The sequence below is a fragment of the Geotrypetes seraphini genome, chromosome 1 (genome assembly GCF_902459505.1).
Source record: "Geotrypetes seraphini chromosome 1, aGeoSer1.1, whole genome shotgun sequence".
NCBI classification, from domain to species: domain Eukaryota; kingdom Metazoa; phylum Chordata; class Amphibia; order Gymnophiona; family Dermophiidae; genus Geotrypetes; species Geotrypetes seraphini.
Window position 1 is genome coordinate 517,292,963 of NC_047084.1, and position 287,579 is coordinate 517,580,541.

The following is a 287,579-nucleotide window of genomic DNA, read 5'->3' on the forward strand; positions in this document are numbered from 1 at the left end:
GCAATCCTATTTTAGCAAATAAGCATAAATACAGCTTTTGGTGGCTATACTGTAGACTGAAAGGCTCATTTAGCCAGCCCAAAAGCAGAGATTAAATGCAGTGAACAACTTCTCAGAAGCCAGTTCCCTTGTTCAGGAGACATGAACCACTGCCACCTGATGGAACAGCAATAGTCTTAGCCTCAAAAACCACTTACAGAAGATGAAAACATAAGCTTAGTTTATTTAGAAATTAAAAAACATTCGACATTACTTAATGACAAACTACTGAAATAGTTGAATATGATTAGAAAGCACTAGAATTCCTTAATTTAGCATATGCCTGGTTAAAAGAATACTTTAAAAATGGGGTGGGGGTGGGAGTTGGAATGCATGTGTGTCAAAATAATGGAGACATTAAATACACATTTAATACAAGACATTTTCCAATTATTTGCAGCGTTTCTCAGTGTTTTAGTAAAATCGTATCTGATACAAAGTCTGTAAGAAGAACTGAAAACAGATGTTTTCAGACTCATCCAGGAAATGGCCAGAAGAAAAGAAAACCTTAAGATTTGATTATTTTTCTTTACATTGTTGAAGGAAAAAAGGCATCTAAAAATATCAGTGTAACAACAATGTTTAATTTGAACAAATCTGAAAAAAAAAGTACAAGTCTAATGTAATGCATACACTATAGTCTGGACATTCCAAAACTCATCATTCTGCTGAACAGCTCTCATCTTTGGAGTTAGATCCAGGATTGTTTCTGGTAAGCAGCTGGACACACTGTTTGATGAGCACACTGACCTGAGCATCAGTTCCCTCTGAGCAGAAGCCTAGTCAGCTAATGCAAGAAAAGAGATCAGTGTGCTAATATTAGAAAGTAACATGTCCAAAGCAGAGCTAGCTTAGAATGATCTGTGCAGCCTGCTTGATGGTTTTTGCAGCTGTGTTGAGTTCTTCATCTGTCTGTTCCACTGTTACCACTACCCTAATACTGTGGAATACAAAAGAACAATAGGACGTTATGTTAGGAGTTTTTCAAAGAATGTATAGGTAAAACAGCCACATACAAGAGTAACATAAGAAAAACAGAGGCCCTGATTCTAAAAACAATGCCTAACTCATAGGCACGGTTGTCAATCATCTGCCAGGCACCGTTTATAGAAACGCTCCTAGCTTCGCCTAGTGGTCTTAGGCTCCTGTAGGCATTTAAATCTTAGGTGCACTGCCATTTAGGCCAGGATTTTCTGGGCGTAAATGAGTGCACCTAAGTTAAAAAATGTCCGAAATCTGCCCCTAACCATGCCTACTTTCTGGTAGGTGCCTACCTCCAAGCAGAAGACACCCACCAGATAATTATTTTTTTTAAATCATTTTTAATGGCACTTTCAATTATCAGCACCGATTAATAATAATAATAATACTTTATTTCTTATATACCGCTATACCATGAAGTTCAAAGCGATTTACAATAAAAATACATTTGACAGTACATGGGATAGAAATGGTTTACAATAAAGATACATTTAGTCAGTAAATGGGATGCAAGTGGTTTACATTAAAGATTCATTTTGTCAGTACATGGGATACAAGTGGGTTACAGTAAAGATACGTTTTGTCAGTACATGGGGTGCAGGTGGGTTATAATAAAGATACATTATGTCAGTACATGAGATTCAAGGTGGAAAGTATAATTAGTTTCGGGCCTTGGAATTAGGGGGCGAGGTGGAAGGGTCATGGCGAGGAAGAGTTGGGTATGGGAATTTAGAATTTGTTAAATAGTAGAGTTTTCAGGGATTTTCTAAAGTCCGTGTATGTAGTGGCCTCAAGTATGGGCTTTCCAAGCCATGTGTTCAGCCTAGCTGCCTGGAATGATAACATTCTATCTAGAAACTTTTTGTATTGGTAAGATTTCAAGGAGGGGTAATTAAATAGGTTTGTTCTGCAAGTGCTCTTGTTGGACTCGTTGGGGGGAGAACTGGGAGATTAGGTAAGCTGGAAGAATCCCAAAGACAGCTTTGTAGCAAAAACAAGCCAACTTGAAGAGGACTCTGGATTCTGCAGGTAACCAGTGGAGTTTCTGATAATAAGGGGAAATGTGTTCCCATTTTTTTAAACTGTGGATTAGTCGGATCACGGTGTTCTGAATTGATCTCAGCTTGTTGAGGTTCTTTTTATAAACTCCTAGGTATATGATGTTACAATAATCTAGGGTGCTTAAGATGGATGATTGTGCTAGTAAATGGAAGGACTTTTCATCAAAAAAATTTTTAATAGTGCGAAGTTTCCAGAGGACTGAAATACATTTTTTAAACAGTAGGTTTGTGTGGTTTTCCAGGGTTAGGTGTTTGTCAAGTGTTACCCCCAGAATCTTTATGGTTTGGTCAATTTTGTATTCTCGGCTCTGTAGATGAATTGAATTTTCTTTTATCTTTTCGTTGGGTGATGCCAATTATTCAATTAAGCCTAATTGAATAATTAAGTTAGGTGCTTAGATCAGCTAGGTGCCTAACGGCATCTTTTATAGAATCAGGGCCAGAGTGCCATGTCTTCAGCCCAGAAGACTCACTTATTTTCAGCTGTAAGATAATCACTGCATGGATTTTTTTAAAAAAATGTGTGATTTCATGTTTTGTTACTGTTGTGATATTATTGATTATTTGGTGTGACTTGTTTTAAGAAGTGGTTTATAAAATATGAAATTACTACTATTTTTAAATTTAGTTTGAGGGTTTTCTCAAACCTTCTCCTTATTCCATGCCATTGATCTTCAATTATTTAACAGCATAGCCACAAAAAAATCAAAATATTTTTAATATGGTTCCAATGATTTGTGCATGATTGTGCCATTGGTTCGGTTCTGTATACTGTTTTGGCCAGTCCGTGGAAGCAGTTAACAAATTTACTAAGGGGCTCTTTTAAGATTTACAGTTAACGTGGTTTAACTTGGGATTTTACAGTGCGTTAGCTGCAAGTCTAAATATAGCAATTGGGCATTTCTACAATTTTTTTAATAATTTTTTATTTTAATGTTTCCATGCCCATTCCCCCCATGCCATGCACCTGAGAAATTAACACATAGTTTACTGCATGATAATAGGCAAACTACAGCAAAATTCCTTAATGCGAATGCTCATTAGTCTGCTTTCATGCATTAACTGTGCATTAAATGCCTAGCACACTTTGGTAAAGGGGTCCCCAGGCTGTATTGAGCAGTTAGTGTTTTACTGTGCATTGACTGTCAGTGAGTTCATACTAATGACTAATGCATATTAAAACAGCCAGCATGGTAGAAAGTCCAACTGATTAATGCTGGTTGGGGCAGAAAGTAAACACAGGAGGGGTCCCTCATTATGTGGTCACCAGGTGTGAGCTCTTAACTCGAGAGCACATCTGGATATCGAAGGGCAGAGAGTAGATGTGATAGCTAATGTGTGAGCCATGATTCCATGCACAAATGCCAGCTCTGGTGGGTGCTAAATCACCCTCGATATTCTTTCCAGTACTGCTCAGACAGCAGAGCTAAAATCTTCCTGATGTAGAGATGCAGAGGAAAGTTGGAAGAGAGGCGGTATCTCTGTAGCTACTGCTCCTGTCTCCTCCTGCAGCCCACTGGTCAGACATTACTTAGCTAGCCAATAAGCTGCAAAGGAAACAGGATCAGTAGATTAAGAGACACCATTGTTCAGACATTCTATACCCAGCCAATAGGAAGCAGGGAAACAGAAGACTGATATCTCCTAAGTTATTGATGCCTCCTCTGTAGCTTATTGGCTGGCTAAGGAATATCTAAACAATGGGCTAATAGCAGGGAACACAGAAGAGCTGCAGTGCAGGTTAGAGATGCTTCCTGTTTTTGGTCTATCATAGAGAGGGGGAGAAATGCTGAGGGAGACACTGGGAAAGGAATGAGGAAGGAACAGACACAGGCAGTATGAGCTGGATAACATGAGTTTTGAGAGTAAGAGAGGCTCAGGGAAGAGATATTTTTATTTATTTATTTCTTCAATTTGTGCGTCGCACATACCTATACAAGCTCTTGGTGACATTACAGAGGAAGGGGTTAGAAGAGGGTAGGGAGGAGAAGAGGATACAAGTAATTAGGTGCCAAATAGATGAGTTTTCAGTTTCTTCCAGAATTTGGTGTGGTTATGTTCCGTCCTGGTCATTTCAGTAAGGTCATTCCAAGTTTTTACGCCTAGAAAGGTGCACATGGAGTGGAAAACACATTTGTATTGCAGATTTTTTGTGGAAGGGAGATTTGGAAATATTCTGTTTAGGGTTCTGCGGGAAGTAGACCATGCCTTGGAGAAGAGCTGCATGAGAGGAGCCGTGGAGTTTCCATACAAAATACGGTGAATGATGCATGAAGTTTTGAAGGTTATACGTGACGGGATGGGTAGCAAGTCATATTTTCTCAGGTTGAAGATTAGTCTGACAGCGGTGTTTTGGATGAGTTGCATTTTGTGAATCAGAGTGGTGTTGATTGTAGTTGCAGTAGTCAAGTTGTGGAAGTATCAGCTGTACGACTACGGCAAAGTGGTGTCGGTGAAAGTATGGTCTGATTAGTCTTAGTTGTCTCAAGGTATAGAGGGATTTCTTTCGGAGACTGGAGATTTGTGGTTCCATGGTAAGTGTGGAGTCGAGGATGCAACCTAGGATTTTGGAGGATTCTTCTATAGGGAGGGTCTTGCCCGACTGAAGAGAAATGCTTGTTGGTGCCATCTGTTGGGGTGTGTGAAGTATAGAACCTTGCTTTTAGTTGTGTTTAATTTTAGTTTGTTGGAAGTCGCCCAGATTTGGATTCTTTCAATATTATGTGAGACTTTGTTGGTGATGTCCAAATGATTGTTGGTTATAGGAATAAGGAGAAAGATGTCATCTGCATAGGATAATATGCTCTCGTCTTCAAACTTGATGTTACCGAGAGAGCTCATGAAGAGATTAAATAGGATGGGGGAGAGTGGGGAGCCCTGTGGCACGCCATAGAAGGCTTTCCAGGGGTTGGAGCTCTGTTCAGTTTGATAATGTATTCCCTGTTTTTCAGGAAATCTGAGAACCATCTTAGCACTGTGCCTATTATGCCAATTTCTGACAGTTTTGTTATTAGTAGGTGGTGGTCTACTGAATCAAAGGCTGCTGAGATGTCAAATTGGAGGAGTATTGCTTGACTTCCTGTACTGAGTAGTTGTTTGGTTTTTGTGATCAAGATGAGGAGGAGAAGTTCTGTGCTGTGCTGTTGCCGGAATCCGAATTGGGATGGGTGGAGGCATGTGTGTTGTTCAATGTAGGTTGTAAGCTGTTTGCACACGTGGGTCTCGATGATTTTTGTCAGGATGGGTATGCCTGCGATGGGTCTATAGTTTGAGGCTGAGGAGAGATCTGCCTTTGGTGATTTCGGTATAGGAGTGAGTGCTATTTTACCCATTATTTCTGGCAAGTGGTCTTGATTTAGGGTGTTATTTAGGAGGTTGGTAATCCAGCTGGCGATCTGTTCAGTAACAGTAGTGAGGAGATAAGAGGGACAGTTGTCTAAGGGGCTGCAGTGCACAGACAATTTAGATAGTAGTCTGTTTGTGTCTGGGATGGACAGGTTGGAGAATGAAGTCCAGATTTGATCTGCTTTGGTAGGCTCAGTGAGGAGTTGAGATGATTCGAGAGTGTGTGTCCCGGTGGTGACAGCTTTGGTTACCTCAGACTGAACATTTTTTTATCTTGTTGAGAAAGAAGTCTGCTAGTTCCTTAGCTGTGATGTGGGTGAGGTACCCAGTGGATTCTTGTTTTGGTGGGGTTGTGAGTTGTCACATCAGGTGAAATAGCTTTTTACTGTCCAACGTTTTGGTACCTAATTTGCTGGCATAGCAGTTTTTCTTGGTCTCTGCTATGTTGGATTTGTATTTGTTTATTGCCTTATGCCATCGTGTTCCGAGTTCTTGTGTGCCACTTTTCCGCCATTTCCTTTCCAGTCGCCTGCATGGCTGTTTGTCGGATCTCAGTGATTCGGTGAACCAGGGGGAATTATTATTTTGTTTTGTTTTGTGGGGATGGAGGGGGTGAGAGTATTTAAAGTGTTGGTGATGGTTTGGTTCCAGCTTGTTAGCATAGTCATAGTGCAATCTGAAGGAGGGACTAAGGTATTATCAACTATGTTCCAGAAGAGATCTGGTCTTGTTTTTCCTCTAACTAGTTTTACTTCCTTGGTGGATTTGTTGTTCAAGTTTGTTGATGTGAAGTTTAGGCAAAAGTTTAGTAGGTAATAGTCTGTCCATAGTACCGGAGTCCATTTGACGTTGGTAGTAAGATTGGAGAGGGCAGAAGCAAGTATGTAAAGGGTGTGTCCTTTCTTGTGTGTGGGGCCCGAAGATACGACTGTGATTTTGCAATCTTCAAGCAATGTTTTGAGTTTGGAGACATCTTTGTTCTCGGTGGATTCGAGAGAGAGGTTGATATCTCCGAGGATGAGCAGTTTGGTGTAATGGCATGCCTGGTTCCTTATTATTTCAGTTAATTTGAAGACAGCGCTTGAAGGAGAGTTGGGAGGTCTGTATATTAGTAGGATTACAATGTTGCTTTGTGTGGAGCTGGGCAAGTCTTCGAGTTTGCAAGCAAGGTATTCTAGTTCTGGGTAGGTTGCAGAGTCTAATTCCGTGATGATATAAGAGCTTTTGTATATTATTGCTAGGCCACCTCCTCTCTTGTGCTTCCTTGGGAATTGAAGTATGTTGTATCCTTGAGGGCAGAGGTGGGGGATTTCTGGGCTGTCTAGGTCTTTTAGCCATGTTTCCACTATAAATAAGAGGTCAAGATTGTTGGTTGTGATTAGATCATTTAGGAGGAGTAATTTGTTTACTACTGATCTTGCGTTGATATACATGCAGTGAATGGAGATGGGGGGATTTCCTATTATTTGATGCTGTTGATGGAGTTGCAGATTGATGAGGGGTTGTTTTCTCTGTTTTTTATTAACTCTCAGCAACCATTCTGATGATGGCTCTGCACGAGGCAGGAGCATAAGATCACTCCTGCTCCGCTTCACCGCTAGACCACCAGGTAAGGTTCCAGGGAGGCTTGGACAGCTTAAAAATAGCCAAAAAATGAAAATAGGGTTTTTAAAAAAAAAAAAGTCACGAATAACCAAATCCGCGGATACTGAAACTCCAAACTTCTCACTCCAAACTCCGCAGATTTGGAGTGAGAAGTGGAGTCATAAATTGAAGATGAGTTAAACCTAGCAAGGAAAGGAAGTCTCACTTGTAGAGGAGAATTAGAAGTGGGAAGCAGTGAATGGTTGGCGAGCTAAACCTACATCAAAACAGCAACTGGTTAGGGAAAAGTGCATTGGAACTTGCTAGGGAGAATAGGGAAACAGAAGTCTGGGTCAAAGGGAAATGAGAAGCAGAACAGGCTAAAAAAGATTTAGGGAGTGGAGCGGGAAGAGAACTAGTAAGCTCCCTGCCCCCAAATGTAAAATATCAAATTATGCCTGTGAAACAGGAGAACAAGTTAAAAAGTGCAATGGGAGTAAGGAGGGGGGAAGAGTGAGGAAGAACATGAAATTAGGGGAAAGTGAGAAAAACTAAAAGTGTGGCATAGAAAGAAACAGAGAAACATGATGGCAGATAAAGGCCAAATGTCCCATCCAGTCTGCCCATCCACAGTAACACGATCTCTTTCTCTAAGAGATCCCACACCTTCTTGAATTCAGATACAGTCTCTGTCTCCACCACTTCTTCCGGGAGACTGTTCCACGCATCTACCACTTTTTCAGTAAAAAAGTATTTCCTTAGATTACTCCTGAGCCTATCACCTCTTAACTTCATCCTATGCCCTCTCATTCCAGAGCTTCCTTTCAACTGAAAGAGGCTCAATTCATGCACATTTACGCCTTTCTGAGCCGTGTGTGGACGGAGCAGAAGAGAATGCGATTGCCCTGACGCAGCCGTTGTACGGTGAAACAAGAACCTTATTGGTGACATCCAGTTCCTTGTCTTTTGTCAGCGTGAGAAGTGCTATAATTGGAAGATCTGCTGTTTGTGCCATCGTCAGAAGATAAATGAACTGTTTTGTTGTTTTTCTGGCTCCCTGGTCCCATTTTGAAAAATTACATTTTGAAACGTGTGGAGTTTTTTGCCTATGATACAGAGCAGGACTGGCTTAAAAACTCATTGGGTTGCCGTCCGTATATTGTTGATAAGTTGAGGCTTTTTCTCCACCTATTATAAATGTATTTTCATGGGGTATCCTCACCACTAGGCTAAAAACAATTTTTTGCTGATTGTATTTAAACGTCTCTATCATAGCTCCCCTCTCCCGCCTTTCCTCCAAAGTATACAGATTGAGATCTTTAAGTCTGTCCCCATATGCCATATGATGAAGACCACGCACCGTTTTATTAGCCTTCCTCTGGACTGACTCCATACTTTTTATATGTTTTTGAAGGTGCGGTTCCCAGAATTGTACACAATATTCTAAAATACCTCCTTTTTCCTACTGGCCATACCTCTTTCTGGAAAGAGAGAGTGAGAGAGAGAATGAGAGTGCTAGAGTGAGAGAGAGAGATGTCCGATAGTGTTGCTGCTTTGGACCACTCCTTTCAGCACCCTCTTCCATTCTCCACCCAAACTGGTGGCCACTAACCCCTTCAAGCTGGTGGCCACTGACTCCAAGCGGTAATATAGGCCCCTGGGCTACCTGGCATTGCATGTAGTGCAGTGCCTGTATGGTAAGAGACTGCTCTGTGCAGTAAACGCAGTGCATGCCCTCCTGTATTTACCACATAGCCATTCCACTTCCTACACCTTAACGTTTAGAGTTAAAGGCATAGTAAAGTGCAAAAGCTTATCACACTTTAGTAAATATGCCCCTAAATTAACAAATTAGAATATTTACAATCTCAGTAGCTAAGCTTTTCAAAGAAGGGTTGCATGATCTAATACAAAAAAAAATCTATTACCTCTGCACTGTCTCCACACAGTAAGAAGAGTTCACTGCCTTTAAATACTGCTCTGGACCCACTTCTATTCCACATACCAACATTTTAATATTTCCCATTTTAAAACAAAAACAAAACCTCTAGTATCTTTTTATTTAATAATAGAAAGCAAAATATTTACAAAGCAGAAGAATGCAAGAGGAAACATGGGAGACTGGTATTACCCTAACTAGGTTGCCTGTCCAATTCAACCTGTGACCTCTGGGGCACAGTAATGGACCCAGTTTTGGGCTTAAAGTTTATTTGTACAAGATGAAAAGGGGGATATCATGGAACTTAATATCTGTTGCCCTTTTGTACTTTCAGTGTTGATGCTATTGACAAAAAACTTAATTAGCACAAGAAAAGTTCATCATTTAGAGAAAGTGATCTAATGTTGAATTTAATTGGTATTAATAAATTTGATCAGTAGAAGAAGCAGTTCCAGAGAACAAAAGCCCAAAACATCATTGCCATAAAACCTAATTTGCTTAAGTGCTGAACAAAATTATATACAGTATTTGCTATTGTATATCACCTGAAATCTGATGAATATGCAAGGGTCATTTCATAAATAATGCACACTATTTTTTTTTAATTTACATGTTTTATTTTTTTTTTTTCCAAGTATTTCTTTACAATCCTTCAATATAGTCTCCCTGCTTGGCAATGACCGAGTTCCATCATCCGGGAAGCTTCATTATTCCATCCAAGACACCATTTTTGTTCAGTAGTTGAATGGCACTGGTAATGGCGGAAGAAAGCTCTTCCAGAGTTGCAAAACGATGTCCACGCACAGGTTGTTTCAACTTTGGAAAAAGTTGTCTGGTGGTCTCGTTTCTGGACTGTAGGGAGCATGAGGTAACACCTCCCAGCTATATTCATGTAGTTTTTCAATGACATTCCCTAAGTGCGGGCGAGCAACTGAGGTCGGGTTTTGTGCATCTTTCTGCACATTTTTTTTGCAAAAAAATTATGATAATACACTGCTGTGACACTTCTTCCACATGGAACTTTGTCTGTGATGAGGATGCCTTCATGATCATAAGCAAAAATCATCATTTGTTTGACTTTTGATTGAACTCATCAAAATTTTTTTGGTTGTGGGGAAGATGGAGCTCTCCACTCTTCATTGAAAAACTACGCAAATATGGCTGGGAGATGTTACTTCATGCTCCCTACAGTCCAGACATGAGTCCACTAGACTTCAACCTTTTTCCAAAGTTGAAACAACCTATGCACGGACATCGTTTTGCATCTCTGGAGGCAACTTAACTAAAATGATATCTTGGATGGAATAATGAAACTTCCCGGATCTTGGGACTCGGTCATTGCAAAGCAGGGAGACTATATTGAAGGACTATAAAGAAATACTTGAAAAAAAAAAATAAATAAAACATGTAAATTTAAAAAAAAAAAAAAGGGTGCATTATATATGAAATGACCCTTGTAGAAAGAAAAAAGACTAGGATTAGAAACAAAGGCTTTTAAAAGAAACAGTGCATGAATAAATTGTGATGTCTATGTTGCCTCTGAACAGGAAAACGTAACAGGCATTGAACTAATTAAGTTCCTTTAGTGAGAACCACAGACTAGAGCAGGGGTGTCCATCCTTTTGGCTTCCCTGGGCCACATTGGCCGAAAAAAATGTTTCTGGGGCCACACAAACATTCAAACGCTGCAGCAAGACAGAGGAGGAAGCCAGCAAGATGGTAAACACCTGGGGGCAGCAGAGGAAAACACTGCATTGCCCTCAACCGGGGCCACACAAAATACTTCACGGGGCCGCTGGTTGGACAGCCCTGGACTAGAGGGACCTTTTACTAAGCTGGGCTAACAGATTTAGTAGTATGCATTAAGTGCCTTGCAGTCCATCGGTATATAATGGGCCAAGTGGCATGTAGCATACACTTAGGGCTAGATCAGACATGGGAAATTCCAGTCCTCAAGGGCCGGAATCCAATTGGGTTTTCAGGATTTCCACAATGAACATGCATTGAAAGCAGTGAATGCAAATAGATCTCATGCATATTCATTGGGGAAATCCTGAAAACCCGATTGGATTCCAGCCCTCAAGGACCGGAGTTGCCCATGTCTGGGCTAGATGCACTAAAGTCAGTTGGTAATACCAATTGGATCGCTGTTGGCTGATTCTCTGGCCAATTGTGGAACAGTGATCGATGCGTCTCCAAGTTTGCAAGCAAATGATTTGCACATGCGTAGAGTCCTAACAACAGTGACAGGGGAAACAGCCTCCTGTCACTGCTGTTAGGGCTTCTTCTTCTTTTTTTTTAAAAATGGCACAGATATTTGTAAATATGCCCTTGGAAGGGGCCTTAGGGCTCTTCCCTTTGTATCCCATGTGATGCACAGGGAGGGGCCTAAGGTCTGATGTCTGAGCAAATCAGGGTCTTATGCACGGGGAAGAGCCTAACGTAGTGCACTGGGGAGGGGAAAGCCCGTCATTTTCCATGGGTGGGGCTTGAAGCTGGACGGCCATGCTTCCCTCTGGCTTCCAACATCTAGCAAAGGTATGGGGTGGGGGTGGGGTTCAGGAAGTGGGGGGTTCGGGTGGGCATCCCTCCTGCCTTTTTTTGGGTTGATTGGTGGAAAGTCCATTGTCCTGTCCCACTGTTTTTTCTTTCCTGTGCTGGATTGTTAAACAGTTTTATTACCTAACCCCTTCAAATTGTCTCTTCACATTTTTTTTTTCAGTTCAGCTTATCTTATTCCAAGCACTATTAATGTTTTTGATCTTTTTCTTGTTGAAGTAAACATCTACTTTCTCATATTTCCTGTTGCATTTTTATTTTGTCATCCTCCTTTCATCTTTTAATTTGTCAAGTACCCTGCTATTGTAAAAGTACACAAAATTATAAGCCTTAATATCTTGTTGATAAACCTTACTTTAAAAATTCTTACATGCCATGCAAACACTCTTTTCTCTTATTATTGCTTGTAATTATTAGAGGTTTTTGTTTTTTTTAAAAAAATTGAAGTAGAGTAGAATGTCACAATGTAATGTTATGCCACATAATAGTGCATCAAATAGTGGGGCTGTGCATTAATTTCAAAACACACAAAATGTCAACATTTTCCTTGTCATTTTATGATATTTTTAACCTGAGATGCAGAAGAAAGCCTCAAAATTTCAAGTTGCTTTTTTTCCCTATGTTGTTATTAGTGCACACTATTGACAATATTGCAACATGAAAAAACTCAAAATGAAAACTCCTGTGACAGGAAACAGAGCAGTCCTTCTATTAAACTGCGGTAACTGCTAGTATGCACTTCCACAGGTTAAAAACATAAGAACATAAGAATTGCTGCTAATGGGTCAGACCAGTGGTCCATTGTGCCCAGCAGTCCGCTCACATGGTGGCCCTTAGGTCAAAGACCAGTGCTCTAACTGAGATTAGCCTTACCTGCGTACGTTCTGGTTCAGCAGGAACTTATCTAACTTTGTCTTGAATCCCTAAAGGGTGTTTTCCCCTATAACAGCCTCTGGAAGAGCGTTCCAGTTTTCTACTATTCTCTGGGTGAAGAAGAACTTCCTTATGTTTGTACGAAATCTTTAGAGAGTGCCCTCTCGTTCTCTCTACCTTGGAGAAGGTAAACAACCTGTACATAAGAACATAAGCAGTGCCTCCGCCGGGTCAGACCATAGGTCCATCCTGCCCGGCAGTCCGCTCCCGCGGTGGCCCAAACAGGTCACGACCTGTCTGAATCACCAGAAGGGGCTCCCTTGCCACCTTGGTTTCTCATTGAAGTCCTATCTTCCCATCGAAGTCCTAACCCTCTGGTCTTGCACATGCACGACCTGGTTGGGTTTCTATACTTATTACCTGGTTAGATTTCTATACTTGTGTTACATCCCAGCTCCTCCCTCAGTATCCCACGATCCCTTTATCCCTCAGGAATCCGTCCAATCCCTGTTTGAATCCCTGTACCGTACTCTGCCTGATCACATCCTCCGGTAGTGCATTCCAAGTGTCCATGACCCTTTGGGTGAAAAAAAACTTCCTTGCATTTGTTTTGAACCTATTTCCCTTCAGTTTCTCCGAATGCCCCCTTCAGTCTGAAGAATCTGTCCCTATCCACCCTCTCTATGCCCCTCATGATCTTGAAGGTCTCTATCATATCTCCCCTGAGCCTCCTTTTTTCCAGAGAGAAGAGCCCCAGCCTATCCAACCTCTCGGCGTATGGGCAGTGTTCCAGCCCTTTTACCAGTTTCGTTGCTCTCCTTTGGACTCTCTCAAGTACCGCCAAGTACCTCTCAAGTACTGTCTTTATCTACTAAGTCTATTCCCTTCATTATCTTGAATATTTCAATCATGTCTCCTCTTTTCAAGGGAGAAGAGACCCAGTTTCTCTAATCTCTCACTGTACTGCAACTCCTCCAGCCCCATAACCATTTTAGTCTTCTCTGGACCCTTTCGAGTAGTACTATGTCCTTCTTCATGTACAGCGACCAGTGCTGGACAAAGTATTCCAGGTGAGGGTGTACCATGGCCCAGTACAGCGGCATGATAACCTTCTCCGATCTATTCGTGATCCCCTTCTTAATCATTCCTAGCATTCTGTTCACCCTTTTCACCGCCGCCACACATTGAGTGGACGGCTTCATTGACTTGTCGACCAGTACTTCCAAGTCTCTTTCCTGGAGGGTCTCTCTAAATACTGCACTGGACATCCTGTATAAGATTTTTGTTACTTACACTTATCCACGTTAAACCTCATTTGCCCTGTCGTGGCCCATTTCATGAGTGTGTTTATGTCATGTTGCAGGTCTTCGCAATCCTTCTGCGTCTTCACTACTCTGAATAACTTCGTATTGTCTGAAAATTTAATCACCTCATTCATTGTACCAATTTCCAGGTCGTTTTTAAATATGTTGAAGAGCACGGGTCCAAGCACCGAACCCTGCGGCAGTCCACTTGTGATGCTTTTCCAGTCCGAGTATTGTCCATTTACCTTCACTCTCTGTTTCCTAACCAACAGCCAGTTTTTAATCCACGTATTTCACTCTTGGTTCCATGGCTCGCAATTTTTCAAAGTAGTCGTTCATGCGGAACCTTGTCGAACGCTCTGACATATTGTGGTAAATGTGCACTTTGTGAGTGCCAAAATTTACTTTTTATTTTTCTGAAAGGGGGTATATCTGAGGGCGCCAATAAAAAGCAATTAGCACTTTATAACTGACTTAAATTAAAATTAATTGGGTGGCAGGCATCTACTTTCAGGCAACTTTCAGGTAGGCATCTAGTCCAAGGCTCCTACCAGAAAGTAGGCACCTAAAATGGACTTAGGCACCAGTATTTAGGCCAAGAAAATTTTGACATAATTAGGGTGTACCTAAGTCCACTTTAGGCACCACTAGGTATGATTTTATAAATAGTGCCTAACTTGAGATCGACAGGCACTATGCACCATGTTCCTCTGCAGGTATGTTTTAGGCATCGTCTATAGAATTGGCGCCAAAGTGGGCATGACAGTGTGAATCAGTTAGCATGTGGGGCATTGCTGCAGGCTAACTGATCAGCATGGGGGCTCTTACTGCCCACAAAATAAGAGGAGGTAGAGGGCTCATACGATGATTTTTTTTTTAATGGCCGTGTGTTAATGGCAAAATTAGCACGTGGCCATTAATTCAGAAAATGGAAAAGCTGACCATTTTGTGGCTGCAGAAAAAATGGCCTTCACGTGCATGAAAGTTCCACATAAGAGCATGTTAAGGCTTCATTTTACCACAGCTTAGTAAAAGAACCCCAAAATGAAAAAAAATTGGCCTGCATATCTGTAGTAAATGACATGTTCTTAATACAATCTGTTTCATGAACAAACCTTTAACTGTTAACTATATTTTACTGTAATCTAAACAGTTTTCCAATTAAAAAAAACAGCAGTTCACAAAATGTTCTACCAACCTAGGAGGAGGAAGATTTTTCTCTTCTTTTTCCAAATAGCGAGCCTGAGTTAGTGCAATTTTTCTGTCCATGCACTGGAAGAACAGATAAAGTAATTTTACATTACATTAAAGTTACTTCTGTAGTCATAAACACAATATCAATATATATTTTAATTTAATTTTAATGTGGTGTCTTATATACCGCTAAATCTCCCAAACGATTCAAAGCAGTTTATAAAACAATTAAATTGACTTAAGTAATGACCAAAAATCTAATCTAATCAGGTACTTTGAATTTCCCTTTCTGTCCCAACGGGCTCACAATCTAACTATAATACCTATGAAGGAAATAATTACTTATATTTACCTTTATAAAGAGAAGGAAGAGGGAAAAGATAATACAATAAGTTCAATCTATAGGTGCTTAAAAGGCACAACTGGAGGGAAAACTTAAATATCAAAGCACCCCAAAGAAAAATCCTAAAAGAAAAAGCAGGAAAAAAAAATTGCAAAATTAAAGTTTCAGACCAGTCAGTATTAACTGCAAAGGAAAACATGGCAAAACACATCCATATAGCTATGTCTCATAGCCAAAAAAGAACCAGAAAAAGTGTCAATGAAAGAGATGAAAGGAAAAGGGAGATGGGGCGTGGAAAACGGTAATAGAGAAACAGGAAGAAGAGGAAAACAGAGAAAGGGCTGAGAAAATAAAAAGATGCTAATTTCTTTCTTTATTTTATATAAAATTATTTATAACCCGCTTATTCACAAATCTAAGGGGGGAACAAAAATCACATACAAAAAATCACACTACTAACCCCCTATTTTACAAAGGTGCGCTATGCTATTTAGCACGCACTAAACACACGCTAAACGCTAACACGTGCATGTTGACCTATGGACGCGTTTGTAAAAGAGGGCCTAAATAATACAGAGAAGTACAAAACGGCAAAGAAGAAACAGTAAAAAAAAGAACTACCCTAACTCAAACTGTCACCTGGCTCACATCAAAAAAGCGCTCAAACAGTTTTCACCCCCTTTCTAAAATACCAGAGTATGTTAGATTGGCAGTGCATGCAAATCCATCTCATATATATTCATTGGGGATATCCTGAATACCAGACCTGCCTGTGGCTCTCGCGGACCGGAAAGCACAGTTACTTACCGTAACAGGTGTTATCCAAGGACAGCAGGCAGATATTCTCAACATGTGAGTGACTTCACCGATGGAGCCCCCTAGTGGACGTTTTCGCAAACAGACTTGCTTGAAGACCTTCAAGCTTGTGATTGGCCCGCGCATGCGGGAACGAGGGCATCAAGTCTCGAGGAACCAAGCCGTTAAGTGCAGAGACTGTAGGTTGGGATGAAGTAGAGAACCCCGACCCTGCGTAAGCAGTGAAGGAAAAACATGCAGAAGAAGAGGCTCCCAGGAACTGAGTTGTAACAGGAGGGAGAACCACAGCTGTCGGGGCCACCGAGGAGCTTCAGAATCATGATGGCACTCGTGGACTAGAGCCTGACGAGAGTCTTCAGAATCAGAAGAAATGGAGGGAACGCATACAGAAACAGGTCCTTCCAATCCAGCAGGAAAGCATCCGCCTCGAGTCTGAGTGGGATATAGATCCTGGAACAGAAGCGGGGCAACTTGTGATTGTCCGGAGTCCCCCAAAGAGCAAATACCTGACACAGAGTCAAGGAATGGATGGACCATTCGTGAGGCTGCAGAAGACGACTCAACTTGTCCGCCAGACAATTGTGCTGGCCCTGAATGTAGACTGCTCGAAGGAATATGTTGCGGCAGATGGCCCAATCCCAGAGCCGCATCACCTCCTGGCACCCTGTTCCCCCCTGTTTGTTGATATACATGGTGACCTGGTTGTCCGTGCGGACCAGCACCACGCGGTCGCAAAGCAGGTGACAAAAAGCTTTCAGAGCGAGGAAGATCGCTCGAAGCTCCAGCAGATTGATGTGACAAAGTCGGTCGGCACCGGAACAAAGACCCTGAGTGCGAAGACTGTCCAGATGAGCCCCCCCAAACGTAGGTCGACGAGTCCGTCGTCAGGACCTTCTGTGGAGGAGGAGCATGAAACAGAAAATCTCTGGAAAGAGAGCATCCACCAATGAGGAGACTGCCTCAACAAAGGAGTCGAGAGATAGGGTCCCGATCCTGGTTCCATTGGGACGCTAGAGTCCACTGAGGAATACGGAGGTAAAGTCTGGCAAAAGGAGTCACGTGAACCATGAAGGCCATGTGACCTAGGAGGACCATTATGAGCCAAGCCGGGGCCGAGGACAGATGGGCAACCCTCCAGTATAAGCGAACAAGGGCCTCCTGTTGAGGCCGAGGCAAGAAGGAGCGGAGATGTGCCATGTCTAGGACCGCTCCGATAAATTCCAGAGACTGGGATGGGCAGACCTGAGACTTGGGAAAGTTCACCTCGAAGCTGAGGCTCTGAAGGAGCAAGATGGTTTGATTTGTCGCTCGCAGAACTTCGTGGCGAGAAGACGCCTTGATAAACCAGTCATCGAGGTAGGGAAACACCTGCAGGCCGTGGAGAAGCAGGGCCGTACAACCACAACTAGACATTTTGTGAAGACCCTTGGAGAGGCCGCAAGGCTGAAGGGAAGAACACGATACTGGAGATGGAGATCACCCACCCGGAATCTCAGATACCGGTGTGAGGCCGGGAGTATCGGAATGTGCGTGTACGTCTCTTTGAGGTCCCCTCGTCCAAGAAGGGGTACAACATAGGAAGGGTGAGCATTCTGAACCGTTCCCTGACCAGAAACTTGTTCAAAGCACGGAGGTCCAGGATCGGACACAGATCCCCCATCTTCTTGGATACCAGAAAGTACCGGGAATAAAATCTGGTGTTCCACTGGTCCGGGGGAATCTCCTCGACCGCCCGAAGGTGAAGAAGGGACTGAGCTTCCTGCAGAAGGAGAGGCAGCTGAGACCGAGCAGAAGGAAACTCTCTTGGAGGCAGGTCCGGGGGTACATGACTTAAGTGAAGGGAGTACCCTTCCCGGATGATAGAAAGCACCCAACTGTCGGTGGTAAGACTTTCCCACTGGGCGTAGAAAAGATGGAGACAACCCCCAATGGGGATGAGGGAAGGCTCCAGGAGGAAGAGGGCCTGAAGGCTCGGACTGGAATTGTCAAAAAGATGGCCCAGTCTTTGCCGGAGCCAGCGGCTGGGCCTTAGTTTGACGTTGCTGCTGTTGCTGTGGCCGCTTCGAAGGAGGCGAGAGAAGGCAGGAGTAGATTTCTGTGGGTACCTCCGGAGAGGAATTTTGTATTGCCGAGCTGGAGGGGCCTTCGGTTTAAGTTTCACCAGAGAGGTGAAGGTGGTCCGAGAGGCGCTTGATGGCCGCTTCGATGGAATTATCGAAGAGCTCATGACCCACACACGGGAGATTGGCAAGACGATCCTGTAGATTCGGATCCATATCCACAATCCGGAGCCAAGCAAGGCAATGCATGGCGATCACAAAGGCCGTGACTCTTGATGACAACTCGAAGACGTCGTAGGTTGCCTGAAACATATAAAGGTTGAGCTGGGAGAGGGTCTCCTCAAGGAGACGAAACTCCTGACGCCTAGAATCTGGCACAGCTTCCCGGAACGAGCGGAGGGCATCCACACAGAACCGGAGGTAGAACATGAAGATAAAATTATAGTTGAGGACACAATTCGCCATCATTGAGTTTTGATAAAGACGGCGACCAAATTTGTCCATCGTACGGCCCTCCCTGCCCGGAGGGAAGGCAGCGTAAACCTTCGAAGGATTAGACTTATTCAAGGAAGACTCAACCACCAAGGATTGGTGAGAAAGCTGAGAACTTTCAAACCCCTTAACCGGGATCCTCTGGTAATGGGACTCCAACTTGGAGGGAATGGCTGTGACCGCATATGGGGTCTCCAGGTTCCGGAGAAAAGTCTGCCGGAGAACCTGGTGCAATGGTAATCGTAGCGCCTCACGGGGCGGATGATCAACACCCATTTCCGCCAGGTATTCCTGGGTATAACGGGACTCAGACTGGAGGTCCATGTTCAAGGCCCTACCCATGTCAGAGATGAAACGAGTAAAGGAGGAGTTTCAAGAAGAAGACATCCTCCTGAGAAGACCCCGAGCGAGATCTGGGGGCAGCCGAGAAAGAGGGAGAAGAAGTAAGCTGGGGCCTTGGAGTCCCGCGAATGGGAGATCGAAGAGGTTCGCTAAAGTGTCTAGGGGGCGTCGAGGAACGACCTCGTGCAAGGTGGACCGGAGAAGACCCCGGGGTCCAAGGAAATAGCTGGCGAAGCCTCGGAGAAGACGGGGCAAAGGAAAATTCTTCCACCGGTTTCGAAGAAGACCCCTTAGAGGCTGGCAGCCGCCTCGATGGAGAATACAAACTAGAGTCCAACTCGAGGACAAGCGTGTGCCTGGAAGGTTTCACGGTCAGAGACCTGCCCTGAAGGGGCAGAGAAGACCGGGGCTTTTTAGGAGGGGCAAGCCTCGACATAGTAGTGGGGGAAAAACGGGCCCCTGGCCTGGACCCACGAAAAGTCACAGGTGACTCGGGGGAACCTGGCGAGTCTTGCAGGCATGGCCTCAAGATACGAGGGGATGCTCAGGCTGGTCAGACCGAGAATGGGTCAAGACCAAGGTCAGAGGCGTCGAAGTAGGGACCAGTTGGCTCACCACTGAGGAAAGCTGCATGGTAAGTATAGCCTTAAGCATGTCCTCAAAAATAGGCACCGAGAGCAAAGGTGGTTGGATTGTAAGTGCAGCAGTGTGCTCCTTCAGGGGCGACCTCGAGGAAGAGTATTCCCTACGTGAGGAGGCACGCTTAGAGTGATGTCTCGAAGACACCTACGAGGTGGCACTGACATGAGACTCCGAGGTAGGCTTCTTTGCCGGCACACCTGAGGAGGAAAGAGGGGACATACCCGAGGCCAGAGTAGCAGGAGGAGCCAAGGCCGGGGACTTCGAGGCCGAGGCCGAGCTTGAGGCCTGTCCCGCAGGATCCATGGGGCCAAAGAGTTGGAGAATCTTGGCCACCCTCCTACGAAGAGCCCGCGGTTGCAAAGTCGCATAACGGGGACACGACTCAGCGCGGTGCTCTGCACCTAGGCACTCCACACACCAACGATGAGGGTCGGTGATGTAGATAACCCAGTTGCAGTTAGTACAGTGTTTAAAACCGGAACGAGGCCGGGACATAAGAAAAAAATACAGCTGCGGCCCCGCGAGGCCAGGCGGCCAGAGTAAGACCGGGTAACCCGGTCAAAAATACATGAACTGAATAAACGAAAAAGAAAGGACAATAAAGACGCGGGCACAGCGACTCAACTGAAACTAACCAAACAAGCCATGGTGCAAGAGGGACAACGATATCGCACGAAGCAAGGGAGCAGTGCTTCTGGCTCAGCGGAAAACAGAGAACTGAGGACACGCTGAGGAGACGCATGCCCTAGACCGGGCGGGAGGGGCACACGCACCTGCGTGGGCCAATCACAAGCTTGAAGGTCTTCAAACAAGTCTGCTTGCGAAAATGTCTGCTAGAGGGCTCCGTCGGTGACGTCACCCATATGTTGAGAATATGCTGCCTGCTTGTCCTGGGATAATTGCCTACCCCTGGTCTAGAATGTCTCACCTATTGCACTGGAAATGAGTGTTTCAACACAGCTTTCATTTACCTTGCATAAGTTAAAAAAAAAGTGCTATTCTGATAAAATTAAATTCAGTAAAACAATCTGTCAAATATTCTCTTCTTTAAAATAAAACTAATGCTGAATTTATCAAAAGAGAACAATAATTATATCTTTGTTTTTTTGATCCTCAGAGGGCTATTGAGTGCCTCTAGGGCAGGGGTGTCAAAGTCCCTCCTCGAGGGCCGCAATCCAGTCGGGTTTTCAGAATTTCCCCAATGAATATGCATGAGATCTATTAGCATACAATGAAAGCAGTACATGCAAATAGATCTCATGCATATTCATTGAGGAAATCCTGAAATCCCGACTGGATTGCGGCCCTCGAGGAGGGACTTTGTCACCCCTGCTCTAGGGGGGAGTGCAAAAATTTTGCAGCAACCCGGTCATCACTGGATAGTCTCTTTCTAATTTTTTGTAAATTTTTTTTAAAAAATATTTTTTCATCATTCTTAATTTGTAATCAATAAATAATTAAATATTATTTTGTACTTATCTCATTGTTTATAAAGGGAGCGCCTCTACCAACATGTCCATGTTTCAAAATTTTTTTTATCAGGGTTGAGGCTCCCGCTATCAACATTATCATGCTTTGAAAGTAGTTGCTCCTGTAAAGTCTTTTGAATGAAATCATATCGAGAGGAGCAGCTACTTTCAAAGCATGATATAAAACCAAACCAAAACTTCGAAACGCATTAGTTTCTAGCTAGTTTGTTCTAAAAGAGAAAATATGCATTTCATTTGTCCAAACATAATATTTACAACTTACATAATCTACAATTCCCTGCAGTAACTTCATATCTTTCTCTCGGGATCCGCTGCTCTTTTCCAGCTGTAGGTGAAATGCTGGAGAAAATGATTCACCCGCTACACGCAGACCAGAAATGCTGAAACAACCAAACGTTTGATGTTTATACACACATACAAACATATCCAAGAGTATTTGATATTCCTTTTGAACCGTTTATGAACCATGCATTTGTATAATTACACAAGGCCTGAGAGGCAAAAAAAGAAAACACAAGCCAGCTTTCAAATCAAATAAAACTGACAAACAATCCATAAATGCTGGCAGTTATTCTTTTTCAGATGGGCTACAGATTGTATTTGCAGAATGTAGTACAACTTTACATATCAATGTCTGTATACCAATAACTGCAATACAAATCCATAGTAGTATGTGAAGGCCACAAAATATACACAGACTTAAATCAGGTGAATTAAAACATTTCACTTTTTCCCAGGGCCAGCTCAAGAGATTGTGGTGCCTTGAGCCACTTCCTCTAGTGCCCCCACCCCACCCCTCCACTGGCAGTACTCCCCTCATTGGTTCTCTGTGAGATTTGGCATCTCTCTCTCTCTCTTAGTTCCCTTCATGGGTTTGGCATATCTTCCAAATCCCAACCCTCCTCCCAGCCTGGTCTCTCTCACACCCCTCTGTACCACCTCCCAAGGGTCTGGCATCTCTCCCTCCTTTCCACAGTCCTGTAAACTTTACATAAGTTTCTGGTAGCACTAGTCTGAAGATAGGCTACCTTCAGCCACACCCTGTGTTTTCTCTCTGCCATATCCTGTCCACAGGAAGTTGCATCAGAGGTGACAGGGCAGAGAGAAAACTAAGGGGCTAGCCAAATACAGCCTGTCTTCATGCAGCTGCAACCAGCAACCTATGTAAAGTTTGCAGACCTTGGGGGTTAGGGGGTCATACATGCATAACACAGATAAACCCTATGCAAATATAGGACCACAAACTAAAAGTCCTAATATACACAAACAAAACCCTAAGATGCCAGACTCTGCATGCAGTACAACAACAGAGAAACAGAAATAGATTTCTTCCTGAACGGTGCAAAATATAGACAGCAGATGTAAATTCTGAAAATGGACACATTTCAATCACTAAATTGAAAATAAAATCATGTTTCCTACCTTTGTTGTCTGGTGATTTTATTTTTCTACTCATCTTTTCCCAGTCTCTGGCTGAACTTCCTTCTGTCTGTGCTCTTAACTCTTTGTTTCCAAGGCCTTCTTATTATTTTGCTGTTTTCTCTCCTTCATTTTCTGCCCTACATCAGTCTTTGGCATTAACTTTTAATATTCAACTTTTTTCCATTTTTCTGCTTCCTCCTCGGATCTATCTACTTTTGCATGTCTTTCCTTCCCATCTATTCATGTGCACTATCTCCTCCCTCTCTCTGCTCTTCCCCACCATCCATGTGTACCATCTCCTCTCTCTTTCTTCTCCCCTAATCCAATATATCCATAAATAGCATTTCTCCCATCTCCCTTCTCTTCCCCATTCCTCCCATCCCTGAGCACCATGTCTTCCTTCTCTCTCCTCTTCCCCTCTATCACTGTGTACCATCTCCTCCTCTTTCCCTCTCCTATGTTCTGAAATCTGTCTTTCCCCTTTCCCCCTCCTATGGTTTAGAATCTTTATTCTCTCCTTCCTGCAGTCTGGCATATTTCTCTCCTCTTTCCTTCCTCCCTTTGTGGTCTGACATCTCTGTCTTTCCCTTCCCCTCCCCCTTAGTATGGAATCCTTCCCTTCTATCTTTCTCTGGCCCGACATCTCTCATTTCTTCCCCCTCCCCCATTCAGTGGTCTGACATCTCTCTCCTTCCCTTACCCCAGTGATCTGGCATCTGTATTTTTCCTTTCCATTCCCTCCCCTGGAGATCTGGCATCTTCCCTTCCCTTTTCTCCCCATTCCTACAGTCCAGCATATCTCTCTTACCCTCTCCATGCTATAACCCAGGATCTGGTGCTTGCTCACCAGACGCTGTTGTAAGTCTTCGGGCCATTGGGAGCGTGACTGAAGTAAATACGCTGCCTTTGGCAACCCGGAAGCTTTCTTTCTGCTACTGCTTTCTGCCTATGCGGGGACAGGAAGCAGTAGAAGAAGAAGAGCTTCCAGATAGCCAAAGACAGTGTGTTTATTCCAGTCATGCTCCCAATGGCCCGAAGATTTACAAGCACCGGATCTCGTGAGAGGGAGGGGGAAGGGAGGACTCTGAATTGGTGTGTGTTTATTGTGTATGTGTGTGGGGGGGGGGGAGTAGGACTACTCCGGATAGGTGCATGAGCTGCTTAAGGGGTACTAGATGTCTGGTTTCGCCAGACAAAAGTTATAAAATTAAAAAGCCCCCCGGACTCCTGCCACATTCCTCAAAAAGAGGACATGTCCAGGGAAACCTGGACATCTAGTAACCCTACTCCTTTCCCCTTTTGCTCTCTAATATTCATAGGGCCTCTACTATTAAACCACGCTAGCAGTTTCTAGCACGGGGAGCTGCGCTGAATGGCCCAAGCTGCTCCCGACCCTAACAGAGTTCCTATGAAACAGGATAATTGCAAGTATATAGTATACTGTAACACCTAAATATTAGCTATTAGCATAGCCTAGAATATAACTATCAATATTAGGGAACTTCAAGTTACATACTCCTACTTCATTGGCAACTTAATTAACAAATCACCAATACTAAGATGCAGACAGCAGTCTGGCAGCAAGATGGGGGGAGGGCTATCCAGTCTTTTGCACAAGTGTCGCAGGTTTGATTACTCAAATATAAGAAGAGATGCTGGGACCAAAAAAAATGGTCCAAAAATGGGGGGTCTCGGCTTATATTTGGGTCAGCGCCCACCTACCCCTCTCCCGGACTTGTTGCAGGCCTCCACTGGGCCTGCTGTATGACCTGGTGGTACATTGATGGGTTGGGACAGGAAGGATCCCTCCTGTCTCCTGTCCCGGCCACCTCTGACAATTTTTTTTAACCTTCCTCCCGCCTCACCTCCATACCTTTTTGAATCCTTGGTGGTCCAGTGGTATACCGGGCAGGAGTGAGCTTTCCACACTCCTGCCCCACGCTGAGCCCCTCTGAATGGCTGCTGTAAGTTATTGCGGTCCAACGGTGAATCGGGCAGGAATGAGTTTCTGCGCTCGTGCCTGGCACTGAGCCGCTTGCTGGCTCAGTGCCAGGACTCGCAGGACTCATAAAAACTCGTGGCAGCCATTCAGGGAGCAGTTCAAGGCTGGGCAGGAATGTGGAAAGCTTACTCAGGCTCGGTACACCACTGGGCTGTTACTGCAATATGAGTATATTCTAATTCTCCTCTCCTATGTTTTTTATTCCTGTTAACAACTTACTCAGCAGATGACGATGATAATTTGCAATCTTTCAAGTCTGTCTGTTTATTTCAAAAAAGGCACCTGGTCTCCTATGGACTCTATTGCAACCTCACTAAGATGGCCTATATTCCTCCTTGCTTCGCTAGGTCCTTCCTCATGTTATTCACACCATCAGGGATGTCTACTCTATTGCAACTTTTGGTATCATCTGCAGAGAGGCAAATCTTACCTGACAGCCCTTCAGCAATATCGCTTACAAAAATGTTAAAAAGAACAAGCCCAAGAACCTAACCTTGAGGCACACCACTGGTAACATCCCTTTCCTCAGAGCGCTCTCTATTGACCGCTACCCTCTGTTGCCTTTCACTCAACCAGTTCCTGACCCAGCCTGTAACTTTGGGCCCATCCCGAGGGCACTCGCTTTATTTATTAGACAGCTTTGCTAAAATCTAAATACACCACATCTAGCGTTCTTCCTCTATCCAATTCTCTGGTCACCCAAAGAAATTGATCAAACTTATCTGACAAGACCTACCTTCTAGTGAATCTATGTTGCCTCTGGCCCTGTAATCCACCGGATTCCAGACGCTTCACCATTCTCTGTTTTAAAAGTGTTCCCATTAATTTACTTACCACAGAAGCCAGACTTACCGGCTTATACTTCCCTACTTCTTCCTTACTTGCACTTTTGTGGAGAGGGACCACATCCACCTTTCTCCAGTCCTTTGGTACCACTCCCAACTCTAGAGACTCATTGAAAAGGTCTGTCAGTGGAGCCACCAGAACTTCCCTAATTTCCTTCAGCACCCTCAGATGTACACCATCCAGCCCCATTGCTTTGCCTACTTTTAATTTAGTGAGCTCCTCAAACACAATCCTCTGAAAATTGATCAGGGTCTACCACTACTCTATCCCTATTCGCATTTGTCTTCTGCGGTCCCGCTCCCAGCACTTCTGCTGTGAACCCAGAACAGAAATATTTGTTAAGCAATTCAGCCTTTTCTTTATCAGCTTCTACATATTTCTCCCCTTCACCTTTAAGTTTCACAATGTCACTTTTGCACTTCTTCTTATCACTGATATATCTAAAAAAGTCTTGTCTCCCCACTTTACCGTGCCAGCTATTTTTTCTTCCATTTGCATCTTTGCTTTCCTGACTATTTGACCAACCTCTCTTAACTTCTCCAGATATTTTTGCCTGTCTTTCTTTTTCTGTGATCTTTTGTAGTTTAAGAAAGCTAACCTCTTATTCCTTACCTTCTCAGCTACTACTTTTAAGAACCAAAGTGGCCTTTTTTTCCCTCTTACTTACTTTCCCCGTTAAAGGTTTGTCACTCTTACAATAACTCCATTCAGTTTTGCCCACTACATTTCTACTCCTTCCAGACGTTCCCATCCAGACAATTCCTTGACATAATCCCCCATCCAAACAAAGTTAGTTTTTGGTTTTTTAAATCTAGAACCTTTACTTTTGAATGAGCCCTCTCTAAACCCATCTTAATATTAAACCATACAGTAATATCACTGGATGCCAGATGATCACCCACTGTAACATCAGAAACACTTTTCCTGTTTGTAAGCACTAAGTCCAGTATGACCCCCATCCTGTGTGGGTTCTATTACCAACTGCTGGAACAGTTCTCCTTGTAGAGAATCCAGGATCTCCCTACTTCTAGAAGACTTCACATTAGGGATTCCCCAATCACCATCCGGCATGTTAAAATCACCAATTAGTAAAAACTCCCCCCTTTTTAGATATATTCTGAATGTCTACTATCAAATCTCTGCCCACTTCTTCTGTCTGTGAAGGTGGCCTCTGTATCACACCAATGTAAATATATTTACCATTCCCTCTTTCCAAATTGATCCATAGTGCCTCTTCCTTGCCATGCAGATCCTGCAATTCTGTGGCTTTAATGTGATCTTTAACATATAATGCTACTCCCCCTCCTTTTCTTCCTACCCCGTCTTTCCTGAACAGATTATAGCCCGGTATAACTACATCTCCGTCATGGTTCTCTGTGAACCACGTCTCCATAATCTCCACTATATCCAATTCATCTTCTTCCATCAGTTTCTAGATCCAGAATCTTGTTTCCCATACTTCAAGCATTAGTATATACTGCTTTCCAGACATTGCCCTCTTTTCTCATCCATATAGAGATATTCAGTGATTTATTTAACTGAGGGCATATACTCATCCACAGGCGTTGATCACCCTGCCCCTATCACTTCTAGTTTAAAGCCCTCTTCAGTAAATTAGCCAGCCTGCTGCCAAAGACATTTCTTCCCTTCCTTGATAGATGCATACCATCCCTGCTCAACAGCCCTTGGAAAATCATCCCATGGCCCAGGAAGCCAAAATGCTCTTGACAACACCATCCACAAAGCCATGCTTTCATCTCCAGTATGCGAGCTTCTCTGCCCTGGCCTTTACCCTTGACAGGGAGAATGGACAAGAATACCATCAGCACACCTGACTGCTTCACCTTCTGTCTCAGAGACATGAAGCCTGATATGTTTACAAGGATCCTTGGCAGTATCATTAGTGCCAACATGGATAAGCAGAATTGGATAATAGTCATCCTCCTTCTCCCCTGCCCCCCCCCATGCTGATTGCTGATCATGCAGAAAAAAGCAGCAGTAACAACACTCAGGCTGGGTTATCCTCTTGTTCTGTTACCTGGGGCTCAACTATCTGTCTTCGGTTGGGAGAGGAGAGGTACTGAAGGAAATTGGCATCATTGATGCCTTCTCCTCATTCTTTTGTTGAATGATTAGCATGGGGGTGGGGAGGAGGGTCAGGAAGAATAGAAAGAGTAATATCGAGACAGATAAGGCTGAAGTGAGAGTGGGGAGTTATGCGAAACAAAAAATAGAGACTGGAAAAGGCTGGAGGTTTCATGGGAAAGAACAGATGACATATGTGATAAATGTGACGGGGTGTTTTCTGTGACCGACAAATTTGGGGGCTGTGTATATGGGAATCAGGGATAGGTAAAAAAGATAAGGATTAAAAGAGGGAAAAAGAGGATGGAGGTAGAAAGGTGAATGGAGGGGTTAAATTCTAGGAAAAGTGAAATGCTTGAAAGAGAGAAGGCTTGTATGCCCCCTCTCCATGACCCTAGAACCACTTCTCTCACCTACCCCCTTCCCTTGGAATCTTATCCAACCTCTGAATCAGTCCCAGAACCTCCCTCCCCTCCCATCTTTCTTTCCTCCTCTACTCCATCCTTTTTAAAATAAATTTTTTACAAAAAAACCCCCAAACAAACCAAAAAACACTCCCTCCCCTCTTTATATCAATTCCTGAACTTCCCTACTTGTTAACTCAGCCATAAAGAATGCAAAATATGATATTCTCTCTCCTTCTCTGCTACCTATCAGTTCCTCCTAGACTGCTCATGTCATTATTCTTTTTCTTCCCTATCTTCCCTTTCCTTTCTCCTTCCAGTGCTGCATCCTTTTGAGCCCCTTTTGATGACTTTCCTAGCTTCACTTCTGCTCTCCCTTTATATCTGCCTACTTTTTCCAGAATCCATCCTTATTCTTGCCTCCAATCCCTTTTGATTCACCCCAGTTGCCCTGTGATTCATCTCCCTAGTGTCTTTCCCATCTCTTTTTTCTTTCTTTGTCCTTTTTCCCTAAATTTCTTCAAGACTACACAAATGAACTGGAGAAGCAGGAAAGCCTTTCCTCCTCCTCCTTGCATTATCTCCCTGTTCTGTTAAATTTCACCTTGATCTCTTAAAGTGGGATTACTTCTAAAATGTAACATCAACATTAATGAGTCCTATGGCCAGAGAAGGGTGTGTGTCAGTTTACAGGAACAATACAATATATTAATTCATTCTACTGGATGTAAAAGGTTTACATTAATTTATGATGTGCGCTTCAGCTTCACTGCAAACTGTCAATTTGTTTCTATACTAAGAAAACATCTGACTGATACAAAACACATTGCACTGGCCACAGATGGTCTGTTGCACAACTGAATTCCATCTTTTGAGTAGTGGCTAAAGTACTAAGGGCAAATAAATGCATAAAATATTTCCTGGAATTTTAAAAATCATTATTTAATAGTTAGCAGATAAACCCTATATTTTAGTGTTCTTTACCTAGATCTACAGATGCTACTGATTCTGAATCATCATCCCTGAGCAGTTTATAAGGGCCTGTAATCCTGGTGTGCATAGGCATGCTTTGTCTTGAATCATCATTAGCAGGGCTTCCTAAATCTGTACTTCTAAAGCACAATCAGTTGGGTTTCAGGATATCGACATTAATATGCATACGGTCAATCTATATACAGTATACTCAGCCTCTACTGTACCTCATTTATTTTAGGATATCTTTTACTGTACCCTCTGGATGCCCCTAGACATTGAGACAACCATTTGAGTCCTATGACTAATGGTGAGGTGAGGGGTGTAGAGGACACCCCTTTAAAACATCAACTGGCTTGGAGGGGTTGGTCTTCTTCTGGAAAAATACATTATAGTGGACTCTTTGATGGTATGTTAGCTGGCCAAACTTTGGAGACAGGGTGGACCTCTGGAGACAATGCCTATTGGGAAGTCTGCTCCTGGATATCCTGAAAACCACTGGTCAGAGTAATTCTAGGATGGCCTAATTTACAGAAAAACCTCAATGAACTCTTAATTTGGATGATGGACATAACTGATCCTACACCTTATTGACCCTGAATATTTTCATCTAAATGTGGCCTTGACCAGTAAATGGTTCAAATAGGAAAGTACAGTACCCCCCAAAAAAAAAATTCACGGGGGTTCCGTTCCAACAGCACCCGCAAATTTTGAAAAACTGCAAATACGGTTTAGGAGCGGATCAGAAGCGGGAGAGGGCTGCAGGGGCGGCGGTGGGTGCTGAAAAAAAAAAAAAAAGACTGATGTCTTGCGGGATCATTCTTAGTATTTTCTGACTGCCTCTTCTGGGAACTAAAGTCAGGTTACACCAATCAGGAGCTGCTTTGATATGCTATCTGGCACGTCAAAGCAGCTCCTGATTGGTGTAGCCTGACTTTAGTTCCTGGAAGAGGCAGTCAGAAAATACCGCGAATGACTGAGTTTGCGATTCATGAATTTGTGGGGGTTTACTGTATATGCATTCCTAATCTGTGTTAAAAACTACAACTACTACCCAGAACAGTGGTGGGCAAACCTTTTTACTCAGAGCCACATTTGTGGCTCTCTCGTCCATCTAGGGCTGGGAGGGCTTTCAGTGTGGAAGCAAGAATTCTTCTCAGTTGAGCTGGTTGCCTCAAGGGGAAAAATGCAAGTCTTTGTATTGATTGTAAACTACATTGATTGTTGTATGATGGTAATGTGGTGCACAAAACAAAGATTCCCTAGATTATGGATTTGAGAAGCATGCGTATATTATCCTATAGCTACAGTCATGTGAAAAAACTAGGACACCCCATGAAATATTCATTTCTTTCTTAAGAAATGTTCACATATCGATGTCAAAATCTTTTTTTTTATTTATCTCAGGAAAAGAAAATGTTGTAATTGCAGGTAAACAACAAAACTTTTCCTTGATTTACTCATGAAACAAAAGATATCCACAAAAATGTGTATTCTAACTGAGGAATAAATTAGCACACCCTTACACCATAATAGGTAGTGTTACCCCCTTTTGGCTGAAATAACTGCAGTGAGACGCTTCTTGTAGCCATCTGCCAGTCTCTGACATCGGTCTGAGGAAAGTTTGGCCCACTCCTCAATGCAGAATTCTTTCAGCTGTGAGATGTTTGAGGGGTTTCTTGCATGTACAGCCCGTTTCAAATCACCCCACAGCATCTCAATGGGATTAAGATAAAGGCTTTGACTCGGCCACTCCAGGATTCTCCATTTCTTAGTTTTCAGCCAGTGGATTTACTGGTATGTTTTGGGTTGTCGTGTTGCAGGGTCCAGTTCCGCTTCAGCTTTAATTTTCTTACAGATGGTCTCACATGTTTCTTAAGCACACTCTGATACATGGTAGAATTCATGGTGGATTCTACGATGGTGAGCTGGCCAGATCCTGCTGCAGCAAAGCATCCCCAAACCATGACACTTCCACCTCCATGCTTCACACTTGGTGCGAGATTCTTTTCCTAGAATACTGTATTTGGTGTATGCTAAACATGTTCTCTTTTCTGGTGTCCAAATAATTCAATTTTAGACTCATCTGTCCATAGAACACTATTCCAGAAGTCCTGGAGTTTGTCTACGTTCTCTCTTGCAAACTTCAGTCTGGCCTTGATGTTTCTCTTGGAGAGCAAATGTTTCCTCCTTGCACACCTCCCATGCAAGTTAAATTTGTGCAGTCTCTTTCTGATTGTAGAGGCATGCACTTTTACATCAACAGTAGCAAGAGCCTGCTTTAGGCCCCGTGATGACATTTTAGGGTTTTTGGAGACTTCTTTTATCATCTTGCTGTCTGCTCTGGGGGTCAACTTGCTTGAACGGCCAGACCTGGGCATGTTGGCAATTGTTTGGATAGTCCTCCACTTGAACACTATTTTCCGAACCTTGAATAGCTAATGTCAAATTCTTTTGGGAACTTTTTAAATCACTTACCAGACTTATAAACTACTACAATCTTTTTTCTACTACTACTATTAATTATTTCTATAGCAGTACCAGACGCACGCCGTGCTGTACAGAAGGCCTCAGACAGCTCTTTTGATCTCACCATGGTGTTCACTTTCACCACAGCAGTCATGAGCACACCAAACTAAATGCTGAGGTTTAAGTAGGGCAAACCTCCTTCAAAATGCTGAGTAACGATGTTCTAATCATGTGCACCTGATGTGATATGCCTGTGTATGATTTGAGCTACTTTACATGGGAGGATATGTGGGGGTGTCCTAATTTATTCCTCAGTTAGAATACATATTTTTGTGGATATCTTGTTTCATGAGTAAATCAAGGAAAATTTTTGTTGTTTACCTGTAATTACATTACTTTCTTTTCTAGAGATAAATAAAAAAAATATTTGACATCGATATGTGAACATTTCTTAAGAAAGAACTGAATAAATGTAAGTGTGTAGAGCTCTTAAGTAAATGAAGGATTTGGATCATCAAAACCTAACTTGTGTTTATTTTTTACATATATTTGGCTATTTTGAGCCTCAAGGGCTGGTGTTTTAGATCTTTAGTCTAGTCTGTAATGCATATAAAAAGTGGCAAAAATGAACTTTTTTCCTTTGCCAAAATTTCTCTCTCACAGTATCACCTTTACAACTTCAAAACATTAACTTTAGTTTTGCTTATGGTCCAGATCACTGAAGACAACTGTAACTAGTTATACAAATAAATATGAATATTCAAATTAGAAATCCAGAAAACAGCTGTTGATAGAACCCAGGGGTTAGAGTTCAACATCTTTGATCTAGACTAAATTTTATTTCCTTTAAGTATAATATTTTGCTTTTTTTAAGAAGTGTACTGGGAAAAAAAAAATAAAATAAATGAACTAATGAAAACTTATAACAATGGTTTTCTATGTACTTACTTTTTAACTTAATCTAAAATCATTCTGTACATATGAATCCTGTGCTGATTTATTTCTTATACATTACAATAGACTCTCAGTTAACCGGCACCCATGGGGATTGATAGATGTCAGATAAATGTAGTTTCTGGTTGATTGAGAGTTACTATTATAAATAGACCTAACTACCGTGTTTCCCCGAAAATAAGACCTACCCCCAAAATAAGCCCTAGGAGTATTTTCGGGGTAGGTCTTAATATAAACCCTAGTCCTGGGATTCGCAGGCAGTTCCCCTTCCCTCCCTCCCATCCCTTGTGCAGCAGAACCCCCATCCTTCCCTCCCTTCCATCTGAACCCCGCCGACCGCGAGCGAGCCCTAATACATACCTCCATAAGCAGCGTCGGGCTGGCAGCATTCTAAACAGGCCTGTGAATTCACTCTGCCGCTAGAGCTTGTTGGTAATTGACATATCAAGAACAGGCTTAGAGCTGTTTTTAAAAAAGATTTTTTCCCCATATTTCCCTTCTGAAAAATCTCTTTTGATAATAGGTCTCATCTCTGTCATTCACACAGAATCAATAACTTCAAAGTTTTCAAGTTCACAGAAGCATGACCTCCTTTACTTGAAACCATTATGTCTTTTCTCAGTGACTGTACAGAAAAATCTGAAGGGGTCCAAATATATAACCCCCAGCTCTAGGAGGAAGAAAATATTTTGGAGCTCTAAAGCTTCATCCAGTGCTCCAGGATGCTTTTTTCTAAGCTTTTGAACAATGAGAAGCAGATGATTTTTTTTTTTTTCTTTCTTCTTTTGGTAACATGGTATTTTTGCTACAAAGATGTGAGGCCTCTTGTCAAAGGTCTCTCAGAACACAGAACTTTTTCGGCGAGATCCTGACCGCCCAGTGGTATGTTTATTTGATCTAGGAGTAGAAGAATGGAAAGCTCACACTGAAAAACAGATGATTTTTCCATGTTAAGGGATGCAAAGGAAAAGAGAATTAATAACACTGAGCAATATTATTTTTGTTGCCACAATGAGATTGGGTGTTTCTTATAGATTTTTGGACGCTGATCACAGAAATAACATCAGATTTTTTCTACACGAGTATTATTTTCCAGAAATTTATTATGATGTGTGTCAACATGACATCACTAGTAAACGAATATCGCTCAGTTTAAATATATTATGACATCATTTAGCCCTATTTTTATGTATTGCTTCTAAGACAAGTTGATGAATAGCTAGTTATTGTATGTCCTAAGGGACTGATTTATTAATGATTTGTAAATACTATTTTATGATTGTTTTAAATGCATAGGAATTGGGGGGAGGGGGAATTATTCATATGTATTTTACTGATAGAAGTAAGTTTTTTCAAATTACTTGTATGATTTCTTGTATGTGCTGTTTTTAGTTTGAAAATGAATAAAGAATTTATAAGCATGTCCTAAGGATTAATTCAAATGAAAATGTTGCAGAAATATATTAATCATCAGAACACTTTCTGCTACATTTAGGTTCAAAGAAGATTCCACTGGTGGAGGCAGTCTGTGAACTGTATTTTGGATTTGATGATCAAGACAAAAGTTGGGCTTTTCATATTTGTAGTGTTTCACATCCAGTCAATCTGAGTATTTAGATTAAAAGACTCATAGCCAAGTATACCATTTGTTGTAACAATGATATGGAGAGAGCAGAAAGATTATATTACAGATTTAATTTTGTTTGACATGCATGTTATGGGCTTTTCTTCCAAAAACATGAACCTGCCCGATCGGGCCCAATCTGATGAATTCTCAAAACCCCAATATACAGATGGGGGCGATCGGAGGAACGCCCCCACCTGCCTGCCTGGATCACTCGATAGCGATCCTAGTGCAAGCGCAGACCATCTTGGGAGGAGCCTGAGGCGCCTGAGCCAATCAGGGATTTCCTAAGGGCTGAGCCTCAGGCCCCTCCCAAGGGGGGAGGAACCCGAGGCGCCTCAACCAATCAAGGCCTTAAATCCCTCCCTGTGCATCAGATGATGCGCTGGGAAGTAGCCTAAGGCCACTATTGCGCAATGGCTGGCGGGGGTGCAGAAGCAGGAGGACTTTGCGCTTCCTCCTGCTCTCAAAGATTGAGGCCTAGGAGCAGGAGGGAACGGGCACCCCTCCAGCTCCCAATAATTTTAACGGTATGCAGAGAGGGTGGGCTGGTCGTGGGTGAGGCGGTAGAGCCGGTCAGGATTGATTCGGGGGGGGGGGGGGTGTCGGGCTTGCACTGCGGGGAATGGTGGCAGAGAGCAGGAGAGTCCGGTGAGCAGGCAAGAGCGATCAGGGCAGGCAGGAGAGATCAGGACTAGAGAGTTGCGCGGGGACAGATATCCCACCCATCCCCGCCAAAATCTCACCCGTCCCCACCAGTCCCTGTGAGGAATTCCTCCGTCCCTGCCCATCCCTATAAACTTCAGAAATAGTTAATTAAAGGCTCTGGTGGAGACCCATTTACAAATAAGCAAAGATACTTTATTAATTTGGAAATATTAATTGGGAAGAATACATACTTTGTAAATGGGTTTCTACCAGAGCCTCTAATGTAAATATAAAATAGAAATACTCAGCTGATGAGAACCCCCAAGCTGTCAGCTGAGGACTTCCTTTGCAGTTGGCCAGGGGTCCCTTTTGCCAAGCTTGGCAGGCAGCAGTAGCGTCCCTGAGTCACAGATACTGGCACTTCAGTGGCTCATGGATGCTGCCAGTGACTGCTGCGCTTGGTGGAGGGGAGTTCTGGCCATCTCTATAGTAGAGGTCTGCACGGGAATGGGGATCGCGGGAATCCCCCCTAACCCACGGGACTCCCACGGGGACCCCCTTCTGGCCCACGGGACTCCCACGGGGACGCCCCTCTAGCCAACGGGACTCCCACGGGGATGGAAGACTTAGGAAGCAGGGTTCGTACATATAATATAATGGACAAGTCAGCCTTAGTAAAAGAGGGGGTTTATAAGTTAATTACCTGAACAGAAAACAAAAAAAGGGTTCCACCAAAGAGATTCCACAAGGAAAACAGCAGCGCAAAAACAAAAGAAACTGTTGAATTGATGATCCTGTCAGAAGTAATTGCTGCTTTTTATGGGGATGGGCAGGGATGGAGGTAATTCCTTGCGGGGATGGGCGGAGATGGAGAGGATCCTGATGGGGACGGGTGGGGACGGAGAGGATCCTGTCGGGGATGGGTGGGATTTCTGTCCCCGCGCAACTCTCTACTCTAGAGGAGGTCCTCTGCTGGCGGTGTTTGGGGATCCCAATCAGCCACAGCAAGGGTCAGCAAGTAATTCAACATTGTAGAAATAAAACCAGAAATGCATTTCCTTTTCTTTTGAACACAATACAAAGACATCTTCTATATACATTTCCCAAAGCTAACATATTTTAGTCAATAAATTCCGTTTTTTACCTTTGTTGTATTTTTCCATCAAGTTGGTCCCAGTTTCTTTTTTCCACTTTCCCATCTTCTGTAAATTCTTCTGTTGCTGTCCATTGGTTCCTCCTACCATAGTCCAGAATTTATCCCTCTGTCATCCCCCGGACCATGTGCAGCATCTTTTGCCCCTGCCCACCAACCCAATGCCCAACATTTCTCCAGCACCATGCCACATCTCTCCCTCCATTCCCTTCACCACTATGTCCAACATTCCTCCCTCTTGCATCCCTTTCAATCTGTCATACTGTACCCTTTCCACCACAACATTTCTCCCTCTCATCTTTTTCTTCCCTATCATCTGTACCTCACTCCCTCCCTATGACCAAAAATTCTCCTCTTTCTTCCATTCCCCATGTACACCATCTCTCCCTCTCATTGACACATTCATGCCCAATTCTCCTTTTTACACTGTATTTTGTTTACCTTCTATCTATTACTTCAGACCCATCAGTTGACTCATTTTCATTTTGCCCTTGTATAGTCCTGCACTTTGATACACATACTAACAAAAAGAATTCTTAAATGCTGATTTCCCCTTAAAAAATTAGATAACAGTACACTATGATATGCATATGGTCAGAAGTCAATAAAACACACACAGAAAATACGGAATGGGCCGTCTAAAGGAAACTAACCCTCTCCCCCCTCCCCCCCAATGCTGGAAAGCAAAAATCCAGAGAAAGTGCAATAAACTTTGAAAGGACAAAGCCTAAAGGAAAACCCCCATTTAAATGATCACTTACCAGATATGGGTTCTGAATGCTCAATACAAAACAGCCCTGTTTCTCCCGACTGACTGAGCTGCACTTCTTCGCAGGGCAGCTGGCCCTGCCTTTTCTGCCCCCCTCCTAAATCCTGAGTGCTGCACGTCTTCGCAAGGCAGCGGGCCCTGCCTTTTCTGTCCACCTCCGAGACTCCCGCAAGACTTTACCGCTCCCGAATGCTGCAATTCTTCACAGGGCAGCGGGCCCTGCTCGCTCCACATGGCTAACCAGAAGCCTTACCTACGACGTCAGCTCTGACGTCGGGGGGAAAACTCTGGGTTGGAAACGTGTGGTGTGCTGGGAGCAGAAGGGCAGGAAAAGAAGACGCAAAAGGGCAGGAAAAGAAGACGAGCCATTTGGCTCGAGCTGCCTCCCAACCCCAGGGGATCCCCGAGACCATGAGGGGCGTCCCCATGGGATCCCCGTGATCCTAGGGGCGTCACCACGGGATCCCCATGACCCGAAGGGGGAACCCGCAGGATCCTTGCGGATTCCGCGGGATTCCCGTCGTCCCCGTGCAGCTCTCTAATCAGGACACAGCCCTGACAGCAATGACAGGAGGCTGCTTCTCCTGTCACTACTGTCAGGGTCTGTGCATGGGCGGGGATCGCACATTTGTGATCGCCCCCATTTGAATATGACTGATTGGTGAATCAGTCGGACCTGCCCAAATCGGAAACGGATTGTTCCGAATTGGGCAGGTGAGTGAATCTAGCCCTTGATATGAATTAAACGACTTGTAGTGACATACACATTTCAGCCAAACCTTGCATGACAGAAATATTGAAAGTTATATATTCTGATTCAGTGTTGTAAATTCTATTACATTACCCCAATTTGTTGAAGAAAAATATTTTCCTGAAACTTGCTCTCCAGTGAAATAAATAGCTGGGGCAATGCACAGCACATTGAAGACAGTCATATTAGTAGTCTAAGCCCACAGAGCCAAGACAGACAATATTGACTATTTATCTCCATCTTTTCAAAACTTGCCAAAATGTATAACAAGCATTAAATTAATCAAAATTAAAAATTTTGACATCCATCCCTATATATCTGTATTTTGAGCACAAGAACAATCTCTTGCACAGAAAACAGGGTGATAGTTTGCTGTAAATTACAAACAGAAACAGAACACAATTTAAATAAATGAAACAAGTCAAATAATCCCTACTCTAGATATTCATTCTAGATAATCCCTACTCTAGATATTCACTCTAGATATTCACACAGAGTTACTGATCAAAAAAGGCTTCTCACCACTATGGAAACTAAGAACCATTAGAAAGTACTTTGATGCAGCATCATTCCGCTTACTGGTGCAATCCTCCATTTTAAGCCTGCTCAACTATTGCAACATCATTTATCTGGGGTCTCTCAAAAAAAAAAAAACAACATTCAAAGACTCCGAATCATACAAAATTTGGCAGTGCAACTGATCTTTGGTATAAAAAAAATGGGATCACATAACCCCCTACTACCAAAAACTTCATTGGCTGCCCCTAGAAGCAAGTGTTCAAATTTGCCTGCCTATGTTTCAAATCTATTCTTGGTTTGGCCCCCCTATACCCGGTCTCCCATTTTAAATTGGATTGTTCCACCAGGCCTACACGCAGAATACATATGTTTAGCCACCCTACAATAAAAACCTGCTGATACAAAAGATTCTTTGACAGAACTCTTGCTTTCCAAGCAAGTCAACAGAACGGCTGGCTAGGCAACATCATCAAGCACTCCTCATTCTATCTTAACTTCAGAAAACTAGTTAAACTAAACTAAACTAAACTAAACCTTAGGTTTGTATACCGCACCATCTCCGCGTGTGCAGAGCTCGGCACGGTTTACAGAGGTTGAGAGGAAAGGAACTACAAGGAAAGGATATGGGAGAGGGACTGAGGAGATAGAGGGGGACAGGATACTAGAGCACGGGAGGTGATTAGGTTTTTGAAAAGAGCCAAGTTTTCAAGTGTTTGCGGAAGGATTGGAAGGAGCTAGAATTTCTGAGCGGGAATGAAAGGTTGTTCCAGAGTTCTGTGGTTCTAAAGGGGAGGGATGTTCCAAGTTTTCCTGCGCGGGATATACCTTTTATAGAAGGGAAAGATAGTTTCAGTTTTTGGGAGGATCTAGTCGAGAGCGGGTTTGATGAGTTCCAGAAGAGTGGGATAACAGGAGGAAGGACGCCATGTAGAATCTTGAAGGCTATGCAGGCACATTTATAGAGGACTCTGGAGTAAACTGGGAGCCAGTGAAGCTTGGGGAGGAGTGGGGAAACGTGGTCGAACTTGCCTTTTGCGAAGATAAGCTTGGCCGCGGCGTTTTGAATTAGCTGAAGTCTATGGAGGTTTTTCTTTGTCAGGCTTATATAGATGGAGTTGCAGTAGTCCAGTCTAGAAAGGATGGTGGATTGAACGAGGATGGCGAAATGAGAGTGATGAAAGCAGGATCTTACTTTCCTCAACATATGGAGGCTAAAGAAGCATTTTTTTACTAGGGAGTTGAGGTGATCGTTGAAGGAGAGAGAGGAATCTAAGATGATGCCAAGGACTTTGCTTGAGAACTCAAGCTGAAGAGTGGGGCCGGAAGATAGAGGGATGGAGGTGGGTAAATGGTCTAAGGTTGGGCCGAGCCAAAGTAGTTTGGTTTTGGACTCATTCAGTTTCATTTGTACAGATTGGGCCCAGGATTGGAGGTTCGTAATACATGTGGAAATGTTCTCAGCGAGGTTCAAGAGGTTCGAGTCGGTTTCGAGGAGGATGAGGATGTCATCGGCGTAGGAGTAGAGAGTTTCTAGTGGGGATAAATGAAGGAGTTTCAGAGAGGACATGTAGATGTTGAAAAGGATAGGGGAGAGGGGTGAGCCTTGAGGGACTCCACATTTTGGCTTCCAGGCGGGGGATGAGGAACCGTTAGTGTTAACGGTGTAGGAGCGGAAGCGTAGGAATTTCGAGAACCAATCCAGAACTGTGGAGCTTATGCCTATTTCGGAGAGTTGGAAGAGTAGGATGTCGTGGTGAACGACATCGAAGGCTGCGGAGAGGTCGAATTGAAGAAGAACAGCAAATTTGTTGCGAGAATGGAGTTGTTGCACCTTAGAGATTAGTGAGGCCAAGAGGGATTCGGTGCTAAAGTTGGGTCTGAAGCCGAATTGGTGGGGTAGGAGGATAGAGAATCGTTCTAGGTAGGATGAGAGTTGGGTGGATATGATGGATTCTAATAGCTTGGTTAGGAGAGGGATGTTTGCTATAGGCCGGTAATTTGATGGAATGGAGGGATCGAGGTCGGCCTTTTTCAGTAGAGGGGACAGTGAAATGTGTCCCATGTCGGGGGAGAAAAGGCCTGACGTTAGGGCAGAGTTTATAAGTTCGGTGAGGGAAGCAATGGCCTGTGTAGGGATATTCTCGAATAGGTAGGAGGGGAAAGGGTCCAAAATGCACTTGCAAGTTTTTAGTTTGAGGCAGAGTTTGGAGACTTGCGGTTCAGAGACAAGCTCGAAGGTGGTCCAGGATCTGTCGGCAGGAATGGATACCGGTAAGGTATAGTTGGGAACAGTAGAGGTCAGGGAATTGTAGGAGACTGAGGGGGGGAAGGAGCATCTTAGGGTGGTAATCTTTTCATTAAAGAAATTTGCAAGGGCCTCGGCTGATAGAGATGGCGGAAGCAAAGATGGGTCCTTTTTTATAGTTAGGGAGCGCCAGATGTTGAACAGCGCACTGATCTGGTTGTTGGATCTGGAGATCTTGTCTCCAAAGAAGTTTTTCCTGGCTTTTTTTAATGTTGAATTGTAAAATTTAATATTAGCCCTCCAGGTCTGTCTATCAGAGGGGGATTTGGATTTTTTCCATTTGCGCTCCAAAGCGCGACACTTCTGTTTCAATTCTCTGTGAAGGGGTAGGTACCAGGGGGCCTTTCGGGGATAGGAGATGGTTTTGGTGGTTAATGGGGCAAGGGAGTGGTAGGTGGACTCGGAGAGGATGGTCCAGTTGTGCCAATGTGATTCGGGGTCTATAGGTCTAGGGTTGGAGGAGAGTTTGTTGAGAAATTTGGACCAGAATAGGTTGCTCGAGGTTTTTTTGCGGTAGGTTATGGAATGAGAGGAGTGTGGTGGGGAGTCAAGATGTGACATGAAGACGGGGAGACAGGTAGTCCCTAAGAAGTGGTCTGACCAAGGGACTTGTTCCCAGCGAGTGTCGTCGGTTGAGGTTTTGAAGGTGGTAAGATCAATGAAGGTGGTGAAGTCTAGAGTATGCCCTTTTTCGTGGGTTTGGGATGGGGTGGGTGAGGGAAAGCCAAGAGAGGTAAGGAAGTTGTTGAATTCGGATGTGTCATTGTTATTTGTGTCGTCGAGGTGGAGATTGATATCACCAACAATCAGAAGTCTTTGGAATTTAAGGAAGGCATTTGTTATGGTCTCATAGACGAGATTTGAAGATTTTGCCCAAGGGGTGGGTGGCCGGTATAGTAATAGGATGCCCAATGGGTGGGTGCGGAGTTCGTCATTGACTGAAGCAAGCAAATATTCTAGAGGAGGATGGGTGCCCGTCTCAAGGAGCTGGACGTCGAAGAAAGATTTGTAGAGGAGTGCCAGGCCACCTCCTTTTCGATTGGGTCTGGGAGAAAAGAGGCCTTGGTAACCGTGGGGGAGGAGTTCGTTTTGTGTGAATAGGTCGTCTTTGGCGATCCATGTTTCTGTGATGCACAGAAATCCAGGGTCGAGCTCGTCTAGAAGGTCTTTCAAGATTTGGGTCTTGTTGCACGCGGATCTGGCGTTGCAATAAAGTGTCGGGACTGGGGTGAGAGAGTCCGGGATAGTGTTGAGAGGATTGGCAGGGGGTAGGGGCTTTAGGGAATCTTGGTTGACTTTTCGGGGGTTTTTCTTGGGAGGGGAATTTCTGGTGCGTATCAGTGTGGGGATTCTGAGTCCGGGGCAGATGGTATTGGTGTTTGCGGGGTCGAGTAGGTTGGGGGAGGGAGGTTTCAGACAGAGGGAAGGATAGAGGGGTGAGCAGAGTAGGAGGAGAAGGATCCAGAAGGATGGATTCATGGTGGGGTGGTTGGTGTGTGAGAGTCTGCAGCAAGGGGGAGTAGAGTTTGGGTTGAGGAAGGAGCAGGGGAACTTGAATTGAGCTTACTAAATACGGGGCCGGGAGAGGGGAGGAGAGCCTTTTTTTTATTTTTTTTATTTTTTTTTTTTTTCTTCTTTTATATAAATATATATATATATATATATATATATATATATATATATATATATATATATATATATATTTTTTTTTTTTTTTTTTTTTTATTTTTTTTTTTTTTTTTGGGGACTAAAGGGGCTAGTGAGGACAATTGGCGGCTAAGCGCTTTCCGTGTGGTGCCTAGAGCGGAGAGACTTGGGGCAATAAATAAGTAATGGGGGATTGCACAGTTAAGGTATATAAGTAGCCCAGGATGTGCTAGGGGAATGGGGCAACTGAAGTGAGAGACTGGTAAAAGAGCCTTTGGCAGAGGGTACAGTATGGTGCAGAAACTGAGCAAAAAAAACTGGTAAAAGTTTGGCGTCAAAACAGGAGCAAATACAATAGTAAAATATGGTACAGAAAATAGGGGTATAAACAATGGTAAGCTTTGACAACGGGCAGAATCCGGGTTGGGTAAGGGGAGCTGGGAGTTTGGAGGTCTTCAGTGGACCTTGATAGGTGGGGTGAGGCAGAGAGGAGCCAGAGCTTGCTAGTACAGTCTTGCAGGGGCTTCGGCAGCCCTTGGGTGGGCTGTGGGGCAAAGTTCCTAGTGAAAAGCAGGTCCGCACGCTCCTGCAGGAGTGGCGTCGGGTGGAGGAAGGAGGAACAAGATGGAGGAAGCTTCCTCCTTCCTCTGCCTTGGAGGCGCTGGAGCGAGGAAAAAAAGAGAAACTTTCGTCGGCCCGCTGTGGGCTGGAGAGAGGCCGGGTCACGCTGGCCTTTAGCAGCCCTCGGATGGGCTGGAGAGAAGCAGGCTCGCAAAGTCTGCAGGGCAGGGCAAATCCTTCCTGCTCGAGTGGCGTCGGGTGGAGGAAGGAGGAACAAGATGGAGGAAGCTTCCTCCTTCCTCTGCCTTGGAGGCGCTGGAGCGAAAAAAAAACCAACCTGTTTAACCAATTTGTAACCAAGAACTCTTAAAGCCTTATCCCTGTATACTACTTACATGTACTCGATGTCCCTACATTGTGACTTTTACTTTGTCTTTCTCCCTCCCTACAAATATTCATGTATTCAAAGACTTCATTGTTATTTTTTTTTGCTGACTGTCTAGGTCTTATTGTAAACCACCTCGAACTATTATGGCTTTAGCGGTATATAAAAATAAAATTATTATTATTATTACTAAGCCCATTATACAACCAGGGGGAGATTCCAATATGAAATGCAGCAGTCAGATTGATTTTCAACTTAAAGAAGTATGATCATGTCACTGATTTTTATCGTCGACTGCACTGGCTTCTAGTTGAGGCAAGGGTTAAATTTAAGCTTGGCTGTATTTGTTTTAAGGCACTAACAGGCTTAATTCCTGAGTATCTTATAGAATATTTTATCATTACAAACTCTAAACATTCTAGAAAATCTCACTCATTTTCATTGCCTTCTGTAAAGGGATGTAAATATAAGAAATTTCAGGAATGGTTGTTATCTTTTCAGGTAGCCTTATGGATTAGAGATTTAACTCATATATTCATATTCCCAAATTCCCAAATATCAACAATTTCGATGTGCCTTAAAAACGTAACTTTTTAGGGAATCTTTCAGAAGTTAGATATTGGATGTTTATTCATTTGTATTACTAGTCTTTGTGAACCACATAGAACTTAATGGCATTTGCGGTATACAAGTGAGTTTTATGTTATGTTATGATAATAAAAGAAAAAAGAGGAGACTGCAGATAATGTCAGGAGAATGTGTTTCTGGTGAAGTTAGGACCACCCTGTTTCGGATTAAGATCCTGGGCAGAATTAAGTTTTTCTGACTCTGTCTTATGTTGTCACATATTAGTGAGGACTTTATATTCTACTTGTTCTCACACTCAAAGGAACAGTTGTGAGAAAGGAAAGATTAATCTAATGATAAGTTGGTAGAAGAAAGAGTAAATGGGTTGACCAGATGGCCTTTATTTATAATTGCTGTTTCTGTGTATCTTTCACTCTGAATAGATCTGTCTGACCACACAGGAATACTGCGTCCCAAATCCATCCTCAAGGAGGATATCCAAACATTAGAACAGGTACAATGGAAGGCAGCTAAGATAATAATAATAAGAACATGGAGTTTTACATGGACCGGCAGACTGTTCAAACTGCAGTGAAACTCAAGACAGTTAAGAAAATTATACTATATCCTATAGAGCAGTGTTTTTCAACCGCTGTTCCGCGGCACACTAGTGTACCGCGAGATGTTGCCTGGTGTGCCGTACGGTGCAGACACTGATTAGGCCTCAGGCAGGGTCCCGCACGCGCTCCCATGAGACTCCCCCGGTCCCCGCTGCTGTTCAGTTTCGATCTTCTGCTCTGACGCAACCGGAAACAGGAAGTTGCAGCAGAGCAGAAGATTGAACACTGAGCAGCCGCGCGTGCGCGGCTCTTTGGGAAAGCGTGCATGTCGCCGAAAAACAAAACCTACAAACTAAGGTGAGGCGAAGGGAGAGAGCTGGCTAAACAGTAGGATCGATTGGGCAGGCGAGTGGTGGCTGCGGGGACCGTGCGATCGCTCGTGTTCCCGGCTCAAATTGGAAGGAGGGAGTGAAAGGGAAAAGGATTCTGGGCCAAGGGGATGAAGACGGAAAGAAAAACCCACAGCAGGAAAGAAAGGGAAGGACAGGCAGGTGAGCCAGATGCTAGAAGCAAGGGGGGGAAGAAAGAGGGAAAAAAGCTAGATGGGGTTGAAAAGAAGAGACACACTGGTATGGAAGAGGAAGATAGGGGAAATCTGGACACAGGAAGGTAACAGAAAGAGGGGAAATTATGTGCATGGGGCATAGGGACAGAGACATAAAGGGGACATGCCATGGGGATGGTATATGGACACAGGGGGGGCAATGACAGATACATAGGGGAGATATTAGAAATGGAGAAAATAGGAGCACAGAAGCGAGATGGTTTGTGGGGATGGGACAGGGACCGAGCTCGCAGGCTCCAGTGGCTTGCACAAATTACATTGTAACGTGCCATGAAAATAAGAGGGAGGAAGGTAGATAGATAAGCCACGTGAGAGGAGCTGAAGGGTAGTAGAAAGGAACAGATGGTAAAGGAGGGAGGGAAGGGTGGTGGTGGAAATGAATAGGACAGACATTGAAGGAGGGTGGAGAGGAACAGACCCCGAAGGGAAATGTGGAAGACAGAGTGGGAAGAAGACACATGACAGACTATGGGGGAGCGGAGGGAAGAAGATGGGTGCTAGACCAATTGGGGGGGGGTGAAGGGAGAGGCACAGTAACAGCAAATGGAAGACGTAGAGAGAAGACACACAGTGGATGGAAGGAATTGAATGAGAAGATGTGGAAAGCAGAAACCAGTCAACAAAGATAGAAAAAAAAAATTATATTTATTTATTTTTTGCTTTAGGATAAAATAGTATATTAGTTGTGTTGATAAAAATTTATAAACAAAGCCCTGCCAGCTGAACATCTCTTTCTCTAGTTCAGCAGCAGGAACTTTGATTTATAAGAAAGGAATAAGCTAAATATTACAGTACTAAGGCTTATATGGATGCAGCGGGGACGGTGACGGGGCGGTGAATGGGATGGCAGTGGCGGTGACGGGGCGGTGAAAGGGATGGCGGTGACGGTGACAGGGCAGTGAAGGGAACGGCTGTTGACGAAGAGCTACGTGTGTGTCTTTCTTCGATTCCAGCCAGAATATCAGCTTTGTGTTCAGCCAAACAGGCCCAGGTTTCACACTGAATAAAGTATTTTATAATTTTTCACTATTCTGTTTACTTAATATTTCATAATAAAGTAATTATAAAATACTTTCTTTGTGTTTATTTGATTCCTATTCAAGAGAATTACTTTATATATAGTCAATATAGGCACAGAGTTAAATTTTTTAACATTTTCTAATGGTGGTGTGCCTCGTGATTTTTTTCATGAAACAAGTGTGCCTTTGCCCAAAAAAGGTTGAAAAACACTGCTATAGAGAATTTTGAAGGCAGTTTCTTTTTATTATCATAGAACCAATTAAAAGAAAGGGTTATTTTCTAAGATTAAATGGTAGTAAAATTATTGAACATGTTGGTCACAATATGATCTACAAGCGAAGACAGAAGAAGAAAAAGGAGTTGACTTCTATGCTCACTGGATGAAAACTAGCACGTCCATCTTAGATAAAAATTGCCCCATACGAAAGAGCAAAAGCTGCTCAAACAAATACAACAAATGGTTTGACGTCGATCTCCTAACAATGAAACAATCAGTAAGACGATTAGAAAGAATCTGGAAAAAATGGGGAGAATTGTCAGACCGAAACATCTGGAGATCCAACATAAAACTCTACAAACAACAGATAAAAAGAAAAACGTAAAACTTTTTACTCATCCAAAATTAACTCATCTAATATTAGCTTAAAAGGAGCCAACATAAAAGAACTGTTCAACATAGTTACAAATTTATTCGACACCACACGCCACACTCAACCCCTGCACAATACCAAACTACCCTCAGCAAATGATCAAGCACAACATTTCGACTCAAAAATCAAAAACCTAAGAAATAACTACTCGACAATTGTTGCATATGAACATCAATCAATTGATATACCAAGAAATGAAATACCAGCGGACATGATCTGGAGTTCCTTCCACAATTTAGATTGGAATAACTACATCAAATTATATAACAAATACTCTAAATCATACTGTGTCCTGGATTCATGTCCCCCAGATATTATGAAAGCAGCTCCACTAGACTTTAAATTATCCCTATTGAACTATCTAACCAATAACCTAAACAATGGAAAATTCCTCACCAATAATGGTCATATTATAATAACCCCAATCCCAAAAAATTGTAAAGAATCAGCAACATCAATAACCAACTATAGACCAGTAGCATCTATTCCATTTATGGTAAAAATCATGGAAGGATTGGTACACACCCAACTAATGGAATATCTCAACCAATTCTCTCTTCTGCACGAAACTCAATCTGGTTTTAGGCCTCTGTTTAGCACTGAGACAGTAATTGTGGCCATTCTGGACAATTTGCGTTACTTGTTCAGTAAGGGCCTCAACGCCCTAATCATGCAATTTGACATGAGTTCTGCCTTTGACATGGTGGACCATAGAAAACTGTTACAATGCCTAGACGCAATCGGAATCAGAGAGGTACTGAACTGGTTTCGAGGTTTCCTTATATCACTCACCTACCAAGTCCGTTTTAATCACGATCTCTCTGACACATGGAGCAATCCATCTGGCGTGCCACAAGGATCACCACTATCCCCTTTGCTCTTCAATGTTTACATGTCCTCATTGGGTGCACAACTTTCCCAGCTGGGGATAAAAGTATTTAACTACGCTGACGACTTCACGATAATTATCCCATTCACCAACTCTGTCTCAGAAGTCACCCTCAAAGCCACAGAAGTACTAAATCAGATGGAGCAATGGATGACTGAATTCAAACTAAAACTAAACTCAGAGAAAACAAACTTTTTCATAGCATCGCCATACCTACTTGACACTATAGCACCAATGTGCATCAATAACCTTAGTTATCCCATTCAACCCACTATGAAGATATTGGGAGTAACACTGGACAAGAACCTGACCATGAAAGACCAGGTAGACTCCTTGATCAGAAAAATCTTTCTCACCCTCTGGAAGTTTTGGTCCATCAGAGCTTACTTCGACGTCTCATCATTTCGAATTCTGGTACAATCCCTTATACTGAGTCAATTCAATTATTGTAATATCACCTACTTGGCACTCCCCCAGTAGAATATGCGGCGATCGCAACTAGTTCAAAATGCAGCGGTTAGACTACTTTGTGGACTGAAGAAGTTTGATCACGTAACACCTTCCTATCAACTTCTACACTGGCTGCCGATGGAGGCACGTGTGAAATTCAAGTTTGGTTGTTTTTGCTTCAAGGTACTTTATGGCTTAGCCCCTAAATATATAACAGACCTTTTCTCTTTCACAACCAACAGACACAAGCGAAGCTCACACCTGAACTTTGTTTCTCCACCGGTTAGAGGTTGTAAATTTAAAAGTCATCACCAACATCTTTTCACACATCAAGCAGTATCATGGGGTAAAGACCTTGAACAATTGCTCTTGCCTACTACCTATGGCGAATTCAGGAAACGCCTAAAAACACATCTGTTCCTGAAATACTTAGGAAACCAACCTGTACTATCTTAGTCCTCAACAAACGATCCCTAGAACTATCAATCACTAAGTCTGTACTTTGTTTATTCCATTCAATCTGTAACATTTCTAATCATTGTAAACCGCATAGAACTTCATGGACCTGCGGTATATAAATTGTTATTATTATTATTATTATTAAACGGAAGGCTGAGAGGGACAGAACCATAAGTAGATTAGAGATAGAAGAAGAATGGAGAGAACATGCTGAGGCATAGGGAATAAAGGAGAGAGTTCACATATGCTGGAGTAGAAGACGACGCGATTTGAAGAACTGACAAAGGGTTTTGAATTTAATGTAGGCTTATATCAGATGTAAGTAATCTGAATGAAGGAGTGAATAACATGGTCAAAGCAGTGAGTAGAGTGAAGGAGTTTAATGACATTGGACTGGATGAGTTAAAGGTATTTGAGTGAATTGATGTGAGAAAAAACAAGGGAAGGGAGAAGGGTGAGAATATGCGATGGATCAAATAAAGAACACAGGGGCCGAATATGGTATATAGCAAAGAAAGAGGAGCAGCAACATATTGATCTAGGCTTTGAAAGTTATCTTAAGAGTCGAAAATGATACCCATGATTTTGATGGTGTCATAGAAAAGGAGTGGATGGTTATCAAAAGAAGGGCAGGGAGGGCTGGTCAGAAATGACAACAATTCTTCTTACCAGTACTTGGCAAGGGAGAGAGTCAGTGAATCAGCAGGTTCCAGGGCAGGTTCAAGGAATAGAGTGTGGATTTTTAAGAAAGAAGATTAGCAGAGGTAAGAACCTAATCTGTACAATCCCACTCTATTCCTGGACAAGCAGGATGTAACAGAGCAGTCCCAAAAACTGGGTGGGGCTGATGAGCCAGCCACCAAAATGGAGGAACCAAAAGCAGAATCCTGCTTGGCCACCACATCAATCTGGTAAAACTTGGTTAAGGTATGCAAAGAGGATGAGATAGACATCATATAGATCTCCTTCAAATAGATCACCAGCAACTCCGCCCAAGAGGAGGAAATGCATCTGGTTGAATGAACCCTCACCGAGAGAGGAGACTTCTTCCCCGCAGCAACTTAGGCAGACAAAATGGTCATGCAAATCCATCTGGGAATGGATGCCTTGGAGACTGGCTGGCTCTGGCGGGCAGGACCCACCAGGACAAACAGATGGTTGGAGACCCGGAACTCATTTGTGACCTCCAGGAACAGAGTCCTGTGCACATCCAGTGACTGAAGAACCTGGTCCTGCTCTCTCGAACCAGAGGACACAAAAGTTGGAAGTCTAACCTCTTGGTTAACGTGAAATGCTGAAACTGTCTTAGGCAGGAAGGTTGGAACCGTGCGCATGGAGACACCAAACTCCATAATCTGCAGGAACAGATCCCAGCAAGACAAAGCCTGAATCTCAGAAATCCTGCAGGCCAAAGTAATGGCCACCAGGAAAACCATCTTGATGGTTAGATCCTAAGAGAAGTGTGTTCTATTGGCTCATAAGGCGGACGAGCCAGTGATCAGAGAACCAGATTAAGATTCCATGTTTGACAAGGCATCTGAAACGGAGGCCGTAGCCGGAGTGTGCCTCTCAGAAAACAGACAACATCTGGATGAGAAGTCAAGGAGCCCCCTAGGGGCTTCAGTCCGAGACAGGAGAGACCGGCCAGCTGAACCCTAAAGGAAGCCACTGCCAGCTTTTTCCCCAACCTGTCCTGAAAAAAACTCCAGATTTCTTGGAATTGACGGAACCAAAGGATCTGTGGTAATATTATACTTCACAGAAATGTCTCAACCTTATTTTATTAACCCCTTCATTTCCCCTTCCTTCAAATTTTCACCATCATCTTTGATATACTTGCTCCCATCTCACACACCTGCATTGGCCCCTGGGAGTGGAACAACCTTCCATGATGCATTCGCCAGCAACAAAATGTACAGAACTTTAGGAAACTGCTGAAAAGACATCTGTTCTGTAAAATGAAATATACATAGAAACATAGAAACATAGTGGCAGAAAAGGGCTATAGCCCACCAAGTCTGCCCATTCCAAAGTATTCGCTCCCGAATTTACTCCCTTAAAGATCCCATGTGAGCATCCCATTTACTCTTAAAATCCTTCACGCTGCTGGCTTCAACAACCTCCAGTGGGAGTCTGTTCCACTGATCCACCACTCTTTCGGTGAAGAAGTACTTTCTGGAGTCTCCTTGAAACTTCCCTCCTCTAATTTTCAGCGGATGCCCTCTGGTGGTCGAGGGACCCATGAGACAGAAGATATCATCTTCAGACTCAATGCGACCCATGATGTACTTAAACGTTTCAATCATGTCTCCCCTCTCTCTTCGTTCCTCAAGTGAGTACAGCCGCAACTTCTTTAGTCTTTCTTCATACGTTAGATCCTTTAGCCCCGAGACCATCCTGGTGGCCATTCGCTGAACTGACTCGATCCTCAGCACGTCCTTACGGTAGTGTGGTCTCCAGAATTGAACACAGTACTCCAAGTGAGGCCTCACCATGGATCTGTACAATGGCATAATGACTTCAGGTCTCCTGTTGACAAAACCTCTGCAGATACAACCCATCATTTGTCTTGCCCTGGAGGAAGCCTTCTCCACTTGATTGGCAGCCTTCATGTCTTCACTAATAATCACTCCTAGATCACGTTCTGCCATGGTCCTAACCAAGGTCTCTCCATTTAGTGCATAAGTTCTGCGTGGGTTTCTCTTACCCAGGTGCATTACCTTGCATTTCTTAGCATTGAAGCCTAGCTGTCAAGTCGTTGACCATCGTTCCAGCAGTAGTAAGTCCTGTATCATATTGTCAGGTAATAAGCTGTTGCCTATTATGTTGCAAATTTTGGCGTCATCGGCGAACAGTGATAGCTTTCCCCTAAGCCCTTGCGTCATATCTCTTATGAATAAGTTGAATAAAATCGGGCCCAAGACTGAGCCCTGCGGCACTCCACTGAGCACGTCCGACGTTTCTGACGGGGTACCGTTCACCACCACCCTTTGTAGTCTACCGCTCAGCCAGTCCCCAACCCATTTAGTTAGAGTGTCTCCCAAGCCCATCGATTTCAGCTTGTTCAATAACCTTCGGTGTGGGACGCTATCAAATGCTTTACTGAAGTCCAAATATACCACGTCCAGTGCCTCCCCGGCATCCAGTTGTCTAGTAACCCAGTCAAAAAAGCAAATAAGATTGGATTGGCAGGATCTACCCTGGGTGAACCCGTGTTGGTGGGGATCACATAGGTTTTCCTCATCTAGGATTGTGTCAAGATTCCGTTTGATCAGTGTTTCCATGACTTTACACACTATAGACGTGAGACTCACTGGCCTGTAGTTTGCTGTCTCTGTCTTGCTGCCCTTTTTGTGGAGTGGGATTACGTTGGCGGTTTTCCAGTCCAAGGGGACTCTTCCTGTGCGTAGGGAAAGATTGAAAAGCACAGATAAAGGTTCCGCCAGGACTTCACATAACTCCCTGAGCACCCTGGGGTGTAGGTTGTCTGGCCCCATGGCTTTGTTCACCTTGAGTCTTGATAGTTCGCTGTAGATGCTACCTGGCGTAAATTCGAAATCCTGAAACGGGTCTTTCTGGCTATCTCCCGTCTGAAGCTGTGGACCGTCTCCCGGTGCTTCACATGTGAAGACTGAACAGAAATATTTGTTTAGTAGTTCTGCCTTGGCAGAATCTGATTCTGCAAAGTTACCGTCCGATTGCTTCAGGCGTACAATCCCATCTTTGTTTCTTTTCCTGTCTCTAATATAGCTATCTTTATCTTTATCTCCTTTCTTAATGTTCCGTGCTAGATCTTCCTCCATTCGGATTTTGGCCTCTCGGACTACTTTTTTGACAGCTCTGGATCTAGTCCTCTTTCGCCTCCTGTTTTCCTAAATGTTTGTAGGCGATAAATGCTTCTTTTTTCTTTTTAACTAGGTCTGAAATATCTTTGCTGTCTGAGTTTGGTTGGTGGAGAAGGAGTGATGAGTCTTGAGTGCTGGTCACAGAGGTGTTCGATGGTCTGCTTTGTTTTACTTGGTTTAATGATGTCTGTTATTGAAGCATCTTGTATGGCTTATGGAATTTTATATTTTGATGTATGTGTGGGGTTGGCCAGTTTTGGCCTTAACTGATATTCGTCGTTGATGCAACGTGTATGTTACATATAGTTTGATTTGATATGTAAGTATTTAATTTGTTATAGTGTGTCCTTGTAGTGTTTTGTGCGACAAATGTAGAGGTTTTATTTTGTATGTTAATATGTATCTTGTCCTGGATAAGGACGGGTGAGAAATAAACAAACAAACAAACACAAGCTCTTCATCATACATAAAAAATGGCCCACACAAATGCAATTAACCAAAGTTTTGTCGTCAATGGAACTGCTGAATGATACAGTGATAGGACAAGACTCATTTGGCAGTGTTAGCAACTATTTGGAAAGACAAAAGTATACAGTAACAGACCATTCTGATAATAATTGATGTTCATTCAACCACCACATTGAGTTTTATGGGCAGTGAATTACATGGTGCATTTCTTAATTTTCTGTGTGTGGCCTGCTAGGGATTGTACCAACATTAATGTGGCTAGCCCTTTCTGTAAAAAGGTTGCTCATCCTTGGTCTAAAGTGATGTCAATTTCCCTTCAAATGATTTCCCTGCAAACACATAATAACCACCAACCTAGCCCTTTTCAGTCACTTTTACTAGAATACTCACCCCTGTAAATTTCTGTGTATCCTATTGCACTTTTCCTTCAAAACTTGAAAAATCTCTGTCAGAAAACAAAAAGATCTTACTTAACAAACATAAAAAAAATTAAATGTCCAGAAATACACAATATGTGAAATATTCTTTAAAAAAATACACAGAATATCAACAAGAAACCCCACTAGATGTGACAAATATATTAGAAACCTCTGACACTGTTGTTGCTACTCCAGCAACACTACTTTTAACGGTAGCATTGTTGTCGGACAAAGAATGGATTTTGAGAATGTTTTTTCAAAATAGATCTAAAGAATTTTTAGGATACAAAATCCAGATGTTCCTGGATGTTTCAAGGGAAACACAAAAAAGGAGGCGGCAGTTTCTAATTTTGAGACCTGCAGTAACTGAGATAGGAGGTGTATTTCATCTTAGATTTCCTTGTAAGTGTACAATAAGATATCAGTCTGTAAAATATGTTTTTCAAGAACCTTCTCACTTATCCAGTTTTGTGTCTCTTAAATGTCTTGGGAGAGAAAAAAGTTTAACAGCCTCAAAAGAATAAATATCTCTCACCCCCTTGTAACTACTGATTTTCTTAAGTTAAGGATTTCCTCTTTTGTTTTTTTCACTCAAGTTAATCTTGGATCTTATGTTCTGTTGTTTGAGGACTTGATGAAAACAAAAACTGTGGATACAGATGTTCTGGAGATCATTTTTTATACACTGACATATAAAAACATGAAAATTCAATTAAAAAGTACAATGATAAAAAATACAGTGATAAAAATCCAACCGGACCCTACACGGTCTGTGTTTCGGCGAACACGCCTTCCTCAGGGGTCCAATGGTTTGCAAACTCACATATAAAGAATTGGACTGAAAACAGTCTATTGTCTTTAAACATGTGAGCAAAGAACACCGCAGACAAGCTGAAGTAGCAAAAAAAACGCTTGAGGACTTGAGATAGATTAAGAATTGATTAATTTTTTTGTTTAAGCTTTATTCCTGTACTTTGAATTGTTTGATTTCCTGTATAAGCTATGTTGTAGATTATTTGGAATTATAACTGCCTTAATTTAACTTGATGAAAAATAAATAAATAAAATACACAGAAAATGATGACATTATACAGAGATTTATTGGGAAATCTCATAACTTCTTGGCCATAATATTGTTTGAGAGTGTTGTTACTGTACTTCTAGGATTTTTTACAACCAGTACTGGCAATACTTAGCTGCTCCTGTTTTATGTAATCTATGAATGTGACGATGGAAGTCACACATCTAAACAAGTTCTTACACAAGCTACTTAGCACTCCTTTTACTAAGGTGCGCTAGCGTTTTTAGCGCACGCAGGAAATTACCACGCGCTACGCTTCTAGAACTAACGCTCCAAAGTGTGAAAAACAAAATTTACATTAGGCTATTCCAAAGTTCAGAAACATTTTAAATTAAAAAAAAAACCCCCTGCTCAATGTGGGGTACATTGAGGAACCAGTTTACATAGACTGAAAACGATGACCAGTTGACCAGTTTTCTATATATAAAATGTATACAACCATAAACTAATCCTGCTTTCTAATCTAAACTTAATCTTCTCAGTCGTAGGGCCAACCTGATTCCTAGCACACATTACCCTGTTCTTTTAATTCTCCTATACTGATGAAGCACATGTACTGTACTTTGTTCTTCTCCAGCCCAACTCACTAATGCTATAGACTGCCAAGACCTAGTAATTAAAGGAATAAAGTCTGCCCTGTTGTGGAATAAACTCCCTAACTCTATTCATGTGGAATCTAGTCTGAAGAAGTTTAAGAGACTTCTCAAAACTTATTTCTTTTGTGAAGCTTTAGGAATGCAGACTTAAAGGGAGTACGAAGGTTATGTAGCATGTGCACGTTTTTATCACTTGGCAATGATTGTTAGATAATTATCTGCCGTGTTATGGAGTTTATTTTATTGTTGGGTTTTAACTATGTAAGGCATCACAATCTATACAAGCCATAAGGGATATCAAATTTTAACAAACATACTGCTCAAGCTGGCTGAGCTAGAAGTGGTGAACAGTGTCATGACCAGTATTCTTCATTCGTATTCACTAAATGGTCCTTTTATTAAGGGCAGGGATCTCAAAGTCCCTCCTCGAGGGCCGCAATCCAGTCGGGTTTTCAGGATTTCCCCAATGAATATGCATTGAAAGCAGTGCATGCACATCGATCTCATGCATATTCATTGGGGAAATCCTGAAAACCCGACTGGATTGCGGCCCTCGAGGAGGGACTTTGAGACCCCCTGGATTAAGGGCTCCTTTTACGAAGGTGCGCTAGCAGTTTTATTGCACGCACTGGATTAGCACGTGCTAGCCGAAAATCTACCGCCTGCTCAAAAGGAGGCGGGAGCGGCTAGCGCGGGCTATTCCGCGCGTTAAGGCCCTAGCGCACCTTCGTAAAAGGAGCCCTAAGGTGTGCTAACAGATTTAGTGCACACTAATAAATTAGGGTCCGTTAAGTGCCATGCAGCCCAGAGGTCTATAATGGGAAGTGTGGCATTTAGCACACACTAATTGTTGGTATTCCTTGGTAAAAAGATCCCTCAGTTTGTCATATTTGTGAAAAACCTATGTTAGAAAGTGGGAATCAACATCTCCAGATTTTCTGCTAATTCAGATTTCCTGCAGTATCCCCGAGAACACTATTACACTGCTTTTGAAGCTAGGCTACCTTCCATATTGAAAATTGGCTACTGCAAAATACCTGTATTTTCTTCCATGATGTTGAGGGCTTCAATAGCAGCTGAGGCTAGCAAGGGAGGCAATGAAGCTGAGAAGCAGTAACCTTGACCTGAGAGCCGCTGGATGAAAATGGAAAATATTTAGAAAAGTTTAAATAGATCAACAGTACCACAGAAGAGCTTTGATGTAGAGATAGTAATTATTTAGGAACAACAAACCACCTAATGCTCCACTCCATTATTGCACCACTGGGAGGAAAATATAGTATATATTAGAAGAAAATGAGTAAATACGTATGATACAACCCTATATAGTTTAGAAAGGTCCTTTTGCAAAAGAAGCTATTAACTAAGGCATGTCATTATTAAAGGTCACTAAATGTAGACACCAAACAGCATTTAATACCAACACTGTATTATTTCAATCAGACTTATCCAAGTTCAGTCCTCAAAAGTTACAAATCAGCCAGATTTTCAGGATTCTCCAAATGAATATGAAAGATTAGCATATGATGGAGGTAGTGCGCAGGTCTATCTCTCTTGCGCGTATTCATCAGGGAAATTGTAAATATCTGTCCAATTTGCAGCCCTCAAAAACTGAACTTGGATAAGCCTGATTTAAAGGAACATCACATCACACCCTCAACACAACTGTATTTTTGCACCACCATATCTATTTCAAAGGAGTTTTTTAAATAAGAGAAAAGCGGACCCCCAACAGTAACCGCAGGACAGTAAGACAAAATAAATGTGCCTATTACATGATAGGAAATTTTTGAACCAGATTAAAATGGGTCCAAGTGAGTTTAGTTCAGAATATTACAAGATGATCTGTCCTTAGGGCTTCCCTTGAACGAAATAACTGCTGACACTTTGAAAGCAGGCAGGTTGCCTAGAGATGCCAAGATCACCCTCACAACAGTCATTTCTAACTTAGAGAAGGATCTCATAGAGCTAGCATATTCCCATCCTGTTTCTTTGATGAACTATGAATTGAAATTGCTTTCCATACTTGCCTCATGAGTACAGGAAGTCTTTCTGTTCCTTATTTTGGAGGAGGAGCTGACATTTGTGCTCAAGGGTGACAGGATAATCGCACGCCAGACACCAGCGCGCCAACAATCCAGTGCTGACAATTCGGCGCAGGAAAGAAGCGCGCCGCTGAAAAACTTATTTTTAAAGAGCTCCAATGGGGGGCGTGGGGGGGGAATGCATAGTGTTCGCGCTGCCGTTGGGGTATGCAACCCCCCACATTATAGAGAAAACGGAACTTTTCCTGAGAAAAATTGGAAAAAGTTCTGTTTTTTCTATAATGGAGGGTTCCAACCCCCCAAACCTCCCCCCCAACAGCAGCACGAACACTATGCATTACAGTGGGGGCCACACCCTCTGTCGATGCTCTTTAAAAATAAGTTTTTCGGCAGCGTGCTTCTTTCTTGCGCCGAATTGTCAGTGCGCTGGTGTCTTGCGTGCCACTGGCTATGAACCGTGCTCAAGTGGGTAGCAACCCACAATGTGTGTAAATATTTCTGTTTATGGAAGACTCTTGGCACACACGTCAGCCGTTGATGTTGCCTAGTCCTAATGCTAAGAAGACTTCATATAGTGGCCTTGCCTCATTTATTTGCTGTCCAAACAAGAAAGTCCCCCTCAAATTACCGCTGTAGATACTTAGAAAGAGACTCCAAAAAGTAGTTGAAGTCAATTGGTTCTTAAAGGGGGACAAAACTGCTTACTAGAGCACCTGAGCAGAAAATGTAATAAATTAAATAAAATACACTTCTCCCTCGTTATTCGCGGGGGATACGGGCAGAGCTGGACCGCGAATGGTGAAAAACCGCGATTATCCGGCTCTGACCCACTCCCACCTCCCCATGTGAGTTCCCGTAGTCTCTCGAGACTATGACGGGAACTCCCTACAGCCATTTCCTCATGGCGATCTGCACGGGGCAGGAGTGTAGGAAGATCGCTCCTGCCCCGAAAGCCCGCTAGACCACCAGTTAAGGCTGGGAAGGTGGCAGGGAGGTAAAAAATATGTTTTTTTAAATTTTCCCCCTCCCCAGAAAAAAATTGCGATTATGTGAAACCGCAAGTGCAGAAACCGCAAATGGGGAGGGGGAAGGGTATGTGAAACGGGGTGTCCTCAGTGTGTAAGGTCAGCGAAGGGAGAAGAATCTCCAGCGCTTAACATGTAAGACACAGATTAACTGACCCATGCCCACACACCATCACTGGACACCTCTCATGTGCTCAAAACAACTAATTATGTAAATAACTTAAGTAGTGATATAAATATTTATTTGCTATGCTTTCTAAATTTAGGTTTCAGACGATAGTGATCAAGTGGATATGAAAATTATAAGCTTCTTCATATGTAGAGGTATGTTTAAATGGTTAGTTTTTCAAGAGGCTTGAATTAAGATATGGTAAACTAAATTAAACCTTAGGTTTGTATACCGCATCATCTCCACATTCGTAGAGCTCTGCACGGTTTACAGGAGATGGGATAGAAAGGAACTAACAATGAAAGGTTAGAGGTCCAAGTATGAAGGGTTTTTAGAGGGCTTAGAGTGTCAGAGATGGAATAGATATCAGATTTTTGAGAATAGCCAGGTACTAGTCAAGGGAGTCCTAGATTCCCCTACACTTTAAGCAGGCAGTCATTTTTCGGTTTTTGGTTTTTGAACCCCTTCATCTACATTAGCTGAAGGAATGTCAGCTAGTAGCAGGCTATGCTGGGAACCAGGTTGCTAAAAACTCTTGGGGAGCCTGTCCTACTGGGAATTGCAATTTGGTGAAATGACATCAACCGATGATGGCCTTTTAAGGCTGGCCTAGTAAGGGAGAATACACATACTTATCTTAAAATGTAAGCAGCAATGCTCACAGTCCAAAACTTTTGGAAGAAACAAATGTATATCTTAACCACATGGACAGGGTTCCAGATACTTCCCTCGCCTCTTATTTATTTATAAAATTAATATTTTGTGCTTTCTACGATCCTAAACAGATTACAAAGAAGCAAGCATAAAATCAAACAAAAATCTAAAACTTGCACCAACAGTTTCTAACTTTTACATAGGGCTTCTTTTACTAAGGTGCGCTAGCATTTTTAGCCCATGCACAATATGAGTGCGCGCTAGCCGAAAAATGACTGCCTGCTTAAAACGAGGCGGTAGCGGCTAGCGTGCGCTAAAACCGTTAGTGCGCCTTTGTAAAAGGAGCCCATAGTATTCATTAAATTAGCTTTCTGCTTCTAGCAATGTTTCATAGTTGTCCCTGAAAGTAAAAAAAAATTCACATCATGCTCTATATTTTAGGATTGCCTATGAAAATGTTGAGATCCTTACACATTGCATAAAATGCCGTAGCACATGTCCTTTCTGGATTTTTGTGGTTTGATCATATCTCCAGTGTCTTTAATTTGTTTGCACTGGTTGCCAATTAAATTTTGAATTTGTTATATAAAATTTTAAATTAGTTTTTAAAGTACTGACTAATAGATAATCTGCAGTCCAGTGGCGTACCAAGGGGGGGGGGCGGTGCGGGGGCAGGCCGGATGCCAAAGAGAACGTGGCTGCCCTGCACCGCTGGAGATTTGCCATACGCCGTCCAGGGGGCTCCGAAAATGGTACCGGGGTGGGGGGAGATGATGTAAAGTCCGTTCATAGGCCGCACCATATCATAGGCCGCGCCCCATACACGGTTTGTAAAACCCATGGATAGGCTACGGCCTATATATGGGGAAATACAGTAGTTTACATATACAGTGGAACCTTGGTTTACGAGCATAATTCGTTCCAGAAGCATGCTCGTAAACCAAAATACTCGTATATCAAAGCGAGTTTCCCCATAGGCAATAATGGAAACTCGCTTGATACGTTCCCACTCCCCCCAGGTCAGTGGCGCTGCTCCCCCCCTGCTCGCAAAGGCCCCCCCCTTGTGCAAACTGGCACCCCCCTGCCCGAACAACTTGAAACTTACCCCCCCGGTCTGGCACCGGCACACAGCCCACAGGACGTGCCGGTGCCGCTTGAAGAACTTCCTGCCTCTGCCGGGCCTTGAGCATGCATCTGCGCATGCTCAAGGCCTTCTAATTCTTCCTCTTGCTCAAGGCCCGGCAGAGGCAGGAAGTTCTTCAAGCGGCACTGGCATGTCCTGTGGGCTGCGTGCCGGTACCAGACGGGGGGGGGGGGGGGGGGGGAGTAAGTTTCAAGTTGTGCGTGCCGGTTTAAGCAGGGGGGCCTTTGCGAGCGGGGGGGGGGGGGGGTGCTCGCAAATTGAGTCAACACTCGCTCAATTTGCTAGACAAGTTTTGCGAGAATGTTTTGCTCGTCTTGCAAAACACTCGCAAACCGGGTTACTCGCAAACCGATTTTTGACTGTATATGCAGGTACTTATTTTGTTCCTGGGGCAATGGATTATTAAATGACTTTCCTAGGATCACAAGAAGCAGCGCTGGGATTCAATCCAACAATCTCAGGGTGCTGAGGCAGCAGCTCTACCACTAGGTCATTCCTCATCTCAAGGCAGTTGAAAACTGAGTTGATGTCACATTTTAGGATAAGAACTAAGTAAGAATGTCAAAGACTAGAAGCAATGCTGAAGTATGGCTGCTAGGGAAAGGCACTGATGAACTGTCCAGTTCACATTTTCCAACCATATGTCAAACATTTTGCATTTCCTGTGGAATGATGACATTAGTTACCAGTCATCACTGAACATAAAACAATGCACAATAAATCATTACGCCAACAACCTATTTTCAGCTGTAAGTTAACACAGTATGTATTTTAACTACTTTCAATGTGCATTTGCTCACAATTCAGGTTTAGATGGAAAATTAATAAAAATTCTGTACTTGCATTTTATGTATTAAATTTATAAATTGTTGAGCAACCTCTTAGGGCTCCTTTTACAAAGGCGTGCTAAGCGCTCGCGAAAATGCCGCACGTGATAGCCACTACCGCCTCCTCTTGAGCAGGCGGTAGTTTTTCAGGTATCGCGCGCTATAGCGCTTGCTAATCCGATGCGTGCGCTAAAAACGCTAGCGCACCTTTGTAAAAGGAGACCTAAATGTTCACCAATAAACTTAAAATTTGGCACAATTAACAGAGGCCAAACAGAGAACAAAAATAGAATTGTGGAGGTCATGTTCCATAAACCGGATTTTTTTTTTTTTTTTTTTTTTACCACGCTACTATGTATGTGCTGTCTTCCAACATACAAGTAGTCTAACATTTTCTTTCGACTGAACACGTTGGGTCACAAATTATTTAAATCTTTGGAACAATAACCACAGCTGACCCCTGAAGTAGGCATTTCGATGAAACACAGCCCATGTCGTGTCTTTGAATAAAGGTTGTTTCTTCACACCAATTCTTGAGGCCTATGGGCTTTTCTCTCGCTATTTCAAACATCAGCCAGACTATCACCAAAAAAGCCTGTTGAGCTAAAATTCCTAGCTCCCTCATTGATCTCACATGAGATGGCAAAATATTCCAGAGTTTTGGACCCGCAATATAAAAGATAAGAGTTCTATAGCTTTCCAGTCGGATTAAATGGTTAGATGGCACATCTAATCAATTTGCTGTAGCTGAACATAGAGATTGAGATGATTGGGACAAGTGCAAGCTAAAGGAGATGTTCTATTAATCAATACTTTAAAAACTAATAACATTTTATATAATAAATTCTAAATTCAATTAGTAACTAGTGCAAATAATTGAAAGACATTGGAGATATGATCAAACCTCAAGAATTCAAAAAATACACAAGCTACAGCATTTTATGTAATTTGTAACAATCTTAACATTTTCTTAGAATCCTAAAAGTAAACTGTCGAATTAAAGTAAGGAATCACAACTGAATTAGTCCTAAAGGTGTCTTTTAAATGCCTAATAAATTTTAATTTACAGAGGGTGGAGAGTACTAGGGTCCTACCAGCTACTTTACTTAAAGCTTCTGTGGTAGCCAAGAAAACCATTTTGTTTGACTGGATGCAGGATTAAGCATAAATTAATGCTTAATCAGCCTTTATAGATGAGGATCCAGATCCAGATTTCTCCACACCAAAACTGCTACAGTTTGAGCCAAGGTGCTCAGAAGAAATTGATGTCACACACTGGAAAAGAAGATTTCCGTACCTGATGGTCAATTACAAAAGATCTTCCACAACAGAACCCTCCAATGGATGCCAGAGCATTCTCCATGTTTGCACTGATCAGGTCAATATCATCAATCTGCAATTCAATAAAAGAAAATCCAGGATCATGGAGGTAATGCAAGGTGATGTTTCTCCACTGTGTAAAGAAATAAAGAGCTACATAATCTTAATAATAGAGCAGCAAATCTTTACGGCACCAGAAATGTTTGGTAAAAAAGGGTCTTTAGTTTTCTTCTAAAATTAGCTTCTAAGAAATTCTAAATTCTACAGGGTATCTACATTTAAGAAATTTGTTTACATAAGAACATAAGAATTGCCGCTGCTGGGTCAGACCAGTGGTCCATTGTGCCCAGCAGTCCACTCACGCAGTGGCCCCCAGGTCAAAGACCAGGGCTCTAAATGAGTTCAGCCTCACCTGCGTACGTTCCAGTTTAGCAGGAACTTGTCCAACTTTGTCTTGAATCCCTGGAGGGGATAACAGACTCCGGAAGGAACAGACTTCCAGTTTTCTACCTCTCTCTGGGTGAAGAAGAACTTCCTTACGTTTGTACGGAATCTATCCCCTTTCAAGTTGAGAGAGTGCCCTCTCATTCTCTCTACCTTGGAGAGGGTGAACAATTTGTCTTCATCTGCTAAGTCTATTCCCTTCAGTATTTTCAATGTTTCGATCATGTCCCCTCTGTCTCCTCTTTTCAAGGGAGAAGAGGCCCAGTTTCTCCAATCTCTCACTGTGCGGCAACTCCTCCAGCACCTTAACCATTTTAGTCGCTCTTCTCTGGACCCTTTTGTGGACATGAGTGATTTTGATAGCCTTACAAATAAGAACATAAGAATTGCCATACTGGGACAGACCAAAGGTTCATCAAGCCTAGTATCCTGTTTCCAACAGTGGCCAACCCAGGTCACACAATACCTCGCTAGATCCCAAGTAGTAAAACAGATTTTATACTGCTTATCGTAGGAATAAGCAGTAGATTTCCCCAAGCCATCTCAATAATGGCCTATGGACTTCTTTTTTAGGAATTTATCCAAACTTTTTTTTAAACCCCGCTAAGCTAACTGAATTCAACACATTTTCCAGCAACAAATTCCAGAGTTTAATTACACGTTGTGTGAAGAAATTTTTTTCTCCAGTTTGGTTTAAATCTACTACTTAGGTCCCAATTCACTAGTCAGCAATTATCGGTAAACCTGTTTTCACAAGTTTAGCGACAATCGCTGCTAACCGACCTGATTCACAAAACGGCCCGCCACGTGTTTCCCCCCTCAATTGCCCATTTACCGATCCAGCCTTGCAAATTAGTAAAACCCCACGAAAAATAGCCAAGCGATTGATTCACTTACATAAATTGAGTGCCCTTACATAGTGATTCACTTACATAAACTGAGTTCCCTCGGGATGGGTCCCAAAATAATGAGCTGGGTCAAGAACTGGTTGAGTGGAAAGCGACAGAGGGTAGTGATCAATGGAGATTGCTCTGAGGAAAGGGACGTTACCAGTGGTGTGCCTCAAAGTTCTGTTCTTGGGCCTGTTCTTTTTAACATTTTTTAAACGATATTGATAAAGGGTTGTCGGACAAGATTTACCTCTTTGTGGATGATACCAAAATCTGCAATAGAGTAGACATGCCGGAGAGTGTGAATAACATGAAGAAAGACCTGGTGAAGCTGAAGGATGGTCTGAAATTTGGCTGCTAAAATTTAATGCTAAGAAATGCAAGGTCTTGTATTTGGGCTGCAAAAACACAAGGGAACAGTACAATTTAGAGGGTGAAGAACTTATATGCACAACAGAAGAGCGGGACTTGAGTGTGATTGTATGTGATGATCTTAAGGTGCCCAAAAACAGGTCGAAAAGGTGACAGCGAAAGCTAGAAGGATGCTAAGTTGCATAGGAAAAAGGAGGTATTGATGCCCCTGTATAAGACTTTGGTGAGACCTCATTTAGAATATTGTTTACAATTCTAGAGGCCGCACCTTCAAAAAGATATAAAAAGGATGGAGTCGGTCCAGAGGAAGGCTACTAAAATGGTCTGTGGTTTTCATCATAAGGCGCATGGGGACAGACTTAAAGATCTCAATCTGTATACTTTGGAGGAAAGGCGGGAGAGGGGAGATATGATAAGAGACGTTTAAATACCTACTTAATGTAAATGCGCATGAGTCGAGTCTCTTTCATTTGAAAGGAAATGCTGTAATGAGAGGGCATAGGATGAAGTTAAGAGGTGATAGGCTCCATAGTAACCTAAGGAAATACTTTTTTACAGAAAGGGTGGTAGATGCGTGGAACACTCTCCCAGGAGAAGTGGTGGAGGCAGACTGTCTGAATTCAAAAGGGCCTGGGATTAGGCATGTGGGATCTCTCGGAGAGAGAAAGAGATAATGGTTACTGCGGATGGTCAGACTAGATGGGCCATTTGGCCTTTATCTGCCATCATGTTTCTATTGCTTGGCTATTTTCTATTGGGTTTTACGATCCTAAAAACCCAACTGCTGTAGACCTGTCGGTAACTGTGTTACCATGGGGTTTTTTTTGGATAACTTATAGATACCTATTTTTAATAATTTTACTTTTGCACATAAGGTGCTTTAAATAATTAAAGATTTAATATTTTGATTCATTTATTTTAAACATATAAACCATCACCTGATTAAAAAATAGAACTGATTGATAATGAGGTTGAAGTATCATAAATATGCATAATTCTCAGTAAAGAGACCTCTTATAACTTAGATGTCATTTCAAGTCTTCATTCTGAATGCATGTGATGTAATCATCTACTTCAAAACCTTCTTCCTACCCTATTGTTAATTTATTAATTTATTGTTCAAAATGAAAAATATAACTAACTAAATCAATGGGGAGTACAATTTTTCTTTCAATTGTGTATCATTCAAAATATGTGCTTAATACAAGAGCAACAACACTTATCTTAATGGCTTCTCAGCCAGAGCCAATGTTGGGGGACCATGAACTGCCCTACGCTTTCATTAGATTTAAAACATTTCATCTAATAAAGCCTTCCTCAGGGGACAATGTTGCTGTTGTGCCACTGCTGAGCCTACTGGAGAGGGAGGGCTTCGAAGCTAGGTGGTCACGCGCAACCCCGGAGCATGCCGGAGAAGGCCTTGAGCATGTGCAGATGCATGCTCAAGGCCCGGCAGAGTCAGGAAGTTCTTCAAGCGGCACCAGCTCGTCCTGTGGGCTGCGTGCCGGTGCCAGACGGGGGGGAGGGGGGGTAAGTTTCAAGTTGTTCGGGTGGGGGGTGCCGGTTCGCGTGGGGGGACCTTTGCGAGCCGGGGGGGGGAGCAGCACCGCTGCCCTCGGGGGGGGGAACGTATCAAGCGAGTTTCCATTATTTCCTATAAGGAAACTCGCTTTGATATACGAGTATTTTGGTTTATGAGCATGCTTCTGGAACAAATTATGCTCGTAAAACCAAGGTTCCACTGTATTTAACATCTATGTTTGCTCTGTCAACTGCCCGACATGGATAGATGAAGACTTTTTTTCTGATAACTTTTAATATATAACTTACGTTTTCTCCCTTTATTTTTTTTTTTACTATATTGTGACATCCTAGGATATACTATGCAGCATCAGGCATCACCATTTTTCAAGATGGCATCACTCCCGTTTTCCAGTTTAAAGGTGTGTGGAGAGAAAGGTGAGGGTCAAAGAGGGGGGAACACTTGGCGCACTAGGGATATTTCTTGGGTCAGAGGGGGTTCCATCGGTCCACTTGGGAAATCAGAGATATTTTAGGAAGCAGGGATTGGAGGGGTCTTTTTGGGTTACCAGGGACATGAGTAGCAGGAGTGGCAGGGTGAGTGGTAAGGGAGTAAGTTGGGAAGTTATTGCTGCACAAGACCTCTTGTTTAAATTAGTGCAGATATGTGTGTGACTTTTATCCGGTGCACTCTGCTCTGTTAGCACAAATATTTTGGCATCAGAATTATTTGCATAGTATTCAATTACTGCATTGGGGAGCTAAATTTTTCCATTAAGCCTGTGTCCAGGAAAACAAACTTACTGCATCGACCCAAATGTTACTATAGTGGGGCTCACATCCTCTGAAATTCATAGCCATTGTACAATGGGGATTTCTAGTGGCTAGATTTAGGGCCCATGATCATATGCTTCCAGAAAGAGCCTACTTTGTGGCGCCTGACCAAGAACTGGTGCTACAATCAGGGAGGCAGGAAGGAGGGAGAGAGGGGGTGTAAAGTTTGGACAGGCTAGGCCCGTGTGGCCTACTCCATTCTGATGCTTATGGTTTTAATAACTAGCCAATAATGGCAAGCTATGAAATCAATAAAATGGCCAGATTGGCTTTTTCAAGAGCATAAATTCTACTTAAAATGGTGAAAATGGAGAATAAAAATCTTTCACTTACTTTTATTCCAAAGTACTCCGTGATCCCTCTCCCGTGTTCTCCCAGTACACCAAAAGAAAGGCTTTCCTCCAAGAAAATCCTTACTTTGTATTTATACTTTAATTTTACCTGCGGAAGGAGATATGTTTAGCAACAAAGGTGGCAAAGCATTGAATATATGAAAGAAATTATGTGAATGTGCATGTTCAATTTTAGAAACTATGATCTTTAAATTACAGGAAAGATACAAGATCTACTTAAGAGGACTGTAATATGCACTCTTAATTCCACCCTTATTTTCAGTCTTTTATGATGGGCTTAAAAAGGTATCATACCGTTAGAAAAATATGTGCAGGAAGTCTTTTTTTTTTTTTTTAAATCTTTATTAAATTTCCTAACTACCATTGTGCAAACAAACAATTTCAATATACATAATATTACACGAAATGCACATTAAACTTATAGACATTAATGCACAACTATTTCCCCCCCTCAAATAATCAGAAAAAGTACATTCCTACACGAAACCTTCCGTATATTCCCTGAATGAAATTCCAATGCAAAACCCTCCCCCTCCCCCACCCCATTTTGTTCGGTACGTTAATGAGAGCTAAAAGTCAAATATCAGCTCGAAATAATAAAATTTTCTATATAATGACAGGAGTTGCCATTCAACTCATTTTGAAGAATTGGAAGAATTGGGATAGGTTAAATTACACTTTCTGGTGGGAATCTCTTTGTTTTACTTTTAAAATGGAACGTTCGATGGCTGTACAACAGGGACGATATAAGAAATTTATGGATGTTTGGGAACCATTGACTAAGTTCTATAAGGAATGAGAACTGATTTTATTTTATTGACCTTTAAGCATGCAGGAAGTCTTATATTTCCATTAGTAATACATGGCACCTATCTTGGATTTCCTCTTTCATAAGGCAGGCTATTGGATGCTTTTTCACAATATTGTGCTAGACTTATTTGTGGACTCCCCTCAGTTCCCAGGAAAGAGAAGAAAGTGATATTGATCTAGAAAGCAAAATGTTCTCCTTTAAATGTGCAAAAATATCCAGCTGCAGTACTTAACCTAAATCCCTAAGCCTGGTCACCTCAGCACTCACTTAGTACTTAAGCGGTAAAACTCAACAGGGCAAGCACGTGCCAAGAAAACGGTGACATACGAGTATACCAAAGATAAACACGGAACTCAGCTCATTATCTAGCGCCATGTACCTCCATCACATAGGAATTCAATTTCATATGATTCTTTTTTTTTTTTTTTTATAAATCTTTATTCATTTTTAAATCAAATCAACAAGTGCACAAAAATATATCATAAAGTAATTCCAATATAGCACTGTAATATCTAACAAATAAAAACTAAATAGTGTAAGATCCCCATCCACCCACCCTTCATCACATTCTCAACAAAATAAAATATACTATTTTATACAACATATTATAACATATCTTATTGAATTACACAACAAATCCACCCTCCCCCTTGAGTGTGTTAAATAGAACTAAGAAAGAAAAGAATTGATGCCTATTCATCACAATATTTTTCCAATGGCTCCCATATCTTTGCAAAGTTATTACCGTATTTTCACGCATAACGCGTGCGTTATACACGATTTTTACAAACCGAGTATAACCATGCGCGTTATATTCGTGAGCGCGTTATCCCCTTTTTTTTTTACATAGTTCCCCCCCCCCGACGTCTGATTCACTCCGCAGGACCGTTCGCACCCCCACCCCGAAGGTCCAATCGCGCTTGAACACGCACCCGCACCCCCACCCCGAAGGACCGCTCGCACCCCCACAGCCTCCCCACCCCCCACCATCATGTAGAAGCTGCCTACCGTCGTCCTGCTGCTTCCTCTGCCGGAGGTCCTGCCCCTTCTCTTAGCCCTGAGTCTACGCTGCTTCCTCTTCCGGCGGTCCCACCCTTTCTCTATACTGCTTCTCCAGTGGAAGTCTTGCCCAGTGCAGTTTAAAATAACTTGGACACCTCACAGGACGAAGAAAGCTAAACTTAATACATCTGATCTTTGCTGGCATTGTTCCCTCTCCCCGGGAACACTCTCTCATATGCTTTTTTTTCCTGCCCTCAGATTCGCCCTTTCTGGACTAAACTATTGATAACTATTAAGTTTATTACTAATTGCTCAAATGATATTACCTATGCTATTATTATCATGCGCTCCTTGCACCCCTGTTTTGAAGCTAGCTCGTGTGATCCCAAATTGATAGACATCATGATCTCGGTGGGGATTCAACAAATCTTAGAAAACTGGAAACCTGCTTCACTACTGGACTACACCTATTCATGGAATTTATTATGTTTATTCAAGAAATATGAACAATACATTTGTGATAAACTCACCCCCCTTTCCTCTACCTCCATACGTCGTAAATGGTCCCCTATAGCAACTTTTTAGGGATTACTCGAACTCTGTTTTTATTACAAGTCTGAAACAATTCTTGTTCATGTTTATACATGTTTTTGTTTATGCAAAAAACTCAAAAACAATATTAAACAAATATAATAATAATAATAATAATGTACCATAATAATAATAATTAAAAAAAATTTAGACATCAGTAAACTCCTTTCCCGGGCTACTATTTTAGCAGCTTCCCTTTAAGAATATAACTTAAAAGTTGCCATCGTGAGACAGACCAAAGCTCCAGCAGATCCGGTATCCTGTTTCCAACTCGGGTCACAAGTACCTGGCATGATCCCAACGAGTAAAACATATTTTATGCTGCTTATCCTAGGAATAAGCAGTAGAGTTTGACCAACCACCATCATATCCTTCCAGAACTTCTTCCATTCACCTCCCCAAGCAGCCTTCCCTTTCCACCTAACCTACTCTATGTCTAATTTATTAAAATATACCACAAAATAATCCTTACTCCTTAATTTGAGGGGCATACTATTCTTGACCCCTTAACAAAATTGCCCTAGCTTGAAATTTCTTCCTTGCCACTTCTTTTGAGGAATTGCCAATACACTTCCCCCTCCGTATTCGCGGGGGTTCAGGGCAGAGCCGGCCCGCAAATATAAAAAAAAACGCGAATAATATTTGGGCCGGTTCTGCCCCTAATCCCTGCTTCCCCTGGCTATTTTAAGCTTTGAAAGCCCCCCTTAAGTCTTACCTGGTGGTCTAGCGAGTTTTCAGGGCAGGAGCGATACCTCCTACGCTCCTGCCCCATGCAGATCGCTCACAGGAAATGGTTGCCTTGAGCTCCCATAGTCTCTCGAGCCATTTCCTGTGAGCGATCTGCATGGGGCAGAAGCGTGGGAAGATTGCTCCTGCCCCAAAAACCCGCTAGACCACCAGGTAAGACTTAAGGGGGTAAGACTTAAGGGGGGGGGGGGCTTACAGGGCTTAAAATAGCCTGAAAAATGAAAATATATTTTTTGATCCAAAACTGCGAACAAGCGAATCCATAGATAAGGAATTTGCGAATACGGAGGGGGAAGTGTAAATCACTGAAGAGTCTTACTTCTGAGTTGTGTTGCATTCCTCCTATTTGTTTTACAATGCAAGATACTCAGAAGACACCGACGAGCTTAAGTGGACTAGAATTACTGGCAACTTTGGTATCATTCAATGTTCATTTGGGGGGGGGAAGGGTATTGATATTATATTGAAGGCTTTCACTTGTTTGATCTGATACAGGTGTTTGTGCCAAAACATGACCCTTGTCAGAGAAGCTAACAAAAGTTAATTTTATTGTTCCATTCTATGAGGATCTTGGTGCTTTTCTTCTTCTGCTGTACAATTTTATTCTTAGAGAACCAAAGAATCGGCTAATAATTTGGGGAGAGAGAGACACCTCTCACCATAACTCTGGAGAGGAGGAGGTGATGAGATAAAAAGTGATTTTGTGACTATATTTCACCTGACATCAAAATGTATGGAAGAGACCTCAGTATCATGGAACTGTGATTAATAAATCAAATCTGTGACAGTATCCCCCGGGCTGACAACTCTAATGAGGACTATTGTAAAAGCTCAAGTGAGTTCACCCGATACATCATAATGTCTCCACCTTTCAATAATAATGTAAAGTGAAACAAACTCAAACTCAAAACAAAACCAGTGAAAAAAAGAAAAAGAAATATATGTAAACATATATCATTCATTCACTTCCTTCTCTCACGGGAGAGTTTTTAATTTTCAGTAACCTGTCACAGATTTGATTTATTCATCACAGTTCCCTGATAATGAGGTCTCTCCCATACATATTGATGTCAGGCGAAATATAGTCACAAAATCATTTTATCACATCACCTCCTCCTCTCTGGAATTATGGTGAGAAGTGTCTCTCTCTCCCCATATTATCAGCCGACTCTTTGGTTCTCTATTTTAGATTTTCAGCAATTTTAGGTTTTTTTTGCCAGTTCTATTCTTAACATCTATGATGTTCTTTTCCAGTTCCCGAATTTCATTATAATTGAAAACCGCTTTAATTTGTGTCCCAAGCAAAACGGTAACATAAGCAATGCCTCTGCTGGGTCAGACTTGAGATCCATCGTGCCCAGCAGTCCGCTCACTCGGCGGCCCAACAGGTCCAGGACCTGTGCAATAATCCTCTATCTATACCCCTCTATCCCCTTTTCCAGCAGGAAATTATCCAATCCTTTCTTGAACCCCAGTACTGTACTCTGCCTATTACGCCCTCTGGAAGCGCATTCCAGGTGTCCACAAACGTTGGGTAAAGAAGAACTTCCTAGCATTCGTTTTGAATCTGTCCCCTTTCAACTTTTCCGAATGCCCTCTTGTTCTTTTATTTTTCGAAAGTTTGATGAATCTGTCCCTCTCCACTCTCTCTATGCCCTTCATGATCTTGTAAGTCTCTATCATATCCCCGCTAAGTCTCCTCTTCTCCAGGGAAAAGATTCTCAGTTTTCCCAATCTCTCAGCGTATGAAAGGTTTTCCAAACCTTTTATCAGACTTGTCGCTCTCCTCTGAACCCTCTCGAGTATCGCCATATCCTTCTTAAGGTATGGCGACCAATATTGGATGTAGTACTCCAGATGTGGATGCACCATCGCCCGATACAACGGCAGGATAACTTCTTTCATTTTGGTAGCAATACCCTTCTTGATTATACCTAGCATTCTATTCGCTCTCTTAGCGGCTGCTGCGCACTGTGCCGTTGGCTTCATTGTCATGTCCACCATTACCCCCAAGTCCCTTTCTTGGGTATATCATTTAAATAAATGACAAGAGAACAAGCTGACTCTCCTTTCTCTGTGTGTTGCAGTTCATCTACCATTGAAACCAGCATTTCTCTTCCTCACCTTGCTACCCAAATTGCAGCGGGTACTTATGCAACAAACTAGCATCATCCCTATCATAACACTTATCTCTGGATTCCATAAAATGTACTCTAATTTGTGCACCCAAATTTCTGCATGCAGGTATAAATTAATTGAATAATGAGCTCTGAATCATCATTAATTGTTTTTTTTTACTCTCTGGAAGCTTCGGAAATACTTTGATGCTTCATCATTCAGAATTCTGATACAATCCCTTATACCAGGGGTAGGGAACTCCGGTCCTCGGGAGCCGTATTCCAGTCGGGTTTTCAGGATTTCCCCAATGAATATGCATGAGATCTATTTGCTTGCACTGCTTCCAATGCATATTCATTGGGGAAATCCTGAAAACCAGACTGGAATACGGCTCTCGAGGACCGGAGTTCCCTACCCCTGCCTTATACTAAGCCATCTGGATTACTGTAATATCGCCTATCGCCCATCTGGCAATCTCCCAGAAGAACATGCAGAGACTACAACTGGTGCAGAATGCGGCGGTCAGGTTGATTTTTGAGTTGAAGAAGTCCTTCCTACCGACTCCTGCACTGGTTGCCGATGGAGGCACGTGCGAAGTTTAAGCTGGGATGTTTTTACTTTTAGGTACTATATGGTTTAACCCCTAAATATATAACTGACCTCTTCTCCATCTCAACCAATAGACATAAGAGAAGCTCACACCTGAAGTTCGTCTCCCCACCGGTTAGAGGACGCAAATTTAAAAGACACCATCAACATCTTTTCTCTTATCAAGCAGCATTATGGGGCAAAGACCTGGAAAAATTACTTATGCATGCAAATAACTATGGGGAATTTAGGAAACACACTAAAAACATATCTGTTCTTGAAGTACCTAAGCAGCTGATCTGCACAATCTCTCTCACAACTGATCTCATAAACTGTTAGTCAATAATCTCCAACTATGTAAGTTCTACTCAATTTGTAGGTTTGTTTTTTTTTTTAATCATTGTAAACCGCATAGAACTTCACGGTCCTGCAGTATATAAACTGTTATTATTATTATTAATTGGCATCTCTCAAAAAGGGCGTGGTCAGAGGAGGTGCACAAGTGCATCAGGGGTGTTCCAAAAAAGATATGCACAGTTATGGAATACTGGCTCAGTGTGCCCATCTTGGCCTCAAAATTTACACCAGGTTTCAGCAAACATAAGTCTGCTGCCCAAAAAGCAGATGCCCTTTCTAGAATATAAATATATATCAATAATAATAAAATGCTAGAGGCGCATGCGCTCTTGAAAATTCGTGAGCGGTGGCGCCGTGAGGTGTGCTTTTGTGCCAGTCCTCACGGCGCCTGCTCGTGACTGTGCAGAAGACACCAGTGACTCCTCCCTCCCGCTCCTCTTCAAAGCGGCCTGCTGAGGTTCGCCAGCCGCTGTAGCGAACCTCGCAAGCTGCTCTCCACCTCCGTGCAGAAGGAGTCGCCGTGTCAGCTCCAGCCCTCACTCGCCGCTGCCGCCGCTGATCCTCCTCTTCAGAGCAGCCTGCGATCGTGTCGTGACGCACGGGATTGCGTCAGAGGGAACGTGCTACCAAGTTGGAGAGCAGCCTGCAAGATTTGCTAAAGCCGGCCACCATGATCGCAGGCTGCTTTGGTGAAGAGGAGCAGGCCAGAAGACGCCTGGATGTTGGGAGGGTAAGAAGGGAATCAATACCGGGAGCCAGGGGGAAAGGGAAAGGGGGCTGCTTTGGGGGGAGGGGTGTGCTGGGGGGAGACAGAAGGGGCCATGGATAGGGAAAGGGGGCTGCTTTGGGGGGAGGGGTGTGCTGGGGACAGACAGCTTTGCTCGGGGGGGAGACAGAAGAGGGCCATGGAGAGATAGTTAGGGAGAGGGAAAGGGGCCTGCTTTGGGGGGGAGGTGTGTCCTGGGAGCAGACAGCTTTGCTCACGGGGGGGGGGGGGAAAGGAAGACAGAAGGATACAGACAGAGGCCAAGGAGAGAGAGAGATAAAGAAACACAGACAGACAGACACATCTATTCTAGCACCCGTTAATGTAACGGGCTTAAAGACTAGTATAAAATAAAATATAAATAAAGCTCTTAAATAAGTTTAAAAGAGAACATTTCAATATAGATCCAAAGAGGATTAGACACATAAAGCTTGGGACAATGAGTCATACTGAGGAGTGGTGTCGCTTAGGATCGTACAAGGGCTGTTACAATAGCTGAAAAATTTTTTAGCCACTTTGGTGGAAGTTCTTTCTAGAATAGCAGCACTAAATTTTTTCCAGTGCTCAATTTCTGAGCACCACTGAGGGAATCTAGCCCTTACGGTCACATGCAAACCTTGAATTCAAACGTCAAAAAAAAGAAAAATAAATAAATTATCAGAATACCTACCAATTCTGGGAGAGGACAGATCGCTCCAGTATTCATGTATAATCCTTCTACCAGGATAAATCTTCGTGTTACACGTGCCTTACGAGGGTTCTTTAAGTGGGGGGAGAAAACAGCATGTGTTGTGCAATTTTCACATTAATACATTTTTAATTAGAAAATTTAGATACACAAATCATTTTAATTGCCCTGGTCAGATGTCTCAATTAAGGGGGTCATCATGTGATGCTGAGAAAACCAGAATCTGACAAACTTAATCTCTCAATTCGTTTCACAGGATTTTGATCCTTTTTTCTGGATTGGAAATGTAAACCAACTGCAGAAGTGCACTTCGTTATTTAAAGTAGTATGATAATTTGGTGTCAAAGAAACATATTTGCATCCCAATAAAATAAATGCAGAATTATTATAATATTTTTAATCCATCACAAGCATTAGCCAAGCTACTCTTTTTAAACAATTCCATTAATTGAAATGTGCAAAGGTTTTCCACGCTAACTGCCTCTTTTACAAAGCCGCGTGGCAACAGCCCCGAAGCCCTTTAAATCTCTATGGGCTTCAGGGCCATTAGCGCAGGGCAGCCGCTAGCGTGGCTTTGTAAAAGAGGCCCTAAGTTTCCAACTTGTCGTGCTCTTGAAGTAACACATACGCTGATTACAACTGTACTATCTTTAAATCATTGCTCTGCTGAGTAACAAAGAGGGTAATTTTCAAAAGGATGAGGACTGACTGAAAAGCAATGAGACTGCCTCTGTTTTTCTTTCTAAAAAGTAGATCTGGTAGTGCTGTGCTGGTTCTTGTGAACGTAGAGAATGACACGGTGACAAAATTTATCACCGTCCCCGTCCCCGCGGATAACCGCGGGAAATAATCCCATGTCATTTTCTAGTGTCTATTTCAGCCTCAGTCCTTCTACACCAGCATTCTTCAAAGCAAAGCTTGAGGGTCAGTGGTTGTGCCCAATTATACTCTGATTCTTCCCTCTCTCCTTAAAGAATGACATGAAGATGGTTTCCCGCGGTTATCCGCAGGGAGGGGAACGGTGATGAATTTTGTCACCGTGTCATTCTCTATTGTGAAGCTCATAAATCGATGTCTCTGAACCTGCAGTTGGACTGCCGTAGTCTTCATTGTCGGGTCACAGTGAGAGGAAGAACTTCATGTGTTTCATCATGGCAGATGAGGACGACGTGTCTGTGAGAGAACGCCAGAGCTGTGTGATTGAATTTTGTATTATGCTTGCTATAACATTTCAAAAGTTTCATTACCGCTCTTTCCAAGTTTAACACAAAATTCACTGGTCTTTGACCTAAGGGCCGCCGTGGGACCGGACTGCTGGGCACGATGGACCACTGGTCTGACCCAGCAGCAGCAATTCTTGTGTAATTTTTCAGATGCCTTAAGTCTACACTGGGGCTACATTTAATCTAATCTGTAGCTATTATATACCACAGTTCCAACAAAACTGCCCCTCCTGACTCTATGGACACATTCCATGTCTGTGGTTGATAAGCTGCTTTGAAATACAAGGCACTCATTAGAAAACATGGATCATAAGTGTGCATTAGCTTCAGGAATCAAAAGTGTTCACCAGCATAATAAACACTTATTTGAAGATGTTCACCTCTCTTAAAATAATGAATACTGAGCTGCACCAACAAAGCAATGTAAGTGACTAATAAAAAGGTACTTTTTTGAGGAGGGGAGGCATTTAATGCTACAAAGTACAGGCAGACTGGCAGCTCAAAGAGAAACAATGCCATAGTGTGTATGTGGTAACATATGACAGCTCCCCCCACCACTCCCAATCGGTAAGACTTTTACTCAGATGTCTTGAATATAGTATAAAATATGCATACTTGCTTCTGATCTGTCTTGCCATATAGGAGACATAGACCATAGAAGCATTGGCCACATTGCCCTAGTGCTGGAGCTGCTTGCCATTTATGGGACAAACACCATAGAAGTCCGTCTGGCATCAGCTTCACTTCCCCACTACTGGGGCTGCCATTTAAGCATCACTCCTGCGCATCATAAACAAAGTGATAGTTGCCGACACTATCCTCTTTCTATTTAGGGATCCTTTGTGTCTAATAGAGAATGACAAGGGGAAAAAAATCTGTCCCCATTACTGCCCCGTCCCCGAACCCGCCATCCCCTTCTCCGCCCCGTGCTCATCCCCGCAGCATCTCCCTCCCTCCCCCTTACCTTCGTGGCATAAAGAAACTTAAGGGAGGGAAGGTGCTGATCGCGCGCGCGGCCCCTTCCCTCCCTCCCTCCGGCCAATTCTATCTCCCTCCCTTCCCCTTATCTTCGCGGCGCTTTAGAAAAGAAACTGAAGCCGGCAAAGCCTGCCTGTGCCGCCCTGCAGTCGCATGTGTGTGGGCGGAAGCTTCTCTTTTGACGCAACCGGAAGCTGCGTCAGAGGAGAAGCTTCTGCCCACACACAGCGACTGCAGGGCGGCACAGGCAGACTTCGCTGGCTTCAGTTTATTTTCTAAAACGCCACGAAGGTAAGGGGGAGGGAGATAGATTTGGCCAGAGGTAGGGAAGGAGCTGCGTGCGATCTGTGACTGCGCGCCTTCCCTCCCTTAACTGAGGGGACAAGGCTATTCACCGCTCCATGGAGTGGCGGATGGCCTTGCCCCATGCCTGCAGTGAGCACTTTTTCCCCAACAGTTTCAGCGGGCTAGCCGTGGGTAACTACCATCGTGCCATTCTCTAGTGTCTAACCCATGCAATTTTGAACTCGGTCACTGTTTTTGTCTCTACCACTTCTACAGGGAGGGCTTATTAATGTTTCAATGTTTATTAAAATTTGATAAGATCGCCTAGTCCTAGGTAAGTTACAAAGAAATAAAAGTTAAACAATATTTAAAATACAGAGACCCACACACCCAGGAACTAACATGTTCTGCCATAAGCTAAAATCAGATTGAAGGTTTGTACCTATGATTATTGTGGACACCTGTTCATATCATAGAAGCTCATATTATACCAACTTGATGTCAATTATTTAATCTAATGCATTTCAAAAAAAGAAACAAAACCACGCAGGAGTTACCATTAGTGTTTTACAGTGGAAAGCATGAGTTGGGATCTCCCGATTTGGGCAGAATCTGACCTGGCTAAAAATACCCATTTTTATTATAAGTTTGGCAGCACTCCAGACAATGAATGTGAATTGCAATACTTTTGATGTTTAATGTATTTGCAGTGACAGGAGTATTTCACAGATTCAGCAACATGCACCAAAAGCCCATCCTTAATCCTGACAAATGAGGCTGATGGGTTTAGAAGCATTCCAGGAGAAAGAAAAACATACATTATGCCAAAAACATCTTACCTTCTGATCCTCAACTTCTTGCTCTTTCAATAACCGCTCAAGGTCATCCATATCATTATGTTTAAAGTATTTAATGTTACTGCGAGATGCCTGTAATCCTTTCTGAATAGCGAAACAGGCTGCTTCATCCCTATTACATACAGAAAAAACCCCCCAAACATTCAATAAATCTAGAAATGTGCTTTTATCTAAACATGTACATAATTTCCCAGTTTCCAAATTTCAAACATCGAGAGATCTATTTAATTCCTTCTTAAAATCAGTACTAAAATTTCCTGAAAATAATATGCCACCGCTGCAAAAGCTAAATTATTGAATATTCCTAAAGAGGATAAAAGCAAAGGAATCGTACCAGGAGAATTGGATCTTACTGGCATGTTGGAAACATCTTTGCAAGAAGTAATATCCACTAAAGCAACATTACTGCTAACCTTCATCTTTCTCCAGGATAAGGAGGCAGTTCTTCGTCTATTCTATAAGACTGATAATGTGGAATTTCATGGTTTCAAAGTTTCACTATTTCCCGATGTTTCAAAATGGACGCAAGCCAGACGGAAGAAATTTCTGGCTTATCGTCAATTAACTTCGAGTATGGGAGCAACTTTTCAGTTACGTTTTCCCTGTAAATGCTGCGTTACCTATCAGAATGCTAGATATATATTTTATGATCCTGATCAATTGAATTTTTTTCTTGAGGGTAAGGCAGCTCGAAGATCTTCAGATCCTCCCATGGAGTCCCTCGAAAACCAGGCAGATAGTTAAGTAATCCAATTGCACTCTGTAATGTGGTTTAGTTATTAGTTATTTTTAGAACCAATTGCCCTTGTTGGTGATGGATTCTCTCTCTTTAGTTTGTGGACTTTGAATTAGTCATAAATGTGAAATTATTTTATAATTTATATTTTGTTCCTTATTCAGTTGTTAATTTCTACTAAAATTGTTATTTAACAATTTGTAAAATAATATAAATTAACCCCCCCCCATGTACATGCCTCCTCCGAACACCTTTAAAAGTCTGCAAATCAGACATTAGTTCAGCTTTCTTAGAATTAATATTTAACTTCTATTTTTTATCTTAAGGCACATTCTAGTCATCCAACTGAGGGAGAAGGAAGACCAGGGAAGGGAAGGGAATGGAAAAGAGAGAGATGCCAAACCATGGATAAGAAAGGGAGAGTGGAAAGAAGGAGAGGAGATGCCAGAGCATGGAGGGAAAAGGAGAGATGGAAGAGGGGAGAGATGCCAGAGCATGGGGGAGGAGGGAAGGAGACAGATGCCACAGCATGGGGAGGGGGTGGAGACAGAAAGAGAAAAATGGAAAGTGAGTGAATCATGTACAAAGGAGAGAAGGGACACAGGATAGAAAGATTAGGTTTTTATCTCAATAATCTTCTTTTTTTATGGCCCTGAACCATAGGGTCTTGTATATGAACCAGCAAGTTGCTTGCAGAAAACTGTCAATTATGTTTTCAATTCTACCTCCTTCCCAGGGAGCTGCTCCTGCCCCCTCAGTTTGTACAAAAGCAATCAAGCTAATTATAATGACAGACATAACTGGAAAAGAAAAATGGGGAGGAATCCCCAACAATAACAATAACATTCTGTTCTAAAACAAACATACAAAAACAGATACAAAAATGTGTGTAAGCAGCAATAAACTTACATCAGGGGTGTCCAATGTCGGTCTTCGAGGGCCGCAGTCCAGTCGGATTTTCAGGATTTCCCCAATGAATATACATGAGGTCTATTTGCATGCACTGCTTTCATTGTATGCTAATAGATCTCATGCATATTCATTGGGGAAATCCTGAAAACCCGACTGGATTGCGGCCCTCGAGGACTGACATTGGACACCCCTGACTTACATAGAGCTCATAGTTATTTGCATTTCCCACTATCTAGCAGAGACTTGAAGCAGATTATACAATGTCTGGAGCGATCTCTTTTTTTTTTCCAGCTCTCCTGAAAGGCAGAGATTTCTCCAGCACTGGACTGATTCCAAGGCAGAAGACAGGTGATGCCCACATACAGGGCAAGGTTTCAGGACCACTAGACATCTACAAGAAAGAAAATAATTGAGGTAAGAACCTAATCTTTCTTTCTAGTGTATGTGTCTAGTGGTCCTGAACCATAGAGACATACCAAAGCAGTCCCCAGAATCTAGAACGGGCCCACAGAGCCTGCCTTCAAGATGGAAGACCCAAAAGTGGCATCCTTTCTGGCTGTTACATCCACCCTGTTGAACCTGGTGAAGGTATGGAGGGTAGACCATGTAGCTGCTCTACAGAGCTCCTCAGGTGAGACAGCCCTAGTCTCTACCCAAGAGGTAGCAGCTCCTCTGGTGGAGTCAGCCTTCAATGCAATCGGTGGCTACTTACTGCAGCCCACATATGCAGAAGAAATGGCCATCTTGATCCATCTGGAGAGCGAGGCTTTAGACGCCGGCTTCCCTTTCTTTGCAAGACTGGTCAGGACAAAGGGATGATCTGATACACAAAACTCATTGGTAACTACAAAATACAGAGCAGAGCACACTTGACATCCAGCAAATGCAATGCCCTTTCCTTATCCTTTGACCCCCTTAGGAAAGAAAGCAGGCAAACGGACTTCCAGACTAACATGGAAAGCCAACACAACCTTAGGTAAGAAGGTTGAAACCTTGTGTAAGGATATCCCCACTTCCATAACCTAGAGGAAAGAGCTTGCAACTCAGAGACTCATTACCAAGAATACCATCTTGATGGTAAGATCCATAAGGGAAGCACTGAGATCTGCTGAGACCCTGCAATACGGTATTAAGATTCTAGGAAGGAAAAGGGGGGGTGAACCGGAGGGCATAACCAAAGAGCCCCTTTAATGAATTGGGTGACATCTGGGTGAGAGGCTAGGAAGTTTCTGTCTCCCCTCCTCCCCCCCATGTTTGGAAACAGGAAAGGCCTGCGATCTGCACTTTCAATGAACTGACCGATAAGCCCTTCTGAAAACCCTCTTGCAAAAAGTCAAAGCCTACTGAAACTGGAGCTCAGAAGGGCTCTATCTCCTGCATAGCACAGCAGCGCTGAAAAGATTTCTCTTTTCAAGTCATTGCTATAAATAAAGAGATTATGTCCTTACCTTGATAATATATTTTCCAGTAGATAGGCGAGTCATTCTAGAAAAGCGGGTTCTCTCCCAATGGCCACGAGCCATCTGCAAAAGGAATCCACTCTGGATATTCTTCTCTGACTCTCCTCTACTTCACAGGGAGCTCTGCTGCCACCTGCAGTTAGTACCCAAGCATAAAGAGCTCCATCGACTACAGGTGAAGTAGGAACACTCATGGGAATATTCCCAAGTAACAAAAGTTCTGCTCAAACAAAATAACATAGGAACTCAAACCCTGAAAAATTCAAATAAAGAATCAAAGGAGCCCAAATAGTACCACTGTATGAACTTGAACTTATGATGCAGAAATCTGCAAAGCCCAAAGGGCTGACCGGCATCCAAAAATGAACTTGGAGAGGCATAAACTGAAAAAGACAGTAGGTCTGGTCCTCAATCTCTGCCTCAAACTGAAATCCTGTAATTGCTCCTTGGACCCATTCCCCTCCTACCTATACGAGAACATTCCCGCTCAGGCTATTTCTTCTATCACCATTCTCATAAACTCCGCCCTTCAGTCGGGCCATTTCTCCCCAGAAATGGGTCATATCGCCTTGACCCCACTACTGAAAAAATCTGACCTTGACCCTTCCATACCATCCAGCTATCGCCCAATTGCAAATATCCCTCTCCTAACCAAGATGCTAGAGCCCATCATTTCTTCCCAACTCTCATCATACTTAGAGAGATTCTCTATTCTTTTACCCTATCAATATGGCTTTCGTCCTAACTTCAGCACCTAATCCCTACTGTCTTCCTTGATTTCAAGGGTTCAACAACTTCACTCTCGAAACAAGTTAGTCGTCGTCCTACAATTTGACCTTTCTGCTGCTTTCGACGTTGTTCACCATGATATTCTTGTTTACCAACTCTCTGAGATAGGTATCAACTCCACAGTCCTAGGTTGGTTCTCTAAATTCCTCCGCTCTCATTCTTACATTGTTAACATGAATGGCACCTCATCCTCCCCCTGGAAACCGAATTATGGAGTTCCGCAAGGCTCTCCACTATCCCCTATCCTTTTCAACATCTATATGTCCTCCCTAAAACTCCTCCACCTATCCCCTCCACATCCTCGTCCTCCTCGAGACCGATTCGAACCTCACCTGTCTAAGAACATATCCTCTTGTATAATGAACCTACAATCCTGAGCCCACACTGTGAAAATGAAATTGAATGAGTCCAAAACAAGACTTCTTTGGCTCGGTCCAAAACTAGATCACCTACCCACCTCCATCCCACTACCCTCTGGCTCCTCTCTGCAGCTTGAGTTCTCGAGCAAGGTCTTGGGCATCATCATTGATTCCACATTGTCCTTCAATGACCACCTCCAATCCTTGGTAAAAAAATGCTTTTTCAGCCTTCACATGCTGAGGAAAGTTAGATCCTGCTTCCATCAAAAACATTTTACCCTCCTTGTCCAATCCATCATCCTCTCCAGATTGGACTATTGCAACTCTATCTACTTAAGCCTAACTAAGAAAAATCTCCACAGACTCCAACGGATTCAGAATGCCGCGGCCAAGCTCATCTTCGCTAAAAGTAAATTTGACCATGTCTCCCCACTCCTGGCCAAGCTCCACTGGCTTCCAATAATCGCCAGGGTCCACTATAAATGCGCATGTTTAATTTTCAAAATCCTATATGGTATCCTCCCTCCCTTTATCCCTCTTTCTTGGAATTCCTCAAACCCTACTACCACCAGATCCTCCCACAAATTAAAACTATCCTTCCCCTCGCTAAAAGGCATTTCCCACACAGGAAAGCTAGGGACCTCCCTCCAGTTCAAAATCACTGAGCTCTGGAACAACCTTACCTCCCCTCTTCGAAACTTGAGCTCTCTCCAAGTTTTCCGCAAACATCTGAAAACCTGGCTTTTCTCAAAAAATGTAAGTCTCCCTCCAATTTAGGAATCAAGGAAACTCTTATATCTTGGCAACCCAAGTCCTCTAAATTTTCTTCACACTTCTACCTCTAACCCTCTGTTGTAATTCCTTCCTATTTCTCCTACTGTAAACCGCGTCGAGCTCTATGAACGTGGAGATGATGCGGTATACAAACCTAAGGATTAGATTAGATTAGATTAGGTAGGTGCAGGAAAGACAGGGCAGAAGTCTAGAATGACTCGCCTATCTACTGGAAAATATATTATCAAGGTAAGGACATAATCTATTTCTATTGCAATAAGTGAGTCATTCTAGACAAGTGGGACATACCAAACCAGTCCCAGAAAGCTAGGGCAGGCTGACTATGCAAGCCCTCTGAACCTATCATGCCGCCACATTCACTCTGTAAAACTTAGAATAAGTATGGAGACTGGAGGACCAGGTAGCCACTCTGCAAATCTCCTCTGGAGAGACTGCCCTAGCTTCGACCCAAGAAGAAGCCACGCTCCTGGAAGAATGCGACTTGACAGAAACAGGAACCTGTTTCCTAGAATGTTTGCTGATGAAATGGCTTTACAGATCCATCTGAAAATCGTGGCTTTGGAAGTCTAAACTCGCTGGTGACCTCCAAATAGCAAAGAAGCACTCTGCGCACATCCAGCTTCTTCAAAACACGATCTTGTGACTTAGACCCAGTGGGTTGAAAGACAGACAAGCATACTTCCCGATTAACATGAAAAGTCAAAACCACCTTCAGCAGAAAAAAAAGAACAGTGAGCAGGGAGATCCCAGATTCAGATCTTCAGAAAGGGTTCTCTACAAGATAGAGCCTGAAGTTCCGAGACTCGTCTCGCTGAAGTGAAGAGTTGCACCTTTGATAGGCTCAAACGGAGCTTTAGAGAGGCCTGATGGAACCATGTTAAGGTCTCACAAAGGGAAAGGTGGCTTGATTAGTGGTTGAAACCGAAGAGCTCCCTTCAGAAATCTAACAATGTCTTGGTGTGAAGCTAGTGATGCCGTATGATCTCGGGCTCTGAACCAAGAGAGCCCAGAGACCTGAACTTACGGTGAGGTCCTTGTCCAGATCCTCCTGGAGGAAGGCTAGGACACCGAAGCTGAATACGGTTCTACACTTTTATGGTCACACCAATGTTGGTAAAGTCTTCCATGTCTTAGCATAAGTTGACACTGAGTCAACTTCTTGGACATGAGAAGAGTAGCAATTACCACATCTGAAAAGCCTTTTCACTCTAGTGCAGGGGTCTTAAAGTCCCTCCTTGAGGGCCACAATCCAGTCGAGTTTTCAGGATTTCCCCAATGAATATGCATGAGATCTATGTGCATGCACTGCTTTCAATGCATATTCATTGGGGAAATTCTGAAAACTCAACTGGATTGCGGCCCTCAAGGAGGGACTTTGAGATCCCTGTGCTTCATGCTCAATAGCCATGCCTTAAGAGCAAAGTGATCTGGCTCTTCTAGATAGCATGGATCCCGAGACAGAAGGTCTGGACAGATCCAAAACCAGAAGCTGCACCCTCTGTGAAGCTGCATCAGATCTGCATGCCATGACCTGGGAGGTCAATCTGGTGCCACCAGAATGATGCTGCCCTGATAGGCTGAGTCATTTGGCGGATTGCAGCCCATCATGAGCCAGGAAGAAAAAACGTAGAACAGAACTCCCAGAGGCCACAGCTCGACTAGAGGTTGAGATCTTCACTCCTGGGTTCCACTCTTCAACTGAAGAACCTGTCGGCTTTCTTGTTCTTGGCTGTTGCCATGAGGTCGAAGTGAGGACAACTTTAGCGCTGTACTATGGCCTAAAATGCTTCCAAGGATAGCATCCACTCACCCGGATACAAAGTCTGCTGAGGAAGTCTACTTGAACATTGTCGACTCCCGCTACATGTGCTGCTAAGAGCGCCTGAAGATGACGTTCCATCTAGTGGAAGAGCATGTGGGCTTCCAGACCAGAGACATACTTTTGGTACCTCCCTGGTGATTGACATATGCCACTGCTGTCACATTGTTGAAGACTGACTGCCTGGTCTTCCAGCATTTGCTGTAGATTCACCAGAGCCAAACTGAATGGCGCACAGTTCCAGCCTGTTGATTGACCACTTCTTCTGGCATGGCGTCCAACACCCCTGAATCGGGCGCCCCACCTCGGAGACTGGCATCGGTTGCGACTACCACCCAGGAAGTGATCCACAGAGGTATGCCCAGGGAAAGGGTCTGAGGCCGTAGCCACCAACTCATGCTGGCGATAAAAAGTGGCCTTAGCATGTGCTTACGCAGGCCATTTCCAAGCACTATAGCCAATTTTACTGCATGGGCAAAAAGGCTGTTTTTTTCTGTTTTTTTAAATTAATTTTCCCATTGGCACATGTAGGTGATAAGAACTCGCATGTTTAATCAGTTCATGTATAGTGATGTAGCTGCATTAGCCAATTAGTACATAACATTAAGAACATATGTGTAGCCTTACTGGGTCAGACCAATGGTCCATCAAGCCCAGTAGCCCGTTCTCATGGTGGCCAATCCAAGGAGTAACAATATTCCTTGCTACAAATTCAGGTAGCAGTGGCTTCCCCCATGTCTTTCCCAATAACAGACTATGGACTTTTTCTAGTCTTTGCTCCCAAGCTAAAAAAAAACAAAACAATCTGTGCACTGATGCCAAAATGGTAAGGCATTTTAAGCTGCAGTAAGTACTGTTAGTGCTTATCATTGCTTAGTAAAAGGAACGTAATATGCTCTACTATGTCCTGTTAGATATTCATCGCTGGTGCCTGGATAGCTGTGGTGCCCAGATAGCTTCCAGCTCTACCCCTAACTAAACAGATAGTGCCACTGTGATCAGAGCAAATAATATTCCTCTCTTCCTCAAAATCATGGAAGGTCTTGTCAATCATAACCTCATGTCTTACCTAGAGAAATTTAACATCCTTCACGACTCCCAGTCTGGATTCCGCACTAACTACAGTACGGAAACCGTTCTAGCCTCATTAACCGATCACCTCCTCCAACTATTCTCACTGGGAAACAGCGCACTGCTACTCCAGTTTGACCTCAGCAGTGCTTTCGACCTAGTAGACCATGACATACTGATTAGTTGCCTCGACTCCATTGGCATTTCTGGACAGGTACTAACCTGGCTCACAGGCTTCCTAAAAAACCGAACCTACCAAGTCCATAATGACGGAACCTTCTCCCATACCTGGTACAACCCCTGGGGAGTTCCCCAAGGCTCCCCCCTATCTCCGTCACTATTTAATATCTACATGGCATTGCTGGGACACATGTTATCGAACCATAACCTGAAATCCTATATTTACGCAGATGACATTACAATCATCATCCCTATTACCTCACTGTCACATGAGACAGAACAATACATCTCAACTGTCCTCACCATGGTTGAAAACTGGACCACACGCTTCAAACTGAAACTAAATCCAGAAAAAACAAGTTATTCCTTGCAAGTCCCAACCACAAACTAACAACCACCACCCTGCAACTTAATGGGTTAACGTATCCAATCAATTCCACTATTAAAATTCTCGGAGTCATCTTGGACTGCTGCCTCACTTTGGAAGACCATACCAATGCCCAGGTCAAAAAATGCTTTTCCACCCTTTGGAAACTCAGTTCTATCAAACACTACTTTGATTTCCCCACCTTCAGTTTGCTGGTCCAATCCCTAATCTTAAGCACCCTGGATTACTGTAACATCATATACTTGGGTTCCTACAAGAAAACCATTAAACGACTAAGATTCATCCAGTACACCGCCGTCCGCCTCATCTATGGTCTCAAAAAGTCAGACCATGTTAGCCCTTTCTATAAAAAACTTCATTGGTTACCGTTTGAAGCAAGGGTCATCTTCAAATTCGCCTGCCTCTGCTTCAAAACCCTAACTGGCTTAGCCCCAATATACCTGTCACGCCACTTCGTTTTCCCAAGCTCTAACCGTACACGCAATGCCCACCTGTTTGCCTACCCCTCTCCAAAGGGATGTATCTACAAAAGATTCTTCGACAAAACCCTCTCTTTCCAAGCTGGCAAATGGAATGACTGCTTGACCACCCTCATCTCTCTTGCCCCAACTTACCTATCCTTCAGGAAATCTCTCAAATCATACCTCTTTGATAAATTGCTCTAACTCCCGCCCTCCCAACCAAACTACTAATCTCGACCTCGCCTCCCTTCCTGCCCTTCCTCTCCCTTCTCACCTTTTTACCTCTTCTCCCCGGTTTCTCCTCTCCCCTTTCTGCATCCCCTTGTAACTGTTATTGGATCATTTTGTAATTGCCACTGGTTTATACCATACACTTGATAACTAATTCTCTGTATCTTCATTGCATATGTACTATTCTCTTCTCCTGTAAACTGCTCTGAACTGTTTTGTGGTATTCTGTAACTTCTCCTGTAAACTGCTCTTAACTGTTTTGTGGTATTCTGAACTGTTTTGTGGTATTCTGTAACTTCGCTGTATATGTACAGTCTCTTCTCCTGTAAACTGCTCTGAACTGTTTTGTGGTATTGCGGTATACAAAAATAAAGTTATTATTATTAATCAGTAGCACTATGCAGTTAAGCGCTGCTGAACAGATCAGCTGTAGGGCTGGCCAGTACAATTTAACCAAGCAGGAGCTTTTCCTGCCTAATTAGGCAATGTTAAATATTGACCCCAAATTTTTCAAGTTTGTGCCCTCAATTTTTAGTTCATCATTGTACACTGTGGCTTCAAATAACTAGGTTTCATATTTCCTTGTACAGTTTCCATCAACTTAGAATGGGCGACACCATTTTCTTGTGAAAACCTTTTGTATAGGGTCTTTAGAGTAATCCTTGGTCCTTTATTAAGTTGCAATTAAGTATTTCTAGTGTTGGCAAAGTGACGGTTTAAATACATATGGTTTGTCATCTTTAGTCTCACTGCGCTCTGTCATCTTATACTGATGATAGGACATCTTTGTAGAGTGCCATCTGCATCCCCTTCAGATTATCCAAAACGTACTTGCCAGTCTGATCACAGGTTTGCTTACTGAGGGATATACTGTAAACACTATAAAGCCTTTTGTTAGCTACATTAAATCCTTGTTGAAAAATCGCAGGATATAAGCAAGACCAGTGTAGGATAGGATAGTCTATTTCCCCAGGGGTGCATAAGCTTCGTTTGCTATCAGCTAATTTAAGGGCAAAATTTAAGATCTCCTGTTTAGCTTATAAAGCATTGAACAGATCATGCTCCAGTTATTTACCGTAACAGATTATCCTTGCACGTCCCAAAGCTTCAGCCAAACTCAAGTATCGAGGGTTTAACTTTTGCTTTCTTCAGTGGAATGCACTAGGCTCGCTAGAACAAACGTTATATCACCTGTACATGGGTGATTAGGTTGGAAAGCCGTTATTTAAAATTTCACAAACCTTTTGAAGTATTTAGGGGGGGGGGGGTGGCTTTGGCTAAACTTGGCTGATATGCTTCCCTAACTGTTATTAAGATTGACTGGGGGAAAAAAAAGATCTAAAAACATAAAAGTATCTTTGGGACTGGGCAGGTAAGGTGATCCATCAAGTGTAAACCAGAATAAATAAAATATGGTAAGAGTTTTAGGGTTTGTACAAATGCTTTAAAGTCAACATCAACTCAAACTACTACTATCACTATTAATTATTTCTATAGCACTACCAGACGTACACAGCGCTGTACAGAGTCACAAAGAAGACAGTCCCTGCTCAAAGGAGCTTACAATCTAAACAGACAAGTTTTGGTTATATCAAATTTATAGATAATACAAAATACTGGTAATACAACAGGCTCATGTAAAATCTGCATTCCAATATAACATATGAGTTGGAACAGTAGTCTGTTCTGTACTTCACACACTGAACTGACTTTTTAAAAATTTATTTTAACCCAATGCCATATTGATATAGAAGACATCAGACTCCTAGTAGAGTAAAAGTCTTCGCTTAATAAAGGGCTAAAATACAAGTGTTTTTTAATTAACCAGACAACTAAAAAGAGGCTAATCTGTAGCATGGCCACCTTTGTCCCAAAAAAAACACATTTGAACAATAAATCCCTATTTTGCTAACTCTAAGGGTCCCATGCATTCAGGATTATTTCTTAAAAACAATCTAAAAAGGGTGCAATCAAAATATTGGGACAGGAATCTCTTGTTCTCATTGGAATACTGCCCAAAGCTTTAATAACTGGTAAATTTGCATTACTAACCAATTGAAATTTGATGCCAGGAGAAGGACAGGAATTAAAAAGCTGTATTATAGCTTTTATCCTCTTCCTATTGGTAGTTTACAATAGCAACACTGACCTTCAAGGTCAAGAATTTCCTGTTCATTAATGTCTGCCTAAGTTAAGGGCAAGGGGGCTTCAACTTCCCACAAAGGGTATTAATGGAAAGGAAATGCCCTTTGCAACCAGCCATCACTACTTCAAAAAACACAATATCCTCTATAGTATTTCAAAAGTACACATGTCAAGTAGAAAGAGTCACATTTTGAACTAATGCAGGTTGGTTAATAAGTTTTGTTGTTGGTTTTTTTTTACATTCTTTCAGGAATTCTCCTTCAGGTTTTGAAAAAGTCACGTTAGCAAGAGCCACAAATACCTGTATCTCACAGGAATTGGTTAGAATTTCACAAAGGAAATCATGCAACTAATACAAACTCATTCAGACCCTATGCCAAATCAGAATCTATGAAAATAACCAGGATATAAATATATGTCTCTTATTTTTAATAAAGAGGCATCTACCAAGGAATAAACTGCCAATATAAATGATGCCTCTTTATTGAAAGACTTTCAATAGAAATTTGTGTACTTTGGTGATTTACTGCTACATTTTTCTATTTGGTAGTCATGAGGTTTGAGGTAAAATAACCCTTCATTGTCTACTTCCAGACATTTAGGGGGACTGTAAAGACCAGAATTTTCAAAGTTATTCCTTAAAAGCCAGTATTTAAAGGCCTGACATCTGGATTTACCCATACATGTCCTCTTTTTACAGGCGTCTGGACAGCGTTTCAAAACCTACCACTTTGGGTTTTGAAAAGCATTGAGATCGGGGCCGTGTCTGGAGGGCATCTACGCAAGCGAAGAGATGAGGTTTGTCTAGGGTTGGGGTTGGGGGGGTGTAACAAAGTGGGGGACGGGGGCAGAAACGGGTCGGGGCAGGGCCACGCGTCCTCTTTTTCTTGACCAAAAATCTGGTAACCCTATTTCAAATTAACTAGAATAAGGAAAATGTAAAGTGCAGTAAGCACCGCTGGCTAGGATTCTTGGGGAATAGACAGTGGTTGGGTATGGGAGCCTGGGCAAAATTGCGAAGGGATTCAATAGAGTTGTGTTGTACCTCATTTTGAATGTTTTATGGCAAGGCATATCGTCAAATGAAATTAAACTAAAGATAACTGGGAAGAAGGCTTTTAAAAGAATTCTAAGACCCATGTTTTCCCTAAATGTTTGCTTCTGAATTAGTCAGTCTACTTTTGTTTCCAGAGGTGTATGGTGTGTGTGTTAGTGTTATACACTCTAACTCAGGGGTCCCCAAAGTCCCTCCTTGAGGGCCGAATCCAGTCAGGTTTTCAGGATTTCTCCAATGAATATGTATGAGATCTATGTGCATGCACTGCTTTCAATGCATATTCATTGGGGGAAATCCTGAAAATCCGACTGGATTCAGCCCTCAAGGAGGGACTTTGGGGACCTCTGCTCTAACTTAATAGTCCAATTCTGTTCTGCTCTGTAACAAGTATAACAAATGAAGTTAGAAAATAGAAGTTAGAAAATCAAAATAGAAATGGCGTGCAATCAGCAATAACATTCTTGGAGCTCGTAGCTACTCACATAACCATTTGTCAGACAAAAATGCCAGGTTTTTAAAATTCTCCAGTTTCAACACACATTCTGACTCAGCAAAGTAGGCTCAAAATAATGACAGGTGGGGGCTTCAGGACTACTAGACACATGTACAAGAAAGAAGATCGAGGTAAGAACCTAATTTTTTATTCTAGTGCAAAGTGTCTAGTAGTCCTGAACATTAGGGATGTACCAAAGCCTTGCTTATGTAATCTTTAGGAATGGCTCACTGCACAAGAGCACCTGCAATTCCGAGACTCTTCTTGAAGACGTAATAGCTACCAGAAACACTGTCTTGACTGTGAGGTCCAGAAGAGAAGCCTCCTGCAAAATTTCAAAGAGAGCCCTTTTAAGAACTAAATTGAGATTCAAGGATGGGAAGGGCAATCTTACCAGAGGATGCAACTGAAGAACCCCTTTAAGAATCTTGCTATGTCTTGATGCGAGGCCAGCGAGACCTTATCCTCATGCGCTCTGAAGCAGGAGAGAGCTGCAACCTGGACTTTCAACAAAGCAACCGCCAGGCCCTTCTCAAGGCCTGCCTGTAAGAATGCAAGAATCTTTCAAATCTAAGCTTTCAAAGGCTCCACATTGTCTTTGGCCCATCAGTGCTGAAACAATTTCCAGGCCTTAGCAGTGACCGCAACGGTTGACGGCTTTTTAGCTCTAAGGGGAGTGGCTATAATTACCTCCGAGTAACCTTTCTTCACTAGGGCTGCCCGCTCAAGACCCATGCTATAAGCCCATAATGTTCTGGATTTCTATGGGCTCAAGAACCATCAGGATCAGGTGACCTGCAATCTTATGAATGACCCATCCTATCATGGGCCACGGGGGAAGCATGTACAAGAGCCCTATCTCAGCCAAGGATGAACTAATGCATCCAACCATATGCCCCCAAGCTCAAATCTTTGGATATAGAAGCGATCCACCTTGTTTTTCGCTGTTGAGGCCATGAAGTCCATCTGTGGGCGACCCCACCAACAAACAATGCACTGGGTCCAGCGTCTGCTGGCTGAGGAAGTCAGCTTGATCGTTCTCCACTCCCACTAAATGGGCTGCGGAGACTGCCTGAGGGGCTTTCGCCCATCATATCAGGAAATGAGCCTCTAGCCGTAATAGAGCACTCTTGATGTCCACTTGACATAAGCCACCGCTGTGGCAGAAGTTGCCATCGTCTGCAATACCAGCTAAATGGCTCACAGTTTCAGGTGATTGATGAACCATTTTCTCTGAGAGACCAATGGCCCTGCACCAGATGCCCATTGCAATGACTGCCCCGGCTGTAAAGGCTGGCATCTGTCATTAGGATGACCCAGGAGTCTATGTGGAATGGCATGCCCTTTGAGAGAAGCCACTGCTGCAAGCTACTCCTCACCTCTGCCTGCACGGAAACAACAGATGGAGTACAACTGGGGAGACCAGTGGGACAGAAGGGAGTCCTGCAGGGACGCATATAAGCTTTCGCCCATGGTACCACATCTATGGTCACCGCCATTAGTTCTGTTATTTCCTGCTGGAGCTTCTGTTTGCATGGCTCTGGCAGAAAAACATGGCCCACTGCCGAACCAAACTCCCAGGTATTCCAGTTGTTGGGTTGGAACCAAATGACTCTTCTTGAAATGGACTATTCAGCCCAGGTCCGCCAAAAGATGGCCCATTCCACGTTACTGTCTGTTCTTCCTCTCTGGATGGGGCTTGAATCAGCCAGTTGTCTAAGTATGGGTGCACCTGGATCCCTACCTTGCGGAGATGAGTGGCCACCATTACCATCACCTTGGTAAAGGTGCGAGGTGCCGTGGCTAGTCCAAACAGCAGGGCGGAAAACTGGAAATGATGTTCCAAGACATGAAATCTTGAGTACGTATTTTCTGTGGGCCAGAAAGGTAGGCTAAGAATTTCCCTGGTGCCACCGCCACAATAACTGACCGAATGGACGCTGCATTGACGGATTTGAGATCAAGTATTGGTCTTCAATCGTCTTGAACATTTCTTGGGCTTTCACTCTGCTTTTAAACAAAGTAAGGGAAGGGGCGTGGGCATACAGGGCAGCTAGATGAAAGAAACAAAGTCTGGAATTGGCAGTGGCAGTTTTAACCTTCACATAAGTGGTTCACATATTTATGCTTGGCATCAAACTGATGGATCCTTCCAGAGCTTTTGTAAAAGGCCTAAAGACCTCATGCACGGCAGGTCCTGCACTGCAAGAGCCTTGTAATTCCTCTCAGTTCTATGAAATATTTTTGACAGGTGAAAATTCCTCCAAATGGGAAGTAGAAGAGCACAGCTTCTTCAGGAAAACAATTATGTACTCTTAAGGCAAGCTGGTTCATTAAGTCATATTAGTGAAAATTTCTAGGAAGGAAACATTTTCAACAAGAAGAAAAATTACCAGGTCCATTTCGGGTCTTTTCCACAATAAACCCGAATCCGTTCCTGGTTTTGCCCCAGTGAGCAGGAATGTGCACAAGCCACCTAGGTGCAGGAGAGCAGATCAGGTGACTGATCAATTAATGAATCAAGCTGACTCTAGCTCTGACTTGGAAATGGAAATAGCGGAAACAGGGCAGGATAAATGTGAAAGTTTCACTCTATGCAAACCCCATCCTGACACTGTTAAATATCTCAGGAAATTTGAACAGCCAGTTAAAACCAGGGCTAGGAAGTATCCCGTTGGTGAAAGCAGGAGACAAGTCAGTGGGTGGAAAACCCTTCCCCCACAGTCTCAGAAGGGGAGTGGTTTTCCACCGGATATAATGAGCCTGCTGAGAAGAGAGGGGGAAGCAGCCAAGGGAAGCCAGACTCACGAGGCACCCGGGAGAGGAACACCCAGGAGGGTATGAAGCTGGAGAGAGCCAGTCCCTCTCAGACTGGCCCATGCTAGAGGCAGAGGATTCAGCTCATATCAGGGAGCCTTGGGAGCAGCCAGAGGAGGAAGCAATGGACACCCAGGCAAGCCAGGCATGCACTGAAACCCAGCCATTGCCTATGGAATTACAGTGAGTTTAAACCTGGATGTTTTCTCATGCTGCTTAATCCTCTGTGCTGCTAGGGAATCTGAAAGTTTAGAAACTTCAGTTTTGAAACTCTCCCTGAAAGCTTAATACAGAAGTTTTCTTTAAAGCCCTGAGCTATAAAACGTGGTATGTGTGTTTGTACTTCCTGGCTGATTGCCAAGCTGAGCCAGCACGTTGTTTTCTCTCAGCTGTGGCTAATCCCAAGTGCACCAGTGCAGAGAAGGGAAACGTACATGTGCTATTGAAGACTTGTGATATATCCATGATTTGTGAACATAACAATGAACTGCTTGGCTAAAAGAATATTGATTTAAAAACACTGTTGCTCTGGTGAAGAGAACTGAGACCCATAAGCTTGCAATCCCAGAAGCAGGGACTGTTTGCAATACAGTGTTATGCAAGTTTTGTTTTTTGAATATTTCATGATGGACCTTTATGAGTTAGATGTCATGTGCTGTGACTATATATCGCACTGACTACATACCGCACTGCAAGGCTGAAGCCTGAATGGTTTTGAATTTTGTTACCATTACTGAAATAAAGCTATTTTTGGTTTTGCACATTCTGACTGAAACCTGTATTCCTTGCATGCATGCCTAAAGTAAGACCTGGAGGATCCCTTAGTAGCAAGGGACACGTAGGACTGGAGTTTTGGTCACTTTTCTGGGACTTGCAACATCGGCAAGAACCCGGGGTGTGACAGGCTGAAAAGCCACTGAAACAACTGACAGACCAACCTTAGTAACCCATGAGATTTCTGGATTTTAGATTTATTTACCTTTACAAAACTCAGCTCAAGGTAAGTTATTTCAGGGAACAGTACTTACATCTTTGCCCCAGAGGGTTTAAAATCTAAGGTAAATCTAGATTTACTAACTCATGCTAAACATATGTGTGACAATTGCTAGTTAAATGTATGTTATTTAATACAGGTCCTCTTATTTGCAATGAGATCTATTTATTAATATGCACAAAGCAGTATTAACCTAGGTTAATAAAATATAATCCTAAGCTAGTAATTAAGGTAATGGAGGGTTAAGTGATTTGCCAAAGTCATAAGCTGCATCTGTGTAAGAAGCTGGATTTGAATCATGACTTACTCTGGTTCTCATCCCACTGCTTTAAGTACTGGTACTAGGCTACTCCTTCAACATTTGTCATGCCCAGACTTAGGAAGAACAAATAGAAAATGGATCTTCATACACATTTATTTCCTGTATGACTAATGTGACCATACATCCCATTTTGAACGGGACCGTCCCGTGTTTAGATCCCCTGTCCCGTTGTCCCCACGCACAGCTTCCGGATGCCGAAATATCCCGTTTTCAGAGAGAGTGTCCCGAAGCTATGCGTGGGGACAATGGGACAGGCGATCGTAGAGCCTGGGCTCTCTCCTTGCTTCCCCGCCACTGACGCAGCAACAGGGCCAGGCGAGTGCAGCGACTGCACAAGGGCCGGTCCAGAAGCCTTCTCCCCGACTCAATTCTGACGTCTGAGAGGAAGTTCCGGGCCAGCCTGGCAACGATTGGCTGGCCCGGAACTTCCTCTCCGACGTCAGAACTGACTTTGGGGGAAGGCTTCTGGGCTGGCCGCTGTGCAGTCGCTGCACTCGCCTGGCCTAGCCCTGTTGCTGCATTGGCGGCGGGGAAGCAAGGAGAAATTGTTGTTCTCAGTGGCGTGGGGGGAGGCAGTGAGAGAGAAAGAAAAAGTTAGGGGAGTGTGGTGGCGGTGGCTTGTGGGGGCAGGGAGACGGCGGTGGCATTGGGGGGGCAGGGAGAGAGAAAGACAGAAAGAAAGAAAGGATGCACAGTTAGAAAGAAATGCAACCACAGACTCACCAGACAACAAAGGTAGGAAAAATGATTTTATTTTTAATTTAGTGATCAATATGTGTCAGTTTTGAGAATTTATATTTGCAGTCTATATTTTGCACTATATTTGTCTCTTTTTCTATAGTTGTTACTGAGTTGATATTGCATATTTTAAAGTCATCTGTCTTGACCTCTTTGAAAAACCCAAATATAAATGATAATTAACATTTTTTTCTGCATATAGTGTTTGCTGAGTGTTTTTAAAAAATTTTATGGCTCCCATTAATAAGCTATTGTGTGTACATAAAAAATAAATGGAAGAAATTGGGGCAGGGCTGGGGCGGGGCTAGGGTGGGACTGAAAATCAGTAGATGTCCCGTTTTGATGAAAAAAAATAAATGGTCACGTTATGTATGACGGAGATCATTAGCTCACCTGGTTCAGTTACTTTTTCAGTAAAGTTGTTCATGTTTTAAGATACAGACTAGAAATATTCACCAGCAACTGTTTATATTTCAATTATACTTCAGTCACAAGGATAGCAAGACAAAATCCTGTATGGAAAACTAAAAGCTTGAAGCAATCAGACTTTCAGCACATGACTCCAATTTAAAAGCAGCACTGAAACACCTCATACTTATTAGATACTAAGATACAAACATAAATAAACAAATCCCTCTTCAAGTAAGCAGCTGATTATTACAAATCTATCCTAACACCCAGCATTTGGTTACAGATATTGCTGTTTAATCAGGATAAAAGCCAACTCTAACATCAAGAGAATCTTGATGAGGATTGCTAAATGGTTCACATTTTGCTTTTGTTTTTTAAAGCAAGGAAAATCTTAGTGCAGGATCTGGGAAGGGCGAGCAGCACTTACACAAACACAATATCACCTCTCTTTGAGTAAGCTGGAATTGCACTGGCAATGGTGGCAAAACCATAAGAGTAGATAATGGCCTCCTCTGTCCTCATGAACATGGCTAGTCGATCTTCCAACTCCAAATGCACATCTGTGAGGAGAAAGTAAAGTTCCAAAAAACATTTTAAAAATAGCTTAGTTGTTTGCCATTCCTTTCTGGCAGGATGATAAACAGAGAAAATTGGTGGCATGGCAGTTAGCATTCTTATTTTAAAAGATAGAAAGCTGTCAGCTCAATTACAGAGTATGATAGAATTAAATTCTACAAGTATGCTAGCTACTCTATTAAACGGGAAATTATCTACACAGAACAGAGAAAAAGCACTATTAGAAATGGAGCACAATAAAAACAAAGAACGTCTCATAAATTGTATACCTATAAATCTTACCCTGCCTTTTATTTGTTACCCCTGAATATTATGTTGTCTCTCATCTTAAATTATGTATGTTGAACTGTAATCTGACTAGAAACATACTGGCAGTGCAGAATAGAAATCATTTAAATAAATAAATAAGTTGAAAAAGATATCTTTGAAGAATAGGACAAAAGATCGCAAAAGGCGGAAGACAGGCAAAAATATCTGGAAAAGTTAAAAGAGGCTGGTTGAGTAGTCAGGAAAACAAAGATGCAAATGGAAGAAAAAAATAGCTGACACGGTAAAACAGGGGGGACGGACGGACAAGAAGCATTCCTCTAATTTAGGACTTGCTGCCAGCTTTTCATCAGGTCTACCAATCTCTGGAGGTCCATCTGGAGTTTCTCCTGCTCTGCCATCCTCTCCCACATTCTACTTCCATAATGTGATGGGCTGGCCCCTAATTTCCTCCCCCCAAGTTGCCCAGGAATCCCTTGAGACAAGACTTTTTTGGGTGAAAGGAGGGGTCATCTCCTCTATAAGCTTATTTATGTCCTGCTTAATTGCTAGAGTCAGGTCCATGGGGAACAGTCTCAACAATAATCCCCCCACCCCACTGCTCATTCTGTGCTGAGGCCACATTTATCTTACCCTTTCCCATTTGTTTTACTGAAACATAGAAACATGATGGCAGATAATGGCCAAATGACCCATCCCAGTCTGCTTATCCACAGCATCCACTATCTCCTACTCTCCGTAATAGATCCCACATACCTGTCTCACGCTTTCTTGAATTCAGACACCATCTCTAGCAGGAGACTATTCTATGCATCTATCATCCTTTCTGTAAAAAAGTATTTCCTTAGATTATCCTGAGCCTAATCACCTCTTAACTTCATCCTACACTGTAGTCATGTGAGTTGTGCTGCTTGTTTATAGCCTCTTAACTACTTGGATTTTTTTGTGACTTTTATGTTTTTACATTTAAGACAATCAAGGACCCGAAAAGACCCCTGAGTGAAGGCATTTTTATTTTGCCAAAACACAGTCTGTGTTGAGTCCTTTTTTTATTGTATACATTATTCGAGTCACTTGTGACTGTATGCATCCTTTGTAGATTGTTTTTAAGATTATTGTTTTAAAGTTACCTTATACACTTCTCCCTCCGTATTCAAGGTTTCAGCAATTGCGATTTCGATTATTCAGTTTTTCAGTTGTTGGCTCCCCCCCATTACATCACAGAAATCACTGATTCCCACTGTTTATAGATATAATCTCTGATTCCAAGCAACGCAGAGAAAATTGCCGATTCCCAGTTGCACAGAGAAAATCGCTGATTCCCAGCGTTTGTACAGTACAGATAAAATTGCTGATTCCCAGTATGCACAGCTGATTTTCAGCAATGCACAGAGAAATCTCGCTGATTCCCACCATAGCTACAAAGCGCAAGACTTCTGGTGCTACCAAAAGTGCTCCCAAGAGGAAAAAATGAATAAAAACCTTACAAGAAAAGGTTGAATTATTGGATATGCATCAGAGAGTAAAGTCATCCTCCGCTGTTGCTTGGCATTATGGCCTTAATGAGTCTACCGTTAGGTACATAAAGAATGAAAAAGCAATCCGTGAAATTGTTGCAGCAGCTACTCCTGCAGGTGCGAAGACATTACATGTTGTGCAAGATGTCAATTAGAGAATGACACGGGGAATAAAATCTGTCCCGTCACTACCCTGGCCCCGGCCCACCGTCCCCTTCACCGCCCCGTCACCGCCATTCCCTTCACCACCCCGTCACCGTCACTGTCACTGTCATCCCATTCACCGCCCCGTCACCGTCCCTGCAGCATCCATATAAGCCTTAGTACTGCAATATTTAGCTTATTCCTTTCTTTAAATCAAAGTTCTGGCAGTGAACTAGAGAAAGAGATGTTCAGCTGGCAGGGCTTTGTTTATAAATTTTTATCAACACAACTAATATACTACTTTATCCTAAAGCAAAAAATAAATAAATAGAATTTTTTTTTTCTACCTTTGTTGTCTGGTTTCTGCTTTCCACATCTTCTCATTAAATTCCTTCCATACACTGTGTGTCTTCTCTCTGCGTCTTCCATTTGCTGTTACTGTGCCTCTCCCTTCACCCCCCCCAATTGGTCTGCCACCCATCTTCTTCCCTCCGCTCCCCCATAGTCTGGCATCTGTCTTCTTCCCTACCAGCGTTTTCTCCCCACTCTTTCTTCCACATTTCCCTTCAGGGTCTGTTCCTCTCTACCCTCTTTCAATGTCTGTTCTATTCCTTTCTACCACCACCCTTCCCTCCCTCCTTCACCATCTGTTCCTTTCTACCACCCTTCAGCTCCTCTCGCGTGGCTTATCTATCTACCTCCCTCTCTCTTATTTTCGTGGCACGTTACAATGTAATTTGTGCAAGCTGCTGGAGCCTGCGAGCTCGGTCCCTGTCCCATCCCCACAAACCATCTCGCTTCTGTGTTCCTATTTTCCCCATTTCTAATATCTCCCCTATGTATCTGCCATTGCCCCCCCCCCTGTGTCCATATACCATCCCCATGGCATGTCCCCTTTATGTCTCTGTCCCTATGCCCCATGCACATAATTTCCCCTCTTTCTGTTACCTTCCTGTGTCCAGATTTCCCCTATCTTCCTCTTCTATACCAGTGTGTCTCTTCTTTTCAACCCCATCTAGCTTATCTCACTCTTTATTCCACCACCCCCTGCTTCCAGCATCTGGCTCACCTGCCTGTCCTCCCCTTTCTTTCCTGCTGTGGGTTTCTTTCTTTCTCTCTTCATCCCCTTGGCCCAGAATCTTTTTCCCTTTCACTCCCTCCTTCCTAGTGTGAGCCGGGAACACGCACGATCGCATGGTCCAGCAGCCCCCACCCACCCGATCACAGCGTTTAGCCAGCTCCCTCCCTCCACCTCACCTTATATGTCGAGTTTGCCGGCTTTCTTTTTCCCGAGCCGCACGCGTTCAAAAAGACGCGGCTGCGCGAGTTGATCAATCTTCTCCTCTCCTGCAACTTCCTGTTTCCGGTTGCGTCAGAGGAGAAGATTGATCAACTCGCTGGACCGCGCGATCCTTGATGCCTCACTGCGAAGACAAGACCATTCACCGCTCCACGGTGTCATTCTCTAATGTCAATCTCTCTCATATGGAAGCTGCAAAATTTCTGTGGGTGCAGGATTGTTACAAGAAGAGAATTCCGGTAGACTCTGTGATGATAAGAGGAAAGGCAAAGTCTTTGTATGATAACTTGAAGAGCAGGGAATGCGGAGTGTCACAATCCATTGACTTTCTGGTCAGTAAAGGGTGATTTGATAAATTCCATCACAGGTATGGCCTGCGTAATGTGAGAGTGGCAGGAGAAGCAGCATCTGCCAACCAAGAGGCAGCTAGAGAGTTCCCTGCTACCTTTAAGGAAATTATTGAAGAGAAGGGATATGAACCTGAGCAGGCATTCAATGCCGATGAAACTGCTCTATTTTGGAAGAAAATGCCACAGAGGACTTTCATTAGCAAAGAGGATAAGCGAGCACCAGGTTTCAAGGCTGCAAGGGATAGAGTAACCATGCTGCTTTGTGCAAATGCAGTAGGCCATATGATAAAGCCAACACTGATTTATAAAGCAGCGAACTTCCAAACTTGAAGGGAAAAGATAAGTTCCAGCTGTTGGATGAGCAACAAGAAGGCTTGGACAACCAGATCACTGTTCCTACACTGGTTTCATCAGTGTTTTGTGCCTGAAGTAAGAAAATACCTGGCCAATAAAGGAATGGAATTCAAGGTTCTGTTGATATTGGACAATGGCTCTGGACACCAAGACCCACATATGAGTTCCACATTAAGGGTGTTGAGATTGTTTACATTCCCCCCAACACAACATCTCTCATCCAGCCTCTTGACCAGGGGGTAAGGACATTTAAGGCATACTACACAAGGTATTCATTGGAGAGGATTGTGCATGTGATGGACGAAGGCCCAAACGTGGATAACATCATGAAAAAGTGGAAGGACTTCACTATTGCCGATGCTATCAATATTATTGAAAGAGCAGTGAAAGCTATCAAGCCAAAGTCAGTGAACTTGTGATGGAAGAATCTTTGGCCTGAATGTGTAAAAAGGGAGAACACTGTCAATATCACAGATTTTGTCCAAGAAATTATGGAAGACATCATGGACTTGGCAAGGCAGGTGGGTGGGAAAGGCTTTGAAGATATGCATATGTAGGATATTCAAGACTTAATAGACATCAGAGCAAAAGAACTAATGGAAGATGACCTAATTGACCTGACTACTCCTGAAAGAGAGGCAATACCAGATGAAGAGGAAGAAGGAGTAGAAGTGCTAGAAGATAAGCTTACAATGGATAATATTGCAGAGGGCATACGCAGGTTCAATAGTGCGGTTGACTTTTTCTATGACTACCCATCCATGGTACAAGCGTTAAAGATGAAGGAGTTAGCAGAAGCAGCAATTTCTACATACAAAAATATATATAAAGAAATGATGAAGTAGAAGAGCCAGACATAAATCACAATGTATTTCCAAAAGATACCTAAAGTCACTGCCTCTCCATCCACCTCTTCCACCCATGAGGAGGCATCCCCCTCGTCTCTTCATCTTCCTCCTACACATGTACTGCATACTGAAGATCCACATCCACTGCCTGAGGAGGGATCTGGTGCTCACTTATCCTCTTTTTCTCCTCCTCCTGCACTGCATGCAGTACATGTACTGGACGATGAGGAGGAAGACACCGACTGAGCAAGAGATAATTACTGTACAGTACTCTATACAGTACTGGTTCACCCATGTTTAATGTACAGCACTGTGTTATTCAAAAGCTGCAATAAATGTTTTCAACTTAAATCATGAACCTCGTCTTTTTTGTTATTCATGGTTTCTCAATATTCACTATGGGGTTAATAATCAAAAAAAGCGTCTAAGTCCCCTTTTGGCCTAAGTCCTTAAACATTCAATGCAGAAGCAGAGAAAATGTCCATAACCAAATCAAACATCCTTGTTTTGATTATGGCCTGCCTCTACTAAACGCCAAGATCACCACTACGTCTAAAAGTACACCCCCACGACGTCTACACTTTTTGGCCATAATGAATCAAAAAAATGCCTAAGCCCCAAACGTCCAACAGAAGGGCTTTTAGGCGAAGGAGGAGCCAGTCCTTCGCCTAAAAGCTGGATTCTGTACCGGTGTCTGTCAAAAACAACACCGGTTACAGAATCCCCCCCCCAACAACGATCCAGGCAGGAGGGTGCCCAAGCCCTCCTGCCATGTCGAACCGCGAACCCCCCCCCCCTGACAACATCGGGGCAAGAGGGAGCCAAAGCCCTCTTGCCCCGTTGAACCGTGGCACCCCCGACGATATCGGGGCAAGAGGGAGCCAAAGCCCTCTTGCCCCGGCGATCGTGCCCCCCCGACTCGATATGGCCAGGAGGGAGCCCAAGCCCTCCTGGCCCCGGCAACCCCCCCCTCCGATTGAACGGGCCAGGAGAGAGCTCAAGCTCTCCTGGCCCCGGCGACCCCACCCCCCTCCAATTGAACGGGCCAGGAGAGAGCCCAAGCTCTCCTGGCCCCGGTGACCCCCCCCCCCATACGATTGAAAGGGCCAGAAGAGAGCCCAAGCTCTCCTGACCCCAGCAACCACCCCCCCGCGACTGGATCGGGCCAGGAGGGAGCCCAAGCCCTCCTGGCCCCGGCGACCACCCCCCACGACTGGATTGGGGCAGAAGGGAGCCCAAGACCTCCTGGCCCCGGTGACCCCCTACCCCCCACTACATTACGGGCAGGAGGGATCCCAGGCTCTCCTGCCCTCGACGCAACCCCCTCCCCCCCCTGAATCCCCGATCGCCCCCCCTGCCGACCCGAGACCCCCCGCCGACCCCACTACCCCCCCCTTCCCCGTACCTTTTAAAGTTGGCCGGACAGACGGATGCCAAACCCTCCTGTCTGGCAGGCAGCCGACGCCAGAATGGGGCCGGATTGGCCCAGCCGTTCCAAAGCCCCACCCACAGGTGGGGCCTAAGGCACCTGGGCCAATCAGAATAGGCCTGGGAGCCTTAGGCCCCTCCTGTGGGCGGGGCCTTAGGCACATGGGCCCAACCCGGGGTCGGCCGGGGGGGGTTGTGGGTCGGCGGGGGGGCGATCGGGGGTTCTGGGGGGGCAGTCGTTGGGGGGAGGGGGGTTGTGTCGAGGGCAGGAGGGCCTGGGAGGAGTGGCAAAACCAGTTGGGAAAACACTGACTTTAAATGCCAATTTATATTTTGACATCCGATTTACATAGAAACATAGAAATAGACGGCAGATAAGGGCCCACGGCCCATCCAGTCTGCCCACCTTAATGTCCCTCCCCTACCTTTGCCCTGTGAATAGATCCCATGTGCCGATCCCATTTTGCCTTAAAATCAGGCACGCTGCTGGCCTCAATCACCTGTAGTGGAAGACTATTCCAGCGATCAACCACTCTTTCAGTGAAAAAGAATTTCCTGGTGTCACCTCGTAGTTTCCCGCCCCTGATTTTCAACGGATGCCCTCTTGTTGTCGTGGGACCCTTGAAAAAGAAGATATCTTCCTCCGCCTCGATGCGGCCCGTAAGATACTTGAACGTCTCGATCATGTCTCCCTTCTCTCTGCGCTCCTCGAGCGAGTATAGCTGTAATTTGTCAAGCCGTTTTTCATATGGTAGATCCTTGAGTCCCGAGACCATCCGGGTGGCCATTCTTTGCACCGACTCCAGTCTCAGCACATCCTTGCGATAATGCGGCCTCCAGAATTGCACACAGTATTCCAGGTGGGGCCTCACCATGGATCTATACAATGGCATAATGACTTCCGCCTTACGACTGACGAAACCCCTTCGTATGCAGCCCATGATTTGTCTTGCCTTGGACGAAGCATGCTCCACTTGATTGGCAGACTTCATGTCCTCACTGACGATTACCCCCAAGTCTCGTTCTGCTACCGTTTTTGCTAGGATCTCGCCATTAAGGGTATAGACTTGCATGGATTCTGGCTGCCCAGGTGCATAACTTTGCATTTTTTGGCATTGAAGTTGAGTTGCCATGTCCTAGACCATCGCTCCAGTAGGAATAGGTCGTGCATCATGTTGTCGGGCACTGAATCTTCGTCTGTTGTGCATTTGCCCACTACATTACTCAGTTTGGCGTCATCGGCGAATAATGTTATTTTACCTCGAAGCCCTTCTGCCAAGTCTCTTATAAAGATGTTGAATAGGATTGGGCCCAAGACTGAGCCCTGTGGTACTCCACTAATCACCTCCGTCATTTCGGAGGGGGTGCCGTTCACCACCACCCTTTGGAGCCTACCTCCAAGCCAGCTCCCAACCCATTTCGTCAATGTGTTACCTAATCCTATAGAACTCATCTTGCTCAGTAACCTGCGGTGTGGTACGCTATCGAATGCTTTGCTAAAGTCCAGGTACACGATGTCCAGGGACTCCCCAATATCCAGCTTCCCCGTCACCCAGTCAAAGAAGCTGATCAGGTTGGATTGGCAGGATCTCCCCTTAGTAAATCCATGTTGTCGGGGATCCCGTAGATTCTCCTCATCCAGGATCTTATCTAATTGGTGTTTGATTAGAGTTTCCATTAGTTTGCTCACTATCGATGTTAGACTCACTGGTCTGTAGTTTGCTGTCTCCATCTTTGAGCCTTTCTTGTTCATGAAAATTTTTTTGTACATCTTTATAAACCGATTTTTATCCCTAAAATTCATTTAATAGTCCAGAATGAACATGAGTTTTATACAGTATAATGTTTTTATTCTAGTCTTTCTGCCCATTGTAAATGGGTTGGCTCTTGTAAACAAACTGAACACTAGACATGTTCTACATCCTAAATTTGTTTGGAAAGCTACTCCTCAAATCTAAAATAATTTGCATGTGGTGTAATTTGGCGTGAATTATGTTTACCATTAGGAATGTATCTTCTGATGTGGAATGTGGTATGATTAGGCATGGTGTCTTCAGAAAACCCATCAAAGAAAGAACAGTAAATGTAAAACAGTTACTTTAATATTTATTCTAAAAATACATTTTAAGTTTCCAAAACACAAATCCTTCATTAATACACAAAGGCCAGCTAGATATATCAGTTTGTAACTGGTCTATGAAACAAATATTGAGCATAACAAATTTCAAAGTCAAATTTATTTGATGCATTTCCTATTAAAAAATATCTACGCAGTGTTAAATACCAAAGTAACAACGAATAGTGAACATACAGTATATGAATTTATGGAAGACAAAGAAAAGGATGTAGAGGAGACCTCAATTATGTGGCATTAATGGAAGATTAGGTTTATACCTTTGATAATTTCTTTGACATAACCTGGGCAGAAGGGAGCACGATCCCTCCTGCCCATATTTTAGTGGGGGTTGTTCGGGCAGGAGGGCTTGTGCTCCCTTCTGCCCAGGTTATGTCTGGGAGGGTGGGGGTTGTTCGGTCAGGAGGGCTTGGGCTCATGATCTAGTTTTCTCTTCCTATTTTACTAGAGATTTCATGGTATCATGCCAGACGAGTTGAAGGCACATCGATTAGTTCAGGGTTTTCCATTTCGCTGGGCCAAGCAAGATATCATGTATTAGGGGTCAGGTTACCTCGTGATTTATCTCGTCTTTATGACTTGAATTATTCTAGATGAATGAGCCAAATTGCAGCTGATTTGCGACAGTGGAATGGATTGTGGCCAACATGGTGGAGGAGAATAACAACAGAGCTGAGGGACTGAGCAGCCGGCGGATCATGGGGTCATCCAATGGGATGAGGGCCACCTCTGTATCTTAAGCACTCACACCTGACTGTGACCATGCATCTCTTGACACGTACTGTGTGGCACATCATGCAAGGGTACTCTTTAGGCACCCATCCAGTGCAAACCTGGCATGAATTAAGGGTAAAGGAGCCTGAGGATGCCGTCCCTGCCAGTTTTGAGGCAAAACGAGATGATTTGAAGGTTCTGGAGAACTTAAAAACAACAACAACAACAACAACAAAAAAAATCCCAGGAAATCCAAGATGGCCACCGCGACAGCATTTTGGTGCCAAAAACGGCTCCAAAACGCTTTAACTAATATAAAAAAACCTGCAATAAAGGGATTTTAAGATGTGGGGGAAACCTAAACGAAGGGGCAGAAACCTCAAAAAAAAAGTTTCAAAGAACCCCCCTCCCCCTCCCCTGATTTTCCTCTTAGGCTATAACAACCTTACTCACTATGACCTTTGCTAGAGATGTGCTGCAGCCATCCTCAACTCCTAAAGTAGCTGGATCTAGGAGAAGAAATTGCCGTCTCAAATGGACCGCTCTTCCAATGCTAAATTTTTGGGCTGCCAGTCAGATTGGAGTCTGACTGAGACTCGAACTGAAAGGGAGGAGGCTAAATGCAGATAGCACCCTGAAGAGACCCGCTGAGCCCTAAGGATGCCCAACCTAGTAGGCGAGCAGTGCTACAAGGGGTATGGACACCTGGATCTAAAAAAGTTTCTGCAGACTGGCCAACAGGTGCCACAGAGGGAATGGACTGTCAGCTGCAGTCCTCAGTCTGCTTCTCCTCCACGCAGGGAGAGCTTTACCCTTGACGAGAGGCGCTCTAAGCACTGAAAGCCATCAGAAAACTGAAAAAAAAATACAAAAAATTTAAAGAAATATACAGAGCAGATTAGTGAGACTCCTTCTGGCTTATTTACAGAAGGAAAAACTGAATGGGGCAGCAGAGTCCTCTGGTGAAGGAGAAGGGATTCAAAAGCTGGAGTGGATTCCTTCTGTATGGCTCACAAGCACCAGGATATTACCTGTCCATCCAGAATAACACACCCATTGCACCAGACATATAAATAGTTGAATTGGGAATAAAATGTATATTTTGTTGTCCATTTCAATAAATTGGGTTTTCTGAAATCCACCATCACTGTTTTAACATGCTATTTTTATGCAGACTGGGTTGTAAAGTGACAAGGACTAGTGGTAAGAGTTTGGTTTGACTGCTTCAGAAATACATCTGTATTAAAAATGTGGTGCCAGCCAAACACTAGAGACAGAGCAAAGCCTGCCAGCAACCACAAACAATTTCCGATTTCTAGAACAGAACACAGCATCTTGCAAAAATTTGCAAACATATCCTGCCTCTTCTTAGCTTGGGACAAGCCAAACACACCAAAGTGGCAAAAGGTTCAGGCTGCTGGAACACAGAAGAGGCTGAAGGCTTCATGCTTCAGTTTCTTATTACTAAACCACATGTGTCTGCTAAAGATTTAGGATATCACCAGAATCCCTAAATAAAACTACAGTACACCCCCGCAAATTCAAGGTCTTCGATTCGCAGACTCAGTCAATCGCTGTATTTTCTGACTGCCTCTTCCGGTCAGAAAATAACGCGAATGACTGACCAATGGAAAAGCTCTCTGTTTTCTCTGGCCACGCGCCTCCCTTGCACCCTCCCACAACGCAGAGAGAGGAGAAAGCAGAACTACAAATTCCCTCCTCCCACCACCAACATGGCAATCACATCACTCCCAACGTCAGCCTCTTCTCGCGGAAACCTGGAGTGCACTTCCCATGCGGGGTTGTGCAGGAGGAGGAGGTTGAGTGCACAGAAACCGGCATCGGGGAAGCTGAGACGCCATAGACTAAGGTGACCAGGTAAGTGGCACAGCTCGGGCTGAAGCAAGAGAGGAGGAGGGGGAGTGCCGATTACAGTACTCTTCCGATATTCGCGGCTTTTCAACATTTGCGGCCACTCCGCAAATGTAACCCCTGCGAATTTCGGGGCAGTACTGTACATCTTTGATGTGCACTGTGCAGTATTGATTATCCCAGGAAAAGAGAAACACTGCAGGATTCTTAAACCATTGACTGCCCTCTTATGGTTAGTTTAAATATTAAAAATACTGTGATTTCTAAATTGTACCATGATTGCTGATAAGGGGGAAGGGATGATGAACTGGATATACAGCCTTTTTGTAGTACAATCAAAGCTGTTTACATACTATACAACGTATGCAGGTGTTTTCAAATCATATCATGAACATTTTTGGGGGTGACAAACTTTTTAAAAATCAATACTTTGTGAGCATTGAGATTAAGCATCAGATTACTGTGTCTCAATGGCCATGTATTTGGTCTTGGAGGATGAGATGTACGATGTCAGTATCTATGAGACAAACTTGGTTTTTCTTATTACACAGAGCTATCTGGACCCCTGTTCGTTTACATAAGTTAGATGGTTCCAAATCAAATAGATGTTGGCATTGTCATCTTGATGCTTGAACTTTAGATTATTTACTTTACTATTGTCCTTTGATTCTGCAGTTTTGGAGGTCTATTTGGGATCAAGTAAATAACATGTTAGAGAATCCAGTGGCTTTATCTTATGATACCATTTTATTAGGTACGCTTATGAGAGCCAAAAGTCAACTATCAACGAATAATAACAAGCTTCTATTAGTGATGACAGGGGTTGCCATGCAGCTTATCTTAAGAAATTGGAAAAACTGGTGGGAATCCCTATGTTATACATATAAAATGGAGCGTGGTATGGCTATACAACAGGGAAGATTGAAAAATTTTATGGAGGTGTGGGAGCCATTGACTAAATATTGTAAAGATGAATAATTTAATTAATTTTATTATATAAACAAGGAATGTACACATCCTGGGGGAGGTGGGGTAAGGGAAGGGAATGGAATAGAATTTTATGATTTTTATGAATGGTTTCATGAAGGTTTGATTTATTGATTGTATATTTGATGGGAGAGGGGGAAGTTATTTTGTTGCAGTAATATTTGAAAGTTTGCTGCGCTTATTTTACAATTGTACATATATGTGATTTATTTATGGCGCCTTAGTAGTTTGAAAATCAATAAAGAATTAAAAAAAAAAAAATCAATACTTAATAGTTGACTAGTCCTTGAAGTACATTTTTATTTTTATGTTTATTACACCTTAACTGCAGCAGTTGAGGTATGGTAAGTGCAAAGCCTGGGTGGTAAATGCAGGAAGCGTACCTTGCATCTGCCCAACCTTTATTGAACAAAGTAGTCAAACTGCACAGTAGTACTGCCCGATTCAGGAAAAAAAAAATTTGATTCGATTCAGCCTATTGAATTGGTTTTTCGATTCGATTCGATTTTCTGCCCAAGTGGGTGTTTTTTTTCCCAAACATCCTGGTGGGTTTATTTTATAGCCTCTTCACCCCCTTTGCCTTCTAACCACACTGGCGCTGTGGTGTAATCAAAATAAACAAACAAAAAAGACTTTTCCTCTCTCTGTTAAATCCTAGCTCACGTTTGCGGTCTAACACCAGCTCTGGCAGGATACACATTTCAAATCTGACATTTTGTAATCACAAAACAGAAAATATAATTAGTTTTTCTACCTTTTTGTTGTCTGGTCATTATTCAAATTTTGTTGGTCTCAGGCTCTGGTTGTCTTCTTATAACTTGCTTGCCAGGGTCTCCTTCTTTCTTCTTTCTCCCTGCTAACCATCCATCTTCCATCTCTGTCCTCCCCTTCCATTTCTCTTCCCTCCCCAGGAGGTCTGGCATCTTTCCTTTTTTGTCTCCCTCCACAGATTCACCTTTTCTTAACTACCCTTTCATCCAGCATCTCTCCATCCTTCCCCACCACCCCAGGGTCCACCATCTCTCCCTTTCTTTTCCCAACTACCCTCCTATCCAGTATCTCTATCCCCCCCACACCATCCCTTGCATCCAACTTCTCTCCCTTTCTGTTCCTTCCTTCACTAAATCCTATTGTCCATCATCTCTCTCCCTCTCCTCTATTTTCAGACCCATTTCTTCCTCCCCAAAGTCCGGCATATGCACATCTCTTTGAACCCCCCCCTTCCCTCCCTCTGTGTACTTCTATACCAAGGTCCCCCACCCCTGAAGGTCTGACTCCCCTTGAAGGTCTGTCCCTCCCCTGAAGGCCTGCACCCCACCCCTAAAGGCCTGTGTCACCATCCCTGAAGGCCTGTTCCCCCTTGAAGGCTTGTTCCCCCCTTAAAGGTCTGCATCCCACCCCTGAAGGCCTGCCTGATCCCCCTAAAGGCCTGACCCCCTTGAAGACCTGTCCCCCCTCTTTGAAGGCCTGCCTCCCCCCCTTGAAGGCTTGTCCCCCCTCCTGAAGGCCTATCCCACCCCTGAAGGCCTGCCTGTACCCCCTAAATGCCTGCCTGTCCGCCCTTGAAGACCTGTCCCCCTTTGAAGGCCTGCCTCCCCCCTTGAAGGCTTGTCCCCCCCCTTGAATGCCTATCCCACCCCTGAAGGCCTACCTGTCCCCATAAAGGCCTGTCCCCTCCTTGAAGACCTGTCTGCCCCCTTTGAAGACCAGCCTGCCTGTCCACCCTGAAGGACTGCTCACTCCCCCCCCCCCGGAAGGCCTGCGTGTTCCCCCTTGCCTCTCACTGGGGTTTAGCTTCCCCCCTGGCCTCCCCACACTGTTTACCTTCCAGGAAAAGCCTGCAAACAAGATCATGGTGCTAGCGATCTTAGTACCGCTTCGGAATTGTTTCCTCCGTCGCGGTCCCGCCCCTTCTCTGACGTCAGATGATCAGGCGGGACCGCGACGGAGGAAACAGCTCCGAAGCGGTACTAAGATCGCTAGCACCATGATCTTGTTTGCAGGCTGTTCCTGGAAGGTAAACAGTGTGGGGAGGCCGGGGGGGAAGCAAAAGGCCAGGGGGGTGGAAGCCGGATGCTGGTGGGGGGGGGGGAAGCTGACAGCAGCACTTTCCGACTGACCCTCCCCCCTTGCCCTCTAAAGCAGGTGCGGCAGCTGCCGCTCCTGCTTTAGGGGGCGAGGGGGGAGGGTCAGGCAAATCGGGAAGCCGATTTTTTTTTGTTTTGAACCGATTCGTATCGATTCACCCGAAGTGAAGTAAAACATGGTCCAAGTCACAAAAAACCATCTGAAGTCACCAGATAAGCACTGCAAACACATAAAACAGACCCCCACACACTACCCCAATGATTACCGACCCCCCCCACCCCCATAAAAATATTAATCACACCTTTAAAATTCAGCCTCCAGACCATCATCACCTGGCCGCCTGGCATAGGAAAGCCTAGTTGTCCAGCACAGAGGCGGCTTAAGTCGTCTTGGTGGTAGGTTAGGGACCTATAGAGAGGAGGACCCATGCCCATAAGCCCCTGTAATCATTTCATTGATACTTAAACATGTGCACTCCCCTATACACCCCCAAAACCCTTTTGTATTGGCATGTAAGTGGCTCCTGCAGCCATAAGGGCTATTGGGGTGGTAAAGAAGTGGGTCTAGGGGCTTCTGGAGGTGGTTTTGGGGGCTCACCCTGACCTATAAGGGAGCTATAGTGAGGAGAAGACATGGCACCCTTTTTGTGAAGTTCACAGCAGTGCCCTGTAAGGTACCCCACTATTTAGGTGGCATGTCTGGGTGTTCAGTCCATCACTTTGCAGACCCCTCCCACATCCAACAGGGCTTGTTCTAGGCATTTTTAACTACAGTGTTCTCCCCAGAAATTTTTTCCAGCCGGGTGGCATGAAAAAATAGGGTGGGGCGGGACAGGGAATTTGGTGGTGGGGAAAATTAAGGGCTCCTTTTACTAAGCTGCAATAGCGTTTTTAGCGCGTGCAGAATTGCTGCGCTACACGGCTAGAACTAACGCCAGCTCAATGCTGGCCTTAGTGTCTAGCACGTGCGGCAATTCTGCGCGAGCTAAGCGCGTGGTAAAACCGCTAGCATAGCTTAGTAAAAGGAGCCCTAAATGTGTACTATTTGTATTAGTTAATGCCGCTGCTGAACATTAAAAAAACCTCCAAAAAAACCGGCTTGTAGATTTCAGCCCATAGCGAACTCCGGGCTCTAACGTGTGTGTGCCGGCTTCTCTTCTCTTCCCTCCGAAACCGGAAGTTATGTCCGGGGGGGGGGGGAGAAGGGAAGCCGGCATGCACATGTTGAGAGCCCTGAAGCAAGTGTTCGCTACGGGCTAATGCGGGAGACAGGTTAGTGAAGTATTTGCTCTTCTTCCTGCCGGGTCCTGTCTACTTTCTGTTTCCGCGAAGGCAGGACCCGGCAGCATTTTCCCCAATAGGTTGATCACAATCTTGGCCTGATCAGCCTTCCTCTTCCCGACAGCAGAATTGACGTCGGGGAGAGGAATGCCGGTTGGCCGAAGCAGGGAGAGCTTGGGGCCTATTATTGGTGGCGTTTAGGTCCTGGTCCCCGATGGCAATGGCAGTGACAGTGGCTTGGGGGAGGGCAGGGAGAAAGAAAAAGGGCAGGCAGGGAGACAGACGGAAAGAAGAGAAACAGAAAAAAAAGAAAGGGAGGCAGAGAGAAAGAAAGGGCAGGGAAGAGGAAGGAAAAGTTGGGGGAAGGAATGAGGTCTGGAGGAGAGGAAGCATACAGGCTAAAAGAAGGGAAGAAAGATTGTATGCATAGTCAGAAGAAGAAAGTGCAACCAGAGACTCATGAAATCACCAAACAAGGTAGGAAAAATGATTTTATTTTAAATTTAGTGATCAAAATGTGTCTGAATTTATATCTGCTGTCTATATTTTACACTAAGGTCCCCTTTTACTAAACCGCAATAGAGGTTTTTAACGCAGGGAGCCTATGAGTGTCGAGAGCAGCGCTGGGCATTCAGCGCAGCTCCCTGCGCTAAAAACTGCTATCGTGGTTTAGTAAAAAGGGAGGGGAGTATATTTGTCTATTTTTGTATGGCTGTTACTGAGGTGATAGTACATAGAGTCATCTGCTTTGACCTCTTTGAAAAACCCTGGAATAGGAATGATAATTAACATTTTCTATGCGTACAGTGTGCTTTGTGTTTTTTTAAAATTTTATTGTTGGTAGATCATTTTGACTTGGTCATTTAAAAAGTAGCTCGCAAGCCCAAAAAGTGTGGGCACCCCTGATCTAAATTATTGTTCAAATGAGCTTCTATTAAAACCAAAGAATAAAACCACAGCACTCGGGAAAGTAAAAAAGGGAGAGTAAAATGGACTTAACGAAAAGGTTTCTGCACTGATGAGATAAACTCATACGCAGAATAAATGTGAACACACGACAGTGGGGCTATGATATTTGATCTGTTGAAAGAGGCGCCAAAAAAGTGTCGGAAGTGGATTGAATGCACACTGATAGGGGAGGGGCATTGGGCTGTTAAAAAAGGCTGCTTTAATAAATAAATGAAAATACTGGTGAAAAACTAAATAAAAAACCAAAACCATGATAAAATGCCGAACCTGACTGCAAGTGGTAGTGAAAATAGCATAAGGCACCCGTAGTACTGTTTAGAATAAAGCCAGAGCTGCTTAGAATAAAGAACCGTGCTGTACATGAGGAGAAAAAAGAAAGAATGAGGAGATAAGATGTAAAGTGCTGGCCCCTCACTGCACCACTTGATAAAACTAAGGAGCGATGTTCTAGAGCAGGGGTGCCCACACTTTTTGGGCTTGCGAGCTACTTTTAAAATGACCAAGTCAAAATGATCTACCAACAATAAAATTAAAAAAAAAAACACAAAGCACACTGTACGCATAGAAAATGTTAATTATCATTCCTATTCCAGGGTTTTTTCAAAGAGATCAAAGCAGATGACTCTAAGCACTGTCACCTCAGTAACAACTATACAAAAATAGACAAATATGCCCCCTCCCTTTTTACTAAACCTCGATAGTGGTTTTTAGTGCAGGGAGCTGCGCTGAATGCCCCATGCTGCTCTCGACGCTTATAGGCTCCCTGCGCTAAAAACCGCTATTGCAGTTTAGTAAAATGAGGCCATAGTGCAAAATATAGACAGCATATATAAATTCTCAAAACGGACACATTTTGATCACTAAATTGAAAATAAAATCATTTTTCCTATCTTGTCTGGTGATTTCATGAGTCTCTGGTTGCACTTTCTTCTTCTGACTGTGCATCCAATCTTTCTTCCCTTCTTTTAGCATGTATGCTTCCTCTCCTCCAGACCTCATTCCCTCCCCAACTTTTCCTTCCTCTCTCCCTGCCCTTTCTTTCTCTCTGCCTCCCTTTCTTTTTTTTCTGTTTCTCTTCTTTCCTTCTGTCTCCCTGCCTGCCCTTTTTCTTTCTTTCTCCCTGTCCTCCTCCAAGCCACTGCCATCGGGGACCAGGACCCAAACCACCACCAGTAACAGGCCCGAAAGCCGACGACGCCCCAAGCTCTCCCTGCTTCGGCCGACCAGCATTCATTCCTCTCCCCGACATCAATTCTGCCGTCGGGGAGAGGAAGGCTGATCGGCCCAAGATCATGATCGACCTATTGGGGGAAATACTGCCGGGTCCTGCCTTTGTGGAAACAGAAAGTAGGCAGGACCCGGCAGCAAGAAGAGCAAATGCTTCACTAACCTGTCTCCCGCCTTAGCCCGTAGCGAACGCTTGCTTCGGGGCTCTCAACATGTGCGTGCCGGCTTCCCTTCTCTTTCCCCCCCCACACCCCCGGACATAACTTCCGGTTTCGGAGGGAAGAGAAGGGAAGCCAGCATGCACACGTTAGAGCCCCGGAGCATAAGTTCGCTATGGGCTGAAATCTCCAAGCCGGGTTTTTTGGGGTTTTTTTTTAATGTTTAGCAGCGGCGGCAGCAGCAAATGATAGCCGGGCGCTCGTCTAAATTAGCTGGGCGGACCGCCCAGCTAAAAAGCCCTAGGGAGAACACTGGACTAGGATGAAAACTTGGACGAAAATGTGGTTTAAAGATTAGCGACTTGGACGATTAGATCGGCAGGACGTATAGTTAGACGATTTTCGAAAGAAAAAAAATTTTTGGACGTATTTTTCGAAAATGTGTCCTAGGCTGTTTTTTTACTTTGGACGACTTGTGACTTGGACGAAAACGGAGTTAGACGTCCCTTTCGATTATGCCTCTCCACGTAACATGCAGTGCAAGATAGCATGCATCTGCGCTATCAGGCCCTGCATAAAATGCTGCGTCAGAAAGTTGATATGCCCTGGCCACAGCAATGCTTCTAGCCATTGCCCATCCCCTTCCACCTAACATGACCATCTCTCCCAATCCCCCTTCCCCTGATACAATAAATCCTCTCAATTCCCCCTACCACACATACACAGACTCCCCTCCTCTGATAAAGATTAAAACCATCTATCCAATCCCACTCTAAAAATCAACAACCTTCCATCCAATACGCCCCCCCCCCCCCTCAAATCCCAGGGGTAAGCAGCTGCCATTTTGAAATCTGCAACAGACCAAGCAGGAGCAGAGGAGCACCACTCCTTCTCGGCCCCACCAGCCCATGTTTAAAGTGTTGTAAAACCAGCACTAGCTACTTAGTAAACATAGCTCATTGTATCTTTAAATGTGAAACAAACAAACAAAAAAAAATTGTTGAATTATTACGTAATTATATGCAAGCCTAAAAATTATAAGCTATTTTTGGTATGTATTGGAAAAATAGAAAAATGAATGAACAGCTCAACCAACCCAAGTATCAGCTTAATGTCAATATTACGTTGCTTCATTTTATATTATCACCATCACTAAAATCCTGATTTGTACTATCTTTGAAGTTAGGTTATACCTAAGATAAGTACACATTTGTCTTAGGGATCCTTTTACAAAGCCACGATAGAGATTTCTACCATGGGCTAGCGAGGTAAATGCTCCGATGCTCATAGAACTTCTGTGAGTGTTGGCGCATTTACCTTGCCGGCCTGGGTACCTCAGCTTTGTAAACGCCAGCGTTAGTAATAGGGCTCCTTTTACAAAGGTGTGCTAGGGGTTTTAGCGCGCGCTAAAATGCAGCACGTGTAGCAGGCGGTAATTTTTCAGCTAGCGTGCGCTATAGAACACGCTAATCTTGTGCGTGCGCTAAAAACGCTAGCACACTTTAGTAAAAAGGGGCTCATAGTTTCACCTTGAATCTCCGATCACTATACTAATTTTACTTCATTAAAAGTTCATTTTTAATCCTTCACTCCTTACAGCTCTGCAAAGGTATTTAAATAGGGTAATAGTTATATTTGAAAATATTATGCCACATTTCTCCATCCTAGATGATTTTACCTACTTGGGGCTTCTTCAGGGTGTATTAGAAATCTACAGCACGTCTTAACCCAGAGATTTTAGCAGACTCAAACAAAAATGCTTTAAGTATGCACTTCTTTTTGGTGATTTGAACAATTTTATTCACAAGTTTAAAAGTAGTACAAATCAGAATTAGAATTATAAAATACCACCATTAAGCTTATGTTTGGGTTAAGCGGTTGAGCCTTTTATTTCTTTTTCTTCCTTTTTTTGGCAATACAGGTTGATAAATAATTGTTTATAATTTTTGGGATTGAGTATAAATATGTGCTAATTCCACAAAATGTTTTTTTTTTTTTCAGGTTTATGACTTGTAGGGCTCCTTTTACTAAGCTGCGATAGCGTTTTGAACGCACGCAGAATTTTAGCGCACGCTAAACCCGCATTCCGCGGCTAGAACTAATGCCAGCTCAATGCTGGCGTTAGCATCTAGTGCACGCGGCAATTCTGCGCACGCTAAAACCGCTATCGCAGCGTAGTAAAAGGAGCCCATAGTGTTTTGTTAAAAGTTTAAATTTCCAGCTAGTACAACTTGTTTGAATGTGAAACTTCATTTGTCATATATGATGAATCCAATACTTACCAAACGTGCCATAAAATCCTCTAGGTCCACAAGTACCAACACCGTATTTTTTCAAAGATGCCAGAGCTGCACTCTGCATTTAAAAAAATGTGGGTTTTTTTGGGAAAGTTCTATTTTTATTGATTTTGAAAAACATACATACAGGAAGTGCAATCAAATACAGTGGTACCTCGGTTTGCAAGTGTTTTGCAAGACGAGCAAAACATTTGCAAAATCGGTGCCTCGGAAACCGAGCAAGGCTCGATTTATGAGCACCACCCCACAATCCGGCACCCTCCCCCCCGCAATCCGGCACCTCCTCCCCCGACGTGATCCGGCACCCCCCCCCCCACGTCTTACCCTCATCTGGGCACCGGCACCAGCATGTCCTGTGCTTGGTGCCGGTGCCCGAAGATCGGCCTCCTGCTGGGCCTTGAGCATGCTCAAGGCCTGCGAGTTCACGTTCAGGGGGGGTGCTGGATCATGGTGGGGGGTGCCCAATCGCGAAGGGGGGATGCCGGATCATGGCAGGGGGTGCCAAATTGCAGGGGGGGCCTTCGGGGGGACCAATGCCGGTTCTCGTGGGGGGGGGGGGAAACGCATCAAAGAGAGTTTCCATTATTTCCTATGGGAAAACTTGCTTTGATAAACGAGCATTTTGGATTACGAGCATGCTCCTGGAACGGATTATGCTCGTAATCCAAGGTACCACTGAACAATAAACTTATCTCATAAAAGCACTTATAAATAACAAATATTGATTAGAATAAACCTTCTATCTTATAAACCCTCTCGTCCACCCTCCCTCCCTTTACTGGAAGTAAAACTTGTAATATCAGATCTGGTAAAATAGATTAATTTATGACAACTTCAGTTACCTTGAATGTGTGTTACAAAATCATCTAATGGACCCCAGATTTCTTTAAATTTCCGGGTATCACCCTTATGTTCTGCTAGAATTTTTTCAAATCCATAGCATGTACATAGCGTTTCCCACCAAAATGGAAAATTTAACCTATCAATTTGCTTCCAATTGCTATTTATCATTTGTAGAGCCACCCCCGTCATTATCAAAAGGTGTTTGTCCTTATGTTTTTTAAGAGGGTTCATATTCATTATAGAAGTTCCAAACATAATTATTCCGTATGTTAATGGAATGGGAACTTCAAGAATAAGATTTATCTTGCTCCATATGGATTTCCAAAAATTTAATATTAGAGGGCATTGAAATAAAAGGTGATCTAAAGTTCCCACCTCTAGATTATAGTGCCAGCATTTATTTGAATTTGCATTATTTATTTTGTGTAATCTCACCAGCATCCAATAAATTCTATACAATAAACGTATAAAGTTTGTTTCATCGATGCAGCCGATAGACAGTGCACTCAGGGGTTCCAAAGCTAGGGCCATTGTTTTAATGAGAAAAAAATGTATTACAGAAAAGGTTATAAGTCCATCAGATACATAAGTAACTCTGACTTAACATGATAGTAATGAACCTGTCGCCCAAGTGCAAAACTGTTCATAAATTTATCTCACAAGAAACAGAAAACCGATTCCTGAAATGTGATTTACTTTTTAATGCTACTCATAAATTTATAATAAAAGATAAGATTCACAGTTTCCACTTCCCAATTTTACCAACTAAACAATTGTTATCTTCAGAGGCCTCAGTGATACCACCTTAATTGGCTCAAATTTTCATTGCTGACAAGAGTTTAAGTATCCATTCGTCACTGGTCATGTCAGTAGCTTGAACCCCAATTGGAATATCACTCACTGAAGTTTTTGCCTGCTATAGGAAGTGTGAGAAAACGGTAAGTGAAAGAAGTGTTTCTATTTTCTATAAGCTGATTATATGAAAGATTGATCGTGAAATAATGAGAAGTTTCCCAAGTTTAACGCTATTGAAGTGAGACCGGTGACAAATTATTTAGTTGGTAAACTTGGGAAGTGGGAACTGTGAATCTTTATTATAATATCCTACTTCTGAACATTTGTAGAGAAGAGCCAGTTTGAGTGGAGTGACTTACAAATTTATAAGCATCAAACCAGCATTTATTCAATGTCCCTTGGAGGCTATTCAAATTCAAAAATGCTTCAAGATTTGCAAGTGCCCGTCAGCGTGTACAAGAAGTTTGTAGGTGGTGTTAGAATCAGAAAATAATATTAAAGATTGAACTAGGCCAGTTACTGGGCAGACTTGTACGGTCTGTGTCTGTGCATGGCCGTTTGGAGGAGGATGGGCAGGGGAGGGCTTCAATGGCTGGGAGGGTGTAGATGGGCTGGAGTAAGTCTTAACAGAGATTTCGGCAGTTGGAACCCAAGCACAGTACCGGGTAAAGCTTTGGATTCTCGCCCAGAAATAGCTAAGAAGAAAAAAATAAAAAATAATTTAAATTGAATCAGGTTGGGCAGACTGGATGGACCATTCGGGTCTTTATCTGCCGTCATCTACTATGTTACTATGTTACTATGTTACACTTAGGAGAAGATTCTCAAAACTTTAACGTGGTTGCTAAACCGATGCCAGCTGGTTTAGCATTCATGTATTTTAGCAGCGGATTATCAAAACGGCTTGCTATGGTTTTTTCTGAGCTTCCTAGCAGTCTCCGACATTGCCATGCAAATATATTATAACGAGGTCATTAATATTTAAATGCGCACTCCAGTCGATTCTCTAAGTTTTTCTTTGCTACTGAGAACTTAAGGAGTGTTCTTAGTTACTTTAATGATGCTGATTTCGGATCTGTAATTGAAATTCAGCTAGCATGTCAGGTTTCTGAGATACACATTACTGATTTTTTAGACAGTTTGCCATATTGGCACAATATTGCGAGTATGAACTGTGTCCCACCAAACTTGTGTTAATGAGTTTATTCTGAAAACAAACATGAAGACAATAAGGAGACATGTTACAGCATATATTTACGCCTCTCTTAACTCACACAAAAGTGATGTCAGCATGTTCAGAAATGTTCGAGACACTTACTTTTATGCTTGTACTGTATATTTGTTTCTCTTTGCAAGAACCAACAATAGTCTTCCATCATACTGGTATTGAACTTTCCCTGATATCTGCTTTCCACCACCTTGATGAAATCTTTCCTCATGCTCATCGATGACATCACCAAGATTGGATGGGAAGAAGTCCAGGTGAGAATGTAAGAAGTGCATTTTAAGTGACATTCTGGCACCCATTAGCTGATATGCTGTCCGCATGTTCTCTACAAGCTCAACATAATTCTCTGATCTGCGATTACCAAGAAAATTCTGAACTACCAGCACAAATGCTTCCCATGCTGCTGATTCAGCTGGGTTCAGCTTCTTTTTGAACACATCATCAAGGATCAGTTCACGGATTTCAGGTCTAACAAAAACACCTTTTTTGATTTTGGCTTCACTTCTCTCGAAACCAAACATACTTCTTAGGTGCTGAAACGCATCACCATTTCTGTCCATCACCTTGACAAAATTTTTCAGCAGACCCAGTTTTATGTGAAGTGCTGGAAGATATTTTCTCACAATATACTAATGGCAGGTACTTCACATTGTATCTGCCAGGTACGGATTCATCTCAGTTGGGCCATTATTTTTGCCTTTAATGGTTGGCATCATCACGACTGTTCCAAAGACACAAGAAGCACATGTATTTGGTGTACCCCAGTTGCAGACCCAGAAGGAGTGACAAAACTTTGATATCACTACAGAGGTTCCACTGGTGATCTGCATAGCATGTGAGTTTTAAAAGTGTCTCCATTGACTCGTACATTTCCTTCAACCCAAATGCATGAGCAATAGGAACAAATGGCTTCTAGTTTCCATTTTGTAAAAGTACCACTTTAAGGCTTGCTTTGCTTGAAGCAATGAATAGTCTCCATTCGTCAGAAATATGTTCATATCCCAGTTCACACATGAGAGCATTAATATCAGTACAGAAACAAATATTTCCTTCCATTTGGTGAAAGGAAGCCAGAATGGTGCGACGATCATGGAAAAAAAGATATTTGGTTGTCCTGCCTTAAAAGGTTCCATTGCTTCACCCTTGAACCCAACAATTCTGCTTTCTCCTTTGACAGTGACAAGTCTCTAACCCAGTGGTTCCCAACCCTATCCTGGATGACCACCAGGCCAGTCGGGTTTTCAGGCTAGCCCTGATTTATTCCTCTTTGTGAATCCAGCAATTTTTGTCATGCAGAATCAAGGAATCTATAACTCTTACCTTGCTAGAACTACTAAGGCTAAATGATTAGTGCACGCTAATTGATTTAGCACGCACTAAACGCTAATGTGTGCACGGTAGTCTATGGATGTGTTAGCGTTTAGTGTGTGCTAATTTGATTAGCACACCTTAGTAAAAAGAGGGAGTAAATGTCAGAAATAAACAGCATCCCAACGCCCCATCTGCTGCATATTATTCTACATCCCTCCTGGAAAGTGGCTAGAAGCTAAATCTCAGTTCTCAGGCATCTAAAGCTAGTTCTCAGGCATCTCAAGAACAACATGTACAATATGATTCCACTTACATCATAGGAGACCTCAACTTCCACCTAGACTTAACCTTAAAACTCTCAAACTCTAAAATTCATCGACCTCTTAAATGAGCTAGACCTCAAACCCTTTTTTGAACAAACCACACTCAAAATGAGCCATCAATTAGATCTACTCACCTCCTCCATTTCAGCAAAAAGCACAAGCTACCTAGAATATTATTCCCTATCCAAAGTACAGACCACCTACTCCTAGAATTCACCATATTCTGGAAAGAGATATCAATAACCAAACCGACTCCCCCCCCCCCCCCCCGAGTAGCCTCTTATTATAGAAACAAAGTAGCCCCTGAATCATACTGGAATGAAATAGATAACTCATTACTATTCCTCCCCATCCTTGACCAAGACTTCCTGGACCTTTGGAAATCGATCAATGAACAAATTCTAGACAAAGTAGCCCCACTCAAATGCTGCAAAAGAATCTAAAGATCATCAGAGAAGTGTATGACTCAGCACTTAGGTGTCTAAAAAATAGCTTGGTGACAATCCGAGCGCTACAGGTGTAAACACCCCTCCCCAGAAAACAAGACTAAGTGGCGCCAAAAAATCCTAGAATATAAATCACTACCAACAAAAAAGAAGAAAGAGTACTACGCTAAACAGATTAGCTCAGAAGATAATCTTTTCTCAATATTAAATAACCTAACCAACATGAACCATATCACAAATGGCAACAGCCCCTCTATTCCGACAGCCTCAGAGCTGGTGCTGCCTAATTCAGGGAAAATATTTTCGATTTGATTTGGCCTATTGAATTGATTTTTTTAAATTCGATTCACCTTTCCTGCTCAATTGTAGTGCTGCCCGATTCCGGAAAAAAATTTCGATTCGATTCAGCCTATTGAATTGGTTTTTCAATTCGATTCGATTCTCTTGCCCAATTGGGTGTTTTTTTCAAACATCCTGGTGGGTTTATTTTATAGCTTCTTCACTCCCTTTGGCTTCTCCTAAACACACTGGTGCTGTGATGTAAACAAAATAAAGAAACAAAAAGGACTTTTCCTCTCTCTGTTAAATACTAGCTTACGTTTGCGGTCTAACACCAGCTCTAGCAGGATACACATTTCAAATCTGACATATTGTAATCACAAAACAGAAAATAAAATTATTTTTTCTACCTTTTGTTGTCTGGTCATTATTCAAATCTTGTCAGTCCCAGGCTCTGGTTGTTTTCTGATAACTTGCTTGCCAGGGTCTCCTTCTTTCTTCTTTCTCCGTGCTAACCATCCATCTGTCATTTCTGTCCTCCCCTTCCGTTTCCCTTCCCTCCCCCGGAGGTATGGCATCTTTCCTTTTTTTCATCTCCATCCACAGATGTCAGAAGAGGGGCAGGACCGCTGCAGAAGAAACAGCGTCTTTCCAAACTGCTTCGGAGCTATAACCGCGATCTTGTTTGCAGGCTGGTCTTCAAAGGTAAACGGTGTGGAGAGGCCAGGGGGGGGAATTCGGACATCAGGGGAGAGAAACCGGACGCCAGAGGGGAGGAAGCCGGACAGCATCACTTCCCGACTGACCCTCCCCCCTCGCCCTCTAAAGCAGGTGTGGCAGTGGCCGGCCAGCAAGAGCAGCGATGCCACTCCTGCTTTAGGGGACGAGGGGAGATGGTCAGCCGAATCAGGAAGCCAATTTTTTTGGGTTTTGAATCGCTTCGAATCGATTCGCATCGTTAAACGGGCAGCACTACCCAATTGAGCGTTGTTGTTATTTTTTTTTTTTTAAAGGCCTGGCGGGTTTATTTTTGTAGCCTGTTCACCCACCCCATCCCTCTTTGCCCTCACCAACCCCACGCCGGTGCTGTGGTGTAAATAAAACAACAAAAAAAAAGACTTTTCCTCTCTCTGTTAGGTCCTAGTTCTTGCTCGCTAACACCAGCTCTGGCAGGATACACATTTCAAATCTGACATATTGTAATCACAAAATAGAAAATAAAATTATTTTTTTCTGCCTTTGTCTGGTCATCTTAGTGTTCAAATCATGGTGGTCCCAGGCTCTGGTTTCTGCTTGTCTTCTATGAATTCGTTCACCAGGATCTCCTGCCCATTTGACTTTTTCTTCTTTTCCTGTGCTTACCATTCATCTTTCGTCTCTGTACCTTCCCTTCCACTTCCATATTCAACATTTCTATTCTCCTCCATTCAGCTTCTCTCCCTTTCTCCCCTCCATTATCATATGCAACATTTCTTTCGCTCTCTCCATGCACCATCTCTCCCTGCCCTCCACCCTATGTCCAACATTTCTCTCTCTCTCTTTTATCCATGCATGTCTCCCTCCCCTCCACCATATGCAAGATTTCTCCCTCTCATCCCTTTCTACCTCTTTGTTTACTCCTGGCAAAATTCTATGCGGCTTGATAAAAGGAGCCCATAGTATTAAAAAAAGAAAAAAAAGAATTTATATCTTGCCAATTTAAAACACCGTTTTGTGGAAATAGAACAAAATCCATTATGAGGTTGATGTAAGGGCAAATGAATGTAGTGGCTTTCAAATTATGCTGCCTTCTGTTGTACTGGATGGTACGGTGGGGTGAATATTCAAAGAAATCTTGCTAAGCATGGTATTAAGTAGCTAGACCCACAGGGTAAAAATTCCATCTCACTGGGTGGTTGCACTTTAATCCTTCAAGAAGTGAGAGGTTCTGAAGATGAGGCTGCAGTAGGGAGAGGAAGTTAACCAGTAAAACTTAGCTGGAGCTCCTGCAAGCTTCAGTTTCTTTGTCATAGCTAAGAATAGCTGTCTAGATTTATTTTATATCTATTTTCATCAATAATCTTGCTGGCTAGATGGCAGCTGAAAATTAGCTTAAAAATAGCCAGCTATATTAGTATAGCTGTTATTTTGATGAAAAAATTTAAATTGTGATTTATGGCAATGTTTTTCTTATATTTTCCATTTAAATATCTTAAGTCTTAAGAGACAATGGGGTTTTAAAAAAAAATCTTGCTCACTTAGAAAAGTTTATTTTGGAGAAAAAAAAAGGTGATAAAGGGAATAATTAAACATTATTTTCTTTGCATTGGCTAAATAGGAGGTGGGTTCCTAGACTTTAATTATCAGATTAATGTAACAGATGGGTTCTGCCATCCTTAATTTTACTTTTTATTTCCTTAGAACAACTTCTTTCCTCATTTGATGTGGGCAACTGGGCACAGCTTTCTTAGGCTTAAAAGTTTTCTGATTTGGATTTACATTTGTGACTACTGCTTTCTGACAAAACATTAAAGTAAAAGGTAATTTCAAACACTAATTAAAGAACAAAAAACAAACTATGGAAAAATGTTCAAAGGCATCCTTGATCCTATGCAAATAGCTGAGAATTCCAAGATGGAACAGTATTGTAGTACGTCATTAAAGACCAAGGGCTAGATTCACAAAGGCCACAGATCAGATCCATTTGGTGAGCAATCTGATCCGTGGCCGGGGGGCTGATTCATGAATTGCCCTCATGCAAATGAGGGCGATCAGAATCACGCCCACCGATCGCACGGATCGCTCTCCAGCGCTCCCGACGCATGTGCAGACCATCTGTAGATGGTCTACGCATGCGCTGGCCCTCCGTGCCTGGCGGAGCTGGAAACGTTTTTTTACTTTTTTTTTTTACTTCATGAGCCCATGGTTTTAACCCACAGATCCAGAGGATGGATACTAAAATGGTGTGTGGTTTCATCATAAGCTGTATGGGGACAGACTTAAAGATCTTAATATGTATACTGTAGAACAGGCATGTCCAACAGGTAGATCGTGATCTCAGAGGTAGATCACCAGCCCCACTTGGTTCCATCTCTCCAGCAGCTCGCCCCGGTGCTAGAAGAGAGCTCATGCCAGTAGCTGCTGCTGAAACTTTGCCTGTCTTTTCCCTGCCTTCGGGAATCTTTCCTGCAGGTATATTAGGGGGATTTTTTTTTCTTGCCAATAGTTTGTGGGTACCCCAGGGGGCCACCACCCACGCCCCACGATGATATGCCACAGGCCCAGCGTCATACCTGGTTCCTGCCTCTTGCCTCTCAGAATCACCCATTCCTGCCCCTGCCCCAACATCCCTTAGAAGTGTGTTATATACCGGGCGATATCCATTCGCCCAGGCTTTATCTGAATACACTTAGGGAAAAACGTCCAAAAACCGGCCTAAGTCGGCACTTGGATGAACATTGTCAAAATACGTCCAAGTGCCGATAATAAAAACGGGTTTTGGACGTATTTCTAAACGACCTAGGCCTTCATAGTGCCGCTGAACGACCAAAGCTAAACGAGGCATTTCAGGAGGAGTGTCGAGGGTGGGAGTTGGGCGGGACGTGCGCCGGCTTAGACTTAGTCGTACAGCATGTATAACCGAAAGTTATATAGCCCAGGATCGATGGAACTTGGACGTTGTGACTTAGACCATGTAAAACTAAACATGGTCTAAGTCACAAAAACCCACCTAAAGTCACCAGATAAGCACTGCAAACACATAAAACAGACCCCCACACACTACCCCAGTGATCACTGACCCCCCACCCCCATAAAAATCATAATCACACCTGTAAAATTCAGTCTCCAGAACATCATCACCTGGCAGCCTGGCATAGGAAAGCCTAGTCGTCCAGAACAGAGGCGGCTTAAGTCGTCTTGGGGGTGGGTTAGGGACCCATGGAGAGGAGGACCCATGCCCATAAGCCCCTATAATCACTGCATTGATACTTAAACATGTGCACTCTCCTATACACCCCCAAAACTCTTTTGTACTGGTATATAAGTGGCTCCTGCAGCCATAAGGGCTATTGGGGTGGTAGATAAGTGGGTCTAGGGGATTCTGGAGGTGACCTGCTGTTAGTGATCTGTAATCTGTCACTAAAATCGTCTGTAGTACCTGAAAACTGGAGGGTGGCCAACGTTACGCTGATTTTTTAAAAGGGCTCCAGGGAAAATCTGGGAAATTACAGACCAGTAAGCCTCACTTCAGTGCCGGGCAAAATGGTAGAAACGATTATAAAAAATAAAATTGTGGAACTCCCATTTCCGCCAGATATTCCTGGATAAAGCGGGAGTCGGACTGAAGATCCAAGTGCAGAGCTCTGCCCATGTCAGAGATGAAACGAGAAAAGGAGGAGGTCCGAGAAGAAGAATCAACCTCCGGGGGAGACTCCGATCGAGATCGGGGTGCGGCCGAGAAAGAGGGAGAGATTCCCTGGAGTAGTAAGCCGGAGCCTCAGAGTCCCGTGAATAGGTGACCGAAGAGGTTCGACTAAGGCGTGTAGGGGGCGTCGAGGAACGGCCCCATGCCAGATGGACTGGGGAAGACCCCGGGGTCCTAGGAAATTGCTGGGGAAGCCTTGGAGAAGACGGAGTATAGGAAAAATCCACAACTGGCTTCAAAGCAGGCCCTTTAGAAGCCGGCAATCACCTCGATCGGGAACATATACTAGAGTCCAATTCGAGGACAAGCGTGTGTCGGAGACCTGCCCCGACAGGGCAGGGAAGACCGGGGCTGTTTAGAAGAGGCAAGCCTCACCGCAGTAGCGGGGGGAAAACTGGTCCCTGGCCTGGACCCCCGAAAAGTTGCTGGCGACTCAGGGGAGGAAGACTCGCTCGAGGGAATCCGACGAGTCTTACGGGTGAGGCCTCGAGAGACGAGGGGACGCTCAAGCTGGTCAGACCGCGACTGGGTCAAGATCGAGGTCAAAAGCATTGAAGTCGGGACTAGTTGGCTTACCACCAAGGAAAACTGTGTGGTAATAATAACCTTAAGCATGTCCTTGAACATAGGCACCAAGACCAAAGGTAGGTGGGTCGGAGGTGCAGCAGTGCGCTCCTTCGGGGGCGACCTCGAGGAAGAGTATTCCCTACATGAGGAGGCACGCTTAGATTGATGTCTCAAAGACGCCGACAAGGTAGCACTGGCATGAAACTCCAAGGTAGGCTTCTTCGCTGGCATACCTGAGGAGGAAAAAGGAGACTTAACCGAGGCCAGAGTAGCAGGAGGGGCCGAGGCCGGAGCCTTCAAGGCCAACGGGGAATTCGAGGCCGAGGCACCCAATGAGGGCGTCGAGGCCGAGCTTGAGGCCAGTCCCGCAGGATCCAAGGGGCCAAAGAGTTGGAGAATCTTGGCCACCCGTCGACGAAGAGTCCGCGGTTGTAAAGTCGCACAACGGGGACATGACTCAGCACGGTGCTCTGCACCCAGGCACTCCACACACCAACGATGAGGATCGGTGATGGAGATAACCCGGTTGCACTTAGTAGAGTTTTTAAATCCGGAATGAGGCCGGGACATAAGAAAAAGGAGGGCTGCGGCTCCGCGAGGCCAGACGGCCGGCGGAAGACCGGTCAAAAATATACAAACTGAAAAAAATGAAAATAAAGAAAATGAAAGACGTGAGCACAGCGACTCAATAGAAACTAACCAAATAAGCTGCAGTGCAAGAGGGACAACGAGATCGCGCAAAGCAAGGGAGCAGTGCTTCTGGCTCCGTGGAAAACAGAGAACTGAAGACATGCTGAGGAGACGCATGCCCTAGGCAGGGTGGGAGGGGCACGCGCGCATGTGAGGGGCCAATCGCAAGCCTAAAGGTCTTCGAGCAAGTCTGCTTGTGAAAATGTCCGCTAGGGGGCTCCGTTGGTGACGTCACCCACATGTAGAGAATATGCTGCCTGCTTGTCCTGGGATAATGAAATCTTAACCCTTAAAAATGACATTTTTCTCAAGACCTGTGCTGAGCAAGAATCGTTTTGGAAGCTAGTGCCTAAAGACAAATTTCCCAACTTGAGAAGATGCAGCGAAGCTGTACACTCCTGTTTCAGTTCAACTTATTTGTGTGAATCTGCGTTTTCCCATCTGAAAATGACAAAGAGTACACAACGTTCCAACATGACAGATGAACATCTCCAGGATTCCCTGAGACTGGCCCTCACGCAATATTCACTCAGCTTCAAAAAGCTGGAGGAAGAAATGCAGGCTCGGACGTCTCACTAATGAGAAAGAGTGAAATATTAAAGATTTTGCAAGATCAGCCAGGATCAATACTCGACCTAAATTTAACACAAATTACTCAGTAAAAGTTAAAGAAAGTTATTACTCAATAAAACTTTAAGAAAAATGTACTTTCCATTTCCCCTTGCAGTTCTTACTGTATCTTCGTCTCTGTTTTGTTTTTGTTTAATTTGCTTAACAGTTGATAACATCCAAGTAAATGACAGAAGGTTCATTAAAATGGGGGGGGGGGGAAATCCTCCAACTTTATTGGGTTAAAATTTAATTTGAAACTTAATTTTCATGGTGGTAGATCACCGGCACTTTTGGCCGGAAAAAGTAGATCACGACCTGTTCAAAGTTGGACATGCCTGCTGTAGAAGAAAGGCGGGAGAGGGGAGAGATGATAGACGTTTAAATACCTATGTGGTATAAATGCGCATGAGTCGAGTCTCTTTCATTTGAAAGGAAGCTCTGGAATGAAAGGGCATAGGATGAAGTTAAGAGGTGATAGGCTCCGGAGTAATCTGTTTACCTTCCCCTCCCTGAAGGGCTGTATCTACAAGAGATTCCTTGATAGATCACTGTCATTCCAAGCAGGCAAATGGAATAAATGTCTAGCCACCCTCATTTCCAGTTCTCCCTCCTACCAATCCTTCAGGAAATCAATTAAAACCTATCTCTTTGATAAATTTCTCCGACTCCGTCCTACCTCGTTGTATCTCTGAAATTCTTCTGGACATACCTAACTACTCTCGGCTTACTAATGTAATTTGAAAGTTTTTTCTGTAACATCGCTGTCTGTGTACAGTCTCTTCCTCTGTAAACTGCTCTGAACTGCTTGTGGTATTGCGGTATACAAAAATAAAGTTATTATTATTATTAAGGAAATCCTTTTTTACAGAACAGTCTTCCAGAAGAGGTGGTGGAGACAAAGACCGTGTCTGAATTCAAGAAAGTGTGGGACAGGCACGAAGGTTCTCTTAGAAGATAGTGGATATTGCAGATGGACAGACTGGATGGGCCATTTGGCTTTTATCTGCCATCACGTTTTTATGTTTCTATTTATACACATCTCTAAATTCCACTATCCATTTCAGCTCAAAATGCTTGTTCTTCCCTTCTGCCTGAGGCACGACTGTTGGAATGGAGGAAACTTTTCTACAACTTATGGAATTGTGTTTTTACTGCTTCTGGAAACATATTTTTTTTAAAAACAACAAATTAATTAATTTGCAGTTGCAGCTCATTGAACATGTTATTTTCCAAAGCCATGCTGTGCATCTAGTGTGAGAGCCAACAGTCAAAAGTAATATGGCAAGAGGCCATCAGTGAGAATCCATGGAAAATATTTTGGTGTGGGGGGGGAATCACCATCCTACTGGCCCACCTTATACGACTTAATGTAGTTCAAGGAAGAGAAGCCAAGGAGGTACTAGAGTCAGCAACCTGGCTTAAGCTTAAAACACATCAATCGTAGGTCTTGGCAGAGAAATAAAAATGACTACAAGTAGCTGTGCCCACACAAGAGAACCAAGTACAGTGAGAGAGTAGAGAAACTGGGCCTCTTCTCCCTTGAAAAGAGAGGACATAATCGAAATGTTCAAGATAATGAAGGGAATAGACTTAGTAGATAAAGACAGGTTGTTCACCCTCTCCAAGGTAGAGAGAACAAGAGGACACTCTCTAAAGTTAAAAGGGGATCGTTTCTGTACAAACGTAAGGAAGTTTTTCTTCACCCAGAGAGTGCTGGAAAGCTGGAATGCTTTTCCGGAGGCTGTTATTGGGGAAAAAACCCTCCAGGGATTCAAGACAAAGTTAGACAAGTTCCTGCTGAACCAGAATGTATGCAGATAAGGCTAGACTCGGTCAGGGCACTGGTCTTTTACCTACAGGCCGCCGCGGGAGCGGACTGCTGGGCACGATGGACCACTGGTCTGACCCAGCAGTGGCATTTCTTATGTTCTTAAATACAGTGACTTGCTACTCGAACTTCATATCAGAATACATTAAAGCAGATTTTTTTTTTTAAAGTATGTGTGAAACTAATTATAAGCTTTTAAGGCATATAATTATGTTTATTTATAAACACATCAACCGGATTCAGGAACTTACCTTAACTCTTTCATTATCCAGAAGACCGAGGAAATTAAAAGAAGAAAAGTTCACACATTCTTTACCATTCACCACAATTTTGTGGCTTGGAGGGCTGCAAAAGATATAAGAAAGAATACAGGCAATGAAAAAAAAAATTCATAAACCAGTTCTTAGTAATAACTTGATGGCTTGAAATGAATCAACATTTTCTATTTCTTAGCTTTGATCATATTGTTTGCTTTCCTTTTTAATTTTTTGCCCTTCTGCATTTTGTGTGTTAACATTTGTGTAGAAAAAGAGCTCTGGGCTCCTTTTACGAGTTTTTCGGTTAACACGCGCTAATTAGAGAATGACACGGTGACAAAATTCATCACCGTTCCCCACGGATAACCATCTTCATGTCATTCTTTAAGGAGAGAGGGAAGAATCAGAGTATGAATGGCCACAACCACTGACCCGCAAGCTTTGCTTTGAAGAATGCTGGTGTAGAAGGACTGAGGTTGAAATAGACACTAAAGAATGACAGTCTCTGGTATCCAGAGCAGATATTGTGATGTCATAATGCCTCATTCCACCAGTGCCTAAGAGCCAATCACATCAGTGATGTCACAATGGCTTCATTATTCTTGGCTCACATAAGAATCAGAGTATGAATGGCCTCAACCACTGACCCGCAAGCTTTGCTTTGAAGAATGCTGGTGTAGAAGGACCGAGGTTGAAATCGACACTAGAAAATGAAATGGGATTATTTCCCGCGGTTATCTGCGGGGACGGGAACGGTGATGAATTTTGTCACCATGTCATTCTCTAGCGCTAATCCAGTGCGTGCTTTAAAAATGCTAGTGCACCTTCGTAAAAGGAGCCCTATGTAAAATTCAACTAGTCTCCCTTCAACTGTGTATGTTTTACCAACAGTAATCCTCTACTACAGTAGGTGCCTGAAACACATTAGCTGATCTGGTCTTCAAGACCTCCTGAATGAATATGTACAACACAGATTTGCATACAGTGAAGATTCAGAGCATCAGTATTCATAGACCTTATTCAATAACCCCAACCCACCCCCCACTTTTTTAGATCGCCATCTGGGACGGTATTAGCTCCAACACTCATTGGAATTCTATGAGCGTCGGAGCTAATACTGCCGTGAATGGCGATTAAAAAAAAAAAAAAGCCTAACGTGGCTTCATAAAAAGGGGGGGGGGGTGTAAATCTTTTCCTGTAGCTACATAATCTTATCTTGTATTTTTCTACTCCATGCTCTTCTAAAGGTCCAAGGTAGATCACAATAAAATAAAACCAAAAACAGTCACAGGGAAGAAAATCCATCACTTATTTAAAAGTTTATTACTACTTAGAATCATTAAGGGCTCCTTTTACAAAGGTGCGCTAGCGTTTTTAGCGTACACACCGGATCTGAAAAACTACCGCCTGCTAAAGAGAAGGCGGTAGCGGCTAGTGCGCGTGGCATTTTAGCGTGCACTATTCCACGCGTTAAGGCCCTAACGCACCTTTGTAAAAGGAGCCCTAAAACAAAACAAAAATAATGCATCTTAAATCAGGTATTTGTGGACAAATGAAGTGTGATAAAACCTATAAAAGCAGCAGTTGTCTAATTCCTCCTCGTACCAGGCTGCTTTTAACACTTGCTTAGACTTCATACTTTTAACGGAAGGGTATTATGCAGAGCATGATCAGATGACAAGTACAATTTGACTTTAGTAATTGTACAATAGTAGATAAGTAATCAGTAGCATTGCCACATAAGGTTTTACAGATCAGACAATAGCCTTAAAATAAAAAATAAAAAAACTTATGCATATATCCCTTGCTTACGTTGCGAAATGTTATGTGGAAATATGTTAAAACATGTATTCTGCTGTCTAATTGTTTATATGGAAAAAATTTTCAATAAAAAATATTTGAACTAAAAAAATAAAAAAAACACAACATGAGCTCTTATTGGCAGCCAATGTAATTGTATACTTTCATACTTTCTCAAACCAGATTTCAAAAGCTGAATATTTTTAAATAGCCTAGGGGAGATTCTGCAATATAACAATAACATATTACAAAAACAGCTGTACAATTAATGTAAATCAATCACCAAAAAGATAGGAACAAATTGATCATAACTGCTTAAATCTAAAAAACACTCTCCAACACTATTTCCAAAACTTAGAACACTTTTCCTCTGGTAATGTCTCTGCCTGTCATGCTATGTTGTAAAATGTGAGAAAATTACTTTTCTTAAAAAAAAGGTCCATTGTGTATAGATTAAAAACAAGACACCAGTGTTAACACCCATACTAAATTCCAAGATGTATTTAGCACAACAGCATTGTGCTTCATTTAGATTCAGACTGGCAGAGGCCCATAAACAGAGAAAGTATTCTAACAACTTCAGCATGAGTAATAAAACCACAGTGAACCAAAGCAAAGGGGGTTCTTAATTCCTTCAGCAGTTAAAATAATCTAGATATATCCTTGTGCTAGTTCAGCTGTTCTGAACACGAAAACATGGAAGATATCAGAAGGTCGAGAAGTACTAAGCTCAACCAGTCTATTTGTACCTGTCTATTAGAGAATGACACTGTGGCTGTGGGAAATGTGGAAGAGAGAGAGGGGAGAAGATGCCGGAGGGAAATGGGGAAGAGAGAGAGGGTAGAAGACGTTGGAGGGAAATGGGGAAGAGAGAGAGGGGAGAAGACGCTGAAGGGAATTGGATGGAAGAAGGGGATAAAGAAAAAAAAAAAGCAGCACATGTTGGATTGGGTTGACAGATACCAGATCTGAGGGGAGGAAAGAGATGCTAAAAACCACCTGGGGGAGGGAAGGAAAGATGGAAGACAGACAGATGCCAGACTAAGGGGGGGGAGCAGACGGAAAAAGATGTGTGCCAAACCAATGGGGGGTGGGGGTGGAGGGAGAGATGGAAGGGAAGGGCACAGTAAGAGCTTATGGAAGAGGCAGAGAGAAGGCCCATCAGTCTTATGAGAAGGCCATAATGAAGGCCCATTAGTCTTATGAGAAAGCCATAATGGATCATAAGACTGATGGGCCATCAAGTCCAGTATCCTATTTCCAACCAGTGTTTTATCAACTGGTGGGCCTGAATGGGCACAGACCCACCTAGCAGCGGCACAGATGTGATGTGCAGGGAGTTCCACATCCTGCTAATTGAAGACCAGCATCTCTCCCTCCCCTCCAACTAATTAGGGATCTCCTAACTACAAGTCCATAACCCTAAAGGTACCTTTTAAGTCCTTCAGTTTTTTGCCAGAAGCAAGCAGCGACTCATACCTACTGCTCGCGCCAACCCTGAGCCTTTCCTCAGACACAAATTCCCTGTCCTGCAAACATGCCCAAACCTTTTTGAAACCCTGTAAAACTAACTGCATTTATCACATTTTTTGGCAATGAATTCTAATTTAATTATAGGTTGAGTGAAGATATTTTCTCAGATTTTTTTAAATTTACTAGTTAGTAGCTTAGTAGTGATCACCACTTGGTACTGGCTAATTATGACATCTTACACGACTGATACAAAGGGTAAGTCTCAAAAGCACGTCTAGGCCGAATTCTAGAATTTAATTACATGCCGAGTGAAGTAATATTTTCTCCTATCTGTTTTAAATTTATTAGACCCCCTTTTATCAAGCTGTGTTAGGGTTTGTTTGTTTTTCTCGCTGGCGGCTGCAGTAAAAGCTCCAACACTCATAGAATTATATAAGCGTCAGAACTTTTACCACAGCGGCTGGTGAAAAAAAACCCTAATACGGCTTGATAAAAGGGGGTCTTAATTAGTAGCTTAGTAGAGAACACCACTGGGTACTGGCTAATTGAGACATCTTACACAACTGACACAAAGGATAATTCTCAAAAGCATGTCTAAAGTTAGGTGCCAGGATAAAACATCCAAGTGTGAATTCTATACAGACAGTCCCTGGGTTAAGAATGAGTTATGTTTTTAAAGCTGTTCTTAAGTCAGATTTGTATGCAACTCAGAACTTATCGATTTTAAGATTCTTGCTGCTTACCTCTGCTCCCAGCTGACAAAAGGGTCCACTGTCCCTATCAGTGTCCCCTCTAAGGCAGTGTTCTTCAACTGCCGGTCCGTGGACCGATGTTGGTCCGCATAAATTTTCTGCCGGTCCGCATAGGGCCAGCAAAATCAGGGGAGCTCCGATGTTTTGCTTCCCAGCTCTCAATGCTTGCCTGCAACAGCGCCAGTAGAGTCAGCACAACGATTTGCTTAGGCAGGTTTGCATCATCAGAGGCGGGCCGTGACTCAGCAAAAGCCTCAAAGCTGCCGAAGTGAATTGCTGTGCTGATGCTATTGGCACTGCTGCTGGCAAGTACTTAGGGGAGTGGAGGGGAGGGAAGGGGAGGAAGCCACTGTTGGGAGGCTGGGAAGCTGCTGGATAAAAGGAGAGCTGCTACTGGACCTGGAGGGAGGGAGGGAGGGAGGGGGAAGGAGAGATGCTGCTGGGAGGGGAGGAGGGAAGGGAAGAGAGTTACTGCTGGACAGGGAAGGAGGAAAAAAGGAAGGAAACAGCTGGCAGGAAGATTACAGGAGGGGAAGGGGTCAGGGTGGAATGGAGAGATCAGAGGAGGGAAAGGGGAGAGACAGAGGAATGAGAAAGTAGAGAGAGATTGATACTTGAAAGGGGGTCAGCAGAGAAATAAGAAGAGAGAGACAAAGATGCTAGATCTGGTGTAGGAGAGATAAAAGCGAAGAGAGCAGTGAAGCTGGAATGAATCATGTAAAAAGAAGAGGGGGCACAGGCTGGATGGAAAGGGGAGAGGGGCATAGAAAGAAGGCAGATACCATATGGAAGGGGTTAAGGGCAGACAGTGGATGGAAGGGGCAGATGCTGGATTGAAGAGACAAAGAGGGCAGACGCTGGAAGGAAGAGAGTGAAAAGAAGATGAAAGCAGAAACCAGAGACAACAAAAGTAGAAAAAAATAATTTTATTTCTATTTTGTGATTAGAATATATCAGATTTGAAATATGTATCCTGCTAGAGCTGGTGTTAGACATAATTGGGGACTGCAAAGCCCAGGCAGTTGTTTAGCTTCCAGCTGGCTTAGGGCTCTCTCTGACCAGGGAGCAGTTGCCCTAGTTGCACTCCCCTAACACTATTCCTGTCATGTGTGACTGGGATATTCTGTTAGCATGATATTTCTGTGTAGCATTCTGTAATAATTTGGCTTGTTCAGTTTTCTTGATAGTAGAGGGGATATATGTGAAGGGGAGAGGATACAGGGGTTTTGTTGATCCTTGCTCTGTATTATTTGTATTTATAAAATGACAATTGTACAGAATATTGTTTCTTTTTATACTTTAATAAAATACGCTCAATATAAAATCATAACTATTTGAGGCTTGTGCGGATGGGATCAGATTGTTTGTGGTGACTGAGCTCACGGGGACGGGGCGGAGACAGGGGTTTTTATTTCAGTGTTTTTTATTTCAGTCTTAGTAGTTTGCCGGTCCACAAAATAATTCTTTTATTTCCGCCAGTCCATAGGTGTAAAAAGGTTGAAGAACACTGCTCTAAGGTATAGCATGCACAACCACACACAGTTCTTAATGTTGCTATGCATCATTCCTGATTCTGCTACACGGGAAGGGTAGGAGTCTATGCCACTGGAAATATTGCTCAGTGAAATGAAATGAAGCCGCAACCGCGTAAAGTACGAGTCATACTTAAGTCTGTAATTCGGGGACTGCCCTTATTGGCAATTGCTATTATACAATTGTAGCATAAGACTGCATTTACAATCAAGTGCTTCCACTAGCTCAATGGTTGGCATATATTCTCGCACCTACTATAAGTGGTTAGGCACATGAATCTTAGTATTCTATAAACTGGGCCCACTATTGCTAGGCAGGTCCACACACACCCTTTTGCTGTTACATACGATAGATTTTGTGCATGCAGTTTAGAGAATACCAACTAATGGCAGTCACACACAACTGCTATTAAGTACCAATTACAGCAAATTGGTTGTTAATACTAATTAGCAGCTATTAATGTGTGCCCGTAACTGACGCTTTTTCTATAACTCACAACTTTCTGCATCCAGTGTAAACCTGAGCATGCAACATTACCGAATTAGGGGGTTAACACGCCCTGAAGGGCTGTAGTGTGCTTTGTAGCTGCACTTAATATAACAGACCATGGCAGCAGAAAGCACACGCTAAATATTAGTAAAGGTGGCCCAAGTTTCATGCTGTTAGTTAACACTAGGGATTGGATAGGTCACTTCATTAGGAACAAACCGAGAGGGCAGGCAAGACTCTTCCATTTATCAGCAGCAATGCGCTTACCCTGAAACGATATTATAGTTAAGAGCGGGATGATCTTTGGCAACAGGAGGAACAAGTGGTTCTGGCTGCCATTCCTCGATCAGCTCTTCCTTCTCCTGAATAAATGAGGAACACAAAATAAATCATAAACATAGGCCCAGATGTCCTTTTTGCCGAATTTATGAAAGAACTAAAAACTGACTAATAACTATTTACCTGCGAGTGGTTTTTGAAGAGATATGTTCCTCAATGAGGTAATGAAGAGTGGAGTTTAAGTTTTATTTTATACTGTATTAATATATATATTTTAAATTTTGCTTCATATTGTAGTTTAATTTTGTACACAGCATTGATATTTATATAGCACCTATAAGGTTAACAAAAACTAAGTAAAAGATATCCTAACCAGCATGGAGTACAAAATAGGACATAAGCATTAACATCAAGCAGTAGAGAAAAATACTGGATGGCTGCCACTCCCTGATTTCAGTCAAGTCAATAAGAAGAGACAAGACTTAATAAAGCTGATTTATGTTATTTTTTTATAATCTCCACTATTTTTTCTCTCTGTTGTTAATTAGAGAAAACAGACTATAAGGGGTGGCCGCCTAAGAAACAGCTGAGAATCGTGTACCGGCATCCTATAAATCTTTACCCCCCCGATTCTCTAATTGGCACCCGTTACAGAATCGCACCTCAAACGGCTGACTGAGTTGATCTTGGCAAGGGAATCCCTGATCAGCTGAGCCGACAGGATTCCCCGAAGATCAGGGGAAATTACCCCTGCCACGATTTGCTAACCCAACTGCAGAAGGGACCCCTCCACCAACAAGTACCCCCGAAACTGGCAGGAGGGATGCCCACTCCCTCCAGCTGCTGACCCTCCTGAACAGCCTACACCCTCCAAATCCGAGAATGGCAGAAGGGATGTCACTCCCCTCCCTGTCGCTGGTCCCTTCAATCCCTTGAAACCCTCCCCCCAACCTACCCATCCATTGAAAACTGGCAGGAAGGATACCCGCACCCTCCTGCTGACACCCCCTCCCATTTTGAAGACTAGCAGGAGGGATGCCCACTCCCTCCTGCTGACAACCCCCGAACCTCAAGACCTTCCCGGCATCCCCCTTTACGTCCAAACCCCCACCCAGCCCAGGATGCATCAGGAAGGGTAAGGCCTGCCATTTTGAACAGGTGGGCCTGCCGGACAGAAGGAGTAAGCATCCCTCTGGCTGGACTTTCTTTGCAAGAGGTACGGGGATGTCGGGGGGGGGGGGATGTCGGCAGGAGGGAGTGGGCATCCGATCAGCACAGATGGCCTTGTCTACTTTTAACATTTTAAATGTAGGACATCATTTCACTGGCCTACATTTCAGGCATCTATCGCAGCCCTAGGGAGACACCTAGGGCCACTTAAGCTCGCCTAAGGCCACTTCTGGGCAACACCACTCCCACGCCCAGCATTTGGCGAGCTTAAGTGTTCCTACACGTCTCAAAACCTACAGTGTAGGCATCTTGCCTTGGGTTTGTTTGTTTTTTTAATATGTGTACAATTTGCTACTAGACGGCAGTAGGACGTCTACCGCTGCCTACAATCGGGACACCTGTTTATAGAATCAGCCCCAAAGCGTGTATAGTGGAGAGGATTAAATGTGAGAGCAAGGGCCAAGCAAGAGACAGCCAGCATACATGTGAAAATGAGATATTATAGGAAAAGTCAAGCTTCCAACTCATTATCATAGTTTTTTGCTCAAAATTTTTGTCATCTGACTAGCTTCCAGCCAGAAGATGCAGTTGTTCTGCTCTTTAATTGGTAAATTATTGAAAATTTCAATGTTAAAGTTCTCCTCCCCCTTCAACACATAACCTAATCCTTCATTGCCTTGCCTCACCACAACACTAGTTTTATATACTTAAGCAGCCTTGATGAAAAATATTGGTCCACCCTTAAACTAGGAGGTAAAAGTAACATCCAAACATGGTCTAACAGGTAAAAATGTTTAGCTGCCCTCAGTAGCACCTTAGGGTCAAATTTTCCCACTTGTAATTTTGAAAAGAAAGTAACTCCAAATCCACTCCATGCACATATTATAGCAAGAGATGTGTATCCACTCCTACCCTAGTTGAGAATTCTCAAGCACCATTCTGATCTCATAACCAACTTCTTTAACCGCTCCCCCCCCCCACCTTTTATGAAGCTGCATTAGGCTTTTCCTTTTATCACCGGCCACAGCGGTATTAGCTCTGACGCTCCTAGGAATTCTAGGAGCGTCGGAGCTAATACTGCTACGGCCGGCAACAAAAAAACCTAATGCGGCTTCGTAAAAGGGGGGGGGGGGTGTAAATTAGGTCCCTTATTTTTTTTACTACCGTGTTTCCCCGAAAATAAGACCTAATGCATTTTTTGGGCCCAAAATTAATATAAGACACTGTCTTATTTTTTTCATGTACAATGATCATCTCTCCCTTCCTCTGCTCCACCCCAATTCTTCCTCTTTCCTTTCTCTCCCCCACATTTACAGCATCTTTGCTCCCCTCTCACCCATCCCCTTGTGCCTGCCCTCTGCAGCATCTTTCTATCCCTCCCTCCCTCCCATCCCTTGTGCAGCAGAACCCTTGCCCAGCTTCTATCCCTCCCTTCCGTGCAGCTGCCCTCACGCACTTGAACTCCCGCTGACCCTCCCATCCTTCCATCTCTCCTTCCAATCCGTACCCCGCTGACCCTCCGACTGTGAGACCTACATACCTCCCTCCACGGAGCACTCTAAACAGGCTGCTTCGCGGCCTTCTCCCATTGGGCCTTCCGTGTGCTGCGTTGCTGATGACATCATCAGTGATGTGGCAGAGGGAATGCACCGGCGGGAGAAGGCCAGCCTGTTTAGAGTGCTGCCGACGCTGCTCTGTGGAGGGAGGTATGTAGGTCTCACGGTCAGCGGGGTTCAGATTCGAGGGAAAGATGGAAAGGTGGGAGGGTCAGCGGGGGGTACAGCTGTGCGGCGGAGGCAGGGGGAGGGGGAAAGGGAGAAGCGCTGCTGCTGGCGAATCCAGGGACTAGGACTCATATTAAAACCTACCCTAAAAATCATGCTAGGGCTTATTTTCGGGGAAACACAGTATATGCTCCATCATTGCTTTCACCTTATGCTGTCTATTCAAATGTTTTTCCATGTATTGTGTTGGCATTGTAATGTAGTACACTATGCCATACTTTATAATTGGAATATTTTACTGCTGTAATTGTCTATTGCTTATGTTTAACTTATTCTTGCTGTGCACTGCCTTGAGTGAATTCCTTCAAAAAAGGTGGTAAACAAATTGTAATAAATGAAAGTGAAAATACTGTATGAGTACTAAGCACCACAAGAAAGCCAGACTTGCTTTCTGTTTTGCCTGCTGAAATTTTCAAAGCATTCGATATGCAAATTTTATTTCCTTAAGAAATCATTTTTTCTTTACTAAATAAAAAAATAAAGAGGTGCAGTATTAAGCTAGAAATTCTAGAGTAAAGACCAGAGTGTTCCTGCAGTAACAAGCCTGTTTAAAACAGATATCCATGGACTGAGAGAGATAAAAGCACAGGCTTCCAGCTCCTTACTTTTTCTGTGAGGTCAGAGCGTTCTTGAAGTTTATAAGTCTTGGAGAAAAGAAGTCTGATGATCCAGAGAATTAGAATGCCTTCCAGAATAAGGTGATACGCAGGAGCCTGGAATTAAACAAACAGTAAATGATTTTTTCATAGAACAAAATATCCTGTTTTGTTCCTAGATACTCTTTACACTTCTCTCTCCGTATTCACGGTTTCAGCATTTGCGGTTTCGATTATTCATGGTTTTTAGCTTGCTGGCTCCTCCCCCAAATGACATCAGCTTGCATAGAGAAATTGCTGATTCCAAGCGTTTACAGAGAAAATCGCCGATTCCCAGCACTTTCTTTACCGTGTTTTGCCTCTCCTTCAGGAACAGGCCAGGTCTCCCACCATGTTTTTTGCGGACTATATTCATGATGGTTTTTAATAGAAAACAGCGAATAACATATGAAAAAGTTATTTGCGGTTTTTCTATATTTGCAGTTCTGTTAATCCACTATCACAGCAAATACGGAGGGAGAAGTGTATTTCACCAGTATAGAAAAATGTATACAACAGAGCTCAAGATCATAAAGGTATCTTCTTCAGATGACCTTGGAAATGGTCTGAAAGCAGGTTTTAATGTAGTTCTATGTTAGTGCCTCTTAAATAAAAGAGCCACACAATATTGACTAGGCACTCTCTTCCCATTTTGGTCTTTAGAAGTATAAGAACCTGTAGGGTTTTCCTGGGATTGTTACCTTTACTTGTAGTGCAGAGGTCCTCAATTCAGCCCTCAGACACACCTAGCCAGTCAAATTTTCAGGATACCCCAATGAATAAGCATGAGATAAATCTGGAAGGAATGGGGCAGCACATGCAAATTTATCTTATGTATATTCATTAGGGGTATCCTGAAACCTGACTAAGGGCTCATTTTCCAAAAAACATAGATGTCCAAAATACAGCTTAAACCGGCCCTTGGACGTCTTACTAGTCAAAACATCCAAGTGGACCTTTTTGAAACTGACTTTTAAAGATGTCTTTCTGGTCATTTTGTCTCCAGTGCATCTAATTTTTAAAGGGGCATATCAGAGGTGTGTTTTGTGCGGGATTATAAAACATCCAGGATACAATTTGGACGTTTTGGCCTAGACCTATTTTTAAAATGAATAAGGGCCAAAAAGGTACCCAAACTGGCCAGATGATCACAGGAGGAATGAAAATATGGCCCCCACACTCCTCCAGTGGTTACTGACCCCCTCCCACCTCCCGAATATCTGCATGAAACAGTACATTTCCATCTCTCCGACAGCTGCAAATACTATGGTTAGTCCTAATAGAGCTGCAAGCAGGTCTCTGGAGTAGCTTGGTGGGCAGTGCGGTGGACTGCAGAGAAGGGGACCCAGGCCCATATGACACTCTAACTTGTATGCTCGTGCTGGAACAAGTGCACTGCCATATAGGTGACTCCTGTGGCAAAAGGGAGATTGGGGTGGTAGACAGGAATGGAAGTAGTGGTTACAGTAGTTTTGGAGGGCTCACCATATAATGTACAGATTATGGCGAGATGTATACCTGGCACCCTTAATGTGACATTCACAGCAGTGTCCCCTAGGGTGCCCCACTAATCTGCTGGCATGTCTATGTGGCCAGATCATTAAAAATGCTGGCCCCTCCCATATGCAAATGGATTGTTTTGGATGTTTTAATTTGGATTTTTTTTTTTCCCCCCGATAATGGCAAAACAAATTAGACATCTAGCTGGGCCATTTGTGGGGGAAAAAAAAAAGATAAGATGTGTTGCAGGTTCAAAAATGGACATTTTCACCACCCAATATTTGGACGTTTTTCTCAAAACATTAAAAACTGGACTTAGATATCCTATTGAAAATGCCCCTCCACGTGTGTAAGGGCTGGACTGAGAATCTTTCCTCCAGCACAAAGTTGGTTTGATCTGATAAACCACTCCTATTGTGTGATCTAGTTCATTTCCTCTGCCTGTCTCTTCATTGTCTTCTTATTGCCTGTTTGATATTGTCACAGAGTGGACCCTATGACTGAGAAGGGTAGTAGGAAAACGCCTGTGCCAAGTGCTAGGCAAAGGCAAATGCAGACCCAAAATGAAAAACACTACCGACACCTCAGCCCAGAACCAGAACCAGTTAGGGAAGGTCCAGTAAGGAGCAGCAAAATACCCATTTGTTCTCACTTAGGTTAAGAAATGGGGAACTACATGCAGGTGGAACCAACAGTGCCGGGAATATTGTTTCTAGGAGGAATGTTTATGGGATAACTCACAACATTCATGAGGGATCCAGTTTAGAGCAACACCTGGAACATTCTAGGCACCAGTTTAGCCAGAAACAACCCGCATCTGCAACTTGTTATCAGGAGGCTTATAAAGGGCCAGCAGTAGTACTTACAAGGCAGGCAGCCACTGAACCAACCCAAGCTGGAGAGTTAATCCTATGATGAAGCCAGACCAGTTCCTAGGATCAGAAGCAGCTTACCAAAGGTACAGGTCAGGTCTACTCATAATGGTTTTGAAATGCTAGATGAAGTGCTTAATGAAACTTTTAAGAACAGGGAGTGTTTGGACTCAGAAGAAGCCATGGACTTTTATGAGGGGGATTTTGAAAGTGATCTATATGCCGTGGATACTGAAATGGTTTAAATTGAAGATTATGCTGGAGGAGTTCCTTTTTATGTCCAATTAAGCAAGCCTAGAAACTGGAATTGTTTGCTAGAGTTTGCTGAGAAAGGGGACTGGCTGTCCCAGTAAACTCTGAATTAAAAGTTTACTGAAAAGTTTGAATGTAAAGATTTTGCTACACTTTAAAGACTGGTTTCAAGGCTGTGTCAGGAGTGCTGCACAGTCCCGGCAGTGATCTTTTGGAATATTTGCCTTTCTTTTTTTGTTGGATTGTGGGTCCTATTGGGGAGGGACCACAACCGGTTGCTGTGGGAGGAGGTCCCTTTCTGCCCTGAGCTCAGCTGTCAGAGCTCAGAGGCAAATGCAGCCTGACACTGCCAGAGAGAATTTTGATTTTGAAAATGTTTGAAATGTTTTGAGCCACAAAATGGTAGTTCTAAGCTGCAAGAGTGCTCTGGTGTGAGAGACATTTATTTTGTTGTCCAGGGGAGCAGAACTATAAGAATACCTACCTCTGAGTAGGCACAGGCCTAAGGGAAGCCATTTTGGAAAGTATTTTGGAAGCTGTATTTTTCTTTTGGAAGATTGTGTTGCACATTGAGAAGCTATAAAAGCCTGTTTGCAAAGTGAACTTTTGGCAACAATATTGAATTTTTGTTTGTTTGCAAGTGGAGAATTCCAGCAATGTTTATTTTGAACTGGTGAATATTTGAGTCCCTGAAGAAATAGTGTTACGTTTGAACTAACCAGGTGTTTTCATCACTTGATCCACTACTCCAATGGAAACTGATTAACCGCTCGGTCAGCATCGTGTGCTCTGGGTTCTTTCGGCTACCTCCTTCTTTAGGGGCGTGGTCCGGCCTGGTGACGCACAGTGACACTATCCAGTAACATTCATGGCATTCTTTTCCCTCTCTTATTTATTGTATTCAGCTCTGCTGCTGCCTATTTTTGCTTTGAGTTAAATAAAACACAATCTGTTTTGCTCACTTTCACATCTGTGCGCACAGAATGGGTCAGCCAGAACACAGCCCACCACATACTTATATTGTGCCCAGAGATGCTTGGCAATTCTTCTTGCTTCCCAGCTTTCTGCAAGCTTGAGCGTCATGGTGCTGGAAATTTGGGTTGGCCTTGCAGTTTCGATCTCAAGAGATCAACCTGAACTTCTGGCATCATATGACTCCAGCTTGCAAAGAGTGGCGTTGCAACAAGGAAGCAGGAATCTCACTGTTTCTTCTGCAGCTGAAGTCAGAAAAGAGGAATAGGCAGGCATAAGAGAGAGACTGGATGAAGGCTGGGGTGGGTGTATGAGAGAGATGCTGTTTCGTGTTTTAATATTACAAAATATAAAATGTGTGCCCCAATACAAAAAGGTTGGGAAAGCCTGATATAAAGTATTCTTTTTCTTAAGCTGAGGTCCATTGTCCTTAAAACTAAAGACGAAGTGTGGAATTTAATCTAAATTGAAAAATGTTCTTATTTTCAGGTGTAGACAAATATCCAGTAAAAAACACTGAATGCAGTCAACAGTTGAGGTCATTTAGGAATCCTTTCAGAGGCAGGATCGCGGCAGGGGGAAGACAGCTCCTGAGGCCTATGGCAACCTGCAATGATCACTAAAGTATCGGCGATCATCTCTGCAGGTTGTACCTGCACCGGAGCTACTCGGACCTGGGCCGGCTATTTAAGCGCCTGCTGGACTCCTTCCTTGAGGACCATGTCAAGCTGTTGCAGTCGCCCCTGCTCGAAGATTTGTGCGGCCACTGCTTCTGCTGCATGCTTGTCAAATTCAAGAAATATTGGGGAGGTGGATAGGAATATTTGCAACCTTATGTGTTTGCTTGTTTTTGTGCTTTGATTTCATTCCTACTTAAAATAAATGCTGCAAAATACCCTTGTTCTATAATGCCCCTAGTTATTCTAATGCAGCAGCTATTGGGGCGAGGAGATGTTGATTAATGGAAAGAATTAAAATGGTAATACCTTGAACTTTATTCTTTTTTTCAACTATAGACTTTTATTCAATTTTTCAAATAAAATGTCAGTTTAAATGAGGTTGTTATTGATTCACTTTTTGGAAAGCTGTCATTAGCAATTCTCTATTGTGTAATGCTATGCAGTACATTGTGAGCCAGCAGACACACTCCCCCCACCCTATGGTGGCGGTGGGAACTTGATAAGAGAGGGAGGGGCGCAGGGAAACGGGTGCCACCCTGGCACCGGCCACCCCATAGTAGGCTGCTCCCTGCTGGAATCGGGTAAATGGAGGCATGGGAGGCCAGGGAGGAACACACAGGGGTGGGGTGTGAGAGGGAAAAGAGGATGAGACGAAGAAGAAGTCCTGGTGAGATACAGGTGAAGCAAGATAAGTCCTTTGGATAAAGGTGAAGTAACCAGACCTCACAAGAGAAAAACCCCCTCCCCTCCCTCTTGCTCTAATAAATCAGTATATGAACTGTAAAAGATATTTCATAACCTACTTGCCAGCTGGCCTATAGTGATTGAGAAATATTCTGTTTCTGAGTTAGCTATGGTAAGCAAAAACTTGTAAGAAACAAGACTTAAATTCCGATGCATGGCACCTGGCCGGATATTATGCAAAGAGGAACACAGCTCATGGTCAGAAAAACAGAGTACTCAGGAACATTATTTAGCAAGATATATCATGTGTTACCACAGCAGAGAAGGAATTTTAGACTCGGAATTGCATATATGGTAAAGGGAAAAGGGCATTTGCAGGAAAAGGTTAGGCCTTACGGCAAACTGAACAGACGTATAAGATGACACAAATAGATAAGCCAATAAATGAATCTACTTATGTATTGACGTATAAGAAAAACAACCAATAAAGATGTATCATGTGATTTAGGCTAACGTGGTATTGACCACCAAAAAATGTATAAAATCAGGCCTATAAGCAGAAGTAAGCTGAACAGACATCAGAGGACCCTCAGGCCTGAGGATCACATCTGTTACATTATATGCTGAATGATTTATTCTTGTAAGCTGTTACTGATTTGTTAATAAATATATACCTATTGAAACCAGTATATAGTGTGTGGAGTCTCCATTTCGAGGTAGGCCTAGACAGCGGCCTACTTCAGGTGCAGGCCTTCAGGGGGGACAAGCAGGCCTTCAGGGATGGGGTGTAGACCTTCAGGGGGGACAGACCTTCAGGAGAGGGGGTCCTGGTGTAGAAGTAAATGGAGGGAGGGAAGAGGAGGTTCAAAGAGACGTGCATATGCCGGACTTTGGGGGGAAGAAATAATAAGTCTAAACAGGAGAGGGAGAGAGATGGTGGACAATGGGATTTAGGGATGAAAGGAGCAGAGAGGGAGAGATGGTGGACCCTGAGGTGGTGGGGAAGGAAGGAGAGATGCTGGATGAAAGTTGAGAGAAAAGGTGATCTGTGGATGGAGATGAAAAAAAGGAAAGATGCCAGACTCCAGGGGAGGGAAAGGAAACGGAAGGGGAGGACAGAGATAGAAGATGGATGGTTAGCATGAAGAAAGAAGGAGACCCTGGCAAGCAAGATATCAGAAGACAACCAGAGTCTGGGACCAACAAGATTTGAATAATGACCAGACAACAAAAGGTAGAAAAAATAATTTTATTTTCTGTTTTGTGATTACAATATGTCAGATTTGAAATGTGTATCCTGCCAGAGCTTTTGTTAGACAGCAATCATGAGCTAGGATTTAACAGAGAGAGGAAAAGTCTTTTGTTTATTTTGTTTACACCACAGCGCCAGTGTGGTTAGGAGAAGGCAAAGGGGGGTGAAGAGGCTATAAAATAAACCCACCAGGATGTTTTGAAAAAAAACAAAACACCCAATTGTGCAGGAAAATTGAATCGAAAAATCAATTTTCAATAGGCTGAATCGAATCGAAATTATTTTTCCTGAATCAGGCAGCACTATTTATTGTGCAGTAATGTAAACAAGCTAACTAACACAGAAACATCTACTCTCCACCATCACACAACCAGACATATCCCCTCCAACAAAAAATTGAAAAAGATATAGATATAGATATATTTTTTAGCAAGAAAGAGGGGGCCAAAACACCTTCAGCAAGATCAAAATCAAGCCCTAGTGCAGTGGGCTGACAACCTGAAGAACAGTTTGATTCTCACTTCAGATCCTGGGCAAATCACCTAGCCCTTCATTGCCCCAGGTACAAAACTTACATTGTGAACCATCTAGGGACAGAGAAAGCTCCTGAAAACAATATGTAAATTGTTTCGGTTCTTAGGGTTACCAGATTTTGCATCCGGTAAAGGACACGTGGCCCCACTCCATTTTGTCTTCAGCCCCACCCCGTTTTGCCCCTAGGTCCACCCTGTTCCTCCTCCAAACCCAGCTCCACACAAACCTCGTCTCTTCAGGCCAGGTCTGGAACGCATCTGCACATGCACAGATACAATGTGATATCGCACGCATGCATGCATGCGACGTTGCATCACATGCATATATGTATGCCAGACACAGCCTCAATTTTACCAGCTTTTCAAAACCCAAAGTGCAGGGTTTTGAAAAGCCATCTAGATGCCTGGACTAGGGTTACCAGACTTTGCAACTGGGAAAGGAGGACACATGGCCCTGCTCTGTTCCACCCCTAGGTCCACCCCATTCCAGCCCTGCCCTGCCTCCCAACCCCAGCCCCATGCAAATCTCATCTCTTCAGGATGGGTCTGGAAGGTACCTGCACATATGTGATGACATTGCAAGCATGCGTGCATGCGTGCATGTGATGTCACCACATCACATCTGCGCTTGCACATATGCATGCCAGACAGGGCCTCGATCTTACCAGCTTTTCAAAATCCAAAGTATTGGGTTTTGAAAAGCCACCCAGACAGTCCTTTGAAAAGAGGACATGTCTGGGTAAAACAGGACATCTGGTAACCCTATTGGTTGTACTTCAGAAAAGAGGTATATTAAATCCATTAACCTTTATTCATTTAAAATTTAGCATTCCTAAAAAATCGCCAGAATAGTTTGAAAATAAACATTTAGTATTACAGTACAAGAAACGATGAAAAGCTCAGTAGTCAACAAAACTAAAGGGCAATTCACAAATTATGAGTAGCTGAAACAATGTACAATTTTACCTTACTAACAGTAAAACAACGGATTGGTGACTACTTCAGATTACTGTAAACCTCTTCGTTATCTTAACATAATGCAGTATATCAAATACTGTATAATAATCCATAAACCATTATCTTAAAAAAGAGGGGAAAGTTGATCCTTCTATTGCGTCACAATAGCCCCCCCCCTTCCATGTCACTTATGGTCCCCGGGACAAACCATACGTAAAATTAGTGGCGGTGACGTCAGGATGCGTCCAGCAGCAAAAGGCTGGTATGGGCCAGTCAATCCTTATCTACCGGGAAGGGGAGCAGCATGAAAACTAAATCCGACAGCTTGAAAAGTTTTAACTTAGAAGCTACTCAGATCTCCAGAACACTTAACATTCTCCAATTCGCATAGCAAGACAAAGACTCTAGCTCAACTGGTTCCTTCCAGAGCTCACCTCGTAGAAAGCCTGCACCATCTCTACCAACACCCACTGTTGTCCAGTCGCCATGTTCGCGCTTCCGGGACCAGCTACCAGCTGTGCACGGTCACATTATTAAGACGTCAGAGCTGGAGTGGGTACGTATACGTCACGTTGGCCCCCGTTTCCAGCACGTGGGCGGAGTTTCGGGTGGAGCGAGCGAGTGCGTTCGGAGCATGTGGAAAGCAAAGGGGGGAATAAAATCTTGTGTGGGCGGTGGGAGCTAATGATTTGCTCGTTCTGCTTTGTAGATGTTGCTTTGGAGTTAGTGAATTGTTACACATTGATGGCCGTAGTGGACTGTAATTTCTGTTGTATAAATGTTAAAGTTTAACTTCCTAAAATGCTTGGTTTTCTGACTTTGTCCCCTTCAGATTTCTGTACTAACCCCGGTCAATCAAAAGTTCTTCCAGTGATAGGAAGGGAAAGTATGGTGTAAATAGGGCTAGCTCCAGGGTTGATAACCACCTACATAGTAACATAATAACATAGTAGATGTCGGCAGATAAAGACCCGAATGGTCCATCCAGTCTGCCCAACCTGATTCAATTTAATTTTTTTTTTTTTCTTCTTAGCTATTTTTGGGCAAGAATCCAAAGCTTTACCCGGTGCTGTGCTTGGGTTCCAACTGCCGAAATCTCTGTTAAGACTTACTCCAGCCCATCTACACCCTCCCAGCCATTGAAGCCCTCCCCTGCCCATCCTCCACCAAACGGCCATACACAGACCGTGCAAGTCTGCCCAGTAACTGGCCTAGTTCAATATTTAATATTATTTTCTGATTCTAAATCTTCTGTGTTCATCCCACGCTTCTTTGAACTCAGTCACAGTTATACTCTCCACCACCTCTCTCGGGAGCGCATTCCAGGCATCCACTACCCTCTCCGTAAAGTAGAATTTCCTAACATTGCCCCTGAATCTACCACCCCTCAACCTCAAATTATGTCCTCTGGTTTTACCATTTTCCTTTCTCTGGAAAAGATTTTGTTCTACGTTAATACCCTTCAAGTATTTGAACGTCTGAATCATATCTCCCCTTTATCCCAGGACAAGCAGGCAGGTATTCTCACTAGTGGGTGATGTCATCCGACAGAGCCCCGATACGGACATCTTGCAAGCATGTCTTGCTTGAAGAAACTCAGAAGTTTCGAGATGCCCGCACCGCGCATGCGCCAGTGCCTTCCCGCCCGATGTACCGGGCGTGTCTCCTCAGTTCTTTTCTTTCCGCGGAGCTGAGAAGTTTCACTTCATTCTGCGCTGACTGAATTTCAGTATATTTGCCTTCTTTACTACCGCGTTTTGTTGTATTCTTTGATTTATTTCAATTTTAAGTTGTATTAAAAAAAAAAAAAAAGTTAAAATTATTTCTTCCGGCGGTTCGGCCGGGCCGGCCTCGTGGCTTAGGCCGAGCGCCTTCGACCTAGCGGCGACGATTTTCCGGCCTATGTCCCAGCCAATCACCGGTTTTAAAAAGTGCAGCAAGTGCCAGCGTGCGATTTCGTTGACGGACCCGCATCGACGCTGTCTTCAGTGTCTTGGTCCAGAACACGTTCCGAAATCGTGCTGGCCTTGTTCCACGCTCACTGCGCGATCGTTCAAACGGCGCTGCTTACTTTGGGAGTCGATGTTTAAGATGGAGTCTTCCAAAGAGCCGTCTGCTTCAACTTCCACTGCGGTTTCGCCAGTTCGTTCGAAGCCTGCATCGACCACCCCTGCATCGGGCATCGTGAAGCCGGCATCGTTCACTCCGACTTCTGCTTCCGGTTCAGCATCAGTGCCTGTCCCCGTCTCCTCGGCCCAGGTACCGCCTTCCACTGTTCCTCCGGTGGTCATCAAAGTGCCTAAAGCTAGCAAGCAGAAGCACTTGGCCACAAAGGAGCGCGAAGACCGTGCTGGAGGACCCCCTTTCGGTGCGGATCCCTCCATATCGGCTTCGCTGCGATCCCTGCTGGAAGCTCAGTTTGTCGAGCTTATGCATTCTATGGGACCCCGGCTTATCGCCTCCATTCAAGGTGACCTCCCGGTCTCGGTCCCGGGGGGCAATCCGCCCCTCCCCCTCCTCCTCGTCGTACGATCTCTCTGCTCGACGAGGAGGATCGGCGGAGGGCGGCGGGTGCTTCCAGGCGGGCTTCATTTAGTAATATGCCACCTTTGGAGCCCATCACGCCCCCTCGACAGCAGAGTGCTGTGTCAGCCCCTGATAGTTGAAGTCCTGGGCATACTGCATCGCAGGAAGAGTTCTTCCGCACTCCATATCAGACCTGGGTGGCACTGCGTGAGTCCGCATCCTTACCACCTCTGCGATCCACTGCATCAAGTCCCATCCATTCCTTGGAGGCTTCGGGGGATCGTACGATGCACAGAAGATCTCGCTCCCCATCCCGTCATCGGGAGGGGCATCGATCTCGACACTCATCTCGACACTCTTCACGTCATTCGGAAGTGTCCCCGCAAAAGAAGATCCAGCGTATGGGATACTCCTCGTCAGATTTATCCCCGCCTGAGGGACCGGAGTATGAGGAACCATCTACCTCCTATTCTCCTTGCCGCTCTCAGCTCTCTCTGGATCCGGAGGCTTCCACTTCTTCTAGTCCGTCTCGCCGGCCGGCGCTGGCGGACCAACTCTCTTTTTCATCCTTCCTTCGACAAATGGCGGATGATTTGGATGTGACGTTGGACACTGGTTCTCGATATTCTAAGGAGTATCTGGACACCATGCATTTGCCTCACCCTCCTGCGGAGACGCTTCGCCTTCCTCTGCATAAACTGCTAGACCAGACTTTCATGCGTTGTTTTGAGACACCGTATTCCATCCCGGCAGTTCCCAGTAAATTGGATGCGCGATACCGCATCGTCCACCACAAGGGGTTTGAGGGGGCGCAACTTTCCCATCAGTCACTTCTAGTCGAGTCCTCCCTCAAACGATCTCATCCCTCCCAGGTTTACGCCTCAGTACCTCCGGGCCGTGAAGGGAGGACGATGGATAAATTTGGTAGACGTATCTACCAGAATTCGATGATGGCGACTCGTGTGCTCAATTATAATTTTTTCTTCTCTTGATATTTGGATTTTTTCTTGCCGGTGCTCCGCAAGTTTATCCCCTTTATCGATGCTCAAGCTCGATTCGAATTTGAAGAGGTGGTGGCGACCCTTTCTCAGTTACGCCTGCAGCTAATGCAATCCTCCTACGATGCCTTCGAACTCTCGGCACGTGCTGCGGCCTGTTCGGTCGCCATGCGTCGCCTGGCATGGCTTCGTACCATTGATATGGATCCGAACCTTCAAGACAGACTTGCTAATGTGCCTTGTGCGGGGGCTGATCTGTTCGATGAGTCTATCGAGACTGTTACTAAAAAACTTTCGGACCATGAGAAGTCCTTCCAGTCTATTCTGCGGCCTAAGCCTAAGCCTCAGCAGTCTCGTCCCTCTAGGCCGCCTCTGATTTACCAGCGGCGTTATCAGCCAAGACAGACTCCTCCTGCGAGACAGCCTGCAAAGAGACAGCCTCCTCAAAAGCCTCAACAGAAGCCTCAGATGCCGGCTGCACCCAAGGCTACTCAGCCTTTTTGACTCTCTTCCAGGGAGCATAACCGACTTCGTTCTGTCTCCTCCCGTTTTTCCCATCGGGGGTCGTCTCCACCATTTTTGTCATCGATGGGAGACGATCACCACGGACCTCTGGGTCCTTACCATCGTAAGAGAGGGATACTCTCTTCATTTCCAACGGGTCCCCCCGGACCATCCGCCAAGAGAGTATCCTTCCAACTCGACGCAGACCGCTCTTCTTCTACAGGAGGCGCAGGCTCTGCTTCGGCTTCGAGCCGTCGAGCCGGTGCCAGTAGATCAGCAAAACCAGGGGTTCTACTCCCGGTACTTCTTGGTTCCGAAGAAGACGGGCGATCTGCGTCCCATTTTGGACCTTCGAGTCCTCAACAAGTTTTTGGTCAAGGAGCGGTTCCGCATGCTGACCCTTGCTTCTCTCTATCCCCTCCTCGAGCAGAACGATTGGTTATGCTCCCTGGACCTCAAGGAGGCCTACACTCACATCCCGATTCATCCGGCCTCCCGCAAGTTTCTCAGATTTCGGGTGGGACATCTTCATCTGCAGTATCGAGTGCTTCCATTCGGCCTATCCTCATCTCCCAGAGTCTTCACAAAGTGTCTGGTGGTGGTGGCCGCTGCACTCCGGAACATGGGTCTTCAGGTGTTTCCATACCTAGACGACTGGCTCATCAAGGCACCGTCGGCTCCAGAGGTCATTTCGGCGACCTTGACTACAATTTGTTTCCTACAGAGTTTGGGCTTCGAGATCAACTTCCCCAAGTCCCATCTTCAGCCCACCCAGTCTCTCCCCTTTATCGGGGCTGTTCTGGACACCATTCAACTTCGAGCATTCCTTCCTCCTCAACGCATGGATGCTCTCCTTCTACTCTGCCAGTCGGTGTCTTCTCGCCCGTCCATCTCGGCGAGACACATGATGGTCCTCTTGGGCCACATGGCATCTACAGTTCATGTGACGCCTTTTGCCAGACTACATCTCAGAATTCCTCAATGGACCCTGGCATCTCAGTGGACTCAGGTGTCTGACCCGTTGTCCCGTCACATTGTAGTCACTCCTGCTCTATGGCAGTCTCTTCTCTGGTGGATGACCTCTTCGAATCTATCCAGAGGTTTGCTGTTTCACTCTCCTCCCCACCAGAAAGTTCTCACGACCGATTCATCGAACTATGCATGGGGGGCTCATCTGGATGGTCTTCGCACTCAGGGGTTCTGGACCAGTGCGGAACGACTCCATCAAATCAATCTTCTGGAGCTCAGAGCCATCTTCAATGCTCTCCAAGCTTTTCAGCATCTGCTTCACGACATGGTGGTCCTTATTCGCACAGACAATCAGGTCGCCATGTATTATGTCAACAAACAAGGGGGCACGGGCTCGGCCCCTCTTTGTCAGGAAGCTCTTCGAGTCTGGGATTGGGCGGTTCGCCACAACACCTTCCTCAGAGCTGTCTACATTCAGGGGAAAGACAACGTCTTAGCAGACAAATTGAGTCGTCTTCTCCAGCCTCACGAATGGACGCTCCATTCCGACCCCCTTCATCAGATCTTTGCTCAGTGGGGAACGCCTCAGATAGACCTCTTTGCAGCCCCCCACAACTTCAAACTGCCTCAGTTTTGCTCCAGGATCTACACTCCTCTCCGCCTCGAGGCAGACGCCTTTCTGCTGGAGTGGGGGAATCGCTTCCTATATGCGTTTCCTCCTTTTCCTCTCATTCAGAAGACTCTGGTCAAGTTGAGATCAGACCATGCCACCATGATTCTGATTGCTCCTCGGTGGCCCAGACAACCGTGGTACTCCCTTCTACTTCAACAGTGCAGCAGGGAGCCAGTACTTCTTCCAGTGTTTCCTTCACTACTTACTCAACATCAAGATTCACTACTTCATCCCAACCTGCAGTCTCTCCACCTGACAGCTTGGTTCCTTTCAACATAACTCCTCACCAGTTCTCTCAAGCAGTGAGGGAGGTCTTGGAGGCTTCCAGGAAGCCTGCTACTCGACAATGCTATTCCCAAAAATGGACTAGATTCTCTTCCTGGTGTATTTCCAATGCCACGGAACCTCAGCGAGCTTCCCTATCTTCTGTATTGGACTATCTTCTACACCTGTCTCAGTCTGGTCTCAAGTCTACCTCTATACGAGTCCACCTGAGTGCTATTGCGGCTTTCCATCAGCCACTGCAGGGGAAACCTTTGTCTGCTCATCCTGTGGTTTCCAGATTTATGAAAGGACTTTTCCATGTCAACCCTCCTATCAAACCTCCTCCTGTGGTTTGGGATCTCAATGTTGTCCTGTCTCATCTTATGAAGCCTCCGTTTGAACCTCTCAACAAGGCTCCACTTAAGTATCTCACCTGGAAGGTGGTTTTTCTGGTGGCCCTCACGTCAGCTCGCCGGGTCAGTGAGCTTCAGGCCCTAGTGGCGGATCCACCGTTCACTGTATTCCATCATGACAAGGTGGTCCTTCGTACTCATCCAAAATTCTTGCCTAAGGTGGTCTCTGAATTTCACATCAACCAATCCATCGTGCTTCCAGTGTTCTTTCCAAAGCCTCATTCTCATCCTGGGGAATCTACTTTGCACACTCTGGATTGCAAACATGCTCTAGCTTTCTACTTGGATCGCACAAAGCCACACAGAATTGCTCCTCAACTTTTCGTCTCCTTTGATCCAAACAAGTTGGGACGACCTGTATCGAAGCGCACCATCTCTAACTGGATGGCGGCTTGTATCTCTTCCTGCTATGCCCAGGCTGGATTATCCCTTCCCTGTAAGGTCACGGCCCATAAGGTCAGAGCAATGGCAGCCTCTGTAGCCTTCCTCAGATCGACACCGATTGAGGAGATATGTAAGGCTGCCACTTGGTCCTCGGTTCATACATTCACCTCTCATTATTGTCTGGATACTTTCTCCAGACGGGATGGACAGTTTGGCCAAACAGTGTTACAAAATTTGTTCTCTTAAATGCCAACTCTCCCACCATCCCATTGGGGTTAGCTTGGAGGTCACCCACTAGTGAGAATACCTGCCTGCTTGTCCTGGGATAAAGCAATGTTACTTACCGTAACAGTTGTTATCCAGGGACAGCAGGCAGCTATTCTCACGTCCCACCCACCTCCCCTGGGTTGGCTTCTCAGGCTAGCTACCTGAACTGAGGAGACATGCCCGGTACATCGGGCGGGAAGGCACTGGCGCATGCGCGGTGCGGGCATCTCGAAACTTCTGAGTTTCTTCAAGCAAGACATGCTTGCAAGATGTCCGTATCGGGGCTCTGTCGGATGACATCACCCATTAGTGAGAATAGCTGCCTACTGTCCCTGGATAACAACTGTTACGGTAAGTAACATTGCTGTCTCTCCTTTCCTCTATTCAGGGCTTCCGGTCTCTCCTCATACGTCTTCTGAAGCAAGCCTCCTATCATTTTCGTCGCCCTCCTCTGGACCGCCTCAAGTCTTCTTACGTCTTTCGCCAAATACGGTCTCCAAAACTGAACACAATACTCCAAGTGGGGCCTCACCATTGACCTGTACAGGGGCATCAACACCTTTTTCCTTCTACTGACTATGCCTCTCTTTATACAGCCCAGCATCCTTCTGGCAGCAGCCACTGCCTTGTCACACTGTTTTTTCGCCTTTAGATCTTCGGACACTATCACCCCAAGGTCCCTCTCCCCATCTGTGCATATCAGCTTCTCTCCTCCCAGCATATACAGTTCCTTCCTATTATTAATCCCCAAATGCATTACTCTGCATTTCTTTGCATTGAATTTTAGTTGCCAGGCATTAGACCATTCCTCTAACTTTTGCAGATCCTTTTTCATATTTTCCACTCCCTCTTCGGTGTCTACTCTGTTACAAATCTTGGTATCATCTGCAAAAAGGCACACTTTTCCTTCTAACCCTTCAGCAATGTCACTCACAAACATATTGAACAGGATTGGCCCCAGCACCGAACCCTGAGGGACTCCACTAGTCACCTTTCCTTCCTTCGAGCGACTTCCATTAACCACCACCCTCTGGCGTCTGTCCGACAGCCAGTTTCTGACCCAGTTCACCACTTTGGGTCCTAACTTCAGCCCTTCAAGTTTGTTTAACAGCCTCCTATGAGGAACTGTATCAAAGGCTTTGCTGAAATCTAAGTAAATTACATCTAGCATATGTCCTCGATCCAGCTCTCTGGTCACCCAATCAAAAAATTCAATCAGGTTCGTTTGGCACGATTTACCTTTTGTAAAGCCATGTTGCCTCGGATCCTGTAACCCATTAGATTCAAGGAAGTACACTATCCTTTCTTTCAGCAACACTTCCATTATTTTTCCAACAACTGGTATTCACTCTCTCAAAACTAAGGTTACCAGATGTCCAGATTTCCCCAGACATGTCCTCCTTTTTGAGGACATGTCCAGGGGTCCGGACAGCTATTCAAAACCCGGCACTTTGTCCAGGTTTTGAAAAGCCTCTGGCAATGAGCGACCTCAGGACGGCATCTGCGCATGCACTGGTGTGAGGCAATGATGTCACCACATTGCATCCACGCATGCGCAATCATTGCCTCACACCAGTGCATGCGCAGATGCTGTCCTGATGAGCAAACAGGTTGCGGGGGTGGGGGGCGTGACTCGGGCAGAATGGGGCGGGGCATAGGGTCCGGATTTTCATTTATGAAAATCTGGTAACCCTATTCAAAACAACGTCGCCTTTAAAGCGGTTGCTAAGCCGGTTCCAGCTGGTTTAGCATGCATGTATTTTAGCGGCGGATTATCAAAATGGCTTACTGTGGTCTTTTCCAAGCTTCCTAGCAGTCTTCAGCTCTGCCATGCAAATGGACTCGTAAGTATTTAAACAAGCACATCGGTCAATTCTTAATCGCTGAGTGATTCTCTAAGCGCGGCATCAGCTTTTGGAAAGCAAAAATCAGTGACTGGTCCGGTGGGTGCTGGTACTATGCCAGCACTGAAAAGTGCATCTCTGCCGTGTATTTTCCTATGGCTAATGAAACAAAAAAAATAAAAATTACAGGGTTCACAAAGTATTTGCCCCATAAATTAGAGTAGTTGGTAGGGGAACAAAAGCAAGCTTCTTGAGCACATGTATTTTAGGCGTGTCTTATGTGTTTCTGGCTGTAGCTCATGATAAAATTTGACATTAAAAACAAAAGATTTACATGAAATATAGTAGTTGAAAGCTGACGTTTGCATATCCCCTCCCTTCCCCTACATCCAATAGCACTGGCATGCCTATCAAGCTTAAGGTGACCATAGGTCCCGTTTTGAACGGGATGGTCCCGTTTTCAGACCTCCTGTCTCGTTGTCCCGTTTTCAGACCTCCTGTCCTGTTGTCCCCACAGACAACTTCGGGACGCCGAAATGTCCCGTTTTCAGGAACAGCATCCCGAAGCTGTGCTTGGGGACAACGAGACAGGCGATCACTTCCTGTCCCTCCCTGCCGCAAAAAAAAAAAAAAAAGGTCTCCCCATCTTTCCCTCTGTCTGCTGCTCTTACTGCCCTGCCGCTACAGCTGCTAAACCCGACAGGAAGTCTTCTTTCTGACGTCAATTCTGACGTCGGAGAGGATGTTTTGGGCCAGCCAATCGCTGCCTGGCTGGCCCAGAACGTCCTCTCTGATGTCAGAATTGACGTCAGAAAGAAGACTTCTGTCGGGTTTAGCAGCTGTAGCGGCAGGGCAGTAAGAGCAGCGGACAGGGGGAAAGATGGGGAGGCTTTTTTTTTTTTTTTTTTGCGGCAGGGAGGGAAGGAGATAGGTTGGCAGGTAGGCTTTGGCCAGGAAGGGAGAGAGGTAGGCAGGCAGGCTGGCTTGGGGGGTGGGGGTGGGACAAAGTGTGGAAGGCAGTGAGAGGGACATGGAAAGGAGGCACTGGGGGCACTAAAGACATGGGAAGGGGCACTAAGGACTTGAAGGAGGCACTGGGGGCACTAAAGATATGGGAAGGGGCACTAAGGACTTGGGAAGGAGACACTGGGGGCACTAAAGACATGGAAAGGGTCACTATGGACTTGGAAGGAGGCACTGGGGGCACTAAAGACATGGGAAGGAAGTACTGGGGGCACTAAGGATAGGAAGGGGCACTAAGGACATGGGAAGGAGGTACTGGGGGCACTAAGGACATGGGAAGGAGGCTCTGGGGGCACTAAAGACATGGGAAGGAAGGAGGGAGGGAATAGAAAGGGACAATTGTTGGGCCTGAGTGCAGAAAGAAAGAAACAAAAGAAAGGATACACAGACAGAAGGAAACGCAACCAGAGACTCAAGAAATCACAAGACAACAAAGGTAGGAAAAATGATTTTATTTTTAATTTAGTGATCAAAACGTATCAGTTTTGATAATTTATATCTGCTGTCTAATTTGCACTATATTTGTCTATTTTTCTTTAGTTACTGAGGTGACATTGCATATTTGAAAGTCATTTGCCTTGACATCTTTGAAAACCCCCCAAATATAAATGATAATTAACATTTTCTCTGCGTATAATGTGCTTTGTAGTTTTTAAAAAATTTTATGATTACCATTATGAATTAATAAGATATGTGTACATGAAAAATAAATGGAAGAAATTGGGGGCGGGGTTGGGATTGGGGCTAGGGTGGGATTGGGGCGGGACTGACAATTAATAGATGTCCCCTTTTGATGAAAAAAATAAATGGTCACGTTAATCATGCTCCAGTAAGGCATGCACATGATGTGAGCTTACAGCTTTGCTTTTCCCGGCACATGTGCATATTACGCCTTTTGTGGTGTATTCTGCACATGTGCCAATCGCTATCACCGCATTTGCATGTGTGGGTTTTTTTGAGAATGACTCCCCTTTTCGAAATCGCTACAATAATTGCTGCGACAGCAGCCCATCGGTTTTCACCATAAAGTTTTGAGAATCTTCCCCTGAGTCCTCCAGGTCTGGCAGTAGGCCAAGTTTTCGGGATGAATGTATAATAGGAGAAAGTTACATTTCAACTGTCTGTTTTATGAAGATTTTAAACCAGTCCTAGATTTCTGCTAATCTCATCCTAGTGCAGTAGTCTTCACAAATTTTTAAGTTGGGGGTCATTTCAAGTCTAAAAAAAGCTCAAGACGAGTCGACAAATCTTCCAACTTGGGGCCAAGACACCAACCAAAGTTTCTGCACGTCCTTCCCCACCAGAACACCTGACCTTGGTCACCTATGCAGAAAACAGGAAAAAAAAATCATTTTCAAATACAAACCCACAAACTAAAAGTACTATTGTACACAAACAAAACCCTAATATGCAGTAGGGTAGTAAGGGGGGAGAGGGTGGACCACCCTGGGTGCTGTTATGGTGCGGTAGCCAGTACCGCTCCACCTCCCATGCCATGATCACGCCCTCCCCCACATAGCTCTTCAAATCTTCACCAGCTTGAGCAACTACTCTGGCCTGCTGCTTGCGCTAGCTAGGCTCCCTCTGAAATCACTTTGAGGTTGGGGGGATTGCTCTGGCTGCAGAAGATTGCAGAGTCTGCTTCCAGGAGATTGGCTGCTTTGTAATACATCCACCTGGACAGCTTTAAATTTTGGGAGCTCTGGGACCGTTCTCTTGGGAACATAACTCACCCGAGATTTGTCCGCTAATGAGTTTGAGCGTAGGCTGAGTGGCGCCGTGGCTGTTATCCAGAATCAGTGCTGACTTCATTCCTCCAAACCGATGTTGTAGATGGCTACAAAAAGCGTCGCACTGCAGCTATTTCAGCCAAAGGGGGAACACTAGCTATTAGGGTGTAGGGTGTTCTAATTTATTCCTCAGAATACACATTTTTGTGGATATATTTTTTCATGAGTAAATCAAGGAAAATTTTTGTTTACCTGCAATTACATCTCTTTGTTTTCCAGAGAAAAAAAAAAAAAAATTGGCATCGATATGTGAACATTTCTTAAGAACTGAATATTTCAGGTGTCCTAATTTTTTCACATGACTGTATCTACAGAGAGAAACTCGCACGTCAAATCAGAGAGTTTCGGGATAGTCTAACCCCTACACCTTCGCATTATTTGCAGGTGCTAGGGTCGAGGGTAGCGACCATAGATGTGGCTCCCTGGGCAAGAGTGCATCTATGTCCTCTCCAGGAAGCGCTCCTATCTCGATGATGCCCGCAACAGGATGCATTGTAGGTGCCACTGCCTTGGACAGCAGAGATACATCAGTCTGTCCTGGTAGGTTTGCATCTCCACCTAGATGATTCTGACTACAGATGCCAGCCTTTATAGATGGGGGAGCACACTGCAAAAGGCTTCCTGTTCAGGGACACAGGGCTTTCTCTCAAAGTGGGAACTGCAGACGTTCAGAAGCGCACTACAAGGTAAAGCATTGCAAGTTTTCTCAGACAATGCAATGGCTATAGCCAACGTTCCCTCTAAGCTGTATAGCTGTGTGGCCACACAGCTTTTAACAGGAGGCCGCAAAGCCATTTAACCCCACCATGCAGCGAGTGGAGTCGAGACCAGCACCCCTCCCTCTTTCATCTTGTGCCACTGCTGCTGTTTTCCTGCAGGTGAAATGGTTTGCGGAGAGAGGGCAAATGGGGTGTGGGGACAGAGAAGAGGGAGATGATGGAACAGGGAAAGTGAAAGGGAACATGCAGGATGGAAGGTGAGGGGGAGAGGGGCCAGACAAATGGAAGGGGAGAGATTCAAAGGGTGGAAATATTGAAAGGAGAGAGAGAGGAGATACTGGAGGGGAAGGGGAATAAACTGTATAGAAGGAGGGAGACAAACATGGATGGAAGAGGGGAAAGATGAAGATGATGAAAGGAGAGAGAGAAAAAGGCAGATTGTATGGAAGGGGTAAGACAGGAGGGAGATACTGATGGAAGGGGAGATAGAGTGTGGAGATGCTGGATGGAAAGTGGGAGAGAAATAAGATATTTGGAGGGGAGAGACAGGAGGGAGATAATGATGGAAAGGGAAAGAAAGGGTAGATATAGGGGCAAACACTGTATAGAAGGCGTAGAGAGAGGGCAGAGTTAGTGAAAGACAGAATAAGAAGTAAAACAGGAGAGCCAGGATGAGGGAAAGAGATAGAAAGTTGGGAGGGAGCTTTAAGACTAGATAGTAAGAATGAGTTAATCTGGACATAGAGGTAGAAAAATAAATTGAAGAAAGCCGAAAGGAGAGAAAAATTTGAATTCATTATGGGCAGTCATGTTACAAAAGCAAATTTGCTGTCTTCTGATGATTATTTGCAGCTTTTTTATACCGTTTAAAAACAAACAAACTAAACAGTTTACATCAATTAAAATAGAAGGTTTGTCCTACAAAGGTTAGAAAACAGAAGAATGATTTTATGGAGATTATAAAGACTGTTTTTACGAGGTTTACTAGGTTACAATAAAATGTGTGGTAATTATTCTGGAATCTTAAAAGCAAGCTCTCAATATTTACTTGTCTCTATAGCTTTCTCAGGCTGAAATAGGTTTCAAATGTTCCAGTGGTTGGTCCAAGTTTAAACCACACGCTTATTCCTCTGGCAGTGACCTTGAATGTGTGAAACACTAGCTTTAGCTCTGCTGGAACCCCTATCAGACTGTATAAGATGCAGTCAAATAAAATCTGCACAAGTAATTAACTTAGCCAGGTTACTAATTTAATCTAATCTTCCATTTGTGAGTCGCACAATCCTATACAAGCTTAAGGCGACAGATCAAAGAGGAAGTGGGAAAGTAGGGGGGGCATGGAGAAGCAAGGGGAGGGGCCTAGAAGTAGGGGGTGCTGAAACAGTTAAATGTCGGAGGTGGGTCTTCAGGCTTTTCCTGAATGCAATGTAGCTTGTTTCTTTCCTGATTGCTTCTAGGAGGTCATTCCAGGTTTTTACACCCAGATAAGTTAGCATAGAGTGGAAAATTTGCTTGTAGTGGAGGTATTTTGTGGATGGCAGGTTTAGTTGAATTGTGTTAAGGATTCTTCTTGATGTCGACCAAACAGTGGAGAATAGTTGGATGAGAGGGGCTGCTGAGTTTCCGTTTAGAATCTGGTGTAGGATACATGAGGTTTTGAAAATTATTCAGGATGATATTGGGAGCTAGTATAGTTGCCTGATGAAGGTTGTGATTTAATCATATTTCTTTAATTTGTAGATTAGTCTTAACGGCTGTGTTCTGGATGCACTGCAGTTTGTGGATAAGAGTTGTGTTGATGCCAAGGTAGGCGGAGTTGCAATAGCCCAGTTGAGGTAAGACCATCATCTGAACGATTAGAGCAAAGTGATGCGGATGGAAGTATGGTCTTGTGAGACGCTGTTGACACATAGTGTAGATCAGTGGTCTCAAACTCAAACCCTTTGCAGGGCCACTTTTTTGGATTTTGTAGGTACTTGGAGGGCCTCAGAAAAAATAATTAATGTCTTATTAAAGAAATGATAATTTTGCATGAGGTAAAATTCAATATAGTTTATAAATCTTTCATTTTGGCTAAGTCTTAATAATAATAATGTCATTTATAGCTAAAGAGACATATGATCAAGAAACTGTTTTATTTTACTTTTGTGATTATGATAAACGTACTGAGGGCCTCAAAATAGTACCTAGCGGGCTGCATGTGGCCCCCAGGCCGCAAGTTTGAGACCACTGGTGTAGATGGTCTTTTTCAGAAGGTTAGAGATTTGTGATTCCATTGTGAGTGTCATCTAAGATGCAGCCGAATACCTTGGTGGATTTTTCCATTGTGAGAGTGATGCCTGATGAAAGAGTGAGGTTAGATATGACGTTCTGTTGTGCGGTGTGGAAATCAATGGCTTTGGTTTTGGTGGCGTTCAGTTTTTAACTTGTTGTTCGTTGCCCATGTTTGGATTTTGTTTGATAATTTTTTGGCAATATTAGGATGGTTATTGGTTATGGGGATGAGGAAGAGGATGTCGTCAGCATAGAATAGTACAGTTTCATCTTACATTTTGATGTGTCCCAGCGAGCTCCTGAATAAATTGAATAGGATTGGGGATAATGGGAGCCTTGTGGGACGCCACAGAATGTCTTCCAAGGATTGGAGTATACTTGCTTTTTGACTGTGTATTCATGATTTTGTAGGGAGTTGGTGAACCATTTCAGTACAGGCCCTATTCCGATATGAAAGGTTTGCTAGGAGTAGTTGGTGGTCCACTGAGTCGAAGGCTGCGGAGATATCAAATTGGAGTAATATTGCCTGATGATCCGAGCTTAGCAACTGTTTGATTTTAGTGATTAGAGTGATGATGAGGAGCTCAGTGCTATGCTTCTTTTGGAAGCACTTTTCTTTTGGAAACACTTGCCCTGAACACACACTTATAAAAATAGTAGTACAAAAAAAGGGAACGTAAAGCTTTCCAGATTATTAGACACTTGAAGGACAATTTTCAAAACAATTTACCCAGATGAAACCATTTAATTTATTTGGATTTATTAACCACCTTTATGAAGAGATTCACCCATGTCTAGAAAAAGGTGAAAAAGTCTCCAGAAACAAACAAACAAAAAGAATTCTGTTAGAGCAAATAATATGTAATACTCATAGAACCATCCGAACGCCATCCTTTTTCATGTGTGAAAAATTTATAAAGCTACAAATATTCTATCAGGTAACCTTTTAATACTGCTTATGGACTCGACCTCTCTCAGCATTTTGGATCTCAGACTGTACTCACCTTTTCCCAGAGATGGCCGCATTTTACCTGTGTCAATCACCTGTGTGAATTTTGCCCTTCTTCTGTGTGGAATACTTCTTGCACCGTTACAGGATGCATTCTGAGGCTGAAGGTGCAGATCCTATAAATGGCACCTATAGGTGCCAAAATTGGCACGCCTAGCCAATCTAAGCACCTAACTCCCCCCCTCCCCTTTTATGAAGCCGCCTTAGTGTTTTTTACCTACAACCATGGAGGTAAAAGCTCTGACACTCAGAATTCCTATGAGCGTCAGAACTTTTACTGCCAAGGACAGCGATAAACGCTAATATAGATGTTTGAAGGCAAGAGTGTTGCTCTATGTATGAGGCAAGCTGCTTACTGACATGGGACTCAAGGATTTTAATGAGGATCGGAATGTCAGCTATTGGTCTATAGTCAGATACTATGAAGAGGTCTGCATGGGCTGTTTTTGGTATAGGGGTTAAGGCTATTTTAACCATTTCTTTGGGTAGGTGCCCTTGGGTCAGGGAACTATTTAGCGGGTTGGTGAGCCAGTTAATGATATGATGTGGAGTTGCTGAAAGAAGGTATGGGGGGGGGGCTGCTTCGTAAGGTTAGTTTTGATATTAGTTTATTGGTATCAGGGATAGTAACGTTGGTGAATGAAGTCCAGATTTGGTCTGCTTTTATGGGTTCAGTGTATTCCGTAGAGTTGTGTTGGGAAGTGTTTGTAGTGGCTGTCTTTCAACATTCCGATTGGACCAATTTGACTGAGGAAGAAATCTGCTAGTTCTTGGGTTGAAATTTTATGAGTGAGTTGCAGATTTTTGGTTTGGGGGGATGTCAGTTGTCGTACCAGGTGAAATAGTTTTTTGCTGTCGGTTGTGTTGCTTCATAGTTTACTGGCATAGTAGTTTTTCTTGGTTTCGGATATATTGTCCTTATATTTATTTATGGCTGCTCTCCATTGTTTCCTCTCTAGACGTCTGCATAGTTTGTCTAGTCTTTTTTTTTTTTTTTATCTTTATTGATTTTTAAACTTTGACAATGCAATACAATTATTTGAACATGAAATATTTCATAAAACACATTATTAAACAAACAATTTATACTTAGAACAATCATTTTCTCCCCCCACCCCCTTACCAAATTACTACAGTTTGTCTAGTCTTAAGGACTCCGTAAACCAGGGTGAAGTTCGATTTGATTTTACTATGCGCAGGTCGAGGAGGGTTATGGTATCTAGGGTTTTGGTTATGATTTTGTTCCAGTTGGTTATCATTGAGGTGGTGTTTGTGGGGGAAGGGAGAGATTTTGATACCATGTTCTAAAAGAAATCAGGTCTTGTTTTCCTACAGACTAGTCTTGTGTCTTTGGTAACTTTGGAGTTCAGGTCTGTCGGGTAAGTTTAAGCAGAATTCTAGGAGAAAGTGATCTGTCCATGGGACAGGGGACCATTTGGCCCTATTGACTAGGTTTGGGAGGAAGGATGCAAACAGGTCTAGGGTATAGCCTTTTTTTCATGGGTGGGGCCTGAGGGTATGATTGTGATTTGGCAGTCCTCAAGTAGAGTCTTGAGTTTAATGACTTTTTTCTGCAGATTCAAAGGGTAGGTTGATATCTCCAAGTATGATTAGTTATGTTGGTAAGTGAGGTTTGTTGTTTCCATCGTTTTTGTGATGGAGTCTGAATTAGTGCTAGGGGGTCTGTAGAGCAGAATTCCACGTTCTTGTATGCGAGGTTGTGCTAGCTTTCGAGCTTGCAGGTAATGTATTCTAGGTTGGGTTGGGAGCTTGAGTCTGCCTAGGTTGGGTTGGGAGCTTGAGTCTGCCTCCGTGATGGTATATGAATTTTTGTAGATTATTGCCAAGCCACCTCCATGTTTGAGCTTTCTGTGAAGATGAAGAATGTTGTGACCCTGTGGGCAGAGATGTGGGAGTTCAGGGCTTTCAAGGTCTTTCAGCCAAATTTCTGTGATGAACGTCAGAGCAATATCCTTGGATGTGATTAGGTCATTTAGGATGAAAAGCTTGTTTGCCACTGATTGAGTGTTAGCATACATGCAGGGGATGGTGATTTCATTTGGTTTTGGTTTTGTTGAGCATTTTGTAGGTAGTGGGTTGTTGAGGGGTTTAGGGTTAGTTTGTTTTTGGTGTCTGTTGTGATTGTGTTTGTTCCAGAGTATGGGGAGGATGTGCCGAGGTTGTCCAATGTATTCTGTCGATTGGTTTTGAGTTTCTGGTGGGCTGAGTCTTTGTTGCTTGTAGTTCCATGGGGGATTGGTGTTATTGTTGGGGGGGATATGTTGTGTAAGGCTGTGAGGGTAGAGAGGCATAGCAGAGGAAGTATAGGAATAAGAGGGGGCTTCATTATGAGGGTAGGAGTGAGTGTTGCTGTCTAGGTGAGATTTAGGCGTTTGTCTTTCTTGTGAGATTTGATACTCTGTAGGTGTGGGTTTGGTTAATGAATGTAGTTGTATGGTGTGTGTGTGGCTGTGGGGCTGTTTGACTTCTTTTGGTTATACTTCTGTATTCAGTATTCTTAGCGGTTGTCATCTATGTTCTTGTCTGTTTGCTGTCTTATCTGTATCTGTTGCCAGTTTATCTTGTCTGTATTCGTTCTCTGTTTGTTGTCTTGACTGTTTTTAGTCTGGTTTGTTGTGGCTGCATTACTGCTTGTATTCCTGACTATTTGAGCTCTTTTTGGGTTTTTTCATCGTAAGGGGCGTCAGGAGGCAGAACTCGTCTCCCATGCTCTTCCCTTCTGCCTCCCTTGCAGCTGCTGGTCTGTGCTGGACTGGGACAGCTCCCGGCAACAACTTTGTTGTACCTATGGTAATAAATGCTGTTGAGAAATTGAAGATCATGTTCTCTGTTCCTGGAGTGACTTTCTTTAAACCACAAAAACCCCCAAGGTTCAACAACCCCATGGCAAGCAGACCAGAGCAAAAGAACAAGTGGGGAATGGGACTTAGAAACAAACGGCTTTATTAATTGTAAACACACTGCATATACAGTATAATAAACATCAAAGCTAAGGGAAGAACCGTTCAAGAAATATGTTTGACAATAATGTTTTAAGAAAGTCACAGTAAAAACAAGAGGGGAGAGGGACAGTACACATCAACCTTTATTAGTATAAACTCATATGAAATACACACATATCAACATGTAAATGTAAAGTCCTAGGTCTTGATAACCCAATATCAACACATAAATATAAAGCCCTTTCTCTTGATGACTATTATACTGTACAGTGCTGTATAATAAACATCAGAGCTAAGAAAAATGTTTGCTGATGATGTTTTAAAGAAAGTGAACTGTTGAGGTCACTCATTAAGCACTTGGATTTAAAGACTTGTCTTGAAGTAATGATTTCACTTTTAACAGCAGTAGCTTCTGCTGGCATAGAAAGAATATTCTCTTCTTTTGGACTCATTCATTCCAAATTGAGAAATCATTTGGTATCGAATAAAGCAGGAAAGCTTTGTTTTCTTTTCCAGATTATGAACAAACAAGAAGATGAGTGAGCTACAGAAGACAAGGAAAAATGTTTGAGTACCTGAATAAATTCATGTAAACCGTTCTGAGCTCCCTTGGGAGAACGGTATAGAAATTGAATAAATAATAATATTTAAGTTTTTCATGTGTGGACCTGGCTGATAGTCTAAGGGTTCCTTTTACTAAACTGGAAGAGCTGTTTACTGCGAGCCATTGAGGTAAATGCTCCGACACTCATTCAGTTCCTATGAGTGTCAGAGCATTTACCTTGATGACCCACAGTAAGAAGTTTTCTGTGGTTTAGTAAAACCTAGTGTAAGCTTTTGTTTAACTACATCAGTTAACAAGGATGTTTAAGCGAATGCATATGCTTTAATGTTGTTCTGGTTAAATAAAACTATTTAAATTGTTAAGGTAATGATGATTTTTTTTCTCCTTTCAATAAAGTACAACCGAAAAGTTGTCCAAATATGAATGATTAACCTATTAAACTAGAGAGAATCCACCTTGCAATAATTTCATAATTAATGTACTTCCAATAGTATAGCCAAAGTAGTAATTTTTTTATATAACTATAATACTAATCTGAAAAGTTATTTTTAAAAAAAAATGACATCTTTCATCTGGTTGTAAATACTAAGATTATATTAGCAAGATCGAGGGCTCCTTTTGCAAAGCCGCGCTAGTGGGTTTAGTGCATGCGACTTTTAATCATGCGCTAACCCCCCACGCTGGCCAAAAAACTACCGCCTGCTCAAGAGGAGGCGGTAGCGGCTAGCGGTTTAGCGTGCGCTATTACGCACGTTAACTGCTAGAGCACCTTTGTAAAAGGAGCCCTGAGTCTTTCTGTTGAAAACTATGATTTAAATCAAGTCTTTCTGACTATTGATTTGATTTAAATCAAATCCACCATGAGATGGTTGGATACTCCCATTGCCCATGCACTTTTAGGAGGTAATTCTATAAAAGTAATCTTTACACATATGTGGCCTCTTGTAAAATACTGACTGGTGTAAAAATACACACTTTGATACAATTTTACATACTTAGGGCTAGATTCACAAAGCAAACCAATCGGGTTGCGAGCCCTATACGACCAGATTTCCCTCCAGCCCCATTCACTAACGCCTGCAGCGATCCGATCCTCCCATGCAAATTAGTTAATCCCCATGCAAAATAGCCAAGTGATTGATTCACTAACAATGTGCTTGGCTATTTTGAATTGGGTTTTACTATTGCCAAACACGACTGCTGCAGACCTGTCGGTAACTGAGTTACCGACAGGTCTGCAGGCTTTTTGACAGGCCTGCTTGTTTTTGGGGGGTTTTTTGTTTAATTTTTTATTTTCCATGGCACAGATTTTGCATGCGTTACACACGCAAAATATCTGACCATAAAAAAAGATAATAAAAGACAGGCAGGCCTGTCAAAAAAATGTGCCCCTCCCCGAAGAAAAAAGCAGGAGGGATGCCAACTCTCCTGCCATCAGCGATTCAAAAAAAAACAAACAAAAAAAAACCAACCTCAAAAACATTCCCAATGTTGCCCCCACATCATCCCCCCATCCCGCGTGAATATGGCAGGAGGGATGCCAACTCTCCCTCCTGCCACCCCCTGACCAACACGGCATTAGTCACCCCCTCCTGGCGGCACGGCCCTGGACCCCTCCCCGACTGGCCTGGCCCCAAAAAGTTGGGAGCAGGAGGGATATGAGGGTCTCGAGTTCACCTCCTACCTATCTGAACATTCCTATTTCATCTCTCTGGAAGTTCTTTATGTTTACTCCTTCCTGGGTATTTCTTTCTCCTACTCTTATCTTCACTTGTAAAATATGCCAGTGTATTTTGTTTAACCATTTTTTCATGTGTCTTTTTGGTAGACATGAGCTCCTTCAGCTCTAACCAGAGCAAAAGTCTGACAGGACATTTGTACCTAGCTAAATACTATCTTTAATACGGTAATAACTAAGACTGCAGTCAGGGGAAGAAAAGGAGAGATCTGCATAAGAAACTCAAGGTTAAATAGCTGGCCAGAATTCAAGAGGAATCTTCCAGCTAGGTCACTTTATACAAGGTGGAGCACCAGGTCCTGTCCAATTATTTGCCAATGCCTTCCTATGCTAAAGCTTATTCCAGCTAATAATTTCCTCTTTCCTGACAGTGTATGACTTAAAGCCTGTTCAAATTTCTGAATTGCTTGAATTTGATTTGCTTTGCATACAAATGTGAATTGATTTGTTTACCTACTTTGGAATCGATCATTTGATCTGATGTCTTTTGGTTTTTAATCGATGAATTTTGTCTTGATTTGATTTACTGATTATTTTATTTGGGGAAATGATTATGATGATGTTGTCCAGACATGTATATATGGAAATTGGAGGGAAATAAGATTTTATGTATGTGATATGGAAATCACATAGTTGTATGCAGCATATAAATTTTTTAAAATAAATAGTAACATAGTAAATGATGGCAGATAAAGACCCAATCATACATGCTCCATAATTACATTTATTACTTTTATAATACTGCCCGCAAGCTATTGGAGCAGTGTACATTCCAATACTTTAAGTAATAATCTGTTCCTGCAGGGCTCATAATCTAAGCTTGCACCTGAGACAATAGAGGGTTAAGTGACTTGCCCAAGATCATAAGGAGCTGCGGTGGAATTTTAACCAGGCTACTCTGGTTTTCAGTCCATTGCTTTAACTATTAGACTACTGCTCTACTCTGTTTGATGACAGCTGGGGAAGAGATGGTCATCCAACTGGATACCGCCTACTCTACAGTCAGATAATGTAATTTCTTATCAGTGTTGTAGTCTAAGCGGGTTCTATTATCTTGTCCTGTTTTTCAGCAAGCCTAGCAGCCTATGGTTGTGCATAGTTTTCATCTTTCCTGTTTGAAGGCCTCTGCATCATCTACCAGGATACAGCCTACCTCTCCAGTCTTCTGATAGCACGAAGCTGCTGCCTTAAGATATCTCTGACAACTGACTACAAGAATGTTACAGTAGACAAGAGCTGCTATTGCACTTTTGGTGGAAGGGTGTGGCTAGTGAAGATGTCGAATAACTGGAGCTAAGGCCATTGGAAATATTGTACATGCTTAGCTGGCTGCTACTTTGCTGAAAGCCTGGGGTCCCAAACAGTGTTCCCTCTAAGCGGGCGGGTGTTGTGAGCAAACTTTTTTCACTGTGAGCTAAAAATATCGGGCGCCAGCAAGTTATGAGCCAAATAAATATGTTGTCAAAGTTGCTGATACATGAGGACGAGGTATTCAAAGGAATTTTAGGCCTACACGCTAAATTAAATAACGTTAAATAATATTTTTAAGAACACAAAACAACGCATTAATTCTTGAAAGTACAAAATTCTTTATTTTTTTTTTTTATTTTTTATTTTTTTACCAGAAAAACTCAATTATAATTTGCTTATCTTGGTCATTTGTTTTACTCTTGATTGAGTTTATACTGTATGAAAGGACGGGGGTGGGGGTGGGTGGGATGGGATATGTACTTATTATATCAATTGATGGAATTAAGTGCTGCTTTATTTTGTAAATTGTTTGATAATATTTTGCACTTGATGTTGATTTTTAAAATGAATAAAGATTTGGGGAAAAAAAAGAAAATTAGAGTTTCTGTTCTTTTGGCTTATTTGTCTTTTAAAAGCTACATTTGCTCTAGGTTTTATTGCATAGTTCAGTGATTTGTTTCAGACTGCCACATCGTTTATTGTTATCCTGGGAAGATTAAAGCACAGAAATTAAGCATGCCACAGAACATTTGAGGGGAAAAAAAGGTAAATAATGTAAATCTATTCCCCCCTACGGTTGACAACTGGCATACAGTAATTCCAATGGTATTGCATAAAATGTATGGTCCTGTCATGCATTACTGTGAAAAAATGCCTTAATTTGTTTAATCTTAGTTTGCTTTGGGCCCTTGTCACTTTCAACTAGAAATAGACGTATTTCATGATTTACTGCATGCGATACTAGAGGTTTTTTAGGATGTTAAATTTGACCGTGTCTGCTTTTAGTGATGTGTCTGTAGAAGCTATAGTATGTTTGCTGCTATATTGGACTAAAAAAAAAAAAAAAATTATATAATGCACCATTAAATTCCATTTCTGTGTCAGTAGCTCCCATACATCCTCCTCAGTAAATACTGAAGCAAAGAATTCATTTATGAGTCTTTTTACTGAAGCGTAGCGTGTGCTACATATTGCATGTACTGTGGGCCACATGGCACTTACAAATAGAGTCAAACCTCGGTTTGCGAGTGTTTTGCAAGACGAGCAAAACACTCGAGCAAACTTTAACTCGCAAAACGAGCATTGACTCGTTTAGCGAGTGAGTCCACCCCAAGAACTGGCTTCTGTTCCCTCGCGGCCCACCTCCAAACCCTTACCTCCAGCGGACACCGGCACCGGTTGAGATGAGCAGGAGGCTGGCGGCAGAGAGCAGTAGCAGCCGGAACAGGAAGTACTCCTTCAGGGTCGGGTCGCGAATGTTTAAGGACCGTAGGGTGGAGCTGGGGGGGGGGGCGGGGGAGTAAAGGGCACCTCCATGCTATTGGCCTCAGTTGGCAGAAGGGCCGTGGGGCTGCTCTCTGAGTCCTTCAGCTGCAGTATGCCGGCTGCGATTCCGAGCTCCCCTCCCACCACACTGCAACTGTTTACAACCACCTCTTCTGGCCTCTCTCCCATTGGCCCACGTCACGGACATTGCTCGGTGTGTCGGGCTGGCTTCTCCGCACAACGCGTTAGCCGGACGTTGGAGAGAAGCACAGGAGCTTCCCCCGCTGCCAAATTGGAACGCTTCTCCTGACGTCGCCCCGGTAATTTTGCGCGCTAGGTTTGAATGTTGGCAGCGTGGTGATGGTAGCCTTATGATGAGAGTGCTTAATTGTGGAGTGGAGAAACCATCTGCCCATCGCATGAGCGATTCCTCCCCCAGCCTCCCCTTACCTTTGCGACGCGTGTGTGCGCTGTGACGAGAAACTTGTGCGCTGCGATGTAATATTTTGTGCGCCAGCGCACGCCAGCGCAGCTTAGCGGGAACACTGGAAAATGCAAGGCCACTTATATATAAGTGTGCAGGATGTTAAGTTACAATGAGAACAAGTGATAGCTCACTTTAAAAATAAAATGTAACAACATAATAGAATCAAATAATTCATTTGGAACTTTGAATATTCATTCAAGATGATTTTGAACACCATTGTATTGCCATATTTGCACATATGTGCCCCATAACATACAAACCTACTGAGATAATTTGGCACTTATGCACATATGTGCACTATCATGTTCTACTAGCTAGCTCATAAGTGCATTAATGTGTAATTGCAAGGGGATGTACACAGTGGTATATGGGCAGGATATGGGCTTCTCTTCTACATTACACACTCACTTGCAGAATACTGTAAGTTATGTGTGTGATCTATGGTGATTAGGTGAAGTCATGCCTGCTATTGACCTGGCATTAGTTCATCTAACATTGCATGCACATCTTTGGCCTTAAGCTAGTATTCTATAGCAGCATCTGTCTGCACAGATCCCATTATAGAATCTGTGCTCAGCATGTTCTTCATCATGGCATATGTGACCACTTATAGACTTGCGCCATAAGTGATTACAGTTGTGGGAAAAAAATTATATGACCTTTTTGGTCTACTTTGGAAGTAAATAATTATTTTTGATCTCTATCACTCAATTTGCTTTTCAAAGGATAATGAATTTAAAAGATTATCTACAGTAGTATCATTTTATTTACTGAACATTAGTAATGGTATAGATGACCAAGCAGGTAGAATGTTGTGTGCTATGGCGATTCAAGAGTTTCCTGGTAACTACAAATAAACAAGTGATTAATTGCAAATATCTTAGGCTTTCAGCAAACAGTAAAGTAGCTAATAACAACAGTCTCAAAATAGAATAGTTGTGGGTTACATTACTATAGCTCAAAACCAAAGGTTAGGAGTTACAGAATATCTAAATGCTTACAATGATTTTTTTCCTCTACAGCAGGGGTAGGGAACCGTATTCCAGTTGGGTTTTCAGGATTTCCCCAATGAATATGCATGAGATCTATTTGCATGCACTGCTTTCAATGCATATTCATTGGGGAAATCCTGAAAACTTGACTGGAATACGGCTCTCGAGGACCGGAGTTCCCTACCCCTGCTCTACAGTATACAAGCTAACACTTCACGTGCTAGTTTAAGTTTATCAGGTTTTTATATACTGCCTATCAAGGTTATCTAAGCGGTTTTACAATCGGGCTCAAGCATTTTCCCTATCTGTCCTGGTGGGCTCACAATCTATCTAACGTACCTTCTTATTTCCAGTACAATAAATCATATTCCTCCTTGTATTAAAGACCGATTGTATTCTTCCAATAGAAGCACTAGTGTCAATTTATTAAAAAAAAAAAAAAAATCAAATAAAGTTGTATCTTCATCAGAAAGGCACACTTCGAATTAATCCTTTCCCTATAAAACCCTTTTATATGATATTCAGCTAATAGTTTAAAGCAGTGATTCCCAACCTTGTCCTGGAGGAACACCAGGCCAATCGGGTTTTCAGGCTAGCCCTAATGAATATGCATGAGAGAGATTTGCATATGATGGAAGTGATAGGCATGCAAATTTGTTTCATGCATATTCATTAGGGCTAGCCTGAAAACCCAATTGGCCTGGTGTTCCTCCAGGACAGGGTTGGGAACCACTGGTTTAAAGGACCACTTTTCACTCCCCCCTTTTTCAAAACCGTAGCATATTTGTTACCGCCACGGCTGGCACTAAAAACTGCACTAATTTTATAAAACAGGTGGGTTTATTTTCATATCGATACTAACCTGACTTTGTAAAGCACATTTTTCTAATTTACTCTATTAACATTTTCAAATACTATGAATATTAATACAGCATTTCAAACAATTGTGATGACTTTCTTTCATAACATTAACTGCTGCCATCATTGTAAATGTGAGCTGAAATAGCCAGCGCTTACAGGCTGACCTCAGTAGCAATGTATATCTTTCACCTCAACTCACTAAAGGGTCCTTTTACAGCTGCCCATTCTATTCCAATGGGTGGCTTGGCATTTAGGGCTGGATTCTACAAACGGCACTGGTATCGGCAGCTGCCTAAAAGACGGCCGCCGACTGCATGCCAATCACAAAATGGCACCGTATGTGGCTACTTCAAACATTAAGTGCAGGAAATGTAGGCCAGGGTTTTTGAAATGTACATTTCCAGTGCCTATGATTGACGTGTCTACAGCGATGCCTAAGGACACCTAAGGTCATTTCTAGCATTAGCTACACCTATTTCGACTTTAGGCATCCTTAGGTGCCGCTGTAAATGTGATCTGGATGCTGGGTTTCTACATGCCTCTAGGTGCCTACATTTTTGGTTGTAAACAATTTTAAGGTAGCTTTTAAATGGCTTCTGCTCCTTAAGTTAGGTGCTTAACTAATGGTGCCTTAGTGTGCGCTGCTTGGCAGTGCACCTTTGTAAAAACCTGCCTAAAAGTCCTACCAGCTGATATTCAAAGGGATCAAGCAGGAGAGGTGCCCATAGCCTGCCTATGTAAAAGTGGGATTTGGACGTCCATATAAAGCAAAAACAGAGTTGCTAAAAGAACCACTATATTTTTCATAGCTGGCTTGATCGATTTGAAATTGACCTCTAACAAAATAGAGTAGGATTTCACAAGCAGTGAGATAATTCAAGTTTTCTGTACCTGAGATATACAATTCCCATTTTTAAAAAAGTTGAAACGTTTGTCATAGAGTTCTCTTAAAAGAAAAATAACAACCCTAGAAGCTGCTATAAATCCTTAAAAGTTACACTAAGAGCAGCACTTACTAATAAGTATGCAGCAGGAACACTATAGCAACCTAAAGTTTAAACAAAATATAATTAAGTGAAGTGTATCCTCAGGGTGAGGTTCCAAGCTTTATGAAGCCGAATGTTCAAATACCTCCAAGGCATCCTTGATTTTTCTTGAAAAAGTGGAAAACAACAAAATCTCTGGCACCTTGAAGACATTTTGCATGCTGAGTTGGGTACCCATCTCCATCATCTGTGGACTGTTTTTATTTCTCTGAAGTGATGGTCATTTGGCAGCTGGTTTACAGTGTCTTGTGACAGGAAAGAGCCCTTTGAAGTTTTCAGCTGCTGTAGGATGTGCTTCTTGCACAAACATGCCTGCAATTTGATTCACAAATACCTCTCTGCTAATACACATTGTGCAAACCAAGGTGTCCATGTTTGCTATTTTGCTAGTTAATTCATTATGGGCCCCTTTTTTTTACAAAGCTATAGTAGTCGGTCCCGCATGGCAAATGCGATGCAGCCCGTTCAATTCCTACAGGCTTTGCCAAATTTGCCGCGCTGGCACTCGCTACTGTGGCTTTGTGAAAGGTGCCCTATGTGTATTCAAAGTGTCTTCCTTCAACCTGGACACATTTCACAAAATCGTTGATGCCACTGAGCTGATGGTTCAAAGAATTCTAGGGTTTCATTAATTAGCTCAACTGGAGCTCCATCCTGTTGAAAGATAGCTTATTTCGAAAAATGTTGGGGATCCCACTTTTTCCAGACATCAGCATGAGTGTGTGCATGTATGTATGTATACAGTGTGTGTGTGTGTATGTGTACATATACATAGATACTTATGTCAGCCATGGGGCTGATGTAAATGTGCATACCTAAGGCTCCTTTTATCAAGCCGCGCTAGCGGTGTAACACGCATAATAGCACGTGTTAAACCGCCGGCTGTGCTAGCTGCTACCGCCTCCCTTGAGCAGGCGGTAGTTTTTTGGCCAGCAGGGGGGTTAGTGCATAGTAACATAGTAACATAGTAGATGACGGCAGATAAAGACCCAAATGGTCCATCCAGTCTGCCCAACCTGAAAAGTCGTGCGCTAACCCCGCTAGCGCGGCTTGATAAAAGGAGCATTTAAGTGTCAGGGCTGTAACATATTCTTGAAGTTATGGAACTCAAAATAAATTAAAATTAACACCTCCATCATGCAAAGTTGTAAGGTTAAAGATTTTTCAGCTGCTTTAACATTCAGGGCTCTCAAATTATGGAAGGCATTACCATTACATATTACTAAGAGAAATTGTAATCATTTTTGTTCTGTTATCAAGACTATGATGTTTAAGAAACACATATTATCTAACTGACTAAATCCTCAATTTAAACCTGGTTTTTGAATTGAGGATTATGTAATTCCTGGAATAATTGCATCCAGCTTCTTACTTTGTAAGCCATTTTGAACTGTAACCGGTATGAGCAGTATAAAAATAATGGATAGTGTAATGTTAAGTGTACATCCCACCCATGCTTCACCAATGCCCTGCCCATGTGTATGTCAACTTGCAAACTGCATGCACATAATTAATGTCCCCTTTTATCAAGCTGCACTAGAGGTTTTTAGTGTGGGCCGGCGAGGTACATGCTCTGATGCTCATAGGAATTCTATGAGCATCAGAGCATTTACCGCTCCAGCCCGCGCTAAAAACCACTAGCGCAGCTTGATAAAAGGGACCGTAAGATGACATGAAGGCACACATTGAGCATTTATGTGCTAATATTCTATTTATGAGTATAATTGGCATGTAAATGTAAGCACCTGCTGGATAGAATTTACTCCTTTGCTGTTTCTGGACTATTTTGTTTTTCCGCCTGTTAGAGGATGTAAACTTAAACATCATCAAAATCTTTTTTCAAATCAAGCAGAGTTCTGGGGTAAGGATTTAGAACAATTGTTTTTGCTTACTGACACTTATGGGGAATTTAGGAGACATCTAAAAACATATGGGGCTCATAATTGAAAGAGAAAAATGTCCAAAAACCGGCCTAAGTCGGCACTTGGACGAACATTTCCCAAATACGTCTAAGTGCTGATACTAAAAACGGGTTTTGGACGTATTTCTAAATGACCTAGGCCATCATAGTGCCGCTGAACGACCAAAGCTAATCGAGGCGTTTCGGGAGGAGTGTCGAGGGCGGGAGTTGGGCAGGATGTGAGCCGGCTTAGACTTAGTCGTACAGCATGTATAACTGAAAGTTATACAGCCCACGATCAACGGAACTTGGATGTTGTGACTTAGACCAAGTAAAGTCACCAGATAAGCAATGCAAACACATAAGACAGACCCCCACACACTACCCCAGTGATCACCGACTCCCACCCCCATAAAAATATTAATCACACCTTTAAAATTTAGCCTCCAGACCATCATCACCTGGCATAGGAAAGCCTAGTCATCCAGCCCAGAGGCAGCTTAAGTCATCTTGGGGGTGGGTTAGGGACCCATAGAGCGGAGGACCCATGCCCCCAGATGTGGAGGAACTGAAAGAAATCTCGATACATCTGGAAGATGTACTAAGCCCAATCAACAAGTTAAAAAGTGATAATCGCCTGGACCAGATGGTATGCATCTCAAGGTACTAAAAGAGCTCAAACATGAAATTGCTGATCTGCTGTTAGTGTTTTGTAACCTGTCGCTAAAATCATCTGTAGTACCTGAAGACTGGAGGGTGGCCAATGTTACATCGATTTTTAAAAAGGGTTCCAGGGGAGATCCGGGAAATTACAGACTGGTAAGCCTGACTTCAGTGCTGGGCAAAATGGTGGAAACAATTATAAAAAAATAAAATTGTGGAACACATAGACAAACCTGATTTAATGAGTCAGAGTCAGCATGGGTTCAGCTGAGGGAAATCTTGCCTCACTAATTTGCTTGACTTCTTTGAAGGTGTGAATAAACATGTGGTTAAAGGTAAGCTGGTTGATATAGCGTATCTAGATTTACAGAAAGCTTTTGACATGTTCCTCATGAGAGGCTCCTGTGAAAATTAAGAGTCATGGGATAGGTGGCAAAGTTCAGTTGTGGATTAGGAATTGATTATCGGATAGAAAACAGAGGGAGGAGAGTAAACAGTGGAGTGCTGCAAGGATCTGTACTGGGACCGGTGCTATTTAACTTATTTATAAATGATCTGGAAATTGGAATGACAAGTGAGGTGATTAAATTTGCAGATGACACTAAACTGTTCAAAGTTGTTAAAATGCATGCGGATTGTGAAAAATTGCAAGCAGACCTTAGGAAATTGGAAGACTGGGCGTCCAAGTGGCAGATGAAATTTAGTGTGGGGAGAGGAGAGCATCATGGCACCAGACACCTTCCTCCCTTGCAATGCCAATGCTGAAACCTGCCCTGTCAGATGTTTATTTGCCTGCTTACTGCCTTAAATGTGCCATGGAATTTGGACATCTTGTTTCTTTCATTTATCCAGCATTAACAAGAATATAGGACATGACTGCCACATTAAAGAATTTAGGGGGTATTTGTAGAATCTCCCACACTCGTAGAGCAGGTTGCACTCAGGTTGGTGATTTGTTTGTTTTTTCACCTTGTTATGTATTGCAAATGGTTAAGTTTTTTGTTTCATCTGTTATGTGTTAATGATATGAGCAGGACAGATATGTTTCTTGGGGAACGTCCTCGTACCCCTCCCTATTCTATTTCTTCTCCAGGGCTGCCCTCTGCTTTGGTTCAAACAGAGGAATTGGAGGACCGCCCAGAGAGATGGGAGGCAGAGCAAAAGAATGCTAATGAGGCTCTTTACAAGAATTCTCATGAGAAGGGTTGACTACCCGAAGATTCAGGAATAACGTGTATGTCTACTAGAAAGATTACCGAGGTAAGAACCTAATCTTTCTATAAACCTATAACATAATATATTTCAGTATTTTGGCTAGCTTTTGGCAGTTAATACTCCTGATCAAAACCAAGATGTGCAGATAAACACAGTAGATAATATTACCTGAATATATGAGTGAATCAAATTATAATTTTGTTTTGACCTGAATGAAGGAATGTAACTCCTGAAACCTAGTCAAAAAAATATAGTCTTGGTCCCAATGAAAAGGTATTTAATTCCTGACTTGTTGATCTACAAGTTTGCTCTATTTCAAAAACTAATTTACAATTATAGATTTCTATCACTAGAGGGCAGGCTAACACTGCACAGAACACACTTTTGCCAGATGATAGCTTTGTTATTTTCACCCATGAAGACAGGCAAGACTTATGGCCAAATTCTGAGCTGATTGGTTGTATATTTGTCTATTATGTGCAATAATTCCTTTGGTTGTATATTTGTTATGTGCAATAGTTCCTTTTCTCACTTCTTGCATGGGACTGATAGAGAAACAAGCCTGCTTATAAAACTAGGAAATGAATGTGGGGCATGGCCTCCCAGTAAAGGTGGTGGAGATGAAAATGTATTAGAATTTAAGAAAGTTTGGGATTAGTACATTGGATCTCTAAGGGAGGACCGAAGGAATGTCAAATCTCACTGTAGTGGGAGGGGGTCGGTCATGTCTAGAGTTGCTGCATAGGGGGGGGGAGGAGGAAGGGATGGAAAACTGCTACACGGGGGAGAGAGGAAGAATTGTTGGACATGAATTATTAGCCTATCATAATGATAATTTCCCTATAGAGTGAACCCCCCTTAAAAAAAACAACAAGCATACCTATCAAAGGACACGCTAACTAGTGCTGCCCAATTTCCGATTCGAATTGATTCACTGATTCACTTTGGGTGAATTGATTCAAATCGATTTGATTTTTTTAAAAATTGGCTTGGCCAATTCAGTGACCGACCCTCCTCCCCGTGCCTTCCTAAATCAGGAGCGGCAGCGCTGCCTCTTTCTGGCCTGCTGCTGCTACTCCTGCTTTAGAGGGCGAGGGGGGAGGGTCAGTCGGGAAGAGCTGCAGAAATCCTAGTTTTACCTTGTTCCGTGCTTTGGTGCTCTTTGCTGCATCTTCTGGCTTCCCCTCTGGCCTCCCGCTCTTACCGCAGCCTGCAGAGAGGATCGCCAGTACGCTACGCGATCCGTGCAGGCTACTACCATCCTCAAAAGCATGTTTCCTCTGATGCCAGGGGCAGGATCATGTCAGAGGGAATGTGCTTCTGAGGATGGTGGTAGCCTGCAAGGATCGCATAGAGCACTGGTGATCCTCTCTGCAGGCTACGGTAAGAGCGGGCGGCCAGAGGGGAAGCCGGAAGAAGCAGCAAAGAGTGCCAGGGAAGGACAGATGGAAGGGGAGGAGAGATGCAAGATGGATGGTTATCACGGAGAAAGAAGAAAGAAGGAGACCCTGGCAAGCGAGTTATCAGAAGACAACCAGAGCTTGGGACCAACAAGATTTGAATAATGACCAGACAACAAAAGGTAGAAAAACTAATTTTATTTTCTGTTTTGTGATTACAATATGTCAGATTTGAAATGTGTATCCTGCCAGAGCTGGTGTTAGACCGCAAACGTGGGCTAGGATTTAAGAGAGAGAGGAAAAGTCTTTTTTGTTTTCTTTTGTTTACACTACAGCGCCAGTGTGAGGAGGGCAAAGGGGGTGAAGAGGCTATAAAATAAACCCTCCAGGATGTTTGAAAAAAAAACACAAAAAAAACCATCCACTTGGGCAGGAAAATCGAATCGAAAAATCAATTCAATAGGCTGAATCAAAATTTATTTATTTTTTTACTGAATTGGGCAGCACTAATGCTAACCACTGTAGTGAAAGAATCCCACCCCCACACATGCAAACATGATGTTGAATTTCCCCAACTTTGGTAGTTGGTTTTCAACTTGTTTTTGTGATGGTTTTTTTCTGTTGCTTTTTGTTGTTGTTATTGTTGTTGTTAGTGAAATTATTTAAATCCAGAGTGAAAGCTCACCTTTTTGAGGCTGCATTTAACTCCTAACCCCCAGTCACTGTAAAGTAACCATTAGAGAATGACACGGTGGTGGTTTACCCCGCGGCCACCGCATTTTAGCCGCGGGTCACCGCTGAAAACGGGGAAGAAAACTAGCAGTCGCTGCGGCGACGGGGACAAGGCCATTCACCGCCCGCAGGGCGGTGAATGGGTCTTGTCCCCGCAGTGAGGCATGAAGGATCGCGCGGTCCCCGCAGCTCACACCCGCCTGCCCAATCGATTCTAGTGTTTAGCCAGCTCTCTCCCTTCTCCTCACCTTAGTTTGTAGATTTTCTTTTTCGGCGACCCGCCCGCTATCAAAGAGCCGCTGCTGCTCAGTTTCGATCTTCTGCTCTGACGCAACCGGAAACAGGAAGTTGCAGCAGAGCAGAAGATTGAACACTGAGCAGCCGCGCGTGTGCGGCTCTTTGGGAAAGCGTGCAGGTCGCTGAAAAAGAAAGCCTGCAAATTAAGGTGAGGAGAAGGGAGAGAACTGGCTAAACACTAGGATCGATTGGGCAGGCGGGTGGGGGCTGCGAGGACCGTGCGATCACCCGTGTTCCCGGCTCAGACTGTAAGGAGGGAGTGAAAGGGAAAAGGATTCTGGGCCAAGGTGATGAAAACGGAAAGAAAAACCCATAGCAGGAAAGAAAGGGAAGGACAGGCAGGTGAGCCAGATGCTAGAAGCAGGGGGGGGGGGAAGAAAGAGGGAAAAAAGCTAGATGGGGTTGAAAAGAAGAGACACACTGGTATGGAAGAGGAAGATAGGGGAAATCTGGACACAGGAAGGTAACAGAAAGGGGAAATTATGTGCATGGGGCATAGGGACAGAGACAAAAAGGGGACATGCCATGGGGATGGTATATGGACACAGGGGGGGGGGGGCAATGGCAGATACATAGGGGAGATATTAGAAAAGTATATAAAATCGTACCCGTTTGAGGCTTTTATGTATGCAGCGGTGACGGTGACGGGGCGGTGAATGGGGTTGCAGTGGCGGTGACGGGGCGGTGAATGGGGTGACGGGGCGGTGAAGGGAATGACGGTGACGGGGCGGTGCAGAGGATGGTGAGACGGGGACAGGGCGGTGACGGGGACCAATTTTTTCACCGTGTCATTCTCTAGTAACCATGCCTGAGAAACTCCCTAACCCCCCTATTTGTCCTGTTTGTTTATAAGCTCCACTGAGCAGGGACTGTCTCCTGAATGTTTTAATATACAGTGCTGCATCTAGCAGCGCTATAGAAATTATAAGTAGTAGTAAATACATAATTCAATATACAAATCCATCTTCTTCTTTACCCCTTCTCCCCCAACCTCCCCCATTTTACCCCATCACAATGTACATTTATAAATGCTATTATTTATAAGTGTAGATGCTGTGCAGAACTTCTAAAATAACCTCATGCAACATGTAACACACATGTAGTCACATAACACACAACCTATTAGCATACATGTGGCAACATTTTGCATCAGTCACAATGCTCAAACCAGGGAGCACAGAGAATAATGAAATGCCATAAACCGTGCAACGAAGCACTAGCATGTGTAAGACCATATGGACCTTATTATCTGAGAGGGTTTAATCCTCTATAGCCTTTTAAATTTATTTTCCTTCAGACTCCTAGAAGTTATTTTCTGCCATCTATTTTCATTCACATTATTTCAATCCTGCTTGCTTCTCCTCACATTTCTAAGCAGCTAATAGAAACATCAACAATATAACACAAACCAAACACTGAACTGTGTGTACCTCCTGTTTTCCCCTCATGCTGCTTAGGAATGCTAAGCTAAAAAGATGAGTCTAGTTAACAAAAGTCAAAAACATAGAAACATGATGGCAGATAAAGGCCAAATGGCTCATCTAGTCTGCCCATACAAATAACCATTATCTCTTTCTCTCTCAGAGATCCCACGTGCCTATCCCATGCTTTCTTGAATTCAGTCTTTGTCTCCACCACCTCTTCCGGGAGACTGTTCCACTGTCCCCTTTCTGTAAAAAAAAAGTATTTCCTTAGATTACGCCTGAGCCTATCGCCTCTTAACTTCATCCTATGCCCTCTCATTCCAGAGCTTCCTTTCAAATGAAAGACTCAACTCATGCACATTTACATTACGTAGGTGTTTAAACGTCTCTATCATATCTCCCCTCTCCCGCCTTTCCTCCAAAGTAATCATATTGAGATCTTTAAGTCTGTCCCCATACGCCTTAAGATGAAGACCACGCACCATTTTAGTAGCCTTCCTCTGGACCGATTGTGTTCCAAATGAATATCTAATGATAGGGCATTCCAAACTTGTGGCCCAACAAACCCCAAAATTTGGGATCATGTGTAGCATACTGACAGAATAGATGGAAGACCTAACCACCCCCCTTTTATGAAGCTACGTTAGGCTTTTTTATTGCCAGCCGCAGCGGTATTATCTCCGATGCTCATAGGAATTTTATGAGTGTTGGAGCTAATGCCACTGCGGCCAGCGATAAAAAAGTCTAACGCGGCTAGAGTTCAGCTTATGAGATATTCTTTGCTACTGCAAGATTGCTTAGCTCAATAGGTCTGTTTGAATGTAATGTCTAAAAAAATACATAGATAACCAGTGTTACCAGTGTGTCATATTCAAGCCCTTCTCACAGCTTTGACTTTTACATTTTGAAGTGTATGGGCTAGATTCACTAACCCTCTGATCCGTGTGCGATTGGAGGCAGGCCGACCGATTCCCCAACCATCTGCATGCAAATGGGGGGCGATCGAAGGCACACCCCCAATCGACTGCATGGATCGCTAGAGCCCTGATAGTAGTGACAGGAGAAGCAGCTGTCAGGGCTTCTGCCAGCTTTTTCAATTTTTTTAAATTGGGCAGATATTTTGCGTGTTTTATACACGCAAAATAGCCCAATTAAAAAAAAATTAAACCCCCCCTCCCTCTCCTGACAAGTGCCGCTTCCCCGAACAAAAAAATCGACCCGACACGAGGGTACCACTCCCGACCGGCATGCGACTCACACCCCCCTGACCGGACCAACCCACCCTGGTCAGGCCTGGCCCGACCCGGCCTGACCCGACACCTCCCCTGTACCTAAGAGTTGGGAGCAGGAGGGGTGCTTAGTCCCTCCTGCTCCTTAGGCCTCTAGTGATGTCTTCTGGAGCAGGAGGAACCGCAATGTCCTCCTGCTCCTTCGCCTCCTCCTGCTTCCCTGATGATGCACCGCAAATGTGGGCCTTAGGCCCCACCCCACTGCATCATGTGATGCATAGGGAGGAGTCTAAGGCCCTGATTGGCTGAGGCGCCTCGGGCTCCTCCCTTGGGAGGAGCCTGTGGTGCCTGAGCCAATCAGGGACTTCCTTAGACTGAGACTAAGGAAGTCCCTGATTGGCTATTACTCCTTCCGCAGGGGTCCTAATGTGAGCAAATTGAGAATAGTATAAGGATGTATATTTGATTAACATTGGTGGCAGCAGAAGTTATGGATACTGGTGTAAACTGAGTGATAAAGTAAAGAAATCATGTGCAAGGACGGGAATATGATAGTGAACTATAGATAAATTTAATATTTATAGGATGAGATCAAATCATTAGTAGAAATGACTCACAGTACAAGCCTTCTAACATTCAAGGAAAAACAATTTCTTATCCAAGAACATCCTGTTATCCCCACCATATACATTCTTTCTAAAATTCATAAATCTCTCATTAATCCCCCCAGAAGGCCTATCATTTCAGCTAATAATTCGGTATTGAAACCTTTGTCTGACTTTGATTATTTTTATGTCCATTTAATCCTGCCATACCTTCATATATATGTGATTCATCACATATGATCACAATTCTTGATGATTTCAATGGCGACCTGGAAGATATCACTTTAGTAACCTTAGATATTGAGTCTCTTTATACCAATATTGCCCAAATGTCTGCAATATGAGTCATTGAACAAACATTACAAAACAGAGATCAAGAGACTCGTATTCCAAATAGGCTCATCATTATTTGCAACAATAGCATTAACTGAAAACTACTTTTGCTGTCAAGACAAATTTTATCTGCATATTAAAGGTACTGCCATGGGGGCCTCTATGGCACCTGATATCGCCAATCTATATGTGGCAGATTTTGAGAAACAGTTTTTGGAAAATCACAACTTTAAAGATGAAATCAAATTATATAAATACTATGGGGCTCATAATCAAAAGAGAAAAACGTCCAAAAACCGGCCTAAGTCGGCACTTGGACGAACATTTCTCAAAAACGTCCAAGCGCCGAAAATAAAAACGGGTTTTGGACATATTTCTAAATGGCCTAGGCCTTCATAGTGCCGCTCAACGTCCAAAGCTAAACGGGGCGTTTCAGGAGGTGTGTCGAGGGCGGGAGTTGGGCAGGACGTGGGCCGGCTTAGACTTAGTCGTACAGCATGTATAACCGAAAGTTTAACAACAGAGCCTAGACGGAACTTGGACGTTGTGACTTAGACCATGTAAAACATGGTCTAAGTCACAAAAACCCACCTAAACTCACCAGATAAGCACTGCAAACACATAACACAGACCCCCTCCACTACTCCAGTAATCACCAATCCCCCCACCCCCATAAAAATTTTATTCACAACTTTAAATTTCAGCCTCCAAACCATCATCACCTGGCCGCCTGGCATAGGAAAGCCTAGTCGTCCAGCCCAGAGGCAGCTTAAGTCATCTTGGGGGTGGGTTAGGGACCCATAGAGAGGAGGACCCTTGCCCATAAGCACCTGTAATCACTGCATTGATACTGTGGCCGGGCCCGTCCCCAAGTAGGTGGGAAACACCGGCCCGGACCACAAGTAAGAATTTTAGTACGCCTTTTATATGGTGGTGAAAGGAAGACCCGGATACCGGATTCCTTGAAAAACAGTACCAGGTTTATTAGTGTCCCAAAGTACAAAGAAAAGAAAACAGAAGCAAAAAGAAAACATTCACCTTGGTTTGTTCAAGTCCTTTGGGTGCATCCTGCACGCTATTATATTACAGTCCAGGTGAGTCTCAGGTGTTTTACTGAGGAGCTGGATTGCTCCTCCTTATCAAAAGGAAAAATACTATAACATCAAAATATTATATCAGTTCCATGCCTTCCTTGGCTCGTATCCCCACTGGGATTTACTGATCTCTCTGGACCTTAACACCTTCTGGCTTTTATAGCTGAGCCCGGCTTGTGTCAAGCCTTTTCCTCTCTCAGCTCCCTTTATCTTATTGACACGTCTTCCTCACCTCATTAGCTTTGCCAGCAATGCTCTGGCTTCTGTGTGAAACAAAGAAACACTGGGGGAACGTTCTTCAGGAGATTAGCTGAGGACTTTCACATACTGTATTCCCCCAGGTCCATGTCCTCTTCACTTATAGTATCACTCAGGACACTGCACATTTCCCATTCACCCTCATGGGAACTCTGGCTTAACGTTTCCTCATTACTACCAGGCTGTGCTTCCCATCCCCCTCTCTGCAAGTCTGCCAAAATGCCTGCAGCCTTTCCCTGGGGATAATTTCCCAGCCCTTCTCTCTGGGGTTTAAGCTGCCAGTCACTGTACCTCCCAAGTGCTGTACCACCTTTCCTTAGGTGCTGGCTTCCTGCCATACGCTCATGCTGGGTCTTAGGCACCCTCTGTGACCTGGAAACTCCTTGAGTGATTTGGCCTCTCTCATCAGAGTCAGCTGTGTCCTCCTTCTCTCTCTCTTCCCCCTCTGCAAACTGACTTTGCCTATAAGGCAAACTCCCGGGTCGGACTCCACCCCTCTCCAAATTGGTCTCAGGTTTCTCCCTGACTTGGGGAAAGGAGTGATAGGGGAAATTAGTAGTTTTCAGAGCCTTCCCTAATTGGCTCTTCCGCTGTGCTGGGACCTGCCTGGGCTTGCATTCTCTTGGCTGAGCCAGCTGTCCTGGCTCCATGCCGGGTTTTACAGAGCCCTGTGCTGCATTCTGGGGAGTTTTAGCAGTAGTTTTCACTGTGACAGGAGCTTCCCTGTCACATAACTTAAACATGTGCACTGCCCTATACACCCCCAAACCCTTTTTGACTGGCATATAAATGGCTCCTGCAGCCATAAGGGCTATTGGGGTGGTAGATAAGTGGGTCTAGGGGATTCTGGAGGAGGTTTGGGAGGCTCACCATCACCTATAAGGGAGCTGTAGTGAGGAGAAGCCATGGCACCCTTTTTGTGAAGTTCACAGCAGTGCCCTGTAAGGTACCCCACTATTTAGGTGGCATGTCTGGGTGTGCAGTCCATCACTTTGCAGACCCCTCCCACGTCCAACAGGGCTTGTTCTAGGCGTTTTGGACTTGAACAGAAAGTTGGACAGAAATGTGGTATAAAGATGGACGATTTAGTGGCTTGGACGATCAGATCGGCAGGACGTATAATTAGACGATTTTCAAAAGTAAAAAAAAGTTGGACGTATCTTTCGAAAATGTGTCTTAGGCTCTTTTTAACTTTGGACGACTAACTTCACTTTGGCACGATTGTCGGCAGGAAGGTGCTCAACCCTTCCTGTCGGTAGGCCCCACCCCCTGAAGATCTGCTGGCGCTAAAACCTGCGTTATGCATTCGTAAAAGAAATGGTAAGTGTATAGCCCTCCACAGAGACTGCCCCAACTTTGTTGGTTGAGTTGAGAACTATTCAGTGGCCCCTCATATTTGACGGACTGTGCATATTTAACTGTTTGGGTGGCCACTAGAAATTCTAGAATTTAAATAAATAACTGAATATAAGGGATTTGGATTATTGTATTATAAATTCCAGTGACATTTTTTTAAAGACCTATAATGGCGTAATGTGTTGCCTCTGTCTGGTAGGAGAAACACTAAATTCTGTGTTCTTTTTTTTATCTCCACCTTTTGGGATAGTGTTGAAACATGGCCAGACATTCTGACTAATTTTGTTGGTTTTTGATCTGATCTGAATTTGTTGATTTTTTTAATGTACTCCTTCGGCCCTTTTTTTTTTTTTTTTTTTTAATTCATCTGAAGACTGATTTCAGATTCCAATAGCACCTGTCAAGGTGATTTTATGTTCTGCTTTCTCTCAGCATATCTTCAGGGTAGCTCATAAATCAAAAACCATTTGGGAGTTGCTCGATGTACTGACCTGCACAATTTTATTCTCATCATGAGATCTGTTTTCATAATTCCATATAAGCAGGCAATCTTGTAGAGAGCAGCTGTGCAAAATTGTGTATCACGTTGAGTCTCTGTGTGTCCCAGCAGGTACAAGTGCAAAACAGATGGCAGGTCTTTTCCTGGAAAGGTTTCTTAAGAGGTGTGAAAGCCTGTAAGCATTCACGTTACACGTGAGTGTTATTAGAAACATCTTCCGTCCTTCCTAGCTGATTTTAAAAAAGATTTGGACGATTTCCTGGAGGAAAAGTCTAGTCTGTTATTGAGAAAGACATGGGGGAAGCCACTGCTTGCTCTGGATTGGTAGCATGGAATGTTGCTACTCTTTGGGGTTTGGCCAGATACTAGGGACTTCGATTGGCCACCATGAGAACAAGCTACTGGGCTTGATGGACTATTGGTCTAACCCAGTAAGGCTATTCTTATGTTGAATATTGATATTGTTAATATATCCATGTGCAACAAGTTCATGTTGAAAATTGTCAGACCTACTACTAACGTACAAAACTATAGTATGGTTTTTAGTGCTGGCTGCAGTGGAAACAGTTCCGATGCTCACAGAATTCCTATGAGTGTTACTGCCGCGGCCAGCGCTAAAAGCCATGCTACGGTTTTGTAAACGGGGGAGAGGGGTATGTTTTGCAGGCCAAAATGATGCTATTGCTAAGGAATCTGTACCAGCAAGCAACATTTACAATCCATGGAGTGCTGCATGGAATGTGAAATATGCCGCAGAATGACAGGGCACAATTCTATCGTCGGTTCAGTAACAAAGATGAAATTATACTGTGATAAGAAATTTCCACATTTTAGTGTGGCCTATACCAGGGCAAGGCAATGAAAAGGATGGGTTACGGTACTAGAAAAGTCACTGAGTAGTTCAGCTTCACACATGGTCTATTACCATCCCTATTTTTAAACTATCAGGTAAATGTGGATATATTATAAAAGCAACTGCATCTATAGTTAATTACTCCTAGACGCATGTTCTACAGAGCTTTGGTCTTAAATAACGAATGCTGGCTTTTATAAAGCTATGGTAGAGGTTTCTACTGAAGACCGGCGAGGTAAATGCTCTGACACTTATAGAATTCTTATGAGCGTCGGAATATTTACCTCATCGGGCTGCTTTGTAAAAGGAGCCCTGAGGGCCAGATGTCCTTAAAGTTATATTTTTCCCATTTTCTGTCTTTGGGAATCGTGATTGCTGTTAGTTCACTTGGATATGTGAAAATAAAAATCAATAACCAAGTTGTAGGTGATACCTTTTGTTGGACAATTTAATGTACTACTGACTGGCCTGATGAAGAGAGTCTGGCTCTCAAAGATTTGTCAACAGATACATTAACCTCCCCTTTTATGAAGCTGCGTTAGGCTTTTTTATCGACAGCCATGGCGGTAAAATCTCCGACGCTCGTAGAATTCCTGTGAGTGTTGGAGCTAATACCGCTGCGGCCAGTGATAAAAATAGCCTAAAAGGGGCCTAAATTAATCCAATAAAAAGACATTACCTAGAACTTATTTGTTGAACCTTGTCTAAGGGGAAAATGCCTAATGTTCCACAAGTGTAACCCTAGGTGAGGTGTAAGCATCAGACAGGCTACAGATATATATTTTATGGACCAGTTTGAGGTCAAAGCCTCTCCCCCACCCTCATCTCCTTCCCCGCTCCTGCCTGCTGTGTGCGCTCCCCCCTTCCCTGTACCTGGTGCTCCTCGTGACCCCATTGGCTCTCCCGCTGACGCCACTTCTGGGTGCTGCGCATAGGTCGTGATATTAGAGGGAGAGCCGACAGGGTCGCGAGGAGCACGGTGTTGACCGCCGTGAGCAACAACTTCGACTAGAGGCATGGGAAGGGGAAGTGAAGGGGCGACGCATGTGTGCGAGGAGGGAAGGAATGGGAAGAGGCAGGGGCGTCGGAGAGGAGTAGGGGTGCCAGCACCTGGGGTGGACTGCCCCCCTCTCGATCCCCCCTTTACCATGCTCATAGTCAGCATAAAAGCCCACACAGTTTAATATGCTCAAAATTGTGATAAGTTTATTAAACATTGAACTGGGGCAACCAGTTTAGAAACTATTTACACTGTTTATATATTTCAGCAATTTAAGTGAGCAATGATAGTACAAATTAAGTTGCTGTACAGTCTTGTACTGTCCAAAATGTTTTCCATTGTGGATGTTGGCTTGTAACCCATTCTGAGCTAGTGGGAGGATGGGATAGAAATTGAAATAAATAAATAAATTACACTCCTCAGTATTCTCCTTCCTTAGTTATAGTTCTTAGTGTAAAGCTGACTCTTCTGAGAGCTAGATGCACTAAAAACGGTCACTAAGACAGTGCAGGCCGCCATGGACTGATTTTTATGACCAATTTCTAAACGGCAATTGATGTTCAAACAGCTTCCCATGCAAATGAATTTTGCGGAGGGCAGCTGTAATCCCATCTGATTGCTCATTAAGAAACTGGCTCGCACAAAGCTGATTTGGGGGAGCCTGAACAGCTGAGCAGCAGGAGAAACCCCAGAGCAGCCTCCTGCCACTCAGCTGTTTAGGGTTTTTTTTCTTTTTTTTTAACATGGCACAGATGTTGTGTGAATACCCCCCATCCCCCCGATGACACCCCCCTGATGACCCAAGAAGAAAAATAAAGAGTGGCAGGAGGGGATGTCCACTCCCTCCTCCACCGTGAAGTTGCCCCCCCCCCCGAGCCAAACTGACCCAATCCCTCCTGCGATGACCTCCTTCCCTATACTATAATAAATAGTAGGAGGGATGCCCACTCCCTTCTGCCATGCACCCCAACCCCACCCCACTAAACCGATCCCTTCTGCCAGGACCCCCCCTATACTTTAATAAAAATCATAAGGAGAGATGCCCCCTGAACCTGTATGTGAAGAAGACAGCAGGAGGGATGCCCATTCCAACATGGCGGGCCTTCCCCTTTCCGGTGCATCCTGGAATGCACAGGTAGGGGCCTAAGGCCCTGACTGGCTCAGATGCCCAAGGCACCTCCCAGGGGAAAGTAATATAGGAAAATCAAAGAGATAATGAACTGAACAAAGGCATAAATTCCTGAATGCAGCCTGTTTGACTATACTATAGCACAATTCTATAGTAGAATAAACTATCAACTTCAGCCATATAAAGCCCTTATTTTTCAGTAAACACCCCCCTACATCATGTTACAGGGATACAACCAAATGTTTTAAGTAAATATTATGAGTTTTTAAACACATTTATACCCCAAACAGGACAGTAACCATTTCCAGCATTTTGCATATTAAATTACCCTAACAGAGAGATCAATATTCATAATTGCCACCTCTTTACACCTTTAAACTTTATTTTTCTACTTTCCAAAGCTCCTAAAATACTTAAAGAATTTGTTATCAAAAGGTGTCAGTTTTTTTGTAGCTGAAATCAGCACTTTTGTGGGCTTTCTTTGCTCCCTTAACTTCCCAGAACCTTAGAGGGAACATTGCTAGGGACAGTAGACCCTTTTTTTCAGTTGGGAATAGAGGTAAGAAGCAAAAATCTTAAAATCTACAAGTTCTGAGTTACATACAAATCAGACTTAAGAACAGCTTTAAAAACGTAATTCGTTCTTAACGCGAGGACTGCCTGTACTTCATTTTTAATTTAACTGGTAGCTCAACCTATACAATCCTAACCCTCAACAAATGATCTCTAGAACTGTCAATCACCAAGCCTATACTTTGTTGATTCCACTCTATCTGTAACTTCTTTAATCATTGTAAACCGCATAGAACTTCACGGTCCTGCGGCATATAAAAAACTGTTATTATTTATTATTATTACTTGCTCCCAGGATTCTCCTGGAGCTTGTGACTGCTTTCCCTCATTTGCCCATAAGCCTGGAATGCTGTGGATCACAACAGAACCATGACTTCTGCACAAGAATCACCCTTACCTGCATCTTATTTTGCTTGACCATCAGTAAAGGAATGCAAGTATAAAAGATATGTAACCAATCTACTTTTCTACCAAGTGGCCAAATGGGTGTCTATAATCAGGGCCGCCATCAGAAATTTCTGGGCCCCTTACTGAGCAATCCTATTGGGCCCCCCACGCACCCCTTCTCCCCCCCCCCCCCCAAACACCCCCCCCCTTCTTCCATGGGCCGAATACACACATACTTTTCTGCTAATGCTCCACCTAAGCCAGTCCCGTAAAATCTTCTCACGTCCATTGGGTGATTTGGCATAGAGGAGATATTCATAAAAAGAACGTCCGTCAAGATCTTTACTCATAGACTGTGCCATTTGCTTTAAATCATCTTCCATCATTAATCCAAATTGCACAATTCTTTCTCTGTCTTTGTCCTGAATGGCATCTGGCCACATTGCTGGATCCTTCCAGTCAACAAATTTATGAGCAGGCGCGGAGAACACATTTTTAAACAAATGTAGTTTATCCTTGTACTCCTTATGTAATTTTAATCATCTATGGATATGTTTGTATGTTTATTGTTCAAATGGTTTTATTTATTTCCCCAAATTTATTTTTGTTATACGCATTGAAAATATTTGATATTGCGTTTAAATCAAAATCTCAATAAACTTGAAACGAGTGCCTGTGAGATTGTGGGAGGGTTAAGTACTCAAAACTTAGAAGAATAACAATTTACTTAAAGTTTTTGCTACGCCAGCTTTCTGGTATCTTTACATACAGTGGCGTACGTAGCATATGTAACACCCGGGGCCCATCATTTTTTGGCACCCCCCCATCTGTAAGAAAAACATGATTTTTAGTAACAAACCACACGTCACACATGAGTACCTAGGAAAAGGCAGCATCTTATATATTGCATTATATATATATCCCATTGTAAACCTAAACAAGCCAGACCAGCACAGATCAATCCTAACAGAAAACCATGTCTTTCGAACACACAGAACACAGAAAACACCTTCGCCTAGTATGGAATATGTCATCACAAACTAACTTCTCACTCTTTTACAAAACTGTAGTGTGGATTTTAGCCACAGTGGTAACAGCCCTGATGCTCATAGAATTCTGAGCATCAGAGCTGCTACCACCATGGCTGGCGCTAAAAACCGCTCCACAATTTTGTAAAAGGGGGGATAAAATAGAAATACACAGTTTCAACGCTCTAGCTCAGAGGTGCCCAAACTTTTTGAGCTTGTGAGCTACTTTAAAATGACCAAGTCAAAATGATCTACCAACAATAAAATTAAAAAACACAAAGCACACTATACGCTGAGAAAATGTTAATTATCATTCCTATTCTGGGGGTTTTTCAAAGAGGTCAAGGCAGATGACTCTATGCATTGTCACCTCAGTAACAATTATACAAAAATAGACAAATATACCCTCCATCCTTTTTATTAAACCACAATAGCAGTTTTTAGCGCAGGGAGCTGCGCTGAATGCCCAGCGCTGCTCTTGACACTCATAGGCTCCCTGCGCTAAAAACTACTATTGCGGTTTAGTAAAAGGGGACCATATTGTAAAATATAGACAGCAGATATAAATTCAGAACTGTGCATAGTAAGTGAAGGGAAGTTTTCATCTCTGGGAATTTACCCAGGTAACTATTAAGTTATTTGGGCAAATTCCTTTGAAAACTGTGGTAATACTGCCTCCACTTTGCTAAATTTAAAATAAAATCATTTTTCCTACCTTGTCTGGTGATTTCATGAGTCTCTGGTTGCACTTTCTTCTTCTGACTGTGCATCCAATCTTTCTTCCCTTCTATCAGCCTGTATGCTTTCTCTCCTCCACACCTCATTCCCTCCCCCAACTTTTTCTTCCTCTCTCCCTGACCTTTCTTTCTTTTTTTCTGTTTCTCTTCTTTCCTTCTGTTTCCATGCCTGCCCCCTTTTTTCTTTCTCCCTGCCGTTCCCCAAGCCACTGCCACTGCCGCTGCCATCGGGGAACAGGACCCACCAATGGATAACAGGCCCCAAAGCCGACGTCGACGCATGCTCTCCCTGCTTCGGGCCGATCAGTCTTCCTCTCCCCGACGTCAATTCTGCTGTCGGAGAGTAAGTTCCGCCCAGCCAGGCAGCGATTGGCTGGCCCGAACTTCCTCTCCGACTGCAGAATTGACGTTGGGGAGAGGAAGACTGATCGACCCGATAGATTAGATCGCCAAGACAAAGTGAGTCCTGGGTGATCGACTCACTTTGCCTTGGCGAGCTTCTGGCGCCCCTGCCTTAGAACACTGCCTAGGACCCTGGGGAGCCCGGGCCCTCTGTCAGCTCCGGGCCCCTGAATGCAGGACTGGTAGTACTGCCCTGATGGCGGCCCTGTCTATAATAACCATTAGTTTCACTATCTTTTTCTTGCATGCATTTTAGAAGATTAATGAACATTTATTTGTTTAGTAAATTTGGAAAATGATTATTGTATGGTTTTAATTGATTGTAAATTCAGCAGTTAATGTGTTGGTTTTATCTTTTTCTCATATAACTGTGAGGATCTGCGATTCATAAATAAAGTTTTTGTTATGTTACATCAACCTCAGAACCCCTCTAGAGGTTAAAAAAAAAAAAAAAAAGTAAATATATATATATATATAATTTCATTTTTTTTAACCATTTGTAACAAGCAACCAAATGAATGAAGATGGTGAAAGGAAGGAAAGGTTGCAAAAGTCATCACCAATTCAGATTTATTGAGTTAAAACCCAATTCAGCCAAGTTTTGGCATGATTGCCTATATCAAGAGTCATCAGCTTCTCAGTAAAGCAAATGTTGGACAATTATACAGCACAGACTGGTTTCTCCTCAGTTTCTTTTGTGCTTCAAGGATCTTATCAGCCTTTCCTTCCATGGACTACCTTTGCTCATTTAGGCCCTTTTTAATCAAGTCGTGGTAGTGAGTGCTGCCCGGCAAATGCATCGAAGTCCTTTCAGTCCCTATGAGCTTTGGTGCATTTACCGCGCCAGCCTGTGCTATTCAGCTTGATAAAAGAGGCCCGTAGTTCACTTCATACACTGTGGAGGTTTCTTCCTGTTTTTTGTAGTAGGGACTGTGACTGTGCCGTACTGCACTCAACCCATCTATCCAGATTCTAGAAGACACAGTATTGGTTTTTGCAAGCACTATAAAATGGCCATTTCTTCTGGACTGTAGGAGGAAAAGAAGGAACCAGTAGAGGAGTGTTATTGATGCTACAGAATACTTGCAGGAGTACAGGACTGGTACGAAAAGGAAGAAACTGAGCTAAGTAACCAGGCAAATTTTCACAGGGATACTACCCATATTGTTTGTCATTGACAATTAGCAAGTATGAAGTATTTGAGAGATCCAGGGGGGATGAAATTCAAAAGAGACACACTGCTCGTAATTTTGGTTTTCTCTCAAGATCAGGATCTAATTTTGTCCTGTACTTCTTGAACAGATGGGCTTTATTTATGGGGCACAAACTTGTGGATTTGCCTAGGCTGGAGTAAATCAATGCAAGACTGTAGAAAGAAATTTGTGAGCATTCATCACGAGATTATGATAATTGCCTTTGGTAGCTGTCTTGCCTTGACTTCCCTATAAATGTCAACTGCACTAGTCAAGTACATGAAATGCTGGAAACACATGAGTAACACTGGGATAGGATGTTTTTTCTTGGATTTATTTTAATTGCTTGTGAAAACTTATTGGATATGTCTGAGGGGATAAAAGTCTCTGGCTTGTCCCTGCAGTAATTCTTGTGTGGGCAACCACAAAAATATTGCTTCACTTGCTGGAGCATCTGCCGAGTCACTTCCTCAGAATTTTGTGCTATTTGTGTAGGAAAGAGACAATAGTGTTACCATTCACAGAGCCATAACACAGTTTGTTTCCAGCTTATATACTGTATAACTTGAGTTCTTTGAGCCTTTTTCATCAAGATTCTTCATTGATTCGAAGAAGCTCCTGAATTTCAGGATTCCACATGTTTGCTGTAAGGGGGAGAGTGTTCAACTGCTTCATCCATTGAACTCTCAAGATCCGTCAGATATTCAAGAGATCAATAAAAAAACTGGAACAAATAATCAACTGGTTAAATGATATGCTCTCTCTAAACATCTCCAAATCAAAAGTGATGATATTGCCCAGTAATAAGTCAGAAAATCTATTCTCCCCTATTTGTCTAAATTCCACAGCAATTCAGTCAGTGACTACAATTAAATTACTCGGTGTGACATTAGACAACAATTTATCTTATCAACAAATCAGTACAGTAGTTCAAAAGTCCATAGACGTCTCATCATTCGCTCAATCTTTAATCTCCTTGAAACGTCCTCTTTAAATATCCTTATACATTCATTAGTCGTTTCTCAGTTGGACTATTGTAGTGCCTCATATCAAGGTATAAGCCAAAAAGAACTCAGGAGATTACAAATAATTCAGAATACAGCAGTTAAACTCTTAATCAAAGCAAAACAATTTGATCATGTAACCCCCCTTCTATTCAAAGCTCATTGGTTACTCATTTCTCATAGACTGACTTCCAAAATTCTACTTCTAACTTTCAAAGCCAGAACGACACATTAATAGATTACTCACCCCCATATACACCCACAAGATCACTATGCTCAAGTAATCAAAATTTATTAGCAATTCCATCATCAGGTCATATAGTATAAGATACAAGAAAATCAATTTTCTCTGTCACCACTCCATCATTATGGAACAGTCCACCTTTGTATCTTCGTGAAGAATCTTCTCTTACTAAATTTAAATTAAATTAAAAAACATTTTTATTTAAAGATGCATTTATTTATTAGATTTTAATACCCTTCCTATTGTGTTTCCCTCTTAATGTTTCTCTTTCCTTTCAATTATTGTATTTCTCCCCCCTTCCTATTATTTTGTTAGTCTGTCTTAGTTATTCTGAACTCCTATTTTTATTAGCTTTGTAATCATGTACACTGCTTAGATATTTGATAAGCGGTATATGAAATTTTAATAAACTTGAAACTTGATGTCAACTGTGATGTTTACAGTTCATAAATTTAGGGGGGAATTTGTCAAGCAACAATTAGGACCTTAAGCTGCATTATTAAATGGCCCTATTAAGAATTTGCATTTGCAGAGCAATTCTCCAACATACGAGGGTGTGCTGTAAAGTTCTCAGCCCAACTAACCAACTTCCTAAATTCTGAGCATTATTTTGCCACTGTAGCTGAAAAAGAGCGCTATCTTATTTCGTTAAGTGCCAATTTGCAGAAACAAACTTCTGTGGTTTGACATTCTTTCAGATCATTGATTGGCTGGGCTGAGAACTTTTCAACACCCCCTCATACGCATTCACAGTCACTCACCGATCATGCATGTATTTTATTAAAAAATATATATAGTAGAATATATATATATATATATATAGTGCTTCCCCGATCATTCGCGGTTCCAGTCATTCGTGGTATTTTCCGACTGCGAATGACCAGGCAGGAGTGGGCAGACGGAGAGGCAGGAGAGAGCAGCCGGAGCACCGGCGAATGAAGGAAATCATTTGCGGTATGCTCCGACCGCTTCTTCCTGCACTAAAGTCAGGCCTCTCTGATTGGTGAGGCCCGACTTTAGTGCAGGAAGAGGCAGTCGGAGCATACCGCGAGTGATTTCCTTCACTCGCCGGCGCTCCGGCTGCTCTCTCCTGCCTCTCTGGCTGCCCTCTCCTGTCTCCCCCGCTAAAAACCGTATTTGCAGTTTTTCAGCATTTGCGGGGGTTCCTGGAACAGAACCCCCACGAATAGCGGGGGAGTACTGTACAAATGTAGGCACCTAGATGCGTCATTCTCGTGTTAGGCATCATTAACAGAATTGCACCTGGCGATGTCTAAACTGAGCTTAGGTGCTGCTAGGCACCCTTAACATTGGGTGTCATTATTTAGGCCAGGTTTTTCTTGGTCTAAATAGAGGCACCTAATAGGTGCCTGGAGATGCCTAACTTTTGAAAATGCTCCTGCTTGGTGGTAGGGGGCCTACCATTTAGAGAATCATGCCTGTTGACTTAGGTGCCTGCTACCTAATTCTTTTCTGTTTTTTTTTTCAGTTATGAGCTTCTGCCTAAATCTATGTGTCCTTTTATGGAATTTCCTTCAGAGCATAAAACCTCTGAATTATTATTTGTGAAATTTTTTTATGTTAAAAAATTCTCTGCATTAATCAAGATTTAGATGTAGCAATTTTTTTTTTTTTATTCTTTATTCATTTTTATAACTTACATCAAGTACATCAAAGAGTAACATCATTTTGACTTAAAAACATCACTTGAAATTCTACAATTCTTCATATTAATTAGAATTATCCCTTTCCCTCCCATCCTTTCAACATCTCATAACACGTATACCATATAATAAAGTCCCCCCACCACCCCATTCTTTCATTTGTATAAACCAGGGAAAATAAGACCTATTCATTGCGATAATTTGTTAATGGCCCCCACACATCTTGAAATTTATTAAAAGTCCCTTTCTGAATAGCTAATGTTCTTTCCATGTTATAAATGACACACTGAGTTCCACCAAAAACTGTTGTTTAATCTATTCCAATTTTTCCAATTACATGTTATTTGTTGTATGGCGACTCCTGTTAAAATAAGTAAGAGTTTATTATTTTTGGAAGATATTTGGCTCTTAACCCTCATAGACATGCCAAATAATACTATATCATACGACAATGCCACATGATTTTCTAACAAACTATTAATTTGGCCCCAAATTGATTTCCAAAAAGCCAAAATATAATAGGTGATCTAAAGTCCCTGCTTCAAGATGACAATGCCAACATCTATCAGACTTAGAGCAATCTATTTTTTGTAAACGAACAGGGGTCCAGAATATGTACATTGTACATCTCATCCTCCAAGACCAAATTTGTGGCCATTGAGACGCATTAATTTGATGCTTAATCTCAATACTCCAAATGTCCCGAAGACCAGTCTTTGGTTTTTTATTCCTAAATCCAGATATTAATTTGTACCACTGAGCGGCCTGATGTCCTAGGAAATCCACCTGAAAGCATAAGAATTCCAAACTATATTGATTATTAAGATTTTTCCATTCATGGAACCCCACCTGAATGGCCTGCTTCAGCTGCATCCATCTAAAACTTTGTGATTTATTAAGGCCATATTTATTTTGCAACTGTGAAAATCCAAGCAGTTTATCATTAGAAATAACATCTTCTAATACACAATCATACTAATCTTCTAATACTGCAATCATCCAGTGCTTCCAGATGACTTTAAATCCGCCAATTTGAATCTTGGAGTTCAACCATATAGTTTGATTTGTTGATTTGTGAATTGGAATAGGTGATAAATTACTCACATATCGTATTGTTTTCCATGTCTACAAATAATCTACAGTGGTGCCTCACACAACGAACTTAATTCGTTCCAGGAGCAAGTTTGTTATGCGAAAAGTTCGTTATGTGAAACGCGTTCTCCCATAACAATACATGTTAAAAAAAATAATTCGTTCTGTAGCATAAAATATGCTAAGATGACATAAAAAAAGATAAATTTTTGGTTATTATTTTTATTTAGATACATCTAAAAACATAATTGTTTTTTAAAACAACACACATTTTTTAAATTTAAAGACAGACTAAGTAGAGTCTAATTTTACAGTGAGAGAGGGCAGAGTCTCAGCGGCAAAAACTGGGATTTAACTGTTCATTTTTTTTTTTTTTCTACCGTGTTTCCCCGATGATAAGGCAGGGCCATCAAATAAGACAGCCCCCCCTTTTTAGAAAAAAATGTAAAATAAGGCACCCCCCCACAAATAAGCCACCCACCGATACCTGCGCATACCCGAATCGGGTGGTACGGTGGGTGACTCCGTGTGGTCCCTGGCACCCCCGACACGATCGGGGCAAGAGGGAGCTCAAGCCCTCTTGCCCCCCCGACTCCCCGACACGATCGGGGCAAGAGGGAGCTCAAGCCCTCTTGCCCCCCCGACTCCCCGACACGATCGGGGCAAGAGGGAGCTCAAGCCCTCTTGCCCCCCCCCGACTCCCCGACATGATCGGGGCAAAAGGGAGCCCAAGCCCTCTTGCCCCGCCGATTCCCCAACTCCCCGACAATATCAGGCCAGGAGGGAGCCCAAGTCCTCCTGGCCACGGCGACCCCCTAACCCCACCCTGCACTACATTACGGGCAGGAGGGATCCCAGGCCCTCCTGCCCTCGACGCAAACCCCCCCGCCCCCCAACGACCGCCCCCCCCAAGAACCTCCGACCGCCCCCCCAGCCGACCCGCGACCCCCCTGGCCGACCCCCACGACACCCCCAACCCCCTTCCCCGTACCTTTCTGTAGTTGGCCGGACAGACGGGAGCCAAACCCGCCTGTCCGGCAGGCAGCCAACGACGGAATGAGGCCGGATTGGCCCATCCATCCCAAAGCTCTGCCTACTGGTGGGGCCTAAGGCGCCTGGGCCAATCAGAATAGGCCCGGGAGCCTTAGGTCCCTCCTGGGGGCAGGGCCTGAGGCACATGGTCGGGTTGGGCCCATGTGCCTCAGGCCCCGCCCCCAGGAGGGACCTAAGGCTCCCGGGCCTATTCTGATTGGCCCAGGTGCCTTAGGCCCCACCAGTAGGCGGAGCTTTGGGACGGATGGGCCAATCCGGCCTCATTCCGTCGTTGGCTGCCTGCCGGACAGGCGGGTTTGGCTCCCGTCTGTCCGGCCAACTACAGAAAGGTACGGGGAAGGGGGTTGGGGGTGTCGTGGGGGTCGGCCAGGGGGGTCGCGGGTCGGCTGGGGGGGCGGTCGGAGGTTCTTGGGGGGGGCGGTCGTTGGGGGGAGGGGGGGTTTGCGTCGAGGGCAGGAGGGCCTGGGATCCCTCCTGCCCGTAATGTAGTGCAGGGTGGGGTTAGGGGGTCGCCGTGGCCAGGAGGACTTGGGCTCCCTCCTGGCCCGATATTGTCGGGGAGTTGGGGAATCGGCGGGGCAAGAGGGCTTGGGCTCCTTTTTGCCCCGATCGTGTCGGGGAGTCGGGGGGGCAAGAGGGAGCCAGGCGGAGAGAGGGCAGTTAAGCGCAGTGCCTGCGCGGAAGGATGCAGCTCGGGCGACTTCGTTGTGTGAAACGAAGTTCGTTGTACGAATCAAGACATAAAGTTCGTTGTGCGCAGCGTGCGCTGTGCGAGGCGTCCGTTGTGTGAGGCACCACTGTATTTTCTTTATATAATCTAAGCATTTTCATGCTGAGAACATGGCACAATCGCAGAGGAAACATAAGTCGCCATTCCAACCATAACCAATCTGGGATATTGTCGATGGGCTCTGGGAGGATCCAATACATACCCTGACGCATAATATAGGTTGATGATACCTATAAAAGTTGGGAAAATTTACCCCTCCCTCTGTAATCGGTTTTTGTAGAGATACTAAAGCAATTCTAGCCTTTTTGCCCAGCCAAATAAATCTTGTAAGAATACAATTTAACTTTTTATAAAAGGACCCCTGAAAAAAACAGGTAACATACCCATTTGATAACAAACCACAGGTAAAATCATCATTTTAATAGTTTGAACTCTCCCCCACTAGGACAGATGTAAAGGATTCCATTGCTCACACATTTCTGTTACCTTCTGTAATAAAAAATTTTCGTTTACTTTCATTGTTTCTTCCAACGTGTTTTTATCCAAATGCTTAAATATTTTATTCCGTCCTCTTTCCATAGAAAGGGGAATGTTTCAAATAACCCTTTTGCACAATGGACATTAAGTGGAAAAACTTCTGATTTACTCCAATTTATCTTGTATCCTGAAAATTTTCCAAATTTTTCTATCAATTCTAGTAAGCTTGGAATGGTTGTTTCCGGATTACTCAAATAAGCAATATATCATCTGCATAAGCAGAAATTTTATATTCCCGATCTGAATAAGGAATACCCTGCATCTCCTTCGCTTGCTGAATAGCTAATAACAAGGGTTCTAATACAATATCAAAAAGCAAAGGAGACAATTGACAGCCTTATCTAATCCCCCTCTGCATGTAGCAATTTCTAAAACAAACTGAGAAACTGTCTAGAAACTGGAAAATGATCAGAAATAAACTGAAAATATTTTACATACTCCCTTTAAAAAAAAAAATAAAAAAAATCTCCACCCTCCATACAACTTATGCACAGCATTTCTCTCTTTCCAGCAGCTTAATGTACTTTAGCTACTCAGAGGGGGTAGTTTCAAGGAAAATTATCATCTTCCTACATAAACAACACTGAAAATGGCTTTCCTTAGGTTGTGCTTTTGTCAGCCGAGGAAGAGCTTGTCTCCTGGCGGTTTCTCATTGCTTGATTCTTTTTTGGAGATCTGTGTTTGGAAAGCAGCTGCTGGGCTCTGAAACTTTTGCTTGAGCTTACTGGAGCTATAATATGCTCTCAAGTCCCAAGACTCTGAATCAACCCCCTGTGTCTGTTTGACAGCCAAAAACATAGAGGCACAAATAGTTTACTGGTGTGGGAACTAAGATTCTTTGCAAAGTGCTTTGCTGTGTTTAGAAAACACTTTTGGCTCTTAATACTTCTGAGGACGGTTCTAGGCATTACTGTGAATATTAAAAGCAGATACCATTAAATTGTCATCTTGTGTACCATAAATAAAGAACTCCAGACAGTATGTAACCATACATATGCTCCCTCACTCAGCTTCACAAGTCATAGAAACTTGATGACAGATAAAGACCATATGGCCTCTTCAGTCTGCCCATCCATACCCTATAATCCCTTCCTCTTCCTCAGAGACCTCCCTGTGCTTATCCCATACTTGAATTCAGATACAATCCTCATCTCCACCACCTCAGCCGGAACCACATGAATAACACTGAGACAGAAAAGATGTTTATCTTGGATCTGTTTTAATTGCTTATGAAAATTTATTGAGTATTAAAGGGGGATTCATGTCTCTAACTTGTCCCTGATGTAATCATTGCATGGGTAACCACAAAAATATTGCTTCACTGGCTGTAGCATCCACAGAGTCACTTCCTCAAAATTCTCAGTGCTATTAAAAAGCAAACAAAACCCCCCCCAAAAAAACTCTGTGGAGTGACGATGTTCCTAAATTGACTTTATTTGAAAGTGTCAAAGTTCCAAAGGTACACTGAAATCATCCCATAAAATAATTCCATCCACATAAAAGTAAATCATCCACATAAGAGCCTTAAAGGACCTAGTCCGCTAGGGATACAGGATCCAACAAGGTCCGCGTTTCGACAAAAAGTCTTCTTCAGGGGTCCCTGGGGGTCCTATAAAGGTGAATACGTGGGAAACAATTGTGTGGTGAGCCGGAAGTGAGACACTGCTTGCAAACAATACTGAGTTGAGAACACTGATAGTTTTAGTCGCTTCAGTAAAAGATGATTTTTGCCATAGAAGCCAGTACAAATGCCATTTATTATTATTATCTGTTTTGGATTTAGCTCGCATTTTTTTCACCAGTAGATCAAGCTGAGTTACACTAGCTATTTTCCCTGTTATGACCCTGTGATATAATCTGTGCCTGAGTCCCACACATTCTCTGCCTAGTGTTTACTTCATTCAGCTTTCAGTGGGATCTGATATTCTCCCCATATTTCCAACAAAATAGAAGTCAAAGATAAAGGCCCAAATTCTGTAACTGGCACCTAATGTTAGGCATCTATTTTGGAGGCGCCTATCTAAATTGATTAACAAGCCAAATTTAAGTTTTTAATCAGCAATAATTAAAACATAGGCACCTATCAAGAAACAGTGATTCTTCCACCATAATCAAAGGGGATACTTTAAGAAGTTTCAGGATGTGTGGAAACCATTAACAAAATATTGTAAGGATTAAGTAAAATTATTTCCCTTTTAATTATCAGTTCAGGATATAGGGAGGGGGGTATTTTTATTATTACATATATTATATAATAATGGAAGATATGGATGGGAGGGATGGGAAAGGGGAAGGGATAAAAATTTATATAATGTACCAATGATTGTTTATAAGTGATATATTTATTGTTACTGTGAATGAATATATTTTACACTTAATGTAATTTTGAAAATGAATAAAGAATATTAAAAAAAAAAAGAAAGAAACAGTGATTCTGCAATAAGGCGCCTCTAAAAAATGTAGGCGGCCTTCAAAAAAAATAGGCGCTATGCACATTAGGCGTGGGCGTGGCTACACACAAAAGAAGTAACAGCCATTACCTGCCCATAACAAATAGATTGCAGAAAAATATATATTTTTGGACTAGATCTCAATATGTGTCACATTAGGTTAAAAACTTGTATTGAGAAAAACATGCACTGTTAAGGATAGCTATGCAAATTGTAACCTGAAAAATCTAATTGTATACTTCCCTCTCCATATTTACGGGGGTTAGGGACAGAGCCGGCTTGCGAATATAAAAAAAAACAAAACGCGAATAATATTCAGGCCGATTCTGCCCCTAACCCCCGCTTCCCCTGGCTATTTTAAAACCCTGAAAGTCCCCCCTTAAGCCTTATCTGGCGGTCTAGCAGGTTTTCGGGGCAGGAGCGTTATTCCCACGCTCCTGCCCCGTGCAGATTGCTCACAGGAAATGGCTGCCTTGAGCTCCCATAGTCTCTCGAGCCATTTCCTGTGAGCGATCTGCACGGGGAAGGAGCATGGGAAGATTGCTCCTGCCCCGAAAACCCGCTAGACAACCAGGTAAGGCTTAAGGGAGGGGGGGGGGGCTTACAGGGCTTAAAATAGCCTGAAAAATGAAAATGCATTTCTTGATTTAAAACCGCGAATAAGCGAATCCATAGATACGGAATTCGCAAATACGGAGGGGGAAGTGTACTAGATCCCTAGTTTGTATCAAGTTAGGATACAACCTTGTATCGTAAACTTGTTCTGTAACTATGTCAAATTGTAACTCGTCAACTATATAATATGTATGTTTAACCTATAAACCATTCAGAGCTCTTCGGGGACGGTGGGATAGAAAGCGAAATAAATAAATGTGTAAATGTTAGTAGGATGCTTAAGTGCTATTCTGCAAATGCCACTAAATTTAGAGAGTGAATATTTGCAAGGGGAGGAGAATGGCTGGGAAAAAGAACTCACACTTAGGCACATTCTCTATATATGTTTTATGGCCAGTGTGTGAGCACCCATATTTTAGGCAGGAAAGGAGTCCGGTAGAGTTGAGCTCTCTTTTGCAATTTTATCGGCCGTCTCGAGCTTTACGCTCGGAAAATAAGATCTGTTTAGAGGAACCGGTCTATGAAACTTGTGAAGTTGTCCAGTTTTCGTCGCTCCATGATGACTGTGCAGGAAGTGAAATGATGGAATATATTACTGGATCCTAAACTTCACATATGAGAACCACTATAGAGATTACTATATTTGATTTATTTTTAATAAAGTAACCTTATAGCAACAAAACTCTCCACAAAAATACTAAGCAATTCACTATGAATTTATGTATTCCGCTGTTTCGTAGATTGTGAGTGGACAGTACAAGGAGTCCTATACGCCCTGAAGTAGCAGCAAAAGTGTCGTGAAACGTTGGACTCAAATACTGACGAGGGAAGTAGTGGCTAAAAACAGTTTTGAATATTAACGGAAATCCGTAATTGTCCATCAATAGCTTTATATATCAATCGGCTTTTTTCACATGAATGAAAGTTTTGGGGTTTTTTTCTGCCTATGATGCAGGAGGCTTTTTCTTTCATTCATAGTGAATTGCTTAGTATTTGTGTGGAGAGCTTTGTTTATATAAGTTGGATTTTCCTCCACTCCTCTATTTTTTTTTTTGAAAGTGTAATAAAGTAACCTGACACTTTGTACGTCGTCTCTGCAGTTTTTTCCTTTTGTCATTTTTATACATTGCCGTTTGAAAATACAAAGTGTATCTAGCTTGCTACATTTTAGGAAGATGGTAAAAGCTATATTATGCAAGAGATGTTTTCCTGATTGACTGGGTTTCAACGTATGACAGCTAGGTAATTTCAGTTTTTGATATGATGAAAGCTGATGTCATTTTTACTATGTCAGTCTGTCAATCTATTTTAATATGTATGTTTTACTTTGTACCTGACACAGAATTGTTGGATGTTTGCAAGTAATACATTTTTAAATAAAATAAATATTCTATAACAGAATCTAGGTATTTAGGTCATTTTATAAGATAAGTTGCTACCTCGTGCCCTCTGGGCACCTAATTAGGGATGTTCTTAGCTTCGCCCCTAGCAGATAAATTCTTAAAAGGTTGCCAAAAGTTTTGGCACCGGGAGAATTCTATAATGGCAGTTCTATGGTGTCACTGCCATGATAGAATACTAGCATAAATCTGCAATTATGTGGCTACTTTTAGGCATAAGTTCTTACACTAGCTTGATGGTTGGCAATACATGCTTGTATCTAACTGTAGGCTCTTAGGCGTGTAAGTGATAATATTCTGTAACCATTGAGCCTCACTCTTGACATGTCCCTCCCATGTCCATGCCTTCCCTTGAAGCTGTAAGCTCTGGAATTTGAGCATATAATGTTATGGAATTGCTAATTGAGCCCAATTATAGGCAATAATTAACTGTTAATTCAACAACTGTTAATTCAACAACAATTATATATACTCAAATATAAACCCATCTGAATATAAACCAAGATACCATTTTTGCCCATCTTTATAGGGAAAAAATGTTAACGTGAATATGAACTGAGGGTTTATATTCCACCATTCCTCCCATTACTTCCCTGTGGTGTCGGGCATTCCTACCACCCTCCTTCCCCTTCCCGGTAGTGTCCCTCCTTCACCATTCCCCCCACCAGAAGATTTCTCCTGCCATCAGTGTTTCCCCACGAACTGGCAGACTGTTCCATTACCACCACCACAAGCACCCCAAACTTGGCAGCCTTCCCCCTCTGTCAGTATTTGCCCCCCCCCTCAACTTTTAGCATTATCTTCCCTCCCTTTTCCCCTTCCCAACATGGGATGACTACGCCCCCCTTCCAGAACTCAATGAAAAGACCCCCCAGGCCTACCATGCTTCCCTGTTGGTCTAGCGGTGCCTTGGGGCAAGAGTGATCCTTACTCTTTCCTGCCCATGCTCTCTCCACATTTAAAATGCTGCTGCAATGTCCATTCCCGCTGCTGGTTCAGGGAGCAGGCTGCTGGTTTGGAGGTGCTTGTAGCAGTGGCGGAAGAGAAGGAGGAGAAGAAGAAGGGACATTACTGGGAGATTCGAATATAAACCAAGACCCCCATTTTGGGGCCTTTTCTTTGGCCCCAAACTCTCAGTGTATAGTCGAGGATATGCAGTAATTGGAGTTAAGTTAACCATGCAAGTAACTCTGTTCGATAAATTGCACATGCAAATTTGTGCGCTAGTCAGAAATTTGAGAAATGCAAGTTTATAGAATTAGGGACTTTCCCCTGAATACTATATATGGTGTTTTGAGTTGCACATGCAAACCTTAGCACACACTCAATTTGTATGTGCTACTTAATTGAATAAGATATAGTATACAGTATAACCTCGTTATAATGGACTAAGGGACCTGGAAAAACGGTCCATTATATCCAGAGTCCGTTATATCCAGAGTTGCATTTTAAAAAAAACTTTATTTAGGTCAACTTGAAACAACGTTCAGTCAATGAACAACTGTCACTGCACATCCATATCAGCAACATCAAGAACAAAACTCTGCAAAACATTGGTATGGCACTAAATGATTGCAAAACCAGAACACTAAAAGATGTTCTAAAGCATTATGTCATACTGTACTTGAAAGAAAAATACTCTGTCATTTTCTTCTGGGCTGCATTTTGATATCACCAGCATGTCCATTATAGCCGAAGAAAACTAAAGCTAAAAGCGGCTCTGGGGACCAAATTGGTTGTCCGTTATATCCGAAAGTCTGTATGTTTATAATGGCGCATGGCCGGGACCAGTGGACCTCGTCCACTATAGGCGAGGTTCCATTATAAACGAGTCCATTATAACAAGATTATACTGAATAGTAAATGATGGCAGATAAAGACCTGAACAGTCCATCCTGTCTGCCCATTAGTTATCCAAGTCACATCAAGGTCTGTGAGGGGGAAGCTCAAAGTGCCTAACTTGGCTCACAACTTGCAAACCAAATATAGTGTAATATGTCAAAGAACATGTCACATTATATGATGTTATAGGGCGCTCTCAGTGTGAACCCTCAGTGATAGGAGCACAGCTCCGACACTTCACTTCTGGGCCAAGGCCATAAGCCTCCACCCGCACACCATCATCGAGCGCCCTGTGTGTGCAGAAATCAAACCAATCAACAATCAAAGTGAGTAAATGAAACTCAACACAAGCAACCTGAGCGACCCCCACACAAACCCTGCCAGCCAAACCCCCTCAAAAAACTCACGCAAAATCACAAACAAAGTCAAAAACCATACCAAAAAGTGAAAAACATGTCCAAAAGAAACAATACTTATCCAAAACTGTCACACAAACGGAAAAACCGCGCCAGGAGGAGAGGTTCAACCGCGCTGGTTTCGGGAGGAGCCCTTCTTCAGGAACCTGGCCTCCAACAGAACACAAGCAGAGAGGAAGGCTGGAGGGCGGGGTGCCCGGGAGGGAGAGCACACCGGCTAAAACAGATCCACAGGTGACATCATACACGAACCAACCAATCATACAGTGCCAGCACTCAACACAATCAGCACCACAGAAAAGAGAAGGAGAAGAGGGAGGGAAAAGGGGAGGGAAAAAGAAACACCCACCAATAAGAGCACCGCAATCAAAAAGAGTCCCCCCCCCCCACACACACACACGCAAGCACACCACACACTGCATCCAAAATCCACTATCCAAAGGGAGCCAAAAACCCTATTAAACAATGGTATTCCATTCCACACTTTCGTTAAGGCCATTCGGCTGAACAGATTGTAATTGAAAAATCCAATATTGTTCCCTGAGATTCAGGTGAGCCTGTCGATCCCCCCTAAAGTCCCAAGGGACTTGCTCAAGCACGAACCAGGATAGGTCAGTAAAACAGTGACCAAAGTCAGCACAGTGGGGTACCAGAGGGGCAGACTGAGATCCAGTACGGATCCGGCTTCTATGTTCTTGCAGTCTGACCCTGACACTTCTGCTGGTCCGTCCCACATAGCACAAACCACACGGGCAGATAATAACATAAACTACCCATTTAGAATCACACGAAGTTTGCGCTCTGAGGTGGTAAGTGCGTTGGGTCCGGGGATGTTGCCAGGTAGAAATTGACAAAGATGAATGACACATGTGGAATGGAATACCATTGTTTAATAGGGTTTTTGGCTCCCTTTGGATAGTGGATTTTGGATGCAGTGTGTGGTGTGCTTGCGTGTGTGGGGGGGGGTGGGGACTCTTTTTGATTGCGGTGCTCTTATTGGTGGGTGTTTCTTTTTCCCTCCCCTTTTCCCTCCCTCTTCTCCTTCTCTTTTCTGTGGTGCTGATTGTGTTGAGTGCTGGCACTGTATGATTGGTTGGTTCGTGTATGATGTCACCTGTGGATCTGTTTTAGCCGGTGTGCTCTCCCTCCCGGGCACCCCGCCCTCCAGCCTTCCTCTCTGCTTGTGTTCTGTTGGAGGCCAGGTTCCTGAAGAAGGGCTCCTCCCAAAACCAGCGCGGTTGAACCTCTCCTCCTGGCGCGGTTTTTCCGTTTGTGTGACAGTTTTGGATAAGTATTGTTTCTTTTGGACATGTTTTTCACTTTTTGGTATGGTTTTTGACTTTGTTTGTGATTTTGCGTGAGTTTTTTGAGGGGGTTTGGCTGGCAGGGTTTGTGTGGGGGTCGCTCAGGTTGCTTGTGTTGAGTTTCATTTACTCACTTTGATTGTTGATTGGTTTGATTTCTGCACACACAGGGCGCTCGATGATGGTGTGCGGGTGGAGGCTTATGGCCTTGGCCCAGAAGTGAAGTGTCGGAGCTGTGGTCCTATCACTGAGGGTTCACACTGAGAGCGCCCTATAACATCATATAATGTGACATGTTCTTTGACATATTACACTATATTTGGTTTGCAAGTTGTGAGCCAAGTTAGGCACTTTGAGCTTCCCCCTCACAGACCTTGATGTGACTTGGTTGCCTTCCTTGTTTTTTCTAGTTTAGGATTTGTTTGGCAAATTAGGAGTGTGTTGTTGTTGCCCATTAGTTATGCCAATAAGCACTGACAACTTCTTAACAAGCAAATATCATTGTTATATGCAAGTAAATTTAGGCTTGGGATACACACCTACATTTTAGGCAGCATGCTAAAAAAAAAAAAAGGGCACTGTAAAAGGAGGGTTATGGCCGGATCGTGGGCATTCCTTACATTTACATATGTAATTATAGAATAAGAGGTCTCTGTGTCTATCTCTAGGCATGAAAATTTGCAACACATTTCTCTTCTTGCAAGTGGGCCTGTGTCACATTAGGATAAAAAACTTCTATTGATAAATCTTGCACTGTAACTAAGTAAAATTTAACCTAGAAACTGTATATTATGCATATTAGCAGTGGCATACCAAGGGCGGGGGGAGGGGCCGGACCACCCTGGGTGCACACCCTAGGGCGATGCACAGCCGGCTTGGTCCAGAACCTCCTGGGACCTGCACTTCAACGCGGCTGCTGGTCCACCCCTGCGGCCAAGAAAAAGGCTGCGACCCAGGCAAGGTCGACCAATGGCTGAGAACGCTGTCCGGTGGTGTCACGAAGGGGGTGGGATAGAGCCAGATCGGGAGGGTGTTCCTTAAAGGATGCTTTCGCCGCTCCCGCTGGCTTCTTAGCCTTTTTTGAACCATAGCAGTAGCATACCAAGGGCAGGGGGGGGGGTGTCAAAAAAAATGATGGGCTGGGGGGGAGAGAAATGATGGGCCCCAGGGGTCACATATCCTACATATGCCACTGCATATTAGTAGTAGCAGTTTCGTTGTAGGGGAGAATGGGGGGGCAGTCTCCGGTCTTCCTAAGGGCATGGCACCTCTCCTCCTCTCTGCCCCCCCCCCACTCCTCTCCATGCCACATTCATGCACCCCTTGCCTTCCCCCGTACCCTTTGTTCTTCCCCGGCATAAGGCCCGGATGATCTTTAAGTTAGGATGCTTATATTATAAAGTTGCTTTTGGTGTTGCTCCATTATATCTTGCCAACAGATTTGATATTGTGGCGCATGAGAATAGTAGAAAATCTCATGCCCTATTTACGTTCCCTTCAGCCAAGGGCTCTAAAAGTAAGAAACATCTTTCCTACCAAGCAGCTTGCTATGGCAAAGATTTCCGTCCATTATTAATTAGATCCACGTCTTATGAACATTTTAGAAAACTGTGGAAAACTTTTATTTTCTCTAAATTTCTGATCAACTATATTTCTGTATATCATATTATTCCTGTATTTTTTTCATAGCATAAATCATTTTAACTGCATTGAACTTGTGGCTATGCGATCTAAAAATCTGCTGTTATGTTATGTTGCTACCCGCGTTGGCATCAGTGCTCTTTCTTATGTTACTTCAAGGACCCATGCCTAGTAAATGACATCAAAGGACGAGCTGACACTGACGTGGGCTTGCTGTTCACGCTGGAGTAGTTAAAAAAGTGCGAAGAAAGGGAAAGAGGGCGCACGCGCATGTGGCGGGGGGAAGGGGGGGACGGGTGGGGGAGGGGCACCGCTCACCCTTACTAGGCCACTGAGTATTAAATTCCTAGTATGTGTCAAGTTAGGATAAAACTTGTATTGAAACACCTTGGGCTCCTTTTATTAAGCTGCGATAGCGTTTTTAGTGCATGCAACATTTTAGCGCGGCCTAAACCCGCACTACATGGCTAGAACTAACGCCAGCTCAATGCTGGCATTAGTATCTAGCGCGCGGCATTTTAGTATCCGCTATTCTGCGCATTAGCTTAGTAAAAGGAGCTCCTTGCTCAGTAACTGCTCCCCCAATATTCTTTGCAGTCCAGACATCAGCACTGAAATATTCTTGATATAGAGCATCAGGGGGAGCTCTAGCACCTACGGAGCTGGAATCTTTCGTACGTTGTTTTGCTCCACATGGTTCGTTATATAAGGAACACTTTGGACCCCTTAGAAAGATGTGTTTAATCAAAACAAGGACCGTGTTGGGTCCTTCATTCCTCAAAAACAAGGATGGACCTCTTTTAAACAACATTATATTGATTTCAATAAAGTTCCTGCATCAAGTACATCAGTTTTGCAGTTTCTTCTTTGGATTTTGTTGTTTGACACTTACTGCAGGCTGGCTGGTTTGTTTTCTTTTGTGACTCCAGGTTAAGTGACTTGCCCAGGATCACAAGGGGCTGCAGTGGGAATTGAACCCAGATCCCCAGGATTTCAGTCCACTGCACTAACCATTAGGCTACTCCCCCAATGAAAGCGCCCAATTATCATTACCAAATTTATTTGCGTGTGCATCTCAGGGATTGCATCCTTTATACATAGAACCTGGGAGATAATATATATCTCTAGAATAAAGGAGTGAGGAGGAAAGGTGCTAGGGAGAAAGCCATCAAGATGCTCCATCAAGAAAATCAGAGGTTATATTAGACATCAAAGTCAAAAGGCTTTATTACATCTGTATCATTGAGAACACATGACATGAAACCTCAGATGATTGCAATAATACACATCAAGAAGTGTGAGAACGTAATTGAAACTGACTCAGGTGAGGATTCTTAATTAAAAGTGACATTTTTAATAGATTTTTTTTCCCCCCAATGTGATTCTTGCAAGTTATTAATGCCATCTTGTAGCCTTTATGACTGTAATGGAGAGACTGTGGAACTGGCTGCACGTTTTTTCAAATGGAATTTGCCTCGTTTCATTTCAAATGGTCAGTGCAAAGCCTTTTAGAAACATTTGGGAACTGGAGTCCAATACATCCATGGAATAGTTAATGCAGTCATTACTAAACACCAGCTACGTCATTTGCAGCCTGCTTCATCAAGTGCCATAGACTGATTATACTACTCCATTATTATTCTCTTTCCAATGGTTACCTGTTTAAATTTTTTGTTTTGCTTTTAAGGCATATGACTTGGGCACCCCTTTTTATCTGTCAACTTTAGTTATCCCAATCAGTAGCGTATCGAGGGTAGGAGGTACCCATGGCAGTGGAGTCCCCGCACCTCCTCTCGGCCTCCCCACTCCTTCCCCACCTCCTATGCCACACTTGCGCCCTCCTTACCACCGTACCTCTTTAAATCTTCACCAGTGTGAGCAGTTTCTCCGGCCTGCTGCTTGCTCCAGCATTGGCTTTCCCCCTGATGTCACTTCCTGGCCCTGTGACTCAGAAGTGATTTCAGAGGGAGCCAGGCTAGTGCAAGTAGGCCAGAGAAATAGCTCATGCTGGTGAAGATTTAAAGAGATACAGGGGGGAAGGGAGGACACAAACATGGCATGGAGGGCAGAGAGTTGCTGGCGCTCCCACTAAGATGGCGCAGTACTGTCTACCCCTCTTATTATGCCGCTGCTCCTAATCATTCATTGCAACTTCTTGATGGCCATCGTCTTATCCTCCCTTCACCTATCAGAAACTCTCCTTTTTTCCTTTTCAATGCCAAAATTGTGGAATGCCTTCCCATCAGATATTTGATCTGAGTTGTCATTTGTAAAATTTAAAACCCATCTAAAGACCTATTATATTAAACTGGCCTGTACCAGCGTGAGCGGGGGTTGAGTATGTGCCTATACAAAACTGATAGACACGAGTACAAAAGGTAAAGAAAACTTTTTTAACTCAAAGGAAAGGAAAATTCTGCACCCTGTTTCTTCACAGGGCCAGGCATACACAGAAAAGTCTCTTGTTCGAAAACTTCAGAGAGGGACCTGTAACTGACAGGACCCCAAAACATGGACTGTGGCTTGTGACTGTCACACCCCCAAACGCAGTCTTTCAACAGTTTTCCTGAGTCAGGCAACAGGGTCTGGCTCCAGCCAGACCTCAGAGCAAACCAGTGGTGTATCAAAGGGGGAGTGAGGGGGGGTCCGCCCCGGGTGCAAACTATGAGGGACCCGCCCTGGGTGCAAGCCATGAGGGGGGTGCTCCCGGCCTTGGAGTCATTGGCGTCTGGTTCCCCCCCCAAGTCCGATTCCCCCCCTGGCGTCCGGCATCCCCCCCTGGCCTCCCCACACCATTTACCGTATAGAAGCAGCCTGCACCAAGATCGCGATACCAACGATCTTTGCGCTGCTTCGGTGCTGTTTCCTCCGCTGCGGTCCCGCCCCTCCTATGACATCCTTTTGAGGACATATCCGGGGGTCTGGACTGCTTTTCAAAACCCAAAACTTTGTCTGGGTTTTGAAAAGCTTCCCAACATAATAGCATCGGGAAGGGGCATCCACGCATGCATGGATGCAACGCGGTGATGTCATGCGTGTGCACGCAAGCGCATGACATCATTGCGTCATGTCCTCACATGAGCGGATGCCATCTGGGGGCAGAGCTGGTGGGCGGAACAGGGCAGGAAAAAAGGTGGAACTGGGCGGTCCTGAGGGGCGTGGCCATTGGTCTGGATTTTCCCAAAGGAAAATCTGGTAACCCTGTTTATAAGAGGATAGAGATTATGGAAACTGAAATGGAGAAACCTCTGTTTATACACTACCGTTTACAGTGTGTCCTGAAAGTGCACCTTGGCTATTCTGTGGCTGAGTTTTAATAGTATGTTTTAGAAAAATGTAACCAAATCAATATAGGATCAGTGGATTCAATTTGCTAATATTTGCTTGAATAACTGTTTCCTATGTAGGCTTTGAATCTAGCGATGTCAATATTTAATGGACAGATTCCACATTTTGCCAGAGTAATAAAGTGTGTTACTTGTTTTTTTCTGAAAAGGAGACCTTTTTCTTTCACTACATCATTGTCCAAAAGTAAAAGACTATTAATGACACATCTTAATAGCTTCTCAGGTTGTGGCATGAAAAGTTATTTCAGATAAATTCCTACCACATACAGTTTGTGTCAGATAACCTATATTCAAAGAGGATTTGTGATCCCATTGGTATGATGTAAGTACCTCTCTGGAGCCACACTTGGATTGCTTCTCTGTCATGTGAACTTTATGTGGTTTGGATGTAATTGGGCCTATAAATGTGGGTGGTTTATTATAAACATGAGACATAATATTATTCTTCCAGAATCCCCCAAATGAGTTCTTTCTATATTTAGTTTCCAAAAAAACCATAGTTTTAATGATTTGTAAAGTGTACAAATGTGTGTAGAAACTGCTGTGGTTACATGCAGTATGCAGTATGTTTTTTCAAATACCAACTTGTCTGTTCCTTATTTCCAGTAGACTCTTTTGGTCTTCAGAAATCCCCTATCATTTTTGGATTAATAGATTTTCTTTGTTAAATTCATATTTATTAGTAATTATTTAGTAACAAAAGGAATGTACTTATATCATGGAGACTTCTAGTGTTAACATACTTCCTTAAGTTTTTCCTTCAGATGTTCACACTGTATTCATTGTTTACATGTTCTCCTATAGCAGGGCTACCCAAACCTGTTCTGGGAGCTGCATAGCCAGTCAGATTTTCAGGATACTAACACTGAATATGCATAAAATAAATTTGCACATGTTGGATATTCAATGCAGATACCTTGAAACCTGACAGGCATGGGAAGTTCTGTCCTATAAGGATCATGTAAAAAGTCTTCCCCTGATTTATGGTACCTAGGGCTTCTTTTACTAAGCTGCAATAGCGGTTTTAGCACGTGCTGAATTGCCGCGTGCGCTAGTCGCTAATGCCAACATTGAGCTGGCATTAGTTCTAGCCGCATAGTGTGGGTTTTTGCGCATGCGGCAATTCAGTGCGCGCTAAAAATGCTATCGCAGCTTAGTAAAAGGAGCCCTTAGTTTTGTATTAATGAAAGTGGTTAAGTACTCTGTGCAAATACTCGGAATATCCTCTTGTGTCCCTATAGGAAAGTAAATTCCAGAATGATATCTTCTCTGGAGCTTGTACCATGATATCATGCTATGCATATTTTTCAAAAATACCTTTCCTTTTTTTTTTTTTTTTAGTATTTAAGTGCCAACTGAGAGCCTCCCCCCCTGCCCCCCAAGGCCTAGTTGCAGATACCTAGTGGCCCAGAGGGTCGTAGGAGCAGGAACGATGCCCACTCGCTCCTGCCCATCATGGCAGCCAGTGTGGTAGAACTATGAGAGTGGCAGCCATTTTATACTGGCTGCTATAATGGGCATGAGCGAGTGGGCTTTGCTCATGTCCCTATGATCCCATTGAACCACCAGATATGTACAACTAGAACCAATGGGGGCCCTCAGTCAGCTCTTAAATATATGTGGGGGTAGGAGGGAGGGGGCCTTTGGTGGAACAGAGAGCACTTTATGCAGATACTGGACAGTATTCAGCCGGGACCCAAATAATTTCTGTCATCTACTTAGCCTCACATCCATTTAGTCCTGGATATTCAATGCCAGTACCCAGACATAATATCTGAGGTTAAATCTGCCCGTGGCAGTCAGCATTGTACAAAAAAATGTCATATGAAGTGGGCTGAATACTGCTGAATATATTTTGATAATGGGGGTTTGAGAAATGAAAGTTGTGTGAGCTAGGATGAGAGTATGGTGAGTGAAATGGGGTGAAATATGTATATTAAAACTTGTGTTGGCTGATTGAAAGTTTATGCTAAAGGTTACTGTCAGCCTCAGTAAGGGAGACCTGCCATGTTTGAATGGGGTAGTAGTAATTTTTAAAGTAACATGAAGCAGGAAATTAGTATTTTGCTGAAGTTTGTTGGCAGAATTTGTGAAATAGTAGTGTTTAATGTGGTAATGAATGGAATGAAATATTGTATGTTACTGGGAAAGATTAATATAGGAAAAATGGCTTATTATGAAGAAGAAAACTATTATTTACTGGGTTAGAAGTGATTGGTGGAAAAATACTATGAAAAATCATTTTTAATTAATGTAAGTCTATGGTGAGACTATTTAGACCAGTGCCTCTCAAACTTTTTTTAGCTCCGACACACTAAACAGAGCAAATGTTTTTTTACAGCGTATTATAATTGAAATTATAAAATTGAAGAACCAACAAAAAAATTACATTTGAGAGTTATTTATTTAAGGTTCTTTAAACTATGGGCTCCTTTTATCAAGCCACACAGACGGTAGTTTTTGGCCAGCACAGGTTAATGCGTGATGAAAAGTCGCGCGTGTTAACCCTGCTAGCACGGCTTGATAAAAGGAGCCCTATGTATGGGTAATTGTAACAACAGTGAAGCTGAAGTAGATAGAATAGAATTTCTAATCAATGCGATAGATGTGCTTGTTTTTGAGAGCAAATTAACTCAAAACATAGCTTGATAGTTGACAAGCAAACACACATTTCATCATCCACTATCTGCAGTCATTCTCTTTTTCGATGTTATTTCTGTCAGAGCTGAAAATCCAAGTTCGCAAAGATAAGAAGATCCAAACAGTAACAAAGCCTTGATTGCTTTGTTGCTCATTAGGATAACTACAGCATAAAAAAAAATAAAAATAAAACTAATCACATCAAAGACTGAGGCTTGTCTAGGTGATTGTATCCTTACACACATAACGCTGACAGACTCTTGCATATGCGACGTACATGTCATCTATTCTAGTGTATATTTATGAAGGGAATTTTTAAAATTAAAGTAAAATTCTGGAATCTCTCGTGGCCCACCCGGAATTTCCTCAGGGCACACCACTGTGCCATGACATACAGTTTGAGAGACACTGATTTAGAACATAAGGTTTCTGTTTGAATTTATCTGAAAACAAGCCTGAACATGCATGCAAAAGTAGAACACTGTGACAAACGCATCTATCTGATTGGATGCCCTGCCTTCTGGCGGGAGAATGTTTTGCTGGGCAACACTTGCCTACAACTCTGACTCACTTTTTCAGTTAGAGAGAATGGCTGTGCATTGAATAAGTTCAAGACTCTGTTGAATGAGTTGAAATTTGGTTTTAAAAGAGTTTGATTTGGTGAAAATTTGATCGGAAAACAAAATCTTTGGTTGGAAGAAGTATTATGAATTATATTATATTTAAGTGGTGGGAAAGAGGTTTCCTTGTGAATGCTTGCACATGGAACACAGATTACCAAATGCCTGATGAAAAGAAATGATGCTAGCATGTTTGAACATTTCCTCACAGAAATGAGTAAAAATTATGTAGAATATAAACTTTATTTTGGAGTTGACAGCTTGTTAAAATTAGTGTCTGAGCTATCAAAAGCTGCCATAGAGGAAATCACTGAAGTTATGTGCTGCGTAGAAAGGGAAAAATCCTTAGCCTGAAGCCAAAGCTTAGTGAGCATGTCATTTATTTCTGAGAAAGCTGGACTGAATCCTGTTCTGTCACCAACTAATAATATTGCTGGACGTGTTTATAAACCTTTGATTCTTGTGAAGGCAGAGAAACATTGGATATAAATTAGTGACCCTGGTTATTTTGTGTTGGAAGCCCTTGCTGAGTTAGGGAACCTAGCAGCCGATACCGAAAGCCTACCACAGGCTACAGCATACCTTTATCTGCTCGTTAATGGCCGTGGCATGTAAAAAGGATTTCTGCACTGAATTTTACATCTGTGGTAGACATCGGCGTACAGCATATTAACAAGCATACTAAAGGGTGGATCAGTTAACCTAAAACAGGGGTGCCCACACTTTTTTGACTTGCGAGCTACTTTTAAAATGACCAAGTCAAAATGATCTACCAACAATAAAATTTTAAAAAACACAAAGCACACTGTATGCAGAGAAAATATTCATTATCATTTATATTTGGGTTTTTTTTTTTTCAAAGTGGTCAAGGCAGATGACTTTAAAATCTGCTACTGCGGTTTAATAAAAGGAGCCATAGTGCAAAATATAGACAGCAGATATAAATTATCAAAATGGACACATTTTGATCACTAAATTTAAAATAAAATAATTTTTCCTACCTTTGTTGTCTGGTGATTTCATGAGTCTCTGGTTGCACTTTCTTCTTCTGACTGTGCATTCAATATTTCTTTCCTCCTTTCTGACTCCTGCATGCTTTGTCTCCTCCAGACCTCATTCCATTCCCCAACCAACATCTCTGTCCTTCCATGAGTCCAACTTTATCTTCCTCTCTCCCTGCCTGCCCCCTGCCACCCTACACACTCCACTCCCTCCCCCTTTTCGTTCTTCTCTCCCTGCCCCCTCCCCTTTCTTTCTTTCTGTCTCCCTGCCCCCTTTCTTTCTTTTTCTCTCTGTCTCCCTGCCCCCTTTCTTTCTGTCTTCATAACCCCCCCCTTTCATTCCTTCTGTCTCCCTACCCCCCTTTCATTCTATCTCCCTGTCTTTCTTTCTCCCCGTTCTGCCTCCCTGTCTTTCTGTCTTCCCTTTCATTCTCCCCAAGCCACCACCGGGGCTGTCATCTGGAAACAGGCCCCGAAGCCACCGCCGATGGCTGGGAACAGGCCCCCAAACCACTGCCGCAGAGTTCTCCCTGTTTCCTGATGCCGCAACAGGCCAGCCGGAACTTCCTCTCCAATGTCAGAATTGACTTCATGGGTGGGGGGGGGGGAGGCTGGCTTGCCCGGTGCTTAAGAAGTCGCTACTGGCCTGTTGTGGCATCGGAGAACAGGGAGAACGCAAAGGCAAAGCGAGTCGCGATTGACTCGCGTTGCCTTTGCAATCGACTGGTCGATCGCGATCGACCTTTTGGACACTCCTGATCTAAAGCATGCAGAGCTGTGCAGATGTCTACTGCAAGGTCTCAATGCATTCACTCTGCAGCTCCTCGATCTCTCTCCCTATACTGCTTCCTGAAAACTCCATCCTTTGGGTCACTCTTATCTGTACCCTTTTCCTCTACTGCCAACTCCAGACTCCATCCCTTCTATCTTGCTGCACCATATGCCTGGAACAGACTGCCCGAGTCAGTACGTCAAACTCTGGCAGAATTCAAATTTAGGCTAAAAGCCCACTTTTTCGAGGCTGCTTTTAACTCCTCTTACTCACTTGTAAAGTACCAATGTCTGTTTATCATTCCCTTTGTGAGAAATTCCTTAACTCCTATTTGTTCTGTTTTAATTAGATTGTAAGTTCTATCAAGCAGGAATTGTCTCTTACATGTTTAATGTACAGCGTTGCATATGTCTGGCAGCACTAAAGAAATACCGGTAAGTAATAGTAGTAGGCTGATGGTAAACATTGGCCCATCTCCTTCCCCTCTACCCCACTCTGTCCCATGCCCCAAATCATCTGACCTGATTTCCTCCCATATCCCCCCTCAGCAATATAATAAGAAATTCCCCATGGCATCCCGCAACATGACCGGCCCACTCCTTTCCCCTTCTTGACATAACTATTGTCTTGCTGTCTAGTAGCACCCTCCTGCCACTCCCCATTCCACCCTACCTTATCAGAATTTTTTTTAAAAAAATCCCTAGTGTCTATTGTCACCCAACCCACCCCTGAACCTTTTTTCAAGCCCTTCCCAGACCCCTGTATCTTGAATGAGGCAGAAGCGATACCCATTCACTCTCGCATCTGGGCAATCATCTTCAAAATGATGACCCCCCCTGCCCTGTGCAGTGCATGTTTAGGATGCACTGGTCAAGGTCAGTCTCCTATATGAGAAACTTCCTTATATAAAAGACCGGCCCTGTCCAGTGCATCCCAGAATGCACGTTGTAGGATAAGGACAGCCATTTTGGGAAGAATGGTCCAGAGACATGAGCAAGTGGACATCACTCCTGTGTCATTCAGTATCTGGGGGTCTGAGGATGCTTGGAAAGGGGGGTCAGAAGTAGAGTGGGGTGAGTGTTACTAGGAAGAAGAGAAGAGAAACAATTGTCCCTGATGGGAGCTGGTGCTGGTGCCAGTCCTGCACCTCTTCCCCTCTTTTCCCCTTCCTTTGGAACTTTCTCTCTATCTCTTTCCTCTGATTCCCTTCCCCTTTGCTCCAGGTAATTCTCCCTCTTGCTCTTTTCCCTCTGCTTCTCCCCCCCCCCCCCTTTCTCACATCCTATAGGCAGACAGTGGCACAGGAACGGCTTTTGTGGGGCTTGCCAGCAGACAGTCTGTTGTCACAGATGCTTTTGCAAGGAACTGCCATGCATCTTAGGATAACTGGGGAGGGTAGTGCTGGATAGGTATCGGACCTGTGTGTAGGGTGAGGTACAGAGGAAGGGAGGGGGTGCTAGATAAGGAGGGTTCAGCTGCTGGCAGCCCCTACAACTGAGCATCACTGGGCATTTTGTCAGGCTCACTCAATGATAGCTACATCCCTGGTATTGGGGCAGCCGCATCCCTCTTGTTTGTTTTAGTTGAAGTAGGAGGTGTAGTGTTGAGGCTGCAGAGCCCTTCTCTTGTTGTTTGGTACATTTACTGAATCTCCTACTGTAAATGTCACCAAATGCCATTGATTAGCGAAGTCCAATGGATGTTTTTACTCAAGCGGATGATAGTGATGTGAACTGAAAAATTGTCAACAAAAAGAGTTCGTTCTAGCTTTACTTGGAAATATGATTCCCCCCCATCTGTTTAGTTTGGTTTTGTAACCATGAATGATGGTGGACTGCCAGAACCACAATGTGTTATTTGTGGAGAAGTGTTGGCTAATGACACAAAGAAGTCATCAAAGACTAAAGAGTCATTTAAATACAGAATATAAAGAACTTATTTCAAACCAAAAGTTATTCGAGAATGTTGATATAGAAGGCTGTTTAAAATAGATCTTTGACATCATTGCTGAGGCTTGTACTACCCTCAACTTGTTTCAGTGGTAAAAGAGGAGGTGGGGAGGTTAAGTTATATGTAATGTATGAAACTGGACACTTTGGCAAAATATTTAGCATTGATGTAATTTGAGTTATGCTACTTATAAAAACTTTGAGTTGCTAAAAAGAAAAAACCATACCCAATTGGTGAAATGCTAGTGGCAGGCTGTTTTAAATCTATATATATATATAAAATCGGAGGTATGTATGTGTGTATGTATGTATGTATGTATGTGTGTATGTGCCGCGATCACGCAAAAATGGCTTGACCGATTTGAACGAAACTTGGTATGCAGATCCCTCACTACCTGGGATGATATGTTCTGGGGGTCTCGCGGCCCTCCTGCACACGTGGGCGGAACTACAAACATAAAATCAGATTTCACCCATTCATGTCAATGGTAAAAATGTAAAAAGCTGCCATTCTCACAGTAATTCAAAAACGGCTTGACCGATTTGAACGAAACTTGGTATGCAGATCCCTCACTACGTGGGGTGATATGTTCTGGGGGTCTCGCGGCCCACAACTCTATGTTGCTTGCTCAAGGCTGGGTTCACCCAAGAATTTATATGTTCTTGCTCCAGGAGGTGAAACTAAAATTGTTGTTTATAATCACGTTTTGCGTTAGTTGTATTGTATTCATTTTGTCAAATATTTCACATTATAATTTGAATATTGTACTTTTTATTAAGCTGTAAAAAAATAATTTCATTCACCACTATAAAGTATCTTTATTTGAATCCATTTACAGTGTTATTGCTATAATTAAATACCCGTGCAACGCCGGGGCATCAGCTAGTGTTGGATAAAATAGGAGAGTTAGGGTATATAGCACTGAATGATGAGGTAGATATAATAGGCATCTCAGAGACCTGGTGGAAAGAGGACAATCAGTGAGACACTGTGTTACCTGGGTACAAATTATATAGCAAGGACAGAGTAGATCAAATTGGAGGGGGGTTGTGCTATATGTTAAAGAGGGAATTGAATCAAATCAAATAAACATTCTGCATGATGTAGATAGTGTGGACAAAATGAGCAGACAGATGAAGAAATGTTTACTGAGATTAGAAAAGCTGGAGAATTGGACGACAGTATAATAATGGGTAATTTCAATTACTCTTACTACCAAAGTAGCACACTTTTAGTATCAAATCTACAAATAAAGTGATGTGCTAGCACTAGTTTGGGGGGGGGGGTCTATTAATCCAACAGTTGCAACATAGGCACACTGCAACTTCAAATCACACGTAAATGTGGAGAAAAAAGATATTGTAGGTGAATGAAAACCAGGTCTACTTGTGAGCTTAGTTTGTGCTTCAAATAGATCTGAGGTCTATGGACAGAATTTAGGTACTCTTTGGATGTTCTTCCGGAACTTAGGCACAGTTTGGGTGTCCTTAATGCGATCTGCTAAATAGCTCTCTGGGGTTTTATTTTTGCTTTATTAAGCTCAAAATACATTTAATAAGGCACCACATAAACGGGACACATCAAAACAGATATATTGCATGCAAAATCTATTTTTGTGGACAAAGAGCAATGTTATTTGCTAATTAGAGGAAAAGATCCATTAACTGAAGCACAGCACATGCAAAACATAGCTTTAGTTTTCTTGCTAAAAAGCTACGCTTTTTTTCTGACTAAACAGTGCTCCAATCAGCTCATTTTTGAAAGCAAAGAAAGCACATGACACAAATATATAGATTGCATGAATAACTTCATTTGTAAAAGCTTAAGTACAGAAAAAAAACAGATACAGACCTGAGCATGGCTTCTACTTTATTGCAAATGGAGGTTTGTAGCTGCACAATGGTGACCTCATTGTGAGATCATCAAGGTGCACCTACAAGATAGAATGCCACAATCAAAATATGTGTGGAGGAGCTGGTTGGGATTTGAACTTATGACCTCTGGAAGAGAAGCACAGGACTTTTACTTATTGAGCTATAGCAGTTTCCAGGCAGGTGTCTCTGACTGACCTGTGATATGATAGCTTGGCAGATCTCTAAGCTATTATATCAAGGGCGGTCAAATACACCTACCTGTGCTCCTCTTCCAGAAGTCATAAGTTCAAATCTCAACCAGCTCCTCTCCACATATTTTAATTGTGGCATTCTACCTTGTAGGTGCAGCTTGATGATCACACAATGAGGTCACCATTGTGAAGCTGCAAACCTCCATTTGCAATGAAGTAGAAGCCATGCTAAGGTCTGTATTAGAGAATGAAACAGGGAAAACATTTGTCCCCATCTCCGCCCCATCCCCGTGAGCTCATCCCCATCCTTATCCCATCCCTGTGAGCTCAGTCCCCACGGAGCAGTGAATGGCCTTCTCCCCTTACCTAAGGTGACCATTTTTCCCCCCACCTTTTTGACGGGTTACCTGTGGGTAGTCGGGGCTAGCCGCGGGTAACAGTCACTGTGTCATTCTCTAGTCTGTATCTGTTTTTTTTTCTGTTCTTAAGCTTTTGCAAATGAAGTTATTCATGCAATCTATTTATTTGTGTCATGTGCTTTCTTTGCTTTCAAGAATGATGGTGATGCATATTAGGGCACTTAACACCATTATACAAGTCAACACTTTGCTTTCTTCACTGAGAAAGTCTGTGCTTTGGACACCAGTTACTTCTCTGCTTTCTCTAACAATTGACCTGCGTTTAATTCTCTATTTGTTTGATAGAGAAATCAGATGCTGAAACACTGTCAGTGTCGAGTCTTCGCAGTGCTACTACCAATAAAGTGAACCTGAACTTTATACTCATGTAGCTCATGTAAAGGCAAAGGCATTGAAATTGAGACTAGCCACTGCATTATGTGATGCTATGGGAGCTGATTATAAACAGTTCTATTGTATGCCAAGATACATTAGTTGTTAAGGGGAAATATCCTGTCATGAGTACTTGAGCTATGAAATAAGCTTGCTGAATTTCTTCAAAACAACAACAAAAACCAAATTGGGCTTCAAAGATGTGGATTGGATAGCCAAGCTGGCTTATTTAGCCATTCATCCTTATATTGATAAATCAAGTTGTGAATCTCTAATTCATGCTTTAGTAATTTCTGAACTAGACTACTGCAATATAATTTATGCTGGTCTTCTGAAAGTAGCTCTCAAAACATTCCAAACAGTATACAAAATACAGCCATTAGGGTTCTAAATAATGTTTGCAGATATGACCACATGACCCCATTTTTGAAGGAGCACCATTGGTTGCCTATAAAATTTCTATTGATGCACAATTCATACTCATCATGATTTTCCTATCACTCAATGGCGTTCTTTTTCTATTTCTTAAGGAAATATTAATATTGCTTCTCTTTGTCATTAGTCAATAATTGACACATTTGGTAGAATGTGTTGTGTGGGTTTTTTTGTTTTTTTTTTAAACTTTGTAGAGGTAAACTGCCCAGCAGAAGATCTAACATAAGAGACTGGATGGATGTATTTCCACCCTTTTTCATTTTGTTTCGGTAAGTTAACATTTGTCTGTGTGTCTGATTGTTTTATTAATTATAATTTATTTTTAACCTATGCCTTTTTATTCTCTGTTTTTAAATCTTATGTTTAACCGCTTTGAATTTTGATAAGGCGGTATAACAAATTTTTAAATAAACCTGAAACCTGATTCAAAATCAATTTATTTTTTTGAAAGATGATGTAACTGTTGCTATGAAGGATTAAATTATTTGAGCTACCTGCTCATAAAGGATCGAAGATTAGTTTTGAAAGTACATCATCACTTGCTTCCTTTGGAACAAAAAAGGGAAACAAAAATCTCCTGAATTTGATGAAACTGCTCAGAAAACCTTTTCCTTCGACTTGCCTTTGTATGATTGTCATAACAACATTCATGGTTGAGAAGCCAATGTACAGGAATAATATGGATATTTATTCTACATCATACTCAGCATTGTCTTCAACTGACCCATAAGTAGATAAACAGATAAAAAAGAAGCAAGCTAACCTGTCACGTTTGTTAAAGTTGAGATTTTAGCACACCTATAATAAAGCTGATCATCAATTTCACATTTTACACAACATATTTCCAAAAATGTTATTACTTCCAATTTAATGCTAGTTCTTTTCACTGTTTTTTTTTTTTCTTTATAGCGTCATTCATTAGGTATATAATAACTGAAAATATCATTCAAAATTATATTTAATACAAATAAACATCGAGAAGAAACTTGACAAAGACGAGCTTGGCGGCTTACACTTAGAGATAAGAAGGATTCCATAACATAAACAGAAAACAAACCAAAAAATAATAATTTTGAAACAGGCTGCCAAAAACTAGTTCACATAAAACAGAGAACTCCAATTCACATGACTGGGAAAAAGCACACCAAAGAAAAATTATAAAAGGACACCGCCCCTATTCCTAGAATTTTTATATAGATCCATTTAGGACTATCACTTCCTCACACTCCCTTATTATCCAGAAAACCCCCCCCAAACAAAACTGGAAGGGTTAAAAAAAATCATAAATATCAGTTTGTTATCAGATTAAAATATCTGTAAGGAAGTTATTATTGTAATAATAAACTGTCCAATTTTCAAAGTGGATTACAACTATATATACACAATATCATTTTAAAGACAATAAACAATAAAAGACAATTTAAAAACAATACTTATATTAAAATACCCCCCTTTTACAAAACCAGAATTTCCTATCTCCTGTTTGTCTCCTGACCTCTCCCCATCTCCAATTTCTCCCCATTTCCCTTTCTGTGTCCAACATCTTCTCTCCATCTCTCAATGCCCATATAATGTCTATTTCCCTTTACTACTCCTCCTTGTTTCAGCATCTGCCCTTTGACTTCCCTCCCACCATGTGCAACATCTCTCTTCAGTCTCCCTATGTTCCCAATGTCTAGTATCTCTCACTCTCTCCCCTCCATCCCATGATCTGACATTTCTCCCTCTCTCCCCTCTACCACGTTACATCTCTCTTTCTTCCTTCATCCCACCCCTCCCCTTATTGTCCATCTCTCCAGCCTTCCTCCTATTTCCCAGCATCTCTCCCTCTCTTCCACTTCTTGGTCCAGTTCCAACATCTCTACCTCCCTCCCTCCCCTCTGCCTTGGAATCCAATATCTCTCCCTCCTCCCTTCTACTGTCCCGCAAATACCCATCCCTCCCTCCCTCTCCTCCATCTCTAGGTCTGGTCCAATATCTCTTTTCCCCTGTGCCCCAAGGTCCTACATCTCTCACCTTTTCCACCACTGTCAATCAGGTCTCTCACCTACTCAGGCTCAGAGAGGACGGAATCTCCCCATATTATTCCCCACCATTATGGAATTCGTTTGGAGGGCAGTTAAGGAAAATGTGCTGACAGAGGAACTTTCAGAAAACTCCTTAAAGCACAATTGTTTTGTCAATGGATTTTTTTTAATAGGGTTTGACTTGTCTTGATCGAAGATTAACTGTGAATTTAAATTCTGATGTTTTGTCTCTCTTTAGTACTGTTTTTAAGTATTATGTACGTGGATATATTGTAACCTGCCTAGGATTTAGACCAGGGGTGCCCAATAGGTCGATCGCGATCGACTGGTAGCTCACCAAGGCAAAGTGAGTCGATCATCCAGGACTCCCTTTGCCTTGGCAATCTATCGGGCCGATCAATCTTCCTCTCCCCGACGTCAATTCTGCCGTCGGAGAGGAAGTTCGGGCCAGCCAATCGCTGCCTGGCTGGGCGGAACTTCCTCTCTGACGGCAGAATTGACGTCGAGGAGAGGAAGATTGATCAGCCCGAAGCAGAGAGAGCATGGGGCGACGTCGGCTTTGGGGCCTGTTATCCATTGGTGGCGTTTGGATTCTGTTCCCCGATGGCAGTGGCAGTGGCTTGGGGAAGGGCAGGGAGAAAGAAAGAAAGGGGGCAGGCAGGAAAACAGAAGGAAAGAAGAGAAACAGAAAAAAAGAAAGGGGGCATGAAGAGAGAAAGAAAGAAAGGTCAGGGAGAGAGGAAGAAAAAGTTGGGGGAGGGAATGAGGTGTGGAGCAGAGGAAGCATACAGGCTGAAAGAAGGGAAGAAAGATTGGATGCACAGTCAGAAGAAGAAAGTAAAACCAGAGACTCATGAAATCGCCAGACAAGGTAGGAAAAATGATTTTATTTTAAATTTAGTGATCAAAATGTGTCTGAATTTATATCTGCTGTCTATATTTTACAATATGGTCCCCTTTTACTAAACCGCAATAGTGGTTTTTAGCGCAGGGAGCCTATGAGCGTTGAGAGCAGCGCCGGGCATTCAGCGTAGCTCCCTGCGCTAAAAAATGCTATTGTGGTTTAGTAAAAAGGAAGGGAGTGGGTATTTGTCTATTAGTCTTGTATGGTTGTTACTGAGGTGTCAGTGCATAGAGTCATCTGCTTTGACCTCTTTGAAAAAACCCTGGAATAGGAATGATAATTAACAATTCTATGCGTACAGTGTGCGTTGTTTTTTTTAAAATTTTATTGTTGGTAGATCATTTTGACTTGGTCATTTTAAAAGTAGCTCGCGAGTCAAAAAAGTGTGGGCACCCCTGATTTAGACGGTATAGAAATTTTAAAAATAAAATAAATAAATATTCATTTTTACAAATGTGTGCACATGAGTTTTAATTCCAAATGTAGTGTTCTTGTGGAACAATGAGGTTAATGTCACACGCACAATGATATGATGTGAAAAGACATCGCTGCTTAGAGAGATTAACGTTTCCCTGTTGTCTGGTGTACAATTACAAGTGGACAGTAATGCTGTCTAGACTGCTATATCAGTATGAGCTGAAAATAACTGTTCACTGTGTTTCAAACAAGCTGTGTGCAGACTAGAGCATGCTAGTACACCATAATTCCCTCATGTATTGCAATGCTTTTAACTGCCCCGTTTTATGGATGAAATGAACATGATGTGAATTATAGGAAATATTCTTTGCAAAAGCAGACAAAGATAAGTACGTCGCAGAAAGAAATCACAAGATAGAGGGAGAGTGCAAAGGCGAGATTGATTTTCAAGTGCTCCAACAATTGGGTAGTGTCCTGTTTACCACAAGCAAGAAGGATGAAACAAATCGATAAACCAATTAGAACTGAAGGTTTGCAATGGTGAAAACTATGCCTGAGAATATAACTAGGTTATCAGTGAGCATAAGTGCAAAAGATGATGGCAGCCTAAAAGCCAGCATCCCTAACACTGGCCCTCATCAGCCACCCTGGTTTGCTGGATGCATAGAATGAGAATTTCTATGATATAAAGCCCTATATTTGTTTAAATTGCATACGTTAGTCATCCTGAAATTCAGACCTGCTTGCAGCTCTTTCTCAGGGTTCATACCAGCTTCCTAGGTCCTACATTCCGGAAGGAGAAGTTCTGAGACCAAGGAGGTTCTGGTAGGTGGGCATGAACTGGGCAGGCTGTTCCTTATTCACAAACCCTGCCTTTTTCCTCAGTGCCTGCCTGCATTTCCTGATCTCTCCTGCTGTGGATTTGTGGCTTGCTTCTAGAAAATCCATTTTCAGAATATGCATTTGATGCTCTCCCCTTAGAAATAACCCCAAGGAGAAATGAGCTATCTTTCGATGGATGAAACAGAAACTATCTAGTCCTCAAAACAGAAAAAGGAGAAGAAATTCACATTATCATTGTCATCCACCAATGCAAGAGATTTTTCCAAGACACCCAGAGTAAAATTACACAATGATGTATGGCAACAGTGCACAGCAGGGAGAGAAGACAAATGTTTCCCTCTCAATCTCCAGCCCACATGCTTACTGTAGAGCCCTGTAGGGAGTCACTATAGTGAATCTTAGCAATGAACATTGTGACATCTCCCAAAAGAGGGCTTGGCAAATGATTCTGTCTACTCTCTTTTCTCCAACCATATGAGAGACATCTCTTCCTGGTAAAGATACTAAGAGGGGCATAATCGAAAGGGATGTCTAAGTCCATTTACGTCCATCTTGCAAGTTGTCCAAAGTTAAAAAGAGGTTAAGACACATTTTTGAAAGATACGTCCAACTTTTTTTTACTTTTGAAAACCGTCTAATTATATGTCCTGCCGATCTGATCGTCCAAGCCGCTAAATCGTCCATCTTTATACCACATTTCCGTCCAACTTTCCGTCCAAGTCCAAAATGCCTAGAACAAGCTCTGTTGGACGTGGGAGGGGTCTGCAAAGTGATGGCCTGCACACCCAGACATGCCATCTAAATAGTGGGGACCTTACAGGGCACTGCTGTGAACTTCACAAAAAGGGTGCCATGGCTTCTTCTCACTACAGCTCCCTTATAGGTCACAGTGAGCCCCCCCAAACCACCTCCAGAATCGCCTAGACCCACTTATCTACCACCCCAATAGCCCTTTTGGCTGCAGGAGCCACCTATATGCCAGTAAAAAAGGGTTTGGGGGGTGTATAGGGCAGTGCACATATTTCAGTATCAATGCAGTGATTATAGGGGCTTATGGGCATGGGTCCTCCTCTCTATGGGTCCCTAACCCACCCCCAAGACGACTTAAGCTGCCTCTGGGCTGGATGACTAGGCTTTCCTATGCCAGGCAGCCAGGTGATGATGGTTTGGAGGCTGAAATTTAAAGTTGTGAATAAAATTTTTATGGGGGTGGGGGGGGGTTGGTTATCACTGGGGTAGTGTATGGGGGTCTGTGTTATGTGTTTGCAGTGCTTATCTGGTGAGTTTAGGTGGTTTTTTGTGACTTAGACCATGTTTTACAAGGTCTAAGTCACAACTTACAAGTTCCGTCTAGGCTCTGTTGTTAAACTTTTGGTTATACATGCTGTACAACTAAGTTTAAGCCGGCCCACGTCCTGCCCTCGGCACGCCTCCCGAAATGCCCCGTTTAGCTTTGGACGTTGAGCGGCACTATGAAGACCTAGGTCGTTTAGAAATACGTCCAAAACCCGGTTTTATTAACGGCACTTGGACGTTTTTGAGAAATGTTCGTCCAAGTGCCGACTTAGGCCGGCTTTTGGACGTTTTTCTCTTTCGATTATGAGCCCCTAAGTGTTCTTATGCATTAAAAAAATACTCGCAGTAAGAGAAAAGGGAATTGTATACTGCCTTTTTTGTGGCTTTGGCATTTCAAAGCTGATATTCATAACATTAGCATTCATATTCCCGTCACCTGCAACTGAAAGCTAATCACCATCAATCAATAATCACACAACTCAATTTTATTGGAATAAATACTTGGCCACAGCTTTTTTTTTTTGAATAATCATTTTATTAAGTTTTTGAAATACAGATCATCACAAACCAACAACCACTGACAAGAGAAAATGCTGAAACAATCAGGTCTTACGTGTCATTCTTCATAAAAACCCACGAAAACCTAACCCACCCATCTGAACCCCGCCACTTCCCCCCCAACCTCCACCCCCCACCCCCCGCACTCCAGTGTCAAAAGTTCAATAAAGAACTGCGAGCTCTAGGGGACAATCTCTCCCAAATTGGAGCCCAGATTCTCCTGAATTTCTTCCAAGGCCCAAGACCACCCCTCCAAACATCCAGGTATTCAAATTTCAAAAGAGTAAACAGTTCATTTCTCCACATTGTAAGGGTCGGCACTTCAACTTGGCGCCACAACAAAAGAATACACTTCCGGGCCAACAAAGAGGCCTTTTGTAATAACAAAGTTGCCCCCTCTGGACAGGCCCAAATGGACCCCCTAAGAAAAAAGCAGAACATCCGCTCTCAAGGGAATCTGCTTATGCAAAGCAGACTGCAGATACAAAGCTACAAAGGACCAGAATGTTTGAATGTGGTCACAAGACCAAAACACATGAAGGAGGCCTGCAGGGGCGGATTGGCACCGAGGAACCGAGCATGAGAGGCATATCCAGAAACATAGGCCCGGAATGGAGAGATATGCAGCTGCAGTAGAAACTTGAAGTGTTGCTCCTGCAGGACCATGGAACGAGTCATCCGAGGAAGTTGTTTCATAAGAAGACGAATTCCGGAGCCCGTAATACGCTCAGACGGGGGGAGAGCCCGATTCCACACAGCTGCCACCACCTCTGGATCCCAAGGGGCCACGAAGCAGCCCAAACTGACTTGATGAAAGGATAAACTAATCCGAGTCAGGCGGGCCACAGTTTTTTAATCTATCTTAATAGTATCTCCACTTACAATACAATCCGTGTTCAAAACCAACAAATGCCCAATACATATTTCACACCCCCCCCAGGGAGCTATTTAGTGTCAAAACTAGCTCCCTAAGTCTTTAAACTTATAACATTCCCCAAACATGACCCATAGTGGCGCAAGGCCATGCTTCCCTTCCCCCCAAACATGACCCACGGTGATGCCAGGCCATGCTTCCCCTCACAGCGGTGTCACCTACGAGTGACACCTACGAGTGTCACCTACTGCTCATCTTCCAGATCCAACTGGACCAAACCCCATTTTCCACCTCTCCCAAAGATGCGACCACCTCCCCCAACCCCATAAGATCAACCAAACCCACCCAAGTCCACATATAACCTGTAACCCCCCCAACACTGATACAAAATATACCACCAGCACACATGGGAGGGAGGAAGGGAGGGAGGAAGGGAGGGATAAATGTTTCCTGAAGAGACCACTCTACTCTTTACCTTTCCTTACAGAACTCCCTCCAACCTGCCACAACATCCAACCAATCCAATGACTGCTACACCCCCATCAGTTTAAAAATCTTCCAACCTTTTTCTTTCTTACAAGCTCTGTCTATTAACCCTTTTTTTACCTTCTCTTATAAACTTGTCAATCCTTATTCTACAGACCCTTAACATCACCTCATATATTCCCCTCACCCTCTGCCCCCCCTCTTTCACCCACACCACCATCCAATAAATATTACCAGCAGGTGACATCAGCTGAGCTAATGTTATATCACACCAGATGAATCTGGTGGTCTAAGCAGTGGGCACTTGAGGATTAAGTGACTTGCCCAAGGTCACAAGGAGCAGCACTGGGATTTGATCTTACAACCTCCGGGGGAAGAGGCAGCATCTCTACCAGTGAACCACACCTGTAATTGTTCACAATAATGCACCAAAATCAAATCATATATTTCATAGTCTAATATACAAATTATCGAACAGGCTAATATTTCTAAATAATCCAGTCACCAAAACTAGTATAAACAAAGCATATTAATAAATAGAAGTATTTGAGCAACAGTTGTTTCACACAGCCATGTTTTTAGCTGTTTTTCCAGAGTAATTCTACAACATATCTTCTAGGTAGAGTCCAAGTAGCCACCTATTGTGAGGCTATTTCATAAAAACTAGATAGATGCCTTCATCAAATAGCCTCACAAGACTAATCACGTAAATGCACTTGCATAAATTTGTACTTGCTTGGGAGTTGATGTACCCTCCTCTCCTGAACATGCCTATGCTTGGGTCACATGAAAAAACTAGGCTCCCTCTCTGATCCTACTTTAAATGCACGTAACTCCCAGGACAATTTTATTAAAGCTCTTTCCCACAAGTAAAATAGTTTACTCATGAGAAAAAAAAAGTTTATAGTATTACCTCCTGAGTAATAAAATACCTCCTACAAACTGGATATTCGTAGGGAAGAAATTCCAAACATATGGTCCTATATCAGAGAAAAACCCTCTCTATAACTCTAGCGAGCCTTATCACTGATAACAGAGGGGGGTGGGGGGTTCAAGAAAAATGTCAAAGATTGACTACAAGATTTGGGGGGCAAATGTCATAATTTCCTGTCCACAGAAGCTCCATCAAAACTAGGACAGTTTCCTTACTACTCTGCACTGCAGACACAAATGAATATTCGGATCCTGGAGTTACATTAGTCACTGCAGCACAAGTTCTCTTCACTACCAGGTAGTTTGTGAAAACCAGGGCTTAATGTGTAGATAAAAAGGAAGTGGAACTTTGGGGCCAAGGGAGAGAGCAAGTAAGGTAGGCAGGAAGTGAAGCTGAGAAGCACGAAACAAAGGGAGAGGGAAGTGAGAGGAAAGAAATGTAAGGGTTGACCTAGGGTTACCATATGGCTCCAGAAAGAGGAGGACGGATTGAGACATCTGGGTTTTACACCCATTGCTTTCAGTGGAAGTAAAGCCGGATGTCTCAGTCTGTCCTTTTTCTGAAGCCATATGGTAACACTAGGCTGACCAGCATTGGGGAGGAAGGAGAGTAGAGCAGTGTTTCTCAACCTTTTCAAGCCAAGTACCCCCTAAGCCTAACACAACTGAGTACCTCCAACCGAGTACCCCTGCCCAAGCTTTACCCCAGACCTGCCCAAACTCCGCCCCAGAGTCCACCCCATAATAATAGTACTAATTGTAATGCAATTTCTTCCATCCATTTTTCATATACACACAATATAATCTTATTAATACATAATGGTAACCACAAAATTTAAAAGACACAAAGCACACTATACACACAAAAAATGTTAATTATCATTTATATTCTGGGGGTTTTTTTTTCAAAGAGGTCAAGGCAGATGACTTTAAAATATGCAATCAGTAACAACTATAGAAAAATAGACAAATATAGAGCAAAATATAGACAGCAGATATAAATTCACAAAACTGACACATTTTTGATCACTAAATTGAAATAAAATTATTCCATGCTACTGATCCAGGGTAAGCAGTAGCTTCCTCCGTGTCTTTCTCAATGACAGACAATGGACTTTTCCTCCAGGAACTTGTCCAAACCTTTGTTAAAACCAGCTACACACCTAAGTGCTAACATAACAGAAATTTTTATTTATATATCGCAAAAGCCTTTTGGTTTTACAAAAGAGGTAAGATTGACTCAAGTCAGTGAGCTACAACATCAGAGCTTAGGGGTTGCTGCTCGTGCCAGGAACGTTACAGAGGTATGTGGGAAGGGAAGCGGAAGAAACATTGGCAGATAATCTAAAATGTTGTTATTTAAGCATGGCCTTTTGATGGCTTATAAAAGAAATCGCAACCTAAAATATAAACTAGCTCCATCTGCACCTCCACATCCCAAACCACTTATGAAGAATCAGCCTAATGGACATTTCCCATGTGCAAATTCAGTATTTAGTGTGAACTCTAGAACGAAAGGTTTTTGTAATCCAAATTCAAATTAACTCCTCCCCACCTCCCTTTATCAAGCTGCACTAGAGGTTTTTAGCAAGGGCCGGTGCTGTAAGTGCTCTGACATAGTGAATGACACAGAGACAAATTTTTCCTTGTCCCCGCAGGAACTTGATTTCCCCCATCCCGTCCCCACGAGTTTTCTTACTGCCCCTGTCTCTGCCCCATTCCTGTAAGCTCTGCCTTAACCGCACAAGTCTTGAACACTTATGATTTTAAAATGTTTGAGGCTTGTGCAGATGAGGACGGAGCCTGCGGGAATGGAGCAGGGACAGGAACAGAACTCCCGTGAGGAAGGGGAAAAAATTTGTCCCCATGTCATTCACAATATCTTAACAACTTACCATCTGAATCGACAAACAAATAGTGTTTTAACACCTTCTTCTCATGTTCACATGTTATATGTTACCTGATTTTAATTATTTGTGAACCGAGTCGAGCTCTACCATGAGATGACCCGGTATATAAACCGAAGATTAGACTACTCCGACGTTCATAGCAATTCTGTGAGTGGGGAAGCATTTACTGTGCTGGCCTATGATAAAAGGCTGTGGCTCACTGGTTGAGCTGATGCCTCTGTACCCAGAGGTTGTGAGATCAAATCCTGGTGCAGCCCTTTGTGACCCTGAGCAAGTCATATAATCCTCCGCTTGTACTTCCCGTTGCTGATCTTGCTGCCTATGCCGGCAGGGGGCCCGTTCTTGCTGTCTATGCCAGGGGGGCCCAATCTTGCTGTCTATGGCTCTCTGCACACCCTGCTCTCTGCTGCCCCAATTATCTCTCTGCCCCAAATCTCTCCTGCCTGCTGCCCAGAATTGCCACCCTGCTCTGCCTCGAATCTCTCCTGCCCTTCCCTGCACTGCAAGCCCGTAGTTTTAACCCGCAGGTTTAAAGTGGATTAAAACCACGGGCTCGCTGAGCTAGTAAAAATTTTTTTAAAAAAAGTTGTCTGCGCATGTATTGGGATCGCAAACTAGCGATCCATGTGGTCGGAGGGGGGGGGGGAGGGGCGCTTCTCCGATTGCCCTCATTTAAATGTTTTTATTTTGGGTAATCGTCGGGCCTGCTGGGATCGGCCATGCAATTGAGGTTAGTGAATCTAGCCCAAAGAGATCAAGGCAGTTTACAAAATTAGATGTATGTGGCCCTCAGAGCTTTTTTTTTTTAAAAAAATTTCTTTATTCATTTTAAAAACAAACACAAAGTGCATTACGATATACAAACATTTGGTACAATGAAACAGCACTTATATCTAACAAGTAATTATATATGTACATTTCACCTCCCCCCCACCCTTCCCAGATGTGTGTGAAACTCCTTTAAAAATTAAAGGCTTACACTAGTGATCAGTGTTTACAAAATTCCCTAGTGGGCCCCAAATCTCCCTACATTTTTTATAACGCCCCAATTGTTCCGAATTCATTCGCTCACATCGATAAACTAGGATAATTGTCTATCCCAGATTTTCCAATTTTTTGTAATCAACTGTATAGCAATCCCCACCATAACAAGAAATAATCTGTTCTTGTTGCGTTAACTGGACATTTGTGTTATAATATAGTTCCAAACAAAATAATGTTATTGTAACCCTTTACATCTGCACGTGTGGTCTCTCTTTTGTGCTCTGCAGACCACCTTTCTTCTGCTTCACTCTACAGTATCCGTCACCTTCAAACTATATACCCTCACATTTAGGCACCAATATATAGCATAGCATATTACTGGAATATTAGTCTTTTATAAAAATTATTTTCTGCATGTAAAAGAGGCTTTGCCTCCAGAAACACCTTTATAAAATTATCTACAGAAACGTGCAAAAGCACACACTTACAGTAACACCTATGTGCCAAATCTAACATACCGAAACTCCCAGAAACCAAACAGTAGTACTCACCTATGAAAAGGCAGCACTGCAAATATTACACTGGGTCTTCAAATACGTCATATTTTCTCTTTGTAGATGAATAAGGGAAAAACAAAACAAACTAAACTCCTATCATTGAGTGGAGGAGTAGTGTAGTGGTAAGTGCAGTGGCCTGAGATCCTGGGGAACTGGTTCAATTACCACTACAGTTCCTTGTGACTCTGGGCAAGTCACTTAACCCTCCATCGGCCCAGGTACTAAATAAGTACTTGTATATCATGTGTAAACCACTTTGATTGTACCCACTAAAAGGCAGTATATCAAGTCCCAACCACTTTCCACTTCCTATACTGAAACTGTGCATTAGCAGGAAACTTCATTTTCGTTACACAGGCAGAATAGAAACTCACCAAATATAGAATAAATTACCACAGATTAGAAATAGAAATATGCAGACAAACTAAAATAGAAACCCCAAGCAGCTGGGCTCTGCATGCAGTGCAAAACTGGAGAAAGAGAAACAGAGTGCATTTTTCATGTACAGTATTGTGCAAAATGCAAAGCTTGCAGGCATAAATTTCTGAGTCAGAGCTGACAGAGAATATGCAGGGGAAATCCATACTGTTTTGAGAAAAGAGCAACACAATATACCCAGAAGCATTATATGAAAAGAAACATTAATGTACATCTGCTAAATCCTGGAATTTCTTAAAATAAATATACTTTATAACCTGTATATACAGTATACATAAATACACACATATACACACACACACGAGAGGGTAAATAAAAAAGTAAAGGCAAAATACATTTAACGGCTTTAATAGAAGTAAATATGAGCAACTGAACATAAGACTTTTCCACATAGTCCTCAAGCAAGAGATGACACATTTGTTGTATTGTTCAATAGCTTCTGCATTCCTGCAGAGAAGAAGTTTTTCGTTGTTCCTGAAGCCAGGTGAGCACCACTTCCTTTACTTCATCATGCTTTATCTACTTCATCATACTTTGGCTAATCAGGAACTTCCTTAGGCTCCTTCCTAACAAAGTCCCTGATTGGCTCAGACGCCTCGGGCTTTGAGGGGCCTGAGGTGTCTGAGCCAATCAGGGCCTTAGGCCCCTCCCCATGCATTACATGATGCACCGGGGAGGGGTCTAAGGCCTAGTGTTGTCGGAAAAAAAGAGGAGCAGGAGGTGTTTTGAGTATCTCCTGCTCCCAACATTAAGGTAGGAGTTACGGGGCATGGGGCCAGACAGGGAGGGGGGCCTCTGGTGGCAGGAGGGAATGAGTATCCCTCCTGCATTTTTGGGGGGAAGGAGGGTAGGTTCTTCATGGCAGGAAGGAGTGGGCAACCCTCCTGCCATTTGTGGGCCACCGTGTTTGTCGGGGGTCATTAAGGGAGGGCCGGTGGTGGGGGATTAAAAAAAAAAATTTTATGGTACAGATATTTTGTGTGTGTAATACACGCAAAATATCTGTGTCATTAAAAAAATGAACCCCCCCCCCAAAGGTAGAAGCCCTGACAGCAGTGACAGGAGGCTGTTTCCCCTGTCACTACTGTTAGGGCTCTGCGCATGTCTCAATCACTCACTGAGTGATTGAGTCGGTGGGTTTGCATGCAAATGATTTGCACCTCCATGCAAATCATTTGCACGCAAACTTAATAGTGAATCAATCGCTGTTGGATAATTGGCCAGAAAATCGTCCAACAGCAATTGAGTCGCTATTGTTAGTGAATCTAGCCCATAGTTGATTATCCAAATTTGCAACCAATTGAGACACTGTTATCTGTCAGTCTTCTCTAATCCAGGCATCCGCCCTGTCAATGTGTGAACAATGTTGATGGATGACCAGAACGACCTTTGTCAGTTACACTTGTTCTTCCCACTTTAAACCTTTTTATCCACTCATAAACCTTTCATTGATTCATGGTGCTATGTCCATACCGAGTCAATATCTGATGGTGAACTTCCACAGGTTTCATTCCCTCTGCGCAAAGAAAGCACACTACTGCACACAGGGCAGGATTAATTCATTGAGAGCCCCTAGGCACACAAGTATACTGGGCCCCCCTGCCCCGCCCCACCCTACCATGCGCCCAGGCGGAAACAGGAAGCTGCTTCAGAGGGAAGCTTTGGGCAAGCAGCACCGCTTGCACAATTACAGTTCCCGTTGCCTTTCTCACCCACGTTGCTTGCTTGTCTTACTTTCCATCAATGGGGGGGGCCGCATTGCCGATCGGGGTGGGCCCCGCATTGCCGATCGGGGGGGGGGGCCCGCATTGCCGATCGATGCTGGAGGGGTCCTTCGCTGTTTGGAAAAAACAATGTTGATACCCTCCTTCATCCGGCCCCCCTGGCCATTTCGGGCCTTAGGCACGTGCCTACTTGGCCTATTGGTTAATCCTGCCCTGACTGCCCTGTTCTTCAATGGTGCAATCTTGCAATGGAGCACCCATGTTTGACCTTGTGGCTTCACCACAACTAAAGGCTGAGTGCTGCACTGTGCATGGACAAACTATCCAACAGGCAATATACAAATGCATATGTTGCATTTCGTTAGCTCTCTTCCAGTTATCGCATAATTTAACAATTACCTTTAATTTTTGATTCACCCTCATATTTTCTCTCTCTTTTAGCAACATAGAATGTTTTGCACTCAAGCTTTGTATGCATGCTATGGCCATTTTGTATGTACATTCAATAGCATGCTATGGAAGGGACTTACCAGCAGCCTCTATATAGGTCACCCAAATTTGTGTATGTGTTGAGATCCATGCCTAAACTAATTAGCTAATAACAGTCAGTTATTAGCATTAACAAACACTTAATTGGCAGTAATTTGGGGTTATGAGCAGATCTGCCCTACACCTTGTTCAATAACGTCTGCTTAAATTTCATAGTGTGCCTCTTCAAAGGGGGCATAGCTATGGGAGGGGCATGGCCGGTTTAGGGATATTTCTAAAAGTTAGGTGTGAGAGAGAGGGAGAGGATTCCATAGAGCTACAGCTGCAAAGAAGAAAGCACTATACATAGTAGACGCCAGTCATGCACATGATGGCCCAGGAAGAGCAAGGTGGGGTAAAACAGGAGCCTGGGAATATTTGTCAGCCACTGTCTCAGAGCTCTCTCTTCCAGCATCAATGCTACCTATGTTCTTTCTGTCTGACCTCACTGCAATGCAGGAAGTGAGTTAAAGGCCAGTTGTTGTACCTTGATGACATCTATAAGAGTGCCATCCTTTCATAGTAACATAGTAGATGACGGCAGATGAAGACCCAAATGGTCCATCCAGTCTGCCCAACCTGATTCAATTAAAATTATTCTTCTTAGATATTTCTGGGCAAGAATCCAAAGCTCTGCCCAGTACTGTGCTTAGGTTCCAACTACTGAAGTCTCTGTCAAAGCTCACTCCAGCCCATCTACACCATCCCAGCCACTGAAGCCCTCCCCAGCCCTTCCTCAACCAAACAGACAGATACAGACCGTGCAAGTCTGCCCAGTACTGACCTTAGTTCTTCAATATTTACTATTATGTTCTGATTCTAGATCCTCTGTGTTCATCCCATGTTTTTTTGAACTCTGTCATCGTTTTCCTCCCACCACCTCTCTCGGGAGTGCATTCCAGGCATCCACCACCTTCTTCATCTTCTCTGCTGGCAGTACAGTACAAAGGAAGCCAAGGTCCATTTTTCAGCAACTCTCAATTCTACCACTTATATGCATTCTGTCTGGGGGGAGGGGAAGGCAGGGTGGGGGTGGGGTGGGGCAATGATAGTATTAAACCTCACTAAGAAAACCAATCGTGTACCGATCGGTTTGCGAGCCCTTTGCGACCTGATTTCCCTCCAACCCAATTCACTAACCTGTGTCCCAATCATCCTCCGATCTACACATGCAAATGAGGGGGAACAGCATTCAAATGCAGACAGGAAGCGATTCACAAAAATAAAAAAAGCAACACCGACTGGGCTAGCCAATCCAAAATAAGCTGCTACTGAGGACCAGTCAATAAGGTCCTTTCTGACTGCCCTGCCTTCTGCCACCCTGCTCTCAGCCCCGTCTCAGCCCTGATCTCTTGCTTGCCCTATCTGCTCTCTGCCCCGATCTCCTGCTGTCTCCTGCCTGCCCCGAATCTCTCTTGCCACCCCGACTCTCCTGCCCTTCCCCGCACTGCAAGCCCGTGGTTTTAACCTGCAGGTTTAAAGCGGATTAAAAACATGGGCTCGCTGGGCTAGTAAAAGTTTTTTTTTAAAGTCACGGCTCTTAGACGAATGTGCAGACCATCTACAGATGCGTCGGGATTGCACACTAGTGATCCATGCGGTTGGAGGGGGGGGCGTTCCTCCGATCGCCCTCATTTGAATTTTTTTGTTTTGTGGTTTGGTCGGGCCTGCACGGATCGGTCATGCAAAGGAGGTAAGTGAATCTAGCCCTAAGTCAGGGTATATGGAGTATGATCTCAGTGTCTCAGATTTACTGCTAATGTTTGTCTCAGTACTTGCATTATGCCAAAGCGAGCTTCCCTCAGGTATTTATAAGATAAAACATATATCAAGGTGGGCTTAAAATTTCTTTTAATAGGGTAAAGCCTGTGGCACCCAAAATTTTTCTGTATTTTTCTGCCACATTTTCTTGGTCCTCGAGGATCTTCTCTCCACCTGATTCACAGAGTAATCACTTGAGATTGACATCTCTATAATCAGCAGGGTTCCAGTGGTTTTTCTCTTTTGATGGTGACCTGAATTTCTTGACAATCTGACAGGGACGTGGAATTTGACACCTCTGCTTCACGACTCTGTTGTCTGTCTCATTTTTTTCTCTTTTACCATTATATTCAGTTTCCTTGCATTCCAATTTCTATTGGTTGGATTAAGGATGTTGTAGGTGATCACACCCTCTTCATTCCCCATAATTGTCTTAGGGGCATGATCCCAGTGATATTCCAGTACAGCAATGTAATATTTACAAAGTTTGCAATAAATGATCCATGCTACTCTGTCGTGCCTTTTTCCCCATACGCTATATATGGCACACAAATTTTGAGTGAATGCCCAATTTGAATAATGAATCAATTAGTTTTGATTAGCGCTAATTGTCAAAAATTAGAATTCACGCTAGGTGCCATACTCCTGCCTCCCGTAAATATCGGGGAAGAGGGATATTTTTTAATCAATGCTGTGGTAAGTAATAGAAATAAATAAAAAGAGTTATTTCATATGTGTATAAACCATTTACATCAGGTTAGCAACCTATTGTACAATGCATGCCCCTTTTTGCAGATTGGAATTATAATGAACAATTGTGTGCCACCACACATTTTTGCGCCTTCTGCTTCCCCCTCTCCCCCCATCTTTACTGCCACATTAAAATTAATTCTGTGGATGGTGGGAATGCCAAAGCCCTGCCTGCTAAAGATGTTATCTGCCTGATGTTTTCTCTCTCTCTTAAATTCTCTCTTTTACTTACCCTACTTTTTCAATCTTTGCCTATCTTTTTCTCCTCTATTCCACCCTCTTCCCTATCATTTTTCTTTTTTAACTGATTCGTTTCAACTTATATAGCCAACCGCTTTAATTAAAGCGATCCTACCCAATATGTTTTTCCCTACCCTCACTATTTCCCTCTCTTCTTCAGAATATGTAACTTTCCCCCCCCTCCCCTCATACCCTCACCTTCATGTTAGTCAAATTATGTCTTTCATGTTCACCCACCACATTTTATATTTTAAAATTTTATCTTTGTTTTCCTTTGTATAAATTGTATTGTGAACCGGCCAGATACTTGGTGATGGTCGGTATATTAAAAAGTTAATAAACTTGAAACTGGGATAGTCAACAGTGCTTCACTCACTGTACATGCTCAGTTTCCAAGTTTTATTAAAATTTGTTATCCCGCTTATCAGATTTCTAAGCAGCTTACAGTCAAAAAAATTTATAAAAATGGAGGGATATACAATCAATAGTCATTAGATGACGGTATAAATATACATTTAGACATTATAGACTGACTCAGAAGGTAGAAGGGGAGAAATACAATATTGAATAGGACAGGAAGACATAGCATTTAACAACCATAAGATCAGCTATATAATCATAAATTTGTTATGAAAATAGACATTTATTGAGCATGCACCTTTACTTTTAAATTCTACTAATCTGCTGCTGGAAGGGTAATGATGGGAATGAACTTGAGACTGAAAGCATCTGTGGCACCAGATTCACAGTGAACTGTTCCATACTGTATCCTCTCAATTACTTGGTGGTATTAACTGAGCATGCGTGAAGCTCCTGCATCAGCAACTGGAAGCAGGTAACTGACTTCTTCGCTATTCTGACAACAACCAAGCGTGCTACACAAAACTTTTGGCGTATCATACTGTGGCACATGGGCCATAGGTTACTGACCCTGACTTAGATAGTTCTTACCAATGGATGGTATATCAATTATATAATAAAACTTGAAAGTTACAGATTACTAGTAACAGGTTAGAAATTTCTGGATCAATATTCAAAAGCCCTTATCTGCTATTCAGAGAAGTGGTGCTGACTGGGATATTCAGAGGCACTACCCAAATGGTGGTTTTGACATCCTTACAGACTGACTCTGCGCAATCCACTTGATTCTAAAATCTTAACACTTAAATGTAATCACCGTTAGCGCACTAAGTGCCCAATTCTATATATGGTGCTGACTCGGGTGACGCTAAGCACAATTCAATAAAAGTTACTGTATATACTTGATTATAAACCCATCCAAATATAAACCGAAGTAACCTTTTTTTCTCCTAAAAATGGAAAAAAAGGTTAATCGAATATAAATGGAGAGTTTATATTCGAGTGTCCTGTCAGGCTCTGCACCCAGCTCCTCACCTTTCCTGCTGCCCATTGCAGGCCTTTCCCGGACCTGCCTTAAGCCCTGGTGGGCCAGCGATGAGCTGGGACAGGAGCAATCCCTCTCACAACCTGTCCTGGCTGACTCTGAACCAGTCTTCTGGTGGAGATGAAAACTATCTGAATTCAAGCAAGCTTGGGTCAAGTACATAGGATCTCTAAAGGAGAGAAGAGTCATTTTATGCAGTGGGACCTCGTTACTAATAACTGGGTATAACAGTAAATAACACATTGTAATGGTAGCCCACATTGATAACACTCCCTTTAATGGGGAAGGGGTAAAACGCGGACCTCACGGACCTGACAGAGCTCGCGGATCTAAACCCGTACTGCCTTAAAAATCTGAGGTCCGTGTCGGTCCGTGACCCTGCCGCTTGTAGTTTGTGTCGCCGACAGACCTTGATTGAGATTTTAGCACTGACGGATCCGTCTCAGCATAGGGAGGGAAAAGTGTTAGGATCTCTTCGAGGTCTGTCAGAGCCAGAGACTAATGCTGGAGCGGCAGAGCAGAAGCCAAGAGAGCGGGGACATAGGTTTTGGACGTGCGTTATGGAAAAGAAGTCTCCAAACTCCAGCACTAGTCTCTGGCTCTGACAGACCTCGAAGAGATTTTTAGCGCTGACGGATCCTAACACTTTTCCCTCCCTATGCTGAGACGGATCCGTCAGTGCTAAAATCTCAATCAAGGTCTGTCAGCGACAGAAACTACAAGCGGCAGGGTCACGGACCGACACGGACCTCAGATTTTTAAGGCCGTACGGGTTTAGATCCGCGAGGTCCGTCAGGTCCGTGAGGTCCGCGTTTTACCCCTTCCCCCTTTAATGTCTTACCTTAGCAGTACACAAACAAATTATCAAGCCAATAAAGTTTCCTGAATTAGAATCTGCTAAGATGTACTGAGGCAATCATACTACAATTTCTTTTCAGTTTCAACACACAGCACCAAAATGGGGATTTTTTTTTTCAGCCTTTGCTGTAGACTTTCTCTAATTACATGCCAGTGGAATCAAATATAGAAAAAAAGAAAAAAAAAAAGGAGTGTGTCATGAGCTGACTCACATAATTTCCTATGGGAGGAAAATAATTAAATGCATGGGATCTATTCATGGAAACAGACGGACTGCCGGACTTAGTCCTGCCTTGAGCAGCCTACTCTCTGCTTTCTATCTTTTAACTAGATACCAGTCCATAATAAGACATCGGTTTTTATTCCATGACTTTTTAATTTCCTCAGGAAGGTTTTATGAAGGACTTTGTCAAATGCCGTCTGAAAATCCAAATATGCTATGGAAGCAATTTTATAACTGGCTGCCACATGTTAAGCACCATGATGGGGAGCATCCGAGTGCCAATTCTATAATGGTGTCTATGTGTACAAATGCCATTATAGCTTCAGATTTATTGTGGCTTGATCTACCACCCTAGAGAAGACTTTCAGAGCAGTTTACAATTACAATATAATAAAAGAAATGGAAGAGGAACTACAGCTCGGGATAGGATGGAGAGAATGACAGAATACTGGCTTAAGCCCAAAGATGTGCGCACTCGCACCAGATCAATAGCAGGCGTGAGTGTACTTAAACCCCCAGATTCTATAAAGGGTGCCCAAATTTGCGTGCCAAAATAAAGGCATGATACTGAGATACGCACACAACTTAATTGGTTAATGGGCCAATTAACAGCAATAATTTATAATTCTGACAATAATCCAATTCCAGCAATAATATTACATTACATTAGAGATTTCTATTCCGCCATCACCTTGCGGTTCAATGCGGATTACAAAAGAGTTAAAAAATGGTGGGTTACAACGGAAGAGCATTTGTCATTTCTAGAGAGGTAAAGAGTGGGTTATGTAGTTTCTGTGTGGCGGGAAGAGGGAGGGAGGAAGGACGGTAAGTTTGAAATTAGGACTGTTTCCTTGAAGAGTATAGTTTTTATTTCTTTTCTGAACATCTTGTAGTCTGGGGTCATTATCAGTAGATTGGAGATTTGGTTATCTAGTGTAGCTGCTTGAGTGGCTAGGAGGCCATCGTATAGTTTTTTCCATTTTACTTCTTTGATCGAGGGATGTGTGAATGGGGTGTGTGTTTTTCTATGTCTGGCTGAGGTGGTTTGGATGAGGCGGTTGTTCAAGTAGGTTGGGCTGTCTCCGTTTAAGGTTTTAAAAAAAATACAGTAGAATTTAAATAGTATTCTTTCATGGATAGGTAGCCAATGTGAGTTGATGTATGCTTCTGTCTACTATTTAAAACCATAAACGGCGACAGCCCAACCTACCTGATCAACCACCTCATCCAAACTACATCAACTAGACCCAGGAAATCCCACACTCCATTCACGCATCCTCCAATCAAAGAAGTCAAATGGAAAAAAATATATGATGGCCTCCTAGCCACACAAGCAGCAAAACTCAACCACCAAATCTGCAATCTACTACTTATGACCCCAGACTACAAAACATTCAGAAAAGAAGTAAAGACGCTACTTTTCAAGAAATTCCTGCATACCGTTAGCTCCTTCCCACTTCCCAATACCGCTTTCCAATACCTTCCCGATTCCCCAAAGCAACCTCATCTACTCTTTATCTCCTCTAGAAATTACCAGATATCTTCCTCTCGTAATACATTTTTTTGTAATGCTTTTGTATCGCAAGGCAATGGCGGAATATAAATCTCTAATGTAATGTAATTTGGTGCTAAAAATCAATTATTGATGTTCATTGGCATCAAAAAGGATTTGCCCATGCATTTAGCTACGTACCATGCCATGGCATGTGGCCCAAAAGACAGCAATGCCATGTGAGGAGCATGGTTGTGTTGGGGCTTTTCAAAACTTTGCATGCAGGGTTATTGAATACTGGGGGGTACCAGATATTACACCTGGTTTTAAAAATAATAATAAAAACTTTATTCTTTTATACCACCATAACCAAAAGTTCTAGGCGGTTTACACTAAGGGCTCCTTTTATCAAGGTGCGCTACAGGGGTTAGCGCGTCGGACATTTCATCACGCGCTAACCCCTGCGTCAAGCCAAAAAACTAATGCCTCGTCAATGGAGGCATTAGCGACTAGCGCGGCAGTTGGTTGAACGCGCGGTATTCCGCACGTTAACCGCCTACCGCACCTTGATAAAAGGAGCCCTAAAAAGAGCTGGACAATCAGCCAAATACAATAATACAGTAGCAATTGTAAGTCCTGGCACCCAGATTTGGGCAGGGGAATCAGCGCTATGTGCTATTCTATAAGGTCACTCGGGGTTGAGCACTGATTTTTTTCTGGTGCCAATTTTTGAGTGCCATTTAGGGCTCTTTTTACTAAGGTGCGCTAGGGCTTTAACGCGCAGAATAGCGCACGCTACATTGCCGCACGCGCTAGACCTTAACGCCAGCATTGAGCTGGCGTTAGTTCTAGAAGCGTAGCGCATGGTAATTTCCTGCGTGCGCTAAAAACATTAGCGCGCCTTAGTAAAAGGAGCCCTTAATGAATCCGGCCCCACATACATAATACTGTATTGCAGTGGTCTCAAACTCAAACTCTTTGCAGGGCCACATTTTGGATTTGTAGGTACTTGGAGGGCCTCAGAAAAAAATAGTTAATGTCTTATTAAAGAAATGACGATTTTGCATGAGGTAAAACTCTTTATAGTTTATAAATCTTTCCTTATGGCTAAGTCTTAATAATAATATCGTCATTTATAGCTAAAGAGACATATGATCAAGAACTGTTTTTTATTTTACTTTTGTGATTATGATAAAATGCCGAGGGCCTCAAAATAGTACCTGGCGGGCCGCATGTGGCCCCCGGGCCGTGTGTTTGAGACCACTGCTGTATTGTATGGCAGAAGAAAGAGCAGAGCAAACAGGTATATAAAGCAAAAGTTTAATAAAATATGTGCCCGACAGGCCATGTTTCACCCAAAACTGTGGATAAAACAATAGAATCCATGTCAAACAAATTGATAATAAACAATGAAATAAAAATGTGATTTGAATTTTATTATTATTATTTAATCGATATATGTTTATTATTGATTTGGTTAACATGGATTTTATTGTTTTAGCCACAGTTTTGCCTCTGACGCAGCCTTCAGCAAAACATGGCCACATCAGGCGCATGTTTTATTAAACTGTTATTTGGTCTGCTATTTTCTCATTGCAGATCATCTGCCTCTCTTACGTTTCTTGCCATACTGTAAGCTACGGGGCTTATTTTCAAAAAAGATAGACGACCAAAACATGGCATAAGCCAGCACTTGGACGTCTTACAGGCTGCCAATCCAACAAAGAATGCACTATAAAATTCTGTTGATAGTACATCAGATACTGCATCAAGTTTTAAGTTTATTTAAAAATTTGATTTGATCGCAATATCATATTCCAATGCGATTTATAAATAATAATAAAAGCAGGGTAAAAAACAAACAAACACACGCCACATATTTTAAAACTATGACACTACAGGACACAAAAGGAAGACAGGTTTTAATTACAAGTCATAAAAAATAAAATGAACGTAGAGGTTAAGACAGTAGGATGAGAATTGTTACCCACCCAATTTTCATTTAGAGGATTTTAGTCCACTATAGAATGTATGAGCTTTATAGAATTCAGGCAGCTCAGTTAAAAGCATCCTTAAAGAGCCAGCTTTTTAAGAGACCTTTGAACTTACTACGTGATTTTTCTTCCCTAATATAAATTGGAAGCGAGTTCCCAGTTTGAGGTGCCGTAACAGAGAAGATTGTGTCCCTCTGTGTGTAAATGAATCTTAGTGAAGGGACTGAGAGGAGAGATTCCTCCTCAGATCTTAAAGATCTTGTAGGAACATAAGGGATTCGAATTCTTTCTAATAATGCAGGAGCTTTATTCATTAATGTTTTGTTAGTAGTACTATTTTGTATGTAATTCTGTAGTTTACTGGTAACCAATGTGCTTCTTTTAAGAGGGAAGTGACATAATCAAATTTTTTCTTTTTGGTAATTATTTTTATAGCAGTATTTTGTATCATTTGTAATCTGTGTATTTCTTTTAATGTTATTCCCTTGTACAAGGCATTACAGTAGTCTATTTTTGATATGGCTAGCAAGTGTATTAGAATATTCAACGATGATTCGTCAAGGAATGGGGATAACGATCTAATCATCCGTTGCCTTTAAAAGCAGCCTCTTATCAATGAACTCATTTTCTCGTGATAAGGGGACGTACACAGATGGGTCAAACACTGGTTGGCAGGCAGAAGGCAGAGGGTTGGAGTGAAGGGTCACTACTCGGGCTGGAGGAGGGTCACGAGCGGCGTTCCACAGGGGTCGGTACTCGGACCGCTGCTGTTCAATGTATTTATTAATGATCTGGAAAAGGGGATGAAGTGTGAAGTTATAAAATTTGCGGATGATACTAAACTCTGTAGCAGGGTTAGAACTGTGGAAGAGTGTGAGGACCTACAAAGGGACCTAAACAAACTGGAGGAGTGGGCGAATAAATGGCAGATGAACATCAATGTGGGGAAATGCAAGGTCATGCATTTAGGGAAGAAGAACCTGATGTTCAGCTACCAAATGGGGGGGTTAGTATTAGAGGGAAGTAACCTTGAAAGAGATTTGGGTGTGCTGGTGGATACAACAATGAAGCCAACGGCACAATGCGCAGCAGCCTCGAAGAAGGCAAACAGAATGTTGGGTATTATTAAGAAGGGTATTACAACTAGAATGAAAGAAGTCATCCTGCCGTTGTATCGGGCAATGGTGCGCCCGCACCTGGAGTATTGTGTCCAGTATTGGTCACCATACCTTAAGAAGGATATGTCAATACTTGAGAGGGTCCAGAGGAGAGCGACACGAATAATTAAGGGCATGGAAAACCTTTCGTACACTGAAAGATTGGAGAGACTGGGGCTCTTCTCCCTGGAAAAGCGAAGACTCAGAGATCATAAAGGGCATAGAGAGAGCAGAGAGGGACAGATTCTTCAAACTTTCAGAACATAAAAGAACAAGAGAGCATTTGGAAAAATTGAAAGGGGACAGATTCAAAACGAATGCTAGGAAGTTTTTCTTTACCCAGCGTGTGGTGGACACCTGGAATACGCTTCCAGAGGGCGAAATAGGGCAGAGCACAGTACTGGGGTTCAAGAAAGGATTGGACAATTTCCTGCTGGAAAAAGGGATAGAGGGGTATAGATAGAGGATTACTGCACAGGTCCTGGATCTGTTGGGCCGCCGCATGAGCGGACTGCTGGGCACGATGGACCTCAGGTCTGATCCAGCAGAGGCATTGCTTATGTTCTTGTGTTCTTAATACAATTTTTGGATTTTTATTAACTTTATCGTCCTAGAAGGGTGTTTGAGGTCAGAACATAGTGTGAATTGGTGACACTATGTTGTCAGTAGGGGGTGCAAAGCTTTGGAATGCTTTGCCAGAAGCTCTGCGCTTGTGTTATATGGATTAGATTCAGTAAAAAGAAAATGTGGTGCTGGTTGCTCTGCGAACAGTGTATAGCTCTGAATCCCATGCCCAACTTTGGGCCCAAGGATTTACACCAACTGAAACCTGGTGTAAATCCTCATTCCTAAATTAGTCGTGGATACCACAAACTCTCTAATACTGTGTACAGTACTCCCCTGCGAACTCGCGGTTCAGAGTTCACGGCCCCAGTCGTTCGCGTTTATTTTTCCATCCGCCGTTTGCAGTGTCTGCCTCTTGTTCAGGCTTGTTGGTGATATGTCTTCTGGTAGTGTCACTTGCGGTGAATACAGTGCTCCCCGGCGAACTTGCCTCTTCCGTAACCCGGGACCCCACCGTGCACATCCTCCAGCCCCCCGATCCGCTCTACCTGACCCGTGTCGGCACTCGCAGCAGCCACCGCCACCGCCCCTGCAGTTCTCTCCCGCTTCCGATTGCGCATCCAATATTTGCAGTTTTTCAAAGTTCGCAGGTGCTCCTGGAACACAACCACCGCGAACTTCGGGGGTGCACTGTACAACTTTAGTGAATGCTCATGCCCCTCCCATGGCCACACCCACTTTTCAGTTGCATGGTGAAAGATTTGCATGCAGATCTTTATAGAATAGCACTTAGCAAGATCTGTGCACAAGTCCCAATTAGAACTAGTTAACTGCAATAATTGGTTTTTAGCACCCAATTATTGCTAGTTATTGGCTCATTACTCAAATTGTGCACACTAATTGGAAGCACACCCAAATTTGCATGCAGAAGTTTGGACACCAATGCCCAGATTCACTAAGGGCACGGATTGGATCCGATCCGTGTCCGGGGGCTGATTCATGAATTGCCCTCATGCAAATGAGGGCGATCAGAATCACGCCCTCAACTGACCGCCCAGATCGCTCTATAGCGATCCCCACGCATGCACAGACATCTGTAGATGGTCTGCGCATGCGTTGAAGAGCAGCGACCTTTTTTTTTTTTTTTTTACTTTACTTTTAACTTTTTAGCGAGCCCAGCGAGCCCATGGGTTTAACCTGCTTTAAACCCGTGGGTTAAAACCATGGGCTCGCACTGCAGAAGCAGGGCAGTGCTTGGGGCAGAGGCCGGGGCAGAAGCAGGGCAGAAGCAGGGCAGTGCTTGGGGCAGAGAAAAGGAAAGTCGGGGACAGAGAGCTGGAAAGTCGGGGCAGAGAGCAGGAGATGCAGTCGGAAACAACGTGAACGACTGGTCCCCAGCAGTCGCTTGTTTGTTGATAGGCCAGCCCAGTCGGTGTTGCAGATTTTTTTTTAGTGAATCACTGCCTGTCTACATTTGAATGCCGTTCCTCTCATTTGCATGCGCGGATCAGAGGATGATTGGACAGAGGTTAGTGAATCGGGTCGGAGGGAAATCAGGTCGCAAACCGATCAGTACATGATTGGTTTGCTTAGTGAATCTAGCCCCAAATATAGAATCCAGGGGTATGTGTGAAATACCTAGAGAAATTTTATACAAGCCCTTTCGCACAGGTAGAACAGTTTATAACATAACCCCCATCATGTCTGGAAGTGATTCCAGTGAGTGATGGTGATTTTTCTACTCTGAACATAGGAGACAAGAATGAATTTAATCCCAGCTGCACAGGGCCTGTCAATGACTCTTTTCAAAGGCAGGATATGATTATATATATTCCCTATGCAGCTGGTAAACAATGAACAAACCTCTCTTATGCAGAGTTTTAAACGCCTTCTCTTCAGCACAAAATACAATCATGATTTCATCAAATTATTTATGAGGCCCATTTATCCCATTTTGGTTATGCCTAGTCATTCTGGTGACCTCAACAACATCTGGAGTAGGACAGAGGAAATGTATGGAGCATGGCAGCATGCCCACGGTGTAATATCTGTGTTTATGGGAAAAAAGCCAAAAATGTTTTCTTATACCTTGGACTATATTTAAATTAGGGCAAGTGGTGACTAACACATTTCCTTGGCTATTCTCCATAGAAAATAAGTAATGAGGAAGAAAAATCAGCAGCATAGGCTCTAGACGTTTTGCCTAAAATATCCATATGCTGTATATCTATATGCTACAGGTAAAAAAAAAATTGAGAGGAGGGGGTGCACTAACCTGCAAGCTATAATATTATTGAAATTATGCAACTAGCAAATTATAGTTTCCCTTGTTCCTTACCAACTATTTATACAATTCTAAACATTGGACATAAAAGAACATATTCTGGGATTTATTAACCGCCTGTATGAAGAGATTAACAGGATAGCAGTATTAAAAAGACCAAATATATACAAATATACAATGAATGAGGTAAAGTTAAAACCAGTACATTGAAACTTAGGGCTCCGTTTACAAAGGTGCGCTAGCATTTTTAGCACGCGCTACAATGTCATGAGCGCGAACCCTGCTCTACACTGAAAATACTAACACCAACTTTATGAAGGCATTAGCATCTAGTGTGCGCTAAAACCATTAGCGCACCTTCGCAAAATGAGCCCTTAATAATAGGACTACCATGAAATAGTTTAAAAACATACTTATTAACAGCACTGAAATTCAAATGAGATGTAATACATAGTAAAAGAGAGACATAATATGAGTGCTTATGCAGCATCTAATAAGCACAAACCTGAACATTCAAATGACAGATATAACGCTAATACAGACAGAGGAATTCTGTCATAGGAATTCTGAGCATCAGAGCTGTTACTGCCTCGGCTGGCGTTAAAAACCATGCTACGGTTTTGTAAAAGAAGGGGTTAGTCCAGCAAGTTTTCAGTTTTTTTCAAAAGTTAGTTTTCCTACAAGACAAAAAAAAAAATTTGGAGACTCGCTGGTCTAAATGCATAGCCCTTGATGGAGACTATGGGGCTCATAATAATAATTTAAAAAAAAAACATTCAAAAAGTGGCCTATCGGTACTTGGACGATCAAAAAGACAGATCGTCCAAGTACCGATAATTAAAGCTGGTTTTAGACGTATCTAAAACCAGATTAGGCCTTTATCCTGCCTCTGAATGCCTAGAGCGAAAAGAGGTGTTTTTGGAGGAGGGGAAAGGGCGGGAGGTGGGCGGGGGGTGGGCCAACCTAAACTTAGGGCTCCTTTTACTAAGGTGCGCTAGCGTTTTTAGCGTACACAGAAGATTAGTACGCGCTAGCCAAAAAATTAAAAGGAGGCGGTAGTGGCTAGTGCACGGGGAATTTTAGCACATGCTATTCCGTGCGTTAATGCCCTAACGCACCTTTGTAAAAGGAGCCCTAAGTCGTCTGGCAGCCAGACGACACAAAGCTATGCCGGGCAATCAGATCGCAGGAGCGAGGAACTCCAGAGCGACTTGTATCAGTTAGAGAAATGGGCAGAGCAATGGCAGATGAAGTTCAAAGTGGAGAAATGCAAAGTAATGCATTTAGGTAGTAAGAATAAGGAAAACGAGTATAGAATGTCAGGCGCAACTCTGGGTAAGAGCGAACAAGAAAAGGACCTGGGTGTACTGACAGATAGGACCCTGAAGCCGTCGGCACAATGCGTGGCAGCGGCAAAGAAAGCAAACAGAATGTTAGGCATGATAAAGAAAGGAATCACGAGTAGATCGGAGAAAGTCATAATGCCGCTTTATAGAGCAATGGTCAGACCACACTTGGAATACTGTGTCCAACATTGGTCTCCCAACCTAAAGAAGGATATAAAACTGCTGGAGAGGGTGCAGAGACGAGCAACGAAGCTAATAAGAGGTATGGAGAACTTGGAATATGAGGAACGACTCAAGAAACTGGGACTGTTCTCCCTTGAGAAGAGGAGGCTGCGAGGGGACATGATCGAGACGTTCAAAATGCTGAAAGGCATCGATAAAATAGAGCAGGAAAATAAATTATTTACATTGTCCAACGCGACACGGACAAGAGGACATGGTTTGAAGCTAAGGGGGGACAAGTCTAGGACAAATGTCAGGAAGTTCTGCTTTACGCAGCGAGTGGTAGATGCCTGGAATGCTCTCCCAAAGGAGGTTATTAAGGAATCCACTGTGCTGGGATTCAAAGGCAAATTAGATGCACATCTCCTTACAAGAGGCATAGAGGGATATGGGTGACTAAAACTACATCAGGTGTATACCTGACTGGGCCTCCGCGTGTGCGGATCGCCGGACTCGATGGACCATGGGTCTGATCCGGAGATGTCAGTTCTTATATTTTTTGACTTAGACCAAGTTGAAACAAGTATAAGTTCCTAATCGGGATGCAACCTGTCCCTGCCCCCCCCCCCCCCCACACACACACCAGTAACGATCTCGGCAGGAGAGATGCCTAATCTCTCCTGCCGCGATCCCCCCATCAATCTCCCCAGCAGGAGAGATGCCTAATCTCTCCTGCTGACACAGCCCCCCCGAACCCCGAACAGCTGACCAGCAGGAGGGATCCCAGCCCTCCTGCCAGCAAACACCCCCCCAACAAAACTGCGAACTGGCAGCAGAGATCCCATGTCCTCCTGCCAGAATGCGAACCCCCCCCCGAAACCCAGAACATGCCCCCGGACCCCCCAACTAACCTTAAAAGATGGCTAGCCGGGTCCCCCATCCATCTGGCCCGCTATCTTCAAAATGGTGGGCCTGCCCCTTATCGGTGCATTGTGTGATGCACTGGGGAGGGACCTAGGGCCTGATTGGCCCAGGTGCCTAAGGCCCGCCCATAGGAGAGCCATGGAATTGGGCCAGTTGGCTAAGGCTCCCTCCTATGGGCGGAGCCTTAGGCACATGTGCCAACCAAAGATTGCAAAGTCACCTTTTTAGATTGCCCTAAATTTATATATATATAAAAACTACAAATGCTTTAGAATACAGCCATTAATCTTCAGATTGAAAAAAAGTGATACGATTACACCTTATTTATGTGAATTGCACTGGCTTCCTATAGAAGGGAGAATATTTTATAAATTCTATTGTATTCTATTTAAATATGGTTTGAAGAAACTCCTGATTATATGCCACATCTCATTAAATTTTCTAATAACCCGTCTTTGAACGTAAGAAACAATTATCCTTTTTGGTATCCAGTTATTAGGAACATTAGATACAACAGAACTTTTAACTCCACATGAGCATGTCAAACAGCAAAACTGTGGAAAGCATTACCAACTAATATTAATCAGCAATCTAATTTTTAATGTTTCAAAAAAGACCTAAAGATCTATCTTTTCAAGAATTTGTTACGAATGATTCTTAAATATTGTACTACTTGGTTTTAATTTGTATCACCATAATTACTCATGTAAACCGCCATGAACTTCATGAAGATATTGGCGCTATACAAATAAAGATTGTATTGTATCAAGTCCTATCCCAGATGGCCCTTTAACCACCGTACCCCCTCCCACCCTTCCAAAGCCAGTGGAGGTTTACCTTAAAATCTGGGAGTGAATTGGGGCAGTAGCTATCCTTGCTGTTAAAAATGGCTGTCAGTGAGTTAACTTCAAGTATTCCAGTTTCAAACCAAAGCTCTGAAAATAATGCAACAGAGCAGAGCATCTTTGGCAGAGAAACTGAAGACAATGATTAAGAGCAAAAAGGCCAAAATTTGTCTTGATCAATATTCAAAAAAATGTTTTTCTTGTGCCTATCTTGGTATATCAGCTTGCGTATTGGACCCAGGAACCTTAAAACCTATACATGCAATCCTTAACCTTAAGAAACTTTAACAGTTATAGTGGACATCAATATTCTTTTGCCTGTGTTCATTGTTTGGTTTCCCACTGAAAAGGCAAAAGTCATGTGCTAGAGGTTGTTAAGGATTGCCTGCAGGGCAGGATTAACCAATAGGCCAAGTAGGCTCATGCCTAGGGCCCGAAATGGTCAGGGGGGCCCGATGAAGGAGGACATCAACATTGTTTTTTCCAAATGGCGATGGGCCCCCCCTCCCCTCCCCCATCGACGGAAAGTAAGACAAGCAAGCAACGTGGGTAAGAAAGGCAACGGGAATTGTAATTGTGCAAGCGGTGCTGTTTGCCCAAAGTTTCCCTCTGACGCAGCTTCCTGTTTCCGCCTGAGCGCATGGTGGGGTGGGGCAGGGCAGGGGGCTCAGTGTACTAGTGTGCCTAGGGGTCCTCGACAAATTAATCCTGCCCTGATTGCCTGTATAGGTTTTAAAAAATTAACCACAGTTAAGTGATAACACTGAACTAAGTTGGTTGTTGGGTCTGAGCACTTTACACAATATTATATTTAAATGTTTATTTATTAGTTCATTGAACAATTTAAAGTATTTAGTGCTGTGATATTGGATGGTGATCAGTTATATTATCACAGAATATTCATATTTATATCCCCAATAGCTGAATATACATATTTGGGGAAAAAATTATTAAAAACATCTCTTTTTTATAGAAGCTCTTTAAGTGGTTAAGAAGCAGTGACTAAAGGAATGAAATGATTAATGAAAATTTTATATGTATATTTTGTTTTATACTGTTTTGGGTTTTTTTTTAATTTAGGTTTTTATCTATGGGTTTTTCTGTAATCTGAGAGAAAAGCACTAACGCTGGCTTTTACAAAGCTGCGGTAGAGGTTTCTACTGCAGGCCGATGAGGTAAATGCTCCAATGCTCATAGAATTCCTATGAGCATCAGAGCATTTACCACTCTGGCCTGTGGTAGAAACCTCTACTGTGGCTTTGTAAAAGGAATCCTGTTATTTCCATGTGATATTCTGAAGGCTGTATTTGATTGAATGTTTTTTATTAGCTGGGTTGTTTTGTTGATTGGAAATGGACAATATCTGTGCTGTGTGGTTTGATTACTATTGATTTGCTTTTACACTGAAAAAAAGCACAGTTATTTGTGTGTGATATTTTGAGGGCTGTTCTTGATATGTTTTGCACATGAATAATTAGAACTAAAATTGTCTGGACTAAAATATCACTGGTATTGAGTTGATGTTTGGTTTTCTGTGCACAATGCAGAACCCAGCATGCCTCACAAGCTGTACGAGATCAATCAAAATGAAAGTTAGAACCCCCCCCTCACGCACACACAAACACACACTATAGGCTTAAAATGTTTATTTGCAATGTCTTAGGCTGTAAAATAAATCACCTTTCTGCTTTGAGCGGGAAGATGCAATTTAGAAAATTAAGACTGCAGGGATGCTGAGGGGATGGAGATTAAAAATAAATGCAGGGACAGTAAGGGGATGGGTTTACAAAGTGTGCTTCACTGTGAGAATGTGGTAGAAACAGGAAAAATTATTTTGTTGTGAGGAGGGAATGGGGATGAATCTTTGTCCCTGTGCCATTCTCTATCTTTCTTCGAAAAAGTATTTCCTGATGTTGCTTTTAAATTTACCTCCTTGCAATTTCATTTTACATCTTGATAAATCACCTGGACCGGATGGCATACATCCCAGGATACTGAAAAACTCAAACCTGAAATTGCTGCTCTGCTGTTGATTATCTATAACCTATCACTAAAATCGTCCATGCTTTCTGAGGATTTGAGGGTGGCCAGTGTTATGCAGATTTTTAAAAAAGTTCCAGGGGAGATCCAGGAAATTACAGACTAGTAAACCTGACTTCAGTGTTGTGCAAAATAGGGGAAACTATTATAAAAAATAAAATTGTAGAACATGTAGACAAACATAATTTAATGGGTTCAGCCAAGAGGTCTTGCTTCGCCTTTTTGTTTGACTTCTTTGAAGGTATAAATAAATATGTGGATAAAGGTGATTTATTTGAGGTAGTGTATCTAGAATTTCAAAAAGCTTTTGACAAAGTTCCTCATGAAAGGCTCCTGAAAAAATTTAAAAGAATCATGGTATAGGAGGCAGTGTTCAGTTGTGCAATAAGGAGGTTAGGGTTAAATGGCCATTTTTCTCATTGGAGCAGGGTAAATAGTGGAGTGCTCAGTAAATCCAGAAAAAAGGAGTAGAATTAAATATCTACCATAAATACTCCCTCAAATGTTCAGCTTAGGAAAGGGTTAAATTGACTCAGTATAGAACAGAACAAGAACGAAACTGAATATTTGTTGTCATTGGAACAGGTCATTGAATGGACTTTGTTTACCATCTTTCATTACATCTAAGATTGAATGAATTATTAAAGTGTTATTTGAGATTGAACACACAAGAAGAATAATTATACACACAGGGGCTCATAATCGAAACAGAAATACATCTAAAAACCAGCCTAAATCGGCACTTGGACGATCAGTAACACAAGTCGTCCAAGTGTCTAAAAATGACTTAGGCCTTCACAGTGCTGCAGTACACCCAGAGCTAAAAGGGGCATTTCAGTAGGAGTGTTGAGGGCGTGATTTGGGCGGGACGTGGGCAGTCCTAAACTTAGTCATTCTGCATGTATAATCAAAAGTTTTACAACACTGCCTAGACGGAACTTGGATGTTGTGACTTAGGCCATCTAAAACCAGATCTAAGTCCACAGAAGGTATCCAAAGTGACAGATAAGCACTGCAGACCACAAAGTACAGACCCCCACACACTGTCCCAGTGATCACTGACCCCTGACCCCTATAAAAATCGTAATAACAACTTTACATATCTGCCTCCAGAACATCAGCACCTGGCAGCCTGGCATAGGAAAGCCTAGTAGAGCTACACAGAGGTGGCTTAAGTGGTCTTGGGGGTGGGTTAGTGAACCATGGAGAAGACGACCCAGGCCCATAAGCCACTCTAATCACTGCATTCATGGAGAAACATGTGCACCCCCCAAAAAACCCCCAAACCCTTTTGTACTGCCATATAAGTGGCTCCTGCAGCCATAAGGGCTATTGGGGTGGTACATAGGTGGGTCTAGTAGATTCTAGGGGTATTATGGGGGGCTCACCATGACCTATAAGGTTGTTGTGGTGAGATGTTGATGTGGTACCCTTTTTGTGAAATTCACAGCCGTGCCCTGTAAGGTACCCCACTACTCTGGTGCAATGTTTAGGTTTCCAGTCCATCACTTTGCTGACCCCGCCAATGTCCAAAAGATCTTTTTCTAGGCATTTTTGACTTGGACAAATTTTTAGACGAAAATGGGGTATAAAGATGGACAACTTAGCAGTCTGAACGATCAGACGGCTGTACTTACAGTTAGTTGATTTTAAAAAAAATATGTTGGATGTATTTTTCGAAAATGGACTTTTTCCCATGTCCGACTTTGGGCGACTTGCGACTTAAGCCCAAAACAGACTGAGACATATCTTTTGATTATGCCCCTCACATTATTTAAGATCAGGTCTTTTCCTTTCTCTTCTTATATTTTAAGTTCTTGTAAACCGTGCCGAGCTCCACTTCCGTGGAGAGGATGCGGTATATAAACTTAAGGTTTAGTTTAGGTCTTTTAAGGAGGAGGTTTTTATGCCAATGAGGTTTCTAACTGAGTCATAATCTGTTTGCAGATTTATATTTTGCAATAGATTGGAGTCTGAGGCTTTTCCTCCTCCCATTAGTTTATGACTTTCTGTGTTGGTAGATTTTTAAATCATATGATTCAATTTAACCCTTTCCTAAGATGAGCGTATGAGGGAGTATTTATGGTAGATAAATAGTGGACTGCCGCAGGGATCTGTACTGGGATCCGTGTTATTTAAAATATTTATAAGTGATCTCAAAATTGGAATGACAAGTGAGGTGATTAAATTTTCAGAGGACACTAAACTGTTCAATGTTGTTAAAACATATACAGATTGTGAAAAATTGCAGGAAGACCTTAGTAAATTGGAATGCTGGGCATCCAAATAGCAGATGAAATTTAATGCGGAAAAATGTGAAGTGATGCATATTGGAAAGAATAACCCAAGAAACCTTCCTCTCAATGTGTGTGGCAGTGACCAAAAAATCAAACAAGATGCCGGGAATTATTAGAAAAGTGATGGTAAACAAGACAAAGAATGTTATAATACCTCTGTATCACTCCATGGTGTGACCTCGTCTCGAGTATTGCATTCAATTCTAGTTGCCTTATCTCAAAAAAGATATAGCGGAATTAGAAAAGGTTCAAAGAGCGACCAAGATGATAAAGGGGATGGAACTCCTGAAGAGGTTAAGGCTCTTTAGCTTGGAAAAAAGATGGTTGAGGGGGAGATATGATTGAAGTCTACAAAATCCTGAGTGGTGTAGAATGGGTACAAGTGAATCAATTTTTTACTCCATCAAAAATTACAAAGACTAAGGGGCACTCAAAGTTACAGGGAAATACTTTTAAAACCAATCGAAGGAAATATTTTTTCTTTCACACATTGCCAGAGTATGTGGTAGGAGTGGTTAATGTAGTTGGTTTAAAAAAAAAAAAAGGTTTAGACATGTTCCTAGAGGAAAACTTCAGTCTGCTATTGAGACAGATATGGGGGAAGTCAATGCTTGCTCTAGGATCGGTAGCATAGAATGTTTCTATTTGGGTTTTTGCTAGGTACTTGTGACCTCGATTGGCCTCTGTGGAAACAGGACACTGGGCTAGATGGACCATTGGTCTGACCCAGTATGACTATTCTTATGTTCCACAGCTCCACCATCTTTGAAACTGTACCCCCATCTCTGCTCTTCTCTATGGTATACATATTCAATCTTCAAGTCGCTTCTCATACGTCTTCTGGCACAGACCTCATTTTGGTTACCTCCTTCTAAACAGCTTCAAGTCTTTTTATATCCTTAACAAAATGTGGCCTCCAAAACTGAATGTAGTAGGGCTGCACCAATGATTTGTACAAAGACATTATTACATCCCCCCTTCTGCTTGTTATCCTTTTATGCAGCATAGCATCATAGAAACATAGAAACATAGAAAGATGACGGCAGAAAAGGGCTATAGCCCATCAAGTCTGCCCACTCTACTGACCCACCCCATTAAGTCTGAGTACTAATGACCTAGTTCCTTAACTCGACCCTCGTAAGGATCCTACTAGGGCATCCCATTTATTCTTAAAGTCAATAACGCTGGTGGCCTTGATCATCTGCTCTGGAAGCTTGTTCCAGTGATCTACAACCCTTTCTGTGAATAAATACTTCCTTATGTCACTATCGAATTTCCCTCCTCTGAGTTTGAATGGATGTCCCCTTGTGACCGAGGGTCCCCTGAGAAAGAAGATGTCTTCTTCCACCTTGACACGTCCCGTGATGTATTTAAATGTCTCAATCATGTCCCCCCTCTCCCTGCGCTCCTCTAGAGTGTAGAGCTGCAATTTGTTTAGTCTTCTGATTCTGGCAACAGCCTTTTTTCTTTGTTTCCCCACCTTGAGATCTCTTCCATTCCCCTCTGTGCTTTCATGAATTATTTGGGGTCTTTCGCCAGTATTATTTTCTGTGAACATTGAACAGGATTGTTTAGCATTTCTGCTTTTTCCACATCACTATCCGTACATTTTTTTGAGTCATTAGGATATTATTATTAAATTAGGTTTCTTTTTAAATTATTATGCAAGCCACTTTTGATCTTCAGTGGGATTAAGTGCATTACAAATACCGAGATTAGATTCATTCAATGAAAACTTTGCTCAGCTGAGACTCAATGGAGAGGATTTTTCTCAGGATAACATACCAGCAGCCGAAAGGAGACCCAACATGTCATGTACCAGATATATCAAGGTGCTTTAGCAAAGGACTTTATCACCTGTGTTCAAAAGCACATATTTAAGGTGAAATGATCATAGATTACAGTAGCAGTTACTGAAAAATAAGGAGCTCATAATCGAGAGAGAAAAACATCCAAAAACCGGCCTAAGTCAGCACTTGGATGAACATTGTCAAAATACGTCTAAGTGCCGATAATAAAAACGGGTTTTGGACAAATTTCTAAACGACCTAGGCCTTCATAGTGCCGTTGAATGACCAAAGCTAAACGGGGCGTTTCAGGAGAAGTGTCTAGGGCGGGAGTTGGGCGGGACGTGGGCCGGCTTAGACTTAGTCGTACTGCATGTATAACTAAAAGTTATACAGCACAGGATCGACGGAACTTGAACGTTGTGACTTAGACTATTTAGACCATGTTTTAAGTCACAAAAAACCACCTAACGTCACCAGATAAGCACTGCAAACACATAAAACAGACCCCCACCCATACCCCAGTGATCACTGACCCAACCCAGCCTCATAAAAATCACACCTTTAAAATTCAGCCTCCAGCCCATCATCACCTGGCAGCCTGGCATAGGAAAGCCTAGTTGTCCAGCACTGAGGTGGCTTAAACCATCTTGGGGGTAGGTTAGGGACTCATGGAGAGGAGGACCCATGCCCATAAGCCCCTGAAATCACTGCTTTGATAATGAACCATCTCAATATTTGTAATAGTGAAATTAATATTTCTAGAAGTATTAATTTCACTATTACACCTATTGAGTGGGGTTTTGTTTTTGTTTTTTTTTTTACTTCTGTATGTTTCCCTTTAATCACTCTTAGTAGAGTACCAGTTTTTTGGTTTTCCCCATATATATTTGGACTGTATTAAATTCATCACGTTTATCCCTGTAAGCAAACAGCAGAGTCTATCCTTTGTCATTGTGGTACACCATACCTGCCAAGAAAGTCTTCTGGAGGTTTCAGCAGTATCCTTCCATTATTCATTTCTCACTCTCTTTTTTTTATTATTGATAAACAGACCCATAAAAAATAGCTTAACATACCATTACATATTACAGCATTGTCATGGGACTGTTTGAGCATATGTTCCCATACTCTGAAAGACACTTAAGCCAAGATTATTTTCTGTTATTTATTAACATGGTTTTATAGTGCCATTTAGACCTTATGTTTACTTTTCATCAGTACAATCACGCTTCTTTCATGCCACCTCCTACTGTCCCCTGCTCTATACACATTCCCTCTTCACTGCTGCTCTTCTCAAGGACTTTTGCAATCAAGTTAAAAATCTGGCTAAAAGTTATGACACAGTTTCAGTGCTAGATAAGAATAGTGGAAACCCAATAGCAAATGATTTCATAATCTGCGCTAGGGTTCTTACAGGTTGCTTCAATCCAGTGATAACTCTGCTGGAAATAATCAGAAATGATGTGTGATAAAACACATAACACAGATAAGCAACAAATAAAGAGACACCCCCATGACTTCAATGCATTAATAAAAATAAATAAATAAAAGGTAGGTTGACTGTTTTGACTGTAGGTTGACTGTTTTTATTTCTATGCACGTGGGTAGTTGCTCTAAAGGAAAATTCTTCTTTGCTCAACATAGAGTAAATTTATGGTCAAGTTCATGTAGGTTCAAATCCTTTGTATCAAGTCTTCAAACTCTTCTATATTCTTCACATTCTGTTGTCTGTTAAACACAATTCAAAATGCATATACTACACTTTCAAAGTAAGAAAACAAGTACAGAATTATTCAAAAAGCAAACAAATTTTGTTCTCAATCAGACCATCAATTTTTGGCTCAGAGCAACCATGCAACTGCTTTGGGTACAATCTTTTTCCTTATCTTTCCAGGTGTGAGGTCACTTGTCAGCAAAATAGCAATTTGTCTTTTGAACCTGAGCAATTAGGAAGGTAGCAAGGGGTTTTAGTGCCCTAACACACATTGGCCCCGTTTCACTAAAATCAGTGATCATCGCTAAACCTGTTTTTACAGGTTTAGCAACAATCACTGCTAACCGGCCCGATTCACAAAACGGCCCACTACCTGATTTTCCCCTCGATCGCCCATTTGCCGATCTGGCTATGCAAATTTGTAAAACCCCATGCAAAATAGCCAAGCGATTGATTCATTAACATTTGCTTGGCTATTTTGCATCGGGTTTTACGATCTTAAAACCCGATTGCTGTAGACCTGTTGGTAACTGTGTAACCATCAAAAAACTAAAAATTTAAGCCTTCAAAACATCAGACCCGTGTCTAAATCTTTTATAGCAAAATAATAGGTCACTAAGATAATCAAAGTGAATCTTTTTAAGATAAATTTACAATCAAATGCCATCACAACTTGCAAACTACCATGATTGATTTCTAACTACATTTCAATGTTGACAGTGACAGGATCCACTAAGATAAGTGCTGCCTTTAATATAGAGTGTAAGGTCTTTCAGTCACAGGAGTCACATGAATGCTTTTAAAAAAATATATTATTTATGGGTATTACAAATCAAAAAATGTAGTCATTAATAAATAAATAAAAAATAGGACAGGGAATGCTAGGTGGTGGGCATAAATGATTATAAAGAAATACAAGATGGGGACTTATATATAATAAGAGGTTTTAAAGATTTATGTCAGTTTAGTTACCCAGAGGGAAAATGTAAGGAGTTATGATTAAGATGAGTAGTAAAGGTTGATGTTAGAAATCAATCACGGCAGTTTGCAAGTTTTTTTTCCATGGCACAGATATTTTGCATGAATTACACACGCAAGATATCTGCCCCATAAAAAAAGAAATGAAAAAACCCAGGCAGACCAGTCAAAAAAATGGCTCCTCTCCCGACAAATGTGCGCACCCCCTCCCAACCCTGGCATGCGGCGATCCACAAATGGCAGGAGGAATGCCCACTCCCTCCAGCCCCCGATGCTCCCCCTACCATGCTGAAAAATATGGCAGGCAGGATGGCCCTCTCTCCTGCCATCGGCCCTTCCTCCATTCAGAAATAAATCACACCCAAAGCCCCTCTTTACATTGAGGAGATAAGGGGTGGGGTGGGTGCAGGAGGGAGGGTCTATACATACTCGTATAATGGGTAATGTGACTTTGCATAAGCTTCATAGTACCCAAACCAACGTCTAACTACCCAGCAATGTGTTGGATAATATAATACAATTCTATTTTTATAATCTGCAAAAATTTCAAAAGTCTAGTTCAATATAGAGTAGATTAGAACAGTGGCGTACCTAGCATATGTGACACCCGGGGCCCATCATTTTTTGACACCCCTTTCCAACTGTATGAAAACATGATTTTTAGTAACAATCCACACGTCACACATGAGTGAGTACCTAGGAAAAGGCAACATCTTACATACTGCAATCAGCAGTACAACATCAATACACCCACTGTAAAACTAAACAAGCCAGACTAGTACAGATCAATCCTGCAGTCAATCATAACAAAAAAACATGTCTTTCGAACACACAGAACACAGAAAATACCTTCGCCTAGTATGGAATATGTAATCACAAACTAACCCCTCCATCTTTTACAAAACTGTAGTGTGGATTTTAGCTACGGAGGTAACAGCTCTGACGATCATAGAATTCTGAGCATCAGAGATGCTACCACCACGGCTGGTGCTAAAAAAATGCTCCACAGTTTTGTAAAAGGGGGGATAAAATAGAAATACGATAGACAAAGGTTAAATCGAACCAGCAAGAAGCTGGACTCTGCATACAATGCTCCACAGAAACAGTGACAATAAATAAATAGAAAATTTTTTTCTACCTTTGTCTTCTGTGGTTTCTGCTTTCTTCATCTTCTTGTAATTCTCTTCCTTCCATCCACTGTCTGCCGTCTCTCTCCCCCTATATGGCATTTTCTCTCCTTCTATGCCCCTTCCAGAAAATGTATGCCTCCCTCTTCCATCTCTCCTTTCACCCCCATTGGTCTGGCATCTCTCTCCTCTCCTTCCCTCTCCCACACCTCTCCTCTGCAATCCCTTTCCCTTTTTCCCTCGTTTTCCTTTTCAATTTATTTTCTGCATCTATCTAGATTACGTTCTTACTACCCTCTCATCAATGTCCTTTTTTACTGTCTACCTAAAGCTTGCCACCTCTTTCCCTCACCCATCCAGTGTTTCCCTAACTCAATCCTTTTCTTCCCATCATGTGCCCTCCTTTTATTTATCCCCTCCTTCCATCATGTACCCTCTTTCTCCAACCCTTCCATTTAGTACCTTCTCCTCTCTCTGTCCACTTTCATCCAGCATCTGCTACCCTCTTTCTCTCCTCCCATTTCCTTCATGCATTTGCTCCCCTATCTCTCCATCTGCACTTCCATCCAGCATAGGTTCCCCACTACTATCCAATGTCTGCCCTTTCTCTCTCCATCCACCTCTCTTCAATCAACATCTGCCTCCTTTCTTTCCCTCCAATATCCTTCCCCCTTATGTCTCTCCCCTTTCTCTGTACATCAATTCCATCAGCACCATCCTGCCCCCTTTCTTTCCCTCCACCACTCTTCCATTCCATCAGTCCTGCTCCTTTCTCTCCCTTCATGCAGCAAAGTCCCGCGATGACTGTAGCTGCCGGCTGCTAGTCCACCCCACTCCGACGTACTTGCTCTGGAGTGGACTCGGCAGCCGCATGCTAGAAGGTCCCGTGATGACTCGTCTGCTGGCTCTGCTCCAGAAAAAATAAGTTACATCGGAGGGAGTGGATCCGGCAGACGCAGGGAGTTGCGGCAATGTCCCGCAATTACTGCGTCTGCCGGGTCCACCCCCTCCAATGTAACTTACTTCTTCCGGAGCAGAGCCAGCAGACGAGTCATTGCGGGACCTTCCTGCACCTCAGTGCGGCTGCCGACTCTGCTGCAGAGAAAGTAAGTCAGAGGTAACGTGACCATTTATTTTTTTCTTCAGAAGGGGACATCTATTAATTGACTATGTATCCTTTCTTTCATTTCTTTCTTTCTGCACTCAGGCCCAACAATTGTCCCTTTCTATTCCCTCCCTCCCTCTCTCCTTCCTTCCCATGTCCTTAGTGCCCCCAGTGCCTCCTTCCTGTGTCCTTAGTGCCCCTAGTGCCTCCGTCCTGTGTCCTTAGTGCCCCTAGTGCCTTCGTCCTGTGTCCTTAGTGCCCCCAGTGCCTCTGTCCTGTGTCCAGTGCCCCCAGTGCCTCCTTCCTGTGTCCATAGTGCCCCCAGTGCCTCCGTCCTGTGTCCATAGTGCCCCCAGTGCCTCCGTCCTGTGTCCATAGTGCCCCCAGTGCCTCCTTCCTGTGTCCATAGTGCCCCCAGTGCCTTCCAGATTTTGTCCACCCCAAAGCCAACCAGCCTGCCTGCCTGCCTACCTATCTCCCTCCCTCCCTGCTGTGCTAAAGCCAGCCAGCTTGCCTGCCTACATCCTTCCCTCCCTGCCGCGGAAAAAAAAAAAAGCCTCTCTCCTTCCTTTCCCCCGGTCTGCGCCGCTGCAGTCTTACCTCCCAGCTGCTGCTAATTGCCGACAAGAAGTCTTCTTTCCAACGTCAATTCTGACGTCGGAGAGGACGTTCCGGGCCAGCAAGGCAGTGATTGGCTGGCCCAGAACGTCCTCTCCTTTGTCAGAATTGATGTCGGAAAGAAGATTTCTTGTCGGCAATTAGCAGCAGCAGCGGGGAGGTAAGACTAATGTGACCATTTATTTTTTTCATCAAAACAGGACATCTATTAATATTCAGTCCCGCCCTAGCTCCACCTCCAATTTCTTCCATTCATTTTCATGTACACACAATATCTTATTAATTCATAATGGTAAACATAAAATATATTTAAAAACCACAAAGCACACGGTACGCAGAGAAAATGTTAATTATCACTTACAAGTTTCAGAGATTTTTTTCAAAGATGTCAAACAGATTACTTTAAAATATGCAATGTCACCTCAGTAACTATAGAAAAATACACATATAGTGCAAAATATAGACAGCAGATATAAATTCTCAAAACAGACACATTTTGATCTCTAAATTGAAAATAAAATCATTTTTCCAACCTTTGTTGTCTGGTGATTTCATGAGTCTCTTGGTTGCACTTCCTTCTTCTGACTGTGCATCCAATCTTTCTTCCCTTCTTTCTTTTGCCTCCAACATTTCTTTCACAATCCAGCCCCATCCCCTTTGGATCCAGGTCTCTCTCTCTTTTCCCTTTATTACCCTCCCCAGATCCAGTGTCAGTTCTCCTTTGTACCGATGTTCCAGGTCTCTCTCTCTCTCTCCCTCCCTCTCTCTCTGAACCTTCCATAGTCCTGTATCTTCCTCCTGTCTTTCCCCTTTCGTCCAGGCTTTTCTCTCTGTAGTCTTTCTAATCTGCTTACAACACCCTCCCCCTCCCTTTCTCTGCCTCCTTCTCTCCTTCTTTCCTTCCTCCTTCCCAGCAGATTTTAGCATATCTCCTCCTTTTTTCTCCTCAGATCCAGTATCTGTCTCCTTCCTCTTTTCCTCCTCCTAGGTCTGGTATCTGTCCCCTCCCCTTTCCCCCTGCTCTGGCATCTCTCTCTCCGTTCCGCTCCGCCTGTTCTTCCATGGTCTTCCTTCTCAATTTATTTTCTGTCTCTGTCTAAATTCTTTTTTATTATTCAGTCCTCACTTTCCCTCTTTCACTGTGTCTACCTATGGCTTGCCACCTCTTTCCCTCACCCCTTCCAGTATCTAACTCTATCCTCGTCCCTCAGTCCAGCATGTGCCCTTTTTTCTTTCTCCTCCCCACTTCCTTCCAGTGTCTGCTCCCCCTCTCCCCCACACTTCCATTCAGTGTCTGTCCCTCTCTCTACCCTTTCCATCTACTGTTCACCTTCTGTCTCGCCCCTTCCAGTCACTGCCCTCTCTGCCTTTTCCATCCAATGTCTACCTTCTCTCTCTTCCATACATCTTCCTTCTTTCTATGCTCCTTTCATAAATATCTATCTTGTGCCCCTTCTCTCCTTTGTACATGATTGATTTCAGCTCTGCCACCTCTCCATTTTTTTTCTTTCTGTCACCACCCCATCCCCTATGCTCTGGCATCTCTCTCTTCTCCTTTCTTTCCTTCGCACCCCACAGTCTGGTATCTTCCCTTCCCTGATTCTCTGGCATCTCTCTCCTTTCCTTTTCTTCCTAGGCGGGAACAGGAAGTCACTGTTGCAGGAAGAGTTCCGGGGCAGGCCGAGGTTAGAAGTCTCCTCTGACGGATACAGCACCGCGACTGCCATAACATTTAAAATAATAGCAATCCGGGGGGGAGCAGGTGTGGGGAAGTCTAGAGCTGCAGGGCCGGTGTTAGAGGCAGTGAGAACCAGACAGCTAAGCGTCCAACGTCACCTTCAAAACCGGGCCGGCTGTGCACCCTCCCAAGGCATGCACCCGGGGCGGACACCCCCCCCACCCCCCTCTTGGTACGCCACTGGATTAGAAAAAAGCAAGACATTCAGGACGTTACATGAAAGCAGTATCTAGTTCAGTCTTATGATAAATTTCTTTAATATCACAAGGTGTTTGCTAATTGTTTAAAAAGTTAAGTCTTCAATTGAGGTTTTGCACACTACCCATAATGTACATATGGTTCATATTGATAGACCAGCAGGAAGCTATGTGAAGTAATATTGCTATTTTTAAGAATATGTTACTAATGCATTCATGCTGATTGAATGCAATGAAAGGATTTAGTATTATTTCCTTAAATCATCCTAACTATATGCTTTTTCCAGCTGGCTTTGCACCTGACTTATGACTATTTCTTTCTTTGATCATCTGAGGGAACAAAAGCCTGAACCCTGGCGCTTCACACACATTTTGCTTTGTACACTATTTCCAAACATGTTTCAAATGTTTATTATCGCTTTAGCTTAGTAGTTCTTGAAAAATGTAACAAACAGAACACCTCTTTTAACCACTCATGTGTTTTTTTCAGTCCTGTGATGCTTCTAATGTGTAAAACTTGATTAGAGGGTATAAGTAAAGCAGTCATAATACTCTGTAGTGGGAAGTCATTCTTAATTAAAAACTTATACAGCTGTAAAAAGTAACACTTCCTTTCATGATCTAAGTTTTCCTATGATAATCATAGGCCAACAAAAAAACATTTTTCTTGGTGTCTTGGTTTTTTTTAACCTGTTCCTGTGATTATTTGGGACACTGATTCAGAAAAATGCATTGGAGACTGCATCAGCTCTAGTTTCTTAGATACGGTTGAATTTATGCCTTTGGGATAGTAGAGCCAAACCTGAACATTGGGCAAAAAAAAAGATTTGCCTCCGAAGGAATATATGGTGGTTGGAGGACAAAATATACTCAATGAACCTTTGGTAGCATGAGATAGAATCATACTGTCACCACTACGTATAAAGCTAGGCCCGATGAAATAATTTGTAAAGGCTTTGAATAAAGACAGTCCATGTATTGAATACATAGTGCATATATTACCTGAACTTACCATGGAAATACTGAAGGCAGAAATTTTCGATGATCCACAGATCAGACAACTTATAAATGACCCACATTTCATTGCATCAATGAATGAAATCGAATCATGTGCCTGGTCTTCATTTCTTCTTGTGAAAAATGTTCTTGGCAACAAGACAGACAGACAACTACATACAATTAGCAGAGGATATGCTCTTTCATTTCAACAGGCTTAAAGTCCATTATCTGCACAGTCACTTAGATCGCTTTCCAGAGAACCTTGGTGACTTAAGCAAAGAGCAAGGTGAAAGATTTCACCCAGACATAAAAACAATGGAAGCCAGACACCAAGGAAGATGGGATGTACACATGATGGCAGACTATAGTTGGAATCTTATGTGAGATTGTCCTGTCAGATCTCATTCTTGGAAGTCTTACAAAAGGAGCTTCTTGTGTGTCGAATGACTGGAAAGTTTGTATCATAAACTTGTGCTTTTGGTATGACATAGGTAGATTTTCATGTTGTACACTTTTTAAAAAAAATTTTTAATATGTTTCCTTAATGCTTAAAAGATATTAAACACTACATTAAAATATCCAGATTTTTTAATGAGCGAGCAGAGTGAAGAGTGCCATTTTTGGAATCAGCAGGTCAAATATACCCAGAAAAAGGTCTAACATTTGAGGCATCAAAATGAGTGTTGGTCAGTGTTATGATGAATAAACAAGTTTATAAAGCCTCAGAAATCCTCTATTGCCCTTCCATACTCAGCAATGACTAAGGTAACATTTTGTAGACACTATGAGGCCCTTTTACTGAGCTGCAGTATGCACTAACACGTGCTTGCCGCAGGAAAAAAAAAAAAAAAAAGGAGTTAGCGCAAGGTGCACTCAAGTGTTTGAGTGCTTGGTATGGTATATAATGTAAGGTAATTTTGGGATTGGTGCCAAAAAAATAGTTTATTTTTAGCACAGGGGGTGGGGGAAGGTAGAGAAGGGGGTCTGGGGAAGATATAGGCATGTTCATAGCTGCAGGACCAAATCTGAAATAAAAAAAATCAGCTACTACTTAATCAAAACGTACACTTTCTCTAGAACACCTTAAAATTCTCTGCATCTGTTATTTTTGTAGTCAACTAAAATGACGCTTCAGAGTTTTAACTATTTACTAACCAAAAGGAATAACTTGATCCTTATTAGCTAGAATGTTGGCTTTCTAAATTCTTCTCTTAAACAGCAAACCATTTTTTTTTTCATAAAAGGAGCCAAATTCCAATCACGTGAGCCAATCTGAAAAATCACCTATCAACTGTATGTTAGTAAAAATAGCATCAATCAAGTGATATGTTCAATCCTGCCGAATGTATTACATTAAAGGTATGAATTTGGGACTGTTCCTTTCGCTGAAGACAATTACTGATCACGTCTTCTGGGGTTCTCTTTTTTTTTATTTATTTATAAATTTAATAGTTACAATATCAGACGATACCAAGAAAAAAAAGGATCTTCCTCAAATTTTAACAATACTTAGTCATTCATACAAAATTCCTTTCCAAGCCCATAACAATGGGGAGACATGATACAATTTCAAATAAACAAATTATAAAGAAAGAACTAAAGAAATGATTCACGATTCACCCTCGCAAATCCTAAGCCATTCCTTACTCTATAGGGATTCTTAATTATATCCTCTTATTCCTCAGTAGTGAAACTAAATCCTCTTTATTATTAACTCATTTCTGTTCTCGAGCAATTAAAAATTGTTGCAATTGAATGGGGTCCCAAAAAACATTCAATGTCTTGTAACTTAACAAGACATTTACATGGAAATTTTAGGTAAAAAGATGCCTCTAGAGCTAGAACTCACTTTTTATTTCATAAATTCTTTCCTTCTTAGTTGAATAGCTCTAGAGACATCTGGAAAAATTCTAACCAAGTCCCCACAAAATTTTGTTAACCTATTTTTAAAATAAAGTTTCATTATTAACATTTTGTCTATCTCACCCATGCATGTTATCACCAGAGTGGACCTACTCTGGATCACATCCTGACTATCTTCCAGAAACTCTGTCAAGTTAATTTCATTTTACACCAAGTGGTCCACCTCCTGGGCGGATTTTTTTTCTTATGGGGAACATAATAGTAATTATTAATTGGAAAATTCTCCGCATTGGGCAACCCCAGTATTTCTTTGAAAAATTTCCTTAATAAGATTTCAGAAGATAGTAAATGAGTTACTGGGAAGTTGACCAAGTGAAGATTCCTTGCTCTGTATATATTTTTCATTAATTCCATTTTAGAATGTATCACCGTAGAATCCTTAACAGCAGATACTGAGACAGCTTGAAGTGTATTGCATTGAGCTTCCACCACATTTAATTGTTTATCCAAACAACCTAAATTGGAATCCACATTTTAAAACTTATGAGACACAGACTGTGAAAAATCCACTGTTTGTTTCACAATTGACCTGAGAAACCCTTCTAGTCTAGAAATGCCTAACCACAAATCTTTAAGGGTAATATCTTGTGTTTCCTCCGTTAGTGGTTGATCCTCCACTACACCTGAAAAATCAAGTGATTTAGGTATTCCAGTATAAACTGATTTATTTGTCTGAGTGGAGGATACCACATATTCGGCGGAAATAGTAGGATTTATATTCCTACTATCACTTGATACTGGATGAAGGGGAGGAGTACTTTCGAGGGGACTCATTGAAGCTCCCGTCTTCTGGGGTTCTCTGGCATATGATCTAGCAGTGGTTCCCAACCCTGTCCTGGAAGACTGCCAAGCCAATCAGGTTTTCAGACTAGCCCTAATTAATATGCATGGAGCAGATTTGCATGCCTGTCACTTCCATTATATGAAAATCTCTCTCATGCATATTCATTAGGGCTAGCCTGAAAACCTGATTGGCCTGATGGTCCTCCAAGACACGGTTGGGAACCACTGATCTAGTGCAGGGGTAGGCAATTCCGGTCCTCGAGAACCGGAGCCAGGTCAGGTTTTCAGGATATCCACAATGAATATGTATGAGATGGATTTGCATGCACTGCCTCCTTGAGATGCAAATCTATCTCATGTATATTTATTGTGGATATCCTGAAAACCTGACCTGGCTCCGGCTCTCGTGGACCGGAATTGCCTACCCCTGCTCTATAGTAAGCTATTCCAATTTGAATAAATGAGCACAGAAATGCTTTACTGTTTAACTTATAGAACCATTTTGGGGATTTGAGGTTATGTCCTGTGGCCCGGAATAAGAACTTTCCTCTAGACCAGTGGTTCCCAACCCTGTACTGGAGGACCACCAGGCCAATCGGGTTTTCAGGCTAGCCCTAATGAATATGCACGGAGCAGATTTGCACATAATGGAAGTGACAGGCTTGCAGATCTGCTCCGTGCATATTCATTAGGGCTAGCCTGAAAACCCGATTGGCCTGGTGGTCCTCCAGGAAAGGGTTGGGAACCACTGCTCTAGACCAAGGATGTCAAAGTCCCTCCTTGAGGGCCGCAATCCAGTCAGGTTTTCAGGATTTCCCCAATGAATTTGCATGAGATCTATGTACATGCACTGCTTTCATTGTATGCTAATAAATCTCATGCATATTCATTGGGGAAATCCTGAAAACCCGACTGGATTGCAGTCCTCCAGAAGGGACTTTGACACCCCTGCTCTAACCCCAGACTTTTGCCCCTCACTGGAGTGATTGTTTAGAATTTTAAGGGCCTCGCTCATCATACAGAAGAGCAGTGGTGTACTCAACTTTGGTAGTTAACGGCAGTGTCTCATCTTTGGCATTCTTTGTCCAGGGGGAAAACAGTACCTCTGGCTTATTCTGTAAGCATGAGCTTCACCATGTGTTCATTATATAATGCTGGTTCTAAAATAAGACATTCATTTAGCTATCCAAATTCTCAAGTAAAACAAGCCTTTCATAGAATCTTGGATACATTTTCATGGCACGCCTCCTCCTTGTGCTCTTGCTTCAACTGACAAAACCGTTATGGCCAGTAGAGGCCATTGCTTTCTAAAACTCTCTTTAGTTTTGCAGTGTCAGTGCTGCAAGTTCTATTGTTTGACCACTTGAGATCTTTTTTTTTTTTTAGACCTTAGTGTGGAAATAATTAATGTTATGCGTATTTAGCACAGCTGTGTAACTGGGCTGAAACAGACTGCATTACAGTATTCTGGTATTGCATTAGGAGATTAAGAAGCACACTGATTCTGCTGCAGCAATGGCAGTTATTGGAATAACTCCAGGGATTGAGAGGAAAAGACATGTCTGTCTTGTGCTGCTGCTCATGGCATTCCCTCCCCCCCATGGCCTATTGCTTCTTCTGCATGCACACTAGAGCATAACACGGTGGCTGCTAGCCGAAATGGTAGAGGGAAAGAAAATGTTCACTGCAGGTATGGGGACAAGGCCATCTACCAGCCTGTGAATGGCCTTGTCTCAGCAGTTAAGAGAGGTAACGCGCAGTCCCCCTCCCTCCTTCCTACCTACCGGCCGCATCTATCTCCCTCCCTCCCCCTTACCTTTATGGCGCGTTACAGTGTAATTTTTGCAAGCCGCCGGAGCCTGCCTGAAATTGCGTGTGTCTGCGGGCGGAAGCTTCTCCTCTGACGCAACACTACAGGTAGGATCAGCAGCATGAGAAAGTGTCCAACAAACCACTATCAATATACTTTACTTGAAAATTCCAGAAGTCTAAAAAATAGACTAAAAATGAATAGAAATCAGTACAAAAGCAAGCAGAAAAATGTATGATAGTAAATGACAAATTAGACATAATAGGCACTTTAGGAACCTACTAAAAGGAGAGCAACCAATGGTAGGGTTACCAGACATCCGGATTTCACGTTTCCAAGTTTATTCTATATCAGTGAGTATCTGATAGGTTTACAGAGTAAAATTACAATGTTAATTACAATATTAAAATTAAAATATAGTTCTAAAATTAAAAAAAAATAATTTACAAAGTATTTACATAATTGACAGCGGGACTTATTCTGGTTTGATACATTAAGGGGTTAGAGTGTCCGGACGGCTTTTCCAAACCTGGCACTTTGTCTGGGTTTTGAAAAGCTTCCAGCTCGGGAGCCGCGTTGGGAGGTCATCTGCGCAGGTGCGGATGCAACTCGGCTCCGAGTGAGAGAACATGTTGAGGGGGCAGGGCTGGGGTGGGACAGGGCGGGCCTGGGGGCATGGCCATGGGTCCAGATTTTATGTAAAATCTGATAACCCTAATCAATGAGACATCATGAAACATTGGTATTCATCATATTGAAATGAACGGGGATCAGACTGGTAAAGGGGTGATGCTATGTGTTGTAGCACTGTTCTGCTCTTCTTGTGGTATCAGCTGCATAGGCAGGGGCGACTGCAATATGACTGGGACAGACTTGGCTGCTGTGAAGCACACAAACCACCTTCAATTCCTACTTCCCTTTTATAAATGGAATATACATCTATATCTAAGGTTTTATTGACTGCTGCAGCAAAACAATTGCATTAAAGCAGGGGTCTCAAAGTCCCTTCTTGAGGGCCGCAATCCAGTCGGGTTTTCAGGATTTCCCCAATGAATATGCATTGAAAGCAGTGCATGCACATCGATCTCATGCATATTCATTGGGGAAATCCTGAAAACCCGACTGGATTGCGGCCCTCAAGGAGGGACTTTGAGATCCCTGCTTTAAAGTGTGATTATAGATAGCAGCACTTTTTGACCTCTGTCGCCACAGCTAAGCTGCCAGGGCAAAACCATTAAAATAGGTTTTTGTTACTCGTTTAGCATTCCCGGGACTCTAGTTTTTCCAGATCAGAGGTGCCATTGTGATATATCCGCATAATTCATAAAATACCCAGGTACTCCCAGAGCACATACCACACATTTATACCTTTTTAGAGTAGGTATTGTCTGTAGGCAATTGTGTGCTAATAGAGCTGGATCTGAGAGCCTATAGGTACCAGTACCCCTCATAAGAACATAAGAAATGCCTCCGCTGGGTCAGACCTAAGGTCCATCGCGCCCAGCAGTCCGCTCACGCGGCGGCCCATCAGGTCCAGGACCTGTGCAGTAATCTTTTATCTATACCCCTCTATCCCCTTTTCCAGCAGGAAATTGTCCAATCATAAAATAGGCTTCTTTATAAGATTTCTTACATAGGCATCTTGTTATAAAGTGTATCGCCCCAGGTAATTTTATAACAGGGCATCAAGACAGGAAAGACACATAGATGTATATATTACATCTGTTTTATAAAAGCATCATAGATATCTAAATGTCTTTATATTATTTATTTGGATTTACATACCTCTTTTTTTGAAGAAATTCACCCAAGATGGTGTACAGCAGGAACAAAGGCAACAGACAATTTTAGCAGAAAACATATTTTTAGGCCCAATTTTAGCATAATATAACCAGAAAAGGGTCCTGCACAGTTAAGTTGTACTTATCGTGAAGATCTGATTAGTGCCAGGGCAGACCAGGGGTGGGTACTTGATGGAGCTGGAATTTACCCAGTTAATTCAGATTCAGAATGCCACGGCCAAGCTCATCTTCGCTAAAAGTAAATTTGACCATGTCTCCCCGCTCCTGGCCAAGCTCCACTGGCTTCCGATAATCGCCAGGGTCCACTATAAATGCGCCTGTTTAACTTTCAAAATCCTATATGGTATCCTCCCTCCCTTTATCCCTCTTTCTTGGAATTCCTCAAACCCTAATACAACCAGATCCTCCCACAAATTAAAACTATCCTTCCCCTCGCTAAAAGGCATTTCCCACACAGGAAAGCTAGGGACCTCCCTCCACTTCAAAATCACTGAGCTCTGGAACAACCTTACCTCCCCTCTTCGGAACTTGAGCTCTCTCCAAGTTTTCCGCAAACATCTGAAAACCTGGCTTTTCTCAAAAACTGTAAGTCTCCCTTCAATTTAGGAATCAAGGAAACTCTTATATCTTGGCATCCCAAGTCCTCTAAATTTTCTTCACACTTCTACCTCTAACCCTCTGTTGTAGTTCCTTCCTATTTCTCCTACTGTAAACCGCGTCGAGCTCTACGAACGTGGAGATGATGCGGTATACAAACCTAAGGATTAGATTAGATTAATGGCAGTTGTCAGATCAATGTTAGTGAATCAATCGCTTGGCTATTTTGCATGGGTTTTTACAAATTTGCATGGCTAGATTGGAAAATGGGAAATTGAGGGGAAAAACACATGGTGGGCCGTTTTGTGAATTGGGTTGGTTAGCAGCGATCGTCTCTAAACCTGACTTTAGTGGATTGGGGCCATAGGGCTAGATTCACTAAGGCCATGGATTGAATTCGATCCGTGGCCGGGGGACTAATTCATGAAGCGCCCTCATGCAAATGAGGGTGATCGGAATCACGCCCCAACCAACCACACGGATCGCTCACCAGCGATCCTGACGCATGCGCAGACCATCTTCTTTGCCTGTAGATAATCTGCGCATGCGCTGGCCCTCCGTGCATGACAGAGCTGGAAACTTATTACATTTTTACTTTACTACTTTCTTACTTCGCAAGCCCATGGTTTTAACCTGCTTTAAACCCGTGGGTTAAAATCACGGGCTTGCACTACGGGGAAGGGCAGGAGAGTCACGGCGCTGGATCGATCAAGAGCTGTCTCGGGGCCCCGTATGTCAAAGCCGCGGCTGGTCACCTAAAGTTCACTGGCGGGGTAAAGGCTTTGAGCAGGAGTATCGGGGCAGAGAGCAGGGTTTTTACTCAAGCGACTGGTCCTCACCAGTCACTTGTTTTTGGATCGGCCAGCCCAGTAGGTGTGCTTTCTTTAGTGAATCGCATCCTTCCTACTTTGCATGCGCAAATCGGAGGATGATCAGCCATGAGGTTAGTAAATGGGGTCGCAAAGTGGTCGGGACACGATTGGTGTCCTTAGTGAATCTAGCCCTAAGTGATGTGCCCAGGGGCACAAGCAGTAAGTAGTCCAGGGTATCTAAGCTAGACCAGACTTTTAATACATTGCAAGATGTTCCTAGCTTATCAAATATGGGAGAAGGGTTGAGTTTGATGGCTATTTTCCTTTCTTCAAAGCATGAAATAATGGCAAAGGCACTTCTGTCATAGATGTGCAATAAATACAAGCCAGGACATCACAAAAGTAGTACTTCATTCATTTGTGCAAAAACATTTTAAGTCCATTTACCTTAAACTGAATTTATTGACTAAAATATGTTAGCTTTGGGAAATGTATATGGCAGATGTCTTTGTTTTGTGTTCAAAAGAAAAGGAAATGTATTTCTGGTTTTATTTCTACAGTGTTGAAGTACTTGCTGACCCTTTCTGTAACTGGTGGGGATCCCCAAGCACCGCCAGCAGAGGACCTCTTCTAGAGACGGCCAGAACTCCCCTCCACCAAGCACAGCAGTCGCTGGCAGCATCCATGAGCCACTGAGGTACCAGTATCTGTGACTCAGGGACGCTACTGCTGCCTGTCAAGCTTGGCAAAAGGGACCCCTGGCCAACTGCAAAGGAAGTCCTCAGCTGACAGCTTGGGGGGTTCTCATCAGCTGAGTATTTATATTTTATATTTACATTAGAGGCTCTGTTAGAAACCCATTTACAAAGTATGTATTCTTCCCAATTAATATTTCCAAATTAATAAAGTCTCTTTGCTTATTTGTAAATGGGTCTCTACCAGAGCCTTTAATTCAGTAGCATAATTATGTTTAAATGATTTTTATTATTCCAGCAGTAAGAAGCAAATACAAACAGTAGTACCATTCAGGAAATAACATTTTCAACAATATAATCAGTTCCCCTTCCCCCCTCCCCCCCTAAGAGTCCATGGCCAGTCCAACAGCTGAGAGTGGGAATAAAATCTTAAAGATTCAAAAGTCTACTGCGAGCACGCGGTGTGAGGTCTTGCCAGAAGTGCTCCCACACCTGACAAAATTTGCGACCCGGGCCAAGAGTCAAGTCTCCCACCATGCGTCTCTCCAGTGTTGCGTGCACTATCATTAGGGATCTCCATTGTGCATATGACGGGGGGGTCACGGGAGAGCCAGTTGGTGCGGATGGCTTTTTTTCCTATCAAAAGGGCTCTGGAGATAAATGCTGACATTCCCCTGGGTTTGGGCGAGGCTATATTATAAAATCCAAATAACTCCCTCGGTTGCGGAAGCCATCGCCTTCACCAAAGCGATGTAGTATATATGCCAAGATGTCTCCAAAACTGTTGGATTGCGGGGCAGGTCCAAAACATGTGACTCAAAGATGCGTGAGCCTGATTGCATTTCGGGCAAGAATGCGACGCAGTAATCCCCATCCGGGCTGCACGTTCCGGTGGAATGTAAAGTCTAAGAACAATTTTCAATTGCATTTCCCAGTGAGTAATATTGGGTAACACCTTCTGATTATTCTTCAGGACCCGTTGTAACTGTTGAGCAGTCAGCTGGCAATGCAAGTCCTCAGCCCACACTGTCACTAATATATCCAGATTCGTACTTGGTTGGCAATCCTGGATCCCCACAATATGAAATCGTAGAGGAATCCTCTGTTGGGCTGAAAGGCTGAAGAGTTCCGAAAGCGCCTCCCTGCAGACTTCAGTAAGGGCAGCCACTGGGAGGGACTGAACATAGTGACGGATCTGATAATAGGCAAAGAGATCTTTAGCCTGTAGGTCAAAAGTTCGTTGCAGCTCGGCAAATGTGACCAGGCTCCCCTCCTCCGAAAACAGGTGAAAAAGATATTGTAGACCTTGTGCTTGCCACCTAAGAAAGGTGGCTTATTGCATGCCTGACTGGAAAGCTCCATTGCCCTGTATAGGCAAATATAAAGACACCCTAGAAGACAATTTGGCTGTTTTACAGACCCATCTCCATGTCCTTCTGGCCGGCGTAAAATTGGGGTAGTGAGACACCAAAGGACGCATCCTCGGATCCGCCACATGTAGAAAATAGCTCACATGGAACGGAGCCAGCAAAGATAACTCCAGTGGTGTAGCAGAAATCAGATGTTCCTCTAAACCAATCATTAATATGTCTCATCTGACAAGCCATAGTATACCAACGTACATTTAATAAACCATAGCCCCCCCCCTATCCCTGGGCAAACACATCCGTAGCAAGGGCATACGTGGTCGCTTACCACCCCATAGAAAACGCTGTAGCTCTTTCGTTAAACGAATGTTATGGGCATGGGACAGCAGCAGAGTTAAAACCTGAAAGCGATATAACCATTTGGGAAAGAGCACCATGTTAAAAAGGGCTACCCGGCCCGCCACCGATAAGGGAAAAGTGGACCAATTCTGTAGATGTTGTGAGGTGTCTTGAAGCAATGGGGTGATATTGCTGGTGTAGAGGGTCATAAGGTCTCGGGGGATCTGTACCCCCAAATAGCGAATTGAAGTCTGAGCCCACGTAAATGGGAAGTGACTGCTCCATGTCTGTTGTAGTGTCATGGGGCTAGCTAGGGCCATAGATTTCTGGTAGTTCAACGTAAATCCCGAATAAAATTTGAATTCGTCAAGTGCTTGCATTAAATATCGAACAGAGTGAGCGGGGTCAGTTATCAAAAATAATAGGTCATCTGCAAAGGCCAACACTTTGAGTAAATGAATCCCGAAGTCCACACCCACTATGTCGGGGTCCTGAGACACTGTGCGAAGAAAGGGTTCAAGGTACAATAGAAATAAGAGTTCCCCTCTCAATAGGTATTGGGTCAGTAATAATGTCATTGACAAGTAGTCTTGCTGTTGGAGTGGAATATAAAGTACGTATTGCCGAGGCGAACCAGCCAGATATCCCCATACAATTTAACACTTCAAAGAGGTACGTCCAATTGACCTGGTCTTACGCCTGTGCCGCATCCAAACTGAGTAGAAGCATAGGAGTGTGATGAAATTGCATGTGCGCTAAGGCTATCAATGCTTTACGGACGTTGTGTACTGCTTGTCTACCCTGTACAAAGCCGACTTGTGTGGATGCAATCACATCGGGGAGAAGGGTCGCTAATCTATCAGCTAAGATTTTGGACAGAATTTTGATGTCTACATTCAGCAAAGAAATTGGGCGATAGGACTCGGGAGCAGAACTGTCTTTGCCAGGCTTCAATACCAACGTGATTAAAGCCTCATTCGCTTCTCCAGGGAAATGTTCATCCTGGATTACCTGGGAGTAATAGTCCCTTAAAAAAGGACTAAGCTGCCCTGAGAGCAGTTTATAAAATTCTGCCGTAAAGCCATCCGGCCCTGGAGCCGAAAAATTCCGTTGATTGTGGATAGCTTTATGTAGTTCTTTAGGGGTGATGGGTGCATTAAGAAACCTAACATCCGAGTCAGAGAGTGGCTGTAGACCGGAATCCGCGAAATAGTCCTTAATAAGGGGTTCAGCTCCCGAGTCCCGGCGCCCATATATCTTCCCGAAGTGGGACTGAAAAAGTTGTGCAATGGGTTCAGTAGTGTGGTGAAATTGGCCCGTACTATCCCTCAATCCCAGAACATAACGGGTGACCCCGCACCTGGGAGGTCAAGCGGGCTAATAACTTCTCTGCCCGATTTCCATAGCGATGGTAGTGAAATTTTTGATACAAGAGCATTTTCACCGTGCGCTCATGTATATAGGAGTTGAGGGTCGTTTCCACGGAAGCTAAGTGTTCCCTAGCGTGGCGGGTCGGGAACAGGGTATATCGACGCTTAGCGCTTGCTAGTTCTTTTTCCAATTGCAGTATTCCCCGGGACAAACGGCAATTATGCGCTATTACATAAGCTATACAATCTCCTCTGAGCACCACTTTAGCCGTGCTCCAAAACAGTGTCGGATCATTGCTATGCTGACCATTAAAGTCTAGGAATTCACCCCATTTAGTCGTTAGGTATGTTTTGAAATAGTCATCAGAAAATAGATAACTAGGGAAGCGCCACCGTACAGGTCCACGTAAACCGAAGCCCACATTCACATCTAGCCAGATCATCGCGTGATCTGAAATCACCGCCGGGCCTATTACCGCTGCATCCACATTTAGAAATGCTCTGCGCGTGATAAGGATGTAATCTATCCTAGATTGTGTGTTATGTGCTCTGGAGCGGTGTGTGTAATCCCGTTCAGTGGTATGGAGAATTCTCCACGGGTCCACCAGATCTAAAGTGTCGCTAAGATAGGGCAGGCCTCTGGTATGAGATATACTCGCACCAGGTCCCGGCTGAGAACGATCACAAGTCGGGTCAAACACCTGATTGAAATCCCCTGCAATGTATACCGGATCAGTAACCCGCCCAAGAAGCATGGCAGTTAGACCCTCAAAGAAGGAATGGTCATAGGTAAAAGGAATATGTGCCTACTGACAACTGCAGCAAGAGGTAGCGGCCCTGTGGGTCCAAGGCTACTACTTTCGCAGTGTAAGGCAATGTTTTACTAATCAGTATCATCACCCCTGCCCGCTGTGACAGGGAAGAGCCTGTCAGCAGTTTAAACCCAGCTTTAAACCCTGCCTTGCAAAGGCTGGCCCCTATTCCTAAGCCCAGGAAGCTGCCTAATAATCCTGTACCTATCACCAAGAGCCAACAGGCAGGGCAAGGCAGAGAGAGAAGGGCAGAAACCATAACATCTGGTTTAGGGCACTATAATCCCTTTTATAATACCTTGGGCAAATCTCCAACAAAACCTCTAGTAAGGAAAACCAGCACAGGCATGGTTAATGAGAGGGGTGTGGCTGGCAAGCAGGACGAACCCAGAGGGAGAGTGGAATTAGGTTTACAGCATAAAATGAGCACAGGTGGAAACACTGGGGGAGAAGATTAGGGAGGAGATTGGGAAGAAGACTGCAGGGGAGAACACTCGGGAGAAGACTGCAGGGAGGAATGCAGGGGAGAGACATGCCGTGCTAAGCAGGAAAGAGCCTGCTAGGAGGTCTCTGTCCCAGACCCTAGCTAAAGCACAGCTGGTCTTACAACCCTCCCGAGCTAACAGACTTCTGACTCCTAAGCAGAAGTGCAGGGGAGTAGAAAGACTTCCAGGGCAGGGCTGGCCGTTAGCTGTCCCTGAAGGGAGTTCTTACCCTGTCTCAAAAAGCGGAGATTCCCTAATGGAATTAGAGGGAGAGCTATCTGAAAGCAGTGAGATGGAGTGCAGTCTCGCAGTATGGGATCTCCTGGAGAATCACAGTTAACAAGATATGAATGGGGGAGGGGAATGAAAGTGAATGTATCTTGGTGTAGCGTGCTTTCTCCCGTAGCAGAACTGTGAGCATGTGTGAATGAATCACTTAGAGCTTGAGAGGCAGGCCGTGTAGATAAAGGGGAAGGAGGTGAGAACCTTTAATTAACTTCCCCGAGAAGTGTAACGGAACTCAGAGACCTGACATTGTGTAACCCTGAAGCAGGGAACTTTCGGGAGGGGACTTACACCAGTCATAAAAGGTTGGGTTATATAAAGTTCCCTAGCCCTACCCAGGAGCATAGGGTAGTGGGGGGCATTGGACTTCGGGTGGGTTAGGTCACAGAGCTTCCTGAAGTATTTCCAAACAAAAGGAGCAAAACTAAGGAGAAAACGTTTTGGTTATTTTTTTGGCTTTTCTGCCTGGGCAGCAGGCTGGACTGTATTGTAAGGAAGAAACCTTATGAAAGTATGTTTTGTTTTAAGTCTCCTCAGACCAGAGGGACTACTGGAACCCTAGTGCTGTGAACTAGGGGTAATAAAGGTACCAAGAACGCAGTCTCCACTAATTATTCTACTGCTTATCCAGTGGGAGTCCTCCTGGGAGCGCTCCATCCTTACGCCTGGGGCGGGAGCCGGGTTGCCAGCGCTAGGCTTACCCCCGGCCCCACCACACCGCTTATGAGTTGAAGATGCTGCATGCACTGAGGCTACCCAGGACCTCCTCAATTTCTGATGTTCCCAAGTCTGTAAGTCGGGTTTCTTGCAGACAGGCTATGTCTACCTTATGTCGTTTGAGCTGTGTTAAAATTTTTGTTCGTTTTATGGGAGAGGTAATGCCCGAAACATTCCAGGATACTATTCTCAAAGTGTTAGCCAGCAGGTACAAAAGGGGCTAGTACAAACATATAAAATGCTAAGTGCGGAAAAAATCCACCCCGGGTTCCCAGCCATACCCAGGGCAGCCACATGACGCTCAGGACCTGCCCGAGCAACACCAGTACCAAGGTAAATGTCAGGTGCAGGAGTTTCGCAGCAGGGTCTGATCCCACCCTTCCCAATAATCGAAAGAATATCAGCAGCAACCACGTAGGCCAAGGACTCCCCCCCCCGGAACCCCAAGCCCCCCTCCCTTCCCAACCTTCTCCCCAATTGCATGGTTGTGGTCACAGCCTCAGGTTCGCCCTAGGCGGTCCCAAAGGTGTGAAAGATCACAAAACAATGCCACTCCGGGCCCTGAATTCCCATACAGTAAATACAATAGTCATACGAGCAGTCTGCAGAGCAAATGAACGTTAGGATGAGCTCAAATATACAGTATATCAATTTCTGAACTAGAACAGGAAAAAACACAAAATTGTAAACAAACTTAAACCAGATTAGCAAGTAACAGCCATATCTGAGATCCAGGCTTCCCCCAAACCAGGAGATCCCGGTGCATCCACAATGCCACAGGCACACAGGAGCATGTGACAAACAAGGAAGCACACCATGTGCTCTTTAATGTAAGGTCCGACTGGGGCAACACCTGAGTGTTCACATAAAGGGCCGCCTCAGCCGCGGCCTCAAATACCTGCCAGCGTCCCTGATGGTAAATTTTCAAAGTGGCTGGATATAAAAAGAGAAAGCGTATTTTTTTTTCAGCCAAAGAGGAACAAAGTGGGTAGAATTGCTTCCTGCGCTCCGTTAGGGCCACAGAGTAGTCCTGGAAAATGCGCACCTCAGACTCCTCAAATGCTAAAGTCTCCCGAAGTTGTTTATATTTGTGCAAGATTTCCACTTTATGGTTATAGTTTAAAAGTTTGACTATTACCATTCGAGGCCTCGCCTCTCTTGCTTGTTCTCGGCCTAGCCGGTGTGCTCTCTCCAGTCGAATAGGCCCCAGGCCCTCCTTCAAGGGAAAGGAACTGGTCAGCCAGGCCTCCAGCACCTGCAGGAGCTTAGGACCGGGTACTGTTTCCGGAATCCCAAAAAACGTAAGTTAGATCTTCTGGATCTATTTTCAAGATCATCCAATCTTTCTGCTTGTTTTTGAGTCAGAGCCTGCAGTTCCTGTAACGTGGTGTTATGTGCCTGCTGTGTATCCTCGACGCTGGAAACCCGAGTCTCCAGCGCTGTGGTGCGGCTAGTAGTTTCCATAAGTAGATTTTCAAGCTTTTGGAGTTGTTCAGAAAGTTTTTCTATGCTGGGCTGCATTGCCACTGTTACTGCTTGAGTGAGGGCCATCAGCGCCTCTGGCGCTATTTGCTGAATCACGGCTGTGGAGGTGACCGGCGTCATTTTGTCAGCGCCGTGCTGCGGGTGGTCCCGATCCTTTTTTTGAGTGCAGGTGGACATCGGCGACGCAGGAGAGGACAGAAATCTGTCCATATATTGTGCACAGCAAGTGCTGTCTCCCGGCTCACCTCCAAAGGCTAGTAACAGGGCGCTTCAGGACTCGGGGCCCGGGAGCTCAGGCAGTCTGCTTCTGCCTTGGCTCAGTGCATCACGTGATCTCTCAGTAGCATAATTAAATGAAATAATTATTTCTGAAGTTTATAAGGTTTGGCGGGGACAGGTGGAATTCCTCACAGGGACGGGTGGGGACGGAGGGGATTCCTCACAGAGACGGGTGGGATTTCTGTCCCTGCGCAACTCTCTACTTTAGACTAGTTCTAGTTTTCCTAAAACTACCCTGAGAGAGTGCATGTTTGTTGTTCATACAGATTAAACATCCAGGTGTTCATATTTCTCTGTCAATTTACAAAACATTCTGCTGTTATTCATTATCATTGACCTGTGAAATCTAATCATATCAAGGAGTATGGTGCTAAAGTAAAATGCATCATCATCAAGAGCATACGGGCAAAAATTATTTACACATTAAAAGAGTTCTTGGATACCACAGTTCACTGAAAACACCTTAACTGTGGCATTAAATATTGCATGATCTTTTTACGTGTACAGTGCTAAGTAGGGTGGAATTCATCATGTGCTGAACAGAGAAAACCCTCAGGTACAACTTGATGGCAAACACTTTAATAAAGAAGTGGGGGAACAAGGATGCATAAAGAGGATGTAACCAGCAAATAAAGTTGCTGCTACCATTATAACAAAGCGAGGCCTTGCTTGGAGAAATGTGACTGCCAAAAAAGGAAAGCACAGGAGCAAAGCTGCAGGCCTGCACCATCCCTCTAATTCAGAGGGTCTCAAACTTTTTTTTTAGCTCTGGTACACTAAACGGAGTAAATGTTTTTTTGGCACCTTATAGTTAAGAGAATGACACGGTGGCTGTTACCCATGGTAACCCGCCAAAACGGTGGGGGGAAAAAAACAGTGTTCACCACGGCTACAGGGACAAGGTCATTCGCTGCCCCGTGTAACGGTGAATGGCCTTGTCTCTTAAGTTAAGGGAGGGAATGTGCGCGGTCACCGATCACTGCCGCCGCAGCGTCCAAGCATCTCCCTCCCTCCTGATCACTGCTGCCGCCCGGTTGATGCCGCCCCATCCGAGCATCAACCTTCCTCCCTGCCCCGTCCCTTTCCTTCGTGGCAGGCGATTTCTAAATTTCTTTCCTACGAGCAGCCCGAGAGTTCAAATTGTGTGTAGCTGCCGTAAAGGTCATCTTTGACGCAACTGGATGTTGCATCAGAGATGACCTTTCCTGCAGCCACATGCAACTTCAACGCTCTAGCTGCTCGTAGGAAAGAAATTTAGAATTTGCCCGCCACGAAGGTAAGGGCCGGGGCAGGGAGGAAAAAAGGGAGGAAAGGTGGCGTGGAGAGGAACAGACGCTGAAGGGAACTGGGGAAGGTGGGGTGGAGAGCAACAGATGCTGAAGGGAACTGGGGAAGGTGGGGTGGAGAGGAACAGATGCTGAAGGGAACTGGGGAAGGTGGGGTGGAGAGGAACAGATGCTGAAGGGAAATGGGGAAGGGCGAGAGGGAAGGAAGGTGGGATAGAGAGGAATAGATGCTGAAGTGAAATGGGGAAAATGGGATGGAGAGGAACAGATGCTGAAGGGAACTGGGGAAGGGAGGGAAGGTGGGGTGGAAAGGAACAGATGCTGAAGGGAAATGGGGAAGGGAGAGAGGGAGGGAAGGTGGGGTGGAGAGGAACAGATGCTGAAGGGAAATGGGGAAGAGAGAGATTCCAGACTATGGGGAAAGTGGAGGGAAGAAGATGGGTGCCAGACCAATTGGTGGGGGGGGAGGGAGAAATGGAAGGGAAAGGCACAGTAACAGAGCATATGGAAGAGACAGATAAGGCAGACAGTGTACGGAAGGAAATTAATGAGGAGAAGATGAGGAAAACATAAACCAGACAACAAAGGTAGAAAAATAATTTCTATTTTATTTATTTATTTTGCTTTAGGATAAAGTAGTATATTAGTTGTGTTGATAAAAATTTATAAACAAAGCCCTGCCAGCTGAACATCTTTCTCTAGTTCAGCAGCCAGAACTTTGATTTATAAGGTAGAAATAAGCTAAATATTGCAGTACTGAGGATTGTATGGATGCTGCAGGGACAGTGGTTGCGGGGATGGAGTCAGGGCAGGAACAGTGGTTGCGGGAACGGGGCAGGGACAAATTTTTTCCCCATGTCATTCTCTACTTATAATTGAAATTATAAAATTGCAAAACCAACAAAAAAATTAAACTTGAGCGTTATTTATTTAAAGTTCTTTAAGCTATACATGGGTAATTGTAATAGTAAAACTAAAGTAGACAGAATTGCTAATCAATGCGATGGATGTGCTTGTTTCTGAGTGCAAATTATCTTAAAACACAGCTCAAAAGTCGACAAACATTTCATCATCCATTATCTGCAGTCGTTCTCTTTTTTAAAAATTTAATTTGTGTCAGAGCTAAAAATCCAAACAGTAACAAAGCATTGATTGCTTTATTGCTCAATTTAGGATAATTACTGCATAAAAAATAAAACTAAAAATTACTTGATGTTAGTTTTCAAGGACCAATCACATCAAAGAATGATGCTTGTCTGGGCGGTTGTATCTTTACGTACATAGACGCTCATAACATTGACAGACTCTTGCGCACGGAACGCACGTGTGATCTATTCTAGTGTATACTTATGAAGGGAATTTTTAAAAATAAAGTACAATTCTGGAATCTCTTGTGGCACACCCGGAATCTCGCCGTGAGATACTGCCCTAATTCTATTACAGGTTGTCTAAATTTAAGCACCTTTTGTACTCAAGTTAATCAACCTCTGCCATCCACACAGGTTAAGTGTACATTTAAAGTGAATAAATGGCAGGTATGCACCTGAGCGTTATTGTACAATTATGTGCTAAAATAGCATAGCACATAATTATTAGAGGGATGGCCGCAGGGGAGGAATAGGGCACAGAAGGAGCTGCTGTTTACATGGGCAAATTGCAGAATACTGTAACTTACATGCATAAATGTTGCAGTTAAGCACTCACATTGTAAAGAGCAATAGATCTCGTCATATACGTCTACACCAGTGGTCTCAAACTCAAACTCTTTGCGGGGCCACATTTTGGATTTGTAGGTACTTGGAGGGTCTCAGAAAAAAAATTGTTAATGTCTTATTAAAGAAATGACAATTTTGCATGAGGTAAAACTCTTTATAGTTTATAAATATTTCCTTTTGGCTAAGTCTTCATAATCATATTGTCATTTATAGCTAAAGAGACATATGATCAAGAAACTGTTTTATTTTACTTTTGTG

General features: G+C 43.2%; 1 protein-coding gene across 2 annotated transcripts; it reads right to left on the reverse strand.

Annotated features, from left to right (window-relative positions):
• Nucleotides 1-203: 203 nt before the first annotated feature.
• SPTLC1 (serine palmitoyltransferase long chain base subunit 1) lies at nt 204-147,251 on the reverse strand. Of its 2 annotated transcripts, XM_033928949.1 has the most exons (15): nt 147,142-147,251; nt 138,976-139,083; nt 135,405-135,499; nt 129,085-129,178; nt 115,492-115,564; nt 95,424-95,556; nt 76,801-76,930; nt 73,458-73,547; nt 65,788-65,895; nt 61,371-61,466; nt 55,247-55,343; nt 52,504-52,558; nt 21,327-21,444; nt 14,884-14,957; nt 204-979 (listed from the first exon to the last, which is right to left on the reverse strand). In XM_033928949.1, exons 1-15 carry the CDS (start codon nt 147,193-147,195, stop codon nt 886-888), a joined length of 1,419 nt encoding a protein of 472 aa, XP_033784840.1. In that variant the 5' UTR covers nt 147,196-147,251; the 3' UTR covers nt 204-885. The 2 variants fall into 2 exon arrangements, with proteins under 2 accessions (XP_033784840.1, XP_033784843.1); XM_033928952.1 differs by lacking the exons at nt 135,405-135,499; nt 147,142-147,251.
• Between the last annotated feature and the right edge of the window lie 140,328 nt (nt 147,252-287,579).

What these genes read in the sequence shown, in the direction of transcription:
- SPTLC1 (XM_033928949.1), bottom strand. Translation starts at nt 147,195, where the DNA reads ATGGCGACTGGACAACAGTGGGTGTTGGTAGAGATGGTGCAGGCTTTC. An exon ending in GCTCTGACCTCACAGAAAAA is followed by an intron (nt 135,500 to 138,975) that starts GTAAGGAGCTGG and finishes TCATTTATTCAG; the next exon opens with GAGAAGGAAGAGCTGATCGA. An exon ending in CATCATGGAAGAAAATACAG is followed by an intron (nt 52,559 to 55,246) that starts GTATTTTGCAGT and finishes GTTTTCTGACAG; the next exon opens with AGATTTTTCAAGTTTTGAAG.